This window comes from Rattus norvegicus, chromosome 4, assembly GCF_021556685.1.
Source record: "Rattus norvegicus strain SHRSP/BbbUtx chromosome 4, alternate assembly SHRSP_T2T, whole genome shotgun sequence".
In the NCBI taxonomy this organism is placed as follows: Eukaryota; Metazoa; Chordata; class Mammalia; order Rodentia; family Muridae; genus Rattus; species Rattus norvegicus.
This window is the reverse complement of record NC_141537.1, coordinates 33026834-33315191: the sequence shown is the minus strand read 5'-3', so window position 1 is coordinate 33315191 and position 288358 is coordinate 33026834. Positions and strand designations below refer to the sequence as shown.

At 39.4% G+C, this 288358-nt stretch overlaps 1 long non-coding RNA gene across 1 annotated transcript; it reads right to left on the bottom strand.

Moving 5' to 3' along the window:
• Positions 1-30991: 30991 nt before the first annotated feature.
• On the bottom strand, positions 30992-33519 carry LOC102557375 (uncharacterized). Its single transcript, XR_015687198.1, has 2 exons — positions 33287-33519; positions 30992-31250 (listed from the first exon to the last, which is right to left on the bottom strand). It is a non-coding gene; the product is annotated as an uncharacterized LOC102557375 (long non-coding RNA).
• Between the last annotated feature and the right edge of the window lie 254839 nt (positions 33520-288358).

The following is a 288358-nucleotide window of genomic DNA, read 5'->3' as shown; positions in this document are numbered from 1 at the left end:
TGATAGAAATTAAGACATGAGGATAAAAGGTGAATAGGAGGAGAAGACAGTGAGCTCGAAGGATGTGGCCGGTCAAGAGCACGGATCCAAGCTATAGAATTGTTTGCAGCAAGAATGACCAAGGGGAAAGCAACAGGAAGCCAGACAGGGTTAGACAGGTGGGGCACCTTTGAGTTCCCCCAGAATAATTGGATCTTTGGAATGGTGATAGGGTAGTCAGATTTGCATTTTGAAAAGGTCACACTGGCTGCAGTTTGAGAAAGAAACTGGAGAAGTATCAGAATCGATGGGGAGAGGGGAAGGGCTCAGAACAAGGTCTGGAGGTGTGCCATAGTTGATGGCTGTGAAAGGATGAACCAATGGACAACGGTTCCTGAGAAACAGGAGGTAACCTGGAGGAGGGCATGGGATTCCGATGTTTTGGTGACTCTTTAACAAGTTATGCACAGACTTATTGTATGACTCACCGGGTCTACTCCTAAGAATGCTCATTAAAGAGTGGAACACAGATACTAAGGACCATGTACTCTTCATGGTCACCGCAAGGGAACAACACTGATGTCTATCTGCTGATGAATGACTGAGCACATTGGCACATCATAGGATGAATTCACTCATGAATTTATCAGGACATGAATATTTTCCAAATATAGACACCACGAAGTATTAGTACATGCTGCAGTATGAATGAACCTTCAAAGCACATGAATTAATAGAACCCAAACATAAGTGTCACAGATTATATGACGCCTAGAGTGACAAATTTAAAACAAGTAAATCCATAGAGACAAAACAAAACAAAAACAAAAAACACAAACCCAAAAACCAAAAGCCAGAAGAGTGTTTATTTGAAGCTGTGAGCTGTTCAAAACAGTGACTGCTTAAGGCTTCCTTTGAGGAAGGTGGAAAAAGTTAGAAACTCGAGATGAGCATTGTTAAATTATATTGTACATTTTTCAAATCCAGTGAATTGATATTTATTTATATTTTGCTATTTCAAGGCATCTATGCGAGTGTGCCTGTGTAAATGTACACGCACCATGTGTTTTACTGTAATCTGCTGAGGCTCGAAGATGTTACTGGAAGTTGTGCGTGAGAATTGGATGGACCTTTTCAAAAGGCTAAAATCATCGGAAAGACTAAGTAGAAAATAGAAATATTCAAAATGAGCCGATATTCAAAATAGAAATATTCAAAATCAGTGATACCTGATGGGATAAAGCAGACATGGAGAGAGTTACCTAAAACAAGCCTCTGACATAGCCTTTCACTGTAAAAAGGAAGGAAGGAAGAGAGACGGCAGGCATAGATGCGTCTGTGCATTTAATGCCAGCAGTTGGGGTGAAGCCGAATGGAATCATCTACTTTCTGTAGTTTGTTTGAGACCATCAAGTGCTGAAGAGTCTTGAAGAATGGGGAGAGATTTAGGGAGCATTTTTATAAAATATCTAGCGAACTTCATTGGGGAAAGTGAGAGTGAAGATCACAGGTAAATATTAAGGCAGCTAGAGCCAGGTAAGTTTAGTTGCTAGTGTGTTTTACTCACGTACTCAGCCATGTATGGTCACTCAGTTGCAGGGAAGGAGGAGGAACTGGGTCATCTAGACGTTAGGTTTTGCAGAATTTACACGACAAAATGCAAGGAAGTTACGATATTGACAAGTATGCAATTGGAACAATAAACAATGAAATGATGTTATCTCTGGAGGGAAATTAGGAAAGGCAAAATTGATTAAATGGTAGAAAACAGAGGGATCAATGCACTGGAAGTGCAGGTGAAGTTGGAGGAAGGCCAAAGGATGCCCCATCCAATTGACAATGTGCAGGAGCAATTGGAGGTGGATGGCGGAGGGATTGGTGATTTTTCTGTGAGACTGATAGAGGAAGCCATCTCTTCTATCAGTAAAGGAAAGGCTGAGCTGAGAGCAAGTACTTAGAAGAGACTGGGAAGTGAAGGGGTCAAGTGTTGTATGGGCAAGTGTGAGGTCTGCGTGACTTCTGAGAGCAGTCCCATTTTCAATTTTACTGGAGTGGAAACTCTTCAGATCAAGACGCCAATGCTTTTGATTAGACAGAAGATATGTCCGGGTGGAGGTATGAGTCAACAAGGGACAGTTAAGGAGCAGTAGGGCCAAATGAAGTGGCTTCCGTGAACAGGATTTGAGAACGCAGCCTGGGAGGATATTGGTTCGAAGGCAGTCAGGGAGCATTGAGACTAAACTGCATATGTAGATGAGTCAGGATGTGGGGTAAACAACGATGTGCAGTTAGTTGTCCTGTAGAAAAAAGTAAAACCGAAGAAGAGATACAACTTGATTAAGTCAGGAATAATCTCCTTGTAACTGAGGCCAAGTGTATTGAGAGTGTATTAGACAGAAGGATGTGTTCAGCAACAAAAACAAGTCTTTTATGCCCTGGCAATCAAACTCAGGACATTGGTCCCAGAGATCTTGGAAAGAAAAAGGTAGAATGGTGAGAAGATTATAAGGGGAAAGGTGGGTTCTCAGAGATCAGAAGTTTCTGGTCCCCATAAACCAGACTTGTTGGAAGAAATCATCAAAGCAGGTGGGGCCTAGGAATCTAGCTTAGTGGTTCAGGGCTTACTTCCCATATGTAAATCTCCTCACGAATTCCAATTCGTGCCACTGTTCTGTTTAAAGCCATCCAAAACCTTCCTACATTATCCCAAGTCCTAAGTCCATCCGGTCACATGTAACTTCAGTGTCTGTGTCTGTATGCATGTATCCTGGAGACTGGATTGAGGGCTTTGTCCACACAACACAAGGGCCATGGCCCTGAGCTATGTTCCTGATCTCATGACCTTTCTTAACTCACAACTCAGTTCCGTTCACTCAGCGTGGTGATGGCCTGCCGTTTCCTAAAGCTTCCTAGCCACAGTTCAGGGCCTCCATTTATTCTTCTTCGTTTGCCTGTGATAATACTCTCATACTTTCTCTTTTCAGGACTTCGAAGGCTCTGGCTGTTTTTCTTTGAGCGACTTACCTAGAGTAGCATTGCCTTCCCATCATCTGCCAACAGATTTCTTTATTCCTCCCTTAACGACCTTCTCCAAAGATGGCAAATCAAGAGGGCAGGGATTATTTTCATTCTTTGCCAAAACCCCCAAGGTTTTGCCTGTTGGAAGCACAGAGACTCCGTTGAGTTGGATGGCTTTGTAAATACATAGGACCGCAGCATACACAGCCAGGCGGCGCTCCATGAGGGTCGGACCAGTTTCCTGTTGCTTTGCTCTCTGGATCCTTTGCTGTTCACAGCCAGTGCCAGCTACAAACCATCAGGAGACATCATTGTTGCATTGTTCCAACACTGTACACTTGTATCTAGAACTATGATTGCCCGAGTTTCTTTCTTTCTTTCTTTCTTTCTTTCTTTCTTTCTTTCTTTCTTTCTTCCTTTCTTTCTTTCTTTCTTTCTTTCTTTCTTTCTATTTAACTATTTATTTATTGTATATTTTAAAAATTTGCATTTTAAATGTTATTCCCTTTCCCTGTTTCCTGGACATAAGCCCCCTATCCCATCCCCCTCCCCTTCTTCTATAATGGTGTTCCCCTCCCTATCCATTCCCCAAGCCCCCCCCCCCCCCATTTCCCTACACTAGGGATCCGACCTTGGCAGGACCAAGGGCTTCTCCTTCCATTGGTGTCCAACAAGGCCATCCTCTGCTACATATGCAGTTGGAGTCATGGATCACCTGAGTTTCTAGATGACATCTTTTTGAAAGGTCGGGGGGTGTGGAAGAACATAGCTAGTTAATAGAGGACAATCTTAATATAGAGAATGTTCTTACTTTAAGCAAAATTGGTAGTTACTTTGTGTGTGTGTGTGTGTGTGTGAGTGTGAGTGTGTGTGTATATATATATATATATATATCTCAACTTCAAATACTGGACTGTACACAGGAAAATCTACATTTGTACACGTGGTGGCTTTCTATCAGGCAGACAGTCTAAGGCATGTGTTATTTTCCCCATCCAGGGTACTCGTTTTCTTTTAACCTCAAAAGAACAGGGTGATTTGTGTGTCATTTTGAGTTGTTTGGAAACTGTATTTGTATGTTTCCTTTTGTTTAATCATTGGTTACTTCTGAGTGCTGGTGAATTCTCCTGTCCCTTGAGAAACTGAGTGTGTGCCTCAGGGTCCGAGCTCCAGAGCCAGGTGGTCCTGAGTGAATGGGGGAACGGAAGGGTGCAGGCAGACAGAAGGCAGGAAAGCAGGAAAGAGAACTAACAGAGACAGAAGGATTGCCTAAGGCTGGAGAGAAACTGGGAGAGAGGACTTGGACGTGTTGATGGGCCAGTTTCTGGAGAGCCTGCAGCAGTCCTGCTGACAGTCATCCCACGAACCTGCCAAAGTCTCACCTTCCTGCAGACGCCAGCCTCACCGGGGGAGCACGGGTCTTCCGTCTTCTGAGAAGTGATCAGAAGACAGTGTTTAATTAAGGGAAAACAAAACAGTTCTGTTCTTGCGAGTGCATTGTTTCCCATCTTTAGGAAACTTGGTGATGTGTTTCTTAAACCCAGTGGAAGACTCTTAAAAAAGAGCAACTGCCTGTTGATGCGCTGAGGAAAAGAGATTAAGGCCTAAGAGTTTTAGAGGACTAGACAAGAACATTTTGGGTCTTTATAGGAAACCTATTTTATATTGATTAGGCAAACCCAATCAGACAAACAGATACATTTGGTCAATTCAATTTTCCAGGGCACATCACCACGGTTACAAGGTGGTGATCCAGTAACTAAGGGGGATGAGATTTTCTGGGAATCTGGCTTGATCTGATTAGTCCACTCGTTTTTTTGCCGTTGACAGATCGGTCTAGTCTAGACCTAACATTTTGCTCTGTTTTTATTGTGATATTGTCTGTGTACGCTAAAGAGATTTCTGCTAAATGGTGGGCAGAGATGTCTGGGGCGAATAGCCTTAAGGTGACTAGTGTTTTGTGTTTTGCATTAAGGAATTATATACTTTTTAAGCACAGAAGATTATGATAAATAAGTATGATATGAGAAGGATGTAGGCTACAGCATCAACTGAGGGGTTTAAGATAGATACAGGACCTGCTATGACTGAACCCCCAGTGAACATGATTGTTGGGGAGAGGGTGGTAATGGGGGGAGGGTGGGGAGGGGAACACCCATAAAGAAGGGGAGGGGGAGGGATTAGGGGGATGTTGGCCCAGAAACTGGGAAAGGGAATAATATTTGAAATGTAAGTAAGAAATACTCAAGTTAATAAAGAAAAACGGAAAAAAAAGATAGATACAGGACCACACGGGAGGCTAGCTTGTGTTACCTGTATAAGAAAGCGTCCTGGGGGGAGAATGGAGATAGCTTTGCAGGCCTTTGAAGAAAGAATGACATTGAGAAGGGCAGAAAATGGAGGTAAGTAGTCTATCTCTTTAGAAAAGGGGACAAGGAGCAGAGGGACTCAGCTGACTCCACGTTTTCAGGAAGGAGGAGGAAAATAAACAAAACCAAGATGGGATTTAGCCAGGTTGGCTAAAGATCTGAATTCTAGGTCAAATATTGGGATGGAGAAAGGATAGCCAAGGCCATATCCTTGAGAGAGTAACAAGATCAATAGCCCGTCAGAGTAAGCCCTGGATTTCCCCTAAGTGTTACAGAATAGATTACAACAGTGCATACATTTGTCCCTAAGCTGCAACTGCAGAAGATATCACTGTCCCCAGCATGTAAGGTACACTTTTACACCTTAGATGGCTTCTTTTAATTAAGAATCAATTATTAGCAGATTTTCCCTTGTCATATTAATGGTTCAACCTCGCGTCAAAATAAAAACAGAGCAAGAAACAGCTCATTATCCACACAAGTTTACATGATGTTGCAGCAAACTTCCATGACAGTAAACTTAATTAACCGTGAACTTCCGGCTTTAGGAAAGCTTTTCAGTCACGCAACCAACCTGTCTCATTTACTCAGTCTGGAGACACAAAGTCAGGTCAAAGTTTACTCGCAGTGATTTCTGTTAACACAAATTATTTCCTTGTATTGGAGAGATCTGTTTTGTTCTGTTTCTGTTCTGATAGGTTTTGCGAAGAAACAAGACAGAAACATTTAAGGACGATATGTCATTTTCCCCTCACCAATGTAGGATGGAGTGCTTTGAAATTCAGGGAGGGAGGAGAGGTAGGACACCAGGACTACAGAGTTAAACCTGAGGGAGTCACTCATGCCTCTCCCGGCTCCTCTTTCCCTTCAGCCCCTCCTCTTCTTTTCCTCCCCTTCTTCTCCCTCTCTTCTCCTTCCCACTTTCTCCTCTACTTCCTCCTCATCCTGTCCCCCTCCTCCTCCTCCTCCTTCTGTCTTCCTCTTCCTCCTCCTGTCCTCCTCCTCTTCCTCCTCCTCCTGTCCTCCTCCTCCTGTCCCCCTCCTCCTCCTCCTCCTTCTGTCTTCCTCTTCCTCTTCCTGTCCTCCTCCTCTTCCTCCTCCTCCTGTCCTCCTCCTCCTGTCCTCCTCCTCCTCTTGTCTTCCTCCTCCTGTCCTCCTCCTCCTCTTGTCTTCCTCCTCCTCCTGTCCTCCTCCTCTTCCTCCTCCTTCTGTCCTCCTCCTGTCCTCCTCCTCCTGTCCTCCTCCTCTTGTCTTCCTCCTCCTCCTGTCCTCCTCCTCCTCCTCTTGTCTTCCTCCTCCTGTCCTCCTCCTCTTCCTCCTCCTCCTGTCCTCCTCCTGTCCTCCTCCTGTCCTCCTCCTCCTGTCCTCCTCCTCCTGTCCTCCTCCTCCTCTTGTCTTCCTCCTCCTCCTGTCCTCCTCCTCCTCTTGTCTTCCTTCTCCTCCTGTCCTCCTCCTCCCTCTCCTCCTCCCTCTCCTTCTCCCTCTCCTGCTCCCTCTCCTTCTCCTCCTCCTCCTCCCCCTCCTCCTCCTCCCCCTTCTCCTCCTCCTCCTCCTCCTCCTCCTCATTGGCTTGTACACCCTCTTCCTCCTTAGTTCTTGGTTCTCTGTTCTTGATGCGATTGGTGAATGTTATCTTAGAATCTTTCAGTGTGTTCACAGTGCACTTTATTGGCCTTTTGAATACTTCAGAAATTGACTGTGGAAATGTTAGAACCCTATCCCCCACCACTACCCCTAAAAAGAAAAATCTGGATGTGTAGGAGGGAGAGAGGAAGAAGACACTTTGTTTCGTTTTCTCTTTCATTTTATTCTGTGGTCCCCTCCCCTCCCCTCCTCTCCATTTCTCCTTTTTCCTTTTCTTTATTTTTATGTTGGGGGAAAGGTACCATTCCTTACACATTTTCATCCTGACACTTGTGTTGAAATTTTGTTCTCCTCAAACCTTAGAGCGTTAGGTCTATGATGTCATTATGTAAGGAGAGCACGTGGGAGGGCCCCTAAGAGAATTGACAGCTGCCCACCCCCACTCTACTGTGTCCTATCTCGGAAGGTGGTCCTAAATGATAAGAGGAGGACCAGGTATGGTTCTGTTCTGAATTGTGCTTTTAATTTTAGAATATGGTGATCTTTGCTGTAAAGACTGTCTTAGCTTTTGTGCTACACTGTGAGGGTGGGGGAGAGTCTCTCCTCAGGCCTTGCCCAAACTCTTAACTGAGAGATTCCATTTGTCTGAGCTTCCCAGACTGATTCACTGCCCTGGGAAGGCAGAGATCAACCTCAAGGAGCTAGGAAGCTTCCACCATCGCCTTAAAGACACAACACCCACATTCAACTGAAAGTCTGGGAAGGCCACTCTGAACTTTGTGGCTTCCAGCAGCATTGTGTTGCTTATGATAAATGTAACTTTTAATGAGTATGCAATCCTTCCCTCAAAGATCCCTGGGACTAGGGAGAAACACAAACTGGATTTTTACAAGCTTTTATAAAAAAACAAAACAACAACAACAAAAAAAAGGTCACCTGCATCTTCCATGAGAGAGTAAGAGTATTTATTGTGTGATTAAAGTTCTGATCCATAGGGGGAGGAACAATCATTTGCATGTCACGATTTTTCCTCCTCCTTAATTCTCAGCCCACTCACATCAAAAATTAACAACAGGTAGCATCAATCTCTTCTCAAAATACGTCATTCACAGGTAACAGTGAGGAGGCGGGGGGGGGGGGGGGGGTCCTTAGGCTTCAACAGCTGGTGAAAACAGGTGTTGTCATTAGCTCGAGCACCCACGTCTTAGAGTAAAGACTTAGTTTGCTGACTGCTGAAGTTCAATGCTTCAGAGCAACCTCTAGCCACGGCTCCTGAAACTGTTTCCTTTCTTGACCTTTCTGCCTCCCAGCAGCCCAGTGCCTTGAGAGATCTGGAAATACCTTAAGTACCTGGCTTCCTGTGTGCGACTTTAGCACGATTACCTACACATGGACATGCTTCCATCAAGCCACAGTTGATGCTGGCTGGGCTAGAACTTCGAGACACTCCCACATAACTGGAACTATAGCCAACTGTGTCCCTAAAGCCACTCCTGGGATATAGAAAGACCAACCTACTTTTGAGATCTGCTCAGTTCCTGGGTGGGGATGGGACTGATTATTTTCCCCTGCGCTTGACAGGTTTTAGATATGATAAAGAAGTAACTTATATTTAACATTTTTATTTGAGAAACTTTGATGTGTACTTCAATTTACTAGCTATCACCTTTAAAACTCTTTGACATGCACAAATTATCTGGCTGATTTATCATGTCTTCTCCGCGGTGACTCATCTCAAAATGACATGGCACTTGCCTTTGAAATCAGTATTTATTTCATTGTTCTGAGCCTTCCCCAGTAAATCTGTATTTTTTGATAGAATAATTGTGAGAAAAATAATAATGTAGCAACTATTGAATAGCAGATGGGTTATCCACAGTTCACCGCTCCTGTGGCCTCAGTCTTACAAACTCAACTGAATAGCAAGATGACCATGTTCCGCCACAGGAAATGCACGTCCCAGCACTGTGGCTGTGGCCAGATAGAGATGTGTGACAGTGACAATAGGACAAATAGGCATGTCAATCTGCTGGCGTCCCATCACACCTGACTGCTTTGATGTAGAAAAATGATAAAACTAACCTTTCATGTGGGGAAATAAAAATCTCCTGTGTGCGGATAGACGTGAGGCCAAGAAGGGCTGGGCCTGATTGAAATCCTTCAATTCATGGTTTTGTGTTTAAGGGTTAAGGTTTTGTGATTGGTAATATTCTCAATAAATACTATGGATGGTCCAAACGATACATGCTTTATTATTACATTTATATTTGGTACCCAGTTAGATGTCGTATTTCCCCAGGTGGTCCTAAATGATTAGATACATACCTAAATGATAGAATATCACCACCAGTTTAAAACAGAATATTCTGAGGTAAAAATTGGAATGGTGTGCCAAAGTCCTCATGGTAACTGCTGTTTCTTACCTAAGCTCAAACTACAGGGAAGGGAGACATGAGCTCTCACAGAGTGCTTACTCTTCATGTACAGATCTGATTCTTGACACAAACGGAGTCACCTGTCCATCCCAACTGTTCTTTTGGGTTGGCCCATTTTATTATTGTCACCATCGTATGTGTAAGTGAAGTCCAATTTGACAATAGGTTAATTTAATACCAATACTAAAATACTGGAGGGTAGTGTGGACTTTGGGGGAAGGGTTGAGAGGCTGAATATCATCAGTTCTACCCTATTTTATAGAGAGGATTGCTAAGATGACCATGGCATGAAATAACACGTATAATTCCTAAGTGTTAGACCCAAGCAAATTCAAATCCGTGGCTCAGTGGTTAAGAGCACTGACTGCTCTTCCAGAGGTCCTGAGTTCAATTCCCAGCAACCACATGGTGGCTCACAGCCATCTGTAATGGGATCCAATGCCCTCTTCTGGTGTGCATGAAGACAGCAACAATGTACTCATATACATAAAATAAATAAATATTTAAAAAAATAAAGAAAGATTCAAATCCAAATTTTGTGTATGTGCTTGTGCGTGTGCATTCTATCTCAGGAGTAGCTCTCGATGGGTATTAGTAGAGCTGGTTGGGACACACATATTATTCTGTATGTCAGATTGTCTAGAATTAGAGATCCATTTTCTTGGCTAAGACAGAACTCAGTTTCCAAAGCCTCACCTTCTCCGACTCCTGTAATGTTAGGGGTGGCATATGTGTGTATGTGTATGTCTTATGTGCAGTGGCCAACGGACAACTTGGTTGTCCTTCAAAAGCCATCTTCCCTTTTTCTTCAGCTCCTTTTCTGGGTTACTGGCCTGGAATTCACTAAGACTGGCTGGCCGGTGAGTCCCAGGTGAAGATCCATCTCTGTCTCCCAACGCTGGGGTTACAAATGCACAGCATCAGGCCCGAGTTCAGGGAATTAAACTTGGGTACTTGCTCTTGTGAAATAAGGCCCTTTGCGGGAGAGCTGTCTCCTCCCTCTCATTTTCTTCTTCACAAGCTGAAGCCCACCGATAAGGATCTGACTTCAGTCTTTCACTCAGGCCTGAGGCGTTTAGGAGAAGCTGATCTGCTAGCTCCTACAGACCAGGACCCCAGAGCTGCAGACAAGCAGGCCCCTCTCAAATGGAGAGGAAACTGGAAAGGAACGTTTTATTTAGATGTGTGAAGATTCAGCTTCCTCTGGAAGGCCAAGAGAGGTCTGCAAAGACTAAGCAACTTTTTGTTGTTGTTGTTTGGGTTGTTTGTTTGTTTGTTTTTATTGGATATTTTCTTTACTTAACATTTCAAATGTTATCCCCTTTCCTGATTTCCCCTCTGAATCCCCCTATCGCTTGCCCTCTCCCCTTTCACCTATGAGAGTGTTCCTACTCACCTACCCACTTCCTCTCATCTCCCTGTCCTGGCATTCCCCTACACAAGGGGTGGGGTGGGGGTGTAGGTGGGAGGTGGGGGGTTGAGTGGGGTAGGGGTTGGGGGTTGGGGGGTGGGTGCGGGGTGAATAGAGCCACCACAGGATCTAGGCTTCTCCTCTTATTGATGCCCGAATAAAGCTATCCTCTGTTATATATATATGGCTGGAGCCATGGTCCCTCCATGTGTAGTCTTTGGATGGTGGTTTAGTCTCTGGGAGCTGGGGGTGGGGGGGTGGGGTTGGTTGGTTGATATTATTGTTCTGCTTATGGGATTGAAAACCCCTTTAGCTCCTTCAGTCCTTTTTCTAACTCCTCCTTTGGGGGCCCCATTCTCAGTCCAATGGTTGGTTGAGAGCATCTGACTCTGTATTTGTCAGGCTCTGGCAAAGCCTCTCAGTACACAGCTATATCAGGCTCCTGTTAGCCTGCATTTCTTGGCATCCACAATATTGTTTGGGTTTGGTGACAGTATATGGGATGGATCCCCGGATGCGACTCCTTGAAGGGATTGACATAAGGGGCCTGTCTCTGGAGGAACTTTGTACAGGACCCTTCCTCGTCCTCGGGGCTCCCCGTGGGTGATGGGCAGTCCTGTTTGGTCGAGCATCCATGGGGTGTTCAGAGAGATGGCGAGGCTGCAAACTGACTTCTTAAGTGCTGCTTCCCTATAAGACTGAGGGAATTGGGAGTGGGGATAAAGGGTGTGCTGCTCTCTGTGGGACTGACCGTAGATCTTAAGAGCGTGCTTTCCAGCGAGGGAGACCCTATTCTGACCGCACATTACTTTAAGCTAACGTGGCAGACTGGCTGGGAGGTGGCTACTGGCGCAGGGCCCTGAAACACTGAGTAATTCTAGGATGGCTGGGACTGAAGGCGGCATTCCAGACACTTCCACGTTGCCTTAACGCTTAAAAAAAGAGGAAAAGAAAAAAATATCCGTCCACTCCCCAGGCCAAGTAGTGGGAGGCAGAGCCTTGGCTCAGAAACAAGACCCATCCCTTTTATGGAAGGACATTGCTGGAACGTTCCACCACAGAGGGAAGCTGGGGCTAGCTCTGTATACTTTACTGAAGGGGGGGAGGACCACTTGAGGAGGCGACTGATGCGGGTGGGAGTGGTCGAAGGGAGCCCCGCTTATTTTCCTCCAGATTCTCTATCTACGTCATTCTTGACTTATGAGAAAGGCTTGAAAGCCATTGTCGAATCTCCTCCGAGGAAACGACTGAACACTTTTAGGGAACTTCCAGAGTTGTGTTAGGAACTGTGGATTGCCGAAGAAAGGGAAGGAAACAAAAAGAAAAACAAAAACAAAACAAAACAAAAAACAGAACATGGGATTTAAAAGAAGCAAAACGAAATTTATCGCATACCAAATTCTATGTCTAACGAAACAGCACAGCCAAGAAAAACTGGCCGCTGTCACTGTCCTCTGGATGGGTGTTTATTTATTGGAGAAGAGGAAGCTACAATTAAAGGAGGGAAGGGGCCCACGTCACGATGTTATTGGAGTCAAGCAGATTGACTGCCTGGAGTGACAGGCCTGGCTGTGTGGAGCACGGAGGCCACGGGTGGGGTCAGAGACTCGAGAACATCCAAAGCACAGACGCAGCCTGAGTATCGATTTTAAATTGAATTCCAGGTTTTAGTGCAATTAAAAGCTACTGCGAGGATTTGAGGAGAGAAATGGTTTGATCAAATTATTAGAGCAGCATGGTTTTTATATTAATTAAGACGGACCAGGGGGATGAGAGAATCAGCAAGCGAGGTAATTCACTAACCGAATAAGCTCGGGAGCCCAGAAGGCCTTTGTGAAATCGACAAATTAAAGCTACAGTGTTGTCTGACATTACAGGCAAGAAATGGTTTTTTTTCTCCCTTCATTAATTTTATCTGATTCACTCAACTTGTTAGTTCTGACAGACTCGGATCATCAGCCTGATTACTTCCCTTTCATCCGTCTATAAACACCAGCACCACACCGTTTGTTTTGTTCGGTTATGGGTATGTTCTGGTCCACAGGTGAAGCAAAAATGACAAGCGAAATGTGCGGATGAAGGGTATGGGGTTGTTTTACTACCTTATCTCAAAGAGGGGAGTTTGTGTGTCTTTCCCTCATCAACAGCCTTAGTCCGATTGGGGATTTTTAGTCTGAAATCTGAATGTGCTTATCAGCTGGGAAAAATCTGACATTTATCGTCATTTATCGTGTGTGTGTGTGTGTGTGTGTGTGTGTGTGTGTGTGTGTGTGTGTTTGTGTATGTATGTATGTGTGTGAGAGAGAGAGAGACAGAGACAGAGACAGAGACAGAGAGCCAGATAGACAGATAGACGAGAGACAGAGAGACAGAGACACATAGAGAGAGACACACAGAGAGAGACAGAGAGAGAAAGGGGGAGAAAAATTGGCAGTATTATTGAGCAACAAGTTTGCTTATTTATTGCTTCAATCCACCCCCACCCCCCCACTCCAGGTTGCAGACTTTCTCATGAGCCCCCAAGGGACATCTGGCTAATTTTTAAAAGATAATTTTCCAAAGTACTGCCTCTCACCATAGAAAATGCCATCGAATATGCCACGTAGGTTTTCTGGGTCATAAAGGCTGAGGAAAACCAGTTGGTTACGTTTGCAGCTTTTTTCTTTTTGCGGTTCTGGGTGGTACAGCCCAGTTGCCAACGTTATCCGTTCCTCCTTCTGGGAACAGCCTTAATTGTACTTGGCTTGGCTGACACAAAAGGCCTCTGAAAAATATGAGGCTGATCCCTCTAGTGTTGCTTTGTGAAGACTACAGTACTGAGTACTGGATAGAGGAACACAGCGGCAGAGTGCAGAGAGTGGCTGGAAAATCAATCTGCTTTAAAACACATTGTTGCAATGTCTTTCTACAAAATGTCATGGAACAGTACAGGGTTTCTAGCCAGAGAAAATGCAGGCCCGTTGCTACATCTGCAAGGACAGGATGGATGTTCATTGTTGAGACTTACCAGAAGGAACAGGAAAGAATTGAAATCATGTTGGCCAGAGTTACCAGAGGAGCCAGAGCAACTAAACTTGCCTTGCTTTCAGAAATGAATTCACAATCCTGGTTAGGACTGTCTGGCTACATTTACAGGCTTCCACCGTCATAAAAAGAGATGAGATTTCATACACTTCTGCAATCTTTCTCTGACGCCCCCTGATGTTCATACCCTTGTATGTATCTTCTTCCTGTTTTTCTTTGACATTTTCTTTTACATTCAGACATTTGTTAAACTGCTCTTCTGTTCCAGACACCGAAGATAGAAAAATGATAAGATACAGTCACTTGCCTGGACATACTTTATCATCCCTCTGGGTGACAAACTCTTAGTGACAATAGAGATTTATATGTACTGCCCAGGACACAGGGGAAATGGTATTAATTATTAACGCTAGTTATAGTTATCAAGGAAGATGAGAGATTTGAGCTGTGGTCTGAAGCATAAGCAGATGTTAGAGTCCTCATTAGAGGCAATTCATTGTTGGACATCATTGACTGATCCTTGGTCAATACCAGTTTGGTCCAGTTTCTGGGGAAATCCATTATGTGCTATGGGCAGCTAGTTTTTTTTTTTTTGTTTTTTTTTTTTGTTTTTGTTTTTTCTTGTTTTTTTTTTTTTTGGTTTGTGTGTGTGTGTGTGTGTGTGTGTGTGTGTGTGTGTTTTGTTTGTTGATGATGATATAAGCCTCAGTTCTTCCTCCACAGCAATTCTTTTCTGTTCCAGTGTCCCTTACTCTGCATGTGCAATAAAAGGAGCTCCATGGCAGAAAGGCCAGCTCTCCCTTAAAGGAACGTAAAATAAAACTGGGTGCTTTTAGACTGCAGCAGCTCTGGGTTCCAGCAGAAAGGGGGTGGGTGATAGTGTCACAAGGGGGACCCTGATCCCTTGTGGAGATAGAAGTGGGGTCTGTTAGAGGGAGTCAAGTTATTAGAAATGATTTTATTTTAGAGTCTCTTTCAGTTGTAAGAGCCTATAAACAAAATTTCATATTTATGTCTAAAAAGGACTAATTACCCCAGAGAGTCTTGATGAGCTCAAACCCACCTTGTAGCCCAGCACACATGATATAGTCACCAGACATCACCTTACAAATCCTTTAGAAAAATGACACCCCGCCATGGTCATCCTGTTATTGGCAATGAGGTTGATAGGGAAATTCATAAGCATGCAGGCAGTTTACAAAGGCTCTCTTGGCTTGTAGCAAAACAAATCAAGATCATTTTTGTATATTACATAAGACATATTATCAACAGTCACTGCATTTACATTTGGACATGTGCAGTCAAAACCAAACCACAGTCACAAAGTCTAGGAGCATATTAAGGGTCCTAAGAAATTGTGGGATGCAAAATTAGGCCATGATTCAGTGTGAATGAATGTCAATAGAGTATGCAAACTATATTTTATATGCTGTTAAGGGTAATGCTATTATTGTTTTATGAAGACTTAACTCTAGTATTTTAGTAGCACTCTGTGATTATAAGAACAATACAGTTTAATAGCCAAGGTATCAGAGTATGAACACAATGAAATTACTCACATGGGAAATGCCACTGGAGGCGGGATTGAACTACAGAGTAAATAGAAAAGCTGAGAAGCAGGGATATAAGTGAATGCTGCTTGCTTCTTGTTCTAGTGTTCACTGGACACCAGAGCTTCCTCTCCTCTCTCTTCTGTACTGAGATGACGCTGAAACACGGGCAGCACCCTGGGACCTTCAGGATTTTGACTCCTCGGTGAAATCACAGTTCACGCTGCTACAATCATCCCTCCCATCTAAGAAACTTTTCATCTTCCATCTCAGAACAGATGGTGCCCAAAATTAACTCTGAAACAATAATTGTAAAAACTGAAAGGAAATGTACCTTTTGTAGGCGTCCAGGCATTAAACATAGAGGGAGCATAACACATGAGAAACATACGTTAGGCAAGGATGCCCCATTTTTCTGCACTGTCGAACTTCCAAGAACATGTTTTCTATAAACTCAGTCAAGCTCAGGGGCATCTTTAGAGGGTCCCTTGTCTCCCAATGTTGCGTTCTGTCTTTCTCTTTTTCTTTTATAAATATTTTTAAAAATGTAATCCCATCTATACATATTTATATTCTTTTTACACTACAGTTTCTTTGTGTACATATTATGTCTTTTAAATTAGTGGGTTTTTTTTGTTTTTTTTTTTTATGGGAGTGTGAGGATGAGTAGGTCTGTTTCTTGTGTCTTCTCTTGGGCTCTTCTTCTGCTGTTTGCTCTATTCAGTTCCAATGCGCTAGTTTTGGTTTTATCTGATTGCATTTTATTTTATTATTATTCCTTCAACAATAATCTCTTTGTTTATTTTTTTTCTACTGAGAAGCAGGAAGGGGGTGGATTCAGATGGGAGGGAGATGGGGAGGAACTGGGAGGAGCAGAGGGAGGGGAAACCATAATCAGGATACGTTATGCAAGAAAAAAAATCTATTCTCAATAGAGGGAATACATTGTGAGGAAAAAGAGTAAATATGAAATTCTCCCACTTTAATCCTACACAGCAATAAGATTATAAAATAAAATGTTTTGAGTGCTTACAAAAATATTCCCTAATTCCTGAATTTCCCAGGGTTTCTGTTAGCCTTTGAATATAACAGAGGCTCTGCTAATGTCCATCACTCCTCTTTTATTGGTTACTTTTTATTTGAATGATGCAAGATTTGAGCATCTACAAGATGCCTATCCTACCAAATATTCTGGGATGGGCTCCAAGCACTGTTTCCCTTGTGTGAAGTAACAAGCAACTGCTTCCTTTGATCTGCGGTTCTGAGGCGTGCTCTGTACTGCCCCCTACCTGCATCACCCCACATCACAGATTCTCATCTAGTGGCCACACTGCTGGACACATTGGTGGCCAGCATTCACATGCTAACTTCTTCTGAATGATACGGGTCCTTTCCAATCCTCAAGATGCCAAACTTGGGGACAAAATGACAGATAGAGAGAGTTGGGAAAAAAGAGTAAAAGTAAATTCTGTTCTCTCTGATTTTGTATGTGCCTCTGTGTGTTATGTTACTGAATAAAGAGCATTTCAAAAGTTTTACTTATATTTTTTTTGTCATTGTAATTCCATCTGTTATGCAGAGACAAAAGGTCAAAGGATAATACATATAGGATTCAGAGTTTGTTTTTTCCCTTCTCAGTATGTGAAATTGTGTAACTATTAACTTTGCTTAAAGTGGCAATAGATACCAGCTACTTAAAGCTCTAGGCTTTTGTATTTGCAAAGGCTAAAATTTAACTATGAAAACCAAATCAATGTATTTTCTTGAATTATTCACTACCAATTATTCATCAATTAATATAGGAAATTCATATTTAAGAGTGAAAAATGAAATCCAAAGAAAAGAATGAGACACACACACACACACACAGAGACAGAGAGAGACAGAGACAGAGAGACAGAGAGAGACAGAGAGAGACAGAGAGAGAAACAGAGAGACAGACAGAGACAGACAGAGACAGAGAGACAGACAGGGACAGAGAGAGACAGAGACAGAGAGAGACAGAGAGAGAAACAGAGAGACAGAGAGAGACAGACAGAGACAGAGAGAGACAGAGACAGAGAGAGAAACAGAGAGACAGAGAGAGACAGACAGAGACAGAGACAGAGAGAGAGAAAGATACAGAGAGAGACAGAGAGAGAGACAGTGAGACAGAGAGAGAGAGAGAGAGAGAGAGAGAGAGAGAGAGAGAGAGAGAGAGAGAGCATGAGCACACTTGGGGTTGAAATGAAAGTAATTTGCTCTGATGAAAGGGGATAAAGAAGATTGACAGGAAAAGACCCTGTCATGGATGAGAGCGAGAAGCCAGAAGACACTGTCTGTACCAGTAGGCAGCCCTCCGTCTTTATTTGCAGTGGCAGTATATTGTTAAATCTTGCTTGCTCTTTGATAGCTCACCTTAAGGGCTAAACTAAGAAATCCAATTACTTTCTAGAAGCTATAGTGATGACCAACTAAACTGTGGCCCCTGGGGACAGTATTTGTATCCTTTGACAGCAATTAATGAAACCAATAAATCAATTAGTTAAATTAAATTAAGGTCCACCCAGATGTTTTCACAGCCTACCCATGTGTAACTAAATGTAATTATATGGGCACCCTGGATGTGAAGCAGATTTGGTTCCAGTGATCTTCACTGCCCTCATGTCCTAATGCCCGTTCCCACTTTATAAAATTACAGTTATTCACCTTTGTCTTGACTCTATATTATATGAACTTTGCTTGGGGGAGAGTTCTTAATAAAGGGCAATGGAAGTAACTCTTTGTACCTCTGAGTGATAATGAATTACACCCAGAACCTGTTCTTTCTATTTAATCCCTTCCTGGATTTAATAGACCTCATTTTTCTTACAAAGTAATTGTTGAGTCTATACCCATTTTGTATGCGGTAGTAGGAACTCTTCTCGTTCTTGACAATGCTTTCTTTGCACTCCTGATTTCTTCCCTAGGTCTGAGGTGATTGCTCTTCTCACTGTTGCAGATCCTGTGCTCCTGTTGCCTAAGCAAGGACTATGTTTCTCCTGCTTTATTGAACAATGTCCCCCATCCCAAACCTGTGTCTTTCACTTCTCCAGTCACTCTGTTGCATATTACTAATACCAATGTATCATTGCAATTACCCTAATGGCTGAGCTCAATGAAGAATCCATTCTTTCTTGGACTCACCCAGACCAAGACACCGTTGACCAAGCCACTCATCCTGCCCTGTTTTCAGACTAACCACAGGCTTTCACCACCTCTTCTCTATGCCTCTTTTGCTGGAGACAGGATTGTCACATGGTAGCTCGGGTTGGTTGGGAACTCACAACATGCTGCATGGACCGGCTGGCTTTGAACTTGTGATCCTCCTAGCTCAGCTTCCTGGCCTATTAATTCTCACTAATTCTCACCCACTGATATCTTCACATATTCATTAAGTATCTATGTTTCTAACCCAAATATAAAAATAAAGGCAATGGAGGGAAGGTACAAGTAACTAATAACTGTAATGGAGAAAAAAATAATAATAACAACAATATCTCCTGCTACAAGGATATACAAGGGGGATGATGATCTAGCCTAGAGATGAACTAGGGAAGAGCAAGAGAGAGGACATGGAAATTGGATGACTAGATCAAGAAAACAAATAGCATTTTTACTATAGGTGTGAGTATGTGCAGAGACCTGAAGTTCTGAAAGTACAGTCCAATGGGCCTTCAAGTCTTGTGGTTTTGAGTGCTTATGGAAGACAAAGTCACCAGAGCTCTGAAATGTTTTGAATGTGGAGACGGAATGTGTAGATTCTCTTTTAACCAAATAAATAAATAAATAAATAAATAAATAAATAAATAAATAAATAAATAAATAAATAAATAAATGGGTCAGCTAAGATATTTGGTCCAACACACACAATCTAATCTGATATGAGTTGGAAAATATTCTTGTGAACAGTGAGAAGGATGGCGTGGAGGAAGGATCCACGTAGATGCTTATTTCAATGGTCTAGGACAGGAAGCAGGTTATCTGTGGTAGGAATGGCTGACACCTACCTTGCCCAGATAAAATGGTTGCATGAAGCTCTGAAAATTGTCAGTAGTAAAACAAGAACTGATAGGCAACTCTGGTGCTTCTGAATGAAGGTGTGTGTGTGTGTGTGTGTGTGTGTGTGTGTGTGTGTGTGTGTGTGTGTGTGTGTGTTTGAGAAGGGGGTCGCACTGTGTGCAAATGCAAAGGTCAGAGATCTGTGTCAGATGTCACCTTCCATAGCGTGACACCTTACACTTTCAGACGGGGTTTCTCACTGAATCTGGAGGTCACTGGCTAGATTAGGATGGCTGGACTGCATACCCCATGGACCCTTGTGTCTCTGTCTCCCAACACTGGGATTACAGGCATGTGCTACCATACCTGAATGATAAAGTCCGTGCTTAGGATCTGAACTCATGCTTTGTGCAGCAATCACTTTAGACACCGAACCATCTCTTTGGTTCTGCCACTGTTTACAGTTGCAGTGCATGTGATGAATATTAAATTCATGTAGCACCATGAGTTTGTACAAACACTTCAATACTCCCTCATGGCTGCATGGTGCTCATGGAAATATAATTCCTGGATCTACATTCTTTGGTTATATGTAATTTGTACACACCAGGCACCACTGGGCTGTGACTCTGGAGCCAGGGGAGACCACCTCTAGAGGATAGGATCTTGCATAAGCTATGGTAAAAAGGAGCCTTGAGTGGGCAGATCAGAGGGCTATTTTCTGAGCTAAGAAAATTCAAGACTGCAAGCTGATGAAAAGAAATGTCGCTCTTCTTGAGAAAAGTACGCAATCACAGAACTGCGTAACAGGTTCACTGGCCCTTTGAAAATTACGTGCAAAGCAAAATTAAGAATGCTTGCCTGAGAATGGGGTTCACGCTTCCTTAGTCTGCCTTGCTGAGAGGGCTCAGGATTTGGGTTCCAAGAGTCTTTCAGCACTCTTTTGTCTCACTCTTCTTGCCTCAGACACTCAGCCGAAGAAACAAATTACATTGCCAACTCTGAACCTGTCCTCACGTCATTCTCCTCTTTATAAGAAACGTTGAAATCCTCTTATTGACAACCTAGTCATCGTTCAGTGGCTGAACTGGTAGCCTGTTCCTTTTATGAAGTCTTCCTTGATTCATCCATCAACACAGGGGTGATGGCCCCTCTCTTCTTGTCACTTATATACCTTATAACTATTTCCTCATGACACTTATTACTTTTTCCTTCTTAAAAAAAATAGAAAGAGCTCTTTTCTTTCTCCCTGAGACAGCGTTGCCTTATGTACTCAGGCTGAACTTGGAACTTGCAATTCTCTTGCCTCATTTTCTCTGGGAATGATATTACAGGTACACACCTGAGTTACCCCCTTTACAGTTACTTTTTCCCCCTGGAGCTGAGGATCGAACCCAGGGCTTTGAGCTTACTAGCTTGCTAGTCTTTTTTTGGGGGGGGGCATGGACTGTTTTCTGTTGGGATTGGGGTTGGGGTAGTGGAGTAGTCAGGTCTACCACTGAGCTAAATCCCCAACCTCTACACTTACTTTTTATACAGCTTATCTCTTCTCTTCTTTAGCTGTGCAGACATGGCATTCTCAGGATAAGCTGGCCATACTCTGCACCAGGAAAGAAAGGGCATCCATCTAATGATATCCTGTTTGCAGTTTCATAGCTCTTCTTTTCAGGGGAAACGTCCCTTTTTTACTCCCTTTTTCTTGTATCCAGTTTCCCCCAGTGCTTCTTCCTGGTCAATTGTGTCCTGTTTTTAAAGTTTCCTCTTGGAGATCAATTTCTCCGTCTCTAGTCATATGAATGGCTTTTTTGTCTTTTCCTCTTCGTTTTTTCGCAGGCCGCTCAAGTCAAGGTTGTTTCCACTTGTTCTCAGGAGGAGAACTCCAGTCAAGTCTGGGAGCATCCTCCCTTTATCGATGTGTCAACAGGAGCTTTGGAACCGCAGAGAGAAAATGGTGTCTTGTGCTTCCGTTTCAGACAACAGTGGTCGCCATTTCTACTTCACTCCAATAATCTGACTTCCCTTAAAAATGATAAACTTGGGAGTCACTACTGAAATATTTAATTTTCAGCACAAAAGTCCCCTTCTTTGTACAAAACCGTAATTACAAATTGGGCAGAAAGCAGTCTTTTTTTTTTTTTTTTTTTTTTTTTTTTGCACGGACTGTTTTCTGTTGGGATTGGGCTTGGGGTAGTGGAGCAGCCTGGGCACCACACTGTGCATGAAAGAGCCGCCTTCTTTGCTGGTTAGAACTCCTCCAAGGGAGCCTGACAGTAGAGAATCAACAAAACTTTGACCAATTCTTGGCTGACATTTCTATTCCAGGTAGGGAGTTGAGGTTTGCACTGTTCACCACATTCTGTTTAATCTCATATTCATTCTCTCTCTCTCCCTCCTTCCCTCCCTCCTATCTTCCCTCCCTCTCTCTCTCTCTCTCTCTTCCCCCTTCTCTCCCTCTCCCGCTCCCCCTCTGTAGTCCCTTCTTTCTTTTCTACCCAGGTCTTTCCTGTTAGAAACTGCTCTTGTTCCTGACTCCTTTGGAAGAATTCATTATGCAAGCTTTCATCATTGTTCTATGGCAATGAATGTTGGCTCAAAGAAAGTGACTTGGTGTCATCCTCAGATATTTTATTAGAAACTGTCATTTCTGATGGTGTTTTTGGTGACTGCTTCATTAGTGAGGACATCTCACTGATGTCCTCTTGGTATTTACAAATCCTTGGCTGGATTCCACAGCTAGCTATCATTAAATGAAATTTCCATCTACAAGAATATGCGCGAAAGTGAGTGTATCTCATGTTTATTATAAATTCGGTACTCGATATTTTCTTTTCTCCCACAAATACCATGTTGGCTCAGCCTGTCTGAAGGTGAACTCACGCCATATTGCTAGTCTTACCATGTTATTCAAGGAATCTTGCAAAACAACATGACTTTGGGGTCATGAAAAGAAATATGCTTGGGAAGAATGGAGGATGGACAGTCAGCGGGCAATTGTACTGACTTTTGTAAGATTTATAAATTGTCAAACAACACTTATTCATTTTTGTAATTCAATTTTGTAATTTGTAATTTGTGCTATTGTCACAATTAACAAGAAACTCTTTTTTTCTGCATATGTAAACAGGAGAATACTCCAGAACACCTTCCCATAGAAAGCCCCCAGGAAGTTCCATGTGTGGTATTTTCATATGATCATGATAGCTGAACAGACGCTTCCTTAGTGCCTCAAAAGCTCCCATCGCTTTGATCATTGGAATTAAGGAAAACACCACAGTCACTTCAGCATATCACCCATATTCCAAATAGTTTTCATCTAAGGTTTTTAAAATTAAGAGTGACACCCATTACCTCCTACCCCCTTCCCTGGATCATAGTATCTAAACAACAACTCTTGTTTTACTAAAAAACGTGCCATTGATTTCACGGAGAGGGTTAAGATCTAGTAACCAATATCCACAAACATTCCTCTAACAACCATAGCTGCATTCACTTACAGTTCTATATTCTAACTTCTTTATGACGAAGCAATTAGCATTAAGCCATCCTTGAGCTTATTATGATTACAATGGCTGCTGTAATCATAGTTAGTCATAACCATAATTATCATCACAAATATGGTGGTTATTAAAGTAAATTTTAATAACTCACTCTATCATTAACATAATTGTTATTGTTAACTTTGTGCCCTCTTATAAGCGGTGCAATGATGAATAACTGACGGAGCCTTAGAACTGTGAATCATGGAGCCCAGAACAGTAGACCCCCCATTCTCTGCACTAGCAGTACCAAGAGTTTATGGGTAAGTTGGTAGTCAGTAACAGTGCATTCTTCTCAGTTCTCGTAGTTTTATGAGTTTCATAAGCTATATCTTGCTTCAAATTTTATTTTAAATGACAATAGAGACAGATCAGTACAAACTAATAAGCTAAGAAAGAATTAGGGGCTTAGGACCCCACAAAACTATATGGTGAAGGCCAGAGACAAGAAAGAACAAATTTTCATTTCTTGGAAATGAGTTTGACTATAGGCAGAATTCAGTGTTTGTGAAATGTTATCCCGCCTCCGGTATTTTATATCCAGCTTCTATACTGTCAGCTAAGCCCATTGTGGTGGAATCCGATCAAGAGATGATGTCAAGATGGTGCGTCAAATGGCTACTTTGTTTCCACATAGGCTCACTGAGACAAAGGAAATGAACCTGTCCAGAGTTTTCTTGTCTTGAGCTCTTGCTCACTGGTTCTCCGCAGTTGAGAGGGTTAGGGCCTTAGGGTATGCTTCCTCCAATCCTAAAGGATTTCGGGATGTTGGGGAGAATTGTGGAGGTTGAAGCGTTTTGTGCCCTCTACTGGCCAATTTCAGCATCACAACTTAGTGTAGGCCTTGGTGCAGTACTATGCATTGGTTCTATGGCCACAGACTCAAATATCCATATTTTCTCTTCATTTCCCATCATTCGCTTTGTGTCTTCAAGCACATTCATATTCCCTTAAGGTGCTACCCAATTCTATTCTCCATCGTAAGACTCTTACAGCTTTCTTTGTTTTTGAGGATTCCTTCAGAGCTGTTTCCTGTATGCCCTCTCTTTCCACAACTTGACTGAAAGTACCACAGTTTTCCACATGATGTTTACGGTTGTTAATTCTGTTGTTCTCCTTGTGAAACCATCTTCCCATATTTTTTTTTATCTATTGCATTGCTAGTCCTCTGAGACATTTTTGTCCCCATTGCTCTTCTCTCTCACTTAAAAAAGGTAGGTATTGGTTATTTCAGACGCTCTTTATTGTAACTCTATAGTGCTAGTTTTTCTTTCTTATCTATGAGCCACTTCCCATGTGCCAGGCACCACTCCAGATATTTAGGATGAAAGACTATGGGAAAGACTCTGATCAAAGTCAGCCTCTACCCTATATTTTGGTCTGAGCAACCAGAATAATTGATTTTCTATTTTTCCCCATCTTTATTAACTTGAGTATTTCTTATTTACATTTTGATTGTTATTCCTCTTTCCAGTTTCCAGGTCAACATCCCCCTAAACCCTCTCCCTCCCCTTCTATATGGGTGTTCCCCTCCCCTATCCTCCCCCCATTACCGCCCTCCCCCCAACAATCACGTTCACTGGGGGTGCAGTCTTGGGAGGACCCAGGGCTTCCCCTTCCACTGGTGCTCTTACTAGGCTATTCATTGCTACCTATGAGGTCAGAGTCCAGGGTCAGTCCATGTATAGTCTTTAGGTAGTGGCTTAGTCCCTGGAAGCTCTGGTTGCTTAGCATTGTTGTTCATATGGGGTCTCGAGCCCCTTCAAGCTCTTCCAGTTCTTTCTCTGATTCCTTCAACGGGGGTCCCATTCTCAGTTTAGTGGTTTGCTGCTGGCATTCGCCTCTGTATTTGCTGTATTCTGGCTGTGTCTCTCAGGAGAGATCTACATCCGGCTCCTGTCGGCCTGCACTTCTTTGCTTCATCCATCTTATTGGAGGACAAAATTTAGTAATGCCATTTTGGAATGAATTTTGAGTCTATTTTTGGGCGTGGTGACTATACTAACAACGGCATACTATATTTGAAAATCACCTTGAAGACTGGTATTCTCGCCACAAAAATGATCTGTATAGAATAATGCACACATTATTCAGCTTGCTTGAGTGACTCTACAGTGTGTAGGAATTGGAAGACATTATATTGCACACAGTGAATATTTACACACAGTTAACATCAACTAATAAATATACTAAATGAAAAAAATTTGACTTGTTGACTGTGAAATGCCTCTATAGAACACGGTATCACAGAAAAGACACAAGTCTACTATGGAAGAGAACATGTGTATCAATCTTTAAATAGATGTTTATTTGATCATCTCAAACTCATTAGACTCATTCTCCAAGTCAGAATGGAAAGTGAAGAAATCTGTGGACTGAGCCTGGTGCCACTTGAGTGCTACAAAGACAAGAAAAAGATGAGTGAAACAAACAACATGGTTACAGTGAGTCAGATAGAAGCCCCGAGGGACAGTGTCAAATGCAGAAGGCTCTTCATCAATGAACGCTGTATTCATCATTGAATGCTGTATCCACTCTTGTCATTGGGATGATAAGCCAAGGAAGATGAAGTCTCAGAGGCCATCTATACTAGGGTAGGCATCATCAATGATTGGTTCATCTCATCAGATATCTGACCGAACAAAGTTCAAGAGAGAAAGTAAAGGCAGCATACATACACAGACAATCTTAAGTAGCATTGTAGTATAACGGAGGTGGGAACTTCAGGCAGAGGCAGTGGGGACATGAGTGTGAGGTCCTGCATTTGTTTGCATGATGATGATGGTGATGATTGATGATTGTGATGGTGATGGTGTGGTGGTGTTGATGATGATGACATTGATGATGATGATGACGATGATGATGATGATAGACTGATCTAGTAGAGACAGAGCATTTAGATCTGTCACACAAGAACTGCACTCTCTGATAAGCACTATCCAGTAACAGATAAGAGAAGGTTGGTTAGGTTTATCCTTATCTGTTTCTCCATAGTCATGGCTTAGATTGGGAGAGATGGGTCTTGATGCAGGCAGTTCAGTAGATTTGCTGGTAAAGTTAGTGGTGATGCTGGCCAAGGAGATTCCCAGTCTTCTCTTCTCTTCTCTTCTCTTCTCTTCTCTTCTCTTCTCTTCTCTTCTCTTCTCTTCTCTTCTCTCCTCTCCTCTCCTCTTCTCTTCCTTTCCCTTCCCTTTTCTCTTCTTCTCTTCTTTTCCCTCCTCTCTTTTCTTCCCTCTAGCCTTTCTTCTCTTTTCATCTGTGTGTGTGTGTGTGTGTGTGTGTGTGTGTGTGTGTGTGTGAAATAAGATGTTCATCTGAGAGTGAGAAATATGGAAAGGGCACAGAAACTTGAGAGAGGAACACAAAGAGTTAAATTTAGATCTGAGAGGAAAGAAAGAGCTCACTCTCCTGGATTCTCAATTTTGTTTTCAAGCCTGCCTTCCCCAGCCTTCTAGCACAGCTCACCAACCTTCCAGGGGAAGTCATATCTAGGGAAGATACTTAAGATTTGGGGGTTCCTGGTTTAGGGATGCTGAGAAAAGGCTCAATAATTAGGCTATTCTCTCTCCCTTAGGAAAATATCCACAGCGTCTCCCATGTTTTATAATTTAAATTAAGAATTTGGCACTCCAGCATCTGAGCCACATTTTGCAAAAACATGTTTCTGTTGCCATCACTTAAGAGTGGAGTTGTGAAATACATCTCCTTAAAGGATTAGCTATGCTTCCAAAAGGGCTCTTTGCTGTGAGATTTGCTACCAGATGGGAAACTCTATGCTCTTGATGTTAACATTTTTTCTCACAATTGCAGCACAATAAATGCACTTTGTTTAAGCAAAACGAACATAACATATATATGCAAACCATGATATCGTTGTAAATAGATATGCAAATGGGAGCAATAAAAACTTGTTGCTGATGGATTAGAGAAAGAGAAACGAAAAGGGGGTAAAGCAGAGCATGCCCAGAAAACACTGTGTCTACCATTTATTTTGCCAGCATGGGTTCAGGAGAAATGCTTGGTACAGTTCCAACTTCCCAAGATGTTACAATCTTGGAGAGGAAAATTCTTTGTAAAATGGCAATTCTGAAAGCCACAGAAGTCCTGCTTGTCTTGGGGGTCAGGAAAGGGATCTAGGAGTAGTAGATTTTTACACTGGAGAGCTCATTTAGCAGAATTAACTTTGCCAAAACTTGGTTTGACAAAGTGGAGATCTCTGGCTGCCCATGCCCATTGTGCTGGTCTTACTGTCCATAATTTTTTTTTGCATGTGTACATTTTATTTAGGCTCATTTAGCACTGTGTGCTGGGAATGTGCTGGTCAGTACTATGCCTAATGTGTGGTTTGAATGAGAACAGTTCCCATAGGCTCGCGTGTTTGAATACTTGGCCACCAGTTGTTGGAACTGTTTGGAAAGGATTGGGAGGTTTGGCCTTATTGGAAGAGGTGAATCACTGGGATTTCGAAATGCATGCCACTCTGAGTTTCTTTTTCTCTGTCTCACAGTTGTGTCTCACAATGTGAGTGCCCAGCACTAAACTTGCCTGTCTGCCGCCATGGCCCTAGGCATAATGGTCACAGGTTCCAATCCTCTAAAACTTTTGAAAAATTTCCACAGTCCAAATAAACTCTTTCTGTAATTTGCTTTGGTTATGGTTTCTTACCACAGCAATAGAAAATTAACTAGGATGCCTACTTTTGAGGTAACCATGATATACTGGGTGGGAGAAACTTCCTCTTGGGATTTTAATATGGCTACCCTAGATCTGTCTACTTTTTGCTGATTTATGTATCCATAGTATGTGCATAGGGTGAGTCCATTATGAATTTAGACTTCAAGCAAAATACTCCCTTTCTTGATGATGGGATTTCCACTAAAGAAGATACTCATGAGCAAGAGTCTTCTCTGCAACCTCCTCCTCATCTTCAGGTGGAAAAGACAAGGGATGACCGTCCTACTGCATTAACAGGCATTTCTAACACAAGAATTGGCTGACTGACACAAGCAAACGCCCTGTCCTTCAGGAGCTAGTGGGAAACACACAAGCTTGTTGGAGACTTCAGGAGCTTGTGGAGGCTCACAAGAAACAGGTCAACAGCAAAATGCATAGTGTGCTTATCAGAGACTGATTACTGCTAGCAATAACAGGATGTATAAAGCATAAAGACTTATGAGGAGTCAGGAGGACTAAGAGCCAGGGTGCCATTTTAGAGGAAGCGCCTTTCATTATGTGAAAGCTGAGCAGAGAGCTGATAGAAGGTCAGGAAATGCAGGGAAGGTGGAGCTGTACAGAGGCGAGCTTATTCTAGAAAGCAAGCGAATAAAGGAAAAATGGGCATGCAAGGATTGGCCATCAAGCAGGGGCAGAGAAGGGAGACCTGCCTATGGGAAACCTGCAACAGGGCTTCACAGATATACCACATGAGGAGGCCTGGAACTTTCTCTGGTCATGTAGACTAATCTTGAAGTTAAGGAATCACTTCTACTCATCGCCTTTGTCACAGGCAAGCCCTTTAGAAGACCTGGGATACATCCGTTCACTCTTTCACATAGCCATCAGGTTCCAGGACAGTCTTGATCCTACTGTCTTATCACTGTAGTGGTCTGTCCTTCCTTCTGTATGCCACAGCAGTCTCCTTACCTCCATCAGGGTTGTCTCTTTTGAACTTAGACTTTTCTTTTTTTGAGGTTGATTGGACCTATGTCCCTCAAGAAACTGCATGACTTCCAGCTTGTCTTGGTGAGTGTTCTATCTCTGTGGAGAGACATCACGATTATGGCAACTCTTGTAAAGCCAAGCATTTAATCAGAGCTGGCTCACAGTTTCAGAGGTTCAGTCCATTATCATCATGGTGAAAGCATGGCAGCGTCCAGGAAGACATGGTACTGGAGAAGGAGCTGAGAGTCGTACACCTGGATCCACAGCAGAAACAGTGCAACACTGGGCCTGGCTTGTGCTTTGGAAACCCAAAGCCCAATCCCTGTGATGTGTGCACTTCCTCCAGCAAAACCACAGTCCTAATCCTTCTCAAATAGTTCCACTCCTTGCTCCTTGCTGACCAAACATTCAAAGCGGTGAGCCTACGGGGAGCATTCTCATTCATACCTGATCCTAGTGTCAACCCTACTACCTCAGAAAGAACTGGATTACCTGGGGCTGGAGAGATGGCTCAGAGGTTGAGAGCACTGACTGCTCTTCCAAGAGATACTGAGTTCAATTCCCAGCAACCATATGATGGCTCACCCTCTTCTGGCAAGTAGGCATATGTGCATGCTGAACACTGTACCTAAGACTTCCCTCTTCCTAGCATCACTTTTTTCTTATCTTCTAAGATGGATTAAATCCTGAAGTATACTATTTGTTTACTAAATAAACCTTAGCTCTGTGAATATGTAGATTTACCTTGTCCAGTGAGGTTCTTCTGACCCGTAGGGATATGTGTGGGATAGTCACCACATATTCAGTATGATATTGGTGCATATGAGCATATGGACAACCCAAACTTGCTATCTGGCTCAACAAAGTCGAAGTTCTTGTGAGTGAAGCTAAGTCAGCATTACCCTTCAAGACTGCCCACTCAGCAAGGCCGTGTCCTGTCTGGCCGTTACATTATACCATCCAGATTTGATCCATCGAACCATCCTTTCACTACAATAAAGAGAATAATCTGAGAATGATTGTTTTTATTTTAATGGCTACTCATAGTGGGACTGTGTGAATTAATATAGGCTCAGTGTGGAACCGCGAGGCGAAAAGAGAGGTCGGCATTTTGAAGTCGTGAGGCTCAGACTCTGTTTAAACAATGTGTTATTCATGCACTCATTCACTGACAATATGAGACATGATTTTCTTGCCTTTGCCATCAGGTGGGTCTGCTGCATGGGGATGCCACATGGCTGGGGGAGGGTGTACCCATGGGGAAGGAATTGAACTATAAATGCACTGGTTGACCTAAAACCAAGCAAAAATGATCAAAATAAAACACGATTTCATGTCTATTCTACCACTGGGAAAGAATACAGTGGTAACAATAACCCATTAGGGGCAGATGTTTGAGTTGAACACTTTGTCCTTAGGACTTCTTTCTGGGCTGGCCGATACCTCAGCGTCTTCCTCTCCTGGAGTGGGAAAAGCTCCCCAGCAGGGAGGAAATGTTTAGCTACTGGAACTTCCTCCAAGGGAGGTGGAAGAAAACTACAGCCTTAGAGGAGGTGAGGGGCTGCTGAGAAGGCAGGAAGACAAAAGCAAGCACATGAAATCGAGCTGTCACTTAGCCCACTTGAGGGGTGAATGCTGCTCCCCGTTTATAGGCAAGTCGAATATAAAATAACACAAAGACAAACCATGCCAGTTTCATTGGAGGCAAACTGCTCTGCGGGAAACACAGACGTCCCCCGCTCTGCCTTCACCTGTCTAGAGAAAAACACATCTCATCTGTTTCGGGAAAAACGACATAATCAAAAGTCAAATCATAAAGAAAGACACATTATCTTCTTGTTTCTTAGTTCAAAGGGAAACAGTGGCTTTCTCTTCTTCTTAATAAATAGTGTTACTTTAAACTGAAAGTTTTGTCCTTAACGTATTTTAACTGTTTGTAGGTAATCTAGGACCCACCCACTCCCAACCCATTATATCACAGGATGGATGGAACTTCTGATCCATGCTCCACATGTGGCTCGTAAGCTTAAAATTAAAATATATTAAATAGGTAACTCACATGCTCAAATAACACTCAGTTTGTAAACGCTCAGTAGCCACAGTGGTTCCTGGCCACTGTACTGGACAATGAGACATGAGGCTTGCCCACTGTCATTGAGATTCATTGAGCACCATTGCTATGGTTTGTCGCTAGTCTTTACATGGGGATGCAGGAGTGTTTGTTAGGACTAATTTCTTCCTCTTTTTTTATTTTCTTGAGTTTTAATTTACTGTACTTTGTGTGTGTGTGTGTGTGTGTGTGTGTGTGTGTGTGTGTGTGTGTGTGTGTGTGCGTGCATGCATGCATTCGTGTAAGTGTGAGTGTTAGAGTGCCACAGGCTACACATCAAGGTGCACATGCAGATGACATTCATATTTTTATTTCTCCCATGCTGAGGCAGCCTCATCCAGGCTTAAGCTGTTTCTTCTGCGGTACTGTGAACTCCAGGAAAACTGGCCTTTGAATTTCTGGAAAATTCTCTACTCTCTGCCTTCTACCTCCTTGTAGGCATGGTGAGATTGTACATATGTATTGCTGATTTCGTCTGGTTGTTGGGATTGAACTCAGGTCCTTGAGCTTGCATGGTGATGTCTGTAACCCATTGAGCCTTCTCTCTGGATCACTATTTAAAAAATGAATAAATAAAAACAATATTAAGGCTGGAAATTAAAAAAAAATAAGGCCTAGAGATTAAAAGTGCTTGCTGATCTTTCAGAGGACCCAAATACAGTTTCGAGAACCCACACTGAGCAGCTCTTAACACCTGTAATTCTAACTCCAGGGGAATCCAACACTCTCCTCTGGCCTCTTTGGACAACCAGAAACAGATGTGCATACACACACACACACACACACACACACACACACACACACAGACACAGACACAGACACAGACACAGACAGACACATATATACACACACAAATAAAAAATAAACCTTAAATTCAAACATTCAAGAGAAAATTTTAATTAAAAATTGTGCGTGTAAGCTGAGTCTTGAGGTATAACTATTCCCAATTTTCTGAGAAACCACCAAATTGATTTCCAAGGTGGCTGTACAAGTTTGCACTCCCATCAGTAATGGAGAAGTGGTCCCTTTGCTCTATATCCTTGACAGCATGTGCCATAGATTGGGATTTTGGTTTTAGCCATTCTGATAGGTATAAGGTAGAACCTCAGAGTCGTTTTGGTTTTCATTTCTCTGATGAGTAAGGACATTGAACATTTCTTTAAGTATTCTTTGCTTCATTCAGGTCTCCTAACAACGGGAGCCATGGGGTAGGGGTGAGGCTGTCCTAGACTCTGTTGCCTGCCTGTGGATCCTGTTCCCCTAACTGGGCTGCCTTCTCTGGCCTCAGTGGGAAAGGTTATACTTAGTCCTGCAGTGACTTGATGCGCCCGGGTAGATTGGTACACAGGGGAGGCCTTCCTCTTCTCAGAGGAGAAGAAGGAGAGATATGGGGAGAGGCTGTGTGAAGGGAAGGGGCGACTTGGAGGAGGGGGCGCTGTGATCAGGATGTTAAGTGAATAAGTAAATAAAGTGACAGAAAAAAATTGTGTGTGTGTGTGTGTGTGTGTGTGTGTGTGTGTGTGTGTCTCAGAGAACGGTACTCAGATGTCTTTTCTAAAGCCCCCCCCCCTCTCCTTCTCTTTCTTCCCCTCTCTCCCTGAGATAGAGCCTCTCTGTGAACCTGAAGCCCGTGTTTGGCTGCTCAGTGAGCTCCTCCAGCCTCCTGCCTCTGCTAAGGCTAACATAGGGGGCTTTTACCTGAGTTCTGAGGATCCAAATTCAGCTCCCCATACTTGGAATGCCAGCAGTTTAACTACTGAGCTAAATGTCCAGGCAGGGACAAATGATCTGAACAAAACTGCAAATGGTAATTTGGTAAGAACAAGTGATAATCAGTGTGTGGAGGAGTCCTGGTCACTTGGTGTGTTCATTTTCACTTCTAGATGAAATCTTTCAGGTTCAAAACCAAAACCCAAACTGAAACACTGGTGTAGCTGGGGTGGGTCTGGGAGGGGGTCATCATCCTTGTGTTGACCAGAGGAAGACTTGAATCTTGCCCTTCTGTGAGCTCAGCACCTCCCAAGACCTCCTGCAAGTCAGTTTTCCTCAGAAGGTTGCAAAGGTACGTTTGATTTTCTCATTTCTCAGATGAGGAACCAAAGCTTGGCAAAGCAGCAGGCCTGCCAGTCAGCCACTCAGCAGGCAGAGGCCAGAAGTAGGACCAAGCTGGGGCCTCTCTCGGTGTGACTTCACTCCCTTGCTTTGTAATTTCCTGTTTAAATTGAAAAAATTTTTTTCCATCTGAACCACTGAAGAAAAATAAAAGTAGCTATCTGGATGTCATTTGTGGTTTTTTTTTCTTTTTATTTCTTGGGCAAATATAACAATAAAGTGAATATTTTTAAATGTACTGAAGAAATTGCCACCCTTGAACCAGAATGGTGTCCAGTACATTCATCCTTCTTTGATGCCCTTCTCCCTTATAAGATATGATTCACGCTAAAAAAAAAAAAAAAAAAAAAAACAAAAAAACAAAACAAAACAAAACAAAACAAAAAAAACCTCCCTGACTCATTGTGGATATGTTTTTTTAAAAAAAGGGATATTTTTCAAAAATTCTTATTTTTGGTGGTGGGATTGGAAGCTGACCTGAGTTTCATGAGCTAGGCAGACATCTTCTGGCCTGGGCTCTGCTGTTTCTCTCAGGTAACAGCCATGTGAGGAGGGTCTCAACAGATCCAGGTTCAACATTTAAAGCATCACTCAGTGTGCTCTCACTCGCATCAGAAAATCCTTGTAGCTTCTTCTTGATAGACTCTAATTCTCCTTTCCTTTATTGATACCTGGAAATTTCTGTGCCATAGCCGTTAGCTTTGTCACGTGACAAACACAGTGCGCTGATAGGAAGCTCGTGGAAGAGCCTGGAAGGGACCCCTGAGAGGAAGCAAGGAACCAACTCCACCACTCTTCCCAGCCTATGACTTTGGGCCAGCATTTTCCCTCTTCTCTGAACCAGCTTTCTTCATTTAGTGGAGCTGAGTGCATTTGGAGATGTTTGTGAACGATCCCGTATGAACACGCTATGTTTGTTTGCACAATGATGGTGCAAAGCTTCCAAACTAGACAAGTCCCTTCTTACAGCGTTATCTACCTCCACTAACTATAAAGGCTGTAACCGCAGCTGCGGTTTTTACTTTACCACACCTGCTACCACGATTTTACCCACTACCTAACTCTTACTCTTCCTGTGACATCACTATGCTATCGTGTATCAGAAGCTTTGGATATAAGATCCTTCGTGCTTAAAATCATTTTGTGTAATGGTGGTGTTTAGTCTCGTGAGAGAAGGATGTTGACCTCAGAAGAGCTAAGGATGACTGGACTCGGGTGGGGATAGCATTGACTGTGCAAGCACGAAGGTCCGAGTTTGGATTCTCAGCACCAGTATCAAAACTGAACCCAGCAGTATGTATCTGTAATCACAGGGCTGGGGAGGCAGTGGATCCTTGGAGCTTGTGAGCTAGCCAGCTTAGCTAAATTCGGGATATCTTGGTTCTGTAAGAGACCTGGACTCAAAAATTATTGTGGAGGATGACTGAAGAAAAGAACTACAATTGACTTTCTGGCTTCTACATATGTGAAAATACATGTACTCATGCACCTGCATACATCACACACACACCACCACCTCCAACAACAACAACAGCAACAATGTCATCATCACCACCACCACCATCATCATCATCACCACCTCAACCACTCCCCCAAACAAAACTCAAACAGAAACTTGGTTTAGGCAAACTGATATGTGACTGACTTTGTATGCGCTTGTCTCCAAAGCCCATAACATCTGCATCCTGCTTTGCGTCTCATCTGCCCTTATCATACAGTCTTTCCCACTCAGTCCCTTGCTACCTGAACAAAATACACACGACAGAGTGCACTTCAAAGGGCTGTACAGGAAGTGCAGCTGGTTGTCCAAAAATGGTTTGTTTCCTTTGTGCACACGGACTCTGACTTGTCATGAATGCTTCAAAGTTACCTTAATGTCATTTCAAAGGCAATTGAGGGAGCGTCCATGGAGATGGATGGCGTCGGCAGCCTGTTGCTGAATGCATATTAGGTTCTATTCATGGATTTCCTAGCAACCAGAGCCCAATGACGCACGCAGCCTGCGAGCTCGTGCTGTGCTCATGTAGAGAATTCAATCACTTGCATTTTATTATTAATATTTTTAGAACGCCTCACTAGATGAGCTGTGTGAAATGTGTTGTTATCTGAGTTACTATCGGCCACTGGGCTCCCGTGGCATCTGAAGTCACGAGCCCTTGCTGGTGCTCAAAAATGCTTTTGTACGAGATTACTTCCATTTTAATGCCTCTGACAGTTCAAGATTTGTTTGAGAAGGAAGGAAATTAAAAGGAGAAACTTTACTCCAGAAGTGTGTGATCTTGGCAAAGTTTGCTCATGAGACAAAACGAATATACAGAGCCTCCAGTATCCAGGCAAGAAAAACGGCTGGATCTTCAGCCTCATTTACAACAAAGCGACATGGTAAAGCTGGGGACATAGATTTAATGTGCCCTCTTCATGAGACATTGCATGAGAGTAGAGTGGGATATTTTATATATAAAGATTCACTGAATACAAACGTTACATGGGCTTAAAGGGCATCAGTGTTTGTTCTTCCTTGCTTCAGTAGCCTGGCCTATACAGCCTACTTGCTAGTGTTTCTCAGGTTTTAATTTGTGATTTATTGTACAGATAATAAATATACAGGTAGTCCTGTGCAGTAGTGTATGCAACATTCGGAGTTAGAGTGAAACATATATGCATAGTGAAAGAGGATCCCTTCTTGTGGCAGTGCCATGCTATGCAATCATTATGACAATCACCATGGTGATTTCTCAAAAAGCTTACATTAAAACTATTGAAGGATTCAGTAGTACTTCTGCCGTATACCCCAGGCACTCTAGATCCTTCAGTGAAGACATTTGCTCACCCATATTCACCCTCATTCATGTCAGCTGCTCTGTTCACAATGTCAATCCTCCCTGCCTATACATTTCTTTCCCACATTCATGTCTTTTTGCTTCTTTATAGTTGAATTTTTTTCTTTACTTTTGGGGATTTTCACATGACCCTTTCTTTCCCATTCCAACTCCTTCTATGTCCCCTTGCTTCTTTTTATTTCTTCTTTGGTTGTTGTTACGCACATGCATGCCCACATGCTCCCTCTGCACTGGGTTCATGCGGTATGCTAGTCTCTACACGTGTTTTGGAATGACTACTTGGCACTGGATGTCTGAATTCCCTCTCATTAGACACCATTTGCCTGTACCTCTTCATCAAAGGGTGGGAAATTTTTCGTTATTCAAGCTGGCGTGTCAACTGCTATCCTTATGCAGGTCTAAGTTGCTTTACATGGTATGTTATGTTAAAAACTCGTGGATAGTCACACCATTTCTCTTTGAAAATAATTTTGTTTGGGCTCCTGCGAGATGAGGAAGACTGGCTTTGAGTTCTGCTCTCACTCACCACTCAACACTGTGAGAAATGAAGTGAACCTGAGGCATCAATGTGTGAGTCTCCAAAAGAGACTCAGAGAATGTGGAGTCAAGAGCTCTCAGAATGTGAGCCTTCTTATTTGTGTGAAATTGCTCATATGGTGGTATAGAATCAATGGGGAACAATGAGAACTAGAAATAAACAGTTTTCACCACCTGTATACTGTCATTGGACCAAAACAAACAACAAAAGAAGGGTCGATCATCAAATCTCTATAAAAATCATTAAAATTGTCTGTTACAACGCCTTATTTTTCATAGAAGCAGAATATAATACTAAATATCAAAGTATTGGCAATAAAAATCTATCCTCATCTTCATTTTCTTCAAAAGGACTTTTATGATGCCTAGAGTAAAGCTTTGAGAAGTAGAATGTCAGGTGCCGAGATGTTGCTCATTTAAAATCCAGATGCCTGAGATGCTAAAGCAAGAGGGCTGAAAGCTTCAGGCCTATTCAGCAGCACCATTCCTTAAAGCCAAATGGAAAAGCTGGAGTAGTTAGCCTAGGTGTAGAGAGTCTCCATGTACAAGATCTTCGGTCATTCCTAGTTCTGAAAAAGAAAGGAAAGAAAAAAAGAGAAAAGAAGTCAAAATACTTGTATAATTATTCTAGAAAACAGAAAAAGCTGTGTAATACAGCTTACCATGGAATAATTGTAGACAACTTAAAATAATCAGTTGGGAAAAGAGATTTTAATTTTTCAAAAGTGCTAAGAACTGGTCCCTATACATTTCATGTTGATGCATATTTACTTGAATAAAGAATATCCTTGCTAGAGTAGCTTTTCTTTTATTTATTATTTAACTTTTATTCTCATATAGTATATTCTGACCTAAGTCCCCACCCCAGTCTCTTTCCCATCCCCCTTTTTCTTCAGATTAATGTTTCCTCCATTTTCAAAACAAACAAACAAACAAACAAACAAACAACAAACAAACAAAACCAGAAAAACAGGTCTCTCAGGAATATCTACCAAACATGGCCCCATCAAGTTACAATACGACTGGACACAAACCCTCAAATGAAGGCTGGATTAGGCAAAACAGCAGGAGGAAAAGGGTTCTAATCATAGACAACAGAGTCAGAGACAGCCCCAACTGCCAATGATGGGAGTTCCACAAGAACACCAAGTCACACAACCACCATAAGGTATATGCAGAGGACCTAGTTCAGACCATACAGGGTCAGTGACTGTAGCTTCAGTCTCTGTGAGCTCCTATGAGGCCTGCTTAGTTGATTCTGCGGTCTGTGTTCTCCTGGTGTCCTTGACACCTCTGACTCCTACAACCCTTGCTCTCCTTCTTCCCTGGGGTTCCCCTGGCTTAGCCTACTGTTAGTCTGTGGGTCTCTGTATCTGCTGCCATCAGTTACTGATTGAAGGCTCTCTGATGGTGACAGGGCTAGACACCAATCTACGAGTCTCCAGAATATCACCAGGAATGATTTCATTGGCTTGGTTTCCCTTTTATAGTCCTCACCTGTCCATGCCACCACACCTGAAAAGCACTTTACCAAATGAAGCGTCTTCCCACTGACCAAAGCAAGTGCGGTATGTTAGAGCAGAATCCAACATTCTTTAGGATAAACCATGGCTTTGATTTATTTACACCTTAGCCATTGTGTGTGTGGACTTCTTCTGACTAAGGGGTCAAGGTCCACTGATTGGTACACACAGGAGCTAGATTGCTAATTTACCAAAACTTGCTGGAGCCATTGAGGGTGGAGGTGGAGAGGGGCTTGACTTCCACCCTCTAAGTTTCCCTCTGAGGGACTGCCCAGAAGGTTTCTTTTGAAGAGTGGCAGATTGAAATGTACTCCTGTGGTCTTGCTACTGGTGGTCTATCAGAGCACTTAACCTGCATTTAGCTCTAAGAGTCTTGACCGTACACACCATCCTCTCAGGTGAATCAATTTTTACAGAACAGAAGGTTCTGGGGCTTTCTTCTACTAGGCTGATGTCAATAACTTACTTGCTCTTGTTAAAGTTGAGATGGAAGGTTTGTTTATTTAGAGAAATGATCAATTTCTAGCCTTTCAAATCTCTGTACTTTCCCCAAGACTGGTTGATTATTCAGGGATTTCATTTCAATGTTAGTTTAAGATTTCATATTAATGACCACCTGTTGCCAGATGGGAATGAAATGATGGTGTCCAGTCAAGTATGACTTTACCAGAGCTCCACACAGCCCACGGGGCTGCCTTGGGAAAAACAGGCCTCTGAGTGTTTTCAACAAAATTAATTATTTTGGAATGAATGTGTCAGTTTCTCTCCAAGTGGCTAAATGTCAATAAGCTGAAAATAACTTGTCTTCCCAGGGATCTCGGTATCAGTGCAAATGCATACAAACCGTTTGTTTTTTTCCGGGCTAAAATAAATTGCCAAACAGAGCAACCTTCTCTGATGATGGTTCTTAAAAGCTTGGTAGATAAATTATACAAAATTTAATGTTGAATTTGGGCCATCGGAGAGGTTATCCCTACCGGGATTCTAACTGATTTTTGTTGATGGTCTGTGTTGGACTAATTAAAATCATCATTCATTACAGATTGTAGGAGGTTTAGGGGATGGGACACAGGTATTCTTTCTGGTGGCAAAGAAAACTTGTATAATTGCATATACAATGCAGTTGTATGGATGGGGGATGTTTGCCCGGATACCGGGAAAGGGAATAACACTCGAAATGTATATAAGAAATACTCAAGTTAATAAAAAAAAAAGAATGTAGACTACCTGACTGTGGTTTAGTCTTATACAAACTTAGAGGTAAAATGCGTGTGAGAAATTATCACAATTGCTTTCCAAAGAGATTTCTTCTCTGGACAGTGAAATAATAATAATCATGGGTACCATTAGTGCTCTATTTTTAAACCTGCTATCTTCTCTGATAGGATTCTGTTTAAAAACTTATGGCAAGCCTCATGATGCCCCATTTTCCTCGGTCAATAACTAAGCAAACAGTGGTGGTCCCATTTGTGCCTGGCTCCATGCCAGGTGTGAGGAAAAAAAAATCAAGAGTGCCATGAGGGTAGTTCAGCAACATGACAAGGTAGCTTGCTTCACAGGAAAGAGGTTACAGTTCAGTTCCCAACACTGTAAGGCAACCAGTCCACTAAACAAAAATAAAGACAAAACACAAGAGGAATAGAAATTGGCTTTTGGTCGAAGAGGGATCATCCCAACATCTAAAGAGTATGATGCAATGTTACATGAGCTTTGATAGAAAAATAACAAAAGTCAAGTGGTGATAACTTAGTTTCATAGCACTGAGTCCTTAGTATTTGATGTCCTGCCTAGAAATCTATGATTCAGAGAAGACGAGTGTGGGTGGGCCCAAAGGAATCAAGCTGTGAATCTGAGGTGATGCGGGTTCCTGAATTGACTCAGTGGTTACCCTGGCCCACTTCATATCATACTATCATTTTAATCTTCCTGCGTGACCAAGTTTATGAGAGGAAAGTGATAAGCATGCTAACATGTCACATGTGATGGTTGTAATGGTTAAGAATGAAAACAACTAGAAAACAACTAGATGCTTGCTCGACCTTAAAGGCTCTCATGGGCAGCTAGGATCATCTCGTTAATCACAGGCTGACTACAGTTAAGATGTCAAAGTCAAGCTTTTGGTGTATATTTTTCCACCTGGGCTGATATGACAAAATACCGTGGAGTAGGTAGCTCAAATAGAGAAATCAATGTTATGGTTTTGGAGGTTAAAACATTAAGATCCTATCTTACTGTAGTTACTTCCCAGGTCTCCTCTGCAAGCATCACTACGCTAGAGCTTGGGATTCCAAGATAAGAATTTGGAGACACAATTCAATAATAGCAATGCAGTTGTATTGCCGCCAATAGGAAAACAGGTTATATAATCACATATCAATTATTCCGTTTCGAGCCAGAGCAAATTTCATTGTTATGCTTATATGTAGCCCTGTGATATCTCAGAGATTTTAAGGATACATTTGTTTGTTTTTAATCTTTTTATTTTATTTTTTAGAACAGCATGGGGGTTGGGGATTTAGCTCAGTGATAGAGCACTTGCCTAGCAAGCACAAGGCCCTGGGTTCAGTTCCCAGCTCAAAAAAAAAAAAAAAAAAAAAAAAAAAAAAAAAAAAAAAAAGAAAATCTGATAGAACAGCATGGAAAAATTGACAAAAATGTAAGGAACCTCGTCCCTTTGAGGCATGAGTTACAAATTAATAATTTCTTCCCAAAGCCTTGGAACAAAATTAAGAATTAGTACAAGAACTTAAATACTGCTAGAAAGCTGTCTTAACATTTGACAACACTGGTCTCATTTGGGGTATGTTTGTAGTTACAGTTGAGATTTTATTATTACAGTGAGCAGAATAATAAAAAATAATAATCAGAGTAAGAGACCAGTAAAGAATGAAATCAAGTGTCACCAGTGAACAGCTACCTGGAGATAATAAATAATGACATCGCCATTTGTTATACAATGCAATACCTTATCTTATTGTTCAAGGCCGAGTAAAAGGAGTCTCAAGTAATAAAAAAAATAATAGATTAAAAGACATGACGTTTCAAGATGCACTAATACAAATCACTGATTTACTTCTTTCTATTTCTTATGCATATCAGCTTTCCCTCCTGCCCTATGTTCTTCCCTCCCTCCCTCCTTTCTCTCTCTTCCTTTCCATTTCTCTTCTCTAGTATTGATTATGAAGGGTTTCAATGTGCTCATAAAGGGTGCTAGTGCTGATGGGGAAACACTCAAAACTATTAAGCATTGCTCTCCTACAGTAAATTTCAATATAATTTTGTGTGAGAAGGAACTGCAAGCGTATTCAACAGTTTAAGTACATTAAGTGTTTCTCCCTTTGGGGTTGACTTTCTGCTTCAGGATTAATAAGCCAGGGGAGTTTGACTCCTGGGCTTATTAAAGGAAGCCTGATAGGTGACTTAGATAAGTTAGCAACAGACTTCCTTACATTCAATTATTTTGTGCACTTCCTCAAGTCTTCTGGATTTTCCAAAGCAATTCAAATGAATATTAATTATGCAATCTAATTAAAAGTTGAAAAAAACCCAACTAATTCAACCTTATCATGTGCTAGTAAAGTTACTGTACAAAACCTATAGAGGTATAGAAGCCATGACCATGTGGTAGATTGATAGCAAAATGACTAAAATAGATACACGCTTGCTGTCTTCCTTACTGTTGCTTTACCTTGGTGGAGTGTCTTCTGCCAGGGCCATGTCAATCTCTGAATGGTTGTGGATGCTGAGGTCTCGGGGTATGATGATGGTGATGCTGAAAGCTCAAGTCTTTTCCAGCCCTGCCCAAATGATTACATTCTGTATATTGTCTTCATGTATGGTATAGATGTGAAATGTCACCCATGGGCTCATGGCTGGTGGCAGTTGGGAGGAACTTTAGGAAATAGGACTTTACCAGAGGAGGGGAACCTGCCTTACTTGCTATAGCTCAGCCTAGAGTCTGGTTGAGTGCTGTCTGCTGCCTGTTGTACAGAGATTCGAACAAGCCACTCCTTGTTCCTCCTGCCAGGGAGTCACTTGCTACTATGCTGTGCTAAACTCTATAAATCATGAACCAGAAGAAGTTATTTCCTCCTTGAGTAGCTTCCTGTCATGTGTTTCCTGACAGCCCTGATGTAGGGATTTGGGACAGGGAAAGAGAGTGAGAGACAAACACTTGGAGGAAATTTCAACCTCTTATTGCCTCTGAGAAACTTCTCAGGGAAAGGAGGGAGGAAGCAATTCTTTCTTTTTAGCATACATTTTTAGTAAATGCCTCTGAAACGCATACTGGCTCTGAATTACTAAAGCAGATTATATCGAATTATCAAAAATATAAAAAAGAAAAAAACACATTTCTTTCTCCCCCAAGTAGCACAAGAACATGTCCCAAATGTATACTAAAAAAAGTACTCTAGCAGTGGAATTATTTAGAGTTAAGAATGCCTAAATTGAATTTCAAATTAAATGGACTTACAGATAATTTCTCAAAATGGGATTTCAGGTCTGAGGTAGCTAATGCTGTGGCACGTTTACAAGGCTTAAGATTGGCCTTGACATTTCGACAATCTTTTTTCTTTTATGTAATCCAAGCATCAAACACATTCCATGTAAGCGCATGTTTATCTCATTTCGGTTCTGACAGGTCTTGGGGGATTACTTACCTCTGATGGGGACATTTTGGTAGATTGTATAACTCAGTTTTATGGTTTGGATGTTTAGTATCCTCCAAGGCCATTACCCAAAGGCCCTCTGAAGATGGCATTACTAGGAAATGATAGAGACTTTAGATAGAGGATAGTGAAAGCCAGGTCCTTGAAAGAATGGCATTGAAGGAGATACTGGCACCCTAGTCCATCCCTTCCCAGTCCCCATTGCTTAGCTTCTCAGTAATTGTGAGGTGAGTGGCTTTGCTTCACCATGTATTTCTACCATCATGCCCTGCCCTGCTACAGACCCCAAATCAGAGGCCGGCCTGACACCTCTGACACTGTGACCCCAGACAATCCTTCCTTCTTGGCTGGTTCTTTTGGTTCTGCCATTACATCAATAATAATCTGACAACCATACCTAGAATTTTAAGCTTCAATAATAAGCATTTACTGAGTTTGGGAGCTTATTTCGAGGCTCTATTAGGGGTGAAGGGGTTACTCCTGTACCCTTGAACAGAGAGCAGTCGTCTTTGACCCAGTATGTAGCCTCAGGATGGGTGCCCATGGAACGGAGATGGGAGACAGGGACAGCTACACAGCTGGCCAGATCAGACCAATTAACCCAGCTGGGTGGAATGTCTTAGCAAGATTAACCTCACAACCCAAGGTGAGTTTCCGTCTCCTGGAACTTTCTGGAAGAAGAGAGGCTTGGATAAATGGGGCTTATTGCAAGCAGAAACTCTGATAAAATTTGTTTTCCCCTTACTTCCTTTTTACATCAAATCTCTGATTGAAAAATGCAGCATGTGGAAGAATTTTGCTTTAAGCAGATTCTCTCGCTGCTGATAGTCTCACGAGAATGAGTCAGTTGGTTTCTGTGAACAGTTGGCTTGTTTGTATCTCTGGTTTCTGAATATTTTATGGCGGATGTTTGTTTCCCTCAGCATTTTATCTGCTAGAAAGATGATAGCCTAAATCCATAGTTCACTTATTTCAAATTTATCAGGCTTAACAGAAAGGATTTTATGTACACTAACATCACTCCCGACCCTACCTTTATTTCTTTCACTTTCTCAAATTTGAAGCACTTACAGCAAATGTATTATATTATTGGATTGTATCTTTTTCCAGTTTTCTTAAGTATTTTTCTTGGGACTAAGAGGAATATAAATCAATAAGAAGTATTCATAATAATGGTCAAAGAAAGCCTAAGAAGTGACAAATATCACTATTTGAAACTCAGGTGGTATGAAGTAATCCTAGCTTAAGTTACTTTAAGCTTCGGTTTATAAACAATGTCCTGTTATAGTTTGTTACATTGTTTCTAAAATATAGATGAGTCCTGATCATCAGCGGTTGGGAGTAGAGACAGACTTTCTGTGTTTTTTAAAAAACTTCCATACAGTAAAGTAGGGATACACTCCTCTCTACATCAATGCCTAGGAACTGATGAATTTTTCTTGTAGGCAATCAAGATTAGGGGTCCATCCTGGTACTAATGATTAACACTCTTCATGGTACCCCCACATATTAGTTATTAAGCTACTAAGTACTTAGACTAGAAGTAGTTGATACAGAAACCTTGTTTTGATTTATTTCACCCTAACAGTGGCCTTTTATGATTTTGAACACCTTCATTGGTCCATCAACTAGAAGACTTATGTTTGATCTTTAGATAGCCTCTGGTATCCTGCATCATTCTGATTGGTTGGGATCTCCCACATAATAATTTTAACTATTTGTACATCATCCCTGGGCTGGCCTGCACATGCAAGTCAAGGAAATAGTTGTGCAAAACTAAGTGCAAAATTGAAATACCTGAATGACAGACAAAACCCCAGGTTCCTCCTACTCTAAGAAGGATTGTGGGGGCACTCAAAACGACTTTGAATAAAGCCCCCAACCAATCATCCAAGCAGTAAGCAGGTTGAGTTTTACTCCATCTCTGTAAGCTCAGTCGTGGAACAATGACAGAGAAATGCCATCCCTCCTTAGCAGACTGGGGAGTTGTCTGTGACAGGGAAATTGCCAACACAGACAAAAAAAATATATGTCAAGGATTCAGGGAGTAGAGAACGCACAGCTGGTGTATAATTAAGAAGAATTATTGGCAACACTGGAGTCTGGCTATGACTAAAGGATGGGAAAGATTCACAAGAGCGAGAATAAGAATTCAATTTTGCCCTGCAGGGTCAAATTTGCCAGTGCCATGGGGTAGTCTTTTCACATTATGTCCCCATAGAAGGAACATAATGTCATCATATTTCAGCCTACCCTCAGCCTGTCACTTTTCAAATATGGAAAGTTTGGTATGTTACCTTTGGCCCTTAGCTCAGCACTACCATGAGGATAAACTATGGTCTACACTAGTGTTTTTTATTAGCAATAAGCTTGTATCATAATTGTCTTTACTGTATCTCTGTTAAATTAATGATCAGTTTTAATTGGCATCTTAGTATGGCATCAGCTTTGAGTTTATGGACACGTGGTTTTATATAGACTACTGAATCCTTTTGATTTCTCGTCTAATATTTTGCTAAGAACTTTTAGGGAAAACAGTAATTTTCTTTGAATTCACTGAATGAACACAAGATTCTGTTTTTTTGCTGAAACGAAAAAAAAAATGCAACTCACTGTCTACGCTCTCAGAACTGTGTGGGGAGTGAAGTCAGTGCTTTCACTAGGCCGTTCCCTGTGTTTAAACAGACAACTCGGCTGCTTGACTACAGGCCTCTACAGACTCGCACTCAATGTTATCTGAGCAAGCTTAAGGGAAAGGAAACCTTGAAATCCGTGTGATAATAGCTGTTTAAGATCAAGCCATGGACAGGGAAGCACGCTGAGCTGCTGAGGTGACTCAGTGGGCATACTTGCATCATGAATCTGATAACCTGAGTTCAATCCATGGTAGGAAGAGAAGCCAGCTCCAGAGAGCTGTCCTCTGACCTTCATATGCCTGCTTGGAACTCATGAATGCTCCCCCATCCAATATACACACTAACCCTTTTTTTTTTAATGTCCGTTCCCTCATATGCCATGGCAATCACACAGATACAGCGGGATCTGCTCTCTGAAGAGCACAAACAAGCCAGGAGGCCTCTTCATCACACAGCGCATTAGCAAACAGCTGTGCAGTTTCAGATTCTAATATGGATTCTTGGGACGGATCTCATTCTGTTTGCACATGTAAATGTTGCTTGGGCAGAAAAGCTGGTTGCCATAGTACAGAAATCTTTCCTTAGGGTCCTGGGATCTGAGCTAAACTTTAGAGCTCCTGTACTGTTTGGTTGTCTTTCTCTTCTCAAGTACTTTCTGGCCAGATGTGAAGAGGAGCACATCCCAAGAGGCTTTGAGGGAGCAGCAATGTTGCTTACAGTTGAGTGCTAATGTTCTTAGAGGCACCAGGGCTGTTTACAGGGAGTGTTGAACTAGAGGACCTGAAGGGAATGGGAGAAAGGGGTTGGGGAATAGAGAGGAAGATCCTATTCATTTCCTTGTGGTGACACATTTCTCCTGTAGGACTTTACCGTCTTTGGGAATTTTAATAATTATAATCTTCTCTTCTCAAAGGAAAGGTCAACCTGGGTTGTGCCACAGAACTTGTAGAAGTTCCAGTTTGGAGACCCTGAGATTGCATCCGTACTTTGCTGTTACATTATAAACTTGGCAAGAGATGGACACCTTTAGACATTCCCAAGTTCACAATGGAATGCTGAGCACGAGAACCCTGTGAAGCCTGAGATTCTGATGCTGGGATGACTGATTATTGATTAGTCTATCTTCCTTTCCAGTCTTTCGTATTGCGTGGAAGCCAGCGCTCCTCCCTCAGAGCACTCGACTATAACGCAGCAAGAAGAGGCAAAACAATCGGCGCTTCAGCTTTGCATTATTAGATTCTTAAAACAGCACCTTGCCTTTCACAGTGCCTTTGGTGTATCTGACGGGAAGCTGCTCGTTAGTCAGTCAATGATCACTTGCGTCATTTTCCCAGACATCTTACAGATCAATATTTGGGTAATCAATTTGATCCTGTAGGCAATCTAATTGGTCTCTGGTTGCTTTTGGCCTATCAGACTAACCTTGTCATCTGCTATGCCCCTAGACACATCCTTTCTTCACCTTTCAATTTATTTCCAACTGTGGGTAGAAGCATTGATTATTAGCATTTTGAGACTATGCAATTGATTTTTTCCTCTACAATCTCTTGTCAAGCATTTGGCTACTAGAAGTTTCTTTCTTGTGGCAGAGGGAGTCTTGCTCTGTTGTGTTGTCTCATTATGTGCTTGGCTGTAAAGCCTTGGTTCCTTGTGTACCTCTAGTTGCACCACAGGTCACAGCCCTTCACATACTGAAGGCATCTGTATTTGCCTCCAAATTCCCTCATTTCCTCACCTGGTTCAAAATAATGGCAGTAACAAGCTTTCTGCTTTAGTGTTCCTCATTGCTATGTCTTCCTTTTGGGCCAGCAATTCCACATCTTTCTCCTTGCATGCTCTCCTTTTTAATCCTCTATCAAGGTATGGCCAGAAAACATGGACACCATAGTTTTTCACGGGATTATTGAATATAGGAAATTGGTAATTCAGAATCTGTAGGATGAGAGGAAGGAAGGAAGAAAGGAAGGAACAAAGAAGCAAACATGGAGGCAACACGTAGCAAATGACTGCAGAGGGCCATCACCACTGCAGGACTGGGGATACAAGGCTTGGAGGGCAGAGGTTTGCAGATTGCTGAGAAATGTTGAGTTGGTTTCATGTTAGTCCCTCAGAATATAGCTCTGTGGGCCTGGAATTCAGATAACTGGGAGGAGACCCTCCTCCTGAGGCAGCTTGGAGGAAGGCCTCTACTTAGCTGGGGACTCCTTGATCCTTGGTTTGATCCCCAGGGAAAAAGGGTCACTATACTTTTAAGAACGCCCCCAAAAGTCAGAGAGATGCCCAACAGGAACCAGAAATGATGGTGGCTTCTCTTTTCTCCATTCTCCAGTGCCTCCTATTGGTAAAACTGAGCATCAGCAGGTAGGGCAGCAACACCCTTTGCAGGCTCCCAGCTTCTGGACATCGAGTAAAGAGGAATAGATTTGGGATAGGAGGAACGAGCATCAGGGGTTCAGTGCTTGTTTCTAAGCCTTTTAAAAGAAACTCAAGTAAAAATAGAAAATTTTGTTTTAAACAAAGGCTTAAAATTTCGTCATATGTCAATGTTTACTTATTGGTTCACATGTAGCTGCATAGGACAAGTTGCTTCAGAGATTTTTTTTTAATTATTTCACATATCTCTCCATACTTTGGAGTGTTGGAAATTGAATCCAGGCCCTCCTATGTACTAAATAAGCCCTCCACTTACTGAATTATTTCATCATCCCTCTTTTTTCACTTAAAAAATATATATTTCTGAGTGTGTGTGTGTGTGTGTGTGTGTGTGTGTGTGTGTGTGTGTGTGTGTGTGTATCTGTCCAGATAGGCTTTAAACTTATGACCTTCCTGCATCACATTTACAAGTAGCTGAGATTATTTTTTAAAAAATATTATTTTTAGCTTAACTTTCTTTTTTTTTTAAATTTTTTATTAGATATATTTCTTTACTTACATTTCAAATGTTATTCCCCTTGCCAGTTTCCTATTCATAAGCTCCCATCCCCTCCCTAACCCCTCCCCCATATGGGTATTTCCCCCATACATCACCCTTACTGCCCCACCCCCATATTCCCCTGCACTGGGGGTCCAACCTTGGAAGGACCAAGGGCTTCCCCTTCCACTGGTACCCCAACAAGGCTATTCTCTGCTATATATGCAGTTGGAGCCCTGGGTCAGCTCATGTATAATCTTTCAGTAGTGGTTTGGTCCCTGGAAGCTCTGGTTGGTTGGCACTGTTGTTTTTATGGGGTTGCAAGCTCCTTCAGCCCTTTCAATCCTTCCTCTAATTCCTCCCAAGGGGATCCTGTTCTCAGGTCAGTGGTTTGCTGCTAGCATTGACCTCTGTATTGGACATGCTCTGGATGTGTCTCTCAGGAGAGATTTATATCTGGTCCCTTTCAGCATGCATTTTTTAGCTTCATCAATCTTAATATGGGCCACATGTATGTCAGGCTCTGAATGGCCATTCCTTGAGTTGCTGCTCTAAACTTTGCTTCCATATCCCCTCCTATGTATATTTTTCCCCTTTTAAGAAGGAGTGGGAGCATCTGCCTTTTGGACATCTTTCTTCCTGTTAGCTTAACTTTCTACAAAGACATTTTTTAAACTTGCAATATATACATTCCATTGAAGCCCTCTTTTTATCTCAAATGTATTACTTATCATCCCTAATTTTCTACAATACCAGATTATCAGAACACAACTCATCTATTAAAACTCACCTATATCATATATATAGTATATACATTACATATATATACATGTGCATATTATATATGTATTACATATATAAGATCAAACTCTCTAGCAAAGTTAAAACAAGTAAATTAACAACAGAGATTCATTAAAACTTTCATTGGTGGAGTAGAAAGGACAAAATATAGTTGTTTGATATGCTGCTTTTTTCCTGTAAGAAAAGTTATAAGCAATTTCATTGATAGCCTTGATTTTCCTCCATCATGGGAGAAGAAAGCTCCAGCTATAAAACCACTGACTGTTATGGGAGGGAAGAAAGCATTTCAAGTCTTGCAATTTTTCTAGAGTATTCTGAATTGAGGATCACTGAGCCAGATGAAAGATGGAGGAAACAATTTCCTTATCTTATGCTTTCCTGAGTGCGGCTACAGAATAGAGCACATTGATCTGGGTATTCGTGGGCCCTGTGTATAGTCCTGGCTTTGCATTAAAGTCCATTTGCATGTAACTCTGAACCAGAGGCTTTGGCTACCAGGGAAGGGACCATGATCTCAAGGTTTGCAGAACAAATCATTATAGGGTGCCCTGGTTTCCCTCGTAGAATTGGAAGTTTGGATAGAAAGGGGGGCTATGGTGGACTTGATTGTTTGAATCCTCTCTCTGTGGACAATGGGTAAGATGTAACTGAGTTCTGGGGCCTTGGTAGCCAATAAAACCTAATAAAAAAATCCAACTTTTGTTTTCATTATCAAATAGATAAATTAGTTAAAACATAGAGACTAATCGGAAAAACAAATCAAGAAAGACATTGGATCACTATAGAATCAGACCTTGGTTCAAATTCCATGTGACCTCTCTGAGCTACAAATTGTAGAAAGAAAACTGGCCAAAAAATAGAGGTCACCAGTGTGATTTTTCATACCAACAATATTTACAAAATGGTGAGTAGTAACGACACTTGTGCCTCTCTAGTATATTGGTACAGTTAGCATTCTAATGGTCTAATCACTCTTACACTGGCATTTGACCAACTCACACATAGCATTCACAGAAGATATAGTTGCAGCTGTCCTTACCACAGTCTAGATTTCTGGGTTTGTGTGTATATGCTTGCATAGGTCTTTGCAGTGAACAGCACAGGTGGTCTTTCTCCCTCTGCTGTCATCAAATAGTATGTAGGGATTTATTTATTATTGATGAAACAGGAATTTATTTCCTGGTAAAAGTGACTTTAATTCCTAATTCTCCCTAAAGTCAAATTTAAAGTCCACATGTTAGGACAGGAAGGAAATGATTAATGTTGTCACTTCAGGGATAGTTGAAGCTGTAATGTAATTTACAGGAGTTTAGGAGCCCAAAGCTGGGTCTCCTCTTCCAAACCACATTTCCACAGAGCACAAAATAATATGGTGAATGTCATCCACTAATGCAGCTTCATTATGAGAACCTACTAAATACATAAAGCATTATTTCAAGTTTTAGAGAACATTGACAGAGAAAGTTTAAATGTTTTATTCAAAGAAACTGGTGAGTTCAGGTATCACTAAGGATGGGGAGTTAATCTGTGGTTTTAAATTTTGAATTAGATCTTGTAGTTTAGCCTATTGGAGGGACTTGTCTGTCCCCCTCTCCCCTCCCTTTGCTAAGAGTTCCGGGACCATTGTCATTTGTCTTACTCAACAGATTGTGTCATCCAGCTCATGTCTTCTCAGTGAACACCCTTCCCATGTGGTTCCCAGGAGAGACAGACCCAGGCTCCTAAGTCAGAGTCGGCTGGGATAGTAGACATGCAGTTTTCCAGTTTCCTCACCAGTAGGGGTATCTGTCCTTTCTTTACCTGTAAGTATTCTGGAGCCCCCATCAGCTCAGCAATGCAAGCTTGACAGGACCTGTCTTCCTAGACTGTTAATTTCACAGCCGGATGAGTAGAATGGTAATTTATATGGGTCACTCAGATTTAAAACGCTGTCGTGTCTCCTGACTAGGTGGAATGAGAGGATTTAAAAGAATTATTAGTGTGGTCCAGAGCGACAGTCTGTGGGCTCTTCGACACAGTCCCGTACCTTTTCCATTTGGTAAATGCCCACGTGGCTGCCCCATGTTGACTGTGGATTACAACTGAGATGAGAAGCAAGCCGCTGGGGGAAGATTTTGTTTTCATTTATTTTTAATTAATTGCAAACTTCCTCTTTCATTTGGCTGGCCACGCTCTGCAGATCCCAGGGACATGGGAGCTCTGCCAGCATGGGGAGGCACTGTGCAGAGCTGTGAGAGGCAGCTCATCTGCTTGCTCTCTGTCCTCAGGCGACATTGAATTGCATCTTCATGCTTGGAATCTGCCTTCCAAAGTGGTTCACGGTCCTTCTGGCCTAACTCTAATGCATATATATATATATATATATATATATATATATATATATATATATCCTTAAGGATTTGTTTACACTCCTCGAATGAGCAGGCTCCTATAGGAAATAAAGGCTGCTGAACAGGAGAAAAGCTTACAGACAGACAGAAGGCCTTGGGAAGCAATCAAATCTCCTCTGAGTGTGATTAAACTGAGGTACATCACATATACTTTTAAAGAAATGTCTGGTGTGGGGACCGGGATTCTATACCTCTATAATCCTCAGCTTCTGCATCTGTAACCCAGTTACAGTGTAGAATAAGCAAAGCCCCTTGCACCTGTGCCCTCTATAAAATCATTATTAATAGAATTGTCCAAGAGGATAGTTGTTTATTTATCTAATATTTAGACCATGGTTCTAAAAATCTAAGTTAAGGAAAACAAAAAGAAAAAACAACAACCCCCCCAACCCCAACCTCCTTGTTCCATCAAAATGAGAAGCTTGGTGTAATGGAAATAACCTCTCTTTATAAATACTTAGAGAACAGAAAAATGTATTAGTAACAATGCCAAAGTCATTGGATATCAGAGCCTGAAGGAAGAAATAAAATTATTTTCTTGCATTTCAACTGAGGAGAGATTTGGAATAGTGAATAATGAGGAAGAGAGGTGAACTGTCATAGGCAAATTGCATTGGTCCACAGAGGGGTGGTTGGAATTTAAGAACTGTGTTTGTGTGTGTGCGTGTGTTGTCAGGGAGGGTGGTAAAGAGGTGTTCTGGGTCTAAGTAGGCCGAGGGAGTCAATTGAGACTGCTCTCTGACCACCTGGGCAGCCTCAGTAGATATTGAGTCTAGACATTAATAGGTGACTAGTTGAAATAAATTAGAAGGAACAGAATGGGAAGAAAATGAATAAAGTTTGATTGAATCAGGAGAAAGGAAGCAGTGTATTTCAGTAAAACCTAACAGTGTCTCTTTAAGAAGACACAGATTTTTAGAGAGACCCTTGAAAGATGAGAAAGATATAGGTCAGCTATGTTAGGAATCAAAGGTCACAATCAAGAATGGTATGTGTGTGTACTCGTGTTTGTGTGTGCACTTGTGTGAGCGCATGTGTGTTCAGAAACTGTATGGCAATAAATGTTAAATTTGTAAAAGATGATTGATGAAAATACAGATAGAAAGAAATTTAGCCAGTAGGTAAAGTTAAGTCAGACAAACGTTTTGTGAGGCAGAAGAAGCTAGAGGTGAGTGCTGCCCTTTGATGATCCCGACATAAGAAGGCACAGACAATTGAAGAGAAGTCTCTATAACTGATTACTTACAGATAATAAAAATGTACAACTAAAGTTTTCAGAACTGTTGGACCATAGAGAAAATCCTGCTGGCTAATTTCATTCAGGAAAATGATGCAAGATCATAGATAAAATATTAACAAAGCAGATCCAAGAATGTATTAAAATATATAGTGTGGTCAAGTGGAATTCATTTGGGAAATGTCAAGATGATTAAATATTAGACAAATTTATTAATTTTATTCACCATATGAACAGATTGAAGATGAAAAACATCATTATCTCAACAGATTCAGAAAACCTACTTGATAAAATTTAGTACCCATTCAGGACAAGAAACAAAGTAACTCATAAATTCAAGTTGAAATAGAAACAAGTGGAAAATTCCTTGATCTAATATAGAATATTAACTAAGGACTTAGAGAAAATATTATAATTAATGGGGAAACTTTATAAGCTCCATTTAAGTCCTTTATAAGTGATATGTGAAGCTGGTACTTCTTTTAGCTACTGTACCAAGATTTCCCTCAGTGAAGCAGACAAATTATTTTAAGTGAAAAAAAGTCCAGAAAGAAGCAAAAACAAGTTATTATCATTGTCTACATGGAAAATATAGAAAATCCATAGACTGTTAGTATAACTACTGCTAATAGCTGATAGACTTCTTAGATCTAACAGCAACAATCAAAATCAGTAGGGTATTTTTGTATTTCTATAAAATGTAGTAAATGTAACTAAAAAAATTTAACAAAAAACTGTGATATCTTTATTAGAACAACTGTAAAATTTTAATAAAGTGCCCAAAAGTGTTTTAATAGGGAAAGAAGATATGCAAAAAATTAAGAATTAATTTTATTTTAACTTTAAAAATTAATTATTATTTTTCTTTTTTGCTACTGGGTATTACAAGGTAGCCCTAGTTATCCAGAAGCTTGCTATGAGAGCCAGGCTGGTCTCAAACTTACAAAGATCTGTCTGCATCTTTCTCCTAAGTGGTGGGATTAAAGGTGTGCATCCTCACGTTTAGCAAAGACTTAATTTGTAAAGAGCAGCTAATCTGTAATGAGATTATAAGAAAATTCTGGTAACAGAACCTTGTAAGTTAACCCAAAGAGTTACATAAAATTAAAATGTGTTGAGAATTTTCTAAATTATTTTTATGGAAAGAAATAGAGAATAGAGTATAGAAAGAAAGGTAGCCAAAAGAAGGAAGGTTGTGTACTCCATGATAAACTGACAAAGTCAAGCAGAACTATTGCCACGGAGAAAGAGAGCGATAATGGGGGAGAATTCAGGTCTGGTGACAGTGTTCACTCTGTGGGGAGTTACTATTTACAATGATCTTATAAATCCATGGAGAAAACTGGAGTGGTCAGCAAACGGTGCTGCAAGACATGGTTGTACCTAATGAAAAGGGCATTGGAGCCCCACTTTACACTATAGAGAAAAACTCCTGCAGATGGGCCAAACAACAAATGTGGACAAATTGATCAAATAGTTTTCAGCAAAGAATGTGCAAAGGCATCATATAAATTTAGATAGAGATATTCCTTAAGCGACAACTGAAAATAAGAACAACAGAGCCCCAGTGCTAGGCACGAGAAGTCTTCATTCAAATGGTTAGTCACAGTCTTGCCAAGTGGCTTCTCAAATAATACAGACCATTGGTATAGTCCTTAGTGTCCCATCAGAGTTTGAAGGTCAGCCCCTATTGATCAAGATTTGCTCAAGATACTGCACACTTTAGACGCAGGGCTCAGATAATTCTAACTAGCTCTAACCCAGACATCTTCTTTATAAAATCTAGCTCCCACTCTACCATGAGGTACTATGCACACTGCAAAGGGAGGGAAGTAATTAGTGGTCCTACCCAGATGTGATGCCCATGAACCACAATAGTGGCCAGTATGGCAAGCTACCCACCTGTAAAAGAGCAATAAGGGTCAATCACATATTGGTAGAAAACACCATTTGTTTAATTGGACATAAAGTCTCCTCCACAGGAGGGAAATCTTGCCTAGTACTAGAAATCCATCTGACTTCCCAGGGTTAGTGAGGTCATGGACCTTAGAAAATAATCAACTACCGCTCTTGTGCTACATCAGTGTAATTCCTAACTATAATCTAAAACGTATCCTTATACCCACGGACAAGTGTGCTTTTCACTCCTCATCAAAGAAACTTTTCTTTAGAGCAAATAGAGGCCATTACAGAAAACCACAACTAGACACAATGCAGAAATCAGTAGATTGTGGTGACCCTGGCCCCAGTGACTAGATCAATAACACATCTCTTGTGTATATGGCTCAGGGAACATTTAGGGAGAGGGTGCAGGGAGGTTGTAAGATTCAGAAGACCAAGAAGCTGCCAGTGAAACAGTGTCTCCTAGAAATGGCTGCAAAATGCGAGCAGAATAGCAACAATATCAACAGACATGATAATGTGGAAGGACAAAAATTTCACAGTCTACCGTCCACAGTCAAGGAATTATAGGCAGTTAATGATGGCTTGGAGAGGGAAAATTAACCTTCCACAGGAATGGGCCTCCTCATTAGTTACTCAATAAAAAGTGGTGATACATGAAGCCATGTACATAAACAAAGAATGGAGGCAGTAGGTTGAATTTATATATTTGAGGATACATATCTATATAATATATACGACATATTATCTATCTATCATTTAAAATCAGTAATCATGAAAGAAGAGAGACTATGAAGTTTAAATTCATGGGAGGAGTTGGAGGAAGGGGGCAGTGATATCACTAACTCTATTTTAATTAAACATAAAAAATAAAACAAAACTTGTAGTGAGCCATATTGGATTTGGGCCTGGCCGCTTTGTGACTGCATAGCTCAAGGTGGCTACGTGACTCTGGGCTGCATGGCCACAGAGGTTCAACCTTGAAATGACTTCCATACAGACATGAGATTGTTGAACTAAAGCCTCTCCCATGAAGACCCTGGGAGCAATGACAGGATGTTTCAGCCTGAGCAAAACACCGGATGTCCCTGAGCAGATTCCTGAGAAGGGTTCGACCTTTTCAAAGAACATGTCCCCGGAAGACTGTTGCCTCTTTGTTATAGGAGGATATCTTGCATTGTAGTGATTCACCTTATATCCTTGGGCACTTCCCAAACTCCCCCAGGAAGCTTCAGTTCCTGCTTCTATTCCTGCCTCAGAGCTTTAAATGCTGTACATTTCTCTCAATAAACGAGACCTTGACAACAGAACTTTGCTTGGTCTCCTTCTTCTCTCGCCCCCCCCCCCCCCCATTAGGTCCAAGGGTAGCGCCCCTTCGGGACCCTGAATAACTGGGTCCCCGCTGGTGGGGACAAAAACTTGAAAACTTTTCTTAAAAAAGAAAGCAAGAACAACAGTGTGATTTAATTTAAAGCTGAAGACACAATGATAAGTATTTTGTAAATAGAGCAAAAAGGCAACTCATGTGAATAGAAGGAATTTCCCATGTGTATACTTGACAAAGAAATAACATTCAGAATACACTAAAACATCTACAGTTCAAGAAGAAATAAGCCTGTTTGAAAAAGAAGCCTGCCAAAGTGAAGATTTCATAAGTATACGAAGATAACCTTTAACTATTCTAATTCATGAAGAACATCCTTAGAAATGAGATGCCTTTCAGCTTAAGAAACAAGAGCAAGAGACCATGAAATGCTGATAGAAATGTAGAGAGTTCCCTGCACCCAAATCCCGTGGGGAAGAGAGCTGACCACCCAGGAGTGCAGACATCCTGAGGACTCAGGACAGACTGCCACCTTTACACACCTCGGCCCACATTCCTGGTCCCAGGAGAAACTGCACAGTGCCTCTGGACATAGGGATATAGGAACAGACAGCTGCTGGTACCTGCGGTTCTGGTCTGCACCCAGGACTGAACTGATCCTGCCAAACAGCTCCCTGCATCCAAATCCCGTTGGACCCTCAGAAGTGTGGATACTCCTGAGAAGTCAGAGGAGAATACCCTCTGCCCACAGTCCAGACCCAAGAGAGAATCACATAGTGCCAACTGTGCCCGCAGGGTGCAAGGACCTACACGAGCAATGAGGAGCAGGACCCTTAGATTCCTGTCCACGCCTAGAGCTGGAAGACAGTCTCCAAGAGCGCTGTCACACCTGAAATCAGAGCACCTGTTCTCAGGAAAGGCTGAAAGAAAACAGGAGAACAGTTCTACAGGAGTGCTACAGAGGCCTACAGCAGGGTCAAGTCACTCTCAGAAACAGCAAGACAAGCAAACACCAGAGACAACCCAATGGCTAGAGGCAAGCGCAGGAACCTAAGCTACAGAAACCAAGACTACTTGGCATCATCAGAGCCCAGTTCTCCCACCAAAGAAAATACTAGATATCCAAACACACCAGAAAAGCAAGATTTAGATTTAAAATCACCAATTTTGATAATGATAGAGGACTTTAAGAAAGATATAAAGAACTCCCTTAAAGAAATGTAGGAAAACACAAATAAACAAGTAGAAGCCCTTAGTGAGGAAACACAAAAATTCATAAAAGAATTACAGGAAAACACAACCAAACAGGTGAACGAATTGAAAATGGAAATAGAAACAATAAAGAAAGCACAAAGGGAGACAACCCTGAATATAGAAAACCAAAGGAAGAGGCAAGGAACCATAGATACAAGCATTACCAACAGACTACAAGAGATAGAAGAGAGAATATCAGGGGCAGGAGATAACATAGAAAACATTGGCACAACTGCAAAAGATAATGTAAAATACAAAAAGCTCCTAGCTCAAAACATACAGGAAATCCAGGACACAATGAGAAGATCAAAGCTAAGGATAATAGGTATAGAAGAAAGTGAAGACTCCTAACTTAAAGGGCCAGTAAATATATTCAACAAAATTATAGAAGAAATCTTCCCTAACCTAAAGAAAGAGATGCCCATAAACATACAAGAAGCCTACAGAACTCCAAATAGATTGGACCAGAAGAGAAATTCCTCTCCTCACATAATAGTTAAAACACCAAATGCACAAAACAAAGAAAGAATATTAAAAGCAGTAAGGGAAAAAGGTCAAGTAACATGTAAAGGCAGACCTATAAGAATTACACTAGACTTCTCACCAGAGACTATGAAAGCCAGAAGATCCTGGACAGATGTCATACAAACCCTAAGAGAACACATATGCCAGCCCAAGTTACTGTATCCAGCAAAACGTTCAATTAACATAGATGGAGAAACCAAGATAGTCCATGACAAAACCAAATTTATGCAATATCTTTCTACAAATCCAGCCCTACAAAGGATAATAGATGGAAAACTCTAACACAAGGAGAGAAACTACATTGTACAGAAGGCAAGAATATAATTTCCTTGCAATGGAACCAAAAGAGAGAAAAACAAATATAATTCCACCTCTAACAAGGAAAATAACAGGGAACGACAATCACTAATCCTTAATGTCTCTCAACATTAATGGACTCAATTCTCCAATAAGAAGACATAGACTATACAGACTGGGAGGACCCAGCATTTTGCTGCATGCAGGAAACACCTCAAAGACAAACACAGACACTACCTCAGAGTAAATGCCTGGAAAACAACTTTCCAAGCAACTGACCCAAAGAAAAAAGCTGGAATTGCCATTCTAATATCAAATAAAATTGACTTTTGACCAAAAGTCATTAAAAAAGATAAGGAAAGACAGTTCATATTCATCAAAGGAAATATCCACCAACATGTAATCTCAATCCTAAATATCTATGCTCCAAATGCAAGGGCACCTACATTCATAAAAGAAGCTTTACTAAAGGTCAAAGCACACATTAAGCCTCATATGATAATAGTAGGAGATTTCAACACCACACTCTCATCACTGAACAGATCATGGAAACAGAAATTAAGCAGAGACATAGAGAAACTGACAGAAGTTATGAACCAAATGGATTTAACAGATATTTATAGAACATTCCATCCTAAAACAAAAGGATATACCTTCTTCTCAGCACCTCATGGAAGCTTCTCCAAAATTGACCATATAATCGGCCACAAAACAGGCCTCAACAGATACAGGAAGATAGAAATAATCCCATGCAACCTCACAGATCACTACACACTAAGACTGGTCTTCAATAACAACAATAATGACAGAAAGCCCACATATACATGGAGTTGAACAATGCTCTCCTCAATGACAACTTGGTCAAGGAAGAAAAAAAGAAAGAAATTAAAGACTTCTTAAATTTAATGAAAATGAAGATACAACATTCCTAAATTTACGGGACACAATGAAAGTGGTACTAAGAGGAAAACACATAGCTCTGAGTGCCTGCAAAAAGAAACAGGAGAAAGCATATGTCAGCAGCTTGACAGCACACCTAAAAGCTCTAGAATAAAAAGAAATAAATAAACCCAAGAGGAGTAGAAGGCAGTAAATAATCAAACTCAGAGCTGAAATCAACCAAGTAACAACGAACAGGACTATACAAAGAATCAACAAAAGCAGGAGCTGGATCTTTGAGAAAATCATCAAGATTGACAAACCTTTAGCCAGACTAACCAGAGGCCACAGAGAGTGTATCCAAATTAACAAAATCAGAAATGAAAAGGGAGACATAACAAAAGAATCTGAATAAATTAAAAAAATCACCAGATCCTACTACAAAAGTCCATATTCAAAAAAAACTGGAAAATCTGGAAGGAATGGACAATTTTCTAGACAGATACCAGGTACCAAAATTAAATCGGGAACAAATAAACCATCTAAACACCCCATAACTCCTAAAGAAATAGAAGCAATTATTAAAAGTCTCCGAACCAAAAAGTACCCAGGTCCAGATGGGTTCAGTGTAGAATTCTATCAGACCTTCATAGAAGACTTTATATGAATCCTGCCCAAACTATTCCACAAAATAAAAAGAGACAGAATAGTACCAAATTCCTTCTATGAAGCCACCATTACTCTTATACTGAAATCACACAAAGACCCAACAAAGAAAGAAAACTTCAGACCGATTTCCCTTATGAACATCGATGCAAAAATAATCAATAAAATTTTTGCAAACTGAATCCAAGAACACATCAAAATGATCATCTGTCATGATCAAGTAGGCTTCATCCCAGGGATGCAGGGATGGTTTAATATATGAAAATTCATCAATGTAATCCACTATATAAACAAACTCAAAGATAAGAACCACAGGATCATTTCATTAGATGCTGAGAAAGCATTTGACAAAATTCAACACCCCTTCATGATAAGAGATCTGGAAAGATGAGGAATTCAAGGCCCATATCTAAACATAGTAAAAACCATATACAGCAAACCAGTAACTAACATCAAACTAAATGGAGAGAAAGTTGAAGCAATTCTACTAAAATCAGGGACTAGACAAGGCTGCCCACTATCTCCCTACTTATTTAATATAGTACTCAAAGTCCTCACCAGAGCAATCAGGCAGCAAAAGGAGGTCAAAGGGATATAAATTGGAAGGGAAGAAATCAAAATATCAAATATCAAAGTATAGTTGCAGATGATATGATATTGTACTTAAGTTACCTCAAAAGTTCCACCAGAGAACTACTTAACCTGATAAACAACTTCAGCAAAGTGTCAGGGTATAAAATTAACTCAAACAAATCAGTATCCTTCCTCTACTCAAAGGATAAAGAGGCTGAGAAAGAAATTAAGGGAATGACACCCTTCACAATAGTCCCAAATAATATGAAATATCTTGGTGTGACTTTAACCAAGCAAGTGAAAGATCTGTATGACAAGAGCTTCAAGCCTCTGAAGAAAGAAATTGAAGAAGACCTCAGAAGATGGAAAGATCTCCCATGCTCATGAATTGGCACGATTAATATAGTGAAAATGGCCATTTTGCCAAAAGCAATCTACAGATTCAATGCAATTCCCATCAAAATTCCTACTCAATTCTTTATAGAGATAGAAAGAGCAATTTTCAAATTCATTTGCAATAATAGAAAATCCAGGATAGCAAAAACTATACTCAACAATAAAAGAACGTCTGGGGAAATCACCATCCCTGACTTCAAGCAGTGTTACAGAGCAATGGTCATAAAACCTGGGTGGTATTTGTACAGAGACAGGCCGATAGATCAGAGGAACAGATTTGAAGACCCAGAAATGAACCCACACTTGATCTTTGACAAAGGAGCTAAAACCATCCAATGGAAGAAAGATAGCATTTTCAACAAATGGTGCTGGTTCAACTGGAGGTCAGCACGTAGGAGAATGCAAATTAATCCATTCTTTTTTTTAATTTTTAAATTTTTTTCCATCTTTATTAACTTGAGTATTTCTTATTCACATTTCAATTGTTATTCCCCTTCCAGGTTTCCGGGCCAACATCCCCCTAACCTCTCCACCTCCCCTTCTATATGGGTGTTCCCCTCCCCATCCTCCCCCCATTACCACCCTCCCCCCAAAAATCTCGTTCACTGGGGGTTCAGTCTTGGCAGGACCAAGGGCTTCCCCTTACACTGGTGATCTTACTAGGCTATTCATTGCTACCTATGAGGCTGGAGCCCAGGGTCAGTCCATGTACAGTCTTTGGGTAGTGGCTTAGTCCCTGGAAGCTCTGGTTGGTTGACATTGTTGTTCATATGGGGTCTCAAGCCCCTTCAAGCTCTTCCAGTCCTTTCTCTGATTCCTTCAATGGGGGTCCTGTTCTCAGTTCAGTGGTTTAATGATGGCATTCGCCTATATATTTGCTGTATTCTGGCTGGGTCTCTCAGGAGAGATGTACATCCGGTTCCTGTCGGCCTGCACTTCTTTGCTTCATCCATCTTATCTAATTGGGTGGCTGTATAAGTATGGGCCACATGTGGGGCAGGCTCTGAATGTGTGTTCCTTCTGTCTCTGTGCTAAACTTTGCCTCCCTATTCCCTGCCAAGGGTATTCTTGTTCCCCTTTTAAAGAAGGAGTGAAGCATTTGCATTTTGGTCATCCTTCTTGACTTTCATGTGTTCTTTGCATCTAGGGTAATTCAAGCATTTGGGCTAATATCCACTTATCAATGAGTACATACCATGTGTGTTTTTTTGTGATTGGGTTACCTCACTCAGGATTATATTTTCCAGTTCCATCCATTTGCCTATGAATTTCATAAAGTCATTGTTTTTGATAGCTGAGTAATATTCCATTGTGTAGATGTACCACATTTTCTGTTTCCGTTCCTCTGTTGAAGGGCATCTGGGTTCTTTCCAGCTTCTGGCTATTATGAATAAGTTATAAGGCTGCCATCAAAATACCAATCCAATTCTTCAGAGAGTTAGACAGAACAATTTGGAAATTCATCTGGAATAGCAAAAAACCCAGGATATATAAAACTATCCTCAACAATAAAAGGACTTCAGGGGGAATCACTATCCCTGAACTCAAGCAGTATTACAGAGCAATAGTGATAAAAACTGCATGGTATTGGTACAGAGACAGACAGATAGACCAGTGGAATAGAATTAAAGACCCAGAAATGAACCCACACATCTATGGTCACTTGATTTTTGACAAAGGAGCCAAAACCATCCAATGGAAAAAAGAGCATTTTCAGCAAACGGTGCTGGTTCAACTGGAGGTAAACATGTAGAAGAATGCAGATCGATCCATGCTTATTATGCTGTACAAAGCTTAAGTCCAAGTGGATCAAGGACCTCCACATCAAACCAGATACACTCAAACTAATAGAAGAAAAAGTGGGGAAGCATCTGGAACACATGGGCACTGGAAAAAATTTCCTGAACAAAACACCAATGGCTTATGCTCTAAGATCAAGAATCGACAAATGGGATTTCATAAAACTGCAAAGTTTCTGTAAGGCAAAGGACAACGTTGTTAAGACAAAAGGACAACCAACAGATTGGGAAAAGATCTTTATCAATCCTACAACAGATAGAGGGCTTATATCCAAAATATACAAAGAACTCAAGAAGTTAGACAGCAGGGAGACAAATAACCCTATTTAAAAATGGGGTTCAGAGCTAAACAAACAATTCACAGCTGAGGAATGCTGAATGGCTGAGAAACACCTAAAGAAATGTTCAACGTCATAAGGGAAATGCCAATCAAAACAACCCTGAGATTCTACCTCACACTAGTGAGAATGGCTAAGATAAAAAACTCAGGTGACAGTAGATGCTGGCGAGGATGTGGAGAAAAAGGAACACTCCTCCATTGTTTGTGGGATTGCAAACTGGTACAACCACTCTAGAGATCAATCTGGAGGTTCCTCAGAAAATTGGACATTTCACTACCTGAGGACTCAGCTATACCTCTCTTGGCACATACCCAAAAGATGCTCTAACATGCAACAAAGACACATGATCCACTATGTTCATAGCAGCCTTATTTTTAATAACCAGAAGCTGGAAAGAATCCAGATGCCCTTCAGCAGAGGAATGGATTAAAAAAATGTGGTACATCTACACAATGGAGTACTACTCAGCTATCAAAAACAATGACTTCATGAAATTCATAGGCAAATGGAGTGAACTAGAAAATATCCTGAGTGAGGTTACTCAATCATAGAAAAACCCACTTGGTATGTACTCACTGCTAAGTGGATACTAGCCCAAAAGCTCGAATTATCCAAGATGCAATCCCTAGACCACAGGAAGCTCAAGAAGAAGGATGACCAAAATGTGGATGCTCCCACTCGTTCTTAAAAGGGGGAAAATATCTATAGGAGTGGATGTGGAAGCAAAGTTTAGAGCAGTGACTCAAGGAATGGTAGATATGTATATCCACTAAAACTAAGTATGATTGATGAAGCTAGAAAATGCATGCTGAAAGGGACCAAATTTAGATCTCTCCTGAGAGACACATCCGGAGCATGTCCAATACAGAGGTCAATGCTAGCAGCAAATCACCGAACTGAGAATAGGACCCCATTGGGGGGAATTAGAGGAAGTATTGAAAGAGGTGAAGGAGCTGGCAACCCCATAAAAACCACAATGCCAACCAACCAGAGCTTCCAGGGACTAAACCACTACTGAAAGACTATACGTGGACTGACCCAGGGCTCCAACTTCATATGCAGCAGAGAATAGTCTTGTTGGGGAACTAGGGGAAGGGGAAGCCCTTGATCCTGCCAAGGTTGGACCCCCAGTGCAGGGGAATATGGGGGGAGCGTTAGGGGGATATATAAGAGGAATACCTTCATAGGGGAGGTGGAGAGGCGGGATTGGGGCCTTATGGACAGGAAACTGGGAAGGGGAATCACGTTTGAAATTTAAGTAAATAAATATATCTAATGAAAAATTAAAAAAAAAGAAATGTAGAGAAACAGAATCCAGGTGATGCCATCTGGAGGATAAATATGTATAACCACTTTATAAAGCATTTTCTATTTCTCACTCTCCTCAAAACAAATTAAAGCCAGGAAATATAACACAACAAAAGATGAAAATCAAAACAACCTAAAAACAATCAAAAAGGCAACAAAACAAACCAAAATGCACATACACATGCACACAAACAAATCAAGCAAGTCCCCAGTTCAAACCACGGAGTGTTTCGTGTTGACCAACTGCTCTTGGGCATGGCGAATACCTATTGGAGAAACTTGCTGTTCCTTTTCTCAGGCATTAAGTGTAAATAGCTTCTTGGTTAGGGGTGGACTCTGTGTCTACTTCCTGTTCTCAGTGCTGGGATTTTGTTTGATTTGAAGCTTTGCAGGTTTTGGGTCTGATATCAACATCTCTGTGAGTTCACATGTGTGTCAGTCTTGTGTCTGGGGGTGTTTTTTTTTTTTTTTTTTTGGAGTCATTTACTGCCTCCAGCTTTTGTAATCTTCTTCATACATTCCTGAGCCTTGAGGGAGTTGAGTGGGTAGGAATGGGTGGAGATCTGGGAGGAGTTGAGGGAGGAGAAAGGATTTGATTAAAATATATTTGATGAAAAATATTATATAAAATTAATATTAGTAATGAGTTGCTTAAAGTTTCCCTGTCATGCTTCCTGTTTTTCAATAATTAGATTGAAAATAAAGAGATATGATACCTTATTAACTGACAATGGCAACCTTGAATATGTCTTAAAATTCTGAAATTCTTTGGTAACTATATACCATAGAAAATGTCTGACAATATTGCACAAAGGATTTACTACAAAACCCTTTATTGTTGCTCTGTTTATAAAAGTGAAAAAATGTTTGTCCTTTATTAGGTAGCCATAGAAAGATGTTGGGTTTGCTTGCACAATGAATTTAGCCAAGGAATCAGAATGAATAAATGAAACTACAAGTATCAGTTAGAATAAAATTCACAGATCATATTTAATAGAAAATATGAATTAACATTCATTCTGCATTAACATTTTCATAGAACCAAAAGAGCACACCAAATAACAACAAACCTATTTATGGACACATGCATAGGTGCCAAAATGGCGTAGGTTAAAAAGCAAAGTATACTTGGGAACTTGTCAGAATAGGAGAAAGGCAGGAAGTCATGCTGTTCATGGCACTTAACTCACATCTCTGTATTTTGTTACTTTCAAACTTTAAATAACAAAGTTGTATATTAAGCAAATATGATGAAATAATGTTTTGAATATGGTGGGTATGTGATGACTATATTTTTTTGTGCTTTTCTATTTGTTTGGAATATCCCATAGTGAGAAATACAAAATTGAAAGAACAAATAGCAAACATCTTCATGTATTTTAGGTCAAGCTTAGAGCCTGGCTCTTTCAGGTTTTCCCGGTTGCCCACCTCCCCTTCCCTACCATTTTCCGTCTTTGTGAATTACTGATGATAAAATCCAATGATAAAATTGTTATTTCCAATTATATTTCACATTATTATTTGTAGTTTATGTCATACAAGCAATAGACTTTTAATTTCCCCGGATTGAGATAGTTTAACATAGTTTAACACTGTTATTTTTCTTTCAAGCCAAAGATATTATTTATTGATGTTTAGAAGTATTCCCTACAGCCTCATCTATTCCACCTGACTGGAAATACCGGATAGGTTAAGGAAGAGGAGGAGGGGGGGAGGAGGAGGAGGGGGGGAGGAGGAGGAGGGGGGGAGGAGGGAGGAGGGGAAGAGGGGAGGAGGAGGGGAGAGGAGGGGGGAGGAAGAGGAGGAGGAGGAGGAGGGGGGAGGAGGAGGAGGGGAGAGGAGGGGGAGGAGGAGGAGGGGAGAGGAGGGGGAAGGAAGAGGAGGAGGAGGAGGAGAAGGAGGAGGGGGGGAGGAGGAGGAGGGGAGAGGAGGGGGGAGGAGGAGGAGGGGAGAGGAGGGGGAAGGAAGAGGAGGAGGAGGAGGAGGGGGGGAGGAGGAGGAGGGAGGGGAAGTGGGAGGAGGAGAAAGAAGGAGTAGGAAAAGGAAGAGGAGGAGAAGAGAGAAAGAGAGGAGGAGGAGAAGGAGGGGAAGGAGGAAGAAGAGGAAGAGGAGGAGTGGGGAGAGGAGAAGAATTAGTATGAAACTGTATTTTTCTGGAAAGTTCATTTTCAGGGTGTCTGAAGTAAGGGAACAAGTGCTTGACTTGGAGTCAGGAATTCTGGCTTCTCTCTGGATCTGTGACTCTTCTCTGAAATCTCACGTGTTCCTGATTCTTAATCTTTAAAATGAGAGCACCGACTTATCTCTAAATCCTTTCCAGCTCTAAAGCCTTATAATTTTATGAAGTGTGAGAGTGAAATCAGTCATAAAATGAAATATTAACTGGAAGACAGGAACCGAGGAGCCAAACTGTGAGTCTGACTCACAGGATCTCTTCCTCTGCCATAGCTAGAGAGTCACTGTTTTGGATTAAGGTGGTGAAATCACAAATTTGAGAAGTATTATTTAAATTTTTCCCTCTAATGCTTTAGTAGAAAAAACCGTAACGTGTAGATGAGATATCAAGTTCTATGAAAGATTTTTAGAAATGGGGGCCGGTACCTTTGATCTGAAGGTGAGACGGGAAGGTCCTGGAAGAGAAAAGTTTCCACCTTACAATGAGTCCTTTCTGGTTAGAAGGATGTAGAGTGTACTGTGTGCTTTGGTCATGTGGTTTGTAATGAGGATGAAGAGAGTGACGATAAACTGATGAAGGTGGAACAGATTCAATGACAAGCAGTAAGCATTACCCGTCAGCAAGAACAGCTCCCCAAGATGCATTGCAAATCCTAGCCAACCAATAACCATTCATGACAGAGAGAATTCAATTTCTCTCTCTCCCTCTCTCCTCTCTCCTCTCTCTCTCTCTCTCTCTCTCTCTCTCTCTCTCTCTCTCTCTCCTTTTTTTTTAACAAATTATTGAGGACATTTTAAAAACTCTTGGGTCCGTAATAGGGGTATAACTCTGATTGCAAATTGACATTAAAGAAGGGCAATTGGTCAAAGTCCTGAAGAAAATATCCCCAAAAAATGGGCCATGCTTCATCATCTCAGAGACTTCATATTGAGGGCTGCCGTTATTCTTGTGTTGTTAAAGTCACAGAAAGGTTATGCAAGGGTTAAATGAACAAGACTCTGTAAAGTAAGTTCAGAAGTGTTGAGAATGATCAGTGGATTCTGAAGATATAAGAAATTCTGAATCAATATGTAATTTTCAAGCCCTCTTCAGAAAAGTGTTAAGTGTAATTTCCTTGAGTCTTAATTGATAATTGTTTCAACCAAGGGCTGGAGATTACAGGTTCTACATTCTGAAGGCTTTCAGGAGTTTAAGCCAATTGCTGTCACTGGAAATGTCTTTAGTATCTGTTCTTAAGAGTGGACTTTGTCTAATCAGCTACATGAGACTGGTGACCTCAGAGGTGGACAGCTTTGGACGGCACTGTATTAAGAACTCAGTATTTGCTCTATGAAAAACTACCTTTGATGGATGGAAAGTTTTAAAACTTGAAATTCAGCATACTGGGGCCATTATGTGTGGAGTATATGAAAGGTTGCTTTAGATTGCAACCTTTGCTAAGCCAACCCAGTCTCTTAGTCAGACCAATGGGGAAAAAGAAAAAGAAAAAGAAACAAAACAAAACCGACCCTAAAATTAAGGAGGTGGATTATTTTGGAGTTGAGATGATTTACTTTGTAAGTCTCTCTCTCTCTCTCTCTCTCTCTCTCTCTCTCTCTCTCTCTCTCTCTCTCTCTCTGTCTGTGTCTGTGTGTGTGTGTGTGTCTGTGTGTGTCTCTGTGTGTGTATGTACGTTCATGTGCATGTGTCCTCTACATTACATAATTTATTCAGAAATAAACTAATTCAGTAAGGCATACTGCCCCTTTGTTATTCTGAACAACACAGTAACCCCTACCAAGCACAATCATCGTATGTTTAAAAATAAATAGCTTAGCCCAGTGCTTTCAGAAAGTCGCGTGGGGCTGAAATGTTAGCTAAGTGATGTAGCACTTGCTGAGCACGTATGAGGCCCTTGGTTCTGTCTCCAGCGCAGCAAGAGGTAAATAGAAACTCAGAATGCAGACAGAGTATTAGCTCTCTTGCCATTAAATTTTATCTGGCTAAAATTTTGTTGTTTCCCGAAGAATTTTAAAATAAAATGTTTGGATGGTTGCAAGGACCAGTAGAACAGAGTTTGATTTTGTTTTCTCTCTGAATTGGAATACATTTCAATTCTGTAAGCAAAGGTCATTATTAGGTGCCTAGAATTCTATGCAGAAGGCCAATATGCACTAGGACTGAGCAAATTTCTTCGGAAAATTCAAGCCCAACAAGCGTGATGCCAGCCTTGAGTGCCAGTTAACTGAAGGGGCTTGCAGCACAAGAAAAGGACTGAATTCAGTCGGAGGAGCTCAGTGTTCCTAAAGAAGGCTATACTCTGCTTAAGGTTTGTTTTCATGCTGTATGCTCTAAGCTTCCTCTCCACACTTTCTGTTCTCCTGGAAAAGGAAAACACAAATTAAGAGCCACAGAGATGTTCTAGAGGAAGAGAAAGCTGAGTTTGAGGCAAACACCCAGGGTTTTCCCACATCTAATATTTTATTGTTTCAGGAATTGTCTGGAAAAAAACAAAATAAGATAAGCAGGACATGTGGTCTCACTAGATCTGCTGCAGACCAGGAAACCAAGGCTCAGATCAAAGGCCATCTATGGGTATCTTCTGGAAGCCATCTAAAGTCCATGATGAATGGTCACTGCCTCATAGACCTGTCATGTGACCTCCTGACCTTTGGCAAGGGACTTCTGGAATTTTCACTCTCCATTCAATCCACAGACAGTAACAGGCACAGTTGCTTCACCTTCCTAGCCTGGGCCATGCAATTATCGATCATCTCTACCTCTTTTACTGGGAAAACTGGTCTGAACTAGTTTCTGAGTCTAGCTAGTGTTCTTGAACTCATTCTAACAGCTATTGGTTTATCAAAAGGGCGTCACATCTGGTTTCATTGCTTTGCAGATTAAAATGTTTGATGGATCTCATTGTCTTGATAATTCAAATGCCTTAATTCATCTTCTTGGTTGCCTCAGATCTTGATCATAGTGAGATTTATTTATTTATTTGCTTGTTTATTTATTTTTCTTTTTAATGCTTTACCTTGCCAAAGTATCCTTCCCTTTGAGTGCTCACAGAACCATTCACTCGGCCAGCTGCGCTCCTCCCTTGGAGGCTGCCCCCTCTACTTCCTGTCTGCTCTGGACCTGCCGATTCTCACTTGACCTTCACTTAGCAGATTAAATGTTACTTCCCCCACAATACACCTGACCATTAATTTCTGTAGCATTTGCCGCTCCCCACAGTGTGGGAGGAAAAACCTGCCTGTCTTATTCAACCTCACCATCCAGCTCAGAGCACATTCTTAATAGACATTTGCTGAAAGAATAAGAGTTAATTAGGAACCATTTAATCCTTGGGCACTAAACAGACAAAGTTAGTTTCCTTAATCAGATCAAAACTGGGCCTCCTGCCCACACCATATTAACATCTGACTCAGAGCAGATGCTGACATTGTAGCAAGGTATCAACTAGAGGATAGTGGATATAATCCATCAATGTTTTAGACACCAAGGAAGAGCAAAAGCATGTAGCAGAGCTTCCCTTCCTAACCACGTATCAAATACTTTCTTTTACTCTCAAACTACTTAGATTATGTATTTGGAATTTTCCTTTCCAAGGCTTTGCTTATTGGTTGTTTATTATTATTATTATTATTATTATTATTATTACTGTAGTAATAGTAGTGATAGTGGTATTTGTGTGGGCCACTGAGATGTTTTATCAGGTAAAGGTACTCTCTGCTTAACCTGAAGACCTATCATGGTCCCCAGATACTACGTGGTAGCTGGAAAGAACTGACTCTTATATTCACTCTCCCAGTATACACACGCGTGTGTGTTATACAAGTGAGAAAAAAAATGCAGATGTTAAAGGGCAAAATAATTCTGTATACCAAGAGACCTGCCAAACCATGCAGCATTCAGATCTAAGTGTCTTTCTTCAGAACTCTCAACCTGTGGATATTTCTCTTCTGCAGTTCACGAGACGTTTCTCACCCCAGTAATTTCAGGTGAGTTTGGAACCTTAAGCCACCTAGGAATATTCATTCTAAAAATCATTTTGAGTATTTTGCTTGTCATATAAATTAGCTAGAGATCCCGGAGAAAATTGCCCGAGTTGGATGCTATAAACAATCGAAATCTGTCTCAATGATCTAAAGAGTGGAAGTATGAGATCAAGGTGCCATCCCGGCGGGTTCCTCCTGGGTACAGTGAGGATGAACCCACACCATGACTGCCTGCCTGTCAGAGTTTGCATCGCTTGCCTTGGAAAGGCATCGCCTAATCTTCACAGGCTCGTGTATGTGTGTGTAAGTCCTCTCATTTAGTAACACAGCATACATGGTGAATTATGGGCTTACTATTTTCTAGAAGGACTCACCTAAACTTCACTGATTTCTGCACCCACACGACTTCCAATAAGATCCCATTTTCAGATCTAGGATTTCAATATATGAAATTTATAGAACACAATTCAAATCATGCTATGTATAAAAAGCAAGATTTTACAGAAGTGAGGATTGGAATTCAAGTGAGAAAGTATAGGGTGGTTTACAAAAACTCAAGAAATGGGAGTGCATAAAAATTTCTTATAGCTACTGCTGCTTCAAGAGTGGACTTTGTCTCTTGCACTCATAAGAAAATAGTGTTTTATTGGGGATTGCTTAGAGTTTCAGAGGTCTGGTCCAATTATCATCGTGGCTGGGAGCATGGAGACACACATAGTGCTGGAGCAGTAGCTGAGATCTATATCCTGATCCACAGGCCAAGGGAAAGAGAGAACGGAACACTGAGACGGATGGAGAGAATTTTGAAAGCCTCAAAGTCCACTCCCAGTGACACACTTCTGCTAACAAGATCACACCTCCTAACCCTTCTAATCCTATCAAAGAGTTCACATACCTCATAATTAAGCATCAAAACACATGAGTCTGTGAGGGCCATTGTTATTCAAACCACCATACTCTAAAAGTGAGGACTTTCTCTCCTCTCCTTTAAGCAGTAGTAGTGTAAAGTAAATAAACTAAAGACTTCAAATGACTTGCTTTTCTGGAAGGCTCTGTGGAACCAAGTCACATGAAACCTTTCTTCTGACCCTCAGGATCCTCTGAAAACTGTTACTCTAACTTTTGTCCATGAGAACTGGATGTGAAAAAGAAGCTCTTTGACACAGTATCAAAGTGCTGAATCATAAGCCTAGAAGAAGGCTCTTGTCTGTACTCCTTAGGAAGGCATTTAGAGAGGCTAAGAATAGAACAGAGAGACCTCACTCTGTCTCTCCACTTATTTCCAAATAATTTATGTATATCTACATGGCTATCCATGATTCGAGGAATCCAAGCTTAAGAAAAGTTCATCACTTAAAGATTCCCATGTCATAAAGCTTAGCTAGTTAATTAATTAATCGTGGCATTGCAGACTGACCCCAGGACATTGAGTATGAAGGGCAAGTGTCTACTATTGATCCATTCCCTCAGACTCATGTGGTATTCATTTCCCCTGTTAATTTGCTTTTGTTATAGAGGTAGGGCTCATGGATATTTCTCCCCCTACATTTAAGGATGGATATGTTTGCCAAGTGTAGATCAAGAAACTTTTGGAATTGAATGTAGATCACTCTTCTCTCTCTCTCTCTCTCTCTCTCTCTCTCTCTCTCTCTCTCTCTCTCACACACACACACACACACACACACACACACATCTATTTATCACCTATCATCTATTTACATACCTACCTACCTATCTACTTACCTATCAATTGATCAAACCCAAGAAGGGCCTTGTACATGCTATACCCTCTTTTCTCTCCCCTGCCCCTCTCTCTTATTTTGCTATTGAGATAGGATCTCATAAAGTTTCCCAGGCTGCTCCTAAATTCCCAAGCCAGCCCTGAATTTGCAGTCTTCCTGTTTCAGTCTCCTGAGATGGTGGAGTTGTAAACCTTTGCTGTCAGAATTGCAAGGCACAAATAGGTCTGTGGTAACAAGTGGAATTATGTTAGTATTCACAATCAGACTTCAATGATTAGTTGTTTCCCTCCTCAGAACGATCATACCTCACACCGCTCTCTCTATTCATCATCCAAATGCCAACACAAGTACTCCTACCATCACTAGGGAGAACTCTTACATGTGTGAAATAGCCATGCACTCCTTCCATGACTTCCTGATTATAGCATCTGATGTACTGGCTTCCTAGCAAGAATACCTGCTCCCCAACTTTGGACCTCGCCTGTGGTGAGGATCTAGATTTTCCCCTCTCCATATGCACTGTCAGTGTTCCTCTAGAGTCCTTTGAGCTACAAGTATGGCATATTCTATATAGCATGTCAGATTCAGAAAGCGAACTAGGAAGAGTGAGTCATAGCTTCTCCCAACACCAAGCTGACCATGTAATGAATACTTGTGGTTGTTTGAAAGATCAGCGGAGCAACTCCACCAGCACCTGTCTCTGCCCAAAATGTGACTTGGCAAGATTATAATGTTTTATTGGATTAGCTCAAGGATCAGTAAGTTTGAAAATTTACTTAGAAGATTAAAGAATCTTTTATTGTGACTGCTCTTACCTTCCCGCCCAAATCTCCTCTAATAGAATTTCCGCTGAGGCTACTGAAAGTCAAGAGGGAGATTATACTTTTGAGAGTTTTGAAACGTTTGCACATCAGAAATTTCCTTCATTCATGAATATCCAGGATCTGTAAACAAACTAGAGGCTGAGAACTTTACCTAAACTAGCAAACAGTATTTTTTATTTCCCTGCCACACAGAGACACCTTCACAGGTACAAAAATAGCCCTCACTCTACCTGGTGTGTTACATGGGTGCTGATGTCCAACCTCTACTCAATTTTATTTTCTTGAAAAGGTGGCTTTGGTTATATAGAATCAGAAGACTTCAATAGTCCTGACTATTTGAAGCTGGAATTCATCATGCTCCTTACCAATGTGTCAAAGTATTTGGGGAGGGTACCTTGTACATATTAGAGTAGGTCACTGACCCAGAAGTGTGTCCTTTCCTAGGTGGTCAGGACAATTTATAGAGGTAATACTTTATAGAGCTGGAAAACTTGCAAAGCGACTTCTTTTCTCTAGCTTAACTTTCATCTTTAACAAATACAAGAGCACTTCTGAGGAGAAATTCTCCTGTGAAGAGCACTCTGGTGATTACCAGCAGGTCCAGGGACACTGACTGAATTGAGAGTCGGAATCAGCCTGACTGATTACCTTAATCACCTTAATCATAGAATCGACCTGCCCTAGAATGGCCTCAACAAGGAGAGTAGTCGCAAAGGCACTCTACATTGACAACTCCTCCTCAGGACATATTCTGATGCATGTAATGAAGAGCTTGAAGCTTGTATTAGGGACACGATAATCTCAAGGCTCTGTCAACTGTTCACTGTTCCTTTATTGGTAATGAGGAGTTCTCTGAGATTGGCTACTTTAGGACACGCGTCAAGCGCTGTGGCTTAGATGGGTTTAGGGGATGCTCAGTCTTCATCGAAGTAGTTCCTTTTCTTCTCTAGGTCTGTCTTGTCCATTCACACTTACTTGGAAACTCTGACTGAAGCTCTCCATCTCCCTTCCCAGAGTAAGAATCACTGCTTCAGTGCCTTGTGTTGTGAGCTTCTAAATGAATTCACCAAACAGACCTTCAGTTTACCAGGAGCAGAATACATGCTCATATAGGTATAGGGCCACATTTCTTGTTAGTATTATTTTTCAAGTGATAGATTAGTATACAAGGAATAAGAGAAGCAAAGTCACACCTACAAGTAGGTCCTTATGATTTTTATGTTTTCTCATTCTTTTTTAGATTTTTATCATATTGCATTAAGCCACCAAGAACCGTTTATTCTCTCCTATGACTGTGATGTAAAAGTCATCACAGAAAAGGCATGTAAGCCTTTTATCAGTGAGCAAAAAGACTTGTCCCCAAGCCTGATGCTCTCAAATCCATATGGAGGAAGGAAAGAATTGACTCATGCAATTTGTCTTCCAACCTCTGCCTGTGTACCATGGTATGCATGTTCCCCTCCTTCAGTCAAGAAATACATGTAGAAAATTTTTTTCTTCCTTAAAAATATTTGTGTGTGTGTGTGTGTGTGTGTGTGTGTGTGTGTGTGTGTGTGTGTGTGGTGTGATGTGGTGTGTGTTGGGTGTCCACATGCTAAGGCATGAGTATGGAAGTCAGAGGACAACTTGATCGAATCTGTTTTCTCTTTCCACTTATATGGGTTCTGAGAAACAAATTCAAGTCATCAAATTTGACAGGAAACATCTTTACCTCCTGGGCCATCATGCTGGTACTCTCAAAATTTTTTTTAAAGTCATCATGAGAACAATAGAGATAAAGTCATACTTTATTGCATAAGTCATTAGATACTTTTCATAGGCCTCACGCTCATTAAAAGTTTACAGTAAATGACCTCTCTACTGAAATAAAATTATATTAATATAAATTGACCTTATTAGTAATATTCAGATGGGCATTAAAGAATAACACAAATTTTAGTTATAGTCTAATTTAGTATATGTACCAGAAAAATAGAGCTTTCTATAATGACTACAGGCTAATGGTGGGGGCTAGAGTGTTGGTATCAGGAACTGGCTTTACACAGTTGTTTGCAGATTGCCTCCAAACCCAGTGATGATGGTGATGTCACCCATAGGCGACAGGGACCCGAGCATCTGTTGCTATGGCAATTGCCATACATTCCCAATGCCCATTTGGTTTACTTCTCACCTTTCCCTGCAAACAGTTATGTCATAGCCTAAATAAAAGGCAGACTCTCTTGACCTTCAGTCTCTTTTTTCTCCCTTCATCTCCATCAGCCCCTTTTGTCCCATTCCCCCACAATAAACCTCTCTTACGTGGAACTGCATTGGCTTGGTGTGGTCTATCCAGACACAAGCCGTGATTCTATTACAACACGGAGGAAGATGAATGTGGAGGCTGGCTGGCAACTATTCTTCCTGTGAACTCAGGGTATATAGTTAAATCTTTGCTTTTGTCCTCATCCAGTTGTCATGACTATAAGATGGGTAATAGCCATATATTCTATAAAATGCAATTAATAAAAAAATGTAAGAGAGTTAGTTTCAGGTATAAGGCAGTGAGTGAGAGAGTAATAGACAGCAAGAGTCTCATGGTGATGTTTAACCCTTTAGGACTTCTATTTTCCAAGCCAATTCTATGTTTAAAACTTTAGGTCATATAGTACACTCTGGGGGGTATACTTCTTTAGAACAAAATAGTTAGAATGAGCTTCTTCATGGTGCAGTATACCTGTCTATCTCAGGTTAAAGATGAAGGGACTGACAAGAGAATAAATCACTCACTCAAGATTATCTGGAGAGTAAAATTAGAGTCAGGGTGGAACTGGGAGCCATGCTACAGAATTAGTGTTTCAACAAGGTGGGCTTCTTAGAATTAAAAACAAATGATTTGTTACAATCAGTGTAACTATAAGTATGAAATATTGCTCTTTCAGAATGTATAAAATTAAGTATTGAAACAATCAGCATTTCTTTGACCTAGATAGCCATAACTCAATTTACCCCTCATATTGCTTTGAATGAATATCCCTATTCAGTAAGCCCACTATATTTAACCTAGTGATGATGAGGTCAGGTTCAGCATTGCAGTGAGACCCTGTCCTAAAACTAACCAGCCAATCACCCAAGCAATCACTCAACCAACCAACCAACCAACCAACCAAACAAACAAACAAACAACCAGACAGCCAGCCAGACACCCAGCCAACCAACCAACCAGTCACCCATGCAGCCAGACACCCAACTAGCCAACTAACTAGCCAGCCACCCAGGCAGCCAGTCAGTCAACCAGCCAGCCAGCCATCCAACCAACAAACCAACAAACCAGTCACCCACCCAACCACCCAGCCAAACAACCACCTAACTGACTAACCAGCCAGCCAGCTAGCCAGCCAGTCAGCCAGCCAGTCAACCAACCAACCAACCAACCAACCAACCAACCAACCAACCAACCAGCCAGCCAGCCAGCCACCCAACCAACCAAACCACCAGCCACCCACCCACCCACCCACCCACCCAACCAACCAACCAACCAACCACCAAACAGCCAGCCAACTAGCCAGCCAACCAACCAACTAACTATCCATCCATCCATCCATCCATCCATCCATCCATCCATCCATCCATCCATCATCCATCCATCCATCCATCATCCATCATCCATCATCCATCCATCCATCCATCCATCCAGCTAGCCAACCATCCATCCATTCATCCATCCATCCATCCATCCATCCATCCATCCATCCATCCATCCATCCATCCATCCATCCATCCAGCTAGCCAACCAACAAACCAGCCAGCCAGCCAACCAACCAGCCAAACAACCACCTAACTCACCAGCCAGCCAGCCAGCCAGCCAGCCAGCCAGCCAACCAACCAACAAACCAACCAACCAACCAACAAACAGCCAGCCAGCTAGCCAGCCAGCCAACTAAACATCCATCCATCCATCCATCCATCCATCCGTCCGTCCGTCCGTCCGTCCATCCATCCAGCTAGCCAACCAACCAACCAGCCAGCCAACCAACCAACCAGCCGGCCAACAACCTAACTGACCAACCAGCCACCCAACCAGCCAACCACCCACCCAACCAAACAACCAGCCAGCCAACCAACCAATCAGCCAACCACCCAGCCAACCATTGTCACTACCAACATAAGTTATTCAGAATTTTTAGTGTTCTAAAATGGCCCAAAGTTCTCTGTATAAGATGCTCTCTAATTTTCTTTTGGTATCTTTTTCATATAAGAGCTAGTACTAGGGAAGTCAACAAAGGGTAAAGGATGGGATATAGCAATGACTGATTATTCAAATATATCAGTTTTAGACTAATTAAAAACACACTGGAGTTTAGTAGCAATGGAAGACTGTAATGAAGCAGAGCTAAGTGTACTCTCCTGCTATGCAAACAGAAGGATAATGAATTCTAGGCAATGTGGTAACTGACTGTGAGAGAAGGTACATGCCATTGCAACAGGAACATAATTAGGGGATTACCAAGTTTTATATTTGTGAAGAAACAGATACCGAAGATATGCATGTTGTAAAATATCCAACTATGGTCCTCACTTAGATAACCACATACTGTAAATTTTATTAATCTAAACAATGTTACACAATATTTTTACATTTTGATAGATCTATAAGCTTGTCTTCTGAGATAGCTGTTATCAGGGCTCTAAGGAGAGAGGCAGGGAGTCTTCTAACTGGGAAGTTGGTAAATCCTTATGATGTATGCTGAAGGCTCATAATCTGCTCCTTCTATGTTTGTACTAACACCCTTTCCTCCCGATCTATTACATGCTTCTTGCTAGAGTTTGTGTGTTAGATTGTCCAAATGGAATGCTCTGCCTGTTATTTCATGACTTCTACACTTCTTTGCTTTCTTTCTGCATTTTTATTTCAGTTCTACTTTCAGTGGAAAAAGAAAATGTAAGGTAAAACTTTTCTGTCATTTTTTTCTATTGCAATAGAAAAGCAAATGAAAGTCCTACCCAAACAAAGGGTCCTACCTTCTGGGACATGACAGGACTATTGTTAGCACTGGGCACGTAGCTCTGTGTATGAACCTTGCATAAATAATCCCCCTATGTGTTTAGGGAGTGAGGACTTTTGACATCAGACAGCTCTGCAGGGACTACTTATTATTTGGTTTCTGCTTGAAAATCAGGCAAGGGTCTTGATCAAAAGACACCCTTTTGGAGAAAAAAAAGAAAAAGAAAAACAAATTAAATTTCCACAAGACAACATCAGAATTAGATGAATAGAAAGATTAATAGCTTTGACAAGAAGTTTTGACAACGCACAGTCAAATAAGCCCAGGCCCCTTTCAGAAGTTTCCAGAAAGAGATAGATGTCGGTGGCTATCATCTTGTCCAACTTTATACAATCTCCAGATTAAAAAAAAATTCAAGTAGATACTACTTTCTTGCCATCTTTTGGCTTAGATACTGGTAGCACAGTGTTAGCAAGAGGAAGTAGGATGCTAGGTTCCTCAGAAGAAATGCCCCAAAGACGTTAACATTTGTTTTAGCCTCGTCTGCAAGTGCCTCCTCCCACCTCTGCAGATTTTTCCCACCTACTGTGAGGAAAGATTTCACAACATACTCTAATGGTTCATCTAATGGGGAGAATTAGGCTGACTGGAAATGTCCTGTGGGTTAAATGTTCCTCCTTAAGGTGCCATGTCACATTTGTTTCAGGGTTTTGAGGAGGTTTTCTCTGCTGGGTCAATTGGTACTCCCTGTATGAATTTGGCAAGCTGGAGGAGGATGCTGTAGTATACAGTTCCTCAACTAGACTACCAGATGACCATTCAATGCTATTTTGTTCTTTTTCTTTTACACTAGCATAGGGCCATGGCGATGTTGAGGTTAAGCTTAAAGAAAGCACTTCAGTGGCTGCTTATCCATTGTCTCATTGTCAAGATTAGCTCCTGGCTTCTCTGCCCACCTGCTTTGCATGCTCACTTATGCCATATATAGCAATATTATATATAATGCATTACATATAATATGTTAGTTATAACATATCATATATGTTATAGTATATAAGAATGCATTAATATAAATTAATTTTATATAATATATTAATAATATATATTTTGTGTATCATAACATGGTCTTTATTATATTATTAGCAACAAACACACTCACATACGCACACTCATGCATGCACGCACAGGCACACTCATGCTACTCATATCCTTCCTCTTCTTCTTCCTTAGGGTTCTCTTCTCTTATCTGGTGGCAGACAGAGACTAGGTTTAATTTGACTTTCCCTGTTTCCCATCCACCACGATTCATTCCACATTAACTTTTAGCCAAATACAAATTTAAGCTTCTCAATACTCTCAAGAATAAAAACAGATTTTTTTTAAAGTCAGTTAACTACTCAACTGTTCTGTGAATTCTGTGCTGATCCCTACTTAGAATACCAGATCCTGGCACTCGCTCTGGTCCTCAGAACCCCACTGCTACAGCGTCCTCTTGCGAAGTCCTCACTCAGTGAGTTTGAGATGGGTTAGATGGGAACTGGAGATAGAAACAGAGTAGGTGGGGCAGGAACTCCTTGTCCAGTAATTCCAGAAGTGGGCTTTGGCTCCTTCTTATCTCTACCTTAAGCTGTGTGTAAAGTTTTGACCTGAGGCACCAGACACCTCCCAGTTGAGCAAACTGGTCTGGTCAGTTTTTCTTCCCCATGCCTTACCTCAGTTTCTACCTGGAATCCTTTAAAAAATCACCAACTAGTAACTGCATGGTACCTGGGTTTCTAGGGGCACCCCTAGTATATATACAGAAGCTCTGCCTTCTCTCTTTCTCTTCAGCTCTAATCTATGCATCTCTAATAAACCTCTTCCCAGAACTCAACTGCTGTGATTTGTGAATTTCATTCTTTAGAGTCACAAGACCAAAGTCCAGAGATAATGACTTCTGGAAGTTTTGAGTGATGTAGTCATCTGACATTCTAACATCAGAATTAAAGACAGTCTGAAAAGAAAGGAGAGGCAACCTTTGATTTCAAGGCCATCATGATTTTCCCATATCAAAATGTAAGAATTTACTTCTTTAAAAGCCCCCTATACAGATTTTTAATCATATATTAAAAAAAATTCCAGCTTACAGTTTGTGAGCAGGCCAGCTCAGGAAACTATCTTGATTTTCTTTTCCTAACTTCAGACTCAAAGACCTGATGATTTAATTACCTCTTGAATCCCATGGTTGAAGTGTATCTTGTAGAGAGATTTCAAAGAAATATGAAGGACAGTTTGATTTTTAAAATGGTGGTCATAAGGACTGGAGTGTGAAAAGATAATTAAGGGGACAGACAGCAGAAGTGCTTCACTGAAGAAAAGGGGACAGAGTGGGTGTGAGTGGGGAGATGGAGCAGCAAACCATCCAAGCAGAGCGATAATGACCTCCTTATTGGTCTTCCCGCCTCAGCCTCTGTAGTCTCAAATCCCTCACAGCTGTCACAACCATCTTCCTCAGTCCTGCCTTTGATTGCGTTATTCCCCTCTCTCAGAACCCTTTGCCAATACTCAGATACCTCTCAAGCCAAATTAACGCTCTTAATTACAGGGACCAGGGGCCTCACTTCTGGTTCCTTGCCTACTCAGGTGCACAGGCCTGGCTGAGAGCTCTCAGATCGTTCAAAGTAAAGCCGTACCTTTATCTCCCAGCCACTACTCCATTTTGATGAGATCGAGAGCCTTTCTTTCTCTGGAACACTGCGGCAAAGTCACTTTTTCAGTATAGCTTTCCCCCCTTTTTTTTGTATTTGCTGCCCCTGATGGCTTCAAACTTCTTACCAGCACAGCTAAATGTTATAGATATAGATAGGTTTCTTCCTGATGTGAGGCCTCCCGACCCCTTCCTTGGAGTTCATTTAAAATTTCTCCTGGCGAATGCTCTATTTGACCCTCGGAGATGCACAAAAATCTTTTCCCATCTTCTAGCCAGTTTCATAACCTAGGAAGCATCTTTCACAAGGACTTGTGAGTCATATTTTTGAATGGTAAACATTGAAGGAGATAGCCTCTTCTCTCCCTGCCTCTGAAATTAGAGATGTGCATAACTTTCATGGGAGCAATGTACCCACAAATACTATGAATTCATCTGTCACTCCCTGCAGTGTCTTCCTGAAATTCGGTTCAGTAACTTTTTTTTTTTTCTGGAGCTGAAGACTGAACCCAGGGCCTCGTGCTTGCTAGGCAAGCGCTCTACCACTGAGCTAAATCCCCCACTGTCAGTAATGCTTAATTAAGTTTTTCTCTCCATTCCAATAGGTTGAATAAAGACTTCCTTGCCTGTCTGCCATTATTCAGTACAATTTTTGCATGACATACCCAAGAAACCCTGTTTTGTAGTTAGAAATGAAAATGAAAAGTGTGTCTTGCTGATGCCTTTTATAGTTTCAGGTTTGTCAATCATTATTTTAATAGTGACCCGAGCTAGTCATAATGAAGCTTAAGTGAGTTACAACGGATTGCATGAAGATATAATCAGGATATTACAGAAGAAATAATATGTGTATACATTCATCTTATTGTATCTCTAAAGAGTAAAAGTCTTAATGTTGGTGACCAGATGAACACCATACTATTTTGGACAGGAATTCTTGTTAAACCAGAGAGAAGCTGGTGACCCTATATGACTGGTGAGATTGTCCTACATGATTCGAAATGGTGAAAAGTCTGATTTTCCTATAAAAGACACCAACCAACTTACAATCTCTGATTCCTAAGCTCGTGGAAAAGGTGCCTGAGTCAGAAGATGCTGTACTGTATCCTTGATTGCTGTATTGCTGTGATTATAAGATCTTCGGATCTACCTGCTTTCCTGCAATATTGCGACACAATTAAATATCCCCTCAATGTAGGTTTTCCTTTAATATCCTCTAAGTCTTTTTAGTAGAATGCCTTACACAGGACAATAATAAAATTTAAACACAAAACAAAAGGTATAAATTGAATATGAACGTTTTACATGTAACGTGTATGCACACAGAGTATAATAGTCCAGTTACACTGATTTTATTGAGGAAAAATACTATAAATTTTTATAAATGACTTTTTTAAATAGTCCTGATAGATATGAGACTGTGTATAGAAAATTACCTGCCATGTGTTTGTTTTCTAGGACTTTCTTTTGTGAGTTGAGAGGATTGTTTAGCAGTAGAACTAACCCATGGTTAACCTACAGAAGAATGCTTTATGGGATTGTGTTAAATTTAAAGACTGTACCAACTATAAGGCTTTCTTGTACATAAACATTTCTTTTCTAGTTTGCAAAAATCTGCCTGGGCCATCCTGATGTCTCCCACCATCAGGTGTTAGTTTGGTCACTGAATCTGCAGTGGCAGATTCTTTGCTTCTGTGAGGCAGATTCCCCCACCCCACCCCAACTCTAAATTGTCTTGAGAGTTAATACTGCCTCTTGTGCTTGTCAAGGACCCCAAAGAGATCCTTGCCTTCCCTGTCTTGGGGGATATAAAAAATAAAAATTAATTTACTTCCATAAGAGTCCCCAAGCTCCATCTATTGATTGGCTGCGGGTGTCTGCCTCTCTCAGTCAGCTGCTGGGTGGAGCCTCACAGAGGACGGCCATGCTAGACTCCTGACTGCAAGCATAGCAGAGTATCATTAACAATGCTTGGCAGTGGGATAGGTCTCAAGTTGGGCCAGTTATTGATTGGCCATTCCCTGAGTCTCTGCTCCACCTCAATCCCGGGATTTCTTGTAGAGAGGATGCTTTGGGTCTAAAGTTTTTGGGCAGGTTAGTGACTCTATCACTCCACCACTCCACTGGGGTTCCTAGTGGCCGAGCTTAGGGACTCTTCTGGAAGAATAGGAAGAAGGATTGCAGCCCCCAAGGGGATAGGAACTCCACAGGATAACCAATAGAGTCAACTAACCTGGACCTTTAGGGCTCTCCGAGTCTGAATCACCAATGAAAGAATATACACACATTGAACCTAGGCGTCCCTGCACATGTGTAGTAGATGTACAACTTTTTTTGGCGGGTCCCAAACAACTAGAACATGGGCTATCTCAAAAGCTGTTGCCTGTCTGTGGGATATGGGATATGTTCTTCTAGCTGGGCTACTGTGCCTTGCCTCAGTGGAAGAGGATGTACCTAGCCTCAAGGAGACTTGATGTGCCAGGGTAGAATACCCAGAAGTGTTCCTACCTGCTCAGTGGAGAAGGGGAGGGAGGATGGGAGAAGGATTTTGGGAAGCAGTGACCTGGAGGCAGTGAGTAGAATGCAAAGTATATAAGTAAATGATAAATAAATAAATAAATAAATAGTCCAAAAACCACCCCTTCCCAAAAAATCCCCAATAACAACAACGACAACAAAAACTACTGTACTTTTAACTTGAAAGCCTAGCCCATCTCTTTACTTTGGACACTCTGTCGTAGGTTTTCTAAAGTATATTTTTCTTTTCTTTTCTTTTTTCAGATTTTCTTTTTTAAAATTTTGAGTGCACCTGTGTTTTGACTGTATGTATATTTGTGTGGGTGTATCAGACACGCTGGAACTGGAGTTTCAGTCAGTTCTGAGCTGCCCTGTCGGTGCTGGGAATCGAACCTGGGTTCTCTGAAAGAGCCGCTCATGCTCTTAACTGCTGAGCCATCTCTCCAGCCCAAGTATCATTATTTTGTATTCTAGGTATTGAAAAGATTTGCCCGAGTGAAAGAGAGCCCTGGGGTAGTGATGCACCATCAACTAGTTATTTAGTATCAATTATTGTGGTTTTCTGAGTTTTCAGACCTGATTCTTGAGCTTCAGAAATAATATTTCAGATTATAAAAGATAAAGTATAGCTACTGATGATGCCTGACATTCTTTTGCACATAAATGAGAGTATTTGAATTCCACTTCTGAAACTATAAGGTACAAATGGCAAATTTGGACCAATCTGCCAACCTCTTGTGTCATGACAAGATTATACAATTTCTGTTATTAAGTAAAATGGCCTTTTACAAATTACAGATAGAGGTCTATTCCCACATTAATTAGACACCCTTACTCTTTGTCAGAGAATAAGTGAATTCCACTTTAAAATGTTCCGATCTTCTCATTTCTTATTCAGAGAAAATGGGAATTTAACATTGTAAGTATCTTTCAAAATATGAAGTCTAGTAATAATAGTTCTAATAAGGACTTATTCTATTCAGAGATAGGTTTAGTAGATACTATAATCCATCATCCATGGGGTTAATAAATGTTTCCTTCTTTAATATACCATATAAATAGTCAGAGTTTTATGGAGTCCACTTTTTACTGTTTGGCTTATATTTGTAAAGGATTGACCACTCAAATTGAACCAGTGGAGATGTGTTTCTGAGCCAATCTGGAGATTAATACATTCTGAGAGGTGAAGTCTTAAGGTCTGACATCTTAATTCTCAAAGAAAGGACCAAGTTGCTCACAGGAAGATTCAGCCATATGACAGAACTCGTCCTTAGGAGCCAATCTGAGTCATAGCTAAACGCAAGGCCCACTGCCTCCATCTCTAACCTATTGCACTGCTTCAAGAGTGCTCGGTACATAAACAATCTAGGAATATATTTTAAAGGCAAAAATTTTGAATATTAACATTCATATGTAACATTTATGCCCACCGAGTATAATAGTCTAGTTAAATTGACTTTTTTGAGAAATAATTCAGTGCAATGGTGTGTTGAGGATTAGGGGTGGAGTAGGCATAGCACTCTATTCCAATGGCCGGAGAAATTTTCTAGCAGGGCTGTTATTACTTAACAGAATCTTGAGAGCTTCAACATTTTTCTGTTCTTTTTCAAAGAGGGAATGATTTGAGGAATTCAAATTTTTCTGAAGAAAGAGACAAAAAAAAAAAAACCGCTTTCTGAGATTAGAAGAAACTAAGATGACAGTTTCTTGTCCTATAATTAAGATCTTCTCTTGTAAGGGGAACTGGAGGGTCTAATGGGAGGAGGGATTGTGGTACTGGGAGAAGAGGGGTCTGCTATAGGGATGCACAGTGATTAAATAAATAAATTAATGAAGAAAAAAAACCACACAAGAAGCACCATAAAAAAAAAAGACTCTGAGCTATAAAACATGTTTGGGAGTGACCCCATGTGGACCTGTGTATTTGTAAAGAGAGATGGGATTGCTTCTGTCACAAACTACCACAAACGTAGAGCCCTAAAATGTGTTATTATTTTCTAGGTATCTTTCCAGGCTAAAATCAAGGCATTATCTTTGAGATTATTTTTTTTTTGTCCTTTCAGTCTTTTAAGTCCCTGTGCTCTTTGACTCACTTATATCTTCAAGTATGCTGTATTAGGGAAGTAAGGTTTCTACAGAAACCTCAGTCTCTGCACAGAATACCAAATGCTCTAGAGATGGCTTCCTACAATATGTCACACCATACATGACTCAACCCAACAGTGTTATCAAGTTGCAAGCTAAACTATCTGTGATCTGTCTGTCTGTCTGTCTGTCTGTCTGTCTGTCTATCCATCCATCCATCCATCCATCTATCCATACATTCATCTGTATAAATAAGCTTGATGGTAAGGTTATCATTAAGCTTGTAGCGATTTATAATTTACAGAAGTCAGTGTTTTATTAGTAGTAATAAATTACTTAATAATAATGGTATCCTTGCTTCTCTTGCCATTGAGTTTGAAGGTCCATTAGGTAAATAATCTCTACAGCAAGTCAGACTGAGGGTCACGTGTGGACTGTGCATTGTGTATTTTCTGCTTTTCATCTCCCTTCTGAAAAGCATGATAGCTTTTTACCAGTCCGGAGAGATGGATGAAAATCATGTTTCGTCTCTCCTCGCTTGTGGCAGCAGCTCTCAAACTTCGGGATGTAGAATCACTTCAAAGTTCTAGGTCTCAGGCAATTTCTGATTCCTTTGTTCAGAATGGGACCTGAGAACTTGCGTCGCTAATAAGTTTCTGAGTGCTGTTGTTGAAGAAGTTCAGGAAGTGATGTTTTTCTCTTCGATACTTCTGAGACTTAACTGCTAGTGACTCAGCTCTGCTCGACCTTTTGTGCTTTTGCCAAACGATTGAATGCTGAGACACACTGCTGGTGACTCAGCCCTAGCTGACCTTCCGTACTCTGACTAAAGCAATTTAATGCTTCCGTGTCTCCATATTACTGTCTGCACGATAGACTATGTCCTCTGAGACTTGACAATGCTTAGGCTCAAATAAACAGCACTATGGATTTTCAAGCATTTATTATAAAGTGTTATTTTTCAGACTTGAAAAATCCCCCAATGAAGTCATGGTTAAGGCTCTCTATAGAAACTGAAGTCTCCCTTTGACTTCAAAATTGTTCACTTTTGAGTATCAGCTCATTGGTTTGGGCAGGAGGCAGTTCAGCTCTGTATCATTTTTGTTTCCTCATTTCTTTTGGAATTGTATTTTTAAATAATTTTAATAGTTAAACTGTCATTTAACTGCCTAATGCCTATTGATTCATTTGGTAAGATCTTAAAATGGTTGAGGAACTCTTAAGTAAGAAAAAGGTTTAAAGTTGTAGAAAACTGTTTCCAAAGCTGTAAATAAGAAGTTGAAAGACTATAGGCATAAAATTAAAAAGCATGTAAAATAGTGTGAATCGAAGTACAGTTTCTTTATTTTAGACAAAAATGTTGACTTTGTAAGAACATTGCATTGAATTACTTGCAAATAAATTCCTTGTGTGTAAGTCCTAGTGCATCACTATCCCATTTTGTCTCTTAGTCTCCAGTTCTGACACATACCCACTCCATGTATTTAGAGGTAGAACTCCTTTAAGGATAGCTTTCTTGTCTGAGAATGGAGAAAAATACGTCTCCATGTATAAAATGGTATGAAGCCCTAATGGGTTTGCAGAGAAGAAACACTTAGGGTCAATGTGGGTCATGAGATAGTTGAAATGTCACTTACTAAAATGTGATTTCTAAGTTAAGACAGATTTTTTAAATGAAAATCATTGAGACAATTTTCCCCCCAGTGGGTTTCTGCTCTCTTTAGACAGCTCCATATCAAATTAGCAAAACAAAATGGCAATTAATGTCAGAACAAAGAGAGCAGTGAGGAGAACATGGGAGCTGCTCAAGAAAATGACTCTACTAGCGAGAGGAAAAGCCTGGCATAGCAGTGACATCAAAGGTGTGCCCTAGACGCTCATACTACTGAAAAACTACAAGAAGGGAAAACGTTCTAAGTTGGTTATACCTTCTGATTTTCATATCTGTGTTTGGAGAGACCTGCACTGATTTGAAATAAAATAAAACAACTCAGGATTCCACCAAAACATCCTTCAGGATTCCATAAAACTAAAAATGTGCAAGGAAGGCAGTTAGGCTACACAAGCATTGGGAGCTCAGATGACAATAGCAATGCACCCTTAGGGACTTCAAAAACTAGAGTTAACAGATATGGAATACAAATAATTATGAAAAGTTAAATAACAAGTGAAATATTAGAGAAGAAGCAAGAGCATATCAAAATGGACTTGCATACTTGAAAACCATACAAGTACCATCTATAAGCCTGCAAATGAGAAAAGGAGAAATTAATGCTGAAATCCAAATCATCGTATGTATTCACTGCAGAGGAATGAAGTGAAGAACAAAAGCGTGAAAATACAGAACTACAGAAGTTCTCCAAACAGTAACATAGAAAGGGCTAGCATGAAAAGTTAAAGGTTATTAAAAGTTAAAAGTTAAGGACATAATGCAAAGAGCTAAAGAACTAACATCTCATTTGAAGATGTGGCCCAGTAGACAACAACACTTGGTAAGATAGGAAAGCTCCCCAATACATTTAACGTAATAGATATAAAAATAAATACATTTATGTGTTTTTGAAGTAAGATTTTGATATACTAGGGTCTACACACAAATCTTGATAAAGACCGGAGAATAAATACAAGCAGCCTATAAAAGAGTAATAAATGCAACAGCAGCAAATTCCCCCCACTCCATAACAGACGCTAGATGATAGTAGAAACCTTAGCCTGTGGGGACACCATACATTTGTTGAAATTAAGCAAGAACAAAAGTAATCTAAAGGTATTTAAAATGAAAATTGGCAGTTTTTTTTAAACCATGAAAAGTCCTACATTTATAAAGGCTATAGTCACAACAGCAGAAAAGAGTTGTAAACACTGAAACCCATGGTGCTTATAACAAAAGGAAGGAAACCCGAGAAATTATTTGCTGGTCTATACACGCATGCGTGCACGTGCGCACGCACACACACACACACACACACACACACACACACACACACAGAGAGAGAGAGAGAGAGAGAGAGAGAGGGAGAGAGAGGGAGAGAGAGAGACAGAGAGAACAGAGAGAGAGAGAGAGAGAGAGAGAAAGACACACACACACACACACTCACACACACACACACGTACTAATCCAAGAAAAGTTAAAAACAGGTACTCAGCAAAATAAGCTAATAAAAGAGAAAATAGTTTTAACAGTATCAACAAAAAATTTAGTCATTTGAAAAATAAAGCAATATGAACACATTCATGACAGAATTTGGCAATTCAAAGATGAGATAAAAAAGTAAGATCGTTAAAAATTTGTATATAAAATTCAAACCAAATCAAATGGATGGATTTTTTCAAAAATATAACGCATGAAACTGTTTTAATAAGCAATGGAGATCCAGATGGGTGGATAAAATATCACTCCTTATTGAAAACAGCACAACCACTCTAATCAGTGAATTCTTTCAGGCTGTAAGCAAAAACATCATTCTAACAATACACAAACTTTTTCAAGGATTAGGCCAAAACACACTTTCCAGGCTTTGCTTGCTAACGAACAGATAAGGACTCTTCATGAGCAGAAAGTTCCAGATCAATCCTGCTCGTGTATATTTATAAATGACAAAATGAAATACATAATATTGGCAGCTCATATGCCGTAGTCTATGATAATGATCAAGTCAATATTGTTCCATGATTGCAAAGATATCTGAACTTGATAAAATTAACAAGTTTGTTTCCCCAAATTGGAAGGATAATGGAGAAGTACTATTTAGTCACTCACCTGAACATCTGGTCACCATTCTTTCCAAGTTGGGAAAATGCACATTTTTAAAACCTTTGAGCAAACATCTCAGTGGATGGTGAAATTTGGAAGTTTTTTTAAAAATTAAGAATGAGAAAGATTTTTTACTTTCCTTCTTTATTTATGATAATGCACTGGAGTTTTTAGTTAAATATATCAAAAATAAGTAAGTAAGTAAGTAAATAAATAAATAAATATGGAGACAGGAAGTAAAAACTGATTACTACAGTAATTTTCTGGTATAGAAAATTACACACACACACACACACACACACACACACACACACACACACACACACGCAGATATTCCTTGGTAGAATGAACAGGAAAACAAACAAGCAAAAACCAATAAGAAAATGAGTAGACATTAGAATAGCAAACACAGAAAAGGATTCCAAATACCATTAAATGTAAAAGGCAGCACCAAGAATACTATTTTAAGGTTAAAAAAAACCCTATAAAGTACTGAGATATAAGTTTACTAAAATGTTTTAAATGAGAAATCTTTTTTGAAATATGTTTTTAAACCAGAAAAATAGTTTAGTAAGACAATATTGCTAAGATGTCGATTTTCTATGAATTGAATGAGAGTTTTAGGGCAAACCCAATGAAACTTGCTAATGGGGTTTCTGCGATCCCTGAGTCGCTTAGGAAAGTCTTTGAGGAGAGGATGGAAGGGTCAGGAAGCGCTTGGACTTCTGACTGCTGAGACGCGGCTGAAAACTATAGCCTAGCTATTAACTTAGGCTAACAGACAGGCTGTGGCATCCGTGCAAACTGAAAAATGTCATCAATGAAGACCTGAGCTCAGCATGGACTTTTCTGCATATACTGCAAATAAGCAGTTAAGTTTTATACCAACAATTATTCTCAGAGGAATAACAAAAGCCTCATGATTTACACACACACACACACACACACACACACACACACACACACACACACACACCACACACACACCACACATCACACACACAACACACACACAAGACACACACAAGACACACACATACACACATACACACATACATACACACACATACACACATATACACACATACACACACACATACACACATACATACACACACATATACACACACATACACACACACACCACACACACACACACACACACACACTCGCACGTACCACACAAAATACTTTATGGGTGAGTTAACAAGGTAGGAGCTGTACAGTCACAAATGAGAGAAAATAAAAACTAAAAATATTTTTATGACCTCAAGATAAAAGAATTTTTATAAACAAAATGTAAAGGGGGATTAAGGAAATGAGAGTAAATTTGATAAATTCAATAGCAGATCTAAGCTGCCTTCACTGTAATTCTAAAATCCATTAAGCCATGAAATATAAAAGTTTATCCTCATATGTAAATTGATTTTGGAGCAAAGCCCAACAGGAAAGGACCGCAGTGTTTCCTAACACCTGATGTGAACATGGGCTTATTCTGCCATGAAATAAATACATGGTTGACTTTGACTGTAGAATTCTCTCAAGGCTCTTGGTCATGTTCCTGTCATATAAGATGCATCCTACATAACAGTTGTGACAAAAATCTTAATTGTTTTCAATAAGAGAAAATGGATCCAAATACTTGTTAATAGGAAAAGCTACTGATAATTTATTGTGCATGTTAATAACTGTCATTTACTTAATCCCTTCTTACATTTTATTTATAAAAAATCTTTATCTTGAGTTCATAAATATATCCTTTTAATTTGAGGTCGTAAAAATATTCTTTGAATTTTTTCCACTCATTTGCGGCTGTTCCTACCTTGTTAATCTTAGCCATTTCACAATGTATAAATATGAAGGTTTCAAACACTGTGTTGAGTATAATAGTTGTGTACAACTTTTATTTTTCTATTCAAATATCTCCATGTAAGGAAAACTATTTTGAAAACAACCTAAATATTCTTCAATAGAGGAATGAATAAAATAGTGTGTGTGTGTGTGTGTATTCTATCTCAAATAGCAATGAACAAAAATGATCCCATACCATTTATATGAAGCCAAGTAATAATTATGGGCTATGGACAATGCATATTTAAAAAACATGCAGAAACCTCTGGATTAAGAAGGAAGGGGTTGGAGAAACCTGTATAAGAAATAAAACACTACAATGCTTTTTTCCTAACAGATTATTAATCATGAAAATATATTAAAAACTGTCACTAAGCAACAAATAATTGGAATACAATTCAGGATTGCTGTTACCCGCAGATGATACTGGGGATGCTTGGTATGTAGAGATGGGTAATACTCAAGAAATAGACTACTTGGTTTCATTTTGTTTTATCATCCACACGCATGTACATATATTAAATGGGTTCCATATTAAAAAAAAGCATTCAAAATGTGGAATTAGAATGTTGAAACCCTCCCTGTTCTTATTCAGTGTTTTAAAAACAGGTGACTTTTCTTCTCTCGGTTCATCACAAAATCGATTTCACGGCTCACTAATGTCCCGAGCAAGTTTTAAAAAGTTCTGCCAGAGTTCTGAGCCGACTATCAGCCATTCTGATCCCTCAGCATTACGGCGGCTGATGGTAAAGGGGTGGGCTGGTTTTATGTTAGAAACAATGTGAACTGACGTATCACAAATGAAAACATTCTTCCTCATCGCCCCGAAGGTTGGAGCTTATTTCTTTCCTTTTCGGATATTGACTGATTATACTTAGATAGCCTCGTCTCTTCCAAAGCTAGAGTCCTATTGTGCTTCTGGTGAATTTAATGTCACGGTAAAGAATACTCATTGCAAACCACAGGAGCATGGAACTGAAGCAGGAGAAAAGCCATTCACTGCAAGTGGCTGTGTGATCCATTCCGACAGCCCTGCTTCCTGCATCAGCCCCTCTTGCAAGCAGCTGGGCTTGGGCATTCAAATGGACCAGGACTGCCTCAGACAGCAACAACTCACCCCTCCCTCTCTCCTACCTCCTGTGCATTCATTTAGCAAGCATTCTTTCTGATGATAAACTAAGGGATTGGAAGGCCCAGAAGATGAAATTCACGAAGTTGAACTGAAAGTATTTGTGCAACTTTTGTTCTCCTTGACTGAGGTGAGATGTTAGGGAGACCAAGCCAAGCCCACGTATTCCAAGTGCAATACGTGAATATAGGCTATGGGTATGGGAATTTTTTTCCCCCGAATCCGCAGGGTTTTCCTTTCGAGGTCTCTCTCTTCACCCCTTTGTTGAGAAGCAGAAGGTGATTTCCATGTGGTCTACCTTCTGGCCTTCAGAGATTCCAAGAGATGCGGACGTTCTCAAAGTTAAGCGTAGAACCTCAGAGAGAGCTTGAAGTCGTACCCTGGGAGCAACCCTAGTCAGTCTCCCTATTCACACAGTCACGAGGTGACGCAGTCCAGCTTATTTCTAGACTGTCTGTGGGAAACCAAGCTGAGCTCAGAGGAAACAGAAGCCTTGGTCTGACTTTTTATTTTGAAAGGGTCAAAAGTTTTTGTTTACTGGTTTTCTCCCCGCCCCTCCCCACAAAGTGCACTAATCGGCTTTATTTAAAAAATACAGATTTTAAAAATTATTATTTTAATGAGGTGGGAAAAGGAGGCCAAAATAAATAACAAGCATAATAAAAGGAGTTAACACTTTTTTCAACTACCGCCAATAATAAATTGTATAGATTGTCATGTATTTTGTTTGTTTTTGAATGATTTTAATGTCAACATGCATGCATGCTTCCACAGGGTTCTCTGTGCGATTGCCCGATTCTTGAATGTGTACTGAAATATTTCCAAGGTGACATTGAAATTCCACAGTCTTCAGATTTAAGCCACAGCACCCCTATTTTCTAGGCTGTGTGACCTAGTTAAGTACTTCAACTGTAAATATTAAGATATGAAATATTGTAGATAGAATCAAAATTTTATAAGATTATCATAAGGATTAAGATTGAGAACACACAAAATCCTTAGAAATATCTGCATTGTATAGCTAGGTGTTTAGCTGTTGGCTATCGCTAATGATGAATGGAATGAAAATTAATAGTACTAACTTGGAGCGTACTATGGTGAATAAATTGTTATGTTAGCTAGAGTCAATTCCCAAAGTACAATGCTTCCCCAATCTTATTCCAAAAGGCCAGAGTCTTCATTCTTTTTTGAACTACAATTTTTGGTTGAAAAGTTTTACAATTGGAAATTGGTCTTATTTTCATTAGTTTTACTGCCCAGTGAAATGAGGCCAGTAAGCAAATACTACTATAATGGGGAGTATGTGACATAGGAACACAGGGGTTGAATGCTAGGAACGAAATGTTTAAGTGGAGGACGGAAACCAGAGTGGGAATGGGGAGATTATGGGAGAAAGAGGGTGTAGGGAATGGGTTAAGCCAAACTAAGGATGCATAAAGGAGCCTTGTGAAATCCCAGTACTTGGTAAGCTTATATCAGATGTAATTTTTTTTAAAGGAGCTTGAATAGAAGTTCTCCAAGTTAATGAACAGTGTTATGCTCAGATGATGTGGATTGCTAAGTGAAAATCTCATTGGTAGGTCCTGGTCACTGCCTTGTCAGCTATTGGTCAGAGAGGCTCCTGAGGTACCCAAAGCACCACTATCATTGTCTTTGGTTGCTCACCTCACATAGACTGGAAGACCCTATTGCTCAAGACACCACACAACTTGGTGGCAGAACTCAAAGGAGTCAGTGTTGAACTGGCCTGGAAAGTCTCTGCTGGCTGGCTTTCACAGTGCCGTGAGGTGTTGTTATTCAGACTGCTGGGGAAGAAGACATTGATTGTCTTATCAAGTACTAGACTCTGCGTGCTACAGTAGCAACCCACCAGGCAAGATGTGCCCACTGGTGTGGCAGTGGTAAGAGGGTCATTCACAATGCTCAGCCAAGGCAAAACATCTATGTCAACACTTCTAACCCCCAAGGATCAGGGACTATCCCAGGAGACGGAGCAGAAAGTAAGAGCTGAGAAATACGAGGAGGGCTATGAGATGTAGGTTTCTGCACATGACATGGCTGTTCTACATGTGAATCCATGGCAGTGGTTTTTACCTACACAAGACCTGTGTAAGATCAAGCCGGTTAGAAATGCCAGCGCAGGTAGTAAGGTTCCAAGGTCCCACTGAGTGAGCAGCTTTTGGAAGTGAGATGTGAGATGAAAGTCACTTTCCTTTAGGAAGATTGTCATTGCCCAAGTGGATGGCCCCATACCTATGTGTATGTGGGCAGTACATATTGGACTTAGTGGACGGAAAAATAAGTAAAAATAAACAATTTATAAAAGACACATTGAACTTGGGAGATGTGATGGGGGATATTCCTTGGATGATTTGTACATAGGATAAAGAGTGGATATACTCAATATACATTCTGTATGTTTTTATTGGTTATTTTATTTACATTTCAAATATTATCCCCCTTCCTGGTTTCCCCTCTGCAAACTCCCTATCCCTTCTGCTTCTATGAGGGTGTTCCCCCAACCCACTCCTGTCTCACTACCGCACAAGCATCCCCCTATGCTGGGGCATTGAGTCTCTACAGGACTAATGGCCTTCCCTCCCATTGATGCCAGATAAGGCCATCCTCTGCTACATATGCGGCTGGAGGCATAGATCCCTCCATGTGTACTCTTTGGTTGGTGGATTAATCCCTGGAAGCTTTGGGTATGAAAATTTTCCTAAAAATTAAAAATTTCCCTTTTAATTTGTCACGTCAAATAGCATGTTTTCATAAATGTCATAGACAATTAGCAGAAAAACCTACATTTTGTTCTAGCAGGGGTAGGTGAAGTTCTGCTTGCCACTCAATTCTACTTTAAGGAGAGAAACTTCAGTTTTATTCATTTTTACTAGTTATGTTTCTAGAATAAATATCTTCTTGTCATTAAGGAAACCTCAAATTTCATAAACTTTTCATACCTAATTCAACACACCACTATTGCCCCACCTCCAGGTGGAGGTCAGGGCCCAGGATGCTGTAACAGTTAGGTCAGTGCTTTACCACTGAGCAAAGTTTCCAAGCTCATGTAGCACTTTTGAAAGACAGCAAAGCCGAGGGGTCAGGATGGGCACACTTTATACAGAAGACATGACATACCCTCCCCTGAAAGCTGAGAGCAAAGAAGTGTCTAACAGTCACTTATTGGTGTCTTTCTAAAATAAAAGGCTGATCTTGCTCCAAACCACAACAAAGAGGGCTCAATGGGGGAACATGGATCTCTCTGGGAAGGGGAAATCCATTTTGCAGGTGGACTGTGGGCAGGCAGGCCCAGGTACAAGAGGGATTAGAAGGGGTAGGAAGATGGAGGGGCAGAGTGCCGGGAGAGGTCACTGGAACCAAGGGAGTGATGTGGAAGGAAACCTTATGTGGTAGAAGCTCTCTGGAATCTAAGAGAATGACCTTAGTGAGGGAAAAAGAATAGAAAATAAAAATTATTTCTTCATGATATTTCTCTATAGAAGAAACCCATTGTTTTTAAAAATTAAATTGTTTTTTTCCTGCCTGATAATATATATTATGACATGTTATATCCTTATTAGATTCTTTTGTTTAATCTTTGAATAACCTTCAATACAGGCAAGGTTGTTGTTGTTTTTTTTTTTTAATTTTCATTGTGAAGATGAGGAATGTGAAGCCCTGCATCACCCTAGTTAGAGATGAAGTTATGACTCAAACTCAGCTGGACAGACTGCAAAATGTATGGTTTTTATTATCTTCTGTACTGAGGAAAAGATCCCATAGGTCTTACCACCTGTGTTATTAGAAGTGGACGTGTAACTTTAATCTTCAACTTGTCTAATAATTATAATAAAATATTTGGATCATAATGTAAACAGAAAGTAGAAAAAAAGTAATTGAAACATATATTTAGGAGATAAAAGATTCCACTCATAAGAAATACTAGTGATGAGAATTCTGGGTACTATATTGTCCTCATGGGAAATGCCTCTTTAGCCCCTTCATATTCAACCAATAGCAAGACGTTATTGATTACTCCATCCCGCTTGTTAATGTAGGATCAGCCAAATAATACCTAAGCAAGGTGTTTTCAGGAAAATGTTTTCGGATTAGGAAGGAAGAGTACAGCATTTGCCCTCTCATTAAGAAAACAATAAATTCTCGTTGTCTACACATAAGATCAACATATCATAACTCCACTTATGGCTCTGAGTTAGTTGCATTAAGATTATTGTACAAGCATCCCAGAAGATAAATTTTACACTATGCAGCAAATGAACTGTTTAATTCTTAGGATTTTTTTCCCAGTGAGAAGTTCCTCTCAAGTTGCAGCTTGCTGCCTCACATTGTTATCAGAGAAAATGGTGGCTAATTATTACATCTATCTCTCAAAACATAATAGAGTTTTCAAGTGAACAGAGTGATTCATTTCTAAGCTGAGAAAGGCGGCGTGATTGGGTCAGAACTCCTGTGCCCTAAATCATTTAGTAGTGTCTCACGCCATCATAAAGTGGACACTACTTTCTCAAGCTTTTATCCACGTCAGCAACTGGTGACTGTGCAAAGCCCCAACCCTTTCCCTCACTGGCATCTCATGGGTAGCTACTTCCCTTTGACTAGAATATATACCTTCTCCGTTTGCATGCATGTTTTTTGAAAAAAATTTTTAAAAGCAGCATGGTTCCTAGTCTATGCTTGTTGAACTTTGTTTTAAAAATACAGAGGAGAGAACTTTTATGGTACACACAGGCAATGAATGCTCAATTACACAAAGAACCAGCTGTTCAAAGATGCACTAACATCTGGCAGGCACCGAGAGCTGGGAGGCAATGTAGCCCATAGGCATTGATTACCTAATCTCAATTACTCCTTCTCCGGAGTTTTCTGTTCCCTGAGATCACTGCTGTTTCCTTTTCGTCCAAAGCACTAGAACTTGTGGGCTGAACCCACTGAGCAGATTTCATTTGCTAGGATAAATGAGTTCTTTCTCTTCTTAGGACTAGGTTGTATTCAATGACATTCCTCTTCCCGAGAGCTGACAGCACCTCGGTGGTGTGCTTATTAAGTAATTAGCCTGCCAGTTACTTCAGTATTTAGACTTTGTGAGGTGCAGGGAGCTCAACAGGTGATGGCAATTTTCATAATAATAACCTTTGATGCACTGCAAGAAATGGCTAATTTATCTATTATTCTCCCCTTTGCTGAGGTATAATTGACAAATAAAAATTGTATGTATTTTAAGTGTACAACGTAATAATCTGGTATACATTTATATTGTGGAGTGACTGCCTCAGTCACACTATCTATCACATAGCGTAGTTCCCTGTTTTGTATATTACTGAAACATGTAATCGGCGTGCTGAGCAAATTAATTCTTCTAGGAAACAACGGTGATGATTAACTGTAACATTCCTTATGATCAGATGAGCCGAGTCAATCTCCTCTCAGTTTAGACAATCTGATTAGAAATAGCCTACTCAAGGGGTTTTCAAGGGGTTGCCTAGCTCAGTCTCCTCTAGAGAACACTGCCATTACCTCTTCCAATATTTAAACAGTAAGCAGATTAAAAATGAAGAGAAGAAGATAGACTTTAAGACCCCTTTGTGGTACTTCACACAGCTATATGTGGCATGCCCTTGAGGAAACGGCCATTCCGGCACGAAAAAGGGCAGTTTATCTGCTTTGCTCCTCTTAGTCACTGGAATCCGACTACAGAGATGATGGAAATCGGGAGCTTGAATTCCGTCTGTAATAAGAACCAAGGGTCCTTCTATTATGAATTTCATCAAGATAACTAAATGAGATCGGCTGAACTTGTGCTGAGCAATGAACTCTCTACAAGCTCGACGCATTTAGCAGGCAGCATAGCCACACATGATAAACAGTAGAGATCAGATAGCAGCTTCCAGCCATTCCTCAGTACAAATTCATGAGCTCAGAGCAAATGAGGCCAAAGAACGCGCCGCCTCCCCTTCCCATCTTCCTAACTTAGCTGCAGTTTCCTGACTGACTTTTCTTTCTTGTGGTCCTGTATGAGCCTACAGAATTGATCTTAGACGGATGTGCACCTATTTTGCTTGCTACTCTCTGCTCAGAGGCTGGTAGCTGACCCTCGTTCAGCTTTCGCCTCTGCTTAGGGAGCAGGCTTATCCCTCTACTTAAGAACATAGGTCTCATTCTGCCAAGGTGCCTAGTGCCACAGCATTGGGAGTCTACCTGTATCAGCTCTTAGCTCACCCTGAGACTTGTGGGGACAGCTGAAAGCTGTTTTTTAAAGTTCATCTCTCCTATCTTAATGTTAAAATAATGTTTAAAGATATTACTTGACATCAATTTACTTTACTAAACAAATGGATACAGAATGTTGTGTTTTGAAAGCCTATCAAAGTATCTTGAAGAATACCACCCATGTTATAACTGTGAACACAGACAAACACTCCGTATTGAAGGGTTTTTCTTTCTGCTACCTTATGCATTTATATATTGTATTTGATTGACTCTTAATTATTACAATTTACAACATAATTTTTAATTTAACATCACAGTATTTTCCTAAGTTGCTATTTATTTTTCTTTTCTTTTTTTTCATCTTTATTAACTTGAGTATTTCTTATTTACATTTTGATTGTTATTCCCCTTCCCGGTTTCCGGGACAACATCCCCCTAACCCCTCCCCTCCCCTTCTCTATGGGGCTATTTATTTTTCTAATTGGTGGTTTTTATATGGGTAGTTTTGATATTTTATATGTGTTTTATCGTAGAGATTTTCATAATTAATTGTTCTAAGCTTGTGTCATGTTTTTCTCTGTGCTCCTGCAAGTCTTAGGACAAGTATTTTTGTTATCTATGACCCCTTAGGTTCAAGTGCAAAACTTATAAAATATGGTTTAAAAGGTAGGCAGTACTTATGCATGAATCTCTTAAAATTATATATCTGCACATAATTTATTTATATATGATATTTTAATGAAGATACACATGGCTAAACTTTTTCCAAAAACAATTGTGCAATTTTACAGTAGTTGGGGACATTCTTATCACCTGTGATGAATTGATAGCTAAACTCCAAAGCCAAAAAGAATCTACTTCAGCACAGCTCTGAGCCCAGCTGCTGCCTGCTGTCTTCTCAGACACCTGCTGTGTCTTAGCTTACACTAGCTCATCCTTTCAAAGCCAACTGTTACTTGGGCTGCATCGTTCTTGTTGTTGTTATTGTTGACTATGCATGTCTATGCTGTGGAAGTCCCAAGCCAGTGTAACGTTTGTTTCCTGGATTGCCTTCTGCCTTTACTTTTGGAGCAGGATCTTTCATTATACCTGGGGGCCATTAAATTGTCTAGACTCGAGACTGACTGGCCAGAAAGCCGCTTGGATCTTTCTGCCTACCTTCCTTACTCAAGCCTGGAATCAGAGGCACGAGCTGCTATGCTTGGCTTTCTCATGTGGGTCCTGAAAGTCCAAACTCAGGCTTTTAGGCCTGTGTAGCAAATACTTCACTGAGCAAACCCTCTCCTTAGTCCTGCTATCATTTAAAATTGTATGACATTCATTTATTTATGAAGGGCTTACAAAATTCCACAGTGCACACATAGGTGTGCAAGAGTCACTTGAAGGAATCTCTTTCCGGAAACTTGCCACATTGCCTTGAAACTTGACAGCAAGTGCCTCTACTCACTAAAGCCATCTTGCTAGCACCTATTATTTTGTTAATGAAAGATTATATATATATATATACATATATATGCTTATATACATCTCTACATGTACACATACATATATATTCACTATTCTAACACTGAAGCATCAATTTTAACACTTTGACTTTTGGGCCACTTTGAACTTACAGTGTACAGAAGGGCTATGTAATCAATTCAGACAAGGACATGGTTAAATTACCAGAGTCAACATTTACGTCTAGGAAGCTGCCGGGGCTGTAATCTATTGTGTGTGTTTAGAAAAAAAAATGCACATTTACTCTTCTGAAATGTCATCCAATGTCACGTGTTAAATAGGCTAAAGCAGGCGTCATCTTCTAATACCGAGAGAAGCAGCCAAGATGATCAGCAAAGCTTAAATTCACACAGTATGAGTCCGCACATCGGCTTATCAACAAATAAACCCAGGGTCTTCACACCACACCATAAAGGTAAACAGCGTTGAGCTCTTTGGAAGCTTACTGTCTCATAAAGTAACAGATGGAGCTATGTCATGCGTGGGTTTTCATTAAATCGTCCTTAGGGTAGAGCAATGAGTTGTCTATAGCTCACGGAGGGCATGTTGCTTGTGTCAATACAGTTTGGGCAGACAACATTAAATCAGAATGGCAGTAAAAGTGCCTATCAATTATTAATAGAACAGTCAGCGGGAAGCCCTTCACTGCTCTTTTTATTTCTTATATTTTCTACTGATAATACTTCCCAAATGCCATGATGGCTAGTATTGTTTGCCAGCTGGAATGCATCTGGAATCAACTAAAGGACTTAGCTCAGGGCATGTCTGTGAGGGTATTTCCTGAAAAGGTTTGCTGAGGTAGAGGACACATTTTACAGAGCAGGCAGCGTCTTCTGGCAGCCAAGTCATGAAGGGGTCTGAGGAGCAAGAAATGGTGCTTCTGCTTCTGCCTGCACTCCTCAGGTCCTTGCTGACGAAGTTATGTTGTTGTTGCTGTGGCTGTTGTTGCTGTTGTTGTTGTTGCTGTGGCTGTTGTTGCTGTTGTTGTTGTTGCTGCTGCTGCTGTTGCTGCTGCTGCTGTTGCTGCTGCTGCTGTTGCTGCTGCCGCCGCCGCCGCTGTGGTTGCTCCTCTTGCTGCCAGTACCTTGTCACTCAGGTCCTATTGCTTTCCCATCTGAACTGAAGGTCACCGATCGCTCTCCAGAAATCAGTACCCCTAGTTTGGGATTGCTGAGTTATCTAGACTTTTGGACTGATTAACTCTCTGGTTCTCTTCTTTTCCAGGATGCAGACAGCCATTGTTGGACTACCCACTTTCTATCATTTAAAGAAATCTAAAAAAAAAAATAATAAATCCTTTTGTAATGCATATTCATTCTATTAGTAGTGGTTTCCTTAGAGTACTCTGGATCCCGATAAGGAAGAGAATCAGAGAAATGAGGGCTGATCCTGAGAGTGAGTTGATTCAGAAGATACTTTTCTGAGCTGTGATAGAAGAGCTGAGGTGTTTGCTAGAGTTAGGACCATTTAAATTCCCTTCAAGCAATCCACTGCTTCATAATTTACCAACTCTCTACTGTTTAGTTAAATATTATTCTAGGTCCAGAGATAAACTACAGACACTAGATAGATTTGTCCCTTTCTGATGTTGGCAGTCTAGCAAGGGGAAAACTGTTAGTCATGTGATCATGTAAGTGGCTACATGAATATATCCATAGTCATGAATATGACTGGGAGATAGCAAATATGGATGATAGATATTTACTTTATTCAAGTTAGGGAACATGTCCAAGAGAACCTCATACTTAGGTTGAAAATGGAGTATGGCAAGGCTGTGTTTGAAGACTGGTTGGGTATAAAACACAGTTAGTGCGGAAAGTGGGAGCCAGGTCATACCTGGCCTTTTAGGTTGTGCTACATTTATTTATTGTTTATTGGCTTATATAATTTTGGTACTAGTAGCAAACACTAGGGGAGCATACTTCCACTGGACTACATTCACAGTATTAACGTCAACTGTTTCCTTCCCTGCTCCTCTTCCTCCTCCTCCTTCTCCTGCTCCTCCTTCTATACTACTATCTAATTAAAATATAATTACATCATCTCCTCCCTCCTTCCCTTACCTTTTACTCCTGGATGCATTACCCCATTCCTTTCCAAATTTACAAAGCCCCCTTCCCCTCGTTATCCATTACGTGCACACATGGACAACAAATATTTAGGGGAAAAGTTAAGGTCTTTGCTCTGTTGATGAGTTGAAACCTTTATCAAGAGGCAGATTTCAGTGATGTGCTACAAGGGTTTCAGAAAGTGACGTGCTACAGGGGCACCGCAACTTAGAGAAGGAGAAATTCGTGAAGACTACCAGAAGGAAGGGGCTCTTCCAGTTAGCTTTATGAAGAAGAAAAGATTGAAAAGGGATGGCACAGATTGGATTGGTAACGATGGACCATAACCAGGTCATGTTTTAGTAAATAATAATAAAATACTATTGTAATAAATAAGATTAGACCCAGAAGAGATTAGCCTGCACAGTGGGTAATGGCAAAATTAATCAGCATAGCTTATTTTGAGGCCTTATTTACAGGCAGTGCATTATGCAAGCCCCGCTCCCTGCTGTTTGTGTAAATTAACAGGAAGATACCATTACTCCATATTTTATCACATCTATATATAAAATTATAATTGCTGACATTAGTACTCGCAGTGCGATAACTCAAGTCTTTAGGAATTCCTCAATATTCCCCAATGGCAGCGACTCTATCAGTAGATTTGAGTACCTGTAATGGAATAGGTGGATATTTAGAATTCCAGAATAAGTGTTAGCCAGTCTGTGTTCACTTGTGCTTGTTGAGAAGTCTGTGGAATGCAGCCTGTCTTACATACAGTAACGAGAGCCTAGATTCCAATACCACCGTGCTCACAGCAGTGAGGTGGAGAGAGTGATGGTTCTTAGGAAGGGACGGAAAAACCACCAGAGAAATAAACTTCAGGTTTGGGCTCCGTTAGATACTCCATAGATAATAGAACTGGGACAGGTGTTTAGCAACAGCTGGAACGTGGACAAAATACTGGCCTGCCTTAAACTACGGAATTGTAATGTCCCCTTAAATGAAAACCTCACTGTGTAAATTTTACATTCCTGCAGTTTACTTGTCCCTAGGAAGTCAGTTGCCAGTGATTGTAGGTTCATGGCAGTCGTGAATGTTAAGGAACAGATGGCTGAGACACTAGACAACAGAATACAAGCCCAAGACTTTAAGCAAACTCCGAAATATCTAGAATGGCTTTTGGAATGAGTATGTCAGATGTCTGTTTCCTGAAATGCTAGCTAGGCAGATGCACTATGAAGATATTGCACAGGGGATGTCTCTGTACAGCTTAAGTGAGACTCACTGGAAAAACAATCCGAATCCAGGGCTGTGATGCAGTTTGTAAAGTATTCTGTAACTCAGTATTTTACCCATTCATTTTAATAACCCTGTGAGAGAAATAATCTTCATCTATTTCAGAATAGGAGAAACTGAGGATTAGAAAAGTCTGGACTTTAATGACTAGATGTGTATGTACTTCTGAATTTAAAGTGTTTTAAAGCAGGCACACAGATTTTTATATCTGAGTATTTTTGACTGGCAGTAATTTCTTGAAAAAATAGATTTACATTTCTGAACTAAGTGCTTAAAGATGAGTTAAAGGTGTGTTTGCATTCATTTTGTAAAGACAATTCTAATAACATCTTATTTAAGAACGTCTTTTTTTCTTTTTTCCCTTCTCCACAAGGAGAAGCAGCTGTGAGAAGCATTCTATACATCCACCATTTAAGGATGAGATGAATAATGAAAACCCAATTTACAAAATGAGGAACTGAGGGCTAGAGATGTCCAGTCATTTCTTGACTTCCATAGTGCAGCTCTATGTCTTATGGTAGTTTTAGTACTAATAAGGAGTTTGACATGAATGTCATTGTACGACAGAAGTTATATTTAAGCTTCCATTGCACGCAGTTCATTATGACTCCTTTATTATGCCCAATTAGTGGAATTCCCTGCTCACAGGTTGATTCCATACAGCATACTGCCAGTATTCTAGACATTGATTTTGGTCACGTAGTTTTACAATGAACAATATTGACAAGTGAGTCACTGTATGGACATAACTTCCTGATTTCTCCTAAGTTAAATATTCTTCACTGTCAATAACATATGGAGTTCCCAATGGTTATGTAAGGGAATTTCAGATTCCAGACTAATACTGAAACTAATTTTTAGCTGAAGCTGTTAGTATCAACATCTTAGTTCTTTCCCCAAGTCCCAGATATACAATACATCAATTAGATGTTTACATTTGACTCAACAGACTGATGTACTTATTGAGAAATATCAGAATAAAATTTTCTGAAATAATATTGCTTTGTTGAATTAAAAACTTTGAAATATGAGTCAGGAATGTACTTCTGTTTATACTGTGAAGACATTTATAGTTATTCCTTACTTTACAATGGTCTTCAAACCTTCTGTTCCCTTGGTAGTGTTTTTCTTGCTGAAAAAAAAAAAGAACCTCTATTCCAAAGTTTAAAAGAATTTGATTTATTACCTTTCTTCCTATCATCCTGATTTACCTTTGTAACAGGACTGCTCATTGCCTTGTTTTCCTGTTCATGAGATTTATTTATCTGTACATAATTGTAGATAAATAACCTGTCTGAAGGTAACCAAACCTTGATCTTTAGAAGTCTTTTAGACAAGCCTCAAAAGTTTCTAAAACTCAAGTTCAAAATATAACCCTGGTCATAGTCTAGCATACAACTCATGGCGGCAACTCCTACAATGACATAAACCCTGAAGGATTGCTTGTGAAACTGACTGTAGACAGGATATTCTTCAGCAGTAGTTTTAATATAGAACTAAGAGTCCCCAAGTGAAGTCCCAGATTAGCCAGATTTGTTTCTGAGTCCATTCATCTAAGGAGTAGAAGGATTGAGTCTATTTACTGTCCCTCAACATCCTTTATATATTTGTTTCACCTGTCACTCAAGGTGCCTAAACTCAGGTTTGTCACCACCTGACTTTATCTCTGAGGGGTGAACTTCAGACTGATGCTGTTTAGTTCATACTGAGGCTATGCCTGTGGGAAATAAATGCTTCAGGAAGCAAAAGGAGAGGCCAGCTCTCATATCCATTTATCTCAGTGCCCTTTCTAATTTCTGTTTGTCTGGATGCACCGTCTAAGGGATGATTTGTGCTATAAATGTATTTTCTAAATCACGGTATAAGTGTGAGAGAAGATGAACTGCTTCCATTTTGTCAAGGGGATTTTTTTGAATACGTCTCTGTCTAGCTATTTAACTTATTTATGGCAGATAAACCATCCTTTAAATCTTAAACTCTGCTGTGTCCCTCCTCCAGCCACTGGAGGGTTTGAGAACAATTCCTAAAGGGATTATGAGTAGCAACTTTTGCTTTGAAAGTTAGATTGTGACTGAAAATTCAGCCAGGAAATTAATAATCTGCTTCGAAAGCAGGAGTTTGTAAAGAAACCAAAATCATAGTGGGCATCCACCCTGAGCAAATCTCTCCACCAGGAAACAGCAACTTCATCTGTTGCAACAATACTCTGAAGAAAAGTAATATTACGAGCAATATTTATCACAGTGCAAAGGTTCAATAAAATATTTGTCAGCATAGAAACATCATAGAACTTGTTTCTTTCCAATAGACCCATCTATCTAGATAGGAGGGACCTTGGTAGATTTATTAATTTCACATAATAACATGATCCTTAAAACTCTTGTAAGGCAGAAAACCTAGGTCTGTACTTTCATAGATAAAGGGAAATAAAGCATATCCAAATGCTCTTGAATGGTTCTTTGTTGTCATACTTAATATAATAGAAAAATTCTAGTGCATAGTCCCCAATGCTTTATTAACAGTAAAACAAGCATATGACCCAAGACCTTTATTATGATGTGAGTAGAAAACCGGGCCAGAGAAAGACAATTGAAACTTTTTCTGTAAAAATATGTGACTGTAAGGCTGAGGGATTGCTCAATGGTTAAGACCACAATCTGTTCTTCCAGAGAACCCAGGTTTTCTTCCCATTATTTAGATGGTGGCTCACATACTGGTAAGAGGAGCACCAGGGATCCTTTGCCTCCAGGGGACCTGCACACATATGCAGACATAAGCACAAAAGACAGATACATGAAAACAATGCACAAAAGACAGATACATGAAAACAATGAAACGTGCAGTGTAGTTCAGCGATTGATTTTGGCCCAATGAAAAGTAACTACAAATAGAGCTTAAAAAAAGCCTATTTGAATATCTTACTAGATCATTCAGATAGGGTTAAAAAGTAACAATGACAGTAATGGATAAACTATGTGATAATAAATTATGTGTTTAAGTCAGTGTGTGCCATGGCTACCATCACACCTATAAAGTCACTTCAACTGTGGTTACCTCACAAGACCTGAACAAGATTGGGACATCATTTCATCATGTCATAGTGAAGGCTCATTAGGTCTCAATCTCTCTGATAGCTTATCATTGTAAATACATATGTATTTGAAGTTTTCAGTAACCTTCAACATTTAGAGAGAAAATAAAAAATCACAATGCAGAATACAACAATATTATCAGTTAGCATAATCCAGTAAACACTTATAGAATGTTCTGTTCAACACCAAAACAACATGGATTCTTTTAAGGGCATGTAGCCTATGTATTCTACCAACATAGAATATTTTCTACTCACAAACATTTTCTAATAAATACAATTTTAAACAATGTCTGTCATTTGACCTTCACAGAGAAAACAATCTATAAGTAAGGGAAAGCCACAGCTCTCGGGCACTCCAAATTAATAAGCTAAAAGACATACTTCTAAATAACCTGAGTGTCAATGAAAGAGTCAAAATGAAAATTATGAAGTCAATAGAATTAGATAAAAACAAAAATGTGACCCATTGAATGTCCCACCCTGCAGGACACTCAACGAGGGTGCAGAGGGTACCTGGAAGAGAATGGGGGACAAGAGATGCGAAGAAGGATGGCAAGATAAGAGTCTGATCAAAGTAACAAATTTTATTTTTAGGACATAGTGGCCTCATGGTCAAGCAATTGGCTGATGTCAACAGGTTATCAGAAAGGTCACAAGTTTGTCACATCATTAGGCAACCTGACCACCAGATTTGTATTAGCCTTCTGCAGCTGGCTGGGGATTTTCCATGAACCCAGTCATACTAAACTCTAACTATACTGTTAACATCAATAATGGAGGGTTTTCTGGGCATAGCTCCCAACAATTGAAAGTTAAGTGAAGCCCCAAGAAAACAGGGAATAAGATTTTACAGCTAAGTTTCTTAGATTAAAAGGAAAACAGAGAATAGAACCCCTGAGTGGACCTAAGGGAAAAGAATAGAAGTGAAATCTACACATAAGCCAGGATAAAGAAGAGAAAAAGGGATGCATCCAAAGTGAGCACTTACGACACAACTCCAGATCTCTGACATCTCAGGCCTCAGCAGAACAGAACAAGGCCTTCGCTAGTGTCTGCTTTACATCTCTCAGAATAGCTAATATCAAAAACTCAAACAATAGCACATGTTGGCGAGGATGTGGAGCAAGGGGAACACTCCTTCACTGCTGGTGGGAGTGCATGCTTTTATAAATACTCTAGATATAAATTTGATGTTTTTTTCAGAAAATTGGGAATAGTTCTATCAAAAGACCTAGCTATACCATTCCTGGACATATACCCAAAGGATGCTCCACCAGACCACAAGGATAGCTGCTCAACTATGTTCATAGCAGCCTTATTCATAATAGCCAGAAACTGGTAACAACCTAGATGACTATCAACTGAAGAATGGATAAAGAAAATGTTGTATATTTTCACAATTGAATATTATTCAGCTATTACAAACAAGGACGTGAAAGATATCGGCAAATGCATGGAACTAAAGAATATCATCTTGAGTGAGGTCAACTAGACCCAGAAAGACACACATGGTATGTATTCATTTATAAGTGGACTTTAGCCATAAAGTGCAGGATAACCATGCTATAATCCATGCACCCAAAGATACTGGGTAATAGGGAGGGCCCAAGGAAAGATGCATGAATCTTACTCAGAAGGGGAAACAAAATAGTCACCCAAAGGGGATATATGGAGAGAAAGAACTGGATGGGAGAGGGGATGAGGAGGGGAACAAGGATGGGGATCAGATACAGGGAGAGGACTGGAGTAGGGGAGGCTCCAGGGAGACTATGGGGTTGACCCTAGCTGAGATTCTTGCCAGCAGGCAGAGGTAGGGGGGTAATGGAGACTGAGGTGGCCACTTCCTGGAGCCATGCAGGACTTCCAGTAGAGGGAGGTGGATATCAACCCGTCCACAAAACCTTACCCTTCAAACTAATTTTAAATGAAAGTTAATTAAACTTAGTGGGTAAGAAAGGAAAAGAAAGAAATAGAAACATCAAAGTATCAAGAAAAAAGTGTATGTGTGTATTTATATATCCGTGTATGCATGTATGTATGTGTACGTGTATATGTATAATGTACATGCACTCTGTAAAAATCTGTGTCACATAAATACAAATTTGAAGTTTAATAAATATTAAATATTTCTGAAAGTGTTGCTTTACTGTAATAACGAAGATACATAGGCATACGAAGGGTAGATAGAAAAATGTCCTTCAAACTTCAAGACAAACAACAAAAACATCAAATTAAAACAATAAAAAGCAAGAATAAAAGATGTCCTTCAACAGAGGAATAGATACAGAAAATGTAGTAGATTTACACAATGGAGTACTATTCTGCTATTAAAAACAATGACTATATGAAATTCTTAGGCAAATGGATGGAACTAGAAAATATCATCCTGAGTGAGGTAACTCAGTCACAAAAGAACACACATGGTATGCACTCACTGATAAGTGGATATTAGTCCAAAAGCTTGGAATACCTAAGAAAAAATTCACAAATCATAAGAAGCCCAAGAAGAAGGAAGACCAATATGTGGATGCTTCATTCCTTCTTAGAAGGGAGAACAAAATACTTACAGGAGAAAATACAGGGACAAAGAGTGGAGCAGGGACTGAAGAAAAGGTCATCTAGAGACTGCCCCACCTGAGGATCCATCCCATATGCAGCCAATAAACTCAGTCACTATTGCTGATGCCAAGAAGTGCTTGCTGACAGGAGCCAGATATGGGTGTGTCCTAAGAGTCTCTGCTAGAGCCCTGCTGATACAGATGAGGATGGTGGCAGCTAACCATTGGACTGAACAAGGGGACCCCAACGGAGAAGTTAGAGAAGACACTGAAGGAGCTGAAGAGATTTGCAACTCCATAGGAAAACAATATCAACCAACCAGAACCCCCCCCCCCCCCCCCAGCTCTCTGGGACTAAACCACCAACCAATGAGTACACATGGAGGGACCCACGACTCCAGTCACATATGGCTAAGCCAGCTAAGGATGGCATGGTCCAGCATTAATAGGAGGGAAAGTCCTTGATCTTGTGAAGGATCATTTCCCCAATGTAGGGTAATGCTAGGTAGGGCGTTGAGGTGGGAGTGGGTGGGTGAGAATGGGAGCATCTTCATAGAAGCAGGGGGAGAGAGAAGGCGTATGAGAGAGGAGGGAAAGAGGATAACATTTGAAATGTAAATACAGGGGTTGGGGATTTAGCTCAGTGGTAGAGCGCTCCCTGGGTTTGGTCCCCAGCTCCGGAAAAAAAAATGAAATGTAAATACATAAAATATCCAAGAGAAATAAAGTTAAAAAATAGAAAATTCCCCAAATTACTAATTAGGGAAACACTATGAGATAAAAATATAAAATCCACCAGGGAATGGAATATCATATGCTGAATATCATATGCTGAGGTCTAAAACCTAGGACCTCAGAATTATAAGTGTATTTGGAGCTAGGGTCTTAAGAGAGGTAATTCACTTAGATTGGTAGGATTGATTATAGTCTGATAAGACAAGTGTCCTTTAATAACAGGGATTAGAGCACATCTACACATGGACAAAGGAACAAGTGAGAACACACCAGAAAAGAGTTCTCTGTAAGTTATGAGATGGGTCTCAAAGGAAACCAACTTTCTCTGCAGATTGAACGTGGATGATTTTTGCCTTCAGAGTTCTGAGAATATATATTTTTGTGTCATCTACTCTGTGGAACTCTGTTAAGGCAACTCTAGAAAATTTTATAAAAAGAACAAGAACAAATGCTTAGCCTTATATCAAGGGAAGATAAATAAAATTTTAAAGTAAAATAAAAATAAATTATACTATTTTATAAGAGAAATATGGAAATGACAAATAATCTTCTTAGCTTCAAATACATTAAAACTAATGAAATAAGATGGGAAATTATAAGACTAGCAATGGGGCAGTGTTCACCTTGCTTCTCACCAGCAAGTGCTGTCTCTTGAGCTTTTGATCTTAGCCATTCTGATGGGTTTGTAAGACAGAAGCTCATAGTAGTTTTAATTTTCATTTCCCTGATGGCCAAGAACTTTGGACATTTCTTTAAGTTCTTCTTGGCCATTCAAGATTCCTCGGTTGAGAATTCTCTGTTTAGTTCTGTACCCCATTTTTTAAAATTACATTATTTGAGTTGTTGATGTCCAACGTCTTGAGTTCTTTGAAGATTTTGGATATTAGCTCTCTAAACTACTCATTTCTTAAAATCTATTTCAGGGTTTTGTAAGCACGGCGTGATATAAGTATTAAAGCAACCAAAGTGATTCATGGAACAGAATAAAGTGATCTAGTGATCTTGTGTTTTCCGTATCAGAACAACCAATAACAGAATAGCTGGAACAAAAATCAGAACAACAGAATTTGGACAAAACCATTGTTTTAAATATTGCAAAGCATTCAGTATCCATTTGGAAAAAAAAACCTTAATCACATAATTAACTCATTAAAAATGAGCTGGAAATGTGTTATAGATCTAAGTGGAACATTTAAAATTAGGGACATTTTAAGATGGGACATAGGAGAAAACAATTCTAGCTTTGGGTTGAGGCAGGTTTTACCAACAGCGTGTGGAGTTACAGGAGCTTGTCATGTGCGTCATTGGTGCTAAGGAGAGTCCTAGGGAGCCACACATTAGAAGCAGGTACTATTCTCCTTATTGTGGCAGCCAACAATGTCTTCAGACCTTGACACACATCCCCTGGGGAGTAAAACGGCTCTAGTCGAAAAACCATTGCATTAGGTGAAAAGTTTCTTAAGAAAACCGAAATTGTGACCTATAAAGAGAGTCATTTAATAAATGAGATTCGAACAAAACCTGGAGATGCTGCTCCTTAGAAAACACTGTCCTGAGAACATAAAGACAAGTCACAGACTAAGACGTGGAGCCTGCAAAGTAGAACTGAAAACACGCCTTTGTATTCAGGACATATGAATAATCCTCAGTTATCAATTAAACCAAGTGAGAAGAAAAGGAATAAGGGGGTTAGGCAGTTTAAGAAGATGCCCAGGTGACGAAAATGTTCATGAAAGATGATGAACAGTTTGTAGATAAGGAAAGCAATTCAAAAGCGATCTATCAAGGCTTCTGAGTGACAGAAACCTTGCAGAGAAGAAGCTGCCTCCATGGGGCACAGTGAAGGAGAGTAGCAGAATAAGAAAAAAAGGCTCCATTGCCAGAGAGGGAAATAGAGGAGGAGGTTGAGAAATTCTCAGAGCTGGGGGCAGGATACTTAGAGAGGACAAGGATGGTGGTGGGGAAGAGGTAAACTGACACAAATCCAGCTTCACAGATTCCTGGAAGCTGAAGCAAGTTTCATCCAAAAGTATAACTCCAGAGTATTTGTATATCGTTGTCTTTACAATACAATTGCTTGTTTGTGTTTTATTTCCCAGAATACTTTCATTGGCCCTTGCCTATGCAGCTTTCATTGACTAGCAATTTGCTTTTCTTTTCCTTTCTTTGCTCTTTCTCTATATTGTACTTTCAGTAGTACCATAGCGTATTGATACTCTTATGCTTTATTTGTATTCCTTTTCTCATATTTAATCAATTTAGTTCCTAAACTTTCTCACCATTAGGACTTTATTTCCTTTCATTTGTATTTTTGTCACTATTTCCTGGTCCTTTTCTTTCCTGGCGTCTACTGCACTCCTCTCCTCCCTCCTTGACTGGCCTTGTTTCTCCTCTGTTTTCCTCCTGTACCTACCACCATCTTTATAGCTTTCATTCACTTTTTACTCTAAATAATTATTTGCTCTAAATAATTAACTTCATAACAGATTCTGGGTTTATTTTACCATTTCTCTTTTACGATCACCAAGCACAGACGCCAATAATTTTACTGAGTTTTCCTGCATCTTTCATGCTTTAACATTCTTGTTGTACTAACAGAATGACGTTTTCTCTACTCTAAACATTACTCAGGATTGTATCATCCAGAGGAGGACCGATGAGACTTTCTACTGAAGATTATGGAGGGGATTTGATGGCCTACCTGGTAAAGAACTACTTGTAAATGATCTCTACTGAGAGAGGCTGAGTAGGTTTTCTTTACAGCTGTGGTCCCTGGCAGATTAACCTTGTTCCAGCAGAAGGTCACACATATAAGACTGTGTGGAAGCAACTACTGAACATGATACCGCTGGAAGATGAAGACACAAAGTTGGGAGGTGTGAGTATGATTAAACTCCATTCTATCAGATGCTCAAACTAATGGAAAACAAGAAAACAAATAGATCCCCAGGTAAAACTGAAAGAGATACCAGACTCAAGAGATACAAGTCACAGCACAGAAACCCAAGAAATGGCAAGGCAGTTGAATCAAGAGTCATAATTTTGTCTACTGAATCCAAAAATAATGAAGTAGGTAAAATTCAGAGCAAAGGTTGCAAAAGTTTGTAAGTAGAAATGAGCAGTGACCTCTAAAGGGCACAAATGGTTTCAATCTAGGAGCTAGACAGGACAGTCAGCAAGATGGACGAAAGTGGATGAGAGAACTATACGTGTGGGAGGAAGGTCAGCAACATGGAAGAAAAAAAAAGCACTGAAATTGAAATGTGAATAACTGACTAGAAATGTAAAATTAAAAAATCAATTAACCAAATATAAGACCAAATTGATTCATTAGCAATAGACAGCACTAAGCAGAGAACTAATATGAGGATAGAGAAGGAATCTGATGAAATACTGCATTTATACATTAATGGGGGTGGCAGTGAACATGGTCATAGCACCCAGGAGTTCTAGATAGAGCCAAGGCACCAAACTGAAGAACCAACAGGTAAGAAGGAGCTGAGAAAGGAAGAAGCCAAAATATCACTATTTGCAGATGATATAATAGTATACTTAAGTGACCCCCAGAGAACTCTTAAACCTGATAAACAACTTCCGCAAAGTGGCTGAATATAAAATCAACTCAAACAAATCAGTAGTCTCCCTCTACTCAAAGGATAAACAGGCTGAGATAGAAATGAGGGAAACAACACCCTTCACAATAGTCACGAACAATAAAAAATACCTCGGTGTGACTCTAACCAAACAAGTGAAACATCTATATGACAAGGACTTCAAGTCTCTGAAAGAAAAAAAAAAGAAATCAAAGAAGAGTTCAGAAGATGGAAAGACTGACTTCATGAAATTCATAGGCAAATGGAATGAACTAGAAAATATCATCCTGAGTGAGGTTATTCAATCACAGGAAAACACACTTGGTATGTACTCATTGGTAAATGGATATTAGCCAAAAAGCTCAAATTACCTAAGATGCAATCCACAGACCACAGGAAGCTCAAGAAGAAGGATGACCAAAATGCAGATGCTCCCACTCCTTCTTAAAAGGGGAAAAAATATCCATAGGAGGGGATATGGAAGCAAAGCTTAGAGCAGTGACTCAAGGAATGGACATTCAGAGCATACCCCACATGTAGCCACCAAAACTAGATAAGATTGATAAAGCAAGAAAATGCATGCTGAAGGGACTGGATATAGATCTCTCCTGAGAGACACATCCAGAGCATGTGCAATACAGAGGTGAATGCTAGCAGCAAACCACTGACCTGAGAACAGGACACCCTTGGGGGGAATTAGAGGAAGGATTGAAAGAGGTGAAGGTGCTTGCAACCCTATAAAAACAACAATGCCATCCAACCAGAGCTTCCAGGGACTAAACCACTACCCAAAGACTATACATGGACTGACCCAGGGCTCCAACTGCATATGTAGCAGAGAATAGCCTTGTTGGAGCACCAGGGGAAGGGGAAGCCCTGCCAAGGTTGGACCCCCAGTGCAAGGGAATATGGGGGATATATAGGGAGAATACCCGTGTAGGGGAGGGGGGGTGAAAGGGAATGGGAGCTTATGGACAGGAAACCGGGAAGGGGAATAATGTTTGAAATGTAAGTAAAGAAATATATCTAATAAAAAATTAAAAAAAATATTCACAGGAGGCGATATGGAGACAAATTGTGGAGCAGATACTGGAGGAACGGCCATCCAGAGACTGCAACACTTGGGGGATGCATCCCATATCAGACACCAAACCCAGACACTACTGCAGATGCCAAAATATGCTTTAGGAGCCTGATATAGCTGTCTCCTGAGAGGCTCTGACAAAGTCTGACAAATACAGAGGCAGATGCTGTCAGCCAACTATTGGACTGAGCACGGGGTCCCCAATGGAGCAGTTAGAGAAAGGACTGAAGCAGCTGAAGAATTTCCTATGGTTCAACCCATAGGAAGAACAACAGTATCTACCAACCAGAACCCCCAGAGCTCCCAGGGACTAACCCACCAACCAAAGCGTATATATGGAGGGACCTGTGGCTCCAGCACCATATGTAGCAGAACATGGCCTTATCATCAATGGGAGGAAGGCTCTTGGTCCTGGAAAGACTCAGTGCTCCAGGGTAGGGAAATGCCGGGGCTGGGAGGCAGGAGTGGTTAGGTGGGTGGAGAAGCAACCACATAGAAAGCATGGGGAGGGAGGATTGGATAAGGGTTTTCCAGAGGGGAAACTGGGAAAGGGATAATATTTGAAATGTAAATAGATAAAATACCCAATAAAAAAAGAAAAAAGAGAAGTTATCCTACAATGTCACCATTCTTTAAAAGGAAAAGGAAAAAAAATAACTAAAAGAACCAAGACTCTGTTCCGTGGGATCACGGCAGAATATTATCAAAATGTAGAGAAAGGAAATCCAAACAAAAGATACATTTAAAACACAAAGAGAATGTCACCGAAGAACCTTTGCTTGACACATATTCAATATGTTGAAAGTACAAAACAAAAAAAGAATAATGTCCAAAACCTGTAAGTTGGAGAGGGTGCTTAGCAGTTAAGAACGCCTACTGTTCCTGCAGAGCAACCCAGCTTGTTTCTTGCATCCCTGTGCCTGGTTTGCTCACAACTGACCGTAGTCCAGCTCCAGTGATCTGATGCCTTTTGTCTGGCCTTTGTGGGAGCCCCACTGCTAACACATATACATGCATATGAAATAAAAACAAAATCAATCTCTAAAAATGTTAATGGGGAGGGCAGCACAAATATCTCAGCGGCTACATGCACTTGCTGCCAAATTAACATCTTGAATTTGATCCCTGGTATCTGCTGGAAAGGATGCATTAAAATACATCAGATCTTTCATCTAAAGTCCAGGAAAGCAAAGAGTGATATACTTCAAGCCCTTAAAGTGAATAATGGCCAAGCGATGTTGCTATATGCTACAAAGCTATCATTTAAATTGGTGGAGAAACAATGACATTTAAACAGAAAATGTGGAAGAAGTGCATATATTTTGGGTTACATATGGCCTACCAAAATTGAATGAAGAAGATATAAGCACTTTAACAGATCCATAATATTAAACAATAATAAAATTCTCCCAACAAAGATAAACCTAGTATTGGAAAGGTTCCCGGCTGACTAATACCACACCTTTCAAAAGGAATCACCACCAAAGATCCTCCAATTATTCTCTAAAATAATAAAGAGAGAAACAATACCCAACTCTCTCTACAAGGCCATAATTGTCCCAATGCCAAGATGAGACACAATGAGAGAAAACTATAGACCAGTTTCCGTGCACAAAATGCAAATTTCTCCAAGATGTACAGAAACACCAATTGAATATGACCTAGTTCTACTACTCTTGAATATGTATAACCAAAGTAAGTGAATAAGCCAGAGGTGTACTAGGATATCCATGCCTATTGCTACAATATACACAATAGCTACAAGTACAAGCTAGTCAAATGTCCATCAGCTGGTGAATAGGTAAAGAAGAGGCAATGATCATAGAATGAACTTTGATTAGCTGCAAGGAAAAATGAAGCCATGACTATTTTGGGGGAAATAGCACTTCAAGCCATGGGGTTCAATGAAATAAACCAGGTTTGGAGAGAAAGACAGCTTATTGTCTCTCATATGTGGAGTCTAGATTTAAATTGAGGGATGTGTTTGTGTGCACATAGGTCACGGAAGTGGAAAAGGGACCGTGAGAGTGGAGGCAGAGATCATGTGTGTTGGGGTATAGGAAGTAGTAGAACAAATGTGACATGAAAGTAGACAGAGGCACTGTTTGTGGGAGATAGAGAGTCCACACAAATAGTACAGAGACATCAGGGGAGCAGAGGTGGGGGAGAGGTAAATTAGGACAAGGATGATGACTCATAACTGTGTAGATGCCAAAAGGAAAGCCACTACTTTGTATAGTTATTTAAAATTAACAAAAGATAGCATACCACTGTGCATCTCTTAAAATATGCACAAATCAAAAATATCAGCTTTGAGGAAAACCAGAACAGTGTGGAAGGACTGGAGTGCCTATGCCATTGCTAATGGGAGTGTAAACGACACTACATTGGAAAACAGTCTGTTGGTTTATGAAAATGCTGCACATACATGTTGAGATGACTTGCTGACAGCCTGTCACCAAGACTGATGTTCTGAATTTGATCTCACGGACCTGCATGGTAGGAGAAAAGAACAGACTCCCACTATTGGTCTACTGACCTCCACATGCTGATGCCAATGTACAAATACATATTGTATTATTATTAAATGTAAAGGTACTGTAAATCACTGGTTTTCTAAAGGAACAGAGCTGAGAGAATAATATATTTATTATATACATTATATGTGTGTTTATTATGTAATAATGTGCTGTATATTTACTATATATTATATATAACCCATTACTTATCATACATTATAGATAATAAAATATTATATATTAATATATAATAGTGTGTAAAGTTTATTTAATATATTATATATGATATAAATATATAAAATATATAAATATATTAAAATATAAATATATGAACATATTACTATATAATATATTATATATTTTAAAAAATATATGGCTTGCATATATGGATGTGGCTCAGCTAGTCTAACAATGACTGCCTCTTTTTTTTCTTTCGGAGCTGGGGACCGAACCCAGGGCCTTGCGCTTGCTAGGCAAGCGCTCTACCACTGAGCTAAATCCCCAACCCCAATGACTGCCTCTTAAACAAAAGGCCAAGAATTCAAGAGTTCAGTCTGTGAAGTTGGATATCTCAGCTGCTTCTCAGTGTCCACTGAAATTGTGAAGAAGTAGACTCTAGACTCTAATAACTCCTAAGTAATGCCTCAGCAGCGAGACAAATGGACTTGCCAGGAAGAGTGAGGGCAAGCAGGGAGAAAGAAAAATATTCCTTTTTCCATGTTCTTTTTATATGGGTTTCCATCAGAAGACATGGCCCAGATTTACGTTGGGTCTTCCCACCACAAATGATTTGATGAAGAGAATCTCTACAAGTGTTTCCAGATTCTTGGACTTTAGTTAATTCCAAATAAAGCTAAGCTGACAACTGAATTAGTTATTACACCAATTTTGAATCATTAAAAATTTGTGATAGTGATTATATAGATGTGATTTTTGAAGATAATCAGTAATAGTACTAAGTAATAATAGGTAAATAACTTTACCTTTAGACGCCTAACCCTGGAGAGACTTGAGGCACAAAGGAGTGGGGAGGCCTGGCGGGAGGGGGAATATCTCTTGAAGATAGGGTGGAGGAGGAGTCAGGTGAGGAACTGTGAGAAGGTGGACTAGGGAGGGGGGTTGGTCAACAATTGGACTGTAAAAAAAAGTAATAAAAATATGTTACAGAGCTAGAATAATCACACCAGTCCCATCCCTATGCACAAATAAATAGATAAACAAGGATCCAGAGGTAGAGCCACACATGCATAGAGGATAAGCATTTACAGGTAAAGATACATAGTAACACTAATATTTGTGAGAGAAAACTTGAATTCTTTAATGAACATCATTCGGATAAGTCATCAGGTATTTATCAAACTATGGGTCCTTACTGGAGTCCTTTACAAGTCATTTCCAGAGAGAACAAAGATGACATTTATATGCCACAATAAAATATTTGACAATAGGAAATACACAGTAATACATTGATAATCTTCATGTGTTATAAAAAATTTTTATTCTGAAAATAACTAACATCTCAAAGGCTTTGTTTATCTACATATAATATATTAATGATATAAAACAATAGATAGTAAATATATACTATACACTACATAAGATATGTTATATAATTTATACTTTGTACTAGGTACTACATAATATATGTAGTGTGTAATATATCATATATAGCAATATATAATATATAATGTGTAATGTGTAGCATGTAGTATATAAAAACAATGGTGTAACATATAATAAAATCATATATATATCATAACATAATTAAGACTAGTGAAAATTGAGTCTCTACACTTAAAGTCCCAAGAGGGGAAACTGTATTATTATTATACAAAGCACTCTATGTTATATAGGATATGGATTGCTACTGAAAAGAATTGTAGGCAAAGGGTTATGTATTCAGGAAGACCATGACAGATAAATCACAGTTGTTTAAGTAAAAAAACAGTCAGCAAATTACATATATGTGCTATATGGGTGTGCATATGCCTATGAATTTGAGTTTCATCTCCACAAATGGAAACAACACAAGCAGTGACCTCTGAGCCATTACTGTTTTCTGACTGGTGTGTTTTAAAACGCTGTGGAAAACTTCGCTTGGCAAGAGAGTGGAAGAATTGTCTCGTGTGCCGCAGTATGAACTGACACTTTTCTCTAAAACATAGACTGAAAACATATGTCAAAGCTTGAAATATGTGACAGTTCTAAGCAATTATACTAAGAGGATATAATTAATGCAGGAAGATTTGTAATCACTGAGGTTCACTGCAACATATATTTTTAAAAATTATTTATCTATTCATTTATTAAAAGTATAATTACATTATTTTCTCATTTTAACCCCCCTTCCCCTATCCAACCTTTCCCTTTTACTCCCTTGCTCTTTCTCAAATCCATGGCCTCTTTTTCTTTGTAGTCTCTCTCTCTTCTCTCTCTCTCTCTCTCTCTCTCTCTCTCTCTCTCTCTCTCTCTGTCACACACACACACACACACTTACTTAAAAGCATAAATATGACTGACACTTTATTAAAACCAAATAATTCCTCTATACATTCTAAACATTTATCTTTATACCCACAGTAAGTGTTGGTTTTAGCCCCCCAAAACCTTCTCTTTGCAACATATGGAGACCTTTACAGAGAACCACCACCAATCAAAATGCAGAGAGCAAGAAATCATGTTGAGTGCAGTAGGTTTTCTTTTAAAAACATACATTTTATTTAAACATTTAAGAATAGAAAAAGAATGTGTGGATCAACAGCCTCACCTCACTTTAATAATAATAGCTGATGGCTAATTTTATCTCCCTCACTATATAACTTTGGTTTAGTCAATCAAGCATATTTACCATGGACATGTAAACATAAACCCTAAACGATATAATGCTTAGTCACCTATCAAAATGTTTTGAAAAGTACCCTTAACAAAATGGATTTTATAATAAAATATAATAGATTAATCTGTTAAGATCTCATATTCACCTCATATAAACTATTCCAAAAATACATTTAGAACTGGTTTGTCTAAATCAAGATATTATGTTTGTTTTGTGTATTATATTGCTTGGCTTCTTTTTGAAAATTTTTTACCTTTTATCTCCTCTTTTTATTAAAATTGAAGAACCCAGTTACTTACACAAAGGAATTTCCCACAAATTGAGTCCAGCTTATTGCTTTCCCATGTGCTCTTTATCTTATTATGTAGTCAGCTGATGCTTATTCTACAATTCTAGGTATTTAGGCTAGATTTTTAAAAAAAATGTTATAGGATATATAAGGGATGAGGCAAGATTGCTATTTGAAATATATATCAGATGGTTTCCTTCTATTGACATCAAGAATCAGATGGGCCTAGATGATGTTAGCCTGCTGTATCCATCTTAAAGTTCTCTAGCTCACAATTTCCACAGATGGTTTGCTTCTGTGTCCATCCTTTTTCTTTTAAATTGTTTTTCAAAAATATTTATATTTATTCACTTTATAGCCTGATCGATCGCAGTCCCACTTCCCTCTTCTCCCAGTCCCATCCTTACATGCCCCTCCCCCATTACCTCTTCCCCTTTTTCTCAGAGAAGTGGAACCCCATACCCCCATGGGTACCAACCCATCCCAACACATCAAGTCATAGGAGTACTAAGCACACCCTCTCCTATGAGGCTAGACATGGCACCCTAGCTAGGGAACAGGGTTCCAAAGGCAGGCAAATGTCAGGCCACAGCCCTGGCTCTGGTTGTTATGGAAGCCCCCAGAATATCGAGCTGCACATCTGCTACAAACATGTAGGGGGCCTAAGTCCAGTCCATAAATGGTCTTAGGTTGGTGGTTCTGTCCTTGGGAGCCCCCATGGACCAAGGTTAGTTGGCTCTGTAGGTCTCCTTGTGGCGTCCTTGACTCCTCCAGTTCCCTCAATCCTTCCCCCAACTCTTCCATAAGATTTCCCAAACTCTGCCTAATGTTTGGCTGCATCGTTTCCATCAGCAGCTGGATGAAGACTCTCAGAAGTCAGTTATGCTAGCCTCCTGTCTGCAAGCACAGCAGGTTATCATTAATAGTGTCAGAGGTTGGCTCTTTCTCGGGAGTTGGGTCTCTAGTTGAGTCAGTCATTGGTTGGCCATTCATTCAATCTCAGTTCCATCTATCCCTGCATATCTTGTAGGCAGGAGGACAAAATTTTGGTCAAAGGTTTTGTGGATGGGTTGATGTCCACCTCCCTCTACACCTTCCACCTGGCTACAGGAGGTGGCTACTTCAGTCTCCATAGCCCTAGCTGCCAGGAGTCTCAGCTAGAATCACCCCTATAGATTCCCAGGAGCCCTTCCTGTCCCACGTCTCTGGCTTATCTCAGAGATACGCCCTCACTGATTTCCATTCTCTCCCAGATCCAGAAAGACTATGTAATCACGTAGAAGTGGCCATTAGCCATAAAGTACATCATAAAAATGCTACAATCCACAGACCCAAAGAAGCTAAGTAACAGGTAGGGCTCAAGGGAGGATGCTTGAATCTCACTGAGAAGAGGATAAGAAATAGATATGGGAAGTGGATAAGGGATGGAACTGAGTGGGTAAGGGTAGAGAGTGGAAATGGTGGGGATCAGGTGTGTGTGTGTGTGTGTGTGTGTGTGTGTGTGTGTGTGTGTGTATGTTGTCCATTTTGTCCATTCTTACAGTACTTGGGTACATTATATATTACCTCCATACAACCAGCATTTTCTAATTTAGTTAATTCTGATTAACTTGGATCTTTTTCTTATTTTATTTTATAATTTTTACTCTTCTCTTATATATCACATCTTGACCACAGTTTTTCCTGCCTCACCCTTCCTGCCTCCTTTCTCCCTGAGATCCTCTCCTCCCCTCAGAAATGACCAGGTGTCCCAGGGACATCAATCAAACACAGTATAAAAAGCCACAATAGACTAGGAACATAACTCTCATATCAAGGTTTGACAAGACAACCCGGTAAGGGGAAAGGTGCCCACAGGTAGGCAAAAAAAAAAAACACAAGGAAGAGCTCCCTGCTCTCTCCGTTAGGATTTCTACAACAGCACCAGCTAATTAGCCTTAAAATATATGTATAGGACCCAGGTCAGACCCCTACATGCTCCCTTATCTCTCAAATTACCACGAGAACCAGTCAGTTGATTCTGTGGGCCATTCTTGTGGTGTGTCCCTGACTCCTTTGGTTCCTTCAATCCTTCCTTCCTGTCTTCATCAGGACTCTTCAAGGTCTACCTAAATTCTGCATCTACTTGCGTCCGTTGTTGGGTGAAGTCTCTCCGATCTCTTTGAAGACTGTTCTGCTAGGCTTCAGTCCCAGTACACTCTGCAGGCAGGAAAATCTGTAGGTTAAAGGTTTTGTAGCTGAGTCAGTGTCCTGATTTAAAAAATGAGGTACAGATCTAAACAGAGAATTCTTAACATAGGAATCTTAACTGGTCAAGAAACACTTAAATATTCAACTTCCTTAGTCACCAGGGAAATACAAATGAAAACAACTTTAAGATTCCATCTTAAACCTGGCAGAATGGCTAGGATAAAAAACACAAGGGAAAGCTCATTCTGGTGAAGATATAGGCAAGGGGGAATACTCCTCCGTTGCTGGTGGGAGTACAAACTTATACAGCCAGTTTGGAAGTCAATATGGCATTTCTCAGAGAACTGGGAATGGATCTACCTCAAAACTCAGTTATACCAGTCCTGGACATATATCCAAAAGAAACTCCATCCTACCACAAAGACACTAGCTCAAGTATGTTCATGACAACTTTATTCATAATTGCAAGAAACTGGAAACAACTGAGATGTCCCTCAACTGAAGGATGGATAAAGAAGATGTGGCACCTTTACACAGTGGAGTATTACTTAGCTGTTAAAAACAATGACATCATGAAATTTGCAGGCAAATGGATAGAACTACCAAAAAAATCATCCTGAGTGAGGTAACTCAAACCCAGAAAGACAAGCATGGTATATACATACATGGATATTAGCTGTAAAGTAAAAGGCTATCATACTATAGTCCACAGACTCAGAGAGGCTAAGTAATAAGGAGGGCTTAAGTGGGGACACAAGGATCTACCTGGGAAGGGGAAATAGAATAGATTTTGCACATGGACTGGTAGTTGGTGAGGTTTGGAACAGGAGAAATCAGGCGGGGGATAGGGAAGGAGAAAATACTGGGAGAATTGGCTGTAAATGGTAGAAATCTAGTGCAATTGAAATGCTATGAAACTGTAAGAATAACTCTTGCAAAGACTCTCAGTAATAGTAGACACAGGGCCTGAACCACCCATTTCTGTAACCAGGCAATGCCTCTAGTAGAGGGTTTGGGATACCACTTCTATAAGGAATCCTCCCTAATAGTCTCTGAGGGTCTCAGAGGACAGGATGGACCTTGAGGATGGACCTTGAGGATGCACCGTGAGCACATGGCCAAGAGAAGATTTCTCTGAGAACACACTTGGAGCAGAGCAAGCAGGGCAAGACTCAAACTGCAAGTAACAAGACTTATGGCTGGGATGTAGGTTAGAACAGCTCAGAAACTGCCCAACACAGTGCCAGCAGCTTGGAAATAAAATCTGATGTCTCTGTATCTTTTATTCTGGAACTATATCTGGACAAAAATCTTCTATAAAATTACTTCTATAGTAAGGTCATGTGCATGTGTTTGTTTTAAAATAAACAACCATCCCAAACTGACTCAATATTTCATTTAGTTCTGCCCACATTTTGAGCAACACATGATGGGTTCATACTGCTCATTTCCTTTTCAAGATCACATTGCGACCATCTGTAAGTGTCTCTTGTAAATAAGTGGTGCTTTCTAGTGAACAGTGTGTGCTGTTTGTCATTACAAATATGTGTATATGATAGAGAAAGTCACTGAATCATCCAATAAAATGATTTAATTCTAAGGGAATTAAAAATATGGGAAACAATAAAGATGATCTGACTAGCTCAGAACCATGGCATTCAGACTAACAAAGATGGAGTAAGTTGGAAGGGAGCTTAAGATGACAAAACATCTATATGTTTTCTATACGTGTTTTTAGGAAGCAGAAACCAGATGTGGGACAGACAGGACTTAGAAATACCACAACCCACCATGGTGTTTGAGTTCTCAAAACCCCAAATAAACACATAACTAATGGAAGAAGAAATGGCCTCTCACCTTATTGGTTGTCGACTGCAGAAAGCTCAGCCTCGTAACCATTTGTACACAACCAGTAAAAACAAGCTCAAGTGGTGTAGTCTTTATGTTTATTTAGGCAGACATACATAAGTGTGTGGTGTGTTACAATAGACAGGGGCTATTTACAATAAAAAGGGGCTATTTACCTGAGAGTCGGGAAACATGGGAAGTGTTCAAGGGGAGGTAGCTGGGAGGGGCTTGAGGGAGGAAAGTAATATAATCCCATTTCAATTAGAAAGGTGAAAATTCAGGAAAAAGTTTTTATTTACAAAGACCTATATAAAGCATTGTTTTTGTAAAAATAAATAAATAAATAAACCAAAAGTTGAGTGATAGTGCTCCCCATATTGAAATACTTCAACATGTACTTAAAATATAAGTATGAAACAGTAGATATTAATTATAATTTTATTATTTCTACTAAAAGCATAAATTTTAAAAATGTATTTTAAGTTTTCTTTATAGTTATGAAATCTATGTAATAACCTTGCCATAATGTTTTTTTCAGTAAACTACCCCCAAACCCAAATGGATATAATTTGTAGCAGAGTCTTTATAATTTTTATTGGTTATTTTAGATATTTCAGAACTATAAAAGAAAGAAATTTTACCAAGAATTTATACTTCCCACCATTCCTAAAATCATGCTTCCTTTTGTGGGTCTCAAAACTCTACACATTTAGAATTATATTGAAGCTTATAGAGTGGACTGAACGATGTGAGACATTAACCCATGCAGTTTGGTATCATATTATGTATGGCATCTCTCCATCTCAGTCAGATTCCTCTAACACCTGAATGCTATACTTGCCTTAAAAACATGTTCTGTCATATTCAGTTGCAGATACATAGAGTCTGGATCTGAGCACTTTTCATACTTTTATTTTATAGGAAAGTGACATAAATCCCAAAGGCATAAGGAACTTTCTTGCCACTTAACATGGGTTACTCACAACCAGACCAGATTGTGTCAATCTCTTGACAGTTCAATACAATTCCAAGCCTTCTTCTTGTTAGTTAAGACCAGTCTAAATTAAAAATACAGACACACAAATCCCAAAAACTCATATTGCTGGTATTTGTGCAGTTCATTCCCATTCACAATGGGAGCAGACCAGATTCACAAAGCACCAAGCTGGACGTCAGTCATGCAAAATTTTTATTAGCAAGCAAGCTCAGTTTATTTCTTAAGGTATCCGTATTAGATTTTAGGGGCAGCTAGAGCTTGGGACTTATGATTGTGACACATGCTTGCTAATGAAATGGCCTCATAGATATTTTTAATTATTTATATATTATAGCTGGTGTTTAGAAAATATGAGATATGCAAAATGGTGCTAGTTAGAGTCATAGATGCTAAAAACTAGAAACCAAGAAATAAATTCTGGTAAAAATAAAACACAGCCAACAACATCAATAACACATAGCATCTTTGTCGCCTTATTATCTGCCTATATAGCTGGAAAGATCTGTATAAAGGGCCACACTGATGCTGTTTTTAAATGGCATGAGTTTAAAAATTCAAGGAAACACATTAACTTAGAGAAAAAGAGATAAAAGACATCGATGAAGACCATGATACCAATTAGCATTACCAAGCTTCCCAGCTCTTAATGAGGTACAACTTTTTCTTTTTTCCCAAATGTTATCAGTGTTTCCTGTAATCTTTTAATATTAAACACTATCTACAGAATATGTTCATAGCTGTAAGGATGCCCTACTAAAAACTTTGAAAGTCCAAAATTTATTGTAGTGGTTCATCATGATTAATTTGATTTCAGAATTCCTTAAATATCATTTCTGCTCTTTTGCACATCATTACATAAAATGGCATTTATTTATTGCAAGAGGTGGCATACACATGCCTTAGCACACACGTAGGAGCCAGAGAACAACTTGCAGGGTCTGTTCTCTGTTTCTACATTGAAAGTGAGTCGCAGACATTAAACTCACACTTGGCGACAAGTGCTTTTGCCTGCTTGCCATATCACTAGCCCATAAACACACATTTGTGCTTATTAAAGGTCTGCATTTATGCTAGGAGTCAAGATAATTATAATTGCTGATTTTTTCAGTGAGTTAAAAAACCTACGTAGGAGCTCAATGAAACACAACTCTGAATATATGGCAACTCTAAAGACTATTCTATCCTGAGGAGGATGGCGTGATAAATAGATTTACTGTGTGTAGATTCATAATGTGATGGCTATTACTGAGAGGACATGAAAAGGAGAAGAGGATTCTGGGAAGTCAGTTACTAGAACCATGGCCTTTAGAGCTTTGTTTTGCTTGGTTCCTCTCTGTATGTCCTTGAAGTGGAAACTTAAGGGTTATTTGAAAAGTCAGTTGTGTTTCATTAAGTTTTGCTGGAGGAAACACATGATGGAATGTTTTGCTGAAGCAGATGCAGGTGAAAGGGGAATTCAGTTCTGTGGGAATGTCACTTTCACAGAGAAAGAGTTAGAGAGGGTTCGTATTTTCTGTCTTGAATACTGGAATGAAATATAGTAAAAAATAAAAAATCAAACAGTTTGTTAGATTCAAATAGATCTCTGAGGACAAAATAACAGCTTGGAATAAAAATATAATAAGATTAAAAAATAAATAAGCTTGGAATAAGAATAAATAATAACATTAGCAGATACTCTTTCTAAAATATATACTGTAACTTTAAAGCTAATTTTAGAGACTAAATTGTTATTATTTAAATATTTTATGACATATTCATGTATTTGTAAGAAGAAATAAAACACAACACACAATTAGAGTTTTAATGAGGAACATGTTTAAAAATAAAGTGCATTAAAATCTGGAAAGCAGGGGGAGAAGAAACCACAAGGAAATTCAAAAATCCTGAGTGAAATACTCTTGGATTTGCCTAAAAACTATTCTTGGTTACAGTGGTTTTGATATACTGATTTTCCAAACATCTGACTTGACCTCCCATTAAGCATAGAAGTAGGAAGAAGAGAAGGAAGAGGATGAGGAAGAGGAAGGGGAAGAATTCACTATGTTTGAAGTTGGGATCTTAGGTAGGGTTTAGGTCTTGACCATGAGATAGATGTTCCTCATGTGATACTTTGATTCAGCACCAAGTAAACTAAGGATTTAACTAAGATATAAGTGTGAGACATTCACTTTTTGTGAGTTTGGAAGAATTTGCTTGGTTTTGGAAACTATATGGGCTGGTATTGTGGTTTTGATACCAGAACCCAGAAAAAGCAAGGTATAGGACAGGATAGGATTGAAGGGCCAGGCTTCAAGTCCCCTGGAGAGGCCAGTTCCACTGTGTGGCCATGGGATTCACTGCTCAGGTACATTCTAGAACATGCTCCTGCAGATCTTGCAACAAGTCAGCAAATCCCTTATCTTCTCCTCCCCCAGATAAATGTTTAGTTGCTGATTCCTTCATTAAATTATTTCCCGAAAAATCCATGGAGATGTTTCTGCCTTTTGTTGTGAAAGTTTCATATATTAGTAGGATTCGTCCTTATTCAAGGTTCCTTGTGCAGTTTAGACAAAAGGGTAGGGCAGGGAAAGGCCAGGTGATGGTGCCCTCCCTATTTCCTACACAATAAAAAACACGGCCATCTTTGAACTTTTATCAAGTTGCTCAACGTCTCTGGCTGAAAATAATAATGGGTATCTACTTTATGGAATTAAGAAATTTAGTTATAAAACAAGTAAAGCACCTAGTGTAATCCCAGGAGCACGAAAAACAATATTGGGCCATTAACATTATTATTAACACATAACATTATTATGTGAGCTTCTGTCATTTGGAAAGACAACAGTGTAGATACTCCACAGAAGGACCAAAGCTTTGTTAACCCCTGGCTTCAAGGACCTACTATGAATCTTACTCTTAGCAGGTGTTTAACGCTATGTCAGTGCCCCTTTCCTTTGAAGAGTCTGAGTTAAACTCAAAATTTTCAGGCTATGAGTTAAAATAAAACTCAAAATTTTCAGAGTATATATTCTTTTGACATGGGGATTACGATATGTCTAATCACCACATGTTCATTTCCCTGAGAAGGAGGGACAGAACAGAATTTAAAAAAATCACCATGAAACTTTGTGTATTATCCCCTATAATACTGCATTTCCTGAAGAATGAATGAGATCAAACATTCTTGTTCTGTGCTCAAGTCCACAAAACTGTAAACCCATTTGCTCTTCACAAACACTTGCTACAATAGAATTTTCTATGGAATTACACCAAATGACATGGCCATTGAAGTCTCAGCCAGACCGTGTGTGTGTGTGTGTGTGTGTGTGTGTGTGTGTGTGTGTGTGTGTGTGTGTGTAGTGGAGATGGTATCTAATATTTTAACAAGTGGCTTTTACATCATTTTAAAATGTAATCAGTCCTTCAACCTATTACAAAATATCTTCCAATTTTTTTATCTTGTATGTGTGAGAGATAGGAGAGGAGGGAGGGAAGGTCAGAGAGACAGAGAGGGGGAGAGAGAGAGAGTGAATGGAGAGGATGGACATGCATGTGCATATCATGGAGAAGACAGAAATTGAGTGTTGGTCCACACTTACCACCTTTCTTTGAGGCAAGGACTAGTTCCTCACTACCCCATGTGCCAGGTTGGCGCTTCTAGAGAGTCTCTGGTTTCTCTCTCTTCACACCCCAGGATGACTTGGAGTAGAGTCTTGAATAATCAATCAGCTCTGCTTTACATGATTTTTGAGATCCAAAAATTATGTCCTCATGATTGTACGGAGAATGATTTACCTAACGTACCTACCTTTGCTCCACTTCCCAATGTCTTCCTACTGCAGTTCTCCCTGACCCACTGCGAAATGCTCTTTTTTTGATTCTTGAACCCTACAAATATAATCACCAACAAGGCACTGTGACACAGGAAGTGGCATCTCGGAGGGATGAGATGTTGGTAGACATTTCAACATCGATACTACAGGTTATCAAATGTAAGCTGTTAGAGCTTCACAGTTTTATGCTTTTTTTCTTATGTTGTGAGGCATTTAGCCATCTTTTCTTGTTGCCATCAATAACCCGGCCTTCAGAACACTGGCTAATTTTCATCTTCAGACAGCCAACACCAACCAGCCAAACAAACAAGAATAAAACGAAACAACAAAAACAGAAATGGAAAAAGAAACTTATTACAACTGGCCCAAGCAAAGAGTGAATTAACTTTGAGAGCTTGGGGGTATATATATATTCTATAAATTGATGTGAATTTTCGTGGGTATACAATTTGGTATTATTTTTGGCCCCTTAGGATTTTTCTTCTCTTTCTTTTCTGGTTTCTATTGGAATTTGGGTAATTGAGGTGAACAGACAAGTAGCCCTTAGCTATGTTAGACAGAACACCAGTTCAGAACACCAAGGTAGCCTTAATGGCAAGGTCAAATGCCCTTAAATTAAGTCTGTATGTAATATATAATGGTATGGTCTCTTCAAAAGTGTTCTGCCAGCTCCCTGAAAAATTAAACAAGATTTAACATTTGACCCAGAAATTCTTTTTTAAAGGCATCTAAGAATTAAAGACCCATTTCCACATAAATTGCCCACTGGGAAGTTTACACACAAAAAGCACTGACTTTCATATAGGCCATATTCATAGGAGATTAAAGGTGGACATGATCTTTCAAATGCTTGAAATACACACACACACACACACACACATACACACACACACACACACAATGCAATAATATATGGCTTTATAAAGGAATGAGAAGATGCTTATAAATAAAGAACATTGTGCATTAAAGATGTCAAGAAAGGTCATAGAATTATTCTGCCTATAGGAAATGCCCAGAAAAGGCAAGTTGTGAGAGAGAAGGTGGATTAGTGCTTGACTTGGACTTAGTGATGACTGTGAAGCATCATTCTTTGGAGTGATGAAAATTACCAACTTAATTGTGATCATGATTATACAATTAGGTGAATATATGATCACTGTTAAAATGTATATTTTAAAGGACTGAATTGTACGGCTGTGAGTTTTATCTAAGAGGCTGCGGGTGTTGTTTAAGGAGAAAGGTGCTGCCTAGCACACAGAGAGCCCTGAGTTTTGTCTCCAGAATGGCATAAACTGAGTCTGGTGGCACATATCTTCTTTGATTCTGAGGAAGATTAGAAGTGCAAGGTCTTCCTCAGTTACCCAGTGAGTTCAAGATCAACCTGGGTCAATTACATTTTGTCATTAAAAATCCATTCCCAAGGCTGGGGAATGTGTGTTAGCGCTATTGGACATGCCTTGCCTGTGCAAGGCCCTCGGTTTTATCACTAGCATTACCCAGACCACCACCAACAAATGTCTTCTTTGTATAACAAAATGATGAAATGGTCATCAATATTTGACTAAAATTCCACTAAGAAATATCTTATTAAATGTAAATTTAGACAATATTCTATAACAAGATTCTATTTATGGATATTACTTTCGTGAGAAAAACACATTTCCAAAATTGCCTATTTAAATACTGGCAAATATGTTGTTTTTAAAGAAAGAAAACCACTGTAAATTTACACCAAGAAAAAGAAAATGCTCACATGAATGCTTTAAGTCCTGAATATCTCCACTCCTAACCATCACTGCAAGGGATGTTGCTGTCAGGAATTTTGCTTATCGAGTGAAGAACATAGTATTTTCTTACATTAAGGACATGGACGTTCAGGAGCAGAAAAAAAAAGATCCCTCAGAAGAAAATCATTTTTCCCATCTTAGTTGACTCCTAGTGGTGACCTCTTGCTTTCTTTACATTTTTACCATTACCATGGGTACAAGAAGGCTGCAACTACACGTAGTCTCCACATGAAGTTTCTTATAGTTCATTAGAAAGGCAAGAGCTGAAGGCAGGGATACAGGGGTAGCAGGGCAGGGCAGAGGCCATTTCTTGGCCCTAGGTGGGTTGGTCGGAAGTGCTGAGGACTAACCCTATGCCTATTACACAGTCTTCCTGTTTGCCACAGATCCACAGAGTAAATCCTGAATAAGGATGTGTGTCTCAGGTGTTTTATAGAGTCCTCCACAGTGCACTTTTTGCCTACTTTATTTGTATTACAATTAAAAAGAAAATAACTCAATCATATGATGTTCTATTATCAAGTGAATTTAAATAGAAGAGAGTAGAAATTAACACTAGTGATTTAATCTGAACTGTCTAGAGGCAAAAGCTTATATTAATATTAAATGCCTCCTGTGGTCAATCTTTTAGATTGCTTGAAAAACATTACATTAGGTGCTGATAAGAACAATTGATAATTGCATATCTCACCTTATGAAAAACTTCTTTGCATGTGACAACACCATGAAGGAGAAAAATGCTATAGAGAGGGCTGTGTGACTATGTATGTACCTGAATGCACATATGTTCATGAAGTACACATATTTGCAGGAATACTGTAGTTTTGAGATAACATTTTGTCTATCAGGTAATCTAAATATTTTTTAGGCGGTCAACTGTAGAATTCTAAAAATTAGGAAAAATTTAAAAGTGAAAAGTGCGGTTGACTTGTATTTGTATTTGTGGACTGTTATTTTAGGGAATTATTTAAATGCTTTGAATGGTGATATGTTGCCTTGTAGCCTGATGTGTGCCTATTTGAGCAGCATGGTTCTGCGATATTGTCTCCATGGACTGTCTGATGATACCGAACCATTTTCCATGCCATGGAAAGAACCAGTTTTCACTTTTTTAGTCCAAGTACAAAGGGAATACTCTAATTTTAAAGGATTTTTATTATTAATTTAATCCACACAAATGAATACCTTTTACAATAAGCCCCTCACAGTTCCAGCTCAAAGAATAGCTCTGATTTAGCAGGAAGCAGCACTCTTTTTTTTTTTTTTATTAACCTGAGTATTTCTTATATACATTTCGAGTCTTATTCCCTTTCCCGGTTTCCAGGCAAACATCCCCTCCCCCCTCCCCTGCTTTATGGGTATTCCCCCTCCCCATCCTCCCCCTCTTGCTGCCCTCCCCCCAACAATCTAGTTCACTGGGGGTTCAGTCTTAGCAGGACCCAGGGCTTCCCCTTCCACTGGTGCTTTTACTAGGATATTCATTGCTACTTATGAGGTCAGAGTCCAGGGTCAGTCCATGTATAGTCTTTAGGTAGTGGCTTAGTCCCTGGAAGCTCTGGTTGCTTGGCATTGTTGTACATATGGGGTCTCGAGCCCCTTCAAGCTCTTCCAGTTCTTTCTCTGATTCCTTCAACGGGGGTCCTATTTTCAAATCAGTGGTTTGCTGCTGGCATTCGCCTATATATTTGCTGTATTCTGGCTGTGTCTCTCGGGAGAGATCTACATCCGGCTCCTGTCGGCCTGCACTTCTTTGCTTCATCCATCTTGTCTAATTGGATGGCTGTATATGTATGGGCCACATGTGGGGCAGGCTCTGAATGGGTGTTCCTTCTGTGTCTGTTTTAATCTTTGCCTCTCTATTCCATGCCAAGGGTATTCTTGTTCCCCTTTTAAAGAAGGAGTGAAGCATTCACATTTTGATCATCCGTCTTGAGTTTCATTTGTTCTAGGCATCTAAGGTAATTCAAGCATTTGGGCTAATAGCCACTTATCAATGAGTGCATACCATGTGTGTTTTTCTGTGATTGGGTAACCTCACTCAGGATGATATTTCCCAGTTCAGACCATTTGCCTATGAATTTCATAAAGTCATTGTTTTTGATAGCTGAGTAATATTCCATTGTGTAGATGTACCACATTTTCTGTATCCATTCCTCTGTTGAAGGGCATCTGGGTTCTTTCCAGCTTCTGGCTATTATAAATAAGGCTGCGATGAGCATAGTGGAGCATGTGTCTTTTTTATATGTTGGGGCATCTTTTGGGTATATGCCCAAGAGAGGTATAGCTGGATCCTGAGGCAATTCAATGTCCAATTTTCTGAGGAACCTCCAGACTGATTTCCAGAATGGTTGTACCAGTTTGGAATCCCACCAACAATGGAGGAGTGTTCCTCTTTCTCCGCATCCTCGCCAGCATTTGCTGTCACCTGAGTTTTTGATCTTAGCCATTTTCACTGGTGTGAGGTGAAATCTCAGGGTTGTTTTGATTTGCATTTCCCTTATGACTAAAGATGTTGAACATTTCTTTAGGTGTTTCTCAGCCATTCGGCATTCCTCAGCTGTGAATTCTTTGTTTAGCTCTGAACCCCATTTTTAATAGGGTTATTTGTCTCCCTGCGGTCTAACTTCTTGAGTTCTTTGTATATTTTGGATATAAGGCCTCTATCTGTTGTAGGATTGGTAAAGATCTTTTCCCAATCGGTTGGTTGCCGTTTTGTCCTAACCACAGTGTCCTTTGCCTTACAGAAGCTTTGCAGTTTTATGAGATCCCATTTGTCGATTCTTGATCTTAGAGCATAAGCCATTGGTGTTTTGTTCAGGAAATTTTTTCAAGTGCCCATGTGTTCCAGATGCTTCCCTAGTTTTTCTTCTATTAGTTTGAGTGTATCAGGTTTGATGTGGAGGTCCTTGATCCACTTGGACTTAAGCTTTGTACAGGGTGATAAGCATGGATCGATCTGCATTCTTCTACATGTTGACCTCCAGTTGAACCAGCACCATTTGCTGAAAATGCTATCTTTTTTCCATTGGATGGTTTTGGCTCCGTTGTCAAAAATCAAGTGCCCATAAGTGTGTGGGTTCATTTCTGGGTCTTCAATTCTATTCCATTGGTCTATCTGTCTCTCTCTGTACCAATACCATGCAGTTTTTATCACTATTGCTCTGTAATATTGCTTGAGTTCAGGGATAGTGATTCCCCCTGAAGTCCTTTTATTGTTGAGGATAGTTTTAGCTATCCTGGGTTTTTTGTTATTCCAGATGAATTTGCAAATTGTTCTGTCTAACTCTTTGAAGAATTGGATTGGTATTTTGATGGGGATTGCATTGAATCTGTAGATCGCTTTTGGTAAAATGGCCATTTTTACTATATTAATCCTGCCAATCCATGAGCATGGGAGATCTTTCCATCTTCTGACGTCTTCTTCAATTTCTTTCTTCAGAGTCTTGAAGTTCTTGTTGTACAAATCTTTTACTTGCTTGGTTAAAGTCACACTGAGATACTTTATATTATTTGGGTCTATTATGAAGGGTGTCGTTTCCCTAATTTCTTTCTCGGCTTGTTTCTCTTTTGTGTAGAGGAAGGCTACTGATTTATTTGAGTTAATTTTATACCCAGCCACTTTGCTGAAGTTGTTTATCAGCTTTAGTAGTTCTCTGGTGGAACTTTTGGGATCACTTAAATATACTATCATATCATCTGCAAATAGTGATATTTTGACTTCTACTTTTCCGATCTGTATCCCCTTGACCTCCTTTTGTTGTCTGATTGCTCTGGCTAGAACTTCAAGAACTATATTGAATAAGTAGGGAGAGAGTGGGCAGCCTTGTCTAGTCCCTGATTTTAGTGGGATTGCTTCAAGTTTCTCTCCATTTAGTTTAATGTTAGCAACTGGTTTGCTGTATATGGCTTTTACTATGTTCAGGTGTGGGCCTTGAATTCCTATTCTTTCCAGGACTTTTATCATGAAGGGGTGTTGAATTTTGTCAAATGCTTTCTCAGCATCTAATGAAATGATCGTGTGGTTTTGTTCTTTCAGTTTGTTTATATAATGGATCACGTTGATGGTTTTCCGTATATTAAACCATCCCTGCATGCCTGGGATGAAGCCTACTTGGTCATGGTGGATGATTGTTTTGATGTGCTCTTGGATTCGGTTTGCCAGAATTTTATTGAGTATTTTTGCGTCGATATTCATAAGGGAAATTGGTCTGAAGTTCTCTTTCTTTGTTGGGTCTTTGTGTGGTTTAGGTATAAGAGTAATTGTGGCTTCATAGAAGGAATTCGGTAGTGATCCATCTGTTTCAATTTTGTGGAATAGTTTGGATAATATTGGTATGAGGTCTTCTATGAAGGTCTGATAGAATTCTGCACTAAACCCATCTGGACCTGGGCTCTTTTTGGTTGGGAGACCTTTAATGACTAGGAAGCAGCACTCTTGAATCTACACTCCTATTCGTAAAGCCAGAGCCAACCCTTGGCAGAAAACAATGGGAGGTTTATGTGCAACCTAATGTAGGTAGGGCTATGTAAACTCCTTGTCTAGCAGTCTTATTCCATGGAAAAGACAGATGTGTCAAGGGTTCCATATGTCTGCTCCTTAAATATATGCATTCAGGAGGGAGAGTAAGAATTCTGCAGCATCACATAGACAATTCTTGAGTTAGAGAAAATGGCTGTGTATATTTTCCAAGTTTGTCTGGAGCTCTTAGGCACAGGGGTATGACATTAGAACTAGAGTTCCTTCAATTAACTATATACATGTAGAAACATTTGCAGCCAGTGGTTCAGCAAACTATCTCTCTGGCGCATATGATGAAGTCTTTGCTAAAGAATTTCTATTCCTACAAGTAAATTTAGCAGTATCCTAGGAAGTTGATATCCTAATGCCAAAGTCCACCAATCTATGAACACTAGTGGAACATGGTGTTTGATGATCCCACTTTGTAAAATTCTAATGGTGGAAGGTAGGAGGTGACAGTGGCTAGGTTATATTTAAAAAGTCAAATGTTTCTAAAGTAACATGCATTTTTATGAAATACCATATTGCTTCATAATATCTAGACTAATTTGATCAAGGGTGGATTATTTATTTAGGCAATCAAGGCACATGAAATAATTACTTAATCCCAAGGGCTAAGTAACCTAAATATATCAATTTATGGGCCAGCTGGCTATGAGGTTAGGGCAAGAGTTATGGCTCTATTCAGAGTGAGCTAATGTAAAGTTAAGTGGGGCAGCTTGCAGTACATTTGCTGAGGTGAGATATATTATAATGACTGGAGTGCATTATGGGTTTTCACATTATTAGTAACTATGAATAGTTCAATTTTACATGATTGCCAGAGAAAATTATGATTAAATGCCTGTTTTTACTGTGTGCAGCATTCGAGATTATGTTAATTTCTCTTGCCAGGGCTTGCCTGAAGAGTATAGAGAAACTTTTGGGGGAATATTCTCTTGAATATTAATAAAGATGTCCAAACTAGTAGGTCCCAGGTCACTGTCACCAATTAACTCTTATAGTTCATTGTGACTAAATCCTATTCTTCCTCAGGATTAAGTTCCCTTCCCCCTATTTAGAGAAATGAAACCTTATTTTGGCCTTTGAAAATCACCATTGTCTCATCGAACCCCCATTTGAACTGGAAAGCTAAATAGCAGCTCCAGTCTACTGACAAGAGCGGTGAATTCTGTGATTGTCTCTTTGAAGTTTTGTCTGCTGCAACACTGCTCTTGCCTAAACTTGCTTCAGATTTCATATACGTGAGGGAAAAGAGGAGAGACAGAGGAAGAAGTGAGCGGGGGATGGGAGGAACGGAGAAATGGAGGGAGAGGGAATGAGGAGACGAGTAAGTATGGAGTTGGAGCAAAGATTACATAATAAAACAGGAATGATGTTATTTTGTGCTTCAAGAGTCCTCCTTTATACTATTGTCTTTGGTCTCTCTGGAAACGTAAGCCTTAATCTTTATGTATACGCTCCCCAAGTGTGGAGTACAAGGACTAAGAGCAACCAAATTTGCTCTTGCCTTAATACCCAGAAGCACACGCCATGTGTGGTGGATGAGGATTATGGTTATGGATGGAATTGAGGTAGGACTTATAACTGGTTAGCGGAGTAATTTCATTGATATCCTGGTCTTGAAGTAGAACAAAGAGGCAGATTCTTCCCCAAAGTCCTTAAACAAACAAACAATCAAACAAAATACAGTCCTGATAATACTTTCTATCAGTATTTAAAACACTGATTTTAGAGCAGTGTGAATATTAGGGGGCTTTTATTTTTCTTTATTCTTAAGAACTTCAGAAGGCATACAATAAAGTATTGTAAGATCTACCCCAATTTCTCCCTCCAATACTCACAGTCCCTAAAACATGTCCCTTTTCCAACTTTCTCCTTTGTCTCTGTCTGTCTTTGTCTTTGTCTGTCTGTCTGTTGTCTGTCTGTCATCTGTCTGTCTCTCCTGTTTCTTTCTGTTATCTACTAAGTCTAGCTAGTGCTGTCCATATGTGCATAGGTATGGGATTCTTCACCAAAGTATGGGAATCCTATCAGTAATTTCAACCTCCAAAAGGAATGGTTCATACCCTGTCTTAAAAAAAAAACCAAAAAACATAAAAATGACAACCTCCCCAAAAAGGAAAAGAAAGGGATGAAACTTCTGAATCCATAAATAATCAGCTGCCAATACTTGCTCTGTAGAGGGTATGGCCTAAAATAATCTACTGCTTTATGCCAGGAAATTAGCTGTCTTGATCTTGTAACCATAGTGTTATGAGTTCATGAGCACAACAGCCATATCATGTTTAGAAGATAGCATTTCACCGCCCTCCGGATCCTACATTCTTTCCACTTCCTCTTCCAAGATGCTACCAAAGCCACGTGTTTATATGTGTTGATTTGCAGCTGACTACCCTGTCTCTTATTTTTAGACATATACTTTTTCACCACAGAGGAAACCGGTTTGACCAAAGGTGAGTGTAGCTCAGGTCTCTGGAATAAACATATACATTTAGAAGACAATTTGACAACATATATATTTATCAAAATATAATGGAATGTTCTATCCTAGAGTCCATGACTTACTCAGCCATAGTTTTTTTTAAACTAGGATTACAATACTAGACATGAGATTCCTTCCAGTGGAAGAGTCCTAAAATATAGTCAGTAACCTCATAATAGTCATGCCATGATTGTACCAAATGGGTACATCTTTTCTAGAATGTCAATTTTGCACCATATAGGGGCAAGTGCTGGGTAAGACCTTTGGCATCTCTTCTATGATAGCCTATCTGGTACCTTCTAACACTTTGAAACTTAGTCAGCAGGAAAGAAACTGGTTGATCTGAGATTAATTTCTGTGTCTGCCACTAAGGTGGTGTCTTCAATAATAGGATCTTCCCATGTAGTTCATGTGCATAATGAAGGGTAATGTCAATGGCCTTGCTGTTTCGGAGATCTCTGGGGCCTCCGTGCCCTGTAACTAACAGTGAGGTATGCAATGCCTGGCACCATAGTTTTCATGGGTATGCCTTCTTAGAGAGACATTGCTCATTCATTCAGGGTAATCTGTTTGATTTTTTAAAAATACAAAAATGTATTTGGGAATGAACTTATAAACAAGATGACTGCCTTAAGTTTTTTCCCCCCACAGATCTTTAGTTTGGTTGACCCAGTCACTACTCCTTCCTCTTCCCATCCCTCCACTCCAAACAGTCTTTAATCCTTCTATTCTTTCATTTTACATGTATTGTGCTCTACATCTACTTGTTTTTAATTATTTTGTGAGAAATCATGCTTTCATGTGGCTTTTCTGACCCCCTTCTGTTGGTTTATTTCTAAGCTAGACTGGTGATTCCCCCACACTCCCATGATTCTCCTTGTTTAAGTCTTTTCTGCCTTCAGTATTTTATATCTCTGCTTCCCTATCACCCATGGTCTTCTGTCCACCCTCCTTTAATGTGCCTCCAGTGAATTCTTTCTAGTTTCCTGGCTTCTACTTTTGCTGGAAGTGAAACATGCAAAACAAAACAAAACAAACTTGAAATTAAGATCCACACAGGAGAGAGAATGAAAACATTTCTCATTGTGAGCCTTAGCTATACAGCATACATTTTCCAGTTTCATTTTTTTATGTGAAATTTTCATGATTGTATTTTTCTTTATAGCTGAGTAGTATTCCTTATTTCTTTTCCATTCATCTGGTGTTGGACATGTAGTTTGAATTTTATTTTCTAGCTACCATGAATAGAGTAGTAATGAATCTCGATATTTAACTGTCTCTGTAGTAGGGCAGAGAGACAATTGAGTTTAGGCTTAAAAATGGGAGAGAGCCTTGTTATGTGGCATGTCTATTTTTTCATGGTATGTCTATTTTTCATTTTTTGAGAAATCTCCAGACAAAATTCCAAAGTGGCAGGACTAATTTCATATCCCACCAACAGAGTATATCTTTTTTTGCTACCTATGTGTCCGTATTTGTTCCTTTTTGTATCTCCATGATGGCCATTCTGACTGGGGCGGGAGAGAATCTGAAAGCATTTGTAATTTTCATTTTCCTGATTGCTGGGATTGTCTAATACTTTTTAAAGGGTTTTGTAACCACCTACACTTCTTATTTTATTTTCTGTTCAGTCCCACAGCATATTTTTAAACTGGATCATTTGTTTTCTTTATTTAAAGGATATTTTGTATTAGTTCTTCACTCTTTTGTGCCTCTACATAAAATTATTAATTCTAGTTTTTATGTATCTGAAAAATAGCACTGAAATTTTGATTGGTGTTTTATAGAATGTGTATGTAGCATTTAGTGGGAGGCTCATTTTCACAATATTATTTTTCCAATCCATGAGCACAGGATGGCTTTCTATCTTCTACCGTTATTTTTTTCAATTTATTTCTTCAGTGTCTTAAAATTTTATCATAGGGAAATTTACTACCAGGTTTTTTTTTTTTTTGTTTTGTGAAGAGCATTATTTCCTTGACTTCTTTGGCATTCTGCTTATCATTGATACATAGGAATGCTACTGATATTCAATTATTAACTTTGTGTCTTCCACTTTGTTTAAATTATCAGCTCTAATAGATTTGGTGGAGTCTTTATGGTCTCTATGTGAAAAGTCATATCATCTACAGACAGTGATACCTTGACTTCTTCCCCTATTTACAAACCTTTTATTTCCTTCTCTTGCCTTACTGCTCTAGCTAAGACTTCAAACGCCAAGCTGAATCATTTGGAAGGAATGGAGAAAGCAGGCACATTTGCCTTGTTCCTGATCGTAGTGGGGATTCTTTGAGTTTTTCTCCATTTAGCACAATACTGTTGCCTACAGGTTTGTGATATGGCCTTTACTAGGTTGAAATATGCTCCCTAAGGGTTGGGGATTTAGCTCAGTGGTAGAGCGCTTGCCTGGCAAGCGCAAGGCCCTGGGTTCGGTCCCCAGCTCTGAAAAAAAAAAAAAAAAGAAAAAAGAAATATGCTCCCTAGCCTCTCCGTGACTGTTTGTAAGGGATGTTGAATTTTGTCAAAGGCATTTTCTGCATCTAATGGGATGCTCACGTGATCTACTTCTGTCTTTGAGTCTATTTATGTGATAGATACCATTTATTGATTTACATGTGTTGAACTATCTCTGTATCTCTGGAAAGGAATCAACTTGGTTGAAAATCTTTTGATATGAGCTTGGATTAGGTTTGTAAAGTATTTTATTGAAAAAACTTGAATCTGTGCCCATCTGTAAGCTCTGTCTGTAATTTTCCTTTCTGTTGGTTTTCTTGTGGCTTTGTTATTAGTATGGTGTTGGCTTCATAAAAGAGCTTGAGAGACTTCCTTCTTTTTCTATCATGGAGCAACTTGAGTAGTGTTGGTATTGATTCTTCTGTGAAGTTCTGGTAGAATTCTGTGGTAAACATATTTGGTCTTGGGGTTTTATAGTTGCAAGATTTTTTTTATTAACTTGAGTATTTCTTATTTATGTATTTAGGAATATCACACACACACACACGTGTGTGTGTGTGTGTGTGTATTTATAGAATTAATGAAAAAGATTAGAAGAAAGGGAAAATGACTTACTTACATTGCAATCTTTTTTTTATTAACTTGAGTATTTCTTATTTACATTTCGAATGTTATTCCCTTTCCCGGTTTCCAGGCAAACATCCCCCTAATCCCTTCCCCTCCCCTTCTTTATGGGTGTTCCCCTCCCCACCCTCCCCCATTGCCGCCCTCCGCCCAACAATCTAGTACACTGGGGGTTCAGTCTTAGCAGGACCAAGGGCTTCCCCTTACACTGGTGCTCTTACTAGGATATTCATTGCTACCTATGAGGTCAGAGTCCAGGGTCAGTCCATGTATAGTCTTTAGGTAGTGGCTTAGTCCCTGGAAGCTCTGGCTGCTTGGCATTGTTGTTCATAAGGGGTCTCGAGCCCCTTCAAGCTCTTCCAGTTCTTTCTCTGATTCCTTCAACGGGAGTCCTATTCTCAGTTCAGTGGTTTGCTGCTGACATTCGCCTCTGTATTTGCTGTATTCTGGCTGTGTCTCTCAGGAGAGATCTACATCTGGCTCCTGTCGGCCTGCACTTCTTAGTTGCAAGATTTTTTACTGCTACTCTAATCTTGTTACTAATAGTTTACTTGGATTAATCTAGATATGGAGTATGAATTCAGAATTTTAGAGGCTTTTAATATAATAGAATATAGTTATTTTTGTTTTTTGATTTTGATTTTGAAATGGGATCTCATTGTGTAGCCTTAGATGGTTTGGAACTCAGAAAGTAGACTAGGCTAAACACATTTGCCTCTGGTTTATAAATGCTGGGATTAAGGGCATGTGCCACAACATCTGGCTGTAATAGAAATTTTAACAATATTTTCTTAGGAGTTTTTTTTATAAAAACTTCACTGGTATCTGTTTTAATGTCTCCATTTTTTGTTCCTGATTTTATTAATTTTTGATGTCTTCTTTGTAGGTTATTGGGCTAAGGGTTTGTCAAGCATTTTTGTATTTTCAAGTACCAATTCTTGTTCACTGATCAGTTTCGTGAAATTTAAAGATTTTCTACCTACTTATTTTGATTATCTCTTCCTGTCTAATGTTTTAGTGTTTGGTTTCTTCTTGTTTTTGCAAGGCCTTATGATTCATAATTGAATTATTGACATGTAGTAAATATTCCTTTCACAACTACCTTTATTGTGTTCCACAGATTTATGTAAGTAGTTTTTCATTTTCTTTCAATTTTAGAAATTTTATTCATATTTTGATTTCCCCAGTGACATAGTTATTATTCAAAAGTGTATTCTTTGGATTTTATAAGCATACATAATCTTTTGTAACTTTTATTGCTGCTGCAATCTTGTTTTCTCTGAATAGATATAGGATATATCTATTAGAATCTATATATTAGGATATATCTATAGAATATATATCTCAATAGAATATAGGATACTGTCTCAATTTTCCTGTATTTGTTGAAACTTTAGGTCTCAACCTACTAGGTGATAATTTTTGAAGAAAGTTTTATAATCTGCTAAGGAATATTTGTGTTCTTTCATGTTTGGGAGGAATGTCCTATAAATGCCTGATAGGTCCACTCAATTTAGGATGTCATTTACTGTCAATGTACCTGTTTTTGTTCAAATGGCCTGTCTATAGGTGAGAGTAAAATATCAAAATCACCAGCTATCATTGCATTGGAATTAATCATTGGTTTTACATTTAGCAGAAAATTTGTTTTTTGCTTTTTTGTTTTTTGTTTGTTTGTTTGTTTGTTTGTTTTTTGTACACGTTTAGGACTGCAATTTTCTTGGTGCATTGTTTCTTTGATGAGTATGACTTGACCTACTTTGTCTATTTTAATTTGAAGTCTATATTTTGTCATATTAGATAGTATAACTAAACCTGCTTGTGTCCTCATTCATTTTCTTGGGATACTGTTTTCAACCTCTTACCTAAAGTTGTGATCTATTGTTGATGGTAAGGTATGTTTCTTGAATGAAGGTAACAAAAGGATTCTGTTTTCTGATTTAATCTGTTAGTCTGTGTCATTGGTGGGATGGATAAGTAAGATTGCTAATAGAGTTATGACTGAAATATATTTGTTAATGTCATTTTTGCTTTCGTATATTTTTAGAATTATTTTATTGACAAACTTAGATTTAATTATTTATTTATATTTCATTCATTCCCTGTGACTTCATGGGTATTTTATTCTTTTCAGACTGAATTATTCTGTTCAGCATCCTCTACAGAGCTATCTTAGTGATTATAAGGCTCTTTAGTTTGTTTTAATTATGAAAGCTTTTGTTTTTCTTTATACTTTAAAGGATACTTTTATTCAATATTACTTCAATATACCTTCTAGCTTTAAAAGTTTCTAGTCACTTGTCAATCCAATAGACCTACCTTTATAAGTGACTTGATCTTTCTATTTCACAGCTGTCTGCTTTTCTTTATTCTGTTTGTAATATTTTAACTATAATATATCAAGGGGAGTTTCTTTTCTTTTCCTGTCCATTTGAGTTCTGTGGACCTCTTGTACTTGGCTGGATATTTTTTCTTTAGGTGTAGGAAATTTTCTTTTATTATTTTATTGAAAATACATTTTATGTCTCTGATGTGACATTCTTCTCCTTTCTTCAATGCTCATAATTTGTAGTTTGGGTCTTTTCATGGCACTGTAAAACTCCATGTGGTATTAGTGGGCTTTTAGAAACTTATCGTTGTCCTTTACTGAGTAATCAACTCAGCTATCTTGTCTTCTAACTACAGAACACTGTCTTCCATATGATCCTTTCTATTGGTAATGCTTTCTTCTGTGGTTTTATTTAGTTGTTGTTGTTGTTGTTGTTGTTGTTTTAAGTTTTCATTGTTACCATCATTTTACTTTGGTTTCTCTTCAAAATTTCAGTTTTTTAAAAATTCATTTTCTTATATTGTTCAACTTTTTGTCTTTGTTCTGTTGGAGTTCATTCATGTCTTCTTTGGATTGTTTGACCAGTTATGATTACTCTTTTAAATTCTGTATATGGACGTCTTTCTAGATTGTTCTGTAAAAGTTAGGTCTCCTTGGTGTGTATTATTATATGATTGGGAGAAAGACATGCCACTGTGTGTGTGTGTGTGTGTGTGTGTGTGTGTGTGTGTGTGTGTGTGTTCCTGTCTTGGGACTTAAAAATGTTGAGTTAGTTTGTTACTTGAATTTTTCCTCCCCTTTAATGTTTTTCGAATTTTACTCCGTTTTTATCTGTTAGTGGTACAGTTTACTATTCGGGAGACGATAAAATCTTAGTAGTGCTGAGGTGTTGCTGAGATTGCACTTAAGGTCAGAGGTGATATCCATAATCTTTCCTTGAGAGTCAGTTATATTAATTATATTCTAGGTCAGGTTTGGCTTCCTGCCTGGCTAGCAACTTTTTTTTGTGGAGGTTCAGAAGTATCTATCCCTGTGGGCCTTACTCTAAGGCTAATGCAGTTTCCTTCATGCAACTACAACTTTGACCAATACGAATTGTAAAAGTCTCCACACATCTATGGGGCCTTAATGTGTCCTACATGGGCCTTAATGTGAAGAATCAGGTTCATACTCTGAGTCTTCAGCATCTGCTACTCTGGTATGTCCTGAGACTACAACCTGGGACATGGGACTTCTTGTGTGCCCGTGTGTCTGTATGCTTCACCTGGGATTACTTGTTGGACTTCTAAGATCCTAATTTTGATGTTGGGGATGTAGTTCATTGTGACTGTACTTGCCGAGTATGCATAAAGTTCTGGGTTCAACATGTAGCAGTAAAAATCTTCATAAAGTTTGCATATTAATATAAGTTGTTGAAGCAGCGAATATTAAGCATTCCTATAGACAATTCGAAATACTTCTGAATAACAGAACATCTGTCACCCTCTCTTCATTCCATTCATTTGAATATCCTCTTATAGAAGAGCCACCTAGTTGAATCAAAGGCAAGTAAGAGCCCATGAGTCTATCTTATAGTTCTCTGTGCAACCCCAGATTATTTTGGAACTAGTAGTCCCTTCATCCTATTAATCTGTAAGGTATTTCAACAAGAAAGTCACTGAGAGGTCTACATCAGAATACAGTTGGAGACTTATGGACTACACCTGCACATAAGTATCCACAAGTTATAACTTCCCATCCTCAAGAGTGATACTTGCCTGATAAATAAGTATAAAGATAGCCTGGTAGGCCTTTAGTTCCTGTTTTGAACCAGAATAGAAAAGCTGTTTATGAGAAAGTGCTTTGAAGCCTGCCTGACGTGCGATGAAAGCCTTGAGTTACATACGAGTTAGGAGACATTTGGCATCTGTGTGGGCTTGGAAGACAGCTGGATCTCAAAGGCTTCAACTACTACCTCAGGCGTGAGTCACAAATTACCCAGCAGTGTCACTCACAGTAAGAACATTATGAGACATGAAATTTTATAGCCTGCTAATTTGTTAACATTGATATTTTCCTGCCTCCTCCCTCTTAACTTCGGCACCACGCTTAAATGTAAGAACTTGATGATTCTTTGGTAGAAGTAAAGGGAGGATAAAGAGGATAGGTATGAGATGGAGGGTAAAAGAATATGACCCACCCTGTGGCCAATTCTGGTGATGGGGAGTGCCCAGAAATTCAAGAGCTTAACTGCTGCCTTATGTGAAAGGAAAAGAAAGTTGGTTGAAATCTGGGTCTCTGAGAGTGAACCAAAGTCAAATGTGGCAGACAAGGTGCTGTTGAACCTCTGAGCACCTGAAGGTGGGGGGAAGGGATACCACTCTTTGGTCTTATGGATCTAACTTATTTCAGTTTCTATTAATGATTTTATCAAATGTCTGAATAGATGGCTCATTAATTGGATACCACTGGTATCAGAAAATCAGCAAGCAAACAAGTGAACAAAATGCAAAGTCAAAATACTTAGTCAACACTTATTCTGACAAGAATCGTAATAGATTATTGTGGAAAAGAAATGGAAGAAGGGACCTGGACTTTTATGAAAAAGTGTGCTGAAACTTGAAGCCATTGGGTGCAACAATATGTGTGAGAACTGTTTTCTTCAAAAGTGATTAAGAATGATTTTTATGTATCCCTGAGGCAGGTGCTTTATATATCATCTTCTGGAGACCAATAGTTTCATATTCAAATCATGGGCTGCCATTCTGCTGAGAGGAACACAAACCCCTTGTAAGTCCAGGTAGCATCATAAAAGTTTGGATTACTTAGACGTCGATTACTCCACTGTCATCAGTAGCATGGATAACAATAGAGTCAATTCTCAATTTGCAGACTTCTGCTTACTCTTGACTTTGGAAATCATTTCTGGAATCTTCCTTAGTAAGTCAAAAGACAACCTTGCCAATAGAAGGTAATTTGGGAACCACTGACTGACAGGCGTCATGCAGCCTCTCAGGTCCTTTTGTGTTCTTCTCAATGGCTTTCCCCTTTCTGGTTCTTTTGGTGGGTGCTTCACACATTTCTGACTTCCCTTAACCCCCTGCCCCCAAACTACTCCCAAATCCCTCATTGTTACACGAAACCTGATTTATGAATAACAGAGAGCTCTTGCAATCCCCTCCCCTTTTCCCCACTAAGTATTCGATGACCTCTATCCTTGCATCGCTCCTGCCTTCTGCTTTCTTTATCTGTTTCCTTTTCACTATGGGTTCCATTTTCTTCCCTATGCATGTGCTCAAAATTTCCCTGTCCCTCACCCCACAGTTTCTCACACAACCCTGTCTGTTCTGCAACTTTACAAGTTGTTTCCCCCTCCAACAATATAATTGCCAAATACAAAGTATGTACTTGCTGTGTTTTTCCCCAAGTCATTTTCATTGCACGTCCCACAGCAATTGAGCTTCCATTTCTTTCTAATGAAGATCTCCTCCAGTGCTCAGCACCATCTACTTCCTCATTGTTAGATGTGTGCTCATCATTTCAGTTATTCATGTTTAATTTTGAAATAACCATTTGGCAAGTATTTTGCTCCCGGCATTACTTGAAGCATTGCCACATATATTATTTGATCTAGCAACAGCATGATCTTGTGCATTGATCAGTGCGTTTCATAATTTATGAAGAGGAAATACAACTTCATTAGATAACATTGACAAGTTCTTTACCAGGACTTCTTTTCCTCTGAGTTCCTGTAAAATGACTTTTTTGTTTTTATTTTTATCTTTTCTCCACAATTTAAATCAATCCCATCCACCTATGTGGCTATCTCACTATCTATTCATCTTGTGCTACTGACTTGTATGCATCCAACTGCATATTTCATACTTCTCAGTCATAGTCAAATGAAATCTATCCCATTACCTTTCACATTTTCAGTGGATATCTACACGATGTATATTACACACCGGGGTTTTGTTTTGTGTTGTGGGGGCATTACCATAAGTAGAGCACGACCCTGACTTTAAGGATCATGAAATGGAAGTGCCAACAACTATAATACAGAGTGTAGTGCAAGGAAGAAAGCATGAGAAATAAGAGAAGGGGCTTTAGCTGTCTGGTGGTTTGATGGAAATCTTCCAGAGAAATGGAATGCGGTTATTGTTATTGTTTTTGTAAGTCTGTGAAAGAATTTCTAAGCAGAAAAGGAAAGAGGAATGTGCTGTTAAGTGCACTTGGACCAGCACATGCAAATGTGTGTAGGCTTTAAAGAAAGAATGTCACCTCAAGAACCATATAGCTTTCTCTTCTAAGTCACTATTAGGTTATTTATCTAGGAAGCTTCTGGATTTCTCCCCCACTAACAAATAATGTTGCCCTCAGTATTGCTGACTGTTTCCCACTGGTCTTTTGAGCCTGTTATATCCTCTCTTTCTTCGATCAGTACTCCGATTAAAGTTCTCATAAATTAGTGTGGATGATTTGTCGCCAAAGATTTGGTTAAAAATTCTATGTTCTCTGTAATCAAGTAATTTACTTAGTTCAATAGATGTATGCCTGTACATGTTAGTGTCTTGTTATATTAAAGTTGCACTGACTTTGGATTTTGAAACATAACTAAACTTTTATTTCATTATGTTATACTTTGTAGTGCCAAGCATCAAATTTAAGGCATTATGCAGGTTAGACAAACACTGTACCATGTAACTCTTCTTGCAATACACCATCAGGACAGAGACATTTTGAAAACTACCCTGTCAATGTGAAATTGATTTTAAAAAGAACTCGCTATTTTTTCGCAACTTGTGGAAAGTATTCTTGTCATTAAAGCTGTCTGGGAAACGGTGGTTATATCAAGTGGAAGAATGCTCAAGGGGATCAATGAGGGTAATTTAGAGAGGCAGGTGAGGAGAAGAATATGTCAACGTGTCAGAGAAAGGGCTTGCGATGTGGAACTTATTTAAGAAACTATGAACAGAGCCTATTTAGCCAGGCTAAAAAAAGGAAAAAAAAGGAAAAAAAGGAAAAAAAAAGGAAATCCTGATGGGGGTTGTTCTTATGCAACCATGTTTCAGCTGTTCTGGACCATGAAATGAGGTGGTTCTAAATGAGTCTTAATAGCTTTCACAGAAAGCTTCTGTATGAAAACGATTTAGTTCTTCTCTCTCACCCCCAATTTAGCCTCAGTGTAAAGTTATAGGCAGTGATGATTGTTGCTTTATTTTATGAATGAAAGAAGCTGAGGCAGAGAAGCTAAGAGCTTTGCTTTAGATAAGAGGAGTCACAAATGAACTAACCTGTTTACGCCTGTGCCGTGAGATCTCTTCTTATTGCAGTTCCTTTACTCAAGCGAAAATAGAATGAAGTGAAGCAAGCATGAAGATAGATGAAGTTACATCAAATTCTAAGCTTCTCAAGGACTGATTCAGAAAAATTGTGTACACCAATATTAAACTTAGAGATGCAACAAGAAGGCATTTCTAGAGTGTCTGGACGCATGCTCGTCCTCAGTTTTAAAGTCGGTTTTATCCTATACTTTATCTTAGTTGTTCAGGCAGCTTTCTCGTTTCATATAGTCATCATACAACTTCCATATAAGTATATGGTTCCACTGCATCTCTTAATTTGGTGCCTAGGAAGTTTGGTCATTGTATGAGTTGGTATTTTGTTGTTATCTTAATATTACAGATATTAAAAACTCTATTGAATTGTCACGTCCTGTCAAGACCTCCTTTTCACTTTTCCAAGCACTTAAATGTTCAAAACTGTTTAGTTTTTCATCACTAGGTTTTTTTTTTTTGACAGTAAGAGTGAATAGTAAAAGGTGGAAATTTGTATTCCTCACAATGTTCTTTTCTATGAGACTGAGTATTTGAGTCCTGAATAATGACTAAAAGTACTCAAGTGCTCTTTGTAGACAACCTAAAAAATTAAAAGAATAAATGAAGGTTTACCTAAGGAATTTAAGTATGTCACATACATTTATATGTACATAATGTGTGTGTGTATGTGTGTGTGTGTGTGTGTGTGTGTGTGTGTGTGTGTGGGTGGGTGTGTATGTGCATGTCTATGCACATTTACTATATGTTCTAAGGGTACTTTGTCAATACTGGAAGCAATTTTGACAGAATTGACAGTCACACGATAGGCAACCTCACTGTTTCCTCTGTTGAAGGTTGAGAGAGCAATGACCTCACAGTTGGGAACTATCACCCAGAATGCAAAGCATTCTGAAGAGAAGAAATGTCCAATATGTTTTTGTTACTTATGGCTATGACTAAAAACCTACCAAGAAGCAACCCCAAGAAGGAATGTTTGTTTGGGGTCACAGCTTGAGGGACCAGTCTGTCATGGTAGCGAAGTCATTGGGTGGAATTGGCTTTCAGCTGAGAGTCCTCACCTTTGATGATCACCATTCACCTTGGTGGAATGGGAATCAAACAGCAGAAGTACGGGTGGCAGCTGACTTTCCTCGTCCACTTTTTTTTCTTTGTGAAGCCTAAGCCCATTGAATGATGCCATCCACATTCAGAGTGGGTCTTCCTTTTAAGATAAGCTACTTGGGGAAAATTTTTCATAAATATTCCTAGAATATATTTTCTACACGATTCTAAGCCCAATGAAATTGAAAAGAAAAATTAACTACTGTACAAGGTTAAAGAGAGTGTATTAAGCTTCCTTTTTGGATCATTGAACTTGCTCTCATGGAAGATAATTGCTAGGGCACCCAACAAATACAGAAGCAATTCTGTATCTTATTTTACCAAGTTTTGGCTTATGTTGAATATTCACAACAATGGACTCCCTATCTGGTAACATAGCATATATTGTAAGGAAGATTATTTTTGACATATATGTCCTGTTGGCACCCCACCATTAGAGGGATTGGTACTAACGTCTCTTTTAAGAGGTTCGTAAAAAGTCCAGGATAATGTTATTCCCATTCTGGGAAGACATGGAAACTATGTCATGAATAATGACATGGAAAAGGTCAATGAATATTAAGTTGGTACTTCCTCCATATTAGGCAAAAATACACATAGACAAGATTCCTCAAAGGAGAATTTTCTGCTGACAGTTCTATAGTTTCTTTACATACTTAACTGAGTGAGACAAAAGTTTAAGAGAACCATTGATTAAATTCAGATGATGGTATCAGTAGATATGACTTTAAGATATATGTGTGAGCGCAAACATGTTTTCCTCATATAAGTTGTCCATACAACCAAAGAGGTAATTTAGGACTGAATTTTCAGAGTGACATGCTATAAGCCCTTCTATGCAGTGTTCAAGTTTTCAGGAGCCTTTTCCAGGAAAGAGTTGCTCATGATATCTCTCTCTCTCTCTCTCTCTCTCTCTCTCTCTCTCTCTCTCTCTCTCTCTCTCTCTGTCATATATAAAACATAGTAAAATATAGGAAACATAATTAGAGTTAAGAGAGACCGTATTTATGAATGTATGGAGCTACCTAAATCACAAAAAGAATCAGTGTTATTTTTTCTTGTCTTGTCTAAACAGCAGTGTTGTAAAAAGTTGACACAGATTGAATGGGGCCTTAATGTTCACTCATTGTTTCACCATATCTCTTAAAATTACCTGAAGACTCAGGAAAAGACTCAGCCATTAAAAGCAAGGACATCATGAATTTTTCAGGCAAATGAATGGGACTAGAAAATCTCATCTTGAGTGAGGTAAACCCAGATGAAAAAAGACACAGCCAGAATACAGCAAATACAGAGGCGAATACCAGCAGCATACCACTGAACTGAGAATAGAACCCCCGTTGAAGGAATCAGAGAAAGAACTGGAAGAGCTTGAAGGGGCTCGAGACCCCATATGAACAACAATGCCAAGCAACCAGAGCTTCCAGGGACTAAGCCACTACCTAAAGACTATACATGGACTGACCCTGGACTCTGACCTCATAGGTAGCAATGAATATCCTAGTAAGAGCACCAGTGGAAGGGGAAGTCCTGGGTCCTGCTAAGACTGAACCCCCAGTGAACTAGACTGGTGGGGGGAGGGCGGCAATGGGGGGAGGGTTGGGAGGGGAACACCCATAAGGAAGGGGAGGGGGGAGGGGGATGTTTGCCCGGAAACTGGGAAAGGGAATAACACTCGAAATATATATAAGAAATACTCAAGTTAATAAAAAAAAAAACAAAAAAAAAGAAAAATGGCATGCATGGTATATACATACTCACTGATAAGTAGATATTAACCAAAAATTATAGAATACCCATGATATGCCCCCACAGACCCAAATATGTTCAACAAGAAGGAAGGCCCAAATGAGGATGTTCAAATCCCACTTAGAAGGGAGAACAAAATAATCATGGGAGGCAGAGGGAGGAAGAAACCTGGATGGGAGAGGGGAGGGCAAGGGGAATAGCAGGGCATGATCAGGTAGGGGAAAGACAGAAGAGAGGCTCAGAGGGCCACGAAAATGAATGGAAATATGCAACTGCCAGGGTGAGGGCAAATAACTCTAGGAGTCCCAAAAGCCTGAGATGGGGGAGGCACCCAGGACTCAATGCTGGTGAACTGAGCTGAATTGCCCACCAGTGGGAACATGGAACCTGAAGAGACCACCTAGAGTAGCCAGACAAGTTCCCTAGTAGAGGGATGGGGACATCAACCTACCTACAAAACTTTCGATCCTAATTGTTCCTGTCTAAAAGAAATGTGGGGACAAAAATGGAGCAGAGAGTGAAGGAATGGCCAACCAGTGACTGGTTCAACTTGGGATCCATCCCATGGGCAGGCACCAATTCCTGACACTATTACTGATGCTATGATGTGCTTGCAGACAGGAACCTAGCATGGTTGTCTTCTGAGAGAATCTATCCAGCAGCTGACTGAGACAGATATAGATACCCAGAGGCAAGCTTTGGACACAGGTTGGGGACTCCTGTGGAAGAGTTAGGGGAAGAATTGACTGAGCTGAAGAGGATGGCAACCCCACAGAAAGACCAACCACGTCAATTAACTTGGACCTCTGGGAGCTCCCAGAGACTGAGCCATCAGCCACGGGCTGGTCTGAGGCCATAGCTCATATGTAGTAGAGGGCTGCCTTGTCTGGCCTCAGTGGGAGAGGATGCGCCTAATCTTGTAAAGACATAATATCCTGGGGTATGGGGGATTTTCAGAGGGGGGGGTACCTTCTTGGAGGTGAAAGGGAGTATGGGTGGGGGGGAGATTGGGACGTTTGGAATGTAGATAAATAAAATAATTAATAAAAAAGATGTCATCGATAATTTTGTAAAAAGAATTTTGAAAATCTTTTTAAGTGTGTGTGTGTGTGTGTGTGTGTGTGTGTGTGTGTGTGTGTGTGTGTGTGTGTATACTCATATGAGTGCAGGTCCCCAGGAAGACCAGAAGATGATTTCAGATTCTCTAAAGTTGTAGTTACAGGCAGTTTTAAGTTGGTCAGTGTGGGTTCTCTGAGGGCAGGTTTCCTCAGAAGCAGAAAGCACTTTTAACTGTGGAGTCATCTCTCCCCCAGCCCATGTTTTCCCAAACCTTAAAGTATTATTTTCAGTTAAGTCATCTGAAAAGTTTGTACAAAACCACTGTGCCAGTTTTTTTTCTTCCTTTTGAGTCTTAGCATGCCCAAGTACTACCCTACCAGTCTTTCAGCCTTTAGGTTAGGTTTTTTTTTTTTTTTTTTGTTTGTTATTTTTTTTTTTACATTTTATTTATTTTTTATTAACTTGAGGTTAGGTGTTTTTATTCACATCTGATACCATATATTCAAGCTGGCCAGGAAGCTACAAAACACTGAAAGGCCTCCTGGCCTTCACAATATGTAAAAATACAGTGAGATGTGACTTAAGCTACACCAGTTGTTACATTAAAGCCAGGGCAATTCTGAGGTAGCTTGTCACAGCAGAAGAACTTAGAATATGCTGACTAATGTAAATGTTAACATTTTTTAATATATTCTGCAGTTTTGAGGAGCTAGATTACTTTATACTTTTGACATTGTAATTTTGTTGATGTCAAATATGATATACTTCAGCTACAGATTTTTAAAATTCCAAATGGGAATTCTTCGAGTATGTTTAAAAATAGATCACGCTGATGGCTAGGATCATTGGTGGTGTTTAGAGCTGAGCTGAGCTGAGGACAAACAGTGCTGTTCTACAGAGGCCTGAGTTTTAATTCTACTTTATCATTAATATATAACCCCAGAAGGGCTTCTGTCCTCTTGGAGCCACTCTGTGTACATACAAGTGATAGATCGTGTCAAAGACACTGTTTATTGGGATTCTATTATTACTTCATTCTAAATAGAATATTCCAAAGACGTCACTCCGTTTGCCTCCCTTCTGTAGTGTTACACTTTCAGCGAAAGCTTTGCATTTCCACCTGACAATTTATCTCACACGTTTTCAATCTTAATTCCCAAGGGATTTATTTAGTGGTTATCTTATAGACACCATTATTTGCTTTGACGTTCTCAGAATAACAATAGTATTTTGTAAAATGTTGGCATTTGAAAATGGAAAGGTACAAATTTACCTGGTGTTAGGAATACCCGAAACACTTCCACTTAGTTTCCAAATTCATTCAAAATATCTGAGATGTTAAGAAATGTATACAAAACCAAATTCATCACAGGAAAACATGGACATTGCTTGAAAGGATTAAGTGATTATTTCTAATGTAGATATTTAATATGTTATGTTTCTTTTTTCCTGAATTTAGCTCTATAATGTAGTCAGTACTGCTTTTACACACACACACACACACACACACACACACACACACAGAGAGAGAGAGAGAGAGAGAGAGAGAGAGAGAGAGAGACTTGTTTTTAAACTATTTGTTTTCTGAAAATATATAATATATGTATTGTTTGGGTTATCTGTCTATCTATCTATCTATCTATCTATCTATCATTATTTATTAGAGTCATTCACAGGTTGTGACCTGTGTAGTCCTACAGGACAGCCTCCTGATGGAGAGGACAAGGATCTAGTGGTTGTTCTTTCTACAAGGCTGGGTATCTCAGCAGTTCTGATCTAGTGCTGGTGTCCCAGAGAAGTCCTAAAGAGCTGTGCATCGTCAGCTACATTGGAATTTTGAAAAAGGTCCTAATACCAGTGAATGAATGCCTCAGGAACAGGCTAGATGGATTTGCCAGTGAAAGTGAGGGCAAACTAGGAACAACAACAGCAACAATCCTTCTTCTTCCTCCATGTCCTTTTATGTAGGCAGCCACTAGAACACGTGGCCTAGATTTAGGGTGGGTCTTTTTACCTCCTATGACCCAGTCAAGAAAATTCTTTGCAGGTGTACTTAGCCACCTGGGTTTAACTTGATTCCAGATGTAGTTAAGGTCACAACCAGGATTAGTCATCAGAGTAATGATCACACAAAGTATTCTTCCTTAATATTTTAAAAGCAATAGATTTCAGTGGCAGGTGAGTTGGACAAAGGGTATAGGAAGAAAATTAAAGCCCTTGTAAGGAACATAGATGGACTGTCAGATAATATGACGGAATTCCTTGGGTTTGGAAATTAAGAAGCTTTCTTAAGCAATTTTACTTTATTCACTTTGACAACCAAATTAATTTTATACTGATTAGTGGACATGGCAAATTTGCACTCATAGATACCTGGCTGCTCTGAGTTCTGCTACTTCCAACTAATTAGTTCAGTGAAGACAATCAGTTGTATCTATCTCAGTCTTTGAGAGGCAGCCATTGTGGTATTGAAATCTTTATAGGTAGACATAAATAACCTAATGAAATATGGCTTTATAGAGAACCCAAGTTACATACTTGAGAAATATTTAACAAAAGTTAGTTGTGTAAAATATTTTTTATAATAAATATTAATGTGAGCACTTCAAATAATAAAGAAAAAACAGGGTGTGTACAAGGGGAAATTCCCTAATTTTATCTGCTTTATTAGTGTTTCTTTGATACTTGTTATTTTTTATAATTTGTCAATTCATGTATTTTGTTTTAATTTTAAAATGGGAAACTGAAAACAGGATGATGCATTATAAACTTTGTTTAAGATGACGCCAATGCTAAATCTTTGGTATACCTAATTAAAAACATAGCTTGTCATCGAAGGGTAAATATATATTTGTCAATAACCATCCATTTAGAGGGTTATTTTACCTTTTAACAGGCTTCTTGACTAACTGGAAGATGATGGGCTCCATCATGTTTCGATAAGTGAACAACTTTCCTACCAAGATTAAAATCAATGTTCCTTGAAGAAGCAACTTTGGAATTGCAAAACCTCTTTCTGGGGTTTGTAAGGTTGAATAAGGTTGTTGGCAAAAGAGATTAGGAATCCTCGGGGACAAGAAGCTCATAAAATTTCTGCTACCACACTCAAGAAAAATGATTGTTTTCAGAATTTAATAACCTCGGGCAAGAAGGTAACCATAACCAAATGACGTCGGTAAATGCTGAGACTACCTTTAAAGTTGGAAAGGGAGAAACATAGGAGAGAATAAAATTATGGCCTCTGAAACAAAAGGTATAGTTATAGAAAAAGGAGATTTAAAAAGAGACACAAATGGAAGAATATTGGGATATTTGAGGGACAAAATCAAGGGGAGGAGAAGGGGGGAGAGAGAGAGAGAGAGAGAGAGAGAGAGAGAGAGAGAGAGAGAGAGAGAGAGAGAATAAATATCAGCCACAGAATTGATCAAGAAAATACATATTTATATAATCTTAAGTATTCTACATGGGTTTCAATTTTTTTCATATTTGAAATTCATTTACATTCAAAGCAATGGAGGAGTTATTGACCTTTTCAGTTAAATCACTGTGCACATCTTAAAATGGATCTCTGAACATCCAAATTACGAATCACATTATAATGCAGGGAATTTATGGTTGTTATGACCCATTATTTATTCTCACATCAATTTTTTTTAAAAAAAATGGGTAAAGAGGCTAACTTAGCAACAGGTTAGGTTCTCTGAGAAACAATCATTGAGACGGAAATTAACATGCAGAAAATTCATTAGCATATGTTCTCAGGATCAGCCAGCACTGCAATGAAGAGAAAAGAGCAGAGAGAGTGGTTGGTCTGTGGCCTGCTGGGAAAGCCAGGGTCTTAGACCAGCTCAGGAACCCTCCAGTGATCAGTTTCAACCTTGTGGATCCATTCCTCCTGGCCAAGGGCAGACAGTGCTCCTGCACCTGGTGTCCTTTAGTCTTCAGGGTAAATGGTGTTTATGCTCTACATTGGATGTGTGTGATGTGAGAAAGTGTCATTAGAAGGAGAACTAGGTTCCACTCGCTGACTATGTTATGAGTTGTTCATTATTGGACTGACTATATGTTTGATTTCACACACCCTGTTACTTCATTAACTCGCTACTGATCTGACTGGGTGGGGGAGGTATGAAATGAATCAGCAGCTGTGAAAGACTGTCCAATAGTAAACACCCGATAACATTGGCTCCCTTCCAATGTTTTTTTTTTTTTTCCGGAGCTGAGGACCGAACCCAGGGCCTTGAGCTTGCTAGGCAAGTGCTCTACCACTGAGCTAAATCCCCAACCCCCCCTCCCAATGTTTTAAAGAGATTATTACATGCTTTTACTTTTCACTTGGGTTATTTTTCTCTTTACACATCCTGTATTGACTTGCTATTTTGGAGAAGAAAATTAACCCTATAGAGCTATGCTTTTTTAATATGTCACCTTTTGTGCTTTTAAGAGAGAGCTTTTACATGGTAAATTTCCAACTGTATTAGATTTCCTCCCTATTAGGAAGAAATGGCTAAATAATAACAGCTGGCTAAGTTCGTCTGACCATGAGACATTGTGAGAGTGTTGTATAGTTATTTCTCAGGTGTGATACAATAGCAACACTTGGGAAATTCTCAAAAGTATTGAATTCTCTGGTTCCCAGCTCAGACAATCAGGCAGAATTTGCAGAGAGGATGTCTTGTCAGTCTATCCTTTGATTTAATGCACACTGAAGTTTGAGACCTGCTAGAATCGTTTCTCAGTCAGGTCCCAACAGGAAACAGACGTGTATCTGAATCAAGAACGGTCTCAAAATTGCCTAGGGTATAAAGAAATCACAGAGTCCTGGGTACCCTGGGAGATTGGAATGACAAGAGTCACACTGTTCTTGGTCCTGAGACAATTGAGGGATAACAGCATGCCAATTACCTAATAGTGAAGCAGGGTACTGTGAGAAGACCCAAACCTCCTGGATAAGAGCCACACCAAATTTTCTACAAGAATGAAATGTCTCCTCCTTGCTTTCTTTTGCTTTTTACCGTGGCTTAACTAACGTAACCAGAGATGATAGCTGGACCTACTGATGTTTTGCACTTCGCAGATAGGAAAGGATGGAAAAGGTGGGAATTTTCTGTGGACTACACCAGATATATGTCATAAAGTGTCACTTAAGCACATCATAGTGGATCTGTCAAACATCCTCTCAAATGAAAGGCACACATTTAAAATGTGCAATCCATTAAGTGAAAGTTCAACGTTTGGCAAAGCTAAGCACTGCATAATACAGGAATAAATCTCTATACAATTACATCATCAAGGAAAAAGGTAATTCCTGCAACAATCATGTTTAACATCTTAGTGGGTAGCCATGTGTAGGTACAGAGGACCAAATTGCTTGAAGGGCTTATCACCAGTTAAATCCAGTGTAGCACAGTGCATCCACCTGTACATGCAGGACATTTCATCTGGAAAAGTTGTTTGCATGTTGTGTAAATTTCAGAAGTTCTTATTCTTGTGCTGCATGTACACTTGGCACTGAGAATATTCTGTCTGCTACTCTGATTGACAGTAGGATTTCTCACCCATATTTTTGGCTTTTTTCCCTCTCACTCTGGTTTTGCTTTTGTTTTTCCCCCAGAACTTGACTTTCGGGGAAACAGACATTTGGATTTCCTACAACTAGTTAATTGGCCAGGGTGTAAATTTAATATTATTCTAATAATGTTTTTTCATATTTATCACAACAAAAATTTTAGCATGTAAAATTTAAAACACACACAAAGTTTGGGAGAATAATGAGCTGCCACTTATGCCTCAGCCAGCTTCGACAATTATCAACATTTGCAAAAATGCTTTCCCTGTACAGTGTAATTTAGATTTAAAATAATGGCATCAGCTTTTGGGTGCTAGTTTGTGTATAGAAGTAAAAGGAACATATTTTGGAATTTAATGGATGTGAAATATGTTTCAGTTCATTGCTTATATCATTTCTGTGATTTGGAGCATTTTTAGTTATTTTTTATATGGTAGAATAAATTGCATTTTTAATAGTATTTTGTATGCTTGCCTGAGGTAACACATTCTCATATTGAATTATAATTCAGTAAGAAAAATGTATTCTTTTTCTTAAATCGAGCATCAATGTCGTTGATGGACTAGAACTTAAAGCCCAGGGTTTAAAATTGTATTTCGGCTAATGTTCAATATTTTCTAATAGATAGTATGCAAGGAATGATTATAGCCATTATCACAGGAAAATATTTAAATGTAATGTTTCTAAGTGTAGACATTTTTTAAATTCATGCATACATTCTCACTCTTAGGTTATTGTGTCTGATATTACATATTTATATGATAAACCTGGCTGTAACATTATAGCGATCCAGGAATGATATTTCTGTCTAAACACTCAAAACTAATAAGGAAAAAGAAGGCTGTAAAAGCATCCTTCTCCAAGGCCAGGGACCAGGTTAGACCTGGACATGGACTAGTTGAATTTTATTGTCAATGTGATATAAACTAGAAGCACATAGGTAAAGGAACCCCAATTGAAGAATTACCACCACTGGATTGGCCTCTGGGCACATCTACATGACATTTTCCCTTATTGCTAATTGAGGTATGAATCCCAGTCCAATCTGGTGGGTGCTACCCCTAACAGAGAGGCATGGGTTGTATACACGATGCTGGAAGCAAACTAGTAGCCATTGTTCCTACTTCAGCTTCTGCTTGTCTTTCCCAGATAGTTTATCTGTAAGCTAAAACCAATCCTTTCTTCTTAGTCATTCTAGGTCATGGTACTCAGCAATAGTACAAAGAGAATCTATTAAAGAATTTTGAAGTTTCATTTATACCAATGGATCGACCATAGCCATTAACAAATAGAGCCTATATTTCCATAATATAAAATTATAAGACATATCCTTAAATTTTACCTTGGAGCACATGACAAGGCATATTTTTCATGATAAAGACAAAATGGAAACTAAGTTGGTCCTGGCATAGCATTCACAAAGGTCTGTTCTTTCTTTTCCCTTTCAGTCAGTAAATTTAAAGTGATTATGGTTTTTGTACAGACACATAAGAATGACAAAGAACATTTGCTGATTTTGGAACCCACTCATACCAAGTGGATCTTCCCACATGTATTTCTAGATTAACAGATAAGAGAGGAGAGCTGGTAACAGGGTTCCTTTGAAATGAGCATACTGGCTTTGCTTTGTATACACTTTTCTTTCTTTCTTTCTTTTTCTTTTCTTTTTTTTGTAGATCTTCCCTTCCTTTTTTTATCTTTATTAACTTGAGTATTTCTTATTTACATTACTGTTTTTCCCCTTCCCGGTTTCAGGGGCCAACGTACCCTTAACCCCTCCCCTTTCCCTTTTATATGGGCTTCCCCTCCCCATCCTCCCCCCATTACCACCCTCCCGCCAACAATCACATTCACTAGGTGTTCAGTCTTGGCAGGACCAAGGGCTTCCCCTTCCACTGGTGCTCTTACTAGGATATTCATTGCTACCTATGAGGTCAGAGTCCAGGGTCAGTCCATGTATAGTCTTTAGGTAGTGGCTTAGTCCCTGGAAGCTCTGGTTGCTTGGCATTGTTGTTCATATGGGGTCTGGAGCCCCTTCAAGCTCGATTCCTTCAACAGGGGTCCTGTTCTCAGTTCAGTGGTTTGCTGCTGGCATTCGCCTATATATTTGCTGTATTCTGGCTATGTCTCTCAGGAGAGATCTACATCCGGTTCCTGTCGGCCTGCACTTCTTTGCTTCATCCATCTTATCTAGCTTGGTGGCTGTATTGGATACTTCATTTGCATTTCAAATGTTATCCCTTTCTCTGGACACCTCCTGTTCATCACCCTCCTCCTGCTTCTATAAGGATGCTTCCCCACCCACCCACCAACTCCCTTCCACCTCTCTGCCCTGGTATTTCCCTACATTGGGGCATTGAGCCTTCAGAGGATCAAGGGCCTCCCCTCCCATTGATGTCCGCCAAGGCCATCCTTTGCAACATGTGCAGCTGGAGCCATGGGTTGCTCCACGTGTACTCTTTGATTGATGATATAGTTCCTGGGAGCTCTAGGGGTCTGGTTGTTTGATATTTGTTACACTTTTCATTCTTCAGGAAGGAGCATAGAGGGAATGAGAGATGGTCCCTATCCTACTTGGAGAGAGATTTATTCCTTTCCTAAGTGAATCAGAAGAGACAATGTTGTCCTTGAAGGTCACAATAAGCCCCATTTGATTCCAAGTCTATATAAGACAATGATTCTGCTATTCAGCACTGAAAGTCTAGAAACCTGCTGAACTCCCATTATGTTAAGGTTTCACTCCTGTGCAGTTGCTGCTTGTTGCTGACACTGCTGAAAGCGATGTCATGGGGCATCACAAAACATTACATCACGGAAAGCAGCGCAATAGCATTGTAGAAGCTCAGTTCTTGTACAACTTTGAAACTTGGTTCTTCTAATTGGTACATAATCTTGTCTGCCTGGTGACTTGGGGCTCAGCACTCATCTCCTTTTGGGGCTCTACAGTTTTTTTACACATAGCTTTTGGAGTCACTGTGCTTATCACACCAAACAGGTGACAATACAAATGCTGCACCTGGAAGTGACACTGATTCCTTTGATGGTTTGAAGATTCTTTTAGTTGCAGTTGAGTGCCATGCCATCTGCAGCCGTGGCCAGTAGTGCAGAAGCATGAGGTGATGGGGTTTTGGGCTGTTCTGGGAGCTGCTGGCCATTCTTAGCCACAGAACACACACTTCCCCATGGTTTCAGGATGAAAGGTATTTTCCATTTCTATCTACGTGGGAGCTTTCCATAACTAAGCCCAGCTGTGGCCTGGCACATAACAAAGTTAAGGTATTTATTCGACTTTATGTAATTAGTCCCTCGTGGCTCTGATGTCAATGACTAATAACACCTAATTCTTCTGACAGAAATTGCTACATTTAAGGAAGAAATATAAAGGGTACCCGTTTCAGAAAACTAATGTAGTAGCTTAATTTGCTCATTAGGTCCCATCATTGCCAAATGATTTTCTTCTTTGAAATAATTTTTATAATGACTTCTCTGAACTTTTGCCTGAAAATAAATAGGGAAGATTAACTAAAATTTTGCTTTAGGTTGTAGATAATTAGCGATTTTGTGTTCTTCAAATGTCTCCGTCATAAGCTCAGAGGTAAAAATTTTAAATTTTCTTCTTTGCAAAAGGTCAGTCCTGGGCTATCCACAGAGACTGGCACTCAGAAGACTGGAATGTGACTGTGATTCTAATGTACAGTTGCTGTGGTGTGGTGGAAGGGGCAGTGTTCCCCTGCTGTGGTCCCCAGTAATCCTATGAGCAAATTATCTCCCCCAGAATGTTTTGCATATACTATTGAGATGAGAACTTTATAATGAGTTTGAAAAGGTTAACGTTATTAGATGCATAGTGTGGAGGTGGTATGTTTTCAGAATTGGAGTGGTTATGAACTTTTCATGAAAGAGAGAACAATTATATTCTGGTCCAACAGGGACTGCCCATTACAAGTAGCCAGCTTGTTTCTGGAAAATCATCAGGTATTTCTGGTTGCCTTCTGAGCACCCTGAGCTTGCAAAGTGCCAGGGAAGGCTATGTTGCTTTTCTGAGTCCTCTGGGTTTGACACTCCTGAAAGGTGAATATTTTTTAAATCTACAGGGCAGAGGAACTGGCTCTACCGAGCGGATATCCTGGATGTCTCTGAGAACATGCACAGGGACCCAAGCTCCATTTTCTGTTTTGAGCCCACAGAAGGAGGAATGAACATGTGAACTTCAACCTGCAGACAATCTATGAGATTTTGAAAACAAAAATCATTGCCTAGAGTTATTAATAAGAAACAAAATTGCACCACGCCTTCTTAAACTATGGTTATCACCCTCTGTGGAGGAGAGCTTAATGATTTTCTTTCTGAGAACTACTTTTCTTTTTTTTTTTTAAATTGTTTTTTTTTTTATGAACTTGAGTATTTCTTATATACATTTCGAGTGTTATTCCCTTTCCCGGTTTCCGGGCAAACATCCCCCTCCCCTCTCCCCTTCTTTATGGGTGTTCCCCTCCCGACCCTCCCCCCATTGCCGTCCTCCCCCCCATAGTCTAGTTCACTGGGGGTTCAGTCTTAGCAGGACCCAGGGCTTCCCCTTCCACTGGTGCTCTTACTAGGATATTCATTGCTATCTATGGGGTCAGAGTCCAGGGTCAGTCCATGTATAGTCTTTAGGTAGTGGCTTAGTCCCTGGGAGCTCTGGTTGCTTGACATTGTTGTACATATGGGGTCTCGAGCCCCTTCAAGCTCTTCCAGTTCTTTCTCTGATTCCTTCAACGGGGGTCCTATTCTCAGTTCAGTGGTTTGCTGCTGGCATTCGCCTCTGTATTTGCTGTATTCTGGCTGTGTCTCTCAGGAGCGATCTACATCCGGCTCCTGTCGGACTGCACTTCTTTGCTTCATCCATCTTGTCTAATTGGGTGGCTGTATATGTATGGGCCACATGTGGGGCAGGCTCTGAATGGGTGTTCCTTCAGTCTCTGTTTTAATCTTTGCCTCTCCCTTCCCTGCCAAGGGTATTCCTTGAGAACTACTTTTCTATTGATCCTTTATATAAACAAATGTATGTATTTTCTACCTTAGGGAAAAATCTGTTCAAAGAAATGAAGCATCTTCATGGGCCAATATTTAAAAAATGAGTTAGAAACTTTAGAGTGCAACAAATCCTTCATATAGTTCATAAAATCCACACGTGTTCTCAGAGTACCCCCAGTAAACATCTTAAAAATTTCCAGACTTATATTGCCATATGAATTAAGTGAAATATAGCTCTGTTAAAATGATAGGGAGACTTTTTTTTACTTCTTTTAAAAGCAAAATTTTATTTCTACAAATCATTAAGCAGTCACTTGGCAGAGGGATTTTGGGAACATGTTCGTAGTAGCATTAAAAGTGGAAAACTGTCAAAACAAATATGGAGCCAAAGGCTGTTAATGTGACTGGAAGGGTGTTTGATCCTGCCACTCATACTTCCTTCCCATTACCCACAGAGCTGTCAATCATCTCTGAATGAGGTAAGGCGCTGGACCCAGCTCTACCACTCATTCACCACCTAGTTAGCATCTACGCTGTTCCAGGCACTCTGGAGACCACTGACTATGTAATAAGACAGGTACCTGAAGAAACTAGTCTAATTTGAAGTTTGAAAAGCCTCCTATGAGGTTGCCATCCCCTTTCTCTCCTTCAGTCCTTCTCCTAACTCTTCCGTTTTGGTCCCCAACTTCAATCCAATGGTTGGTTATAAGTATGTTCATTTGTCTGAGTCAGTTAATGCTACAGCCTCTCTGAGGACAGCTATGCCAGACTCCTGTCTGCATGCACAATATGGCCTCAGTAATAGTGTCAGGATTTCGTGTGCACTCATGGGGTGAATCCCAAGTTGGGTCAGTTACTGGGTGGTCTTTCTTTCAGCCTCTGCTCCATTTTTGTTCCTGTATTTCCTTTAGACAGGTACAATTCCGGGTTAAAAATTTGAAGATGGATGTGTGGCTCCCTGCCTCAACTGGGGGGGGGGACATGTCTATCTACTGGAGGTGGTCTCTTCCACCTCTATCTCCCCACTGTTGGGCATTTCTGCTAATGTCATCCCCATTGAGTCCTCATAGCCTCTTATAGCCCAAGTCACTGGGAAATTTTAGAGGTCCCCCTACCCCCTAACCCTCACTCCTGTATATATATATATATTTTTTTTTGGTTCTTTTTTTCGGAGCTGGGGACCGAACCCAGGGCCTTGCGCTTCCTAGGTAAGCGCTCTACCACTGAGCTAAATCCCCAGCCCCACTCCTGTATATTTTGATTCATTCTCCTGACCTTCTTGGCATCACTCCCGTCTCTCCCCATACCTGATCCATACCTTTTGGCTAATATTCACTTATCAGTGAGTACATACCAGGAATGTCCTTTGAAGTCTGGGTTCCCATACTCAGAATGATATTTTCTAGTTCCATCCAATTGCCTGAAAATTTTATGAGGTCCTTGTTTTTAGTAGCTGAATAGTATTCCATCGTGTGTATGAACCACATTTTCTGTATCCATTCTTAAGCTGAGGGACATCTGGGTTGTTTCCAGTTTCTGGCTACTTTAAATAAGGCTGCCATGAACATGGTGAAGCATGTGTCCATGTGGCATGGTGGAGCATCTTTTGGGTATATTCACAGGAGTGATATAGCTGGGTCTTCAGGTAAAGCTATTTCCAATCAACATCCAGACTGATTTCCAGAGTGGTTGTACCAGCTTGCAATCCCACCAGCAATGGAGGAGTGTTCCTCTTTCTTCACATCCTTGCCAACCTCTATTGTTCCTTGAGTTTTTGATCTTAGCTATTCTGGTTGGTATAAGATGGGAATCTCAGGATTGTTTTGATTTGAATTTCCCTGATGATTAAGAATATTGAACATTTCTTAAGCGCAGCTCAGCAATTTGAGATTCTTCAGTTTAGCTCCGTACCCTATTTTTTTTTCTTTTTAATTTTTTTTTAATTTTTTTTATTAACTTGAGTATTTCTTATTTACATTTCGAGTGTTATTCCCTTTCCCGGTTTCCGGGCAAACATCCCCCTCCCCCCTCCCCTTCCTTATGGGTGTTCCCCTCCCAACCCTCCCCCCATTGCCGCCCTCCCCCCACCAGTCTAGTTCACTGGGGGTTCAGTCTTAGCAGGACCCAGGGCTTCCCCTTCCACTGGTGCTCTTACTAGGATATGCATTGCTACCTATGAGGTCAGAGTCCAGGGTCAGTCCATGTATAGTCTTTGGATAGGGGCTTAGTCCCTGGAAGCTCTGGTTGCTTGGCATTGTTGTACATATGGAGTCTCGAGCCCCTTCAAGCTCTTCCAGTTCTTTCTCTGATTCCTTCAACGGGGGACCTATTCTCAGTTCAGTGGTTTGCTGCTGGCATTCGCCTCTGTATTTGCTGTATTCTGGCTGTGTCTCTTAGGAGCGATCTACATCCGGCTCCTGTCGGTCTGCACTTCTTTGCTTCATCCATCTTGTCTAATTGGGTGGCTATATATGTATGGGCCACATGTGGGGCAGACTCTGAATGGGTGTTCCTTCAGTCTCTGTTTTAATCTTTGCCTCTCTCTTCCCTGCCAAGGGTATTCTTGTTCCCCTTTTAAAGAAGGAGTGAAGCATTCACATTTTGATCATCCGTCTTGAGTTTCATTTGCTCTAGGCATCTAGGGTAATTCAAGCATTTGGGCTAATAGCCACTTATCAATGCGTACCCTATTTTTTAATTGGGTTATTTGTTTGTTTTTTTAATCCATCTTCTCGAGTTCTTTATATATTTTGTATATTAGTCCTCTATTGGATGTAGCATTAATGAAGATCTTTTCCCAATCTGTAGGTTGCCATTTTGTCCTATTGACAGTGTCCTTTGCCTTACAGAAGCTTTTCAGTTTCATGAAGTTCCATTTGTCAACTCTTGATCCTAGAACCTGGGCCATTGGTGTTCTCTTCAGGAAAATTTCCCCTATACCAATGGACTCAAGGATCTTTTTCACTTTCTCTTCTATTTAATTCAGTGTATCTGGGTTTATGTTGAGGTTCTTGATCCACTTGAACTTGAACTTTGTACAAGAAAATAAATATGAATCAATTTGCATTCTTTTACATGCGGAGTGACAGTTAGACCAACACTATTTGTTGAAGATGCTTTTCACCCCACTATATGGTTTTAAATTTTTTTTATCAAAATCAAGTGTTCATTTCTGGGTCTTCAATTCTATTCCACTGATCCCCCTATCTCTGTACCAATGCCATGTGATTTTTACCACTATTGCTCTGAAGTACAGCTTGAGGTCAAGGATGGTGATTCTCCCAGAAGTTATTTTATTGTTGAGCATTGTTTGGCTGTCCTGGGTTTTTTTGCTTCTCGATATAAAGTTGAGAATTGCTCTTTCCATGTCTGTGAAGAATTGTGTTGGAATTTTGATGGTGATTGCATTGAAAAGCCTCTTCCAGTGTTCTCAGAGACAATCCTTGACAATGTTTAATGGATGTGTGTGGTGGCAGTAGAGGTGGAGGGCATGGGGGACTTCTATTTGAAAGAAACTAGGCCCATGTTCAACTTTTGCCCAAGTTTTCTTCCGAAGAAGAAGCAAAGAAAAATCCTACAAGTGTCATGGAGACTGTGTCCTTTTTATTAGACAGTACTTTAAGCTAATGTTAACCATTATACCATCGTTTAAAGAGGTGTCATAAAAGTTAACGGTTCAGAAATAATAGCTGATGGTTAAATGTTAGGATGTGTGTTATAAGAGCTGGACAGATTTCTGCGTCTTCCTCTCTAGCTGCCTGAACCTTTTCCACAGAAAGGAGAAGACACAGTTCCAGCAGCTGCACTCTTTTTCCCTTCAGGCAACATCTCTCATAAATTCAAACTTGTCAAAATGCATGACTAGATTCTGATAGGTCTATGAACTGTAGAGAACCAAGATTATTGTTTCAAAAGGAAAAAAAGACACCAGTCAATTCTTACCCTTTGGCTGTAACTTCAATTTTATTAATAATTTTGCTTTGTAGAATTATAGTCCTCTGAATATCAATTATGTTTTTTGATAATAATTAACAATTTCCAAAGTCAGAGGACATGCTCATATACTTTCTTTCTGGCTATCTCCAGTCTTATCTGATTCCACCCTTTCCTTTCTGATACAATCCTACCTGGAAATAATACATTTACAGGAGACCTAAAGAAACTCCAATCTTCTTTTTGGCTCTTGATTCACTTCCCTGGTGTAATCCAACCTTTGGATGGAGAGACAGACATACTCACTATGCATTATTATTGATCTACCTGGGACCTCTCACTGCCTCATATGAGGTTATGGGTCTGCCCTGTAAGTTGTTGGCCACTCCAAGTGGTCAAACCTCATAGCCTGAAAAAAAAAACAGGCCACACCATGCATTACCTACAGCTTTTTATCTATGATATAGTTAAGAAACTTGTGCTGATCTGAGGTTTTTACAAATTGTAATTTACTGTTCTGCCCAGTACTGGCTCCTCAATGCTACGTATGTTTTCCCATACTAGATATAAAACTCAAATACATTCCTTTCTTCAGGGAATTTTTTGGAATATTCTTCTCTAGATCTCCCCATACCTCTGCCACCATGTCCATTTTGGTGATCTATTCTTTACTCTAAACTGTCCCTCTTAATGAAGCTCTTTTCTGGGTTTTAAATGGCAGACTCTCTTCCCTTTTAGGTCCCATCATGTTCCAATTGATAGAATGGTCTGTCCATTTTTAGCACTCTCCCAACTTAAGGCCTGATTGTTTGAGAGGCTGTCTATCCTAATAAAGCTCATTTTTGAACAATAATCTTAATTTAGTTCCTTTATTTCTCTCCTCATCCAATCTTCAACCTCTCTTCTGTTATTTCCAGTATATACTTCCTTACAAAATAAGATCATTGATGATAGATGATTATTCACTTAGATCCTCTTAAGATCTCCTGTAAGTTTTGGTCCTTGAGAGCATACTTCCAAGATTCTGTTTGTGGCAATCAAAAACTCCTTCCCTAAAGAAAATAACAAACTAAACCAACCAACCAACCGAACAAACACCCTAAACCGGAAAGTGTAAAGAGTAGTGTCTCTAATCTCTCTCTTCCTTACTATTCTTCCTTTATTTAGCTCTACTCACACTGCCCTACTGAACATCTTAACTGCATCTTTCCAGTAACTTTCTCATTACTAAACATAGTGGTCTACTCTCAATTTTCTCACTGGACGCCTCAGTACATTTGGTGCTATTTATTACTTTCTTTAAAAATACTTTTGGCTGATGTATAGAGCTCTGCCTTGCCATTTTCCTTCTTACTTCAACTGATGCTTCTTAACAATCCTTTCTGGCCTTTCCTGATTCCTACTGGTAGAGAATTCTAGAACTCGGTCCTTGGTTATCTTTCATCTATGTATATTGCAAGGTCATCTCTTTACCAATAGTTTTAGATGTCTCTCTATTCTTAACTCCCCAATTTTTTTATCTCTAATCTCCACCTTTCTTCCTGGACACGATAGTTGTGATTATCAGTTTCCTTTGTATCTATCCACCTAACAGTATCTAATGGACTCTTTAAAGCTAACTCTTGTAAGCATTATTTTAGATTCCCTGTCTTCATTAGATTTCCCTTTTGTTGAAGGGTCTCCTAAGTCATTAAACCATCACTCTGCATGAGCAACATTCTGTAATCTTGAAAGTGAAAGTGGATTTCATCCTCCTGTGGATCATCTTATATTCAGATCAATGAGTCTTTGGCTATGTTTATGCCATGTGTTTAACAAATGACTTTATATTTGGATAAAATAAAGCATTTCTTGTCACTGTGACAACCTTCAAGTTCTACTTGTTTTATATGTGATTGGCAGCATAGCATGGGCCTCATTCCTACTGACTATGATTTTGCTCTGGTCTAGCCTATTTTCAGCTTAAAATGTGACTAGGTGATACATTGAGGCCCTCGTAAGTAAGAAAAAGTCATTTCAATACTGAAACATATCCAGGAATTATATATGATTTCACAATATTCTGAACAGCTTTATTTTGGTTTCATTTGTTCTGTCTTTAATGCTTCCTATTTACCTATTACCTATTACCTCTATTTTCCTATTACTTCTATCCACCACCCACCTTTACTGATTTATTTTTCTTTGTGAATTTTCAATTCAGTATAGATTTCAGAGTCAGAGCAAGAGGACTATTAGTTTTTCTAAGCTCTAGAGGTTACTTCAGAACTAATCAATTTGTCATTGTATTTAGCAAGGCATATATTTATTTAACAGCCACCTTGTTACTTAGAGGACAACTTAAGAGCTACCAGTCTACAATGAGAAAAGCAGACTGATTAAGAAGTTTTGGTGATTTTCTGTGTATGTATTTTATGTTTCACTTTGTCTCCATGGTTTTCTCTGACACTAGCTTTTAGAATGCTAAATAGCTTTTAGTGTTCTTCATCTCCTGCATCAAATAACAGACTCTTATGCAATAATAAACAAAAACTTAAATGCTTGAAAGCATGTGGAACATACATAGCACCCTGGCTGTACAAATCTTTTTTTTTTATGGTTTTTTGTTTTTTATTAACTTGAGTATTTCTTATATACATTTCAAGTGTTATTCCCTTTCCCGGTTTCCGGGCAAACACCCCCTCCCCCCTCCCCTTCCTTATGGGTGTTCCCCTCCCAACCCTCCCCCCATTGCCGCCCTCCCCCCATAGACTAGTTCACTGGGGGTTCAGTCTTAGCAGGACCCAGGGCTTCCCCTTGCACTGGTGCTCTTACTAGGATATTCATTGCTACCTATGAGGTCAGAGTCCAGGGTCAGTCCATGTATAGTCTTTAGGTAGTGGCTTAGTCCCTGGAAGCTCTGGTTGCTTGGCATTGTTGTTCATAAGGTGTCTCGAGCCCCTTCAAGCTCTTCCAGTTCTTTCTCTGATTCCTTCAACGGGGGTCCTATTCTCAGTTCAGTGGTTTGCTGCTGGTATTCGCCTCTGTATTTGCTGTATTCTGGCTGTGTCTCTCAGGAGCGATCTACATCCGGCTCCTGTCGGTCTGCACTTCTTTGCTTCATCCATCTTGTCTAATTGGGTGGCTGTATATGTATGGGCCACATGTGGGGCAGGCTCTGAATGGGTGTTCCTTCAGTCTCTGTTTTAATCTTTGCCTCTCCCTTCCCTGCCAAGGGTATTCTTTTTCCTCATTTAAAGAAGGAGTGAAGCATTCATATTTGATCATCCGTCTTGAGTTTCGTTTGTTCTAGGGATCTAGGGTAATTCAAGCATTTGGGCTAATAGCCACTTATCAATGAGTGCATACCATGAATGTCTTTCTGTGATTGGGTTAGCTCACTCAGGATGATATTTTCCAGTTCCAACCATTTGCCTACGAATTTCATAAACTCGTTGTTTTTGATAGCTGAGTAATATTCCATTGTGTAGATGTACCACATTTTCTGTATCCATTCCTCTGTTGAAGGGCATCTGGGTTCTTTCCATTTTCTGGCTATTATAAATAAGGCCGCGATGAACATAGTGGAGCACGTGTCTCTTTTATATGCTGAGGCATCTTTTGGGTATATGCCCAAGAGAGGTATAGCTGGATCCTCAGGCAGTTCAATGTCCAGTTTTCTGAGGAAACTCCAGACTGATTTCCAGAATGGTTTTACCAGTCTGCAATCCCACCAACAATGGAGGAGTGTTCCTCTTTCTACACATCCTCGCCAGCATCTGCTGTCACCTGAGTTTTTGATCTTAGCCATTCTCACTGATGTGAGGTGAAATCTCAGGGTTGTTTGATTTGCATTTCCCTTATGACTAAAGATGTTGAACATTTCTTTAGGTGTTTCTCAGCCATTCGGCATTCCTCAGCTGTGAATTCTTTGTTTAGCTCTGAACCCCATTTTTTAATAGGGTTATTTGTTTCCCTGCGGTCTAACTTCTTGAGTTCTTTGTATATTTTGGATATAAGGCCTCTATCTGTTGTAGGATTGGTAAAGATCTTTTCCCAATCTGTTGGTTGCCGTTTTGTCCTAACCACAGTGTCCTTTGCCTTACAGAAGCTTTGCAGTTTTATGAGATCCCATTTGTCGATTCTTGATCTTAGAGCATAAGCCATTGGTGTTTTGTTCAGGAAATTTTTTCCAGTGCCCATGTGTTCCAGATGCTTCCCTAGTTTTTCTTCTATTAGTTTGAGTGTGTCTGGTTTGATGTGGAGGTCCTTGATCCACTTCGACTTAAGCTTTGTACAGGGTGATAAGGGTGGATCGATCTGCATTCTTCTACATATTGACCTCCAGTTGAACCAGCACCATTTGCTGAAAATGCTATCTGTTTTCCATTTGATTGTTTTGGCTCCTTTGTCAAAAATCAAGTGACCATAGGTGTGTGGGTTCATTTCTGGGTCTTCAATTCTATTCCATTGGTCTATCTGTCTGTCTCTGTACCAATACCATGCAGTTTTTATCACTATTGCTCTGTAATACTGCTTGAGTTCAGGGATAGTGATTCCCCCTGAAGTCCTTTTATTGTTGAGGATAGCTTTAGCTATCCTGGGTTTTTTGTTATTCCAGATGAATTTGCAAATTGTTCTGTCTAACTCTTTGAAGAATTGGATTGGTATTTTGATGGGGATTGCAGTGAATCTGTAGATTGCTTTTGGTAAAATGGCCATTTTTACTATATTAATCCTGCCAATCCATGAGCATGGGAGATCTTTCCATCTTCTGAGGTCTTCTTCTATTTCTTTCCTGAGTGTCTTGAAGTTCTTATTGTACAGATCTTTTACTTGCTTGGTTAAAGTCACACCGAGGTACTTTATATTATTTGGGTCTATTATGAAGGGTGTCGTTTCCGTAATTTCTTTCTCGGCTTGTTTCTCTTTTGTATAGAGGAAGGCAACTGATTTATTTGAGTTAATTTTATACCCAGCCACTTTGCTGAAGTTGTTTATCAGCTTTAGTAGTTCTCTGGTGGAACTTTTGGGATCACTTAAATATACTATCATGTCATCTGCAAATAGTGATATTTTGACCTCTTCTTTTCCGATCTGTATCCCCTTGATCTCCTTTTGTTGTCTGATTGCTCTGGCTAGAACTTCAAGAACTATATTGAATAAGTAGGGAGAGAGTGGGCAGCCTTGTCTAGTCCCTGATTTTAGTGGGATTGCTTCAAGTTTCTCTCCATTTAGTTTAATGTTAGCAAATGGTTTGCTGTATATGGCTTTTACTATGTTTAGGTATGGGCCTTGAATTCCTATTCTTTCCAGGACTTTTATCATGAAGGGGTGTTGAATTTTGTCAAATGCTTTCTCAGCATCTAATGAAATGATCATGTGGTTCTGTTCTTTCAGTTTGTTTATATAATGGATCACGTTGATGGTTTTCCGTATATTAAACCATCCCTGCATGCCTGGGATGAAGCCTACTTGATCATGGTGGATGATTGTTTTGATGTGCTCTTGAATTCGGTTTGCCAGAATTTTATTGAGTATTTTTGCGTCGATATTCATAAGGGAAATTGGTCTGAAGTTCTCTTTCTTTGTTGTGTCTTTGTGTGGTTTAGGTATAAGAGTAATTGTGGCTTCATAGAAGGAATTCGGTAGGGCTCCATCTGTTTCAATTTTGTGGAATAGTATGGATAATATTGGTATGAGGTCTTCTATGAAGATTTGATAGAATTCTGCACTAAACCCGTCTGGACCTGGGCTCTTTTTGGTTGGGAGACCTTTAATGACTGCTTCTATTTCCTTAGGAGTTATGGGGTTGTTTAACTGGTTTATCTGTTCCTGATTTAACTTCGGTACCTGGTACCTGTCTAGGAAATTGTCCATTTCCTGAAGATTTTCAAGTTTTGTTGAATATAGGTTTTTATAGTAAGATCTGATGATTTTTTTAATTTCCTCTGAATCTGTAGTTATGTCTCCCTTTTCATTTCTGATTTTGTTAATTTGGACGCACTCTCTGTGTCCTCTCGTTAGTCTGGCTAAGGGTTTATCTATCTTGTTGATTTTCTCAAAGAACCAACTTTTGGTTCTGTTGATTCTTTCTATGGTCCTTTTTGTTTCTACTTGGTTGATTTCAGCTCTGAGTTTGATTATTTCCTGCCTTCTACTCCTCCTGGGTGTATTTGCTTCTTTTTGTTCTAGAGCTTCTAGGTGTGCTGTCAAGCTGCTGACATATGCTCTTTCCTGTTTCTTTCTGCAGGCACTCAGCGCTATGAGTTTTCCTCTTAGCACAGCTTTCATTGTGTCCCATAAGTTTGGGTATGTTGTACCTTCATTTTCATTAAATTCTAAAAAGTTTTTAATTTCTTTCTTTATTTCTTCCTTGACCAGGTTATCATTGAGTAGAGCATTGTTCAATTTCCAAGTATATGTGGGCATTCTTCCCTTATTGTTATTGAAGACCAGTTTTAGGCCGTGGTGGTCCGATAGCACGCATGGGATTATTTCTATCTTTCTGTACCTGTTGAGGCCCGTTTTTTGACCAATTATATGGTCAATTTTGGAGAAAGTACCATGAGGAGCTGAGAAGAAGGTATATCCTTTTGCTTTAGGATAGAATGTTCTATAAATATCCGTTAAGTCCATTTGGCTCATGACTTCTCTTAGTCTGTCGACATCACTGTTTAATTTCTGTTTCCATGATCTGTCCATTGATGAGAGTGGGGTGTTGAAATCTCCCACTATTATTGTGTGAGGTGCAATGTGTGTTTTGAGCTTTAGTAAGGTTTCTTTTACGTATGTAGGTGCCCTTGTATTTGGGGCATAGATATTTAGGATTGAGAGTTCATCTTGGTGGATTTTTCCTTTGATGAATATGAAGTGTCCTTCCTTATCTTTTTTGATGACTTTTAGTTGGAAATTGATTTTATTTGATATTAGAATGGCTACTCCAGCTTGCTTCTTCTGACCATTTGCTTGGAAAGTTGTTTTCCAGCCTTTCACTCTGAGGTAGTGTCTGTCTTTGTCTCTGAGGTGTGTTTCCTGTAGGCAGCAGAATGCAGGGTCCTCGTTGCGTATCCAGTTTGTTAATCTATGTCTTTTTATTGGGGAGTTGAGGCCATTGATATTGAGAGATATTAAGGAATAGTGATTATTGCTTCCCTTTATATTCATATTTGGATGTGAGTTTATGTTTGTGTGCTTTCATTCTCTTTGTTTTGTTGCCAAGAGGATTAGTTTCTTGCTTCTTCTAAGGTGTAGCTTGCCTCCTTATGTTGGGCTTTACCATTTATTTATTTTTTTTTTTATTAACTTGAGTATTTCTTATATACATTTCGAGTGTTATTCCCTTTCCCGGTTTCCGGGCAAACATCCCCCTCCCCCCTCCCCTTCCTTATGGGTGTTCCCCTCCCAACCCTCCCACCATTGCCGCCCTCCCCCCATAGACTAGTTCACTGGGGGTTCAGTCTTAGCAGGACCCAGGGCTTCCCCTTCCACTGGTGCTCTTACTAGGATATTCATTGCTACCTATGGGGTCAGAGTCCAGGGTCAGTCCATGTATAGTCTTTAGGTAGTGGCTTAGTCCCTGGAAGCTCTGGTTGCTTGGCATTGTTGTAATTTTGGGGTCTCGAGCCCCTTCAAGCTCTTCCAGTTCTTTCTCTGATTCCTTCAATAGGGGACCTATTCTCAGTTCAGTGGTTTGCTGCTGGCATTCGCCTCTGTATTTGCTGTATTCTGGCTGTGTCTCTCAGGAGCGATCTACATCCGGCTCCTGTCGGTCTGCACTTCTTTGCTTCATCCATCTAGTCCAATTGGGTGGCTGTATATGTATGGGCCAAATGTGGGACAGGCTCTGAATGGGTGTTCCTTCAGTCTCTGTTTTAATCTTTGCCTCTCCCTTCCCTGCCAAGGGTATTCTTTTTCCTCATTTAAAGAAGGAGTGAAGCATTCACATTTTGATCATCCGTCTTGAGTTTCGTTTGTTCTAGGGATCTAGGGTAATTCAAGCATTTGGGCTAATAGCCACTTATCAATGAGTGCATACCATGTATGTCTTTCTGTGATTGGGTTAGTTCACTCAGGATGATATTTTCCAGTTCCAACCATTTGCCTACGAATTTCATAAACTCGTTGTTTTTGATAGCTGAGTAGTATTCCATTGTGTAGATGTACCACATTTTCTGTATCCATTCCTCTGTTGAAGGGCATCTGGGTTCTTTCCATTTTCTGGCTATTATAAATAAGGCTGCGATGAACATAGTGGAGCACGTGTCTCTTTTATATGTTGAGGCATCTTTTGGGTATATGCCCAAGAGAGGTATAGCTGGATCCTCAGGCAGTTCAATGTCCAATTTTCTGAGGAACCTCCAGACTGATTTCCAGAATGGTTTTACCAGTCTGCAATCCCACCAACAATGGAGGAGTGTTCCTCTTTCTACACAACCTTGCCAGCATCTGCTGTCACCTGAGTTATTGATCTTAGCCATTCTCACTGGTGTGAGGTGAAATCTCAGGGTTGTTTTGATTTGCATTTCCCTTATGACTAAAGATGTTGAACATTTCTTTAGGTGTTTCTCAGCCATTCGGCATTCCTCAGCTGTGAATTCTTTGTTTAGCTCTGAACCCCATTTTTTAATAGGGTTATTTGTTTCCCTGCGGTCTAACTTCTTGAGTTCTTTGTATATTTTGGATATAAGGCCTCTATCTGTTGTAGGGTTGGTAAAGATCTTTTCCCAATCTGTTGGTTGCCGTTTTGTCCTAACCACAGTGTCCTTTGCCTTACAGAAGCTTTGCAGTTTTATGAGATCCCATTTGTCAATTCTTGATCTTAGAGCATAAGCCATTGGTGTTTTGTTCAGGAAATTTTTTCCAGTGCCCATGTGTTCCAGATGCTTCCCTAGTTTTTCTTCTATTAGTTTGAGTGTGTCTGTTTTGATGTGGAGGTCCTTGATCCACTTCGACTTAAGCTTTGTACAGGGTGATAAGCATGGATCGATCTGCATTCTTCTACATGTTGCCCTCCAGTTGAACCAGCACCATTTGCTGAAAATGCTATCTTTTTTCCATTGGATGGTTTTGGCTCCTTTGTCAAAAATCAAGTGACCATAGGTGTGTGGGTTCATTTCTGGGTCTTCAATTCTATTCCATTGGTCTATCTGTCTGTCTCTGTACCAATACCATGCAGTTTTTATCACTATTGCTCTGTAATACTGCTTGAGTTCAGGGATAGTGATTCCCCCTGAAGTCCTTTTATTGTTGAGGATAGCTTTAGCTATCCTGGGTTTTTTGTTATTCCAGATGAATTTGCAAATTGTTCTGTCTAACTCTTTGAAGAATTGGATTGGTATTTTGATGGGGATTGCATTGAATCTGTAGATTGCTTTTGGTAAAATGGCCATTTTTACTATATTAATCCTGCCAATCCATGAGCATGGGAGATCTTTCCATCTTCTGAGGTCTTCTTCAATTTCTTTCTTCAGTGTCTTGAAGTTCTTATTGTACAGATCTTTTACTTGCTTGGTTAAAGTCACACCGAGTTACTTTATATTATTTGGGTCTATTATGAAGGGTGTCGTTTCCCTAATTTCTTTCTCGGCTTGTTTCTCTTTTGTATAGAGGAAGGCAACTGATTTATTTGAGTTAATTTTATACCCAGCCACTTTGCTGAAGTTGTTTATCAGCTTTAGTAGTTCTCTGGTGGAACTTTTGGGATCACTTAAATATACTATCATATCATCTGCAAATAGTGATATTTTGACCTCTTCTTTTCCGATCTGTATCCCTTTGATCTCCTTTTGTTGTCTGATTGCTCTGGCTAGAACTTCAAGAACTATATTGAATAAGTAGGGAGAGAGTGGGCAGCCTTGTCTAGTCCCTGATTTTAGTGGGATTGCTTCAAGTTTCTCTCCATTCAGTTTAATGTTAGCAACTGGTTTGCTGTATATGGCTTTTACTATGTTTAGGTATGGGCCTTGAATTCCTATTCTTTCCAGGACTTTTATCATGAAGGGGTGTTGAATTTTGTCAAATGCTTTCTCAGCATCTAATGAAATGATCATGTGGTTCTGTTCTTTCAGTTTGTTTATATAATGGATCACGTTGATGGTTTTCCGTATATTAAACCATCCCTGCATGCCTGGGATGAAGCCTACTTGATCATGGTGGATGATTGTTTTGATGTGCTCTTGAATTCGGTTTGCCAGAATTTTATTGAGTATTTTTGCGTCGATATTCATAAGGGAAATTGGTCTGAAGTTCTCTTTCTTTGTTGTGTCTTTGTGTGGTTTAGGTATAAGAGTAATTGTAGATTCGTAGAAGGAATTCGGTAGGGCTCCATCTGTTTCAATTTTGTGGAATAGTTTGGATGAAATTGGTATGAGGTCTTCTATGAAGTTTTGATAGAATTCTGCACTAAACCCATCTGGACCTGGGCTCTTTTTGGTTGGGAGACCTTTAATGACTGCTTCTATTTCCTTAGGAGTTATGGGGTTGTTTAACTGGTTTATCTGTTCCTGATTTAACTTCGGTACCTGGTACCTGTCTAGGAAATTGTCCATTTCCTGAAGATTTTCAAGTTTTGTTGAATATAGGTTTTTATAGTAAGATCTGATGATTTTTTTAATTTCCTCTGAATCTGTAGTTATGTCTCCCTTTTCATTTCTGATTTTGTTAATTTGGACGCACTCTCTGTGTCCTCTCGTTAGTCTGGCTAAGGGTTTATCTATCTTGTTGATTTTCTCAAAGAACCAACTTTTGGTCCTGTTGATTCTTTCTATGGTCCTTTTTGTTTCTACTTGGTTGATTTCAGCTCTGAGTTTGATTATTTCCTGCCTTCTACTCCTCCTGGGTGTATTTGCTTCTTTTTGTTCTAGAGCTTTTAGGTGTGCTGTCAAGCTGCTGACATATGCTCTTTCCTGTTTCTTTCTGCAGGCACTCAGCGCTATGAGTTTTCCTCTTAGCACAGCTTTCATTGTGTCCCATAAGTTTGAGTATGTTGTATCTTCATTTTCATTAAATTCTAAAAAGTTTTTAATTTCTTTCTTTATTTCTTCCTTGACCAGGTTATCATTGAGTAGAGCATTGTTCAATTTCCACGTATATGTGGGCATTCTTCCCTTATTGTTATTGAAGACCAGTTTTAGGCCGTGGTGGTCCGATAGCACGCATGGGATTATTTCTATCTTTCTGTACCTGTTGAGGCCCGTTTTTTGACCAATTATATGGTCAATTTTGGAGAAAGTACCATGAGGAGCTGAGAAGAAGGTATATCCTTTTGCTTTAGGATAGAATGTTCTATAAATATCCGTTAAGTCCATTTGGCTCATGACTTCTCTTAGTCTGTCGACATCACTGTTTAATTTCTGTTTCCATGATCTGTCCATTGATGAGAGTGGGGTGTTGAAATCTCCCACTATTATTGTGTGAGGTGCAATGTGTGTTTTGAGCTTTAGTAAGGTTTCTTTTACGTATGTAGGTGCCCTTGTATTTGGGGCATAGATATTTAGGATTGAGAGTTCATCTTGGTGGATTTTTCCTTTGATGAATATGAAGTGTCCTTCCTTATCTTTTTTGATGACTTTTAGTTGGAAATTGATTTTATTTGATATTAGAATGGCTACTCCAGCTTGCTTCTTCTGACCATTTGCTTGGAAAGTTGTTTTCCAGCCTTTCACTCTGAGGTAGTGTTTGTCTTTGTCTCTGAGGTGTGTTTCCTGTAGGCAGCAGAATGCAGGGTCCTCGTTGCGTATCCAGTTTGTTAATCTATGTCTTTTTATTGGGGAGTTGAGGCCATTGATATTGAGAGATATTAAGGAATAGTGATTATTGTTTCCCTTTATATTCATATTTGGATGTGAGGTTATGTTTGTGTGCTTTCATTCTCTTTGTTTTGTTGCCAAGACGATTAGTTTCTTGCTTCTTCTAGGGTATAGCTTGCCTCCTTATGTTGGGCTTTACCATTTATTATCCTTTGTAGTGCTGGATTTGTAGAAAGATATTGTGTAAATTTGGTTTTGTCATGGAATATCTTGGTTTCTCCATCAATGTTAATTGAGAGTTTTGCTGGATACAGTAACCTGGGCTGGCATTTGTGTTCTCTTAGGGTCTGTATGACATCAGTCCAGGATCTTCTGGCCTTCATAGTTTCTGGCGAGAAGTCTGGTGTGATCCTGATAGGTCTCCTTTTATATGTTACTTGACCTTTTTCCCTTACTGCTTTTAATATTCTTTCTTTATTTTGTGCGTTTGGTGTTTTGACAATTATGTGACAGGAGGTGTTTCTTTTCTGGTCCAATCTATTTGGAGTTCTGTAGGCTTCTTGTATGTCTATGGGTATCTCTTTTTTTAGGTTAGGGAAGTTTTCTTCTATGATTTTGTTGAAGATCTTTACTGGTCCTTTGAGCTGGGAGTCTTCACTCTCTTCTATACCTATTACCCTTAGGTTTGATCTTCTCATTGAGTCCTGGATTTCCTGTATGTTTTGGACCAGTAGCTTTTTCCGCTTTACATTATCTTTGACAGTTGAGTCAATGATTTCTATGGAATCTTCTGCTCCTGAGATTCTCTCTTCCATCTCTTGTATTCTGTTGGTGAAGCTTGTATCTACAGCTCCTTGTCTCTTCTTTTGGTTTTCTATATCCAGGGTTGTTTCCATGTGTTCTTTCTTGATTGCTTCTATTTCCATTTTTAATTCCTTCAACTGTTTGATTGTGTTTTCCTGGAATTCTTTCAGGGATTTTTGTGTCTCCTCTCTATGGGCTTCTACTTGTTTATTTATGTTTTCCTGGAATTCTTTCAGGGATTTTTGTGTCTCCTCTCTATGGGCTTCTACTTGTTTATTTAAGTTTTCCTGGAATTCTTTCAGGGATTTTTGTGTCTCCTCTCTATGGGCTTCTACTTGTTTATTTATGTTTTCCTGGAATTCTTTCAGGAATTTTTGCGATTCTTTCAGGCATTTTTGCGATTCCTCTCTGTAGGCTTCTACTTGTTCTCTAAGGGAGTTCTTCACGTCTTTCTTGAAGTCCTCCAGCATCATGATCCAAAATGATTTTGAAACTAGATCTTGATTTTCTGGTGTGTTTGGATATTCCATGTTTGTTTTGATGGGAGAATTGAGCTCCGATGGTGCCATGTAGTCTTGGTTTCTGTTGCTTGGGTTCCTGCGCTTGCCTCTCGCCATCAGATTATCTCTAGTGTTACTTTTTTCTGCTATTTCTGACAGTGGCTAGACTCTCCTATAAGCCTGTGTGTCAGGAGTGCTGTAGACCTGTTTTCCTCTCTTTCAGTCAGTTATGGGGACAGAGTGTTCTGCTTTCCGGCGTGTAGTTTTTCCTCTCTACAGGTCTTCAGCTGTTCCTGTGGGCCTGTGTCTTGAGTTCACCAGGCAGCTTTCTTGCAGCAGAAAAGTTGGTCTTACCTGTGGTCCCGAGGCTCAAGTTCGCTCGTGGGGTGCTGCCCACGGGCTCTCTGCAGCGGCAGCAACCAGGAAGACCTGTGCCGCCGTTTCCGGGATCTTCAGTGCACCAGGGTTCCAGATGGTCTTTGGCTTTTTCCTCTGGCGTCCGAGATGTGTGTGCAGAGAGCAGTCTCTTCTGGTTTCCCAGGCTTGTCTGCCTCTCTGAAGGTTCAGCTCTCCCTCCCACGGGATTTGGGTGCAGAGAACTGTTTATCCGGTCTGTTTCCTTCTGGTTCTGGTGGTGTCTCAGGCACAGGGGTCCTGCCGCTCCTGGGCCCTCCCCCACGGGAGCCCAGAGGCCTTATACAGTTTCCTCTTGGGCCAGGGATGTGGGCAGGGGTGAGCAGTGTTGGTGGTCTCTTCCGCTCTGCAGCCTCAGGAGTGCCCACCTCGGCTGTACAAATCTTAACATTTTGAGAGACAGCAAGAGAATTAGCCCCTTAGAAAAATTTCCTATTCATTTCATTCAGATTTTTGCTGTATGAAATTGAAGGAATAATCATATTTCATATGGAACCCAGAACGAAAATCCTGACATAGTCCTGGATATTGGAGACTGACTGACTTTTATTTTACTATAAGTAATGGATTAAATTTCACTCACCCATTAATAGAATACACTTTATCGAATGAAGAGATTCCAGGATGGAAACTTTGTAGCTGCTTTCTTTAGAAGGCTCATTCTCGAGGACAGGATTCACAGAAAACTATTGTAATATATTACAGTCATTCCAGTTTCAATATTTTCTACCTGAGAGCCATGTACCATCAGGAGGCTGTCTATTTCTTAGAAAGATTTTATGTTATGTTTTTTCATTGTTGTTCAGAAATATTAATAGGATTCTATATGAGAGTATCAGGCTGACTGTGTTCTACCCAAAAATCATAATAAATTTGCAAATAAGGTTGTGTTGGGTTTTTAATGAAACTTCTGTCTAGGGTGACCATGCTCTTAGATAGTACTGATGATCTTATCTTTTGGCTGTTCATTTCCCAATGTCCAAGTCACAGTATTGGTATAGTGTAGGTTGATGTCATTATGCAGGTGAAGGCAGACAGGATAGAATGAGGTCTTTCATTGGATGAGAAGGAAGGATGGGTGGGAGAGAAGTTTTTGAAACAGGGAGAGGACTATGTTCATTGCAGCCTTATTTATAATAGCCAGAAGCTGGAAAGAATCCAGATGCCCTTCAACAGAGGAATGGATACAGAAAATGTGGTACATCTACACAGTGGAATATTACTCAGCTATCAAAAACAATGACTTTATGAAATTCGTAGGCAAATGGTTGGAACTGGAAAATATCATCCTGAGTGAGCTAACCCAATCACAGAAAGACATACATGGTATGCACTCATTGATAAGTGGCTATTAGCCCAAATGCTTGAATTACCCTAGATGCCTAGAACAAACGAAACTCAAGACGGATGATCAAAATGTGAATGCTTCACTCCTTCTTTAAAAGGGGAACAAGAATACCCTTGGCAGGGAAGGGAGAGGCAAAGATTAAAACAGAGACTGAAGGAACACCCATTCAGAGCCTGCCCCACATGTGGCCCATACATATACAGCCACCCAATTAGACAAGATGGATGAAGCAAAGAAGTGCAGACCGACAGGAGCCGGATGTAGATCGCTCCTGAGAGACACAGCCAGAATACAGAGGCGAATGCCAGCAGCAAACCACTGAACTGAGAATAGGACCCCCGCTGAAGGAATCAGAGAAAGAACTGGAAGAGCTTGAAGGGGCTCGAGACCCCATATGTACAACAATGCCAAGCAACCAGAGCTTCCAGGGACTAAGCCACTACCCAAAGACTATACATGGACTGACCCTGGACTCTGACCTCATAGGTAGCAATGAATATCCTAGTAAGAGCACCAGTGGAAGGGGAAGCCCTGGGTCCTGCTAAGACTGAACCCCCAGTGAACTAGACTGTTGGGGGGAGGGCGGCAATGGGGGGAGGGTTGGGAGGGGAACACCCATAAGGAAGGGGAGGGGGGAGGGGGATGTTTGCCCGGAAACCGGGAAAGGGAATAACACTCGAAATGTATATAAGAAATACTCAAGTTAATAAAAAAAAAAAAGAAAGAAAGAAACGGGGAGAGGAAGCTGGAGCAAGAGGAAGGCTTCTGAGAGAACATGGTAGCAGATGTTAAGATTCTTCTCTGGGCATAGTTACAGGTTGCTATGGCTATTTTTTAAGGGATGGGTATGTACAGGATTTTTTGTTGTCTAGCTGGGCAAATTATATCTAATCAACTGGATCAGAGGATATGTGTGGTATGTTCTTTCATGTGGCAACTTAATTGAGTTCAAGAAATTCTATGGTAGTGGGACACCCAAGGTCCACATGGAAGAGATTGCTGCGTTCGTCAGAGAGCACGTGGGGCTGTGTGGAGACACTGAGATAAATTAGCACTAGTTCCAATAGCCTGCTGGAGCCGGAACTGGTGAGAGCGGGACAGCCAGGGTACGCACAGAACCGTTCCACCCGTTTTTATTTTTTACTTCAACTAGAGTGTGTGAAATATTCAGGCCAAATTGTTTTCCTTGCTATAAATGTGAAACTTCAAAAATGCTAGTTTGTAACTTTAGTTTTAAATATAGTTTAAATATTCAGTTCAGTATGATGCCACAGAATAGTAGTATGGCAGTATAATGTAATTATTAAATATTCTGGGATTATAATACAGTCATATTCAATGACCCAAATAAATAACAGTGATGAGATGCTCCAGGAAGATGATGTCACAGTATACAATATCCATAAATAGTCACAGTTAATACAATAAAAAATTAGCAATAATTTGTTAATCATCCCTATTTTCAACATATTATGTGAATTGGTACACATAAATTCTCTTTACACATAATTATAACATCTTCATGATACCCACACTCTGATTCTATAAGTAGGACTATACTGCAAGTCTGTTAGGAGGACTTGGTGGGCATTGTTATGGGTTGAGACCTTTAGGCATAAGGCACAGTTTTGAACTGCTCCAATCTCGTTTCATGAGCAAAGAATTTTTTTTTTGGTCTAAGGCAGAAATATGTACTAGGAGAAGTAAAGAGGATTGAAATGTGAGAAAAAGTCATGATAGCACTGTTGGAAATGACACATGATGATTTGAGAAGAAATGAAGGCAGGATTAGAGACTGACTCCTGGGGGACAGTCAACAAGAATGTGGGCATCTCAGTTCTAGAACTGCAGGGAATGAAGTTGACAACTTATATGAGTTCAGATACAGGTCCATGCCTTTAGCCTGCAAGCAAGAACATTGTTTTTGAAATTCTAGTTTAGCCTCATGAGACCCTGAGCAGTCAGCCCAACTTAGCCATGCTGGCTCAGGAATTCTGAACCAGAGAATTGAGACATAAATGGACAGTTCTTGTTGTTTGTTTTGTTTGTTTCTTCACACACTAAATTTATGGTGATCTCTTAGGGCAGCAATAGAACACGAATGCAAATTTTTTATAGCAGCTTGCTAATTGCTGTAATTATTCGCCCTCATTTATAGACAAGGAAGCCAAGTCACAAAGAAGTTAATGAACATGCTCAGAGATGACAATTTTCAGAGGTACAGTTCTGTGGCATGGCATATAGATAGACCAGAACTGGAAGTCTGTGCTCCATAGTAGTCAGAAGTATATTATTACCACACCAAGGTTTAATATATAGATTTTATCTTCTTCATATGACATTCAATAGATCATTACCAAGTATTTATTATTAAATGCACTGGTACAGTTCAGTACATTTGTTTCCCATAATATTTTCAAGTTAATCATGTCTGTTTTAGGGAGAAACAAATCCATAGTATGGCTCATCAAACTGACGTGTTAGTGGTTAACTTCAGATAATGACTGCTGCCAAAAAATTAAGTTGATGCATTAATATAAAAATATTTAGAAGCGCAAGGCCCTGGGTTTGGTCCCCAGCTCCGAAAAAAAGAACCAAAAAAAAATATTTAAGCAAAGCAACAAATTCTTATTGTAAGAATTGTTGTAAGATCCATAGGTATCAGTTTCCATCACAGGATCATATTTTTGGATGAATTGCTTAACTTCTTACGAAGTTAAAATAGTCCTCCAACCAAATCTTCTTTTATAAAAGAAGTGGCTCTTCTTCTCTTCAATCTCTAAGCTTTACTCAAGAACCAAAATGGCTTCTTATCCCAGCTTAACTCCTAGCAATAGTATGATTCGAATGAACCCTAGCAGAAACTAGCTGAGCCCCACTCAATTTAGCAGAGGGTGGATCTGAACTTATCTCTGGCTTTAATGGTTAGTACACCATTGGAACATTTGTACTTATTTGTTTGTTTGTTTGTTTATTTATTTATAAAATGTCCAAATCTAGTCAAATCTAGTTAAAATTCTTGACTTTCTAGAAATTGGACACAACATTGCAAACTTTCCTCATGCATGCTTCTAGGGGAGGAGGAGTCAGTTTTTTAATGGTGTGACTTCCCCGTCCACCATTCTCCAGGGGATGACCTCCAAACCAGAAGTATATAAGCAGAGCAAATTGGAGTCAATGTAACATTTATTAAAAGGGAAAGAAAGAAACTCTCGAAGACTTTATAAAATCATTTTGAAAATGGCATGTGATCAGTAGTCTTGAGTCCTGTGTCTGAGGTATGTGATGTCTTCAGAAACAAAGCTTTGTGTCAACTCTTGGGAGGGATGAAGGACAATATCAATAGCTTACAATATTTTCGGAGTCTGTCAGGATCCCTAGGCAATGACTGCAAAGGAAGAATTTCATTCCTGGTACTGAGATTTTGATAGGTAGCCTATGGTTTCTTGAAGGAGCATCATTATCTTGATTGGCATAACTTCATTGTGTGTGTGTGTGTGTGTGTGTGTGTGTGTGTGTGTGTGTGTGTGTGTGTGTGTTATCAATGACTAACAAAAGTGAAATTGTGAATTTTTGAAAAAGTGAGGGGCATGAGCATGCTTAAAGGTAGGAGAAGGAGAGAAGGAATGATATAATTATATTTTAATTAAAAATAAAATAAAACTTAAAAACGTATTTAAGAAGTATGAGCAAATAAATATATCACAAAAACTGTATCTGTCCACAGAAAACAAAACTCAACAGACACTTCTGAAGAAATATCCTTATAGAACTAGAAACTATAAAAACCATGTACCATCAAATACCACAGGAAAAGGTGGCTATTTAGAATGGCATAAAGACAAATTAAATTAGGTTAAAATAAATTAATATTAAACATTACAAAATAAAATTAATATTAATGGTACCAAATGTATAATAGTGCCAATTTATGATTTCATTAATAAGCCAAATTATTGAAAACATGCAGGAAGAATTGATATCATTTAAAAAAGTATTGATATTTTATATTATACTAATTATACTTTATTCATAGAATTGTGGAAAATGCTTTTCAAATAAAAATCACAATTATTATAATTTGTCTGTTCTTTTACTTCTCTGAGACTCACTTGGGTCAATTTAGAAATACACGAACTCTTTTAAAGTTATTTTTCGAAATTCTAGTCAGTGTTGTTGTTTCAAAATGTAATTTTAAATTTCTCTTAATGCTACACGTTCAATCTAACAAGGGAGGAAGGGGTGTGTGTAGCACATAAAAATACACAGGAGCTGCTGTAATCAGGTCAGGTGGCATGATATAATACAGACTTGCTTGGATATCTGTTAGCAGCATGGAGTTAGCAAATGCCACTTGTGCTGAGAAGCAACAAGTCCCAGTCCATTTCTTCTAAGTAAGCTATGTGGCTGTAAGTCTCTAACTCATAAAACTGTACAAATCTATTGAACACCTGCAGGGTTATGTAGCTGTGACTTTTCCAAATCATTGTCCTGCGTTGGGTTTGTTTAATAGGCTTAGTCCACTTTCAAATTCAGGTGTTTTTTAGAGTTTTTGTTACTTTTCTGCGAAAACTTTGATTTGTCTTAGACGTTGCCTACCCTTAGAATTCTTTCTGCCAGGCTTTTAACATCTGACTCTCCAGGAAAAGACGGCACCATAATGTCCGATCCTTTTATTTTTTTTGAAAAAAAGAAAACTTAAGCATAGCTTTAGTCATATATCAATGCAAGTATTTGCATCGAACTCCCTTCCAAATGGGTGGATTTCTCAGGGGCACAGTGAGGCTACAGATAATCCTTCTATGCTTTTGGAAGTCAACTGGACCTCATTGTTCGGAGCTGACAAACCAAGTGTTTTTGTCATGACTGTTGTTGCTGTCAGTTCAGACGGAAGGCAGACTGGTACTTACTTTGTTTTTCTTCTTTCTAACAAGCTCTATGAGTCTTGCATAATTCTACGAAGTAAACTGTCAATATATGAAGAAACAATTACCAGTGAAATAGGATGGTTTATGAACAATGAAACTTCCTGAGTTATAAGTGAAGCTTATGATTATGGTAGGGAAGAAAATCATCTTAGTGAAATTACTTTATTCAAATATGTTGGAACTTTATGATTTTTTGCAGCATAATTATCATTTTAAAGTGCTTGAAATTTACCTTAGAAATAAAAATACACATTGTACATAGCAACATATTTTGATTTCTATAAAATTTGTACCTGAAATAATGTGCTCGATTAACTTCTTTGTTCCACTTGAGTCATCCAAATCATGTTAGTGAAAATTAAGATCTTCTGAAATGCAAATTTATTCAGGCAAATAATGAGTGCATTCTGCTGTCCGTCATATGAAATGATGATGTATTGAATGGCAAACGCAAGTTGTTTTTCTCATGAAGAACTATTTTTTCCTACAATAACAACTTTTAACATTTTTCCCTGGCTTTAAGTATCACAATTCCTCCTTTACTTTTCAAACGATAGTCATTTTTAATCATTTTCATTTCTTTTTTACTGTGGGATGGACCTAGGCCCTCCGTACATATGTAACAGTTGGGTAGCTGTGTCTTCAATGTGGGACTTCTAAAGCAGGATCTTGGACTACATTGCTGGCCTTTGGATCCCTTCACCCCTACTGGGCTGCCTTGTCTAGCCTTATTAAGAGAAGATGAGTTTGGTCTTATTGCAACTTGATATGCCAAGGTCGGAAGACCTCCCCTTTTCATAGGGGAAGGGGCAGAAAGAAGGAGGTGGTGAGAGGATGGGAGTGAAAGGAGAGGTGGGAGGGGAAGCTGCAATGGGGTGTTATGTTAATAAATAATTTAATTAATCATAATAATAACAATAATAATACAGAATTGCACAAGAAAAAGGAAGTAAAGAACAGAGAGACACATAGAGATGGGCAGACAGACTAAGCCTTTTAATAAGCCCTTTCTGTGTGTACAGATGTTCATCTTATTCATGAAAGGCAATAAGACAATTCTTAAAATTTGAAACAGTAAGAAATCAGTTATTCTTTAAAGGTATATTAATAAAGACTAGAAGTTTCGGTTCTTAATTCTTTGAGATTTAATAAAGAATAGGTCATTTTGAAATAGTAGAGATTTCTTCCCTTACAAAATTTTGATGATGCTTTAACACATGTCAAGATGTGTTCATAATTATAGAAATCCCAGAATACCCCAAGGCAGAGTTCGCATGGTCATTTACCTCAGCGCTTCCAGCTCCAGCCATGACTTCTACAAAGAGGAAAAAATACTGACTCACTAATGTGAAATGTTTTGTAGGTACTGTTTAGGTCCTTGGAAACTACTATGGCACCTTGAGGAGGCCATGGTATCTTTAGGGCACAGAAAACTCCTGAAGAAGTGAGAGGAGTTAAAGTGCTCAGTATTAACCTGTTAGAGTCACCAGAATCAAGACAGGAGCCACAATGTTGGCAGCTGACAACATTAATGGATTTAAGGAGCCATGTAAAATAATCTTAGGAATTCATAAGAAGGAAGAATTGGAGACCTTTAAGAGGTTCAGTAAACTTGACACTTTGAATGCTCTTGATACCTTCTTCGTATCGATTCTCAGTAAGTCTAGATTAAATGAATGCCACAAAGGTAACCTGACCTTGTTCAGTGGAGAACATGAAGAACAATGAAGAAATATAAGGTCAACTTCAGGTTGACTTAATATGACTTATCATTCACTTCATAGTCTACCTTCAGGATTTGGGGCACTAAGAAAATTGGATCAAATCTCTTTCATACACACACACACACACACACACACACACCCACACCCACACACACACACACACACACACATGCATACACACTCACATGCATGCACATGCATTATAACATGCTGTTTGTTTCATTACAGGATTATAGTTTTTGGTGTTATGTCCATGTAACCATATACTCTTTTACTATTTCATTATGGTGAAACCAACAGACTTTCTTCTAGCTCTCTGAAACATTAAGAATATCATTATTATTAATTGTAGTAGTTACTCTTCTGTTCAAAAGCACACTAGAACTTTTTATTTTTAACTGTAATTGAGTACCCATCATTCTACAGACTCTCCCCAGACTCCAATAGCTGTCTTCTATTACGTTCTCAATTTCTATTCATCTGAGCATTTTAGTGAATTAAAATAACAATTGTAGTCACACAATAGCAGAAATAATCTGTTCAATTCTACAGAATTCAAGCACTATTTTTCCCATAGCAAAGGAAGAGAATTAAAAAAAATAAGTTTATGTGTTTAGAAATATATGTAATGACAATTAACGAAAGAGGCTGTGAATTTGAGAATGATAAGCAAAGTTGCATGAAGCAGATGTGAAGGAGGAAAGGGGAGGAGAAATAATATTTAAAATTAATATAAATAAAAATATTCAAAAAAATTAATGTATATTTTGTGGAAAATGTCTTAACTTTCTAATTTCCTAGGATAATATTGTTAAAAGTAGGGATCTGGTTTCCTTCTTAAAATAATTTCCTTATTATCATGTTTTGAATACCACGATTTTACTTTGTAGTTTCTTGGCTCAAAGGAAAACTTTAATGAATTGTAATGTTTTAAAATATCCAAGAGAAGATGAATATTGTGTCAATAATGAAGAAAAATGAATTAGTATTGAAAAACATAAACAATATATGTTTCCACAGCTGTTGGACCAGCATTTTTAACCCCACAGGAGTAATCCTGCTGGCATAAATGAATTGATGTAAATTTTTGCTTAATACCTAATTTTTTTCATCTGCTCAGGAAAACTTATGGTGAAGAATTACATATTTGATTATGTTATCCCCTTCCTTAATACCATTGTTAATAACTTGCTAGCACCTGTTACAGTTCAAGTCCCCAGTAACCATATCTGGAAGCTTGTGTTACCGTTCAGGAATTTCTCTAGGGAAGTAGTTCTGAACCTTCCTAATGCTATGACCCGTTAGTACAGTTTCTCGTGTTATGCTGACTTCAACTATGAAATTGTTTTATTGTTACTTCAGAAATGTAACTTTGCTACTGTTATGAATTGCAGTATAAATATCTGATATGCAGGAGATCTGATATTTGACATATAAATGGCTAACGACCAACAGGTTGAGAAACACTGCTTTATGGTGTGAGTAGTTTTAGAGAAGAAAAAAAAAGAGTAAAGGAGGGAGGAGAAAAATAGCAAACTAGGAAAATTAAGCAGAGACATGAAAGTGATGCCTACACTTGACCCCATGGGGCATTCCGAGCCTGAGACAATTTTCTGACCCACCCTGAGAATGGTCAAGGTCTCAGGACTTTACTATGCATGCCAATCCCTGAGTGTAGGTTTCCATGGGAAAAGGGCATGATTTTTGACATGGCTCCCGCAGCGTTATAGACAATGAACAAAAAGTGGGAGCTAAGAACAAGATGAAAGACAGAGGTGGTAATGTATACCTCATCTCACCACTCAAGAAGCTGAGACAGGAGGATCATGAGTTTGGTAAAAGCATTGACCATGTAGATCATGTGGAGCTATTCTGAGCTACATAGTGAGATTATCATAAAAGATAAAATATAATTGGACAAAATATTAATTCACAATCTCAACTAGATCCCCTCTTGTTCTTTCAGCTTTATTCTATAGGAGTATCCTAGGCACTAAGTTGCATGTCTTTGACCTCAGTGCTGTAGCAAATGCGTCTCTGCCCTTTCTTTCTTCAAGGTTAGTATCACTCCTGTATTACTATTATCTATTTCTGATGCTATAGATTGATGTCATATACTTAACCTAGACCTAAACAAATATCAAGGGCCCTGTGTATACAAGTAAGCAATTGGAGAGGGAATGGGCAATGACTCACAAATCAAAGCAGATTTAGCTATTCCATGGAAACCAGTTCTCTTACTAACCATATCCAGTTTAACAAATACAAAGCTCTGAAAAGACAAATTTATCCTTGTCCTACTATCTGTTAGAAACAGATTATATTTGTGGAAAGAATAAATATATGATGTATCACTTATCTTGACTGTTAGCATGATCTAGTTGAAGAACTTGAAAATGAGAAATATATTTAACTAATGAAACAATATAAAATAATATATAATACCAAAGTATATGGTAAATCCACCTGTTTAAATGAAATTGTGTTTCAGAAAATATTCATTCATTCATTCATTCATTCATTCATTCATTCAGAATTTAGGTCTCTTCTTCACATAGAACAATGATTAGTACATTGCCCACATAGCACACAGTCATTCACATATGCATGAATATATGCACATGTGCACACACACACATACTCACACATACACACACTCATACAAACACAAACACACTAGTGAACACACCATGCACAAGCATGCTTTAGCATCAGAAAATCACCTGATATTCAAAGGCTGACATAAGTGTTATTGTGTATACTCAAGACCAGGCAGGCTATTTTGTTCTCATCTGGGCATAAAAATTATCTAACCTCAGAGAAGAGTATCCTGAGAAATTGATGAAGCAGAACAGAGAGAAGTAACTTCCCACTTTTCGAATTCATAACCAAGAACAGTTACAAAACAGTTGTTCCAGAACTGCCTTTCTGTCCTACGAGCAAACCCATTGCTTGGATTTTCTCATTAACCCATGTTCAAATCACTGATATACTGTGGCATCTCTTCTCTGTGACGAGCAGAAATCCACATTCTTCAACTGTGCTCAGGAAGTTTGGGTGAGCTGGGCTTAAGGCACTGAGAATAAATTAGAAATTGGTCATTTTGTAATAGCCAGGCACCTTGGCACTCAGTACTGTCAAAAAGACCAGAGTGGTAATACTGCTGAGAAGTCTTCCTGACCAGTCTCCTGTTCTCAAATTATAATCTATTACTTGGAAATCACTGGAAAAGAAAACAGGGAGAAAATTAAAATGAAGACAAAAGCAAAAGACCCCCTCCCCACACAGGACCCGTGGGCAATGCCGCCCCCATCACGAAGCAGTCATTTTCTTGTACTTTGATTTTGTTCAGCGAACTCTGAGCATTACTCATATTTAATTACCTTAATTTCATGCTTAACCAAGGCACAAAGAGATCTGTTTGTAATTTCAGATGAGAGGAAATGAAATTCCCCTCAGCAAGTCAAATTTTAAAATTCAAAGAGGGAGAACAATGTATTGAATCACAAACAATCCGAACCTTTTGCGTCTCAAGGTAATTTCGTGGCTTTTGCACTATTAGAGAGTTTAAAATTTGTTTTAAAAACAAGATGAAGCACCATAGAATCGAGAGAGGATTCAAAGTCCATTTGTCTCTAACAAGTGAGCCGCTCAGGAGGTGATAATACTTTTCTTTAATAGCCAATGTTTTCCCAATGCTCACAAAAGAAGAATAAGTATTATTTCATAATTAAAAAACAAAAGTAAGTCGAACCAATTGTTAAAGTTAAATGGAAGGGGAGGTGTCTTTAAATGGCTAAAGTTTGATCAGGGTTATCTAAGGAGAAGAAGTAGATGTGGGCACATAGATATGTTTGCTTAAATTAATCATGGTTACCCAGCCCTTCCCCATGCTTTTTTGTCCCTGATGTGATGCTCATGAGGCTGATGACTCATACCAAGAATCCACCTACTGAAGCCTTTGACAAATTTCATTTTGCCAAACTAATTTCCTGAGTTCGAAAAGGGAAATAACGAGAACTCAGTAAATATGCAAAAAGTTAACCAACCCTGGTGCATTATGGGTGATAATACTTAGCCGATTCTAGGAGAGGCAAATACTGAGATCACATTTTGCATTTTAATACCTTTCCTGTATTTGTTGAGCAAAGCCAGGGTAAACATATATATCTCCCTAATGAGGATGCTAGCACAAAGAGGCCTCTTTACTGTAAAAATTCCCAATTTTTGAAGAACACAGAAAATGGAGTTGAAGCCACAGCCATTTAATGTTTTTTGAAAACCATAGCAGAGATTGTCTTTCATTACTGAAACACGAGTCGGTTAGGATCATGATCTTAATAGATGATACAAAGATTTAAATAATGACTAGACTTTATTTAACAGATGTCAGCATAGGGCTACAGGCTGTGAATTCTTTAACTGGAGACAATGTTGGGCTCAACAATATTTATTTTGGAAGATTCTTCATGCAGAGTTCCTAACTGGGGATGTGTTTGTAATACCCCATTAGGCCTAGGCATTTGTCAGTGATCTTTAACCTCATACATTTTAAGCTACACAGCCAAAACCTTTCAAATTCCACCAAACCCATTGGTATTGTTTTAAAATATTTATTTGGCACCTATATTTTTCAGAAAAGAATGTCAGCCTCCATTGAAACCAAAAATAGACCTGTAGGCTATGGAATCTGGAAGCAGTGTCCCTAGGAAGCGGTTCAGAAGGTGAGCGTCATTTTATCAATTGAATAGGCTATGAGACTAAGTCAGTTGTGCAGGTCAAATGATACTGCTGTCAGACCACAGACGGAAAGCTTCAGATTAAGGGATAGGGCGTGCTACAGAAGCACAGATATGGTGAGTCATCCACACTCAAATGAGGACTTCTAATTTGTGCAAAACTAATATGTTTTAAAGGTGTATCAAGAGGTTTGTGATTGCTATAACCATCTGCTACAGAACGCCTTGATATGGTCCTCACCAACAGAATCAGGTTTAAAAACGATCACACATACAGTCACTTAAGTATCCAGTGAACAGTCCATAATAGGATTCGAATGGATTTGGATGTGTTAAGAGATATCTAAACTGATATTCCAAAAACAAACTCCCATTTCTCTCAACTAAGAGGAGCAAATGGTTTGTGCTGCTGGTGGCAAGGTCTTCTGACAGGTCAGAAGAGAGGTATATATGTAGGAAGCCAGGGCTATTAGCTAGGACTTATCGACAACTGAGATACTTGTAAGCTGTGGAATCGTCTGGTAGAACATGGCAGTGATGGTGAAGCTAAGGGAAAGACACACTCTACATACATTGCTAGGATTATTAATGAGGAACAAGCTACTGCCTTATAACAACCTACATGCAGTACAGGAAAAGGGAGGGTATCAAAGATAAGAGCATATAGTATGTCTTTCTGAAGTGTACTTTATAGAAAACGAATTACAGATATTTGGGATGTGATCGAAATGTTAACTGGGGCAGAATAATAGTTCTCAGAGGTAAGCACGGTTCCTTAAGTAAACATGAAATCCTACCACCTCAGAGCAGAGAAATCTGTCTCTCGTGGGAGCTATTGCCCTGCTACTGTTTGGTTGAAACACAAAGGTCAATATTTCTCAAGTTTGGATCGTTAGGCACAAGCCTTGGTATCTTCTGTATCTTCAGCATCCCTGTTTTTTGTTTGTTTTTCAGTTTTTAATATGAAAAAGTAAGACGTTATAAACTTTAGTTACCTTAGTAGCAAATATTCTTTGTATGATTTGCAATATGATTTCTGTACGAATTCTTGAGTGCAATATTTATTTCCACCTGAAAGAAAATCCTGAGTTGTTTAAACATTAAACAAAGTTAAATGATCCTGCAGAGGAACTTGTTCTCAACAGGGAGCGTCAGACTTCAGTGCAGAGAAGCATGAGGCACATTACAAATCAGTGGAAGTCGCCATGCTCAGGGATGTTTTCAGGTTTCCAGAGAAAGCTGAAGTGGGGAGAGAAATGAGAAAATGTCTCAACCGTAAACCCCTCTAAACTGTAGACAGGGACGATTAGACCCCAATCACCCAAGACTCATCCTGGTATTATTGTAATTATGTTTAATAAAATATCCATTTTAACCAGTGAGGTTGCCTAGACTTGAAGGCTAAGATGGACCAGAAATTATCCATCAAAGTCTATTCACCAAAACTTAACCAAAGCAAACCAAAAACACACCAAAACCCACCACTACTACAACACAACACAACACAACACAACCAAAACCAAACAAAATGAAACAGGCATGATTTTTCTTAGTTCACTGCCTATCATCTTGTTTTGTGAATTCTTCACATGCTTATTTTCTTGCTTGCTTTCCTTTTTAAATTTAATTAATTTATTTATTTACGTTATCTCACAGCGCTTCCTCTAGCATTGTATCCGCATATGAGTAAATACTGTGCCAATCTATTCCTGCTATTTATGTCCTTTAGATGATGGCATCCTCTGAACAAGGTGTTTCACTGTTCTTCCCCTTGATGTCAAATTCTGCTACTACTTGGAATTAGCCCACTCATGACAGAAGATAAGATCCCAGAGGATAGACACCACACTGAGCTTCCAAGAGAAGTGAAAATGACAGCTTTGTCAGTGTGACCATTCTCCCATGAGTCCTTCAGCATAAAGCATGAGCTAGATGAATATAGTTTCATCTGTAAAACAGATTTTCTGCTTTCTAGATCCCAACACACAGTAGATTTTTGAAGGGGTACAAAGTCTACACTGAGAATATTCAGTACAAATTTAGGAAACCGTCTTGTTGTTTTGGAACGCTGCTGGAATAATAGAACATTAATCAGAGGAGAAATTAATCAGTTCAGGTACGTGCAAAAAACATCAGGAAATTAATAATGTATTTTTTCTTGTTTTTTCCTCCATCATCCATGCCTGAAGTGAGCACGGTCATTGAAGACATGCTCTCCACAGCAGACATTTATATTTATGTGGTAGCACCTACCAGAAGAGGAGACTGAGTGCCCCAGGGAAATAATTCACTTTCCTTACATCAGCCTTGCATCTTGACTCCTCATCAGTGAGAAGAGGGGCCCAGAATAACTCACTTGTTGATCACTGAAAACTTCTTGCAGTTTCTCATGCTCTCTCTCTCCTCGGCATTCCATGTCTTGCCTGGGTTCCCATCATTCTGACTTTCCAGTGACGCGGGTGTTAATGAATGTATTATTTTCATTTCTTTGTTTTCTATTGATGTTATTTATTTACATTTCAAATGTCCCCATGTCCCCCTCTGCAACCCCCCCATCCAAATCCTCCTACCCATTTGCCTCTAAGAGGGTACTCCCCCACCTACCTCCCAACTCCCTTCTCACCCCTCTAACATCTCTCTTCGCTGGGGCAACAAGCCTTCACAGGACCAAGTGCCTCCCCTCCCACTGATGCCAGATAAGGTACAACGGGCATATCAAAGTTTACTCTTTGTTTGGTGGTTGAGGCCCTGGGAGCTCTGAGGGGTCGAATTAGTTTACATTGTTATTCTTCCTACAGTGTTGCAACCCCCTTCAGCTCCTTCAGTCCATCCCTTTCTCTTTCATTCCAGGCTCAGTCCAATGGTTGGCTGTGAGTATCTGCATCTGCCTTAGTCAGGGGCTGGCAGAGCTTCTCAGAGGACAATCATACTGGGCTCTTGGGTGCAAGCAGTTCTTGGCATCAGTAATAGTGTGGGGGTTTGGCGTCTGCCGATGGGATGGATCTCAAGGTGGGATGGTCTCTGGATGGCCTTTCCATCAATCTCTGCTCCATGTTTTGTCCCTGCATTACCTTTAGACAGGAATAATTTTGGGTTAAAAGCTTGAGATGGGTAAGTGGTCCCTCCCCTCTACTGGGGTTGGTCTCTTCAGGCTCTGTTTCCCCTCTGTTGAATATTTTGGCTAATGACATCCCTGTTGGGTCCTGGGAGCTTCTGGAATCTCTGGGATTTTCTAGTGGTTTCCACCCACCCTCACCCCCAATTCTACATATTTCTATTCATTCTCTTAGCCCTCTGGACTTCTCATCAGTCTCTTCCCATGTCTGAACCTGCTCCCCTTTTCCTGCCCCTTCCCACCCAGAACATTCCCTTCCTCTGCCTCCAGTGATTATTTTGTTTGACCTTCAAAGTGGGATTGAAACACCAACACTTTGGTCTTCCTTCTTATTAAGCTTCATAGGGCTTGTGAGTGGTATCATGGGTATTGTGAGCTTTGGGGCTAATGTCCACTTATCAGTGAATGTATATCATGTATGTCTTTTGGATGTGGGTTACCTCACTCGGGATGATAGTTTCTAGTTCTGTCCATTTAGCTGCAAAATTCATAAAATTGTCATTTTTAATAGTTGAATGGTATTCCACTGTGTAAACGTACCACATTTTCTTTATCCATTTTTCTGTTGAAGGACATCTGGGTTGTTTTCAGCTTCTGACTATTATAAATAAGGCTGTTATGAACATAGTGGAGAATGTGTCCTTGTTATATGTTGGAGCATCTTTTGGGTATATGTCCAATTGTGGTAACTATTTCTAGTTTTCTGAGGAATGGCCAGATTGATTTCCAAAGTGGTACCAGTTTGCAATCCCACCAACATTGGAGGAAATGGTCTTCTTGCTTCACATCCTCTCCAGCATCTACTGTTGCCTAAGGTTTTCTTTTCTTGTATTGGATATTCTCTTTATTTACATTTCAAATGTTATCCCTTTTTCTGGTTTCCCCTCTGGCAACCCCCTAACCTTTCCCCCTCCCCCTGCTTCTATGAGGGTGGTCCTCCACCCAACTACCCACTCCTTTCCTCCTCTCCACCCTCGCATTTCCTTACATTGGAGCATCTAGCGCTCACATGACCAAGGGCTTCTCCTCCTTTTGATGCCCAACAAGGCTATCTTCTGCTACATATATGGCCATCAGTCACTCCATGTATATTCTTTGGTTGATTGTTTAGTTCCTGAGAGCTCTGGGGTATATGGTTGGTTGATATTGTTGTTCTTCCTATGGGGTTGCAAACCCCTTCAGCTCCTTCAGTCCTTTCTCTAACTCCTCCATTTGGGACCCTATTTTCAATTCAATGGTTGACTGCCAGCATTCGCCTCTGTATGTGTCAGACTCTGGCAGAGCCTCTCAGGTGACGGTTATATCAGGCTCCTGTCAGCATGCACTTCTTGGCATCTGCAATAGTGTCTGGGTTTGCTGACTGTATATGGGATGCATCCCCAGGTTGGGCAGTCTCTGGATGGTCTTTCTTTCAGTCTCTGATCTACATTTAGTCTTTGTATTTCCTCCTGTGAGTATTTTGTTTCCCCTTCTAAGAAGGACTGAAAGCATCAGCACTTTGGTCTTCTTTCTTGAGTTTTGTGTGGTCTGTGAACTATATCTTGGATATCTTGAGCTTTTGGGCTAATATCCACTTATCAGTGAATGCATGCCATGTGTGTTCTTTTGTGATTGGGTTACCTCACTTAGGATGATATTTTTTAGTTATAACCATTTGCTTAAGAATTTCATGAAGTCACTGTTTTTAATAGCTGAGTAGTACTCCATTGGATAAATGTACCACATTTTCTGTACCCATTCCTCTGTTGAAGGGCATCTGGGTTCTTTCCAGCTTCTGGCTATTATAAATAAGGCTGCTATGAACATAGTGGAGCATGTGTCCTTGCTATATGTTGGAGCATCTTTTCGGTATATGCCCAGGAATGGTATGACTGGGTTCTTAGGTAGTACCATGTCCAATTTTCTGAGTAACCACCAGACTGATTCCAGAGTGATTGTACCAGCTTGAAATTCCACCAACCATGGAGGAGTGCTCTTCTTTCTCCACATCCTTGCCAGCATCTGTTGTCACCTGAGTTTTTGATCTTAGTCATTCTGGTGTGAGGTGGAATCTCAGGGTTGTTTTGTTTTGCATTTCCCTGATGACTAAAGATGTTAAACATTTCTTTAGGTGTGTCCTGGCCATTTGAGATTCCTCTGTTAAGAAATCTATGTTTAGTTCTGTACCCCATTTTTCATTGGGTTAATTGCTTTTTTGGAAGTTAGCATCTTGAGTTCTTTATATATTTTGGATAATAGCCCTCTATCAGATGTGGTGAAGAACTTTCTCAATCCATAGTTTTCCAATTTGTCCTATTGGCTGTGTCTTTTGCCTTACAGAAGCTTTTTAGTTTCATGAGGTCCCATTTATGAATTGTTGGTCTTAAATCCTGAGCTATTAGAGTTTCTGTTTAGTAAATTTCCCCAGTGCCAATGAGTTTGAATCTCTTTCCCAACTTCTCTTCTGTTCAATTAATTGTATCCAGTTTTATGTTAAGGTCTTTGATCTACTTGGTCTTCAGCTTCGTTCAAGATGATAAATGTGGATCTATTTTCATTTTTCTACATACAGACTGCTAGTTGGACCAGCACCATTTATTGAAGATGCTTTCTTTGTACCATTGTATGTATTTTGCTTTTTTGCCAAAGACTAAGTGTCTTCAAGTGTATGGGCTTATTTCTGAGTCTTCAATTCTATTCCATTGATTGGTCTGTCTGTCTCTGTCCCAATGCCATGTGGTGTTTATCACTATTGTTTTGTAGTCCCGTTTGAGATCAGGCATAGTGATTCCCCTGGAAGTCCTTTTATTGTTAAGAACTGTTTTCACTATCCTGGGGTGTTTGTTGTTTCATATGAAGTTCCCAATTGCTCTTCTCACGTTTGTGAAGAACTGTGTTGTAATCTTGATGGAGACTGTGTTGAACCTGTAGGTTGCTTTTGATATTATGGCCATTTTTACTATGTTAAATCTTCCAATCCATGGGCATCGGAGATCTTTCCATCTTCTGAGGGCTTCTTTGATTTCTTTTTTTCAGGGATTTGAAGTTTTTGTTATACAGATATTTAACTTCTTTGGTAAGAGTCACACCGGGGTATTTTATACTATTTGTGGCTTTTGTGAGGAGTCTTGTTTCCCTAATTTCTTTCTCAGCCTGTTTATCACTTGTATAAAGGAAGGTTATTGACTTATTCGAGTTAATTTTATAACCAGCCATTTTGCTGAAGTTGTTTATCAGGTGTAGGAGCTCTCGGGTAGAATTTCTGGAATCGCTTATGTATGCTATTATTTCATCTGCAAATAGTGATACTTTGACTTCTTTTCCAATTTCTATCCCTTGATCTCTTTTTTTGTCTTACCGCTCTAGCTTGAACTTCAAGTATTATATTAAATAGGTACAGAGGGAGTGGGAAGCCTTGACTTGTACCCGATTTTAGTAGTATTGCTTCTAGTATCTCTCCATTTAATTTGACATTAGCTGATGTTTTGTTGTATATTGCTTTTATTGTGCTTAGGTAAGGGCCTTGGATTCCTGATCTTGCCAATACTTTTAACACGAAGGGGTGTTGCATTTTGTCAAATGCTTTCTCAGCACCTAATGAAATGATCATTTGATTTTTTTCTTTGAGTTTGTTATATAGTGTACTACATTAATCAATTTTTATATATTAAAACATCCCTGCATCCCTGGAATGAAGTCAACTCGATCGTGATGAATGATGTTTTAGATGTGTTCTTGGATTCAGCTTGCCAGAATTTTATTGAGTATTTTTGCATTGATATCACTAGCAAAAATTGATCTGAAGTTCTCTTTTTTGTTGGATTTTTGTGTGGTTTAGGTATCAGAGTAACTTTGGTTTCATAAATGAATTAGGTAGTATTCCTTTTGTTTTTATTGCATGAAATAGTTTAAGGAGTGTTGGGTCCTTCTTTGAAGGGCTGATAGAGTTCTGCACTAAAGCCATCTGGCCCTGGGTGTTTTTTTTTTTTTGTTGTTGTTTGTTTGTTTTGTTTGTTTTGGTTTGGTTGGGAGGTTTTTAATGACTTCTATTTCCTTAGGGGATATGGGACTCTTTAGATAGTTCACCTGCTTTGATAGTTTAACTTTAATATATGGTATCTGTCTAAAAAGTGATACATTTCATCAAATTTTCCAGTTTTGTTGACTATAGGCTTTTGTAGTAAGATCTGTTTTTTTTTTAACTTCCGCAGTTTCTGTTGCTATGTCTCCCTTTTCATTTTTGATTTTACTGACTCTGTGTCCTTTAGTTAGTTTCGCTAAGGGTTTCTCTATCATGTTGATTTTTTCAAATAAAGAGCTTTTGGATTTGTTGATTCCAACCCAGAGTTTGCTCATTTCCTGCCATCTACTCCTCTTGGGTGTGTTTGCCTCTTTTGGTTCAAGGGCTTTCAGGTGTGCTGGTAAAGTTACTAGTGTACGATCTTTCCAGTTTCATTCAGAGGCATTTAGTGCTATGAATTGTCCTCCTGGCACTGCTTTCATTGTGTCCTATGTTCGGGTATGCTGTGTCTTTTTTTTCATTGAATTCTAAAAAGTCTTTAAGTTATTTCTTCCTTGACCAAGTTATCATTGAATAGAGAGCTGTTCAGGTTCCATGTGTATGTGTGCTTTCTGTCGTTTTTTTGTTGATATTGAAGACCAGCCTTATTCCATGGTGATCTGATAGGGTGCATGGAATTATTTCAATCTTCTTGTATCGGTTGAAGCTTGTTTTGTGACTTATTGTATGGTCAGTTTCGGGGAAGGTACTGTGGGGTTTTGAGAAGAAAGTATATTCTTTTGCTTTAGGGTAAAATGTTATATATATATATATATATATATATGTATATATATATACACATGTGCACACATATATATGTGTTTATATATATAAACATATACATATATGTGCATTTAGTGTTTTGATTATTATGTAACAAGAGAATTTTCTTTTCTGGAGCAATCTATTTTGTGTTTTGCATGCTTCTTGTACATTTATGGTCATCTCTTTCTTTAGGGTGGGGAAGTTTAATTCTATGATTCTTTTGAAGATGTTTTCTGGCCCTTTGAGCTAGAAATCTTTGCTCTCTTCTATTCCTATTATTCTTAGGTTTGGTATTTTCATTCTATCCTGGATTTCCTGAGTGTCTGTGTTAAGAATTTTTTATGCTTTCTATTTCCTTTTACCATTGTGTCAATATTGTCTATGATATCTTCTATACCTAAGATTCTCTCTTCGATCTCTTGTTTTCTGTTGGTGATGCTTACATCTATAGCACTTGACCTCTTTCCTAGGTCTTCCATTTTCAAAGTTGTCTCTATTTGTGGTTTCCTTATTGTTTTTACTTTGCTTTGTTCAATTCCTTCCTCTTTTGTGTTTTTGTCTATTTTTAAAGGGGTATATTTGTTTCCTCTTTAAGGGCTTCTACCTGTTTAAGGACTTCTAATTGAGGTTTCCTTTATTTCTTTAAGTAGGTTATTTATATCCTCCTTAAAGTTCTCTATTATCTTCATGAGATAGCATTTTTGTTCAGTATCATGCTTTTGAGGTGTATTGGGGTATTCATGGCTTGTTGTGATGGTGAAACTGGGTTCTGATGGTGTCAAAGTATACTGACTTTTGTTGTTTGTGATCTTGCACTTGCCTCTCACCATCTGGTTATTTCTGGTGTTAGTCGGCCCATGTGACTCTGTGTGGAGCCTGTCTCCTGTGTCTCTGGGTTGTTGTAGATCTCTTGGGGGATCTGTGGTCATAGCTGTAGTCCATCTCCTGGTAGACTTGCAGATTATTACCCTGGCTGTGACAGATCTCCTGGGAGCCCTGAAGACTGTGGTGTTGAGAGCTAGGGGGCTACAGGATGATCTGCTTACATATAGAAGACCAGAAGAGAGATGGCTTTCATGAGTAGGGGAGGAGTCCTGCATCCACTGGGCTTCTGGGTTATTTGGTTGGCTCTCCTACCTGTTGTCCCTGGCTACAGTAAATCTCCTGGGAGCCCTGCAGACTGTGTGGTGTTGAGAGGGCTTAGGGGGAGCCAGGCTGATCTTCGCCCAAGCAGGTGCAGACTTGAAGGGCTATTTCCTTTTTTATGCAGCTGAAAATGTTATCATCAACAAAGTATACACTAATGAATATCCTTTAGGAAGTAGATGTATTTAGAAAGATCTTAGAAAGTCTCCTCTGATAGCAGGTTGGTAAACCTATGCCTGAAGAACAGTAATGTATGTTTTTGAGTGAGGTGAGGAAACGTGATTAGTAAAAGACAGTCAATGAGTCTTGATATGAGGACCACCCTCAGAAATAACTATTTGAATGAAGAGAATAAATGACCTTTGCTTTTAACATTCTACATTGTATCTTTTGGGATCACTCAAGCAGTGACTATGTATAAAATAAGATACTTACTTGAACACATTGAGTGTGTCTTTTATTTTCAGCTTTTCAGTGACCTCTACTTTTTATTATTTCCATAGAATAAACACATTCAAAATCCTCTCCTACATATTTTGAGACACTTGACATCTTAATGTTAACTATATTCACTTTCATGTATCACCGATCATTTCTCTTTTATAAAGAAAATAGTGTGGCTGTTGACTAAATTACCCACTGTCCTTTCTGTCTGACAATAACTGGTGTACTGTTAATGTCTATAAACTTAATGTTTTAAGAAGTTATTTAGCAGGGCTGAAGAGATGACTCGGTGGTTAAGAACACTAATTGTTCTTCCAGAGGTCCTGAGTTCAATTCCCAGCAACTACATGGTGGCTTACAACCATCAGTAATTGGATCTGATGCCCTCTTCTGGTGTGTCTGAAGATAGCAACAGTGTACTCTTATAACCTAAATAAATAAATCTTAAAAAGGAGGAGGAGGAGGAGGAGGGGGAGGAGGAGGAGGAGGAGGGGGAGGAGGAGGAGGAGGAGGGGGAGGAGGAGGAGGAGGAGGGGGAGGAGGAGGAGGAGGAGGAGGGGGAGGAGGAGGAGGAGGAGGAGGGGGAAGTTATTTACCAAGAGATTTTGCAGGTTTTGTTTTTCTGTGTTTGGATTATTTCATTGAATTTAATGATCACTTGGTCTACCAAGTGTTGCAAAAGATGGGATTTCATGGGATGATGTGATTAGATAGAATTCTGTTAGTGTATCTATCGCATACTCTATATCCATCTGTTGATAAGTTATCATAGCCTGTTGTTGTCTTGTTCTTTATTAAAGAAAAAACCTCATTACGTTCCCAGTTACAAAGAATACTTAAATAAGTAATCAACATTTTCAAGAGATACCTAGGTAAATTTTGCATTTCCACCCTGGTTCAGGTGTTGTGTTGTGTAGTTTTTGTTTGTTTGTTTGTTTGTTTACTTACTCACTTTATACCCTGTTCACAGCCTTCCCTCCTTTTTTTTATCCCAGTCCCATCCTCACATACTCCTTCCCCCAATACTCCCTCCCATTTTCTGAGGAGAAGGGGAACCTCCTGCCCTCATGGGTACCAACATGCCCTAGCACATCAAATCACAGCAGGACTAAGTGCACCCTCTTCCACTTAGGCCAGAAAAGACAGCCCAGCTAAGGGAAGGGGATCCAAAGGCAGACAACAGAGTCTAGACAGCCCCAAGACTAGCCCTCCATTTCAAATATGTCTCTACTAGACTTGTAGATAAATAAATGAAGCATATTTGCTATGTGTAGTAAAAAGTGGTTGGAACGGAGGAAAGCTAAAATTGTGTATTTACTTCAAGAATTCTCCAGTGAAAACATTGGCTACTGTTGATGGACCGTTTAACCCAAGTTTTGATGTGAAAATCATTAACAAAGTGACAAAGTAGGCAAATGCCTGGTGGGATCATTTATTGAAGGAAAACCTCAAAGGTTAACTATCAGCTGGGACATGTCCCCATTTCACAAGTAACTCGGAATGGAATAGCAAACCAATAAGGAGATGTTGCTTTATTCTATAAGATTTAAGCAGTACCAACCATTCCAGAGAAGGAAATCCTGAGACAATGCTTCAACAGAAGTTTACACAACCATTTCATAGGGCAATTTTGTGCTGTTTAATAGGGCGAAAGACACATATATACTGTCAGGATTCCACTCTTGTGGTAAAAAGGACCATGCACATTTTGCATAAAGATGTTGCATGGATGTCTACAGTTATTTATTGGAAACTGAAAGATCTGCATGTTTTACTATTTTTAAATTTTTTCATCACCTTATATTAGTTTTAGATAGTGGATATCATTAGGACAATTTCATACATGCACGCAATTCATTTGACTCTCCTGTTTGTTCAGGCACAAAACCATAGAATTAACTTAGGATTCTCTTTCTCTCATACCTCATAAGCAAATAGTAAGTTGTAGAACATACCTCCAAGGTATATTGTCAGAATCTCACCACATCTCTCTACCACTATTTTTTGGTCTAAATTGGTATGACTGTGACAAGTTCTGATTACTTCACCCCCACAATCTATTATCAAGATGGAAACTAGAGTGATTCTTTTATTAACAGTAGAGTTTAGTTTATATGTCAACCAGCTTTTCCAAAAGCTTTTTACTGTGCACATAATAAAAGCTCAGGTCTTTCTGTGTTCTAGAATGTTCCCCAGGGTCTGGTTCTTCTCCATGTCTTCATATTCACTTCGCAGTTATTCTCTCACTGCTACATCTACTGAACTCCTTATCTGTAGTCTCCCAACTCAGAGCTGATGTCATTGTCTACAGGACATTGTGTTTCTTATTCCTTGTACCCTCCTTTAGCCTATCATTGCTTGCCACCATCTGACACCCTTTCTACTTCTCTGTCTACTTTTCATTGTAAACCTCCTTTATAACCTGACTTCAACGAGGAACAAAAGCTGGGTCTATCAAACATTGTTATAGCTCCACTACTTAAAATGATATTTAACACCTAGGAAATATCCAGTAAATGGTTATTGAATGATATTGAATGAACAAGTAACTAACTTCGTAAGAATGGATAATCAATGAAAAAAGATTCAAAATGATTTTTATAGACTGGAAATGTGCATATACAAATTCCATGGCCAGCATAAAGACCTAGATGTAGGAATTTTAAAGGTTGAATAGGATTTTCATTTTTAATGTTAAAGAAAGTACCAAGTTTTGATTGAGTAAACATATACGATCTATAAACCTGGATGTTATAAAATTTAATAAACTGATGAGTACATTTAGTGTAGGGTATAAGAGAAAGTTAATTGGCAACATCTACACACAGACCAGGCTTTTATCATCTGGTGAGAAGAATAAAATCATACCTGAACACTTTTTCCTTTTTTTCCTACCAGTCTAATTTGTTCTGAAATGAAATAACAATTTAATTGTCTTTCTGAAACTTAATTGTTCTCAGCTCCCTAGCAGCATCTAATCATTTTTTGATAACTACCGGTACTGTTTCTCTTTTTGCAGCATTCTTAATATATCTCTACTTTATTAATATTTTACATGCAAGCATAATAAATATAGAGAAAACTGGTACAAAATAGAGACATAGAGTTTAACAAGTTGTTGAGGACAATCAATGGTGACTCATTCAAGTATATTTATTTTTCCTCTGCCAATTCTTAGTTTTACAGACCATTGTTTATACTTTTATTTCTTTGACATTAGTGTATTGTGTCTCTTCTTTAGTATTTCCCCCAAACTGGTCCCACCTAGGAGGATATTGTAGTGATTTGAGTAGATATGGTCCCCATAGACTCATATGTTTTAATGCTTGAACACAGGGAGTGGCACTATTAGGAATTGTAGCCTTGGTGTAGGTATTGACTTGTTGGAGAAAGTTTGTTGCTGGGGGGGGGTGGACTTTGAGGTCTCCTATGCTCAAGCTATGCCCAGTGTGGTTCATAGTCCCCTTCTGCTGCCTGCAGATCAAGATGCAGAACTCTCAGCTCCGTCTCCAGTACCATGTCTGCCTGGACACTGCCATTCTTCCTACCATGATGATGGACTAAACTTCTGAAACTATAAGTCAGCTTCAATTAAATGTTTTCATTTATATGAGTTGTCTTGATCATGGTTTCTCTTCACAGTGATGCAAAGTAAGTGAGACAAAGATCATACATCTCTAAAACGTGCAAGCAAATAGATCATCAAGTGAACAACATCTCCAGCATCTTTATAGCATATAATAGCTTTCTGAATCCAGCATCATGTTAGCATTTCATATGTACAGAAGAGTCAATTATCCAAATGCAAACATGTTCATAGCCTTACCACATAGCTTCATTGAATAATTAAAATTTGATGAATTTTATCTGAAAGTAAAAATTATGGGAAATGTAGTATCCTCCCATAAAATGTAAATGTAAAACATGAGGCAAGACATGTTTTAATTAATGTTCAAGTCACGTTACAGGGTAGCAAAATAAATAGAGGGGAGCAGCCATAGATTCTAATTGACAAGACCATGACAGAGAAAAATGTGGCAAATTTGGGCCAAATAATGGCTTTACTTGGGGATAGGACAGAAACTAGAGAGCAGAATTCACCTTCAGTTCAGCTCAACTAAGATATTACAGTTAGCTAAGACAAAAAAGTACAGGAGAAAAGGAACACGATGATCACACCCAACATTTGGTTATTAAAACCTTGACATTACAAAGAGAAGTTGTAACGGCAAAGACTGGAGCTGATCTACATTAGCACTGATCTCCCTGGGAAGTAGATATTGCTGAAATCTCCTGTTAAGCCCTGGCTTCAGAGGTCAGCATAGGCTTATGTCTTAGGCTAGAGAATGGAGATGGAGTTTTCAACAAACGATTTTACTGCACAGAATGTTTTGCTTACCTAAAAGTCTATGGGTGCCTAGCGTTGATCTCTTTAAGAGAACCTGGTAATTCCAATAACTAAAAAACCCACCATTTATTCCACTCTAGTCAGCTTTTACTTCCCTTCTGGCAAAAATCCCCTTTAGGCTCCTTGCTACATTCACAATGATTCATTGTTGTGTTCTCAGCATAGGTACATCTGGCTGAGAGCAAATATTCAATAGCGAAAAGAAATGAAAGCCAGGCTCAGCCATTCTCCTCTGATTACATTATGACTCAGGACACCCACCAGTAATTTTATTCATTACTGGATATTAAAATCGAAGCCCTTTAATATGCAGCAACAGAGTTGTCCAAATTGAAGCCCATCTGTGCACCCTTGTAGAAGTTTTCTTAGCAGGATGCATAGGTAATTTTAATAAACTTATTATTTTTTCAGTCTGCCCCCAAAGGATTTAATGAAACCTTGACATTTTCCTGGTGCATCACAGCCCAGCACTGTATCTTTGCTCCCCTTGTAGATATTTTAAAGAGTAAATTGGACTGATCATGGTAGATGCAGTCAAAGATAACCTGCTGCTTTAATGCATCCCAGAGTATCTGGCAAGGACTTATGTCCTTTTCTTCCCTTTCCTTATCCATAAGCACGTTGATGATAGCTCCATTAGCCTTGCTATTTTTTCTTGTCAAAAATCTGGTGAAGACATCAGTGCCTGTGTTCTGAGGATGTTATGTTCTCATTTCTCTTTGCTTTCCTTATCCTAAATACTATAGAAGTAAACTTGAGAAAGAAAGTACACAGAGTGAGTGCACCTGCAATCTGTGGCCCTTCAGATCCTCAAAAAACCAAGAGATTATGATAGGAAATTGATCTGGAAAAAAAATCTAGCAGATTTGAGTTAGCAATGTGGTATTTAAGCCTCTATAACCTTTGTTGTCACTGTGTTGAAATGGCTTAATATTGCCTCTACTCCACACAATAGTGATGACAATGAAATAATATAGGTCAGGTTCCATGTTCATATCAAACACAGAGTTCAAATGAAAATTCATTGCCACTCATATAGGGAAATGCCTCATTGAATCTTCAGAGCTCTCTTAAACAGAGTATGGTACTTAACTGCAGCCCCTGCCCCTAGCTAAACACTATTACAACTACTGTATATGGATGAGCTGACTTGATATTAATTAACACTGTGTTCCCTCACATAGAATTCTCACTAAGGCTATGGAGACACTGATGTCATGTTCCCCTTGTTCGTAAGGAAACTATGACACAAGAGGTCACATGACCCAGCTGGCCTCGCATAAGTAGCCAGCTGTCAGGGGCAGAATTTTAACTGAGTAGGTTAATACTGGACACTGTCTGCAACAGCCCTGTGATGTGGTTTCTGGAAAGAAGCTAACCTGAGGAAGGACGAATGCTACAACCATAATCTTTCCCCAAAGCTTATGTCACTCTAACTGTGTATATACCTACAGACCCTCTTGAATATCTAGAACTATCTGCTTTTCCAATTTTAGAACAGAAAATCAGGAGGACCAGAAACAATGTGCATTGTTTTCATTATGTTAAGTGAAATTTGTAGGATGTTTCAGGTGGTCTTACAGTCTTCTTTCTCTTTCATTTCTTGACAGGGCTTCTAAAACATACACTAAGGTCTTGGAACCTGATGATGTAAAGGAGCAGCAATTAGAAACATCGCATTCCTTTATAAATATCATTATCCCTTCCAAAGCAGCTAAGCACATGTAAAGGAATTGTGGCATTCAATTCTGAAAATTCTGAAATAATGGCATCTGCAGCTGCCAGCCTCCTGCCTGGTGAAGAGGTTGGCACTGCCAACAGCTTCTCCAACCACAGCCAATGAATTTCAGGGCCAAAGTTTGGATAACTCTCAAGTTTGATGAGAACATGCTAGAAGACCCAGGTAGGTCTGAAGGAAGAAAGCATGGCTCAGTCATTCTTGATCAGGAGGATGCCTTACTTTTCAGATATTTTGGTACAGAAACAAGATGTCCTTAGAGACAAGTGAGAATACTACAGGAGATGGTATAATGTAGAAAATACAATAGATAAAGGATTCGGTATTAAAACAAGTATAGTACCACTTACTATCTTAATCATGCTACAGAAAGCAAAATTCATTGTTATAAACTCGATTTAGTTTTATAAAAATCATAGTACTCTAGAGGTGGATGAGAGGTTACGATTGGTGCCTCTAATAAATAAAGAATATTGGCCATTAATGACTACTAAGAGAGGAAGAATTAATCATCCCCAGGGATGAGCTCCCTAATAGGTTATTCAATACCAGTGGTCAGTCCAGAAATATATATATATATATATATATATACACATATACATATAGATTAGATATAGATTATATACTTATTATATATGTAACAATAAATGAGTTCTGTATAATTTGAAATAAAACAATAAATGGACTCTAAAGTTTGTATTTATATATTTGTTCATATATGTATATATACATGCATTGATATGTGTATCTATGTCTATTTTTAAAAAGAGGGCATGAATTTGAGAGACAAACAAGAGGAGGATGCATGAGGGCTTAGAGTGAGGAGGCGGGGAGTAATGAAATGATTAATTAAAAAGAGAATAAATTTTATTTAAAAAAGGGTACAGTGCTCTTTCAAAGGAACTGAACTTGGCCCCAGAACCCACATAACTTTCAAGCACCTATAATTTTCACCCCAAGATATTCCAATGCCTTTGACCTCCATTGGAAACTGTACTCACGTGTACAGTCTCACACACATGCACATACACGTGCAATTAAAACAAATAAATAATAAGAATGAGGTATTAAACATAATTCTTTTCTAATCCTAACTTTATACTATAACACAAAACTTTGGTGAAGTGAAAGATATTCTTGGTCACTTAAGAGAGCCTCTGGCATAGCAGTTGGAGTGCCCTACTTACTATTAGGAAAATGGGGTTTTCAGATCTATGTTCCAATTCTTTCTAGGCATATGACCCTATGGAAGTGAGGTGGCTCTCTCTTTATGTTCTTTAACTCTAACAGATGGTTCTTTGAAGAAGTAAGTTAGATAAGACATTCCAAGCACTGGAGCACTGGGCTAACTACTGAGCAGTTACTCAGTTGATAAAGGTAGTCATGTTATGTGACACTTACATACGTTGATAAAGGTAGTCATGTTATGTGACACTTACATACTGGTCATTCACTAAAAGACAAATGAAATGAGACTCTTAGAGACTTCGTTTTGTTTGCTGTTGAATCACTGACAGGTCTTGGCACATAGTAGCGACACACACACACAAAAAACTTGGCATATATTAGCAAGTTGCCAGTGGAATGAGTAGGTGTTTGGAACAGTTTGGGAAAGTCTGCATTTTATAGCTTATTTTTAGGGAGGATTACATAGTACTCTCTCTTAGCAAGAGAAAGAAAATATTCCGTGTAGTCATATGTTGGCATCTCTTTAGAGCTGTTTCCAGACCTACATCAAACACTCGGGACTTGCCTTTTCTTCCCTTTCCCCTTTCTTCCTCCCTTTAATTTTTGGCTCCCCTTTGTAATTTATTACTAATTTTGAGTTTATCAATTATCATCTCATATGCTGCTATAAAGAGGTTGTTTCTTCCTTAGGTGAGCTCTTTTCCTCTAGGTATGAGGTAAATTGTACAGGTGTCCCAGTACATGAAAATTTAGATTAGTGAGACTATGGGAAAGAAGTAGATATAGGTCAATTCATGATCCTTTCCTCTATGACTTTTGAGTCGCAGGGATGCTAGAGAATATCCCAAATCATGATGCAGATATCTCAACCACACAAAACTCATATTTCAATAAACGAATCACATACAGTCCCTAATGATGTTAAAAGATACATTTATATCTCAGCCTAAACTTAGTCTTTCAGTACAAATACTAGTACATCTGTTTTTGAGATAGGGAGAGTGGGAGGGAGGGAGGGAAGGAGGGAGAGAGAGGGCGGGGAGGGAGAGGGAGAAGGGGGAGCGCTAGCTGGAACTTTCATTAAAAAAATCTCCATTTGCTTGTGATTATATGTTATCACAAGGAAAATACATGTATTTCTCATTCAGGGGTCATGTGTTTATCTCTCATGGCATGAACCTGAATCTAAACGTAGTCTATTAGCAAATGTGGACTCAGTTTCAAGTTAACCACTGGATCCATACTTTATAAAGATCTCTGAAGTCAGGCATCAGAAGGCCATTATATCCAACACTCATCTTTCACAGTACTCTAGTATCAGAGAGAGAAGACACCATAGGCATAATCTTCACTTCAAGATATTTGCATGAAGCTGATTTGTGTGCACTTGGCTATTGAAGAGGAGCCAAATCTGAATTAACAGGATTCTAGAAGCAAAACAACCTCACAGAAGGTGCTATAGGCTAAGCAATAGAGGAGAAGTTATGGGCAAGGCAAAGGTTAAATTGGGACTTCATGGAGGAATGGCACACAGAAAACTAAAGAAGAAAACGATACATGGAACAGCAGCAAAAATTATATAAAGAATGAAGTCAATGAGGAAATGGCTAACCAATAACTGGCCCAACTTGAAACCCATCCCATGGGCAAGCAAAAATCCCTGACATTATTAAAGAAATTCTGTTATGCTTGCAGACAGGAGCATGTTGTCCTGCAAGAGGCTCTTTACAGCCTCTGACACAGTGAGATGCAGATATCTACAGCCAAATGGTAGATGGCTTTGGACATTCTTATGGAAGAATAGGAGGAGGAGTTGTAGCCCTGAAAGAGATAGGAACACAAGAGAAAGACCAATAGACCCTGGGGCTCTCAGAGTGTGAACTACCAACCAAAGAACATATGTGAGCTGGATCTAGGCCTCTTTGTACATATGTTGCAGATATGCAGCTTGGTCTTCATGTGGCTCCCAAACAATTGGAGCAGTAGCTATACCAAAAGCTGTTGCCTGTATGAAAAATACCTTCTTTTAGCTGGGCTGCCTTGTCTGACCTTTGTGGGAGAGGAAGCACCTAACCTGGCAGAGACTTGAAGTGCCAGAGTTAGAAGATATACTGGGAGGGGAAAAAAGGCTTGTGGGAAGAGGTGACAAGGGCGTGGGGCAATGAGCACGATGTAAAGTGAATAACGAAGAAGAAGAAGAAGAAGAAGAAGAAGAAGAAGAAGAAGAAGAAGAAGAAGAAGAAGAAGGAGGAGGAGGAGGAGGAGGAGGAGGAGGAGGAGGAGGAGGAGGAGGAGGAGAAAGAGGAGGAGGAGAAGAAGAAGAAGAAGAAGAAGAAGAAGAAGAAGAAGAAGAAGAAGAAGAAGAAGAAGAAGAAGAAGAAGAAGAAGAAGAAGAAGAAGAAGAAGAAATAGGGAGCAGGGGTGGAAAACAAGACACAGAAGAATTTCAAGTGGAATTGAACAGGATGAAGGGTGTGGGAGTTTCCTAAATTTTTCGAAAAGTAGTGAAATGATCAATCATTCAATCAGTGGGAATTGACAGCCTCTTTAGGCAAAGGATTGCACTTGTACCTACTGAACAACTGGAATTCTTACAGAAAAGTTTTGAAACTGTTAGAAAAATGTATTTGGACCCAAATCCCATGGGGAAGATAGCAGACCACCCAGGAGTGCAGACATCCTGAGGCCACAGGACTGACTGCCACCTCTGCACACCTCGGCCCACATCCCTGGTCCAAGGGGAAACTGCACAGTGCCTCTGGACAGAGGGATATAGGAACAAACAGTTGGGGGTACCCCCGGTTCTGGTCTGTGCCCAGGAGAGAACTGATCATGTCAAACAGCTCCCTGCACCCAAACACTGTGGGTGAGAGAGCTGGAACCTCAGAAGTGTGGATACTCCTGAGAAGTCAGAGGAGAATACCCTCTGCCCACAGTCTATACCAAAGAGGGAATTGCATAGTGCCAACTGGGCCCACTGGGTGCAAGGACATACACAAGCAATCAGGGGCAGGACCCTTTGATTCCTGCCTGTGCCTAGAGCTGGAAGAAAGTCTCCAGGAGTGAGACTGCAGCTGAGAGCAAAGCATCTGTTCTCAGGAAAGGCTGAAAGAAAACAGGAAAGCAGTTCTACAGGCATGCTGACACAGAGGCCGGCAGCAGGCCCAAATCACTCCTAGAAACAGCAAGAAAAGCAAACACCAGAGGCAACCCAATGGCTAGAGGCAAGTGCAGGAAACTAATCAACAGAAACCAAGACTACTTGGCATCATCAGAGCCCAGTTCTTCCACCAAAAATAATACTGGATATCCAAACACACCAGAAAAGCAGGATTTAGATTTAAAATCACATTTTTTGATAATGATGGAGGACTTTACGAAATATATAAAGAACTCCCTTAGAGAAATGCAGGAAATCACAAGTAAACAAATAGAAGCCCTTAGAGAGGAAACACAAAAATCACTGAAAGAATTACAGGAAAACACGACCAAACAGGTGAAGGAATTGAAAATGGAAATAGAAACAATAAAGAAAGCACAAAGAGAGACAACCCTGGCTATAGAAAACCAAAGGAAGAGACAAGGAGCCATAGACACAAGCATCACCAACAGAATACAAGAGATAGAAGAGAGAATCTCAGGGGCAGAAGATATCATAGAAAACATCAACACAACGGTCAAAAATAATGTAAAATGCAAAAAGCTCATAGCCCAAGACATACAGGAAATCCAGGACACAATGAGAAGATCAAACCTAAGGATAATAGGTATAGAAGAAAATGAAGACTCCCAATTTCAGGGGCCAGTAAATGTATTCAACAAAAGTATAGAAGAAAACTTCCCTGACCTAAAGAAAGAGATGCTCATACAAAAAGCCTACAGAACTCCAAATAGATTGGACCAGAAGAGAAATTCCTCCTGTCACATAATAGTTAAAACACCAAATGCACAAAACAAAGAAAGAATATTAAAAGCAGTAAGGGAAAAAGGTCAAGTGACATTTAAAGGCAGACCTTTAAGAATTACACCAGAGTACTCACCATAGACTAGACCAGAAAGCCAGAAGATCCTGGACAGATGTCATACAGACCCTAAGAGAACAAAAATGCCAGCCCAAGTTACTGTATCCAGCAAAACTTTCAATTAACATAGATGGAGAAAGCAAGATATTCCATGACAAAAACAAATTTACACAATATCTTTCTAAAAACCCAGCCTACAGAGGATAATTGATGTAAAACTCCAAAACACAAGGAGAGAAAATACACCGTACAGAAAGCAAGAATATAATTTCCTTGCAATGAAACCAAAAGGGAGACAAACAAACATAATTCTACCTCTAACAACAAAAATAGCAGGAAGCAACAATCACTGTTTCTTAATATCTCTCAATTTCAAGGAACTCAATTCCCCAATAAAAAGACATAGACTAACAGACTGGATAGGTAAAGAGGACCCAGCATTTTGCTGTATGCAGGAAAGACATCTCAGAGACAAAGACAGACAGTACCTCAGAGTAAATGGCTGGAAAACAGTTTTCCAAGCAAATGGCCTGAAGAAACGAGCTGGAGTAGCCATTCTAATATCAAATAAAATTGACTTTCAACCAAGAGTCATTAAAAAAAAGAAGGGAGGACATTTCATGTTCATCAAAGGAAAAATACCCCAAGATGAACTTTCAATCCTAAATGTTTGTGCTCCAAACGCAAGGGCACCTACATTTGTAAAAGAAACCTTACTAAAGCTCAAATAACATATTGTACCACACAAGATAATAGGAGGAGATTTCTTATTTTTTTTTAATCTTTATTAACTTGAGTATTTCTTATTTGCATTTCGATTGTTATTCCCTTTCCCAGATTCTGGGCCAACATCCCCCTCCCCCTCCCCTTTCCCTTCTCTATGGGTGTTCCCCTCCCCATCCTCCCCCCATCACCCCCTCCCCCCAACAATCACGTTCACTGGGGGTTCAGTCTTGGCAGGACCCAGGGCTTCCCCTTCCACTGGTGCTCTTACTAGGATATTCATTGCTACCTATGAGGTCAGAGTCCAGGGTCAGTCCATGTATAGTCTTTAGGTAGTGGCTTAGGCCCTGGAAGCTCTGGTTGCTTGGCATTGTTGTACATATGGGATCTCGAGCCCCTTCAAGCTCTTCCAGTTCTTTCTCTGATTCCTTCAACAGGGGTCCTATTCTCAATTCAGTGGTTTGCTGCTGGCATACGCCTCTGTGTTTGCTGTATTCTGGCTGTGTCTCTCAGGAGAGATCTACATCCGGCTTCTGTCGTCCTGCACTTCTTTGCTTCATCCTTCTTGTCTAATTGGGTGGCTGTATATGCATGGGCCACATGTGGGGCAGGCTCTGAATGGGTGTTCCTTCAGTCTCTGTTTTAATCTTTGCCTCTCTATTCCCTGCCAAGGGTATTCTTGTTCCCCTTTAAAGAAGGAGTGAAGCATTCACATTTTGATCATCCGTCTTGAGTTTCATTTGTTCTAGGCATCTAGGGTAATTCAAGCATTTGGGCTAATAATCACTTATCAATGAGTGCATACCATGTGTGTTTTTCTGTGATTGGGTTACCTCACTCAGGATGATATTTTCCAGTTCCGACCATTTGACTACGAATTTCATAAAGTCATTGTTTTTGATAGCTGAGTAATATTCCATTGTGTAGATGTACCACATTTTCTGTATCCATTCCTCTGTTGAAGGGCATCTGGGCTCTTTCCAGCTTCTGGATATTATAAATAAGGCTGCTACGAACAGAGTGGAGCATGTGTCTTTTTTGTATGTTGGGGCATCTTTTGGGTATATGCCCAAGAGAGGTATAGCTGGATCCTCAGGTAGTTCAATGTCCGATTTTCTGAGGAACCTCCAGACTGATTTCCAGAATGGTTGTACCAGTCTGCAATCCCACCAACAATGGAGGAGGAGTGTTCCTCTTTCTCCACATCCTCGCCAGCATTTGCTGTCACCTGAGTATTTGATTATAGCCATTCTCACTGGTGTGAGGTGAAATCTCAGGGTTGTTTTGATTTGCATTTCCCTTATGACTAAAGATGTTGAACATTTCTTTAGGTGTTTCTCAGCCATTCGGCATTCGTCAGCTGTGAATTCTTTGCTTAGCTCTGAACCCCATTTTTTAATAGGGTTATTTGTCTCCCTGCGGTCTAACTTCTTGAGTTCTTTGTATATTTTGGATATAATGCCTCTATCTGTTGTAGGATTGGTAAAGATCTTTTCCCAATCTGTTTGTTGCCATTTTGTCCTAACCACAGTGTCCTTTGCCTTACAGAAGCTCTGCAGTTTTATGAGATCCCATTTGTCAATTCTTGATCTTAGAGCATAAGCCATTGGTGTTTTGTTCAGGAAACTTTCTCCAGTGCCCATGTGTTCCAGATGCTTCCCCACTTTTTCTTCTATTAGTTTGAGTGTATCTGGTTTGATGTGGAGGTCCTTGATTCACTTGGACTTAAGCTTTGTTCAGGGTGATAAGCATGGATCGATCTGCATTCTTCTACATGTTGACCTCCAGTTGAACCAGCACCATTTGCTGAAAATGTTATCTTTTCTCCATTGGATGGTTTTGGCTCCTTTGTTAAAAATCAAGTGACCATAGGTGTGTGGGTTCATTTCTGGGACTTCAATTCTTTTCTACTGATCTATCTGTTTGTCTCTGTACCAATACCATGCAGTGTTTTATCAGTATTGCTCTGTAATACTGCTTGAGTTCAGGGGTAGTGATTCCCCCTGAAGTCCTTTTATTGTTGAGGACAATTTTAGCTATCTTGGGATTTTTGCTATTCCAGATGAATTTGCAAATTGTTCTGTCTAACTCTCTGAAGAATTGGTTTGGTATTTTGATGGGGATTGCATTGAATCTGTAGATTGCTTTTGGTAAAATGGCCATTTTTACTAAATTAATCCTGCCAAACCATGAACATGAGATCTTTCCATCTTCTGAGGTCTTCTTCAATTTCTTTCTTCAGAGGCTTGAAGTTCTTATTGTACAGATCTTTCACTTGCTTGGTTAAAGTCACACCAAGGTATTTTATATTATTTGGGTCTATTATGGAGAGTGTCGTTTCCCTAATTTCTTTCTCAGCTTGTTTCTCTTTTGTGTAGAGGAAGGCTACTGATTTATTTGAGTTAATTTTATACCCAGCCACTTTGCTGAAGTTGTTTATCAGCTTTAGTAGTTCTCTGGTGGAACTTTTGGGATCACTTAAATATACTATCATATCATCTGCAAATAGTGATATTTTGACTTCTTCTTTTCCAATCTGTATCCCCTTGATCTCCTTTTGTTGTCTGATTGCTCTGGCTAGAACTTCAAGAACTATATTGAATAAGTAGGGAAAGAGTGGGCAGCCTTGTCTAGTCCCTGATTTTAGTGGGATTGCTTCAAGTTTCTCTCCATTTAGTTTAATGTTAGCGACTGGTTTGCTGTATATGGCTTTTACTTTGTTTAGGTATGGGCCTTGAATTCCTATTCTTTCTAGGACTTTTATCATGAAAGGGTGTAGAATTTTGTCAAATGCTTTCTCAGCATCTAATGAAATGATCATGTGGTTTTGTTCTTTCAGTTTGTTTATATAATGGATCACGTTGATGGTTTTCCATATATTAAACCATCCCTGTATGCATGGGATGAAGCCTACTTGATCATGGTGGATGATTGTTTTGATGTGCTCTTGGATTCTGTTTGCCAGAATTTTATTGAGTATTTTTGCATCGATATTCATAAGGGAAATTGGTCTGAAGTTCCCTTTCTTTGTTGGGTCTTTCTGTGGTTTAAGTATAAGAGTAATTGTGGCTTCATAGAAAGGATTCAGTAGCACTCCATCCATTTCAATTTTGGGGAATAGTTTGTATAGTATTAGTATGAGGTCTTCTATGAAGGTCTGATAGAATACAGCAGTGAACCCATCTGGATATGGGCTCTATTTGGTTGGGAGTCCTTTAACAACTGCTTCTATTTCTTTAGGAGTTATGGGGTTGTTTAAATGGTTTACCTGTTTCTGATTTAGCTTTGGTACCTGGTATCTGTCTAGGAATTTGTCCATTTCCTGCAGATTTTCAAGTTTTGTTGAATATAGGCTTTTGTAGTAGGATCTGATATTTTTTTGAATTTCCTCTGATTCTGTAGTTATGTCTCCCTTTTCATTTCTGATTTTGTTAATTTGGACACACTCTCTGTGTCCTCTCGTTAGTCTGGCTAAGGGTTTATCTATCTTGTTGATTTTCTCAAAGAACCAACTTTTGGTTCTGGTGATTCTTTCTATGGTCCTTTTTGTTTCTACTTGGTTGATTTCAGCTCTGAGTTTGATTTTTTACTGCCTTCTAGTCCTCCTGGGTGTATTTGCTTCCTTTTGTTCTAGAGCTTTTAGGTGTGCTGTCAAGCTGCTGACATATGCTCTCTCCTGTTTCTTTCTGCAGGCACTCAGAGCTCTGAGTTTTCCTCTCAGCACAGCTTTCAGTGTGTCCCATAAGCTTGGGTATGTTGTACCTTCATTTTCATTAAATTCTAAGAAGTCTTTAATTTCTTTCTTTATTTTTTCCTTGACCAGGATATCATTGAGTAAAGGATATCATTGTTTTTTTTAGGAGGATATTTCAACACCACACTTTCATCACTGGACAGATCATGGAACCAGAATTTAAACAGAGACATAGAGAAACTAACAGAAGTTGCGAACCAATTGGATTTAACAGATATTTATAGAACATTCCATCCTAAAACAAAAGGATGTATCTTCTTCTCAGCACCTCATGGAAAATGACCATATAATCAGTCACAAAACATGGCTCAACAGATACAGGAAAATTCACATCATCCCGTGCATCCTGTCAGATCACCACATACCAAGACTCATCTTCAATAACAAAAATCATGATAGAACCCCTCATATACATGGAAATTGAACAATGCTCTATTCAATGACATCTTGGTCAAGGAAGGAATAAAGGTAGGAATTAAAGACTTCTTAAAATTTAATGAAAATGAAGGCATAACATTCCCAAACTTATGGTACACAATGAAAGCTGTACTAAGAGGAAAACTCATAGCTCTGAGTGTCTACAGAAAGAAACAGGAGAGAGCATATGTCAGCAGCTTGACAGCACACCTAAAAGCTCTAGAACAAAAAGAAATAAATAAAGTCAAGAGGAGAAGAAGGCAGGAAATAATCAAACTCAGAGCTGATACCAACCAAGTATAAACGAAAAGAAGTATACAAAGAATCAAGAAAAGCAGGAGGTGGTTCTTTGAGAAAATCAACAAAAGAGATAATCCCTTAGCCAGACTAACCAGAGGTCACAAAGAGTGTATCCAAATTAACAAAATAAGAAATGAAAAGGAGACATAAGAACAGAATCTGAATAAATTAAAAAAATCACCAGATCCTACTACGAAAGCCTATATTCAACAAAATTGGAAAATCTAGAAGAAATGGACAATTTTCTAGAAAGATAATAGGTACCAAAGTTATATCAGGAACAAATAAACCATCTAAAAAACCCATAGCTCCTAGAAAAATAGAAGCATTTATTAAAAATCTCCCAACCCATCACCAGATGGGTTCAGCACAGAATTCTATCAGACCACATATAAGACCTCATACCAATACTGTCCAAACTATTTCACAAAATTGAAACAGACAGAGCACTACCAAATTCCTTCTATGAAGCCACAATTACTTTTATACCTAAACCACACAAAGACCCAACAAAGAAAGGGAACTTCAGACCAATTTCCCTTATGAATATCAACGAAAAAATACTCAATACAATTCTGGCAAACAGAATCCACGAACACATCAAAACAATCATCCACCATGATCAAGTAGGCTTCATCCCAGGCATGCAGGGATGGTTTAATATACGAAAATCCATCAACGTAATCCACTATATAAACAAACTCAAATATAAGAACCACATGATCATTTCATCAGATGCTGAGAAAGCATTTGACAAAATTCAGCACCCCTTCATGATAAAAGTCCTAGAAAGATCAGGAATTCAAGGCCCATATCTAAACATGGTAAAAGCAATATACATCAAACCAATAGTTAACATCAAACTAAATGGAGAGAAACTTGAAGCAATCCCACTAAAATCAGGGACTAGACAAGGCTGCCCACTCTCTCCCTACTTATTCAATATAGTACTCGAACTCCTAGTCAGAGCAATCAGACAAGAAAAGGAGGTCAAAGGGATACAAATTGGAAGGGAAGAAATAAAAATATCACTATTTGCAGATGACATGATAGTGTACTTAAGTGATCCCAAAAGTTCCACCAGAGAACTACTTAACCAGATAAACAATTTCAGCAAAGTGTTGGGGTATAAAATTATCTCAAACAAATCAGTAACCTTCCTCTACTCAAAGGATAAACAGGCTGAGAAAGAAATTAAGGAAATGACACCCTTCACAATAGTCCCATATAACATAAAATATCTTGGTGTCACTTTAACCAAGCAAGTAAAAGTTCTGTATGATAAGAACTTCAAATCTCTGAAGAAAGAAATTGAGGAAGATCTCAGAAAATGGAAAGGTCTTACATGCTCATGGATTGGTAGGATTAATATAGTAAAGATGGCCATTTTCCCAAAAGCATTGTACAGATTTAATGCAATCCCCATCAAAATTCCTACTCAATTCTTTATAGAGATTGAAAGAGCAATTTTCAAATTCCTTTGGAATAACAAAAAACCCAGGATAGTGAAAACTATATTCAACAATAAAGAACTTCTGGGGGACTCACTATCCCTGACTTCAAGTAGTATTACAGAGCAATAGTCATAAAAACTGTATGGTATTGGCACAGAGACAGGCAGGTAGATCAGTGGAACAGAATTGAAGACCCAGACATAAACCCACACACTTATAGCCACTTGATCTTTGACAAAGGAGCTAAAACCATCCAATGGAAGAAAGATAGCATTTTCAACAAATGTTGCTGGTTCAACTGTATGTCAACATGTAGAAGAATGCAGATCGATCCATTCTTATCACCATGTACAAAGCTTAAGTCCAAGTGGATTAAGGACCTCCACATCAAAACAGATACACTCAAACTAATAGGAGAAAAAGTGGGGCAGAGTCTGGAACACATGGGCACCGGGGAAAATTTCCTGAACAAAACACCAATGGCTTATGCTCTAAGATCAAGAATCGACAAATGGGACCTCATAAAACTGCAAAGCTTCTGTAAGGCAAAGGACACTGTCATTAGGACAAAATGGCAACCAACAGATTGGGAAAAGATCTTTACCAATCCTACATCTGATAGAGAGTTTAATAATCAAAATGTACAAAGAACTCAAGAAATTAGACTCCAGAGAGCCACATCACCCTATTAAAAATGGGGTACAGGGCTAAACAAAACATTATCAGCTGAGTTTTATCGAATGGTCAAAAAGCACCTAAAGAAATGTTCAACATCCTTACTCATCAAGGAAATGCAATTCAAAACAACCCTGAGATTCCACCTCACACCAGTCAGAATGGCTAAGATCAAAAACTAAGGTGACAGCAGATGCTGGCGAGGATGTGGAGAAAGAGAAACACTCCTCCATTGTTGGTGGGATTGCAAATTGTGACAACCACTCTGAAAATCAGTCTGGAGGTTCCTCAATAAATTGGACATTATACTACCTGAGGACCCAGCTATACCTCTTTTGGGCATATACTCAAAAGATGCTCCAACATACCACAGAGACGCATGCTCCAGTATGTTCATAGCAGCCTTATTTATAATAGCCAGAAACTGGAAAGGACCCAGATGCTCTTCAACGAGGAATGGATTAAAAAAAATATGGTACATCTACACAATGGGGTACTACTCAGGTATCAAAAACAATGACTTCATGAAATTCATAGGCAAATGCAATGAACTAGAAAATATCCTCAGTGAGGCTGCTCATTCACAGAAAAACACACTTGGTATGTAGTCATTGATAAGTGGATATTAGCCAAAAACCTCAAATTACCCAAGATGCAATCTACATACCACAGGAAGCTCAAAAACAAGGATGACCAAAATGCAGATGCTCCCACTCCTTCTTAAAAGGGGAAAATATTCATAGGAGGGGATATGAAAGCAAAGCTTAGAGCAGCGACTCAAGGAATGGCCATTCATAGCCTGCCCCACATGTGGTCCATATATCTACAACCACCAAAACTATGTAAGATTGATGAAGCTAAAAAAAATAATGCACGCTGAAAGGGACTGGATATAGATCTCTCCTTAGAGACACATCCAATACAGAGGTCAATGCTAGCAGCAAACCACCAAACTGAGAACAGGACCCCGTTGGAGTGAATTAGAGTAAGTATTGAAAGAGGTGAAGGAGCTTGCAATGCCATGAAAACAACAATGCCAACCAACCAGAGCTGTAGAGGGGGAATACCTGTAAGGTGGGAGGGGGAGGGGAGGGGATGGGGGCTTATGGAGAGGAAACTGGGAAAGGGAATAATCTTTGAAATGTAAGTAAAGAAATATATAATAAAAATTAAAAAAGAAAAATATATTTGAATAGTATGCATTCTAAATAAACTCTTCAGCTAAAGTTAGGAGTAAGATATTTTATTAAGTGAGATGTAAAACCCCTCCTTCTAAAAAAATGAGAATAAAGGTAAAAATAAATAAAAAATGAAGTCTCATGGAAACATTTTCTGTTCCACTCCTGTTTCAAATCCACTTGAAAGTTACTTGCAGCACTTAATCATATACAATATATCTGCGATTTAGAACTGTCCCCACAGACTAGCACTTATTTCTGTTTACTCTCAGAGTTCATTATATATATTTTGAGAGCAGAATCAATTTCTAGATTTAGATTTCCCCTTTAACTCTCTCTCTCTCTCTCTCTCTCTCTCTCGTTTGAGATGCTCAGCCCTAATTCTGGTTCTGACCTGCCAAGGTCTCTTACCCAAGGCAGATCCCAACATCTGTTGTTTCCACTGGGACTCCTCAGATGGCATGAACCATATAACTTGTCAAGATTGGATAAGCCACTCACTGTGTTGATCTTTCTGCTAGCTTCCAAAGTTATGTTACTCTTATTAAAATGTCAGTTTCCCGACCTTTGGAGACACAGGGGAGCCTCAGAGGATATTCCCGGCAATCGAAAACAAGCAGTTAAAATCAGATAGTGGAGAGAAACAGATTTGCCAGGTGAACTGTGCTTTATGTTAACACGGTTCCGTATCAAAACAGGACTCTCTATTCCTGGAGGTTTATTGGAACAAATTGAGAGTGCAGGATAGGTTAACACAATCATTCCTTTCTGAAGTCTTGGGAAGAAGTGTTTCAGGATTGAGTTCTTTTCCTTGACAGATATAATTTGGGTTTTTTAGACACATGAACTTGGGAAATTGTTGTTTCATCAGCTATGGAGAGCTAATTTCACATTATCAGGACAGGATTATTCTAGTAACATTTAGATAAATAAAAAAATACATTTTACGTGCCACAAACTTGAACTAATTAAAGTGAATGCTGCTGTGACTAGGCAAACAGCAAATGCAATTTTAACTGCAATTAGTAAAATTTATATTCCAGGGTAAAAATGAATATGACCAAGGAAATGAGCCTTATCAGCTTTCTCCACTTGCCTCACAAATCTTCTATGAGTTAATAATCACAGACATTTTATGAAACAATGTCATTCTTAGCACAAATTCTGCTTTCTACATTCTGGCCACTTTCATAGGGACTTTCCTCAGAGTGAGGGGAATTAAAAGAGGCTCTTCATAGTGCTTTTGGGACAATTAGCTAGGAAGCACCAGAGGACAATAAGTGCTCAGAGTATTCTGCCTTGAAGAATTCTGGAAATGATATAAAATCAGTGAGAGAGCAATGAGCAGGGAATCTAAATGCAGTATAATTAATAGAATCTAAAACTAGAGGAATTATCCGAGAAGACTCTGAATTGGAAAAACAGGCTTTGTGACAGTCATTACCTTTTAAGAATTCTCTATTAGATTAAGGTAACATAATCAGAATTTTCTATATCCACTAAGACACAGTTCCAAAAACAAACAAACAAACAAACAAACAAACATGAAAACAGAACAATGTGAAAGTTACTTGCCTATCAGTAGAGTGGTACTATGAAGCAAAAAGTATACCTCTGAAAATTTCTTTTTCTAAGATAGAGTGATGAACTTGCATTTGAAGTTTGAAAGTCTTTTAGCAATCAAAGAATCTAGTTGAAGAGAAACTTTCTGTATTATTTATTAATCAGAATGAATTATACATTCAATATTATCTTCAGATTCCCTCTAAATTAGTTTGACCTATTTGGGCAGCCTTTCAGAATCTCAATGATAAATGAGCACTTGGGACTGAAAACACAAGGACTTCCCTCTGAAGATTTCAGAGGGCTGGCTTGTCAGAGGTAGACCAGATAGCATTCTTGATTTAAGAAGAGAAGCTTAAACATGAAGGCAAATGAAACAATTCCCTGACAATATCTGATGAGTGCTACTTATGGTAAGAATAATAGTAGTAAGTAAGCCAGTGGAAGGAATTAAAGAGGCTTTGGTGGGACTTTGGAAAGAAAACATATTACTTTTATGGATAATTTTCCAAAATACTTTTCACTACTTATTTTTCTTACTTCAAAGTAGTTGGTGAGTTATGAAAAGTCACACACCATTGTACAATCTTAACAGATTAGAAATTTCCAGGTTAAAAGAAATACAGTGATTTGCTTAAGACCATGTATTTATTGGCAATTGAGATTAGAATCACGACACAGAGACTGTAATAATCAACAGGTACTGTGGGCTCACCCATCCCTCAACACTTGCTCATGTCTCCATGTCTAAGGAGGATGTGTCAATGGTATTAATGTGGCATTCACCAACATATTCATGTGTGCACATACCTGTGTGTGTGTGTGTGTGTGTGTGTGTGTGTGTGTGTGTGTGTACATCAGTGTCCTTTGCCCAGAGTCACTTAATTATGAAGCCTAAAAGACAGGAGTTGTTTGTTTATTTGTTTCTTTTCTGTGAGAATTGTCCCATACGTCACAGAGGTGTATTTTTTGTCACTTAGAATTTAGGGACCTGGTGCTATGTGCCTTGAACCCCATCTTCATTTGGAGTTACATGGGTAACTTATTGTTTTCACCTCCTCTTTGCAAAAGGCTAGGAGGAAAGGATTTACTAATGAACACTTCAGTTTACAGATCAACTGTACCACTCCTAAAAGGGAGAGATTCTTAACTGAAAACCATCGGATGGGTGTGTGTTTAAAGAGTTTATAAAACAACTGAAATTCAATATTCAGTATTCAAGTTCGTGCATAACAGTTTTGTAGGAGAAACAATTTATAAAGTCATCAAATGTTCAGGAAGATCTGTTTCTCAAAAGCCTTTAGCCAAAAACAACTTTCTGTCTCATTGGTTTGAGTATTTAGCAGAAAATTGTTCAAATCAGTGGTTTTATAGCAAATGGGAAAATCCTACAAATGCTGTTAACATGTTGAATTTTTCTTATAGAAATATCATTTCTTTGTGAAGAATAATAAAAAATAATACAAGAACAATGTCAGAAATATTAAGTTGAAATCAGACAGGTACATGAAAATTTCTAAAAACAGTTTAGAAATATAACTAAATTACGATAAATTGTTAATAGCATTTTCCCCCTATTATTGACAATGGGAAACTCAATCAAATATTTGTGATGAAGAAACTGTCAACAGAGTTTGTCCAAAAGAGCAGTATACTTGTAATAAACAGATTTAAACAGAAGTATAGGAAGTCGATAGAATATGATAGATATGGGGTAAAGAATCATAGAAGTAGGAGAAATGATAGCAATTCTTTACACATAGCTGCAGCTCACATTAGAAAACGTTTTCTATGAATGAACAATCTTAAAATAATGGTGTGGATAAGTGTGCCCAGTGCTCCATTCCCTTTTATGAGCTACATAAAAAGGAGTACATGTCTCCTAATTGCATCTTCAAAATCATCCCATTCCTGTGAAGAAGGTGGCCTTTGGAACTCTGTGGGGAGAGAGTACACTGAACTGTCTGAGAGACTGCAGAATTCCTTTCAAGGTTCAACCAAGAGTAGTGTGTTCTCCACATAACTGCCCCTTATCTAATCACTGAATGGAGATAGACAACACTTCAGGAAGACGTGTTTTTGTCAGCCACTGCCCTAAATGCTGCACACACATTTCCAGCTCTATTCCTAGATCCACAGATTTTGCAGAAAAAATGATCCCGAGGCACACTGAAGGTTTAGATGCATTGAATTAATGAATTGCATTTTTACAGTGGTTACTTGAGCTGTCTCTATTGCCACCATTTTAGAGATAAGAAGTAGAGGCATCTATGAAGAGAAATAACCCAGCAATAGTCAGAGGGAAGACATGCTCAGCAAGCCTGGAACTTTAGTTTGCAAAAACAACACAGTGTTGTTGTTTTTTTGTTTTTTGTTTTTTGGTTGTTGGTGGTGGTGGTAGTTGTTTTTTTGTTTTGTTTTGTTTTTCCAGTGACAACCCCAGCAACAATCCAAACCCTTGGAATTAATAGTTGAAAGGAAGTTTCTTGGGTAGGATGATTAAATTAAATAAATTGTGAACCCTTATAAAGCTTATAGAAATTTGGGGTGCACTCTTAAGATGATGTCCATCCTAAGGTTTTCCAAGGAACTATTGAATAAAGAAGTCCTGAGGGATGGGAGGGAACACTATGGCCAAATCCAGAAACATCTAGTGTGTGACTAGCAATAAATCTATCTGACAAAGTGGGAGAACACAATTTTTCTGGAACTTAGGAAGACAAAGACAAGTAACTTAGTCCTCTTTTTTCTTTGGACCAAGCTTTCTCAGAAAACAAAAAAACAAAAATGATGTTGCGATTGCTCTCAAACCCCATGGGAGAGAGCTCACCGCCTGGACAGGTGGGCACTCCTGAGGCTGCAGAGCGGAAGAGACCACCAACACTGCCCACCCCTGCCCACATCCCTGGCCCAAGAGGAAACTGTACACGGCCTCTGGGTTCCTGGAGATAAGAGCACAGGAGCAGCAGGTCCCCTGTGTCTAAGACACTGCCTGAACCTGAAGGGACCAACCAGATAAACAGTTCTCTGCACCCAAATCCCGTGGGAGGGAGAGCTAAACCTTCAGAGAGGCAGACACACCTGGGAAACCAGAAGAGACTACACTCTGCCCACATTGCTGATTCCAGAGCAAAACACCAAACACCATCTGGAACCCTGGTACACAGAAGCTCCCGGAAAGGGTGGGGCAAATCTTCCTGGTTGCTGCCCCCGCAGAGAGCTCAAAAGCAACACCCCACGAGCAAACCTGAGCCTCGGGACCACAGGTAAGACAAACCTTCCTGCTCCAAGCAACCTGTGTGGTGAACTCAAGACACAGGCCCACAGGAACAGCTGAAGACCTGTAGAGAGGAAAAACTACACGCCCGAAAGCAGAATACTCTGTTCCCATAACTGGCTGAAAGAAAACAGGAAAACAGGTCTACAGCACTCCTGACACACAGGCCTATAGGACAGTCTAGCCACTGTCAGAAATAGCAGAACAAGGAAACACCAGAAAAAACCTGATGGCGAGAGGCAAGCGCAGGAACCCAAGCAACAGAAACCAAGACTACATGGGATCATTGGAGCCCAATTCTCCCACCAAAGCAAACACGGAATATCCAAACACACCAGAAAAGCAAGATCTAGTTTCAAAATCACATTTGATCATGATGCTGGAGGACTTCAAGAAAGACATGAAGAACTCGCTTAGAGAAACACAGGAAAACATAAATAAACAAGTAGAAGCCTATAGAGAGGAATCACAAAAATCCCTGAAAGAATTCCAGGAAAACACAATCAAACAGTTGAAGAAATTAAAAATGGAAATAGAAGCAATCAAGAAAGAACACATGGAAACAACCCTGGATATAGAAAACCAAAAGAAAAGACAAGGAGCCATAGATACAAGCTTCACCAACAGAATACAAGAGATGGAAGAGAGAATCTCAGGAAAAGAAGATTCCATAGAAATCATTGACTCAACTGTCAAAGATAATGTAAAGCAGAAAAAGCTACTGGTCCAAAACATACAGGAAATCCAGGACTCAATGAGAAGATCAAACCTAAGGATAATAGGTATAGAAGAGAGTGAAGACTCCCAGCTCAAAGGACCAGTAAATATCTTCAACAAAATCATAGAAGAAAACTTCCCTAACCTAAAGAAAGAGATACCCATAAGCATACAAGAAGCATACAGAACTCCAAATAGATTGGACCAGAAAAGAAATTCCTCTCGTCACATAATAGTCAAAACACCAAATGCACAAAACAAAGAAAGAATATTAAAAGCAGTAAGGGAAAAAGGTCAAGTAACATATAAAGGCAAACCTATAAGAATGACATCAGACTTCTCACCAGAGACTATGAAAGCCAGAAGATCCTGGACAGATGTCATACAGACCCTAAGAGAACACAAATGCCAGCCCAGGTTACTGTATCCTGCAAAACTCTCAATTAACATAGATGGAGAAACCAAGATATTCCATGTCAAAACCAAATTTACACAATATCTTTCTACAAATCCAGCGTTACAAAGGATAATAAATGGTAAAGCCCAACATAAGGAGGCAAGCTACACCTTAGAAGAAGCAAGAAACTAATCGTCTTGTCAACAAAACAAAGAGAAGAAAAGCACACAAACACAACCTCACATCCAAATATGAATATAACAGGAAGCAATTATCACTATTCCTTAATATCTCTCAACATCAATGGCCTCAACTCCCCAATAAAAAGACATAGATTAACAAACTGGATACACAATGAGGACCCTGCATTCTGCTGCCTACAGGAAACATACGTCAGAGACAAAGACAGACACTACTTCAGAGTGAAAGGCTGGAAAACAACTTTCCAAGCAAATGGTCGGAAGAAGCAAGCTGGAGTAACCAATCTAATATCAAATTAAATCAATTTTCAACTAAAAGTCATCAAAAAAGATAAGGAAGGACACTTCATATTCATCAAAGGAAAAATCCACCAAGATGAACTCTCAATCCTAAATATCTATGCCCCAAATACAAGGGCACCTACATATGTAAAAGAAACCTTACTAAAGCTCAAAACACACATTGCACCTCACACAATAATAGTAGGAGATTTCAACACCCCACTCTCATCAATGGACAGATTATGGAAACAGAAATTAAACAGAGACGTAGACAGACTAAGAGAAATCATCAACCAAATGGACTTAACAGATATTTATAGAACATTCTATCCTAAAGCAAAAGATAAACATTCTTCTCAGCTCATCATGGTACTTTCTCCAAAATTGACCATGTAATTGGTCAAAAAAACGGGCTTCAACAGGTACAGAAAGATAGAAATAATTCCATACATGCTATAAGACCACCACGGCATAAAGCTGGTCTTCAATAACAATAAGGGAAGAATGCCCACACATACGTCGAAGTTGAACAATGCTCTACTCAATGATAACCTGGTCAAGGAAGAAATAAAGAAAGAAATTAAAGACTTCTTAGACTTTAATGAAAATGAAGGTACAACATACCCAAACTTATGGGACACAATGAAAGCTGTGCTAAGAGGAAAATTTGACAAAATTCAACACCCTTTCGTGATAAAAGTCCTGGAAAAATAGGAATTCAAGGCCCATACCTAAACATAGTAAAAGCCATATACAGCAAACCAGTCGCTAACATTAAACTAAATGGAGAGAAACTTGAAGCAATCCTACTAAAATCAGGGACTAGACAAGTCTGCCCACTCTCTCCCTACTTATTCAATATAGTTCTTGAAGTTCTAGCCAGAGCAATCAGACAACAAAAGGAGGTCAAGGGGATACAGATCGGAAAAGAAGAAGTCAAAATATCACTATTTGCAGATGATATGATAGTATATTTAAGTGATCCCAAAAGTTCCACCAGAGAACTACTAAAGCTGATAAACAACTTCAGCAAAGTGGCTGGGTATAAAATTAACTCAAATAAATCAGTAGCCTTCCTCTACACAAAAGAGAACAAGCCGAGAAAGAAATTAGGGAAACGACACCCTTCATAATAGATCCAAATAATATAAAGTACCTCGGTGTGACTTTAACCAAGCAAGTGAAAGATCTGTACAATAAGAACTTCAAGACTCTGAAGAAAGAAATTGAAGAAGACCTCAGAAGATGGAAAGATCTCCAATGCTCATGGATTGGCAGGATTAATATAGTAAAAATGGCCATTTTACCAAAAGCGATCTACAGATTCAATGCAATCCCCATCAAAATACCAATCCATTTCTTCAAAGAGTTAGAACAATTTGCAAATTCATCTGGAATAAGAAAAAACCCAGGATAGCTAAAACTATCCTCAACAATAAAAGGACTTCAGGGGGAATCACTATCCCTGAACTCAAGCAATATTACAGAGCAATAGTGATAAAAAACTGCATGGTATTGGTACAGAGACAGATAGACCAATGGAAAAAAATTGAAGACCCAGAAATGAACCTACACACCTATGGGCACTTGATTTTTGCAAAGGAGCCAAACCATCAAATGGAAAAAAGATAGCATTTTCAGGAAATGGTGCTGGTTCAACTGGAGGTCAACATGTAGAAGAATGCAGATCGATCCATGCTTATCAGCCTGTACAAAGCTTAAGTCCAAGTGGATCAAGGACCTCCACATCAAACCAGATACACTCAAACTAATAGAGGAAAAACTAGGGCAGCATCTCGAACACATGGGCACTGGAGAAAGTTTCCTGAACAAAACACCAATGGCTTATGCTCTAAGATCAAGAATTGACAAATTGGATCTCATAAAACTGCAGAGCTTCTGTAAGGCAAAGGACACTGTGGTTAGGTCAAAACGGCAACCAACAGATTGGGAAAAGATCTTTACCAATCCTACAACAGATAGAGGCCTTATATCCAAAATATACAAAGAAGTCAAGAAGTTAGACCGCAGGGAGACAAATAACCCTATTAAAAATGGGGTTCAGAGCTAAACAAAGAATTCACAGCTGAGGAATTCCGAATGGCTGAGAAACACCTAAAGAAATGTTCAACATCTTTAGTCATAAGGGAAATGCAAATCAAAACAACCCTGAGATTTCACCTCACACCAGTGAGAATGGCTATAATCAAATACTCAGGTGACAGCAAATGCTAGCGAGGATGTGGAGAAAGAGGAACACTCCTCCTCCATTGTTGGTGGGATTGCAGACTGATACAACCATTCTGGAAATCAGTCTGGAGTTTCGTCAGAAAATTGGACTTTGAACTGCCTGAGGACCCAGCTATACCTCTCCTGGGCATATACCCAAAAGATGTCCCAACATATAAAAAGGACACGTGGTCCACTATGTTCATAGCAGCCTTATTTATAATAGCCAGAAGCTGGAAAGAACCCAGATGCCGTTCAACAGAGGAATGGATACAGAAAATGTGGTACATCTACACAATGGAATATTACTCAGCTATCAAAAAATGCCTTTATGAAATTCATAGGCAAATGGTTGGAACTGGAAATATCATCCTGAGTGAGGTAACCCAATCACAGAGAAACACACATGGTATGCACTCATTGATAAGTGGCTATTAGCCCAAATGCTTGAATTACCCTAGATGCCTAGAACACATGAAACTCAAGACAGATGATCAAAATGTGAATGCTTCACTCCTTCTTTAAAGGGGGAACGAGAATACCCTTGGCAGGGAATAGAGAGGCAAAGATTAAAACAGAGACAGAAGGAACACCCATTCAGAGCCTGCCCCACATGTGGCCCATACATACAGCCACCCATTTAGACAAGATGGATGAAACAAAGAAGTGCAGGGAGACAGGAGCTGGATGTAGATCGCTCCTGAGAGACACAGCCAGAATACAGCAAATACAGAGGCGAATGTCAGCAGCAAACCACTGAACTGAGAACAGGACCCCCGTTGAAGGAATCAGAGAAAGGACTGGAAGAGCTTGAAGGGGCTCGAGACCCCATATGAACAACAATGCCAAGCAACCAGAGCTTCCAGGGACTAAGCCACTACCTAAAGACTATACATGGACTGACCCTGGACTCTGACTTCATAGGTAACATTGAATATCCTAGTAAGATCACCAGTGTAAGGGGAAGCCCTGGGTCCTGCTAAGACTGAACCCCCAGTGAACGTTATTGTTGGGGGGAGGGCAGCAATGGGGGGAGGCTGGGGAGGGGAACACCCATAAAGAAGGGGAGCGGGAGGGGTTAAGGGGATGTTGGCCTGGAAACCGGGAAAGGGAATAACACTTGAAATGTAAATAAGAAATACTCAAATTAATAATAATAAAAAAAGAAAGAAAAAAGAAAACTAGAGTTAGAAATTGAGAGAGATTTTTAGTTTTTTGACATTGTGAATTTTAACCTAAAAATCATTCTTAATTAGTTAAATCTATATAAAAGTTATACTTCAGAAGATAAACTAGGTTACTAGTACTTTGGTTCTACATAGGCTATTTTATAACAAAGGTTTAAATTGTGTTTCAGCCAAAGAAGTAGAATAACATAGAATGTAATTAAGACACGCATTAATCTAGGAAAAATTCTTCAATATTCCACCATTTCTTATTCAAATGTTTTATCCTTCCCAGTTATTTACCCTTTAGTTAGCATAAGTATAGGTTGGGTTACAGATTTTACTGTTTATAAGTTTGCAGACATAATGCTTATGTCAAATACCTTGGTATACTGAGAAGTTCTAGACAGTTTTATTGGCCTATAGAGATTGAAACAAAAAGTCAGTATATTTCCAAATGTTCTCATAGATTATCAAAAAGAATATCAATAATAAATTAGTATATTTTGAAAACATAAAAAAATGATGTTGCACTGATCTGTGAAGATTTGATATGTTAAACTATTGTGACCCTTGATATGTCAAAATTTGTTATGAGTTATCTCTTACTGTGATTTTAATTACGGCAACGAAGCTGAGTCAGAGACCTAAAATTGTAGACTACTGCTTCCTCCTATGCACTTTCATTGCCAGCTTATATACCTGAGAAAACTTTAGCCCTTAAGTCGGTTATGCTCACCTGATAGCGGAGAACACAATCACATCAGTCAGAAGCACACATTTTTTTTTTAATTCTTGACTGTTTCTAGCGCCATTTGGCTTTCTACACCGAGGCTTTCTGATAAACGAGAAGCTTCACTAATGCTGCCATCACCATCACTGGCCTGATCAATACAAAGCATGTTAAGCTGGCTAATTAATTGCTAGAATCACCTAAGTAACTTGTGGGAACCCTTAGCTATGCAAAGCGGACAGAGATTTTCTCTAAGTGACATTTGTAGGGTGCTGCTTGAAAAGTGGGGTGTTTCAGTTCTGTTCCCAACAGTAGTTTCTTCTCTAAGTAAGAGCAATGCCCCCCTCCTGTGTGAATGTAGATAGGATTGCACGCTCTTACTGTATTATTCAAAAGAGTAACAGTACACCTCCTATATGAGTAATTACTTGAATAGTTTGGGGTAGAAGCTTGCTGTAGTAAACTACTTCTCGGTTTTCAACAGAATTGGATGGTCGCCTGGGTCTCCTGGTTTAAGAGTGTGTAATTCAATAATAGCTGGGATTTTATGATTTTACATTAAAATATTTTTATTACTTCTTTGAGAATTTCTTGCAATGTATTTTAGTCATATTTACCTCCCCCGTTCCCCTTAACTCATCTTAGATCTGCATCTGCCTCCCTACCTCCTCAACTCCCTGTTTTCCCATTTTATAACCCAGGATAATATGTGCTGCCCAAATATTCACACATGTGGGTGCACCAACAAGATTTCAAATTTCAACATTTCTATTTTATATATTATTTTAATGAAATAAGCATTAATGTAGACCAGGTTAGTCTTGAACTCTCTTGCACAATAATTTCAGATTTCTATTGCAATTTTTGAGACTATTATATAAGTAGATGGTCTCTCTTTCCTTTCCTTCCTACAAAACTTTCTATTTCTCACCGCTTTACTCTATCTCAAATACATTGCCTCTTTTTCTCTAATTGCTTCTACCTGTGTGTATGTCTCAATATATAAACACAAACTGATGTCTGTATGACTGTATAACATTACTTGTTTGTATGTTTTCAAGGTTATTTAGCATTGAATCATTTGTGTGCTCTTCTCTGGGGAAGACTAATTCTCCAGCTCTCCCCATTATTACTGCCCCATAGTTCTTTCCCACTTCTGTGTTAGCTGATCTGTTGGTATAGTCCTTGTCTTGGTCATATTTACAAAGCTATGGGGATAAGATTTCATGGGTGTAACTTCTGACATCAATCAAAACAATCTCACAATAAACTTCGTGTTTCTTTGGCTCTTCCAATCTTTCTGCTCCTGCTTCCACAGTGATCCCTGAGTCTTAAGTTTGGAAATTGGGTTATAGATGTATTTATTGGTTGGGACTGGTCTGCATTAGTCTGTACATTAACCCTGAACTTCTGACACTACTACATCCATTTCTTCGGTGTTGTAATTACAGGCATAGGCACTGCGTCAGGTTTTATGTGGTAATAAGGAAACAACCCAGGGGATCATGGATACTAGTATACACTCTACCCCTGAGCTACATCCATAGCCTCCCCCAAAGCATTTTAAATTCAATGTTTGATAGTTAATTTGATTTTGAATTTTTGTAGGCTAAGACAATAGGCCAAGAGTGTCTCATTTCAATATTGTTTATTTTTACTTGATGGTTCTGAAGCAGAAACCAGCTAGATAAGTCTAGATAACTGCACTTTACAACATCTTCTTGGAGCATATGTAATATCTCTACTTTTATATCAAAGTAGTAAAGGAACACACAAGTGACAAAGTAACTGTTGTTTTATACTTCTGAGGAGGAGGATAATTAAAATATAATGTTAAATTAAGGAAAAGATGGGGTTGGGGTTTTAGCTCAGTGGTAGAGCGCTTGCCTAGGAAGTGCAAGGCCCTGGGCTCGGTCCCCAGCTCTGAAAAAAAAGAACCAAAAAAAAAAATTAAGGAAAAGATGCATGGAATCTTTCAAATATGCTCTGCATGCTGACAGTGCTGCTATTAACTGTCTGTGGTAGAATAGTAAAGTTTGAATAATTGTATCTTCCCCTTTCCCCCACAAATTAAAACCAAATACCCCACTGGTTCTTATTCAAATTAAAAATTATGAGTCTCTGAGTAGACACAAGGGAGGAGGCAGAAGGAAATATTGCTAACAAGTAAATTGCACTACCATGTTGCTGCTGCTGAAGTATTCATTTATACCACTGAAAATGCCCAGGCTTTAGCTGAGATTTATCTGGTGCTTAACTTAATATTATTTGATTGCCTGTTGTGTGCAAAGCACTGAAGAAGTCATCAAATTTTATGTTTCTTTCCTCAAGGACTTTACCATAGAAGAAGTGTGAGGTGAGTTACATTTTTCATAACTCGATAAAATACCTATCTGAAACAACATTTTGCAGAAGGGTTTACTTTGGTTCAAGGTTTAAGGACATACAGTCAATTACAGTAGAGAAGACATAGCAGCAGGACTAGCTTGGAACTAGGAGCTTGCCGACAGCTTCCTCAAGCTTCATAAATCAGGACACAGAGAGATCTGTCTGCCACTGGAGCCAACTATAATCTCCTGTGTTCCTTGTCTAGAAGGTTCTGCAACCTCTCAAAACACACTGCCATCATCTCAGGGTCAAGTGCTCAAATGTAGATATCCCTGGGGACAATTTACCTTTTGTATCATCAAAACAGAAGTCAGATATGGTGCTAAAGATGTCAGGAGCATGATAAGCCACATCTAGATGGACTTGGCACATAGACGTTGGCATCAGTTAGATGACGTTTCTTAGAGAAAACTTTTTTTATACCTTCTAGTCTGACTTAGCATTACTTGAAACCACCAATATGAATGTTAGCTGGTTTGAATGGACCATCCAACATTCCAGGCCTCTGAGCCCTTGGAAAAGACTGTTTCCTCTGTGGCAGAGGCGTTGGAACTTGAGAAAGCTGTGTGAAAATGCAAAGCAAGTGTTTCCATTCTGTGGAATGGTTTTCTTCTTAGCTGGTCTGCAAAGTTCAGGAAGAAAAGCCATGCCACCTCAATAATGTGATTCTGAGTGATGATATGGTCCAAAGACAGCGCTAACGGGAAAACGGTTCCTTCTGCTTCGGGAGAAGGAATAGTCATCTGATGTACACAATTTCACAGTATCCAGAATTTTTATCAAGCCCAGGAGGGAGCTCCAAGCTTTTCATCACCCATGGTTAATCGAGGAAGTGACAAGGAGTTGACATTCAGATGGGGATTTGGAACAAACCTAAAGGTTCTAAAGGCAAGCCCATTTTCATTTCTCATCTCTACCCTGGGATTTTGAACAAAGTAGCCCTAAGAACAGGCTGATATTCCACTCAGCCAGTTAACCTCTGCAGAACTCTGTTAGACAGGGAAGAATCACAGTATATTTTCATTAACAGGAAACAATCCTTTAATACCCAGAGTTGAAAATGAGCTGCAAAATATGACAGACCCAAAACAAACATTCTGTTGACTTTTCCTGCCTGGGTGAAAAATGTCAAGGAACATCTCTATTCTTGTGGATAATGAAAATGTGGTGTATATACAGGATGAGATCTTATTCAAGTGCTACAAAAATAAAGCTGTGAACTTTTCAAAAGAAAAGATGAAACTGAAAATATTACATATAGTGAGGTAAGTCTGTCAGAACCGTAATGATCTAATGTTTACTCTTCTGTGCATATGCTTACTTTCAAAGTTATATGCGTGTGAATAAAGTCTTGTAAGGTAGATACACTGTGAAACTAAACAGAGGATCATCAGAATAGAGCCAGAGATACTGAAAGTAAGGTTCAGGGTGGGAATGAGGGATGGGCACTGGAGGCATAGGTCCTAAGAGGCCTGTAGGTGAAAGTGAGGCTACTGGAATGGGAGGACCAAAGAAAAGCAGAAATAGTGAAGAACAAGCATGGAGGAAGAAAACAAAACCAAGTTTTGTTTGGATAATACTATAATGAACCTTATATATTCATAAACAAATAAAATAATTTATCAAAAAAGATGGAGAAAGAGAGAGCTATGAGTCCCCAAAATATTTAGGTTCTAACTGTGGCTAGTGGAGACCTTTCCAGTCTATCTGAATTCCAAGTCTCTGTGCTTCTGCATTTTTTTTATTAACTTGAGTATTTCTTATTTACATTTCAAGTGTTATTCCCTTTCCCAGTTTCCAGGCCAACATCCCCCTAACCCCTCGCCCTCCCCTTCTTTATGGGTGTTCCCCTTCCCATCCTCCCCCCATTGCCGCCCTCCCCCCAACAATCACGTTCACTGGGGGTGCAGTCTTGGCAGGACCAAGGGCTTCCCCTTCCACTGGTGCTCTTACTAGGCTATTCATTGCTACCTATGAGGTTGGAGCCCAGGGTCAGTCTATGTATAGTCTTTGGGTAGTAGCTTAGTCCCTGGAAGCTCTGGTTGCTTGGCATTGTTGTTCATATGGGGTCTCGAGCCCCTTCAAGCTCTTCCAGTTCTTTCTCTGATTCCTTCAACGGGGATCCTGTTCTCAGTTCAGTGGTTTGCTGCTGACATTTGCCTCTGTAGTTGCTGTATTCTGGCTGTGTCTCTCAGGAGAGATCTTCTGCATTTTTAAGAAACACCACATGGAGTCAGAGAAAGGGACTGGCTACTGTGAGCCAGGAATTAGAATTTGAACCTACCCAATGCTGGGTGTCTGCATTAGAATTAGGATTGGTGCCTCTTTTGAGAGATGTTAGCTGTTTGGGAAAACTTCTATTTTTCCTTTCAAAAGTCTTCGTGAGTGTAAATCCATGTCTAATGTAGCTGTTTCTCTTGAATTCAATCACCTTTGTCTGAATAACAATGACAGATACCTCAGATGTTCCTGAAAAGTTCCAGCTGTCATTGAATATATGTCTCCATCTTCTATGTCTGAAGGTTGCTTGTAGTAATCTAAAGCATTATAACAAATAAATAATTACATACTGTGGGAGCCTCCAGGATAAACTGTATTTAGGCATTGTAAACAAAGGGCTGTGGTTTTAAATAACTTATATCATTCTTATTCTCTGTACAACAACAAAACAAAAAGGTCTGGGGAAAAAAAAGGACTAAAGTTATTGCAGGTTCAAATTTCACTCAGAGATAAGCACTACTTTAAAGTTTAGCTATATTTCCCCCAATTCTGGTATATACTTACAGACTGCATGTTTACATATTTGGAGGAGTTTTCTGATATTGTTTATATATTTTAGTTAGTGTTTTTAGTGAGGTTTTCTATTTCAGCAAGGAGAAGTGCATAATTTCATTAATACTTTGTCATCATGAGTTGTTTACCTATGTGTATATCCCTCTCACACTGAGTTCTTGTGCTCTTCTGATGAAGGCTCTTGGTGAGTGCCACATGGTTGATTATACTCCTTTCATAAGCAATAGTCTCAAGTTTATTTTACCTATTCCCCTTTCCCCACTCCCCTTCTCTCCCTCCCCTTCCCTCCTCTCCCCTCCCCTCCTTTACTTTGATTTCTCCTTCTTCCTCCCTTATATATTTCCTCCCTTTTATATTTCTTAGGAAGCAGAACCTTTCAATGATTGTCAAAATGCTCCCCGGCTTGGTGATGATGTGTTTGAGTGTGTGCTCCTTTGTTGATAAGAAAGTTCTACCCAGTTGTTTCAGCAGCTCTGAGAGCCCCCAAGTTATGGACAGATGCAAGTAAAAGTTTGGTGACAGATGATAAGAAGTTTGCCCTATACTACTGCCTTCTGTCACAGCATGTCAAGATTTTATTAAATTCCTGTCAGTACAAGTCCCATGTAACATTCTCCACCTGTCTACCATCTCCATTTAAAAGCTTTGCCCATGATCTGTCCTTTCTGGACACATCTACGTCTCTTGTTAAGTCTGAGTCTCTGCGACCACAAAGCCTTGCTTTGTGTTTTGTTCCTTTACTAAGTCTTCTGAATGCAACATGCTTGTTTTGATTTCCTTGGAACTTTTTCCTTATCATCCTTAAGGTTTAAAAATCACAAGAATATAATAATCAATCTGATTAAATTCCTAATCCATTCCAAAGCCACATTTTCTGCTTTATCATTCCATGATATTGCTTCAATCCCCTTTTCCCTGTTTGCAGTTCTATTCTTTGCAGCATCCTTAGCACTTACTACTAAGTACTTAGCACTCAGTGAAAGTCATTTGGTATATATATATATATATATATATATATATATATATATATATATATATATGTATATGTATGCTTTTGAAAAATACACAGCGTTTTTATATGGATGGGGCATAACAGCCATTGTAGAAGGAATCTGTGTTATTAATTCCTTTTTTAAAATGATATTAAACATCAATATCTGTTCACATAGTTATGTGCAAATCAAATGAATTATGTCAGCCCATCAAATGGATGCCACAGATGGCAAATATCAAATTTTAGTTAGTTTCTTTAAAATAAAAAAGGATCTTCCAAGTTGCACTTACTATCACGAACAATGCTGTATTAAATGCTGTATACTTACAAGCAGATAAGAAAATGAAACATATACACACTTGTATATGTTTTATAGATAGGTATAATTATGATCTGATTTCTGTATATGAATTAAATATTTATATGGTGGTTGAGTACCTGACCACTGTGGTAAATGAAATTACTGGCTTTAATTCTTCCCTATTCCTTGTGTCCCAGCTCTTTACCTACAACTTGACAAATTGTTTATTTGAAGTGTAGTTCCCTCCAACTAACATGGCCACCATAGTGTAGAAAGAGCTGACAAGATGGCACTTCCAAGCCTTAGGAATAAGGATAGTCCATGTCTCCTCTTGCTTTTTTGTGCATCTGTGCCGGTGATGAGAACATATTCCTCCTGTCCAAGACTCAGAGATACAAGGAAGAATCCAGGTATATTAACTTGCCTCTAGAAAGAGACCTCTGTCCCATCAGGTGATATTACATGGCTGAGTCTCAGCCATATAGTCCCAAATAATCCATGGAGATGAGCAGATCTGCCCTAACAAATATACTATGCCAAAGAAACAAAGATGCTGCTGTAGAATCCCAGGTTTGTGTGGTCAATACCTAAGGCACGAAACTTGATGGGTGTATAAGCGAGCACATTGGTAAAGAGGGTCCTTACTATTACATCACCATCTATCACACTGCCCATCTTGTCGGTTTTCATACGCTTTGTAATGTAAGCTCATGTGATGGCAACCCATTTTGAGTTTCTGTTTTTAATGTTTGACACTTTTCATGTATATATAAAACATCTGGATTGCTATTTCTTTTAGTATTGCTTATTTATGTCCTTTATCCATTTCTCCTACTGGTCTGCTACCATGTATATGAAATTTTCAGGAATTTCAGAATCAGAAACTGGTTCTAGGCTTTATTTTTTCATTTTAATTAATTAATTAATTAATTAATTAACTAACATAGTTTTGCTTATTTGCTTTCCGTCCCACTCAAATCCTTAACAGTTTTATTCTTTTACAAACCTGGCATATGATTGCTAATTTTATTTATAGGTTCAGGAAATGTTGAAATAACTTTGCTGCAATCCAAATTACCAATTCCTGATTTCCATATTTTGGGGTTATTTCAAATTCAAAATTTTTCTAAACAAGTGGTCCTCTGAACAAAGCCTTAAAAGCTGAATTGCATTAGCTTTTTATATTGTCTTTTAAAACTTTGGTTTCTTCATAAATAAAGTCTTGGTGCATTTAGGACTTTTTTCTTTTTTAAATTTATTTTTCATTGGATATTTTATTTATTTACATTTTGATTGTTATTTTTTTTCCTGATTTCCCCTCCGCAAACCCCCATCCCATACACTTTCCCCCTGCTTCTATGAGTGTGGAATTCCCATCTTACCACCCTGGCATTCCCCTACACTGGAGCAACAAGCCTTCACAGGACCAAGGGCCTCTGCTCCCACTGATGACAGAGAAGACCATCCTCTCCTACATATACAGCTGGAGCCATGGGTTGCTCCCTGTGTACTATCTGGTTGGTGCTATGGGAAGCGGGATCTGGTTAGTTGATATCACTGTTCTTCCTAAGGGGTTGCAAACCCCCTTCAGCTCCTTCAGTCCTTTCCCTAACTGCTCCATTAAGGACCTCGTGCTCAGTCCAATGGCTGGCCACAAGCAACCGCATCTATATTTGTCAGGCCCTCAGCAGAGGCTCTCAAGAGACAGCTATATTAGGCTCCTGTCAGCAACCACTTCTTGGCATCTCCAATAGTGTCTGGGTTTGGTATCTATGTATGGGATGGATCCCCTGGTGAGGAAGTCTCTGGATGGCTTTTCCTTCAGTCTCTGTTCCACACTTAGTGCTCATATTTCCTTTAGTCAGGAGCAATTCTGGCTTAAAAATTTGGAGATGCCCCAGCTCCGAAAAAAAGAAAAAAAATTTGGAGATGACTGGATGGACTAATCCCATAACCAAGGGCCTTGCCTAACATCTGGATATGCTTCTCCCTTCCCTTTGTTGGGCATTTCACCTAAACTCATTCCTGTTGGGTCCTGGGAACCTCTTGCTTTTCTGGCATCTTGGACTTCCTGATGGCTACATCCAGTTCACCACCCCCCATTGCTAGATACCACTGTTCAATATCTTGACCCTCTATGTATCATTCCCATCTCCTTACATAACCGATCCTGTCCTCTTTTCCCCTCCCCCTCTCTTTTTCACAAGTCCCTTCCACCCTCTACTTTGTGTGAGCCTTTTGTTGCCCTTCTAAGACAGACTGAAGCATCTACTCTTTGATCTTCCTTCCTCAGCTTCATATAGTCTGTCATTTATATCTTGGGTATTCCGAGCCTTTGGGCTAATATAAAGCTATCTGTGAGTAAATACCATGTGTGTTCTGTGTGACTGGGTTACCTCACTCAGGATGATATTTTCTAGTTCAATACATTTGCCTGTGGATCTCACAGTCATTGTTTTTAAAAGCTGAGTAGTACTTCATTGTGAAAATGTCTGATATTTCTGTATCCATTCCTCTACTGAAGGAGCTCTGGGTTCTTTCCAGCTTTTGGCTATTATAAGTAAGTCTTCTATGATCATACTGGACATTGTTATATGTTGAAGCATCTTCTGGGTATATGCCAGGTGTGATAGAGTTGGATCCTCAGATAGTACTATATCTAATTTTCTGAGGAACTGCTAGACTGATTTCAACAGAGGTTGTACCAGTTTGCAATCTCACCAACAATGGAGGAGTGTTCCTCTTTCTCAACATCCTTGACAGCATCTGCTGTCAACTAAGTTTTTTATCATAGCCATTCTGACTGGTGGTGTGAGGTGGTATCAGGGTTGGTTTGATTTGCATTTCTGATGACTAAGGATGTTGAACATTTCTTTGCATACTTCTCAGCCATTTGGTATTCCTCAGTTGAGAATTTTTTGTTTATCTCTGTACCCCATTTTTAACAGTGTTATTTGGTTCTCTGGTGTCTACATTCTTGAGTTCTTTTTATATATTATATATTAGCCCTCTATTGGATGTAGGATTGGTAAGGACCTTTTCCCAATCTGTTGGTTGCTGTTTTGTTCTAATGACAGTGTCTTTGTCTTACAGAAGCTTTGCAATTTTATGAGGTCCCACTTGTCTATTGCTGATCTTAGAGCATAAGCCATTGGTGTTATGTTCAGGAAATTTGCCCCTGTGCCTGTGTGTTTGAGGGCCTTCCCCACTTTCTCTTCTCTATTAGTTTCAGTGTTGCTGGTTTTACATGGAAATCTTTGATCCACTTTGACTTGAGTTTTGTACAAGGAGATAAGAATGGGTTAATTTGCATTCTTATACATACTGACCTCCAATTGAACCAGCACTATTTGTTGAAAATCCTGTCTTTTTTCCATTGGATAGTTTTAGCTCCTCTGGTAGAATTTTTGGGGTCACTTACATCTAGAAATAGTGATATTTTGACTTCTTCCTTTCTATTTTGTATCCATTTGAACACTTTTTGGTGTCTAATTGCTCTGGATAGGACTTCAAGTACTATTTTGAATAGGTAGGAAGAGAGTGGGCAGCCTTTTCTAGTCCCTGATTTTAGTGGGATTACTTCAAGTTTCTCTCCATTTAATTTGATGTTGGCTACTGGTTTGCTGTATATTGCTTTTACTATGTTTAGGTATGAGCCTTGAATTCCTGATCTTTTCAAGACTTTTATCATGAAAGAGTATTGAATTGTGTCAAATGCTTTCTCAGCATCAAATGAAAGGATCGTGGTGGGTTTTGTGTTGATGTTGTTGTTTCCATGGATTTCTGTATATTGAACCATCCTTGCATCCATGGGATGAAGCCTACTTGATCATGGTGAATGTTTTGTTTGATATGTTCTTGGATTCAGTTAGTGAGAATTTTATTGAGTATTTTTGCATAGATATTCATGGGGGAAATTGGTCTGAAATTTTTTTGTAGGGTCTTTTTGTGGTTTCAGTATGAGCATAATTGTGGCTTCAAAGAACCAATACAGTATTGGTATTAGGTGTTCTTTGAAGGTCTGATCGAATTCTGCACTAAACCCATCTGGTCCTATGCCTTTTTTTCTTTCAATGGCTGCTCCTATTTCTTTGGGAGTTATGGGATTGTTTAGAGGTTTATCTGATCCTGATTAACTTTGGTATCTGGTATCTTTCTTGAAAATTGTCTATTTCATCCAGATTTTCCAGTTTTGTAGAATACAGGCTTTTGTAGTAGGAAAAAATTTAAATTTCTTCAGTTTCTATTGCTATGTCTCCCTTTTCATTTCTGATTTTGTTAATTTGGATCCTGTCTCTGTGCCCTCTGGGTAATCTGCCTAAGGGTTTATCAATCACATGGGTGTGAGTGCCAGTATTGCATCCTTAAAGCCATTGTGCTCTGCTGGTTGTTGTTTTAGTTGAGAGGCACAATAGCTTGTTAGAAGTATCATTTAATTCCCATAATTCAAAGCTTCCATGGCACCTTCTGGTACCATAAAAGCAAGTCTTCCTGGACACAGTTTGCCGTTAGATCTCTCTCAGGGCCTCTGTGCCCTGTGTCTGAAGTATATGGTGGCTTCAGCAATAAGAAGATATCTTTCATCTCTGGAGGGGTGAACCAAGGGCAATAGCAGTAGACTATAATGTTTCCACAATCTCTTAAATAGCCCTGAGCAACAACTCAAAAGAGAGCTTATCATGTCTGGTGTTGGGGTTTTGTTAGATAGTCTATGACTCTTGGGGTAAAGATTATAAGTCATGGGTTTAGAATTTCATTGAAACTATATTTTTATATACCCACTTACATGCATTATAGATATTTTTAGATAAATAGTTCATAGTATAATTCTCTGTGACTCTTTCAGAATTGGCTTTTAAATACGCTGGGCAGCTTTTCCTTGGTCTTTATCATATACAATTGTATAAAAATTATCTCTAAAAGATCATGTAGCTTTTTGCATCCAAATGCTAGACAGAATCAATCAACTTAGTACATTCAACCCAGAGTTGTCATCTCAGGAATGTTTGTCGTGTCAGCACATGATTAAAACATCCTTATAGTTGTTCCTTGGGAACTGACTTTAGCAGTTACAGGACTCTGTTGAGTGTAACATTTGATGTAGATGCTGAGTTATATATGCCCAAGAATATAACTTATAAGAATAGTAATGCAATTGATTTATTTGTAGTATTAAAGAGCTTTGGTTTTTGTTTTTTGTTATTGTGATTTTTCTACAGGTGTAATTGCACAACTGTTGAAAATTATAGACTTAGAAGAGAGAAACACTAGTTGCAAAGCCCCCTCCACTTTCTCAGTTGTTGCATGTGTTAAGTAGACACAATAAAACATAGTAATTAGTACAAAGTGAGTTGCAGTGAAGACTAAATTAGTTAGCTGAAATTGATGGGGAGCAAATATTGACCAAATAGTACCTATACCATCTTAATACTGGAATTATCTCAAATTCTCTGAGTCATGAGTCTATGTGAAGGGCCCATTCTCTTTCTTTCACTTGTGGGATTCTTTACCTTTTCCTTGAAATTTTTTGAAGTCTCTGGCAGCAATTCTCATCTCTTTTTTCACTTTACATCCTAATTGATGACCCCCTCCTGTCTACTGGAGGTTTTTAAAGAACACAACTCAGTTAAGTTAGGCAAGGAATTTTACCTACATACTCCTACTCTGTTCCCCTTGGATTTCAGCTTTTTCTTCATCATAAATCCATAAATTTAAAAAAACAATTTAAAGATAATTTCATTCATGTTTATTTCCCACAGTTTCAAGACAAACAAGCACCCATTTTTCTATGTCTCAGGATTTAGGATGTATTCTTTCCACCTTGTCCTTGGCACTTCCTCCACCAGGCAAAAGCAGTAAATATATATATATATATATTTTCATCGTTTAATTAGCATTCGTTTAGCATGTCCAATGGCTGTAGAAAAATCCCATGTTTAAAATTTTGTCAGCTCTTGAAGTAATAAACTACAGCTTAAATCCAACACACGGCTCATAGACCTTGGAATGCCACTAGACAGCATTTCTAACCTTTAATAAAAATAAAACATTATCTCAAACTGAGGGTAATGTTCCCAAATTAATGACTGACACATATGTCCTCTATTATCAAGTAATAGGCAACAGTGTGAAGATTATCAGTTGTTAGGTAGCTGACAATATTTTTTTCTTTGCAAATTTTCCGTGGTTTAAAATTTTACTCTTCTCAGCCCAGAAGGGTGAAGGATACCATGAGAAAACCTACGGAATTAACTAATCTGGCTCATAGATGTTCACAGAGACTGAACTGCCAACTAAAAAGCATTCACAGGAAGGACTTAGGCCCTCTATACCCATATTAAAGTTATGCAGCTGTATCTTCCTGTGGGACTCCTAAAACAGGAGCATAAGCTGTCCCTGACTCAATTACCTGCCTTTGGATCTCTTTTCTCAACCTGGGCTATAGGTTCTAGCCTCAATAGAAGAAGCACCTAGTCTTACTTCAACTTGATATGCCAATTCTGTTTTATATACATGGCAGGTCTCCCTTTCTCTGAAAAAAAAAAAGGAGGAAGGGAGGATGGAGAAAGGGGAGGGGGATGGTAGGGAATTGGAGGAGAGTAGAGAGGTAAAACTGCAGTTGGGATATAATATAAATAAATAGCCGCAGACATGCAGACAATCCTAAGAATTCCCAAGAGACAACTACTTCTGCCTACATTCCAGTCCCAAGAGGAACTCACCTAGTGCCCTCTGTGCTCTCTAGGAGCACTTAGAGGCAGGACCCCTCCAGTTTCTGCCTGCACCAAGAGTTGAAAGCCAGTCACCATGAGCCCTGACACACCTGAGAGCAGAGGTAAGACCAACTCTTTTGCCAAAAGTAACCCACTTGGTGGTCTCAGGACTCACAAAGTCAGGAGTCTTCTGAGACAAGACACTTCTGGTTCCTAGCTGCACCTAGAGCTGAACCACTCCCACAGCCCTCTGTACCAAATCCCCTGTGGAATAGAGCTGGACTCTAAGAAGTTCAGACAAACCTGAAATCTCAAAGGAAACCACCACTTCTGCTCACATTACTGGCCCAAGAGGAAGCTGCCTAGTACCCTCTGGATACAGGAATATAGGAGCAGACAGAGGCAGGACCCTTCCAGTTTCTGCCTGAGCCAAGAGCTGAAAACCATTTGCCTGGAGTTCTGACACACCTGAGTGCAGAGCTAAGACCAACTCTTCTGCTATAAGTGACCTGCCTGGAGGCTTTAAGACACACAAACCCAGGAGCAGCTCTCTCTTCCCAGATCCCAGTGAAAGAAAAGAGGTCTACAGATGTGCTGATACACAGGCTTATAGAAGGGTCAAGCCACTGTCAGAGACAGCAAGACAAGCTAACACCAGAGACAACCCAATGGTGATAGCCAAGCACAGGAACCTAAGCAACAGAAATCAAGACTACTTGGTATCATTAGAGCCCAGTTCTCCCACCAAGCAAATAGTGGATATCCAAATGCACCAGAAAAGCAAAATTTAGATTTAAAATCACATCTCATTATTATGATAGAGGAATTTAAGAAGGATATAAATAACTCCTTTTAAAAAATACAGGACAAGCCTGTGAGAGAGAGACCCAACCGCCTGGTCAGGTGGGCACTCCTGAGGCTGCAGAGCGGAAGAGACCACCAACACTGCTCACCCCTGCCCACATCCCTGGCCCAAGAGGAAACTGTATAAGGCCTCTGGGCTCCCGTGGGGGAGGGCCCAGGAGCTGCAGGACCCCTGCCAGAGACACCGCCGGACCCTGAAGGAAACAGACCGGATAAACAGTTCTCTGCACCCAAATACCGTGGGAGGGAGAGCTAAACCTTCAGAGAGGCAGACAAGCCTGGGAAACCAGAAGAGACTGCTCTCTGCACACACATCTCGGACGCCAGAGGAAAAAGCCAAAGACCATCTGGAACCCTGGTGCACTGAAGCTCCCGGAAGGGGAGGCACAGGTCTTCCTGGTTGCTGCCGCTGCAGAGAGCCCGTGGGCAGCACCCCACGAGCGAACTTGAGCCTCGGGACCACAGGTAAGACCAACTTTTCTGCTGCAAGAAAGCTGCCTGGTGAGCTTGGGACACATGGAAGCAGAATTTCTCTAGGACCGGGCACGTTCTGTGTTTACCGGAAGTCCCACACCCGCGGATCCCGGCCCGCAGCAGCTCTCTGCTCCCAGACCCTGTGAGAGAGAGACCCAACCGCCTGGTCAGGTGGGCACTCCTGAGGCTGCAGAGCGGAAGAGACCACCAACACTGCTCACCCCTGCCCACATCCCTGGCCCAAGAGGAAACTGTATAAGGCCTCTGGGCTCCCGTGGGGGAGGGCCCAGGAGCTGCAGGACCCCTGCCTGAGACACCGCCGGACCCTGAAGGAAACAGACTGGATAAACAGTTCTCTGCACCCAAATCCCGTGGGAGGGAGAGCTAAACCTTCAGAGAGGCAGACAAGCCTGGGAAACCAGAAGAGACTGATCTCTGTACATACATCTCGGACGCCAGAGGAAAACACCAAAGGCCATGTGGAACCTTGGTGCACTGAAGCTCCCGGAAGAGGCGGCACAGGTATTCCTGGTTGCTGCCGCTGCAGAGAGCCTGTGGGCAGCACCCCACGAGCGAACTTGAGCCTCGGGACCACAGGTAAGACCAACTTTTCTGCTGCAAGAAAGCTGCCTGGTGAACTCAAGACACAGGCCCACAGGAACAGCTGAAGACCTGTAGAGAGGAAAAACTACACGCCCGAAAGCAGAACACTCTGTTCCCATAACTGGCTGAAAGAAAACAGGAAAACAGGTCTACAGCACTCCTGACACACAGGCTTATAGGACAGTCTAGCCACTGTCAGAAATAGCAGAACAAAGTAACACTAGAGATAATCTGATGGCGAGAGGCAAGCGCAGGAACCCAAGCAACAGAAACCAAGACTACTTGGCATCATCGGAGCCCAATTCTCCCACCAAAACAAACATGGAATATCCAAACACACCAGAAAAGCAAGATCTAGTTTCAAAATCATATTTGATCATGATGCTGGAGGACTTCAAGAAAGATGTGAAGAACTCCCTTAGGGAAACACAGGAAAACATTAATAAACAAGTAGAAGCCTACAGAGAGGAATCACAAAAATCCCTGAAAGAATTCCAGGAAAACACAATCAAACAGTTGAAGAAATTAAAAATGGAAATAGAAGCAATCAAGAAAGAACACATGGAAACAACCCTGGATATAGAAAACCAAAAGAAGAGACAAGGAGCTGTAGATACAAGCTTCACCAACAGAATACAAGAGATGGAAGAGAGAATCTCAGGAGCAGAAGATTCCATAGAAATCATTGACTCAACTGTCAAAGATAATGTAAAGCGGAAAAAGCTACTGGTCCAAAAGATACAGGAAATCGAGGACTCAATGAGAAGATCAAACCTAAGGACAATAGGTATAGAAGAGAGTGAAGACTCCCAGCTCAAAGGACCAGTAAATATCTTCAACAAAATCATAGAAGAAAACTTCCCTAATCTAAAAAAAGAGATACCCATAGGCATACAAGAAGCCTACAGAACTCCAAATAGATTGGATCAGAAAAGAAACACCTCCCGTCACATAATAGTCAAAACACCAAACGCACAAAATAAAGAAAGAATATTAAAAGCAGTAAGGGAAAAAGGTCAAGTAACATATAAAGGCAGACCTATCAGAATCACACCAGACTTCTCGCCAGAAACTATGAAGGCCAGAAGATCCTGGACTGATGTCATACAGACCCTAAGAGAACACAAATGCCAGCCCAGGTTACTGTATCCAGCAAAACTCTCAATTAACATAGATGGAGAAACCAAGATATTCCATGACAAAACCAAATTTACACAATATCTTTCTACAAATCCAGCACTACAAAGGATAATAAATCGTAAAGCCCAACATAAGGAGGCAAGCTATAACCTAGAAGAAGCAAGAAACTAATAGTCTTGGCAACAAAACAAAGAGAATGAAAGCACACAAACATAACCTCACATCCAAATATGAATATAACGGGAAGCAATAATCACTATTCCTTAATATCTCTCAACATCAATGGCCTCAACTCCCCAATAAAAAGACATAGATTAACAAACTGGATACGCAACGAGGACCCTGCATTCTGCTGCCTACAGGAAACACACCTCAGAGACAAAGACAGACATTACCTCAGAGTGAAAGGCTGGAAAACAATTTTCCAAGCAAATGGTCAGAAGAAGCAAGCTGGAGTAGCCATTCTAATATCAAATAAAATCAATTTTCAATTAAAAGTCATCAAAAAAGATAAGGAAGGACACTTCATATTCATCAAAGGAAAAATCCACCAAGATGAACTCTAAATCCTAAATAGCTATGCCCCAAATACAAGGGCACCTACATACATAAAAGAAACCTTACTAAAGCTCAAAACACACATTGCACCTCACACAATAATAGTGGGAGATTTCAACACCCCACTCTCATCAATGGACAGATCATGGAAACAGAAATTGAACAGAGATGTAGACAGACTAAGAGAAGTCATGAGCCAAATGGACTTAACGGATATTTATAGAACATTCTATCCTAAAGCAAAAGGATATACCTTCTTCTCAGCTCCTCATGGTACTTTCTCCAAAATTGACCATATAATTGGTCAAAAACCGGGCCTCAACAGGTACAGAAAGATAGAAATAATCCCATGCGTGCTATCGGACCACCACGGCCTAAAACTGGTCTTCAATAACAATCAAGGAAGAATGCCCACATATACTTGGAAATTGAACAATGCTCTACTCAATGATAACCTGGTCAAGGAAGAATTTCAGGGGCAAAAGATACCATAGAAAACATTGACAAAACCATCAAACAAAATATAAAAAGCAGAAAGCTCCTAATCCAAAACATCCAGGAAATCCAGGACACAATGAGAAGATCAAACATAAGGATAATAGGTATAGGGTTGGGGATTTAGCTCAGTGGTAGAGCGCTTGCCTAGCAAGCGCAAGGCCCTGGGTTTGGTCCCCAACTCTGAAAAAAAAAAAAAAAGAAAAGGATAATAGGTATAGAAGAGAGCAAAGATCCCCAACTTAAAGGGCCAATAAATATTTTCAACAAAATTATAGAAGAAAACTTCCCTAACCTAAAGGAAAGAGATGCCCATAAACATATAAGAAGCCTATAGAACTTGAAATAGATTGGACCAAAAATAAATTCCTCCTGTCACATAATAGTCAATACACCAAATGCACAAAACAAAGAAAGAATTTTAAAAAGCAGTAAGAGAAAAAGCTCAAGTAGCATATAAAGGCAGACCTATCAGAATTACACCAGTGTTCTCACCAGAGACTATGAAAGCCAGAAGATCCTGGGCAGATGTCATACAGACACTAAGAGAACACAAATGCAAGCCCAATATACTATATCAAGCAAAACTCTCAATTAACACAGATAGAGAAACCAAGATATTCCATAACAAAACCAAATTTACACAATATGTTTCTACAAATCCAGCCCTACAAAGGGTAATGGATGGAAAACTCCAACACAAGGAGGGAAACTACATCCTAGAAAAAGCAAGAAAGAAATCTCCTTGCAACAAAACCAAAAGAAGAGAGACACACTAACATAATTCCACCTCTAACAACAAAAATAACAAGAAACAACAATCAATATTCTTTAATATCTCTTAACATCTATGGACTCAATGCCTCAATAAAAAGAGATAGACTAAGAGACTGGATAGATAAAGAGTACTGGACATTTTGCTGCATACAGGAAACACACCTCAGTTACAAAGACAGACACTACTTCAGAGTAAAAGGCTGGAAAACAATTTTCCAAGCAAATGATTCCAATAAACAAGCTGGAGTAACCATTCTAATATTGAATAAAATCGAGTTTCAACCAAAAGTTATCAAAAGGTTGATCACATTGATCAAAGGAAAAACCCACCAAGATGAACTCTCGATCCTAAATATCTATGCTCCAAATGCAAGGGCACCTACATTCATAAACGAAACCTTACCAAAGCTCAAAGCACACATTGCACCTCACACAATAATAGTAGGAGATTTCAATACCCCACTCTCAGCAATGGACAGATCATGGAAACAGAAACTAAACAGAGACATACAGAAACTAACAGAAGTCCTGAACAAAATATATTTAACAGATAGTTATAGAACATTTCATCCTAAAACAAAAGAATATACTTTCTTCTCAGCACCTCATGGTACCTTCTCCAAAATTGGCCATAAAATCAGTCACAAAACAGGCCTCAACAGATCAAGAAGATCGAAGTAATATCATGCATCCTATCAGATCACAATGGACTAAGGCTGGTCTTCAATAACAACAATAAGGACAGAAAGCCCACAAATACATGGAAGTTGACCAACACACTACTCAATGATAACTTAGTCAAGGAAGAAATAACGAAATAAGTTAAAGACTTTTTAGAATTTAATGAAAATGAAGGCAGAACATACCCAAACTTTTGGGGTACAATGAAAGCACTGCTAAGAGGAATACACATTGCTGTGAGTGCCTCCAAAAAGAAATTGGAGAGAAAGCATACATTAAGAGCTCAACAGCACACCTAAAAGTTCTAGAACAAAAAGAAGCAAATACACCCAAGAGGAGTAGGAGGCAAGAAATAATCAAACTCAGGGCTGAAATCAACCAAGTAGAAACCAAAAGGAGCATACAAAGAATGAACAAAACCAGGAGCTGGTTCTTTGAAAAAATCAATAAAATAGATAAACACTTAGCCAGACTAACCAGAGGGTACAGAGACAGGATCTAAATTAACAAAATCAGAAATGAAAAGGAAGACATAACAACAGAATCTGAGGAAATTAAAAAAAATCATAAGATCCTACTACAAAAGCCTTTATTCAACAAAACTAGAAAATCTGGATGAAATGAACAATTTACAAGTCAGAAACCAGGTACCAAAATTAAGTCAGGATCAGATAAACCATCTAAACAGTCCCGTAACCAATAAAGAAATAGGAGCAGTCATTGAAAGTCTCCCAACTAAAAAAAGCTCAGGACCAGATGGGTTTAGTGCAGAATTCTATCACACCTTCAATGAACACCTAATACCAGTACTGTCCAAAATATTCCACAAACTAGAAACATAAGGAGCACTACTAAATTCCTTCTATGAAGTCACAAGTATGCTTGTATCTAAACGACACGAAGACCCAACAAAGCAAAAGAACTTCAGACCAATTTCCCTTAGGAATGTTGAAGCAAAAATACTCAATAAAATTCTCCCAAACCAAATCCAAGAACACATCAAAACCATCATCGATCATAATCAAGTAGGCTTCATCCCAGGGATGCAAGGATGTTTCAATATACAGAAATCCATCAACATAATTCACTATGGAAATAAACTTAAAAAATAATAAACCCACATGATCCTTTCTTTAGATGCAGAGAAAGCAGTTGATAAAACTCAACACCCCTTCATGTTAAAGTATTGGAAAGATCAGTAATTCAAGACCCATACCTAAACATAATAAAAGCAATATACAGCAAACCAGTAGCCAACACCAAATTAAATGGAGAGAAACTTGAAGAAATCCCACTAAAATTAAGGACTAGACAAAATTGCCCTTCTTATTCATTATAGTACTAGAAGTCCTAGCCAGAGTAATCTGACAACAAAAGGAGGTCAAAGGGAAAGGAAGGAGTCAAAATATCACTATTTGCAGATGATATGATAGTGTACTTATGTGACCCCAAAAGTTCCACCAAAGAACTACTAAGCCTGATAAACAACTTCAGCAAAGTAGCTAGGTATAAAATTAACTCAAACAAATCTGTAACCTTCCTCTACTCCAAGGATAAACAGGATAAGAAAGAAATTAAGGAAATGACACCCTTCAAAATAGTCCCAAAATAACAAAATACCTCAGTGTGACTCTAACCAAGCAAGTGAAATATGACAAGAACTTCAAGCCTCTGAAGAAAGAAATTGAAGAAGACCTCAGAAGATGGAAAGATCTCCCATGCTCATGGATTGGCAGGATTAATACAGTAAAAATGGCCACCTTGCCAAAAGCAATCTACAGATTCAATGGAATCCCCATCAAAATTCCAACTGAATTCTTCATAGAGTTAGAAAGAACAAATTTGAAAATTCATTTGGAATAACAAAAAACACAGGATAGCAAAAATTATCCTCAAGAATAAAAAATTATCAGGGAATCACTATCCCTGACCTCAAGCAGTATTACAGAGCAATAGTGATAAAAACTGTATGGTATTGGTACAGAGATAGGCAGGTAGATCAGTGGAATAGAATTGAAGACCCAGAAATGAACCCACACACCTATGGTAACTTGATCTTTGACAAAGGAACTAAAACCATTCAGTGGAAACATAGCATTTTCAACAAATGGTGTTCGTTCAACTGGAGGTCAGTCAGCATGTAGAAGAATGCAAGTGGATCCATTCTTATCTCCTTGTACAAAGCTTGAGTTCAAGTGGATCGAGGACTTCCACATAAAACCAGATATACTTAAAGTAATAGAAGAGAAAGTTGGGAAGAACCTTGAACACATGGGCATTGGGGAAAATTTCCTGAACAAAACACCAATGGCTTATGCTCTAAGATCAAGAATCAACAAATGGTACCTCATAAAACTGCCAAGCTTCAGTAAGGCAAAGGACACTGTCATTAAGACAAAATGGCAACCAACAGATTGGGAAAAGATTTTTATCAATACTATATCTGATAGAGGGCTAATATCCAAAATATACAAAGAACTCAAGAAGTCAGACTCCAGAGAATCAAATAACCCTATTAAAAATGGAGTACAGAGCTAAACAAAGAATTCACAGCTGATGAATATAGAATGGCTGAGAAACACCCAAAGAAATATTCAACATCCTTAGTAGTCAGGGAAATGCAAATCAAAACAACCCTGAGATTCCACCTCACACCAGTCAGAGTGGTTAAGATCAAAAACTCATGTGACAACAGATGCTGGCAAGGATATGGAGAAAGGGGAACACTCCTCCATTGTTGGTAGATTGCAAAATGGTACAACCATTCTAGAAATCAGTTTGGGAGGTTCCTCAGAAAATTGGACATTGTGCCACCTGAGGACCCAGCTATACCTCTCCTGGGTATAGGCCTAAATGATGCCCCAACATACAACAAAGATGCATGCTCCATTATGTTCATAGCAGTCTTATTTGTAATAGCCAGAAGCTGGAAAGAACCCAGATGCCCTTCAACAGAGGAATGGACACAGAAATTTTGGTACATCTACACAATGGAGTACTACTCAGCTATAAAAACAATGACTTCATGAAATTCTTAGGCAAGTGAATGGAACTAAAAAAATATCATCCTGATTGAGGTGACCCAATCACAACACACACACACACACACACACACACACACACACACACACACACATGGTATGCACTCACTGATAAGTGGATATTCACCCAAAAGCTCACATTACCCAAGATAAAATCCACAGACCACATGAAACTCAAGAAGAAGTATGACCAATGTGTGGATGCTTCACTCCTTCTTAAAAGGGGAACAAAAATATTCATAGGAGGGAATATGAAGACCAAGTTTGGAGCAGAGACTGAAGGAATGGCCATTCAGAGCCTGCCCCACCTGGGAATCCAGCCTCTATCTATCTATCTATCTATCTATCTATCTATCTATCTATCTATCCACCAAAATTAGATAATATCAATGAGGCAATGAGGCCAAGAAGTGCGGAGAGGCTCAGCTAGAGCATGACAAATACAGAGGCAAATGCTAGCAGCAAACCATTGAACTAAGAATGGGGTCCCCATTAGGAATTAGGGTAAGGATTGAAGGAGCTGAAAGGGCTTGCATCCTCATAAGAACAGCAATACCAACCAACCAGAGCTCCCAGGGACTAAGCCACTACCCAAAGACTATACAAGAAGAGACCCATGGCTCCAGCTGCATATGTAGCAGAGAATGGCCTTGTTGGGCACCAATGGGAAGAGAAGCCCTTGGGCCTGTCAAGGCTGGGCCCCCTAGTGCAGGAGAATGTGATGAGGGGGAGGTGGGTTGGGGGGTGGCTGTGGAGGGGGAATCCCCTTAGAGAAGAAGGGGAAGGGGACTGGATAAGGGGTTTAAGGCCGGGAAACTGGAAAAAGGAATAACATTTGAAATGTAAATAATAAATATCCAATAAAAATAAATAAATAAAAAATTTAAAGGGTAATAAAAAAGAAATAAGAACAAATTAAAGAATAAAATTCACCCTTCTGAATAACCTGCTCTTTTATTGCAGGCAAGCCTATAGGGGCCCTAAACAATGAAAGAATTATGAATGTTAAATTTGAAGAAGGAACTCGATGGAAATTTTAAAGTCTTTTTTATTTCCTTGTGGAGTATTTCCAAATTCCATAGCTAAATAATCAAATGAAGAGAAAATAAGAAAGCAGAGGAAAAAAATTTCAAATCAAACTTTTCATGATGTGGTCAGAGAACAGTATCATTACACTATTCAGATTGGGGGAGGGGGGGCATTGTCTAAATCATTCTTTCAAGTAGCAAATTTGAGATGTGTGTTGGCTAGATTTCTTAAGCCCATCAGGTCTCTGGAGCAATACCTAGATGGCAGCTAGGTTTGGGTGAGGGAGCTGTGGAAGAAACAGAGAATGAGAGGCAGAGGTAAAATCAGCCAATGGTAGAGGATGTAAGACTCTTCTGGCATTTGCAAGTCCCTGGATGAAGGTGCAGCAGAGCTGGAAAGAAGCAAGCACGATCCACAAGTGTGGATGTGCAGGAAGAGATATGTCTCTGGATTATTGCACGTATCACTACATACAGGAAAGGTTAAAGAAAACAATTTACTCAAAGAGAAGAAATCTAATAAAAACAAACAGATACTACATTTATTTTTATTGCATGCTTACTGTAATATAGGGTCTGATGCTATCAGTTTTGTGGGTATTGGCAGACATATATGATCTAAAAGTAATACCATTAAAAGACATCAATCCTCCATTTCTATCATTGACTATAAACTCAAGTGGTTCTGTTATATAGAGTTCAGTGCATATCACCATATCAGGGGAAAAAATTGTCCCGAGTTTCATTTATCATAGACAGTAAGATAACACACTTTTTAAATATGAAGACTGTGTTCAAATCAACCAATGTTAGTATCACATGACTTTTACTTCAGATCTTTGCCTTTATTTGGAGATTGACATCAAATCACTAGATGAATTAAATATAGCCAGCACTGGTCAATGCCTCAAACTAACTCCTTCCCAAAACATAATTGCCTTTACCTTCTCATGATGATTACATCTGCCTCAAGAATAATCACCAGCATTTATGATGCTGTTTATTTGCTGCAAATCATTCAGCTCCCTAATAAAACTCATCCATATTCAATTTGTCTATATGAGTCATACCACAGTGTCAGCCAGAATATTAATATTTCAAGATATAATCGAATAGATCAGAAAGCTCAGGGAGGACAATTTACCAATTTATAGTTTCCAATTTATTCATTACAGGTACGTTGTGTTAAACAGGGGTGATGCGTTAGGGCACTTTCTTCTTAGATCAGGAATTGTTGGAATGAACCCATCATGAATATCCAAATCTTGGTTTAGCTGTATATAAAATTATGACAATCCTGTAGTATGGATCAAATTACAAATAATTTCAACATATAGCACATGTTTTAACATATGATGTATAATTATATATGTCTATACCTTTGGGTGTATATGTAGAAAATGGAAGAATGAAAACAAAAAAGAGGAAAACAAGAAGAGCTTACAAATAAACCACTCTAAACACAGCAGACCTCATCTGGATAGAAGGAGAATGAAAAAGAAGGGGAGGAAGGAAGGAAAGAAGGAAGGAAGGAAGGAAGGAAAGAAGGAAGGAAGGAAGGAAGGAAAGAAGGAAGGAAGGAAGGAAGGAAAGAAGGAAGGAAGGAAGGAAAGAAGGAAGGAAGGAAGGAAGGAAAGAAGGAAGGAAGGAAGGAAAGAAGGAAGGAAGGAAGGAAAGAAGGAAGGAAGGAAGGAAAGAAGGAAGGAAGGAAGGAAGGAAAGAAGGAAGGAAGGAAGGAAAGAAGGAAAGAAGGAAGGAAGGAAAGAAGGAAAGAAGGAAGGAAGGAAGGAAGGAAAGAAGGAAGGAAGGAAGGAAGGAAGGAAGGAAAGAAGGAAAGAAGGAAGGAAGGAAGGAAGGAAAGAAGGAAGGAAGGAAGGAAGGAAGGAAGGAGAGAAGGAAAGAAGGAAGGAAGGAGAGAAGGAAAGAAGGAAAGGAAGGAAAGAAGGAAGGAAGGAAGGAAAGAAGGAAGGAAGGAAGGAAAGGAAGGAAAGAAGGAAGGAAGGAAAGAAGGAAGGAAGGAAAGAAGGAAGGAAGGAAAGAAGGAAGGAAGGAAAGAAGGAAGGAAGGAAGGAAGGAAGGAAGGAAGGAAAGAAGGAAGGAAGGAAGGAAGGAAAGAAGGAAAGAAGGAAGGAAGGAAAGAAGGAAGGAAGGAAAGAAGGAAGGAAGGAAAGAAGGAAGGAAGGAAGGAAAGAAGGAAGGAAGGAAAGAAGGAAGGAAGGAAAGAAGGAAGGAAAGAAGGAAGGAAGGAAAGGAAAGGAAAGGAAAGGAAAGGAAAGGGAAGGGAAGGGAAGGGGAGGGAAGGGAAGGGAAGGAAAAGGAAGGGAAGGGAAAAGAAAGAATAAAAGATGAGAGAAAAGTAGGGAGAGAAAGGGATGAAGCAAGAGAGGAAGATTTCAAGGGAGAGAGGGAAGGAGGAATCGCAGAAAGGCAAAGTATGAGCCATAGGAAATAAGAGTTAAACATGAAGAATTAAAATATCTCCCTGGTGTTAGGATAAGATTGATAGTGTATGGATGATTCCAGATAAAGCCAACAGGTAATTACCTACTCCCACCCCTTCTTTTTGCCTGGCTTTTTCATGGCTGAGTCTGCTAGACCCTGGGTAACTACTTCAAGGTACTGTACCATGATGGGTCCTCATTCATCATTCATAAATTTCACACACATCTAGCCACAGTATATGTACTATTATTAATTTCCAATTATTGTTTACGTCTTCTGTCACTGTTACTGCAGTTGTGCATAAGTTTGTGTGTTCAGTAACTACGTCTATAGTTGTGTATATGTTGTGTGTTGAGTGTATGTCCCTCTTTCTGTTTTACTCCTCATCTTGCTTCCTTCTTTGCCTTTGGATTAAACATCTACCTCAGACACTTTAGTCAGGTACTCAACCTCTGGCGCACACAGCATGTGAAAGACAGAAATATGAAAAAACAATTAATGAAAAACCCAGTAAAGTTGTCTAGAGGTATGGAGAGGCTGAATACATTTTGACGATCCTCACATACGTTAGCCTGAGGATAGAAGGATCATATGGTCACAGTTCGAGCATCGTAAAGCAGCTGCTAATGACAAGATGCTAATGCCACACAGAGAATTAGAATAATGAAGTTGTGTTGTCCTCACCACTCTCGTCCACGTTCGCTACATTCAATTACTATTCTGAACAGTGGAAAATACAAAATCAGGGTTAAATGATCTTGAAAACACGTCTTTACTATCGATACCTCGCAACGTCAAGATCAAATGACGTTGACAGTGAAGTTTAAATCTTTGAGAATTACAATTTTGATCCTTTTGGTATTCAGCGTTTTTTGGGGGGTGGCCTGGTAATGAGTCAAGAGTCATGGCAAGCATCTCTGAAGCCCCGGAAAAAGCGATCATTTAAAACCACAGCTTTGAAGATACTAAGACCTATGTCCTAATTGAAGCAAGAAAGAAAAAGAGAGCCCGGTATTCAAAAACAATTTGAAAAAGAAAATGTGTACAAAGTATTTACATAACCAAAAGAAGCCTCTAGAGGAAGGGGGAAATTGCAGGTAAATTAATGTGATGCATTCATGGCAAAACTGGGACAGCACTGGAAGGCTCAAAGGCACACTTTACAATGAATAATTCCATCAGAATTATGCGTGCAAATTAGATCAATTAAAGTAGAAGATGCTCAGTCACATACTGGCCTAAGAGTTAACAGTTGTGGGAATAGAACGGAAACCAATTCCAGCTGAAACTGTGAAGTGCATCCCAGGTGGGAAACAGTAATCCTTGCAGGAACAACCACAAATGGAAAGGTTTTTATTTTCTTTCTGGTTTTTGTATTTAACTCGATGCTTTTGAAAAGGAATCACACACATATTGCTTAGATTTTTCCACACTTAAATTACTCTTGAACCACAACCAGGGTACCAGCAACAGCAACAACCACAACAAAACACAGTGAGTGGCAAAATAAGCATTTTGTCCAGAACTTACAACAGCCACAGAGCAAGGCGCAGGTGAAGACCTTTATTGATATTTGGGAGAACCGCGTAATCTCCCCTGCTGTTGGTTTTTCTATACTCACTAAGTGATTGCAGGCGAGGGATGTGGAAAAGAGAACATGTTATTTCAAGATAAAATACATTAGAGACTCCAATGCATAATCACGCCGCTACTCTCTCTGGTAACAAACACTTTTACTCACATGTCTTTCGTCCCACCGTGTTGGGTAAATGTCACATTACCTCTGAGAAATGCATTTCATGCACCTTAAGTGTTAAGTGACATGAGAATAATATATTCAGCACACTTTCATCAACATTTGCTGTCACTAAAATGTTTAATATTTGTCAATCTGACATGAATATATTATTTACATTTTTATTTCCCTGAATACTGCTGAAGTTGAATGAAATCTTAGATCTGTGTTATCTGCGTCTATTCCCTCTTGGACAACAGGTTCATCCTTTCCTTTTGCTGTTTATCACAATGTTTGCCTTTTTCTGGTGGATTTTTAGGAGTTTACCTATAACTAATGAAATCCTTTGTATTTATATTCCAAACATTTCAGACTGCCCACATTCTTTTATTCTCTAACCACTATAATTCATAAATTAGAAGTCCTAATATTTGCTGCAGCCAAATTTACTGTGTGCCTATTTCAAGGGCATAAACACAATCATTCATATTTTCTTCTATTATCTTCATTGTAATGTATTTTACATTTAGACATTCAATCAATCAGAATTTAATATTATTAGTGTCACATAGACAAATGTAACTACTTTTCCCCAAAATGGTTAGATAATTTTTGAAAAGCATTTATTGCATAATCTGTCACTTCTCCATTGATATGAAATGCTTCATTTGTCATGGCCTAATTTCCCAAATATCCTCCAACCAGATTCTCTATCATCTATTTAATTCCACTGATGGATTTGCTTATTTCTTACCCAGTTCTACAAAATTCCAATTATACACTATAAGATATTTAAACTTTCAGCATGGAAATTCATTTCCTTATATTTTTAAAAGTCACTTTAGGGCAGAATTCTGCAATGGGGGAACAGAAAGGAGCATTATTTGGGAGGTAAATAAATAAAATAACTAATACAAAGTCTTTTTAGCTAACATCATATGTTTACTACTATCCACAAATTTTAAAACTTTATTTTTAACTGCCATAAAATCACATTAACTTTATTTTGGGATTGATTAAATTAGTAGGTTAGTAGGGTGAGAAATGACTACCAACATATCGTGTTTATACATATATTATTGTACAATAACTTCTTACATCTTTCAGTGACATTCTGTGTTTTTCAGTGACATTCTGTGTTTTTCCATGGATGAAAACACATGAACAGGTTTTAGTCATTAAGTATTTTTAAAGTTTTGTGTCTAGAAGAAAAGTCATTTTTAGTGTATCTTCTAGTTGGTCATCCAAAACTCTACATGCCTGAGCAATTTTGTACATAAAAGTCTTCATATTTCCTCTAATTTCCCCCTAATTGAAGTCTTGAAATCTCCAGTGGTTTAGATGAGTCAAAATAAAGTTAGTCTCTTCCTACCGTGTCCTATTCTTTGGAATAGCATGTATAAGTTTAGGACTTTATGTTCCTCGAATCCTCAATAGGGATCACCTATGAAGTACTTAAACTACTTAATTTGGCAGCTGAAGAATGACTTTAGTAGAGGTTTCATTGTGTTTTCTGGACAATTATGCTATCTGTTCAGGCATTCCAGTTATGCTGCCCTGTAGGCTGATGTCTATATGCAGGTGAGGGCTGGCATAAGTTAGGTCAAGGGCATGAGTGGTCAGTGAAAAGCTAAGGTGGGGACAAAGCTTTTATAAAACAAGAGAGAAGGGGAAAGAGGAGGAGAATCAAGATGGAGACGGAGAAAGATGACCCAGATCTGGGTGGTCTTGAATTGTCAAGGTAGTTATGTATATTTCTTAAGGCTCCGATTCCTACAGGAAAATTCATCTTATCTGGGTGAGCGGTTTATATCCTTATCAATTGGTTGTGAGCTTATTGTGTGGATGTATTATGGATTGGGAATTTAACACATGAATCTGATTGTTGGGCTGCAGTTTGTTGAATCTTGAGTTTTTCCAGGTAGATGGAACCAGAGAGTTCGAAGTTAGCAGAGAGCTGCCAGGAGAGATACTAATCAGAGATAGATCATGTTTGAGTCCATATGGTCCCACGGGTGCTGGAACTGACTCTAGGACTAATGTGCCAAAGTGCCACACTGGAATGGTTCATTTATTACCTGGGTCTGAGAGTACCTGGGGGCAGTGTGAAGCCACTGAGATAACCCGCAATGCAGGCATGGCAACGCAGCCCACAGGTGCTGGCACCAGCACAGGATAAAGGGTTTAGATTTTTGTTTTTTTAATAATTACTGAAACAGATGGCTCCCAACATGTTAGGCAAGAGTCCACGAAAAATTAAAGATTTTCAGCCTGAGAAAGTTTTATTTTCTAAGTAAAAGGGGGTTCAACGCCATGTTGAGTCACATGATATCACAAGCAAGGGAACCTTAAACAAAAGAAACACAGAGGCAGTCTGCTCACAGGCTCAAGGTCTCCTGCTGTGCTACCCTGAACACACACAGAGAGAGATTAGAAGCTGCCTGCTTCTTTAGCAAAGATTGTTTGGAAAAGGATTTATATTAGGTTGTTTTATTTGTTTTAAAATATTTGGTATAAAGATATAATGCTTTATTAAGTCTTTCAGGATACACATATTCTCAACTTGGGAGACTTTTGGGTTAAAAGCCTGGTTAGACAAGCAGCCTGTTAGTCACTGACTCCAAGTAGAGAGTGATGATACTTGACAGTTATAAAAGTTATCATAAAATAGAAGTCTGTACACTAGACAGAGTGAATACAGACAGATATTATATAAGTTATTAATAAATAAAAGACGGACACTCCAGGTAGAGAGCTTAAGAGAGAGATGTCTATTGGGCTAAAGTCTTGGTTTAACAATGCTTCTTATTGGTACTGGTATTGATAACAGTGTGATTAAATTGTTTTATGAATTACTCTGCTATTGCCACATGGCTTGTAGATGCTAGCTAGCAAGGGTTTGTGGTTATTTTTAAAATGACCACAGCAGGAGACTGATATTCTCTTAACATGGGTTCCGCGAGAATTTTGAGTTGATTTCCTGGCATGACAGATTTAAAAAGGACCCAACAGGCTCATAAAGGTTGTTTAGTTTACTTCAGTTTCTTAAACTGTTTTAATTTTCATAATGGGTGTGATTTTGAGTCTTATGGTTATATTATTTTTCTGGGGGAAAGTACAAGATACAAGCTCTTCTGGTAACACTATTTTGGGGGAAAGGTTTTGTGTTTATGATTTTAAAAGGAGTGATTAGACTTTGGACACCTTCCAGAGATTTAGACACCTTCCAATTAGATTTGATAGAGGTGGACCTCCTGAAAAACTAGATTCAAGAAAATCAAATGAAAAGATAGCTTGATGATTGTAAAAAAATTTGAGATTTATATATTGTGGAATGTGCAGTTTGGTGAGGCTCAACATTAGAATGCTGAACTGGCCTGTTTGGACTCCTGATCAGGGACTTTCAGCCTGGATCCAGTCAAGACAGACAGCAGAGACTACAATAATAATTAGTGTGACCTCCTTAAAGCCTAACCAACTCCCCCATTTTTCCTACCCATGCCCCCAAGGATATCTCAATGCCCATGTACAGCTTGAAGAAGTTATTGAAGAGTAATTGCTTGATTTCCTAATAAGGTTGTCTTTTTAGAGAATTTAGAAATGGTTGTGATTTAACAGGGAGGGATCAGCTCGAATTGACTGTATAGTCATAATCTCATTTGGTAGAAATCCTTTTATTTGTTACTAAACTAAATTTATAATCTTTTACAAAATTTATTTGATACAAGTTTAGATTTTCTATGATATGAATTTCTTATGAAATTAAAATTAAATTTAAATTTAAAATTGTTACTCTCAAATATATTGTGCATAAATAACACATTTAAGCATATACTCAGTTCTTTATTGCTATTAAAAAACTAATCTGACTCTATGAAGAATTGAGTTTGAATTTTGATGGGGATTACACTGAATCTGTAGATTACTTTTGACAAAAAGGCCATTTTTACTATATTAATCCTGCCAATCCATGAGCATGGGAGATCTTTCATCTTCTGAGATCTTTAATTTCTCTCTTCAGAGACTTGAAGTTCTTCTCATACAGATCCTTCACTTGCTTGGTTAGAGTCACACCAAGAAATTTTATATTATATGGGACTACTATAAAGGGTGTTGTTTCCCTTTCTTTCCCAGCCTGTTTTATCCTTTGAGTAGAGGAAGGCTACTGATTTGATTGAGATAATTTTATACCCAGCCACTTTGCTGAAGTTGTTTATCAGGCTTAGTAGTTCTCTGGTGGAACTTTTGGGGTCACTTAAGTATACTACCATATCATCTCCAAATAGTGATATTTTGACTTCTTCCTATCCAATTTGTATTCCTTTGACCTCCTTGTGTTGTCAGATTGCTCTGGCTAGGACACTGGGTACTATATTGAATAAGTACAGAGAGAGTGGGCAGCCATGTCTGGTCCCTGATTTTCGTGGGATTGCTTCAAGTTTCTCTCCATTTAATTTGATGTTGGCTACTGGTTTGCTGTATATTGCTTTTACTATGTTGAAGTATGGGCCTTGAATTCCTTATCTTTCCAAGACTTTTAACATGAAGAGGTGTTGAATTTTGTCAAATGTTTTCTCAGCATCTAATAAGAATGATCATGTGTTTTTTTCTTTGAGTTTGTTTATATAGTGGATTATGGTGATGATTTTCCATATATTGAACCATCCCTGCATCCCTAGGATGAAGCCTGCTTGATCATGATGGATGATTGTTTCAATGTGTTCTTGGATTGGTTTGTGACAATTTTATTGAGTATTTTTGTTTTGATATTCATAAAGGAACTTGGTCTGAAGCTTTCTGACCTCAAGTTGTATTACAGAACAATAGTGATAAAAACTGTATGGTATTGGTACAGAGACAGGCAGGTAGATCAATGGACTAGAATTGAAGACACAGAAATGTATCCATACACCTATGGTCACTTGATCATTGACAAAGGAGTTAAAACCATCCAGTGGAAAAAAGATAGCATTTTCAACAAGTGGTGCTGGTTAAATTGTAGGTCAGCATGTAGAAGAATGCAAATGAACCCATTCTTACTGTCTTGTACAAAGCTTAAGTCCAAGTGGATCAAGAACCTCCACATAAAACCAGATACACTCAAACTAATAGAAAAGAAAGTTGGGAAGAGCCTCAAATACGTGGGCAGTGGGGAAAATTTCCTGAATAATGGCTTTATGCTCTAAGATCAAGAATCAACAAATGGTACCTCATAAAACTGCAAAGCTTCTATAGGGCATAGGACACTGTCATTAGGACAAAACAGGAACCAACACATTGGGAAAAGATCTTTGCCAATCCTACTTCTGATAGAGGGCTCATATCCAATATATACAAAGAACTCATGAAGTGAGACACCAGAGAATCAAATAACTCCATTAAAAATTAGGTACAGAGCTAAACAAAGAATTCTCAGCTGAGGAATACTGAATGGTTGAGAAGTACCTAAAGAAATATTCAACATCCTCAGTCATCAGGGAAATGCAAATCAAAACAACCCTGAGATTCCACCTCACACCAGTAAAAATGGCTAAGATCAAAAACTTAGGTGAGAACAGATGCTGGTATGGATGTGGAGAAAGGGCAAACAAAAGTTTTCACTGGAGGACTTATGGAGACAAAGTTTGGAGCAAAGACTGAAGGAATTGCCATTCAGAGCCAGCCCCACCTGGGGATGCAGCCCATATACATACAGTCACCTAACCCTGACAATATTGCTGGTGCCAAGCAGTGAATGTTGACAGGAGCTGTCTCCTGAGAGGTTCTGCTAGAGCATGACAAATATTGAGACTAATGTTAGCAGCTAACTATTGAACTGAGAGGGGGGTCTCCATTGAATGAGTTAGAGAAAGGATTGAAGGAGCTGAAGGGGCTTGCATCCCCAGAACAACAATACCAACCAACCAGAACTCCCAGGGGCTAAACCACCACCCAAAGAGTACATATGGACAGACCCATGGCTCCAGCTGCATATGTAGCAGAGAATGACCTTGTTGGGCACCAATGGGAGAAGAAGCCCTTGTTCCTGCCAAGGCTGGACCCCCTCCCCTCCAGTTTAGGGGAATGTCAGGGCGGGGAGGTGAGGAGTTGGGAAGGTGGGAAGAGGTGGGGGGTTGGGTAGGGGAATACCCTCATAAAAGAAGTGGGAGATGGGGTAGGGGGTTTATGGATGAGAAACCTGGAAAGGGGATAACATTTTAAATGTAAATAAAAAATAACCAATTACAAAAGGTAGTATTTATTGTTTATTTCACCACTTTGTTCATTGCAAAATGTATTCTTAGTAAATATCATTTTATTCAAAAATAAACAAAACTAATCTGAGATGATTAAACATGCAAGTTAAAGGTCAGATAGCAAATTCATGGCTCTAAGGTTATTATTAGAGTGCTTTCAAGATAATTAACTTACAGAGTTAGATGGTTTTCCAAAATGTCAAAAATCCACAAAATGTGACACTTATTGTTATTGATTATTTGTTGAGGCATGTCTGTTTCTAACAGCTCCCCTTTGGTAAATTCAAGGAAGAAATTGAGGATCTCCACCTCCAGGTAAGGTAATACATTGTGGCTAGGAAGCCAATTGACAGAAATTGCCTATTTCTTCTACAGACAAAATGCTGTCCAAAAAAGGACACATTGTAGAATAGTCGACTGATAATCTCTGCCGAAACAGAATGATTAACCCTTAATAATTCTGCATTTTAAAAGTCCGTTAGATGTTCCTAGGTCAGAACACTGAAGACTTACTCTCATACGTTGTTAACAGGGGACTGTGCAAATAGCCAATTGTCTCTTCAACCTGTCTCAGTTTGGGGAAACTGTGTAAGGCTTCCTATATTTTCAGATAATATTGGTCATTCTCAGATTTCTGATGGGGTTGAAACTAGTTATAGTCTCATAGCCTACCCTGGCTGTTTAACTTTGAGAATTCATATTTAATTGGATAGTTATCAGATAATACTATCTGATAGCCAGGATAATACTAAGGTAGCCAGGACATAACATGGATTTTTAAGTCTTTCTTAAGTTGGAGTAGATAACTATATGTTCTGTTTAACTGATAAAATGTTGGAATGTATGTTAGGTAAATTTTAGGCTTTACAAATTACAAAATGATAATAGTTGTGCTCAACTTAAATTTGAGAGAAATGTTTTCTTTTTAATTAGATAGAAAGGATGAAGTGTAGATTGATGTCTATATGTAGGTGAGGGCTGGCACAAGTTAGGTCAAGACCATGATTGGAAAGTAAAAAAATAAGGCAGGGACAAAGCTTTTGTAAGGCAGGAGAGAAGGGGAAGGAGGAGGAGAATCAAGATGGAGACAGAGAAGGATGACCTTAAGGGATGGATTTCTGTAGCCAAAATTATCTTGTCTAGGTGGGTGCTTTATAGCCTTATCAATTGGTTAATAGCTTATTGTGTGAACACATTGTGGATTGGTAATTTAACATATAAATCTAATTGTTGGGGTTCAGTTGGTTGAGCCTTGATAATTACTGCAACGCTGTCCTTGTTTTAATCATTTATTTTTTAAGTGTCTCCTACATATCTTTTCATGTTATTTACAAAATATTGTCTATATGATCTTTGTATTTTACTATTAGTATAAATAGTATATATAATCTTGGGTTTAGTGTAATGTCAGCATATCACACAATTTAAATGCGCTTACCTTCCGTAACCCACCTACCCCTGCAGCCCCACTGGTGATAGTTTTTGCCCTTGAAATCTCTTTTTTATGTAGTTACATCCTAAATGACTATTATTCTTGCTGTAGTTACTTCTAATTAAACAAGATAAAATTTAATATGTTCATAATGTTTAAGCACTAGCTAAATCATCTTTCTCAGCAAGAAACTGATTGCCTCCTGCCTCTGCCTCTCTTTCTCCTATGCCTCATGCTGCTATTGCTTGGATTTTTCCCAAATGGTTGTAGAAGAGCATTTTCATACAGCACAAAAATACATACATACAGTGACAAAAATTTCATACAGCACAAAAATTCATACAGTGACAAAAATCCGTTTTTTAAAACCATATGTAGGCAACAAAAAGGTGATCACAAATATTAGAGTGCCATCTCCCCAAACCAACAAGAATGGTTGTAAACCAGATCAACAAAAACACTGGTGAACTTCCTGTGCCTTTCTTGCATTAAATAAAACTGGTGAAACCTCAATGGTAAGTAGTTGATAAATGATACAGTTCATCCATTTCTTCCTCTATCCCAGAAGAAACAAATGACATCAGGTGGCTGACACCCCAGTTGTTAAATGCACTGGTTAAATTGTGTGCTTACTTAGAATTAAAAAGAGCATTTCCTCGTTCCTATAAGCTATTTCTTCCTTCAACGGCTTTTCTGGTGTTTGCCCTAGGCTGTTCAATCCCTACAGTGCGTCTGTGAAGAGAGACTTTTCATTTTCACCTTCAGCATCTTTGTACAACTCGTTAGTCTTTTAACACCTTCTGAATGGAATGGTCATTAACTGCAAGAGTTCTGGTCTCCACATACTGTTTCACCAACCCTCTTACAATAGCATGGCAGTTGGTATTTTAAAAAAAAAAGGACCAGAAATCATGGACAGATCTGATCTGAGATGAGACTCCACAGCTACTAAATTCTATTACAGCACATGAATTATCGATCAGAAATGTCTTTCCACCATGCCAAAAATCCTGAAGGGATTTGAGAACCACAGTAGCCCATTCTTGCTCTTTTTTTCTGATATCAATTGCATAGGCAGGAATCTTACTCGAATATTTAAATTGCAAAATGCCTCTGTTATTCATGGATATAGAATATAACTTTAATAAGAATTTGTTAATATTTAAAAATTAATTGAATCCTTACATATTTTTCACCAGATTACAAGACATTCTAACTGATCAGTCAGAAAAGTCATTGTGATCCAAAGTCCTGAATCTCTTTTGTCAAATTACCTGCCTCCGAGCATGTTTCCTGACTTGACAATTCAGCCGCCATTATCAGCAATATTAAAAAAACAATCTTAGGTATTTTATGCTTGACAGCATGTGTGACTGATCCCTGCCAAAAGCTGCTGCCTGTTACTACTTAATGGAACTGGACAAAGGCAGAAGTATGAGGACACAGAGTTAGCACTCGTGCTTTGTGAGGCTCAACTCTTGCATTATTTGGAAAGATGCAGTCAGAAAGTTTTTCATTGCTGTGCTTAATGCTGACTCCAGGTAAGCATTGTTCCGAGAGAATAAGTATTCAAAGTTCAGGCACTCTTAGACTTTGGGATCAGCTTTTATCAAAGCCACGGGCACCTCCCTGTACATTTTTTTCCTTTCTGGCAACATGTAATACATATTTATATACCAAGAAGCTGTATGTGTGAAAATATGGGAATAAAAAATGAAAACTAAAGCTATGTAGGTGTTTCCTGTGTTCACATACTCTATTCTGTGCCCATAATGCCATTAAAAACCAACAGAACTAACAAAAGATAACAGGAGATTGCATTTCCCACAGAGGCACATAAAGGGAGTTATTAGAAACGTGGGGCAAGTTAAAGGCATTTTTGTTTCTTTAAGTAGGAAGTACCTTGCCAAAATTCATTTCTTTTTGAAAGGGCCTTTCTAAAGCGGAAAGACACACTGTTGTGTTACATTTAGTACTCTGGCACTCATTGTTGCTGTACTGCTTTACATAATTAAAAGACCATTGAAAATAGAAGTAGTTTACACTCATTTGGTTAACTCTAATTGAGCAAATGTTATGCAGATGCTGCTCCAGCTGCTGGGGAGATGAGGAGGAATAATTATGGTTCCCGTCCTTAGGGAGCTCATAGTCCGTGTTGGGAGGAAACAGGTTACTGGTGGTATTGAAGGTAGTAAGAGAAGCTCTCTGTACTGTGTGGCCATCAAGCATTGTTTAAACCTGTCAAATGATTCTGTGTGGCTGGAACTCATAGTGCCCAGGGCAAGGGCGTTGTAGAAGGTGGGCTGCAGGATTCATTCCATAGAGAAAAACAAATTATTTATTCTCCAAAGGTTCTGGTACCAGAGTTCTGCAGATATGTCAGGAGTAGTACTTTGGCTTGCCGAATTTCTTGCAACAACTTTCTATTCAGCTTTTATCTGCCTGGTAGTGTTTATATCGATAAACATATTCCAAGTAAAAATAAATCTGGTAGCTATTTGGGATTTTTGTTTAAAAATGTTTCTCCCCAAGCACCGTGGATCACAACATTCATACATGTAGTATAGGTACAAAGATGAACCTGAAGTGGCTGAACATGTTTTGTATCAGACTTTATTGGTCTGGATGTACCTTGATCTTCTGGAGGCTCGATCAGCCAGGCACTCAGAGCTCTACAGTGCATGCATGAAACCATGTCCTGTTTTTCTTTCCATATTTGAAGTATAGTGTAGTTGTAGTAAGTATAGCATAGCATAGCATAACATAGCATGGCATAGCATAGCATAGCTTAGCATAGCATAGCATAGCATCACATCATATCATATAGTATTATATTGCATTATATAGTATAGTGCAGTATAGTACAGTATAGTATAGTGCAGTATAATATAGTATATTATGGTATGGTGTGGTATGGTATGGTATAGTATAATAATATAGTGAAGTATGGTATGGTATGTTATAGTACAGAATAGTATAGTTTAATATAGCATAGTAGAGAGTTGGAATATAGATAAGTGTATTTGCAGTGATAAAACTGTAGGAAAAGCATCGAGTCATACTAGCCTGTGCACATCTTTGCACACAGCCATGTACACTAAAGGTCTTTTTTTTCCCCTCAAGAAGTTCCTCCCTTCTGCACATGCTCTGACCCTAGGTCTAGTGCTCTGGGTCACCTTAACTTTCTGCTTTCTCCCTTTACCAGCCCCTGTTCTCCAATATTTATATATGCTGCTAAAAATCTAACTCACTGAATTATTCTTCCTTGGGCTACCTGCTTTTGTGTGTCAAACAAGAGAACTTGGATGTGCTGTCTCACATCCCTTTGCCACAATGCGACTGACTACTTGCTTCTCAGGAATCAATAATGTCTCCAATGCAAACAACTAGCAGAGGAAAGGGTCTGTAAAGCAAATTGCTGTCCTTGATAGTCTGCCATAACCCTACCCCGCTCTAGCTACTGAGACACTCGCATCAGTGCTATGGAACAATTATTTTAACTCTTATCCTTGTTGGCAGTGGTATTAATTGCCTTTGCAGCTTGCATTTCACCCTACAGATCTCTTTTTTAAGGCATGCATGGTGTGCATGCCTTTTGTAAAGCATGTAATCTTTTGAGTATTTGTGATATTTTATCATCACTGACAGTCTTAAATCCCATTTTTTGAAGTCAATCATTATCAAAATATATTTTATTTACATTTATAAACCAAATGTTTCTTGCCTTTGTAGTCCATAACTATAAAATAAAATTACAGCTCCGTTAATGGCTTTCTTTACCACTCAGTATGTCCATTGTATCAAGGGAATTGAAAACATTTGTATCAAGTTCCACTTGGAGTCCTTTGTGTAGACTGCAAACGGGCACTTTCCTGTGTTCATCTCATCTGTCTTGTCTTCCTCTGTCCAAAGAGTTCCTACCTGCTCCACTGCTGGTGACCTCTGAATGGAAGGTGTTGCCTCTCAAGCTGTTGTACTACCCCATGAGCCCCATGCCTCCTCAAAGAGAGTGATATCACTAACTTGTGGTGAAGATTGGGTATTGGGTATGTGTCTGTGTGAAGACATTTTACTTCTTTTGTGCACAAAGTACAGACATGCATAAGGTACATAAATACATGGCCCATCTCTGGTAATCAAGAGACAGGCTAGCAGGTCTAAGAAGTGCCCTAGAAGTTTAATGACAAAATTTTGAGGAAGGCTGCTCTAATTCTTTACCTCAGTCTGGAAACAGTGCTAGGCTATTTCTCATCTTTCCATTGCCCACCTAGGAATGTTTTACTGTATTGGATTAAAGATTATGGGCAACTTGGGCTAGCGGGAAACTCGAGAATCCTTGTTTTAAGTCTCCCTCTTATGGCACCTCCCTGCTGTGCTTTTCCAGCCTGCTTCCTGTTCACCAGTGGCTCTGTCTTTAACTTATTTCCACTTGCGGATACACCTGTTCTATACAGCTCTCACGGTGCCCTCTCTAATTCAGGTGTCACCCTGGAGGTGCTACGTTTTAAGGTGATTGATCCAAGAGCTTTCAGTTCTCTACAGGGTGACATTGTCACAGTCCTTGATACAGTTTTCAAGTCTGGTGGTATCTGATCTTGGGTTTACGTAAGAGAGTAATATCTGCCCTTGTATCTAAGATGTGATTGGTCAATCCCAAATCCATTTACTTTTTGTTTCTATCCTATCCGATGTGAGATATTGGCAGGTCCTCACAGATAGCTCAGTCCCCCAAATCTCATAAAAATTTTAAGAAACAATCAATAAAAATCTTTGCCAAGGTACAATGGTTGGGGAATCTTGAAGAAATATATTATGACTTTACCTTGTACTGTATTCCTTCACTAGAGTGTTCCAGCAGGGCTGTCAGTTGTTAGAGCAAATACCCAATTTTATGGGCTCTCAAGTTACACATTGAAAAGACTTGAAATGTATGTATCATTTCTTAGCTCCTGAAATTACGGAATCTAATTCCACATGGGACCATGGATAGAGAGGGGCTGTCAGAACTTTGGCAATAGTAGGAGGTTTTGGAATGCACAGTCACTATAAATTAATTCATCATCACACGAGTAAGGAACTTGAAAGTTAGCAGTGTTTGCTGCTGCCGTGGTTTGAAGAAATGACAGGTGTGGGCACTTTGCCCTGTACGCTCACATCATGCAATAAATTGCATACTGCATCAAACACTTTGGCTAAGATTCAAGATTATTGCACGGCATAAATTAGTGTTTTTACTGTGTATACAAAGCTTTTAATCGTGGAAAACAGGGGCTTTTCATATTTTTCTATTAAGTCTTTTCCACATGTAGACGTCAAATTGGTACATTTTGGGTTGTATTACAATAAAACTTTAATGCAGAAAGCTTGCCGTTTGAGTCGTTCATTTGAGTTTTATTTTAAAGAAACATTAAATTAATTTGGCCTGGGGTTTAGGTCAGAATTTCCAATAATTTATGAAATGGCCCTAAATGCACTCCAGCCATTTTGTACGATGTACTTATGCAAAGTGGCACTCTCAGCTCTGATGATTATAAATCAAAATGCTCATTGTCTCTGAAACGCTGCGGATGGGCTTTATTTTCTACAATGTCTAAAGTAAACAAGCACATCCACGTCACCTCTGAAAATTTGCTTTTATCTTTAATAAATGGTACCATTGTAGGTATTCTAAATAATTGCTGACAAATGGAGTGTCCTATACTTAGCTTTACTTTCTGCCTGGAGCTGTAGCACTGGCTGGCACAGGCTAGCACAGAATTGTAACTTACGAGATAAAGCCTACAAAGGTACTGTCACACGGTCATATTTTGGAGTGACGTGTTTTCCGTTTTTGTATATTTCAAGACATGCTAAACACAATACATTATGGTCATTTACTTCTCAAAAGAGTTTTCTTATGATTTATAGTCAGCAAATGTTTACTCGTGTACTATTTTATATTTAAATTCTCCAGTGCGCAGAAGAGTGTCTACAAAGCCTGAGTTTAGTTAACTGACTGGCTTTGGTACACTGTGTGGTTTCTTGATCTTTGTAATGACAGTTCTGGATTTCAGAATAAACCAGCAATGTAGACCAGTGTCTTTGGAAGTGTCCTGCTTGGGGACCACTGTGGGTGAAGGCTTAGTTATGGGATCTTTAGGAGGGTTCTCTGCATTTGCATTGTAACTCTTGAACTCTACCTCACTTCATTTCTCACTTCAGAAAGTAAAGGCATGCAGCATGTTTTCTATATAAAAAATTAAATAGTTATCTAATAATGCATATGTGAACACACATGTCTTTCAGAAACCAGACGCTTAGTTGGCCATTCTGCCATGGGTATACGTAATGGGATGCTATTATTTTTCTGGTGGCTGGAAGTGGTGAGTCATCCTACTTGGGAATCACAGTTTTCTGGTCATCAAGAAGGGGGAAAAACCTTTTAAATACTGCTCGATATTGTTTAGCCCTCTGGCCCTCCTTGCCAATGCCACTGCTGTGTCTCTTGAGAGATCCAATATGTTAGGGCATGTCCACTGGAAATTGAAGCTGTATAATCTATTACAATGCAAAATAGAAATCAGCCTCATGCTGTGGGTAGCATTAAATAAGCTTGTTACATTTATAAAGATCCCTCTGATAAGAGCAGGTTGGCCAACATATGGCCCTGATGAGGCTACGTGTCTCTTGTTTCATTTATGGTTACAGCATCCGCCTCTGAGGCTTAACTAGCTTTTCAATGGTATCTTGTTGCACCTGTTCACTGCTACTAATTCCAGAGTCTATTACTTTTTTATCCTGTAGAATTATCCAGAGAGGCCAATTAAGGAGGGCAAAACGAGGCAATTGCCAGAAATAAAAAATGTGCCGTGTCCTAGACACTCCAAGAGGAAAGACGAAGGAGAATAAGTGCATCTTTGAATTTGCAACTGTGATTTAAAAGCTAATGTTCCATAGCTACTAAACTCAATACATATGTCATGATGGTTTTCCTGAGTTCTGTAAGCACCTATCAACACTTAATGTAAATAACTTAGATATTTGTAAGGCTTGTATGGACTGATGGCTACACACAGCTATTCTCTCTTCATCACAGAAAATGGGGTTTCATAGAACCTGACTTCTATGTTGGCTGGAGATGCTCTCATCCCTGCTTTCTTTCACCTGTGCTTTAAAATCGGAAATGCTATAACATCAAGATGGCTCTGTCAACTTCATAATTTTCCGTGTTTGAAAGACCATCAAGTTGGTCCTAAGATCTAACACTTCCTTTGACAAAATAGAGACTTTTTTCCATCTTTGTTTTAATCTAAAAAATATAGGTTATTAAATTTTCAAATGATTTATTTTTTGATAGATTTTTTTAGGATAGTGCTCAACAACAGCTAGAGAGAAATCCAAAAATCCAGGCATAAAATTTATGGACCCCAAGAAGACAAGAGACAAGATTGAAGTATCTAAGTTATTAGTAAATTAGCTGTGTCCATCCAAGTTTCGGTTACATCTGTTTGTGATTTAGTTTTTCTAAGGTCCTACTGGTTCTTATTTATTCTTGCACTGAAATTTTAAAAAAGGAAGTCTCCGTATTTATGCCCTCATTCAATAGTTAAGGCAACCCTTGGCACTCTGGAATTTAATCTGACTAATTGCAGAAGAGTTCAAGTGATGTTTTTGCTTTTATTAGAAAGATTTCATGGGCTCTAATTGCTAGATACAAGTGTACAAATTTAACTTAGCTAAATTTATAGTAGATTATAATTTGTTTATGTTATGTTTGTTGATTGAGAAGTCAGACATCATTGAGAGGAGGCCGAACACAAGTAGGTAAATTCAACCATGGGATCCAATGTTACTCCCTTCAGCCGCATAATATCAACTCCTTAAAGAATTACTTTCTATGCTATCTCAGTCATCCAATCCTAATGGGGGTTTTCAATAAATCGATCAGCTCTGCGTTCATAATTTCCCTCATCAAAAACATAGAAAGGCACAATGCTTTGTAAGCTTCACAAACTCTTTGGCTCTATTCTTTTTCCTGTCTGTTTCCTTTAGGAGAAGCCACCCACCCTCTCCCTGTTACTCCATGTCCTCCTTGGTCTACTTCTGAACATCTTTTCTCTTTTTTTGGTAATAAAACATTTTTTTCTACTAGAAACAACCCATCACTTACATTCACTGTGAGCTGGTGAATGGCTGCTCTCTGTTTGAAGTAGGCAAATCCACTAACGTAACCTTCAAGAAACAATTCCAGACAAAATGCTTATTGAAGTCCTTCTTTTTTTCTCCTTAACTTTCAAATAGTTGAAAAAGAAATCTTTGGCCACACATTTTCTGGAAGGAGAAACGGACTGCACCTCTCACATGGGGAGGTGGGAATTTTGATAAACTCTCATTTTCTTAGGTCATCATGTTTGTCTCCTGTAAACCTGTACATTGGATTAAAGATGTCAATGTGAAGAAGGTAAAGTGAGTCTAGAAAGAAAGTCCTACATGGAGCTTGTATTGAGTGTTGATTTAGAACTCAGTACATGGTGGAGACTTTGAGGCTTAAGGGAGGAGTGGGGCAAGGGATCTAGTTGCTTGAAAGTGTTCAAAAACCTATTTATCTGTCTCAGTCAGTGTAGTTTAGATCATCCGTATGAGACAGAGATTGGATAAGATGGTCAAGGAATCACGGGTAGCTTAGCAATTAATGGTATGATCAGTAAGTTTTATTTCTTACTTCTTGTATTATTCTTTAGGGCTCTTATTTTTCTAGTGGATATTTATAATTTGCACTAATAATTTATGAGCAAAAGTAAATGAGACATAAAAGTAGCCTTTGGGGACACATGAAAGTGGAAAAATGCGTAGCTCTAGTTTGAAAAGGTCATAAACACCAATTAAAATGGCACAAAATGTTCTGTCAACTTAAAGAGACGCCCACGAGAGTCTTAGAATAGCAAAGCTGAGCACCTATGTCTGTATTGGGTCGGCTGGACAAGTCAATGCCAAGGCTGGGACAACTTCCAATTCCTTCAAGCAGCTGGAGATGACAGAGCATATTCCCACCCCTTACTCTTTTGAGACATGAAACACTGTGTAGCCCTGATGGCCTTCAACTGTAGCTCCTCCTCCCTAATTCTCTAAGCAGCTGATATCACAGGCAGGCACCACCACACCCATCCTAGATATCTTTTTACTGTAAAGGGGGGCTTCACCCTTTAGAAAGGAATGGGTTCTCCCTGAAGAACTAAAAGAGAACACTTTTTCTGGTTCTGTAAACAATGGTAGATGTTCCAGAAGAAGTTTAGGCTTTCTTGCTAATCTGTGTCTCCTCATTTGCAATCCGAAATGTAGATGGGAAGGAAACAGAAGAAGAAACAGAGGAAGGGAGCTACTATAGAGATGAAGAGGAAATGAGTCTTTATCAGTTTCCGTTTACTAGGAGACTGCTTTAGATCAGGGTGTCGGAGAAGGGTTGCCAGCAAACACTGTCCTGCAAGGAGGACTAAGGGACAACAGTGACCTCTGGGTAGCTGGTCTAGCTGCTGCTCAGTTGGCCTCTCCAAACATCCCTGCTGAAGAGACAGCAGCATCGGACAGCTCTGATGGATAACTTGCTTGTTTTGTTACAGGAGCTTCATTTCCTGAGGATGAATTATTAGCACTTCCCACCTCTATTTGTTGCTTTAAAATAAGGCTGTCTTATCAGAAAATGTGTTAATTAAGTTATCTGGCATTGCCTTATTGCTGGCTCTACACACTTGATAGGGACAAATTACTCTTTAGATCCTGGAGTGTGGGGTGGTGGCTTATAGAACCACCAACAAGAGCAGCATGGAAGGTAGGTCTTTGGATTAAGGAAGAATTAGGAGTGCTTACACGTTGATTCAAAGCAGGCAGGACTCTGCCTGTAATGGATGACTGCTCTTGCTTTTCTTTTCTTGTCCCTTAACCAGCTGGATGTCATCTGTCTATTTCTCCAGTGGCACATCTCTAGATGGTCCTCCTACTAAGCCTCTCCACTAGTCTAACAGTGCTCTTCATAGCCATGGGGCAGACAGAAAAAACTTAACCTGTGTCCTAGCCTGCTGGAATGTGGTCCTTTGGGAATGGAAGGTGTAGTTGAAGGTTCTAATGTCATAATCTATGTCACACTCACTTCTAAGCACCGAAGTCACCTGCTGTGTTCAGTGACCATGTAATACCAAGGGGTGGGGGTGATCTTCACCTTGGCAATCCAACAACTCTTTCCAGTGACATTAGTAAGCATGGTCAGAGAGATGAGGAGGCCAGGGAGGGGAATTCGATCTGAGTACTCTAAGTGGGTGAGATCAGTAACTCACTCTATATTCTGTTTCTGCCCAGATGTGCAGTGCACAGCTGCCCTTTTAGGTGTTTGACAGTTATTACTGAGTAAGGATATGCATTGGTGTGGTGTGAATCTAAAAGGGCCAGCTGGGAAGAGAAATGCTAGTGGGGAGAAAAGTAGCGTTCTGAAATACAGATTAGGATTCAGAGAACCATCTAGTCTGAATAGAATGTGTGAGGTACAGCCCTGAGCCTTTCTATGTTTAACTTGTTTAACTTCCGGTGCTCAACTTCCGTTGTTCATTGCCTGCCCACCTGTATGCTGTCCACATTCAGGAATGTTGAAGGTATATTTCTCTGTAGGCAACTGTTGTAAATAAGATTTACTAAGTGAGAACATTGTAACCAGTGTCTTTGCTTTGACATTACTCACAAATCCGTCTTCCTCCTTACCTTATTCCGCTTCTTAGATCCCTAACCTTCTTAAAAATCCTTTAGATCAAATTTATGGCAAGCTTTCACGGATCCCAGATGAAACTTTTAACAGTGTTTGGGGATCATATGAAATCCAATGATACAGGATACAGCACTGGTTTTAAAACAAAAAGCCAGTACTCTCTCCTACCTCCCCTCCTGTCCCCTTTTCACCTGCTCCTTGTTCTTCAGTTTTGGCTTGCTTATTTTCTCTTGTACCTCTGCAAGATTGCTTTCCAGATGGCCTTTTCAGTGATTTGACAAGAGCTTTCTTATCTTCTAAGCACCCAGAAAGCACTTTGTCTGCTTTAGAAAAAAAAGTGTCTGTTTTCCTGTCTCATTAAGCAGCATCTGACTCTGTGGGAGAAAAAATGAGAAAGGACACAGAGGGACTTCTAGAACCTGAAAGTCCCCTGAAAATTAAGGGCCATTAGTGTCTTTCATGACATCAAAGAGTCACCCACACACTTAAAATGTACTGTTTTGTTTTTGGATAGGACAGAGTAGGACCTTAATGCAAACTTATTTGCTTCTGAGTTTATCGTAGGAATCAAAGCAGACAGCGAGGGAGGCAGAAGCCAGAACAGAGGCTTCAGATTCTTTCATCTTGCTCTTTGAAAGGACAAACCTACAAGACCGAAAGAGGCTCAGAACTCCCCTTCTGCCTAGCTTACGGCTCTCCCTGTGACTTGCCTAGAAAGTCTACCCTTTAGCCCTTCTGGGTACAGCAACATGGACACAGCCACCAGGCGTCACTCCTGCTAACATGTCTCTTCATCCACAAGACCTACTGTGATTACGCATGTGTAATTTGGATTTTTTTATATTTTTTAAATAGGTTCCTCTGGAGAAGCATTTTTTTGAGCATTGTTATGAGTTGCCTCCGTAACTTATAACAGAGTAACTCTGGATCATCTCTCAAGTAAGACTCTGATTCCTTACCTGGAGATCACAAGAAATAACTATTTCTGTTCTACTAAATAATTGTTAGCTTTAAATTAGAAAACACTGGTTTATCTAGGTTTACAAAGATTAACAGCCTCAACTTACAAAGGCTGAAAAGTTTGTAAAGCATTTTTCCATGCAAGGGTGAGAACTTAAATTTCTTTCTCCAGCACCCACATAACTGAAGTCAGAACCCCAGCACCCATGTAAAAAGCTGGGCTCAGCATAAGCCAAAATTTCTAGTGCTACAGCGATAGAGCACTGACTGCTGGCAAGCTAGTCTAGCTGAATGAATCTGCCAAGTGCAGAATTCAATGTGACATTACCCTGTTTCAAAAATGAAACTGAGAAAGAAACTGGATGTTGACATCTGGCTTCCACACGTATTTATAAATGCAAGAGTGGGGTTGGTGATTTAGGTCAGTGGTAGAGCGCTTGCCTAGGAAGCACAAGGCCCTGGGTTCGGTCCCCAGCTCCGAAAAAAAGAACCAAAAAAAAAATGCAAGAGCGACACACACACACACACACACACACACACACACACACACATACACACAGAGAGAGAGAGAGAGAGAGAGAGAGAGAGAGAGAGAGAGAGAGAGAGAGAGAGGGAGGGAGAGAGACAGAGATAGATTGAGATTTCAATGTGGATGGGAGAGCAGGTAACTGAAATTTTTGTCTGTTCTCTTTCAGTTGGAATTTTAGGCTTCAAGTATGTCTGTGAGTGGAGAGCAGTTGTGCCTCTGGACAGTGTTCAGGAAACACTGAGCAACACTGCTCTTAACCAGAGCCATCACATTAAGGTCACTTTGAATAAGAACTTCCACTCTAATCACACCTGTTGGATTTTGTTTAATCCAAAGTTCATCTTACTTTTTTTTTTTTTTTGGTTCTCTTTTTTCGGAGCTGGGGACCGAACCCAGGGCCTTGCGCTTCCTAGGTAAGCGCTCTACCACTGAGCTAAATCCCCAGCCCCCATTTATGTTTTTAATAAATATTTATTGAGCCTTAAAAAAAAAACTACATCTCATAACTGGCAGGGTTGCTCTGGAGTGACTCCTGTGGTACAATGGCTAATGCCACTTTGCAAGATTTATCTGTTTTCTTTTCTCAGTTGATACTGAGAGATGCCAGGCTCATAGTTTGTAATCAATCACAATGGGAACATGTTACTAGAGAAACAGATCAATACAGCAGAGCATCTTCCCCTCTAAAGGCAAGCATACCTGCACACCTCTGTAGAATCTGGTTGTCCAGATCCCAACTCCACATTCAGTGACCTTTTAGTTTCTATGATATTCTGAAAATGCTTTGTTCAAGAATGACAGAAGGCTGTCATATAATTTCTACCAGTGGAGGACTGCAAAGTCATTCCATCTACTTTGTCTTGCTTAACTCTGTGATTTCAGTTTAGGCAACAAAAGCTATGTAGTCTCCCTTGTTCATTCAGGCTTGTGCATTCGACTTGTCCTTCCTATGGCTGACATACAATGTAAACTTGTAGTGTATATAAAATTCTTATTATTACCTTCAGAGGGAGCTTATCACAAATGTCAGGAGGACATTCAGGTTTGCATTTGTGTTCCGGTCTGCCAAGCTAATGACAGTCAGATTGTAAGACACAGCAGGAACATTTGCTAGCTCACTAGTATCTCTTCCAGTGCAGTTCCTATTTCCAAGCTGGCTTCAGGGGCCAGAGTAAGTCCAGTGTCTTATCTATCCTACAACTAGCAACATGTGGCTTCTTTTATAGATCCATGACACTCAAAATGTAGGTTTATGGTGACTCCCTGGTAGGTGCCTTATGGTTGATATTAAAACTTTCATTCTGGGGTTGGGGATTTAGCTCAGTGGTAGAGTGCTTGCCTAGCAAGCGCAAGGCCCTGGGTTCGGTCCTCAGCTCCGAAAAAAAGAAAAGGAAAAAAAACACTTTTATTCTGTTGAATTTACATGCAAATATAATGCATAAATTCACTCTTCATTATTGATATATATACACACATACATATAATATATAACATGATATTTAACATAATATATTATAATAAGTATTAATACGTGTAATAAAATTTACTAACATATTATAGGAAATATGTTACACATACATACATATATGCACATACATATGTAAGTTCATCTGTATTCCAGACTTTACCTGAATTCCTGCCCACTTGGTTCCTAGCACTGAAGTCCTTAATTTCCAAGTCCTACTCCTCATCCAGCACAGAAGATTGAAGTTTACTAAGGTTTACTAACATTACCATACTCATATAACTTATACTTATCTGCTGGATCTTCAAATATCAACTGCAGTTCTGGCTTCTTCAAACCATGGACTAAGAGAAGCACGGTCTGCCTGTGCACACTGCTGGGCAGAATAGCACTCCAGAACCGAGGGAAAAGCTCGCGTTGGGGGAGGCCTATCTCACTCTGCTCAAAGCCTAAGTTTTTGGACAAGGAGGTATTGGGCCTGTTATATGAGCATGCTGGGAGAAACAATCTTGCATTTATCATAAAGGCAAGACAACGCATTTCCCCCAAAGATTTCAGCTCTCGTTTGAAATTAAATGTTTTAATTGAGAATATATGCCTTTCCTATCTGCTGTTTTAAAAGGTTTCCCTCCCATATAGAAAACACCAATAATGAATCACATTATTTTAACTTCTTAATTTGGAACGTTTTTGGCCACTTTTGAACTCCATTTGAAAGAAAATCTTAGCTGCTCCTCAAAATACAGTTTGAATTCGCGTTATGGTCTCCAGCATCTTCTGCACTACCAAGTCCTCCTCGTTTTCCCTCAGACGTACAAAGCAGCTCCTCTCTTTCTGTGACGCTTACTGCAGATAATCCCATGAGAAAAAAAACTTCACCTGCTTGCGCGTAAGGCCCTCTCCTCTAAGAAGTACAGCTTCTCGCCATGTTACAGACTTTGGCTAAGCAGTTCTCTGTGACACCCCTTCATAGCAGTTGGCATGAACGGGCATTATTCTTGGTAGATTGCCATGATGAAGACCCACATCTAACATTGTTAGTTCCTAAAGGCAGGGTGACAGGATACAAGGAACAAGCCCGGTGCTGGATTCCGTGTTCCACCTGATTCGCTTCACTTGTGCTTCTTCATTTGGTTTATTATATTTCTACCGAGGAGTGATTATTTATTATTAATTCCCAAGCAGGATTTCCTTAGCATAGATTGATCACGAAACAAAGGTACCATGAGACATTTTTTTTCTCTCTGAAATGGATGAAACCAGGCACCTAGTTATCTCTACTTTAAATTTGCCAGCTTGGGAGACATTAATTATTGGCATTAATTGCTTGTATCTAAGATGTGACACCAGCTAATTTACCACAATCTTCAGAGGTGGCTGAGAAATCTGAAAATATGTCCTCAATGACTTGACAAACTACCACTGTCTTATTTTCTCCACCTATGGAAAAATATGGTTTTCATTAAACATACATCTTACTAAACACAGTGAACAATTGCTTTGTAGGGATGCTTAGACCCTATTTTACTTAATTTTCTCTGTATTAAAATTGTATTAAAATTGTTCAATTAAGCTCAGGAAGAAAAATAAGGTGTTCCTCCGGTGTTTAAATGAAAACCATTTTTCTAAATGAGTTCCTGTATGAATACACAGGGCATTTTATCAGAAATTAATGGTCTTAGCCTAAAAAAGAAATCAGAGTTCTATAAATGAATTATATTTAATGACCTTTTTGACACAGCTGCTACCTCAGTAGTCTTAATCCCAGACACCGGGAAGGAAACTGAAAAGAAGTAGAATGTAGATTTTCAGATACAAAGATGGTTAAATGCCTGTGCTCCCCACAGTGTGTGTAGTGCAGTCAGTGAAATTCTAAAGAGCTCAGTTAAGCTACTTTTGGCAAGCGACGTTACTTTTTTGAAAATCTGCCAAGAAACCAAAATTGGGAAATAGAAGATTAGGTACTGAATGAGAACAGCTTTGGTATCAGTGCAAAAATATGCCTTACCTGGTTTCTTTGCCTTTATCTGTGATTCTGCATCATCAATGTACATTATGGGTTATGATCTAAGTACACATGCATAAGTGGAAGGAAATAATCAACAGACTAAATGGCAGAAGGCCTAACATGTTTCATAAAGACTGGAAGAGAGTCTTTGAAATCTTCTACCCTAGGCCTCAATGGAAGAGTGTATATATGAAGTTAGAATAACATTTTCAACAGGCTTTCTGACACACTAATTTTTTTTGCTTTCCTTTTGTCTTTCATTTCCCTCTTTCTTTACGTTTTCCTGCCTTTCTTTTCAGACAGGGGCTTACTATGTAACCCGGATGGTCAGAATTTGCCATGTAAACCAGACTGGCTTCTAAATCTCAGAAACCCTCTGGTCTCCTATTAGAATTAAAGATGTGTCATCAGCATAAGACACGTCCAAAAAATTAGCAGTAGCCCTGTGACTTCTCTGGGAAGGAACCTTGGAAGCTTATCTTTGATTTCCTTAAACTCTGCCCATAAGCCTTTTTCTTTATCTGAGTGTGTCTTTTCACAGTAACAAGCCACAACTATGCACAAAATAATGACAGGGTCTTCTGATCCCTCTTAGCACTCTAACCAACTTTAGAGTGACACCAGAAACCTTAAATATATATGGGAAGTAAGAGGACATATGGCAACTTTCATATAACTCATCACTTAATGCTGTAAATCATGAAGTAACAAGAAATTTATCCCTTCTAAATTGATGATTAAGTGGAGTTTGTGTGTGTGTGTGTGTGTGTGTGTGTGTGTGTGTGTGTGTGTGTGTATGTGTGTTTATTTAATGTAAAATAGAGATTTTTAGTAGACAAGAAGCAATGAAACTGAGTACAGATTTTGGGGGTGAGTGAAGTCTGGAGCATGTATGTGGGCCCCATTTTCTTTATCCATTTGCCTGTTGATGAATATCTAAGGTGTCCCCATTCCCTACCCACTGTCAACAGATAGTAGATTTACATATGGGATTTTCTTTAAACATAAAGGAAGAAAATAATTTCATTTGCAGGGAAATAAAAAGAGGTAGAAACTATTAAAAGAAATATAACAGACTCAAACAAGAGAAATAATATACATGTTTTCTTCTATATGTAGATCCTAAGTTTTAGTGTGCATGTGAGTGGGTGTGGGTCTGCATGTGTCTCTATGTGTGTGGGTGTGTGTCTGTGTGGGTAGGAGTTTAAGTCATGGAAGCAGAAAGTGACTTCTGAGAGGGAAGAAGAAGTAGGGAAGGGAATCAGAGGAAGAAAAGAATAGGGCAGTGTAGCCATGTGACCTCAGCACGGAGGAGGCCGGAAATGGAAGGAGGGCTAGCAGAAGGGATAGAGGAGACTGGGATTTGTGGATATCAAAAAACACAAAGTACATATGAAAATGCCATGAGAAAACCATTACTTGGGTCCTTATTGAGGAAAAAAATACTCACTGCCAAGCCTGAAATCTGAGTTCAATCCCAAGGACCCACATGGAGACAACTTATTTCAACAAGTCATCCTGTGACCTCTACACACGTGTAACTTGATATGCAATAGTGTTCATGTACTACTAAAAATCTCTATTTTACATTAAATAAACACAGAGAGAGAGAGAGAGACTGCACATGTTCACAAACACTAACCAAATAAGTAAATTTAAAAAGTTTAAATGAAACATTTTGTGTGCTGATTAAAAATAAATTTAACCAGCAAATACAGAGGTGAATGCCAGCAGCAAACCACTGAACTGAGAACAGGACCCCCGTTGAAGGAATCAGAGAAAGAACTGGAAGAGCTTGAAGGGGCTCGAGACCCCATATGAAAAACAATGCCAACCAACCAGAGCTTCCAGGGACTAAGCCACTACCTAAAGACTATACATGGACTGACCCTGGACTCTGACCTCATAGGCAGCAATGAATATTCTAGTAAGAGCACCAGTAGAAGGGGAAGCCCTTGGTCCTGGTAAGACTGAACCCCCAGTGAACGTGATTGTTGAGGGGAAGGCGGCAATGGGGGGAGGATGAGGAGGGGAACACCCATAAAGAAGGGGAGGGGGAGGGATTAGGGGGATGTTGCCCAGGAAAGGGAATAACACTCGAAATGTAAATAAGAAATACTCAAGTTAATAAAAAAATAAATAAATTTAACCATATAAAGAATTTAAAAAGAAAAGGCTGTACTAGAGAAAGTCCTGATGAAAGGGTAGTGTTAGGAAGAAAAGAAAAACTGAACAAGACGTGACAGTTTTGGAGTTGTAGTGCCTATTAATAAAAAAAGAGAGAGCAGTAACTGACCCTAGGTTTGAGAGTGTCTACTGAGTGACCTGTCAAGACACCTGGAGTGACATACTACTCTATACCAATAGCATTCAAAAGGCTCCCAGTCCCTCTTCACCTTCTCTGCATTTTGTCATTCCATTGTTGAAAGTAGGAGATGAAGTCCTATCAAGCTAAAGAATTTACATGTCAAGGTTGATATCAGAGCCAAAAGATTGGGTGCTTTGAATGTGTGCATTACGAGCTATAAACCAGACTCCTTAGCTATGTATACTTGACAGAAATGGTGTAGGTCCATCTATCCAAAAGTTCACAGTGATGCTCACGGCCACCCCCAACCTGTAAACAATAGCTGAATGGTCCCAAAAGATGTGTTCTTATATAATGGCATATTACTCAACAGTGAATCTGAAGACACAATTAGCAATTCAGCAGCAATAGCTGAATTTAAGGGAGTAATTGTTGAACAAAAGAAACCAGACATAAAAGAAAACATTCATATCATAGATGAATTTTAAAACATGTGACACTATTCACTGGTGACAGGAGCAGGATGCTGCTTAACACAGGGGTGATGGCTAGAGGAAGCTCATGGGATCCTCTGTGCTCTGGAAATGTTCTATTTTTAATAGATACAACTATATACAGTGTGTCAGAGCTAAACATTTAAGGTCTGTAGATAAGTTTTAGTTCAAAGAATTTTTTACCAAAAACCCAAGTCACTGCCGTCATTGCCTTTTCTTGTCATGAAAACACTTTGTTTTTTTATTCTGAACAAATCAACCAGTCTCCTCATGTCTCATGTTTCTCATCTATAAAAAGAAAGCATCTACGTGCATTTCTCTCAATCTTTAGTGGAAATCATCTTTCTTATAGAAAGGTATTCTCATCAGATTGATAGATGCTATTTCAACCTCTGGCGTCATTAAAAATTTAATACTTATTTATCTAACTGTCAACATTCGTGGTCTAATTATACGGGATGAGTATTCTAGACACTAAGTCTTCTCTTTGTGTATTTACTGATAATAGGACTTTGAGAAGATGATGGAAAAATGAAAAGAAAAAAAGAAAAAGAAACTTAACTTCCATCAGCTTTGGTAGAAAAACAAAGAGGATGAAACAAGGCCTTAAGAATTGATGTTATGGGCTGGAAAGGTGGTCCAGCAGTGAAGAGAACTGGCTGCTCCTGCAGAGAACCTGGGTTTGACTACTAGTATCACCACGATGGCTAATGACTGTCTTTAACTCCAGGTCCAGAGGATTTAATACTGTCTTATGGTCTATGAGAGCACCAGGTATACGTCTGGTACTTACACATACATGCAGGCAAAATCCCTATTCATAAAATAAGGAACAAAAACAAAATTTAAAAGTTTGTTGTAGAACCCTTTTTCAGTTGGGTGTGGATGGACATCCAATAGATATGTTAAGTTGAATATTTAAATTTTTATTTCATGGTCAGTCATGGTCATGCACATCTTTAATCCCAGCACTTGTGAGACAGATGCAGACAGATCTCTGAGTTCAAGGACAGCCTGGTTTATCTAATGAGTTCTAGGACAGCCAGGCTGGCTCATAGTGAGACCTTGCTTCAAGAAACAAAACAAACAAACATTGCACAATGTATGTGACGATTAAAATGATCACTATAATTTATTAGCTATGTTATAGTCAAGTATCATATTTATGCTGCATATTCGTGTAGAGTTCTTGTGGAATCTTCCCTATCAGCTTATTGAGTAAAAACATTTCGCAGACAGGGAAAGTTTCTATAAGGTGTGGCTTTGGTGCCTGGATTTTTTGGTCTCTAAAGCTTCTGTTTTTCCTACACTCTGCTCCCTCCCACTGCCTGAGCCTCTGGAACACAGCTTTTCAGTCATTACCTCCCACCTAGATGGATATGGATGGCTTGACCACTGAGAGAAGCTCTGTTATTACGCAAATACCAATGCCAAATAGTCTATCTTTTGTACCCTACAAAGCTCACATTATTAAGAGAACATGTGAAATCCATCTCAGTGATGACTCATGCATCTCTTTGCTCTGTAGAAAATGCCTGATGGAAAATTGTCTCTTGCGGAGAAGTCACAGCTTCAAAGGATTTAAAAGTTTTCAGCATTTTGGAAAGAAAAGAGAACCAGGGAATCATTGCTTATATAAGATGTCTTGTGATCTGGTCTTTTGCAAGGAAGTCTCAAAGTTCTAGAGTCCCCCCTTCACTCTCTCACAGCAGATCCTGGCTCCTTATATTCAGACCTTAAATGGTTTTGTGTGTATGTGTGTGCTTGTGTGTTTGAGTCGGGTTTGTGTGTGTGTGTGTGTGTGTGTGTGTGTGTGTATGTGCGTGTGTACAGATGTGTTATGTGGGTACACAAACATGTACATGTGTGCCTTTGCTTATGGATTCTAAAGAGCACCCACAGGTATTGTCTCTTAGGAACTAGCTGTCTTGGGTTTTTGTTTGGGGTGTGTGTGTGTGTGTGTGTGTGTGTGTGTGTGTATGTGTGTGTGTGTGTGTGTGTGTGTGTGAGAGAGAGAGAGACAGAGACAGAGACAGAGACAGAGAGACAGAGAGACAGAGACAGAGACACAGAGACACAGAGAGAGAGAGAGAGAGTGAGTGTCAAGACAGAGTTTCTCATTGGGCTGGGACCTAGGGCCAGTTAGGATAAAATGGTTACTTTAGCAGCAGGGATCCACTTATCTCTGTCTCTCAAGTGTTAGAATTACAAGCATATATCAGTGTAGGTAATGTGTATTGTGAGGGGCTTGCAAAGTGAGCACTTTAGGAAGCACTTTACTGCCTAACTATCTCCCTGGGATTGTGGGATATCTTTGCAGAAAATTTCTCTAAACTAAATAAAAAAAATCTAAATGTTGCACAAATATAAGATCACAAATTAGTTCATGTTGTCAAGAAAGCAGGGGATGGAAGGCTGAAGTGATATTGAAATCTTAAGAATCTTTAAGAAGAGCAAGAAATATTCATTGACAGATTAGGCAAACCAAGTGTTTGGGCACAAAACAATAGCAGACCTTTTGAAGAGAAAGGGGTTGGGTGTGAGTCTCCCACACGCAGTGATTACCAAAGAGAACACAGGACCAGCTTTCTGCCTCTATATCACCGGCTCATCCGTGTTAGCTGCCAAGTTCCCTTCGCCCATTGTATGTAAAAGAGATGGGTGAAAAGGGTTAAAATAAATGTGGTCATTCTAGGACAGATGTTTCATCTTTAACTTTTACATCAGTGTCGACTTCCTGATAGACTATCTGGTAGAGGTATATAGGCTGTGAGGTGAAGTCTTTTTTTTTTTATGCATACTCATTCATGTGATACATAAATTTGTAAATAACATTTCAGCATGGCTTTCTCTTGGTATCAATACTATATTAAAATGCCAACATTGTCTTTATAAAGAAACAAAAAGCAAGATCTGATCTTTATTTAACTCTCATCAATGCAAATATACAGCAAAGTTCTTCTATTCAGACAATCAAGATGCTGGTTAGTGAATCACTATGTGAAATAAAGACAGATTCAGCATCCCTTCTCTGAACTAATGTTTTAAGATAGGCAATATCCACATAAATAAATTGCAAATTATAAAAATACTAAAACATATTTTGGAACAAATTCCCCAAATCAATT